This window comes from Scyliorhinus canicula, chromosome 17 (assembly GCF_902713615.1).
Source record: "Scyliorhinus canicula chromosome 17, sScyCan1.1, whole genome shotgun sequence".
Classification (NCBI taxonomy): Eukaryota; Metazoa; Chordata; class Chondrichthyes; order Carcharhiniformes; family Scyliorhinidae; genus Scyliorhinus; species Scyliorhinus canicula.
Genome location: NC_052162.1, coordinates 56,785,276 through 57,073,633, shown reverse-complemented (window position 1 = coordinate 57,073,633; position 288,358 = coordinate 56,785,276). Strand labels below are relative to the sequence as shown.

Below are 288,358 nucleotides of genomic sequence, written 5' to 3'. Positions count from 1 at the left end.
CCATCATCTTGGGCGCCATCTTCTGCGCCGCCCGCCACGTGCGACCTACGGGGGTGGCCATCTTGGACGCCATCTTCCTCGCCGCCCTCCACGTGCGATCAACGGGGGCCATCATCTTGGCCATCACCCGATATGCCACTCGACGACTACGACCTCCGCGGACAGCCATCAAGGGGCCACTCCAGCATCGCTGACCACGCCACCGACTACCCGCAGCTCAGTGCAGTCACTTTGGACCAGTCATGGCCAAAGCACCTCAAAAGCTCCATGATGTCCGTCCAAATCAACGGATACAAGACACCGTGCCCCTTCGACTCCGGGAGCACCAAGAGCTTTGTTCACCCAGACCTGGTAAGGTGTTGCTCGCTTCCGATATTTCCGACACAGCAAACTATCTCCCTCGCCTCGGGGTCGCACTCCGTTCAGATACAAGGGCGCACTATTGCAACTCTAATGATACAGGTCGGCAACTACACCAACTTCCAACTGTATGTACTCCCAGACCTCTGCGCTCCCCCCTCCTCCTAGGACTGGATTTCCAGTGTAACCTCAGGAGCCTAACACTCAGCGGACTCCTCCCCCCTCTCACTATATGCATGATGTGGAGATGCCGGCGTTGGACTAGGGTGAGCACAGTAAGAAGTCTTACAACACCAGGTTAAAGTCCAACAGGTTTATTTCAAACACGAGCTTTCGGAGCACTGCTCCTTCCTCAGGTGAATGCACTATATGCAGTTTAGCAACACTAAAAATCGACCCCCCTCCACTCTTCTCGAATCTCACCGCCAACTGCAAACCAGTGGCCACTCGCAGCAGGAGGTATAGCCTGCAGGACAGGGTATTTATTGGAGCCAAAGTCCAGTGGCTCTTACGTGAGGGAGTCATAGAGGCCAGTAATAGCCCCTGGAGAGCTCAGGTGGTGGTCGTCAAGACCGGGGAAAAGATCCGGATGGTGGTTGATTACAGCCAGACCATTAACCGGTTCACGCACCTCGATGCGTACCCCCTCCCCCGGATTGCAGACATGGTAAATCAGATCGCCCTGTACCGCATCTTCTCCGCGGTGGATCTGAAGTCTGCATACCACCAGCTCCCAATTCGCCCGGAGGACCGCCACTACACGGCGTTCGAGGCAGACGGCCGCCTTTTCCATTTCCTCTGGGTTCCCTTTGGAGTCACGAATGGGGTTTCGATGTTCCAACGAGTAATGGACCGAATAGTGGACCAGTACGGGCTGCGGGCCACGTTTCCGCACTTGGATAACATCACCATCTGCAGCCATGACCAGCAGGACCACAACGCCAACCTCCACCGATTTCTCCAACCCGCCCAAAAACTCAACCTCACATACAATAAGGAGAAATGCGTTCACAACCAGACTAGCCATCCTCGGCTACGTCGTGGAAAACGGGGTCTTAGGACCCGACCCTGACCTCTTACAACTCCCTCTCCCTCACTGTTCCAGCGCCCTCAAGAGGTGCCTCACTTTTTTCTCATACTACGCCCAGTGGGTCCCCCAGTATGCGGACAAAGCCTGCCCACTATTTAAGACTACACTCTTCCCACTGTCAGCCGAGGCCCGCCAGGCCTTCAACTGTATTAAGGAGGACATCGCCAAAGCCGCCATGCGGGCGGTGGGTGAATCCATTCCATTTCAGGTGGAGAGCGACGCCTCAGATGTCGCTCTCGCTGCCACTTTGAACCAGGCAGGGAGACCAGTAGCATTCTTTTCCCGAACCCTCTCCGCTTCGGAACTTCGACACTCCTCAGTCGAAAAGGAAGCCCAAGCCATTGTGGAAGCCGTACGGCACTGGAGGCACTACCTAGCTGGTAGGAGGTTTACCCTCATCACCGACCAGAGATCGGTTACCTTTATGTTCGATAACTCGCAGCGGGGCAAAATTAAAAATGACAAAATCATGGGGTGGAGGATCGAACTCTCCACCTATAATTATGATATCGTATACCGTCCCGGGAAGCTCAACGAGCCCCCAGATGCTCTGTCCTGCGGCACATGCGCCAGCGAGCATGACGACCGATTACAGGCTATCCGCAATGACCTCTGCCACCCAGGGGTCACCCGGCTCGCCCACTACATCAAGGCCCGCAATCTGCCTTTCTCCACCGAGGAGGTTAAAGCTGTCACCAGGAATTGCCCGATCTGCGCGGAGTGTAAACCACACTTCTATGGACCAGACAAGGCCCACCTGGTAAAGGCATCCCAGCCCTTTGAACGACTGAGTATTGATTTCAAAGGGCCCCTCCCCTCGACCAACCGTAACATCTATTTTCTCAATATTATAGATGAATTCTCTCGCTTCCCGTTTGCCATCCCATGCCCCGATATGACCTCCCATACAGTCATCAGAGCCCTGCACAGTGTCTTCACCCTGTTCGGTTTCCCCAGCTACGTCCACAGCGACAGGGGTTCGTCCTTCATGAGCGACGAGCTGCGTCAGTACCTGCCCGACAAGGGCATCGCCTCGAGCAGGACTACCAGCTACAACCCCAGGGGGAACGGGCAGGTGGAGAGGGAGAACGCGACGGTCTGGAAGACCGTCCTACTGACCCTACGGTCCAGGAATCTCCCGACCTCCCATTGGCAGGAGGTCCTCCCCGACGCGCTCCATGTAAGTAGGTCCCTCCTGTGTACGGACACAAACCAGAATCCGCACGAGTAATTATTTGTTTTCCCTCGGGGCACTACCACGGGGGCCTCGCTTCCATCCTGGTTGAGGACACCGGGCCCTGTCCTCCTTCGGAAGCACGTCCGGCCGCACTGGTAGAGAGGGTCCTACTCCTGCATTCAAACCCCCACTATGCATTTATCGAGCACCCCGATGGCCGACAGGACACCGTTTCCCTCCGGGACCTGGCACCTGCAGGATCTACCACTACTACTACCACTACCACCGAAGTACCCCTCACACTAACCCCACCCGACCTCCCACGCCCGGCGCCCCCGGACCTACAGGCTTCCTGCGCCCCCTTTCATCCATCACACCGGTCCGCAGGAACAAAGCTCTGGAAGAACCACCCCCAGAGTCCACCCTCGGATTCGCGCCGAACATCTGTCCACAGCCATCCGAAGCGGCTGCAACTCCGGTGCTCTGTCGGTCCCAACGCATGATTCGAGCGCCGGACCGACTGAATGTATAGACCCGTCACCCCCGCCGGACTTGATCTTTTTAACAGGAGGTGAATGTGGCGAATGTATAACATATAAATCCACACTGTATATCACTGTGTCCCTGTGGGCTCCATCTGTGAGCCATTGCGCGGCTCTTCCCACAGGGGGAGATGAGGAGCATGTACTGGGCTCCGCCCTTAGCTCCTCCCCCAGCTGGAAGTATAAAGTGCTGCGGTCTTGCGAGCCTGCCTTCAGTTCAGCTGGTCGCAGGCAGGCTCAGTTATAAGTCGATTAAAGCCACAGTTTACTTCAAATCGTGTCTCTGAGTGAATTGATGGTCACATCACCCAATCAAAAAAACCCCACAGGGAACTTCCGGTGGCGGCGATGTCCGAGTGAGCCGCACATTCGGCGGGCTCTCACTCCGGCGGGGCTTAACAGCTGATTCCCCATGATAGCGGGACCACGGGGGCGGCAAAAAGGCTGCCGGGAACAGAAGAGGAGAGCGGGCTGCAGCAGATGAAAGTGTGGGAGGCCAGCAGGTGAGGAGGAAGGAGAGAGAGAGAAACGGAGACAAGGAGGAAGCTGACCTGAAGGGTAAGATGGCGGACCCACGGACCTTCCTTCCTCCAGGACAAAGAAAAAAAGTTTGGAGTTGCTGAGGAGGGACACCCTGGACCCACTTCAGATGCCCAGAAGGTAAGATTTAAGGAGCTGGGCGAAGGAAAGCGGCAGCGGAGGTGCTGAGGAGCGGGCTGCGGCACATGGAACAGCGGGATTCCAGAAGGCAGAAGAAGAAGGAGAAAAAGGGACAGAGACAAGGACCTGAAGAAAATTACCTGGGACCTAAGATGGCGGACACACGGACCCCGGACTCAGCAATCCAGCTCGTGCTGGATAACATGCTCCAGGTAATGAAGTCCAATTTTGAAGCGCTGAAGCGGGACAGCTTGGACCCAATCCAGAAAGCGGTGGATCAGCTGAACCAGAGGCTGGACGCCCAGGATGTTAAAGTTAAGGAGCTGGGAGAGGCGGTGGAGGAGCAGGCGGATGCGCAAACGGTTGCAGCGCTAGAAGTGGACGGCCTGAAAGAGCGGCAGAGAAGACTGCTGGACAGAGTGGAGGAGCTGGAGAATAGAGTCCGCAGGAACAATCTGAGGATGGTCGGCCTCCCGGAGGGGGCGGAGGGAGCTGATGCTGCAGCGTTTGTAGCAGACCTGCTGAAGCAGCTGATGGGGGCCGAAGCCTTTCCGCGACCGCCAGAGCTGGAGGGGGCACACAGAGTGCAGGCAAGGCAGGGGCGGCCGGGTGGACCCCCCCCGCCCGATGGTGATTAGGTTCCACAGGTTCGTGGACAAGGAGCGGGTGCTGCAGTGGGCAAAGAGCGCCAGGAGCAGCATGTGGAACAAGTGTTCTCCGCATTTATCAGGATCTAAGCCAGGAGGTGGCTCGGCGGCGAGCAGCCTTTAAGAATGTCAAGGAGGTGCTGTTCAAGAAGCACGTGAAGTTTGGTCTGCTGTTCCCAGCTCGGCTATGGGTCACGCAGCAGGGTCAACACCACTACTTCTCCGAGCCCAAAGAAGCGATGGATTTTGTGAGGGACCAGGGGCTGGTCCCGAAAGGAGGCCCCAAGGACGCGAATTAGGGCCTGAGGATTGCCGGGGGAAGGTACGCCGAATGTGCCTGGACTGCTGCTCAACGGTTTGCTGGGCCAAAGGGGCCAAGCGGAACATTTGAGACTCTTTCCTTTGTTCATGGACATTTATGTGCTTTTTCTCTTTTTTCTGTGTTTTTTTTCTTTTTTTTTCCTGTTTGGGCTGGTTTGTGCTTTTTGTGCAGCTCGCGGAAGACACTGGAGCCGGCTTGCCCCAGTGGGTGGGGAGGAGGACGGGGAAACAAGGGGAATGGGACAGGAAGGCGCCGGAGTGTTGAGTCACCGGGCTAGCAGATTGGCTAGTCAAGGAAGTCAGATGGGGGGGGGGGAAGTTACAGCCAGTAACATCACCTGGAACGTCAAGGGACTGAATGGGCCGGTTAAGAGGGCGCGGGTGTTCACGCACTTGCAGGCCCTGAGGGCGGACGTAATTATGTTGCAGGAGACACATCTGAAAGTGTCTGACCAGACCAGGCTAAGGAAGGGCTGGATTAGCCAGGTCTTTCACTCGGACTTGGACTCGAAGTCCAGAGGGGTGGCAATCATGATCAACAAGCGCGTGCAATTTGAGGCAGAGGGCATATCCGCAGACAGGGGGGGCAGATACCTGATGGTACGGGGCAGACTGGAGGGGAGAAGAGTGGTGCTGGTGAATATATATGCCCCGAACTGGGATGACGTGGACTTCATTAAAAGAGTGTTGGGGAAGATCCCGGACTTGGATTCTCGCAGGCTAATAATGGGAGGGGACTTTAACATGGTCCTTGACCCGACTTTGAATGATCGTGTCCCAGAACGGGTAGACTCTCAGCAATGGCAAGGGAGCTGAAAGGGTTTATGGAGCAAATGGGGGCAGTGGACCCCTGGAGAGAGGGACAGCCAACAGGAAGGGGCTACTCGTTTTACTCGCACGTCCATAAAGTATATTCCAGGATAGATTTCTTTGTACTAAGCAGGGACTGTATGGGGGAGGTAAAGAACACGGAATACTCAGCAATTACCATTTCAGACCATGCCCCGCATTGGGTGGACCTGCAGTTCGGGGGAGCGAGCTATCAACGCCCGCAATGGAGGCTAGATGTGGGACTGCTGTCGGAGGAGGGGATCTGCGAGAGGCTTCGGAAATGTATAAAAAATTACCTGCAGGTGAATGACACTGGGGAGGTCTCAGCGGCGACCGTGTGGGAGGCGCTAAAGGCAGTAGTGCGGGGGGAGCTGATTTCAATTGGGGCCCACAGAGCCAAGGCAGACCGGGCAGAGATGGATAGATTGGTCAGGGAAATGGGTCGGATAGATGAAGAGCACGCGGAGTCCCCGGGGGAGGTTTTACTCAGGGAGAGGCAGAGGCTACAGGCGGAACTGGGGGCACTATCCACGAGCAGGGCCGTGGAACAGCTTAGGAAGGCGAGGGGAGTGGTGTACGAGCATGGGGAAAAGGCTAGCAGACTGTTAGCGCAACAACTGAGGAGGAGGGAGGCGGCCAGGGAAATAGGTAGAGTGAGGGACGAGGGGAGGCGCAAAGTGGAGGATCCGGCAGAATTGAATAGGGTATTCCGGGACTTCTATCGTAAGCTGTACACTTCGGAGCCGCCGGAAGAACCGGAGGGGATGAAAAGGTTTCTGGACGGGTTAACATTCCCAACAGTTGGGGGGGGGGCGAGTGGAAGAGCTGGGGCCCCGATTAGAGTAGAGGAGGTATTGGGGGGCCTAAAGGCCATGCAGTCGGGGAAGTCCCCGGGGCCGGATGGATACCCAGTAGAGTTTTATAGGAAGTTCTCTGAGCTGGTGGGCCCAGTCTTGGCGAGGGTTTTCAATGAGGCAAGGGACAGAGGGACCCTGCCGCCGACAATGTCACAAGCCACCATATCTCTGATATTGAAGCGGGGTAAAGACCCGGAGGTGTGCGGGTCCTACAGGCCAATCTCCCTGATTAATGTAGACGCCAAGCTCCTGGCAAAGGTACTGGCGGGTAGAATGGAGGACTGTGTACCGGAGGTGATTGGGGAGGATCAAACGGGGATCGTGAAAGGTAGGCAGCTGGCGGCCAATCTGAGGAGATTGCTCAATGTGATAATGATGCCCCCGACGGGTAGAGAGGTGGAGGTAGTGGTGGCAATGGACGCCGAGAAGGCCTTTGACCGGGTGGAGTGGGACTATCTATGGGAGGTGCTCGGATGGTTTGGGTTCGGGGAGGGACTTGTGGATTGGATCAAATTATTATATCAGGCCCCGAGGGCCAGCGTCAGGACCAACAGAGAAGTGTTGGAGTACTTTAGGTTGTACCGAGGGACCAGACAGGGCTGCCCGCTCTCCCCGCTGCTGTTTGCGCTGGCCATAGAGCCGCTGGCGATTGCGCTGAGAGCCGCAGAGGGTTGGAAGGGGATGGTGAGGGCGGGGTTGAACACAGGGTTTCTCTTTATGCAGACGACCTGCTCCTGTACGTGTCGGACCCAGTGGCCGGGATGGGAACTATACTGGGAATGCTGAGGGAGTTCGGCCAGTTCTCAGGATACAAATTAAATACGGTCAAGAGTGAAATGTTTGTGGTCCAGGCAAGGGGCCAGGAGAACAGATTGAGAGGGCTACCGTTTAGGCTAGTTGAGGAAAATTTCCGGTATTTGGGAATCCAGGTGGCACGAGACAAGGGCAGGCTGCATAAGTTAAATTTGGCCAGGGTGGTGGAGCAAATGAAGGGAGAGTTTCGGAGATGGGATGCACTCCCGCTGTTGCTGGCAGGGAGGGTGCAGACTGTAAAGATGACAATCCTCCCTCGATTTTTGTTTATTTTTCAGTGCCTCCCGATCTTTATCCCACAGTCCTTCTTCAAAAGAGTTAACGGACTGATCATGAGCTTTGTCTTGGCGGGAAAGTCTCCGCGGGTGAAGAAGGCGATGTTGGAGAGGAACCGCAGCGAGGGAAGGCTGGCTTTGCCGAGTCTGGTCAATTATTACTGGGCGGCCAACATCGCTATGATAAGGAAGTGGATGGTGGGTACGGGGTCTATTTGGGAGCGGGTGGAGGCGGCTTCGTGCAGGGGCTCCAGTTTGGAAGCCCTGGTCACGGCTCCTCTACCGCTGCCGCCGGCCAAGTACACCACCAGCCCGGTAGTGGTGGCGACCCTGCGGATATGGGGCAGTGGAGGAGGCATGTGGGGGAGATGGGTGCGTCTGTCTGGGCGCCAATCTGCGACAACCATCGGTTTGCCCCCGGCAGTATGGATGGGGGGTTCCGAGTATGGCGGCGAGCAGGGGTGGGAAGGGTGGGTGATATGTTCCTGGAAGGGAGCTTCGCGAGTTTGAGGAGCTTGGAGGAGAAATTTGGGTTGGTAAGGGGAAATGATTTTAAATACCTACAGTTGCAGGACTTTGTTCGTAGACAGGTCCCATCTTTCCCGCGCCTCCCGCCAATGGGTATACTCGACAGAATAGTCTCTAGGAGGGAAGAAGGGGAGGGCAGAGTCTCGGGTATACATAATGTGCTTATGAGGGAGGAAGGGTCCCAGACAGAGGAACTGAAACTTAAATGGGAGGAGGAGCTAGGCGGGGAAATGGAGGATGGGCTGTGGGCAGAGGCCCTGAGTAGGGTAAACTCGACCGCGACATGTGCTAGGCTCGGGCTGATCCAATTTAAGGTCGTTCACCGGGCCCATATGACGGTGGCTCGGATGAGCAAATTTTTCGGGATAGAGGACAAATGCGCTAGGTGCTCGGGAGGACCAGCGAACCATGTTCACATGTTTTGGGCATGCCCTGAGCTGAGGGGGTACTGGGAGGGATTTGCGGGGGTCATGTCCCAGGTGCTAAAAACAAGGGTGGTGATGAGTCCAGGGGTGGCAATTTTTGGGGTTTCGGAAGACCCGGGCGTCCAGGGGGAGAAAGAGGCCGATGTGTTGGCCTTTGCTTCCCTGATAGCCCGGCGACGAATATTATTGGCGTGGAGGGACTCAAAGCCCCCGAAGACTGAGTGGTGGCTTGCGGACATGTCGAGTTTCCTGGGGATGGAAACAATTAAGTTCGCCTTGAGGGGATCTGTGCAGGGGTTCACCCGGAGGTGACAACCATTTATTGACTTCTTTGCGGGAGAGTGAGCGTCAGCAGGGGGGGGGGGGGAGGGGGGGGGGGGGAGGTAGAGTAGAGTAGGAGGGAAAATATGGCGGGTAGTACCGGTGGGAGGGGAGCGGGCTTGTGCAATATGTTACGATGGAAGTATTGAAAGTACGTGGATGTTTGCACATTTTTGCCTTTTTTGCTTCCTTTCTGATGAGGTCTGTAACTGTTTATAAAGCCAAAAACTACCTCAATAAAATTGTTTATTAAAAAAAAAAAACCCCACAGGTAAATAAATAACCCCTAACCCACCCTTCACATCCCCCCGGCCCCCAAACATCAAACCTACCTCAGTAAGATGAAAAACAGGAAGGTGAATGATATAGAGACGAACATAGCAAAGATACAGAAATATACAGCAATTAAAACTAACAACAATATCATTAACGGCACAGAACAACCACATTTTAACGTGTTTACAGATTCCCAATCCCCTGGTACCAAAGAAACTTGCCCGCCTCCTCCAGGGTGTCTAAAAAGTACTCCTGTTTACAAAAGGTGACCCACAAATGGGCCGGATACAACATTCCTAATCTCACACCTTCCTTATGCAGGACCGCCTTGACTTTGTTAAATCTGGTGCGGCGTTTAGCCAGTTCCATACCCCAAACGAGGCATATTCTGATTACATTTCCCTCCCATGAGCTCTTCTTCGCCTGCCTGGCCCATTTGTTTTCCTTTGGGAAACGGTGCTGTCGCGCCACCATCGCCCTTGGTTGTTCACCTGCCTTTGACTTTCTTCTCAGTGATCTGTGTGCAGGATCAATCTCGGGGGGGGTGACTGAAAACCTTCTCACCTACCAGCTTCTGCAACATCTCTGTGACATACTCTGAGGGCTGTGAGCCCTCTAACCTCTCAAGCAGACCCACTATTCGGATGTAAGGTGGGCGAGTTGGAGAATCGAGAGCTCTCAATTCCTCGTGGTCACCGATGGACAACTCAATTTTCAGGAGTGACAACCCTGAGCCACTAAATGCTGCTCAACTCTCTTCACTGTCGCCTTAATTGGATCAATGGCCCTTAGCAGATTTTCAGAGGTTTCCAACCTCTGTTTCTGGAACTGAGCAGTTAAAAAGTTTACCAGCTGAGCAGTAGACCATTGGGTCGGAAGTGCCAACTCTGGACCCGCCGCCTTCGCGCTTTCCAGTGACTTGTGGTCAGCTTGCAGCCATTTTTTCCCCTTTGCTCTTTGTCGCATGCATTCCGGACCCTGCACAAAATAGTGCCGACACCTTTGCCTGTGAGAATTGGGACCTCGGGATCGCATTCAACGGTCTAACTGGGGCTTATGGGTGAACAAATGTTTTCCCATGCACGAGGAACGTGGCCGTTTAATGCATGGCTGCTTTTTGATGACCCTTTACTGCATTAGTTTCTTAAATGCTCTAAATCCTCAGGTTTACTATTCCATGCAGAATTATAATCCTCCTTGTTTAATCTCATTTTTAAAAAATAATTTATGGCATGTGGGCAGCATGGGCAATGCCAGCATTTATTGCCCATAATGCAGTCTTTCAGCGTAGGTACACTCACAGTGCTGCTAGGGAAGGAGTTTCAGGGTTTTGACCCAACGACCGTGAAGGAACAATATATTTCCAACTCATGGTGGTGAGTGACTTGGAGGTGAACTTCGAGGGGTAGTATTCCCAGGTATTTGCAAGGGGGTGAAAGATTATTGGGGCTATCGGGGATAAAAGAGAAGCTTGTAGACCACAAAGGTACAAAACAAACAAGAGTTTTATTGGGAAAGTGTTGTCACACAGGCTGCTAGTGTAGACTGACTGTTCGCTTGCCCAAACTGCCAATTACATCACCAATGCATCACGTGATCAAACTCTTACAGTCACACTGCTCCAACCAGGAACAAACATGAACACACAACACTTTCCTTCCCCTTTCCATCAGAGGAACCTACAAAGAAACACAATATAACATTAACAATCAAAATTTACAATATGAACAATTAACAAACACAACAGTCAATAAGTCAGGTGTTTCGGAGGACGTCGATGCCTGTGTGGTTGCGGGCGAACCTCAGGCGTCTGCTTTTTCGTGTTGAATGTAACCTCTGGTATTTTTGGTAGTTGTACGTTGTTGCCTCAACCGGAGTCGATGTCATGTTCAGAGGTTGACTCGGTGTTGAAGTGTCCTCAAATGGAGTACTGTCTAACCAGGAATATCTCGGTCTTCATTGGGCACAGTTTGTTGTGGACTCTTGATTGACTCTGGCAAACTGGTTCTAGTTTCTGAAAGTTGATCAGCATGTCTTCGCCACAGAACATCATCCCGAGTTTGAATGGTGTAGGAGACCGGTCCTATCTGTGCCAAGACAATGACAGGTCTCCACTTCTCGCTGGTGGTATAGTTCCTTGCCAAAACGTCTTGATCTTTATGAAAAACATGGCTTTTAGCCCTTTTCACCCATTATGCAACTTGATTTTGCTGTTTCCTCTGAACAATTTCTCTTGTCTTGGCGGATTCAGCAAATCAAATGCTGAGCGTAATTGACATTTTACCCTGAATAACACGGGAGAACTTTGGGTTGTCGAATGTGTTGTTTTCCTCAATGCCATCACGAATTGGCTTCATTATTTTCTCAGTGAACCTTGCTCATGAGTCATTTTCAATGAATGCTTCATATTTTAACAAACCTTTCAGCCAGCCTATTTGTGTCAGGATGATAAGGAGCAGATCAGATGTGCTGGATTCCATTCCCCTTCAGATAATCTGAATTCCTGTGAAATGAACTGTGGCTCGTTGTCGCTAACAAGTTGTTCAGGGTGCCCGAATCTTGCAAAAATCTGAGTCCGTCTTTCTATCGTTCTCTGTCAGGACATAGTCTTCATTTTTGGATGGCTGCAGCGTGGATCGACGATTTTTCTTACTCCCCCTGATTGCTGCAATTCTGTGTGCGACCTCCTCGTCGCCAGTTTTCTTTGTGGTATTTTAAATGAGAAGCTTGCAGACCACAAAGGTGCAAAACAAACAAGGGCTTTATTGGGACGGTGGTGTCACACAAAATGCTAGTATAGGCTGACTGTTAGCCGCCATAACTACTTTTAGGAGCAAACATGAAGACATGACTGGCAGGATATAGGGGGGTTAAGTTACAAAGCGGATCAGGCATGAATGGCAGAGCAGGTTTGAGGGTCCACCCCTGCCCCTAATTCATATGTTCATATGCCTTTGTCCTTCTAGATGGTAACCAGGTAAGCCATGGATCGATTTTCTTCTTGAGCTTTTTTTTTTAATGGGATGTATTTTCATTAAAAGTTTTGAATTGTTTATTTTCCCATTGTTTATTTAATACCATACCATATAGTCTTTTACCCACTCAACCTTAGCCAGCTCACTTCTCATACCAATATAAGATTCTTGTTTGTAATTTGGGTATGTCGCTTACAAATTTGATATGGAATTCAATTGAATTATGATCATTATTCCAAGTTGATCTTTAACTGTGAGATTAGTAATTAAACCTGCCTCAAGAGATTAAAAAAATCTTTATCTCTAGTTGGTTCCATATTGCATTGCTTCATGAAACTTTCATGAAAGCTTTCTACAAATATATCTTCCAGGCCAGTCACTTTCAAAACCAGGGTTGCGACCTACTGAGTGGTGGGCAGGTGCCGGGAGGGTTGCGGGGCAAAGCGTTGCGGCGTTCCCGTTCACGGGAAGTAATGCCCAATGGCTGCAGAGACTTTTTAAAATGCCAGCTGCAATTTGCATTCAGAATGTCGGCTGCAACAGGCTTTCAGAATGTCGGTGGTCCCACGCATGCGTTCCCCCTCACATGCCCCCTCATCAGTGCGCAGGCCCGGACCCCAGCGGGGAAGACCACCTCCTCAGCGTGCTGACTCAGGAGCAGATTGTTCTTTAAATCGGTGCAGTCTTCCTGCCTGGAGCGATGGCAGAGAGCAGGTCACATGCCCCGTAAACTGATGTCAGATGCCACGGGCTGAAGAGAGAAGAGAGACTCCTCCATTTTGTTAGGAGCAAGCGAGCAATGGGACTGAAGAATTTAAAATGGATCGTTTCATAATAAGGAAGAGAGGGCCAGAGACACAAACAGGCCAGGATCTCACAACTAATTGTGCTGGAGAGAGTGGCTCCGGAGAATCCACAACAGGACAAAGCAGTGTCGGTGTGAGCTGTTCAGAGAGCTCACAACAGGACAAAGCAGTGCTGGTGTGAGCTCTAGGGCCTCTGGTGAACAGCCTTTTATCAAGCTGAAATCAGAAACAAAGCAATATAAAGATGACTTTTTAAAAGCGTGGCTTTATTAAATGTGCCAATGCAAATCAAAATGCAAAGCCCATGTGTGTTATATGCAAGGAAGTACTGGCCAATGAAAGTTTAAGACCCTCAAAACTTCAAAGGCATTTGAAGACTAAGCATGGCGAGTTTCAACGGGTTCGGTGACAACTTGAATCGTCAGCTGAAATCCTTAGCAGAAATATAGTATTGAATGACAGAGCAAGTGAGATCATGAGGACCAAGCAGGCTCGCCTGTTGTATTAAAAGAAAGCAAAAATGGTGGGTCGCGAAGTTCAGGCAGTGTGGATCGCGAAGGTTGGCCGCATGGGCTGCGAAGGTCAGGTGGTTGGTAAAAGTGGATCCCAGGCGAAAATGTTTGAAAAACACTGTTCCAGGCTACCTTTGATTGGTCTAATCTATATGAAAATTAAAGTCCCCCATAATTATTGCATTGCCTTTTTTAATAGCTACATTAATTTTTTGCTGAATGCTCCATCCAACTACTATTTGCCACCTTTTAACTGTGCCTCTGTGAAGGTACAGTAAGAAGTCTTACAACACCAGGTTAAAGTTCAACATGTTTGTTTCAAACACTAGCTTTCGGAGCACTGCTCCTTCCTCAGGTGAATGCAGAGGTATGTTCCAGAAACATATATATAGACAAAGTCAAAGATGCAAGACAATGCATCCTTGTAAATCTCTACTGCACTCTTTCTAGTTCAACAATTGCCTTACTATAATAGGGTGACCAGAACTGAACACAGTATTCCATGTGTGGTCTTACTAACGTCTTGTACAACTTCAACAAGACGTCCCAACTCCTGTATTCAATAATCTGACCAATAAAACGTAGCATACGGAATGGCTTCTTCAACACCCTGTCCACCTGCGACTCCACCTTCAAGGAGCTATGAGCCTGTAACCCTAGATCTCTTTGTTCTGTCACTCTCCCCAACTCTCTACCATTAACTGTGTAGGTCCTGCCCTGATTTGATCTACCAAAATGCATCACCTCACATTTATCCAAATTAAACTCCATCTGCCATTCATCGGCCCACTGGCCCAATTGGTCAAGATGCTGCTGCAATCTTATATAACCTTCTTCACTATCCACTATGCCACCAATCTTGGTGTCATCTGCAAACTTACTAACCATGCCTCCTACATTCTCATCCAAATCATTAATATATATAACAAATATCAGTGGACCCAGCACTGTTGCCTGAGGCACACCGCTGGTCACAGGCCTCCAGTTTGAAAAACAACCCTCCACAACCACCCTTTGGCTTCGGTCGCCAAGCCAATTTTGTATCCAATTGGCTACCTCACCCTGGATTCCGTGAGATTTAGCCTTTTGTAAAAATGGTATCTTGTCAAAGGCCTTGCTAAAGTCCATGTAGACAACATTGAATGCACTGCCCCCATCTATCTTCTTGGTTACCTCTTCAAAAAACTCAATCAAATTGGTGAGACTTCCTAATTAGCATTTGCCTGTCTAAATGCCTGTCGATCCTGTCCCTCAGAATACCCCCTAACAATTTACCCATTACAGAAGTAAGGCTAACCGGTCTGTAGTTCCCAGACTTATCCCCACAGCCCTTCTTAAAAAAGGGCACAACATTTGCTGTCCTCCAATCTTCAGGCACCTCTCCTGTGGCTGTCAATGATTGAAATATCTCAGCTAGGGGTCTGGCAATTTCCTCCCTCACCTCCCACAACGTCCTGGGATACATTTCATCAGGTCCTGGGGATTTATCTATCTTGATGCGCTTTAATATTTCCAACACCTACTTCTCAGTAATATGTACACTCCTCAAGACATTACTTTTTATTTCCACAATTTTCTTAACATTTGTGCCTTTCTCAACAGTAAATACTGACGAGAAATATTTATTTAGGACCTCTCCCATCCCTTGTGAATCTGACATAGATGAACCTATTTATCCTTAAGAGGCCCTACCCTCTTCCTAATCACCCTTTTACCCTTTATGTATCTGTAAAAGCTCTTTGGATTTTTCTTTGCCTTATCTGCCAAGACAATTTCATGTCCCTTTTTGCCCACCTGATTTCTCTGTTAACTCTACTCTGAAAAGTCCTATAGTCTTCAGGGAATCCATTTGATCCCAGCTGCCTATGCATGTCATATGCCTTTTGACCATGGCCTCAATATCCCGAGTCATCCAGCGTTCCCTCCTTCTACAAACCTTACCCTTCACTCTAAGAGGAATGTGCTGTTGCTCGTTCTGGGTGAGTGTGCTTAACACTCAATTTGGCTCTGTTTCATTCCTTAGCTCTAGAGTCGCCAGCTATCGTTAAGATACCGCCACAAGTTTCAAGTTCAAGTTCAAAGCAATAAATCCATACACCAGTTAGTAAGTTCAAACAAGACACGTTTATTATATTACAGTAATCTATTAATCATGCATATAAAACAATAAGACTAGGCTAATCTGACCACTAATACGCCAAATACTTATCTGGATAAGGGGATTGCCGGATCAGGGAACAACGGCCTCTAGCTTTGTCCTGGGTCTGCAGGCTTCCAGTAGTTATGGACTAAAGGGGGTCAGGAGTGTCTACTCTCGTAGCGTGCGTTGTGACACTTACTTGTTGGCGGCTGCTGTCCAGACCTCTCCTCCTCAAGGTTCTTCTGCTGCAACGGTGTTCTGCTGGGAGGGCTGGCTGGTCAAGGAGAGGCTGGCAGAGAGAGAGAGCTGGGGTCGGGGGTCTCTGTTTATACCTCTCTCAGGGTCTGGGCAGACCCTCTATTCACTCACAATCGATTGGGTCTCTTCCCAATCGATTGATTTGAATTCCCCAATAACGGGGCAATCCCTCGATCCCTGGGCGGTTCTTGGGACTTATTGTTTTGGACTTCCTTTGGTGCCGAAAATTCTGGCCTTCCATTTAATGTATCGATTTGTGTTAACTTGTTTCCATTGCACCTGGGGATCGCCCGGTATCGCCTCATTAGTATGCTAACTTGTTTTCTTTCACAGTGCTGTCTGGTTTCTGCAGCATTCAGAACTGGTTTTTTCAGTAGCCAGAATACACAAGCACTTTGCAAGCTGCTTGCTTTTGCAACATGTCCATTTTCCCTGCATTCCTTGCAATCTTCCATTTTGTGTTGGGCAGTGGTCACCCCAGCTACACTCCCTTCTTGTGATCCTCATGAGAAATCATGAAGGATCACCCAAGGTCGGTGACTTTGTGTTCCCTGATCTCAGCGAGTCCCATGGCCTCTACACTTTCCTCAATTATGGCACAAAATCTTTATCTAACAGTCTCTGGTTGGCGCTATGTCAAAGGGGACATGCATTATTAGGAACCTCTAACTATCCTTTGTAAACTACACTCCCTTACACATTTAAACATTCTATCTTCCTATCCTTAAAACATTATCATTACATTACATTTCTGGCTCGGCAGTCGAGCTCAGAATATTACAAAATATCAGAAAAGGTCCTTATTTACAACAGCGACTTGAAAATTAAATAATTCATTACACATCAAGGAGTTGGGGGGATTGGTGGAAGCCGAAAATAGGGGATTGTACTCTGTATATGGTCGAGGCGCAAGAGCGGGAGGCTCTCCTTCTCAATTTTCTTAACCTGAGTGTCTGCACTACGATGCAGAGGGCTGCTATCACCAACAGTGATTCAATAACATACGAAAGGGAGTACCAATTCATAAATTTTGTGAACCAGGTATCGTTATCGCTGTTCATTACTGGGCTTTGAGAAGTCGGTGTCTGGGAAACATTAACGGCGGGGTCATAGGGGAAAAAGGGTTTGCGTTCGCACGCTCAAAAATACAAAAACAATAACTAAAAACATGTAGTCCTTCATCGCGCTCTTCTTTCTTCTCTTCCTTCAGTCCTTTTGTATTGCTGATCTTGCTCTGATCTCTCCTTCGAACGTCCGAAAGCTATGGGATCAAGCATAGTATCTGTTAATAATTCGTTTAATACCTTTAATGTTAGTGTATCTGTCCTCTCATTCCAATTGTCCCTTAAATGAATGGCCAAGTCACACCCTGTGACTCCCCTCATTTTTTTTTCAAAAGCGAATTTAGGACCAGTCATACACTTAACAACTGTGCCACTGCGAGCCGTCTCGCTGGTTTTGCGATTTACCATCCCAAGGTTCCTGGATGTAAATAGCATAAGGAATGGCAGCCGAAGGGCTACTTCAAACAAAAAATGAAACCAAACTTTAGAAATGAGATATCCGAATGAGTTGCGTATTGGCAGCGACTGGTAAGATTTGGGTGGAATCCCCGGGTAGGGCGTGCTGTGCTGTACCCGAGCTTAGCTGACCAGAGGGGGGGTCCTCAGACAGGGCGGGTCCTCAATGCCGTTTCTCCACTGCCTGAGCGACCTGGAATGAACGGGCATGAATGTGTTCATTGTGGATTTGCAGCCTCTATTCCCAGAATAGAGGGGCACCTAAAAAAAAGGGGGATCAGGGGTGAAGCCTCAAGGTGGGCTCCAGACATTGCAGCTGAGACAAGTTCTCAGAGATATCTGCGGACAAACTTAACGTGCATGTGAGGTGGTCACAAGCTTTTCAGCTGAAAACAAAGTGGCCAATCTCCAAAACAAACATTTAACAAACAAACATCACCAACATGCGTGCAGGTTCCATCAGAAAGGACACCGTGTATCTCTCAAGCGGTTCCTCTTTTTACATCATCTGGACACCTCAATTCTCTTCATTCTCTGCGAACAGGGTCGCAAAGGGGTTGCCGTGTCGGGAGTCAGACTCAGAGTCATCCTCTTCTCCCGGATTCCATACCCTTGTATGGATCAGGCATGCAATTTTAGCATTGTGTGACCGGGGGTCACTCTTGTCATTGCGGACAAGTCTCCATGAATTCTCCCTGTGCCAAATCGTGGGGTCTAAATTTGTATGAACGTCGTCGGGGACGTCATAGTTGGGCGCGGCAGTAGAGAGGCGTTCTGTGGCTGTCGTCCAAGTCACAGTCGCTGTCTCTGCTGTGGCAGCTTGTGGGCGTTTCGGGGCATGGTCTGAAGTCAATGGGCGGAGTCGAGATCGAGTCCGATGATGAACTGGTCTGTGAGGGGGAGGGTGGAAATGTGTCTCTTGTGGGCAGGGCGAGGTGTTCTGCTGCGTCTAGCAGGACATGGTGTGAGTGGTTGGACTGTGTTCCATATGCCTTTATCTGGTTAATATGGAACCACGCAGTCTTCCCGTTGGAGTACTTTATCTTGTAAACTGAAGGGCTGATTTTGTCCGCAATTGAGTACGGGCCGGAAAATTTTGGGGCCAAAACGTGCTGGGGTTATAAACAGATAACAGTACCTGTTGCCCAACCTGAAATTCTGTGGTATGGACAGTCCTGTTGAAACAAGCCTTGCTCTGTTTCCGTTTCTTACCCAATTTTACTGCGGCTGCTAACTGAACTGACCTTACAGTCTCAACTAATTGTTTTACTGCTGTCTCGAGTGTGAGGGCCGTCACATCTGGGCTGGTCATGTCGAGTCCTAAAAGGAATTCAGATCCTTTCATAGGGCGTCCGGTCATGAGTGTGTGTGGGGTGAAACCTGTTGATGCTGAAACAGTGTTTCTTATAAACATGAGTGTGAATGGGAGCACTGAATCCCAAGTTGAATTGTTTTCCTGTACCATTTTTCTAAGGGTTGAATTTAGAGTCCGATTCATGCGTTCCACTATCCCGCTTGACTGGGGGTGATAGGCAATGTGGAAATTTTGTTTGATGCCGAATATGGTCAGGACGTTCTTCATGACCCGTCCTGTAAAATGAGATCCCTGGTCTGATTCAATACTTCTGGGGAGTCCCCCTCTAGTAAAGATGTGGTGGGTCAGGATCTTGGCGGCTGTCTTTGCTGTGTTTGTACGAGATAGGAATGCCTCTACCCATTTTGTGAACGTGTCTATGACCACCAGAACATATTTGTAGCCATTCCTGCAAGGGGGCAATGGACCTATAAAATCGATCTGGAGGTTAGTCCAGGGGCCATTAACGGGGCGAGTGTGGCTGAGTTGTGCCTTCTTTGCATACCTCTCCGGGTTATTCTGTGCACAAATCAAACAGTTCTCAATGTAGTGCGTTACATCGTCTCTTAAATTGGGCCACCAACAGAGCTGCCTAAGGTGGGCTGTAGTAGGGTCGATCCCTTGGTGTCCATGACCATCATAGAATAAGGCAATCATTTGATTCCTGTCCTTCTCAGGAACCACATACAACTTGTCTTTGATAATCACATCCTCATGTGTGGTCAAAGCGTGTTTCAATTTGTTGTACTGGGCCACAAAGTTTCCTTTTAAAATCTCCCGGAGATTTGCGTCCTGCCTCTGTGCCTGTACTAAATCCTCTATGTCTGTCTGTGAGACCTGAACTGAACTCACAGGGGCGTTAGCTGGTGCTAGCTGGTGTGTACAGATTGCTCCCAAGTGCGGGACAATCTTTTCAATACCCAATTTTCATTATGGGCGTCTTCTGTGGGGTCGTAATTGGAGCAGACATTCTGTCCTGCATCTGTGGCGTGGGAGATGATGGTGCGGGTCCATTTAACCATATTATCTCGGGTCAAATGTGCGCGGTCTAAATCACCGAAAGCTGCAGTGAAGTGAATCCACAGCTTTCCTGCGAATGCTGTAGGGTGCTCAGTCCTTTTCTGCCTACATTTATTTAGGCCTTCGACTGGGTCTCCTCTGTTGTACCCTATCGCGTCTAAAATAGCTGTATGCATCTCTTCAAGGGTGCCTCCTCCAACGTTCTGTGGGTCAGGGAGGGCTGCTACAACTGATGAGTCTAAACTCAAAACTGTGAGCTTAACCTGCACTCGCTCATCCAGGCCGTACATGGTCGCCCGTTGCTTCACTCGTGTGAAGAATTGGTGGGGGTCTGCAGTGGGGAGGAACGGGGTGATTTTCTCACACGCGTCCCTTAGTTGTGTCACGGTTAAGGGGGTGGTGTACGTGATCTCGGGTGCGCCTTCTGCGGTTGTTTTTTGTTGGGTGGTGCGGGTGCTATCGGATCTGTGGGGGGTTGGGGTGCTTTCCTTTTCTACTGTGTTGCTAGTGCACATGTTCCCTGAACATAGCGCTGCGCTATTTCACTTAATTCATGCCAATCTGGGGCATTTTCTTCTTCTAACTGTGTTCCAAAGGTCTCTTGGAACCCATCCTGCACAGAAAGCAGAGATTGTAGCTCCGCAATCTGCTTCCTACATTTTGCGCGGTCTACGGTGCTTTGCCTTTGTTTAGTGGTGGCAGCATGAAGTGCCCTTAAAGCTGGCTTTAGGTCGCTACACTGCTTCTTTAGTGTCTCTACCTGCTTTTCATCTTCTTCTCTTATCAAGACTGCACGCTGCACATCTTGATAGGCCTTTTCATATTGAACTTGGGAGCTGCTCAGATGGGCTAGACAAGACTGATGTGCCCTCTTGGCATCATCCACCTCTCTATCCTGATCTGCCAGTCGTTGCCTTAATCCTATATTCTCCTTTTCGATGTCCCTGACATCCACTTTGCTCATTCTGTTCTTCTCCTCTAACTCTGCTCGGAGCATCCTGATGACCTCGTCTGTGCCTCGCAATTGTGCCAAGCAGGACACAATTTCCATCAGCTTACGTGCCTTACCTAAACTTTTCTTGTGAATTTCAGATAGGTTCTCCCACCAAGTATGTCCTATACTCCCGGGACCTGTCTCCTCATTCACACAAAACTCACTCCAAAGGGGCCATCCTTTTCCTTTGAGGTACTTCCTGAGTTCCAGCTCCCACACGGGACACTGACCTACTCTGCTGCTGTTGGTCGCTGCGACCACGAACTGCCCTGGGTTCATGAGGCGTTCCATTGCCTGCATGGCTATTTCTTTTTCTCCAATGCTCTCTTAAATTTGGAACGAGGGATAATAAGGCAATGCTTTTAAAATACGGGTACGACTTTTGCTATGTTCCGAATTATAAAACTCCCGACAGTTTGTCGCAACAATAATCTCTCGGTTTTACCTTACAATCCTGTTAGTTACGCATGCAAAAACACACTTCCGAATTAGGAGTATTGATTTGAACTACTTGAACACTTGTGGTTTTCCTTTTCCCAATTGGATTTCAGATTCAAATTTCTGGGTTCTCTCGGAGTTGGGGGTCCACTTCTAATCGAGTCCCGGCGGAGTCGCCACTAAATGTTGCTCGTTCTGGGTGAGTGTGCTTAACACTCAATTTGGCTCTCTTTCGTTCCTTAGCTCTAGAGTCGCCAGGTATCGTTAAGATACCGCCACAAGTTTCAAGTTCAAGTTCAAAGCAATAAATCCATACACCAGTTAGTAAGTTCAAACAAGACACGTTTATTATATTACAGTAATCTACTAATCATGATATAAAACAATAAGATTAGGCTAATCCTACCACTAATAGGCCAAGTACTTATCTGGATAAGGGGACTGCCGGATCAGGGAGCAACAGCCTCTAGCTTTGTCCTGGGTCCACAGGCTTCCAGTAGTTATGGACTAAAGGGGGTCAGGAGTGTCTACTCTCGTAGCGTGCATTGTGACACTTACTTGTTGGCGGCTGCTGTCCAGACCTCTCCTCCTCAAGGTTCTTCTGCTGCAACGGTGTTCTGCTGGGAGGGCTGGCTGGTCAAGGAGAGGCTGGCAGAGAGAGAGAGAGAGCTGGGGTCGGGGTCTCTGTTTTATACCTCTCTCAGGGTCTGGGAGGACCCTCTATTCACTTGCAATCGATTGGGTCTCTTCCCAATCGATTGATTTGAATTCCCCAATAACGGGGCAATCCCTCGATCACTGGGCGGTTCTTGGGACTTATTGTTTTGGACTTCCTTTGGCGCCGAAAAGTCTGGCCTTCCATTTAATGTATCGATTTGTGTTAACTTGTTTCCATTGTACCTGGGGATCGCCCGGTATCGCCTCATTAGTATGCTAACTTGTTTTCTTTCACAGTGCTGTCTGGTTTCTGCAGCATTCAGAACTGGTTTTTTCAGTAGCCAGAATACACAAGCGCTTTGCAAGCTGCTTGCTTTTGCAACATGTCCATTTTCCCTGCATTCCTTGCAATCTTCCATTTTGTGTTGGGCAGTGGTCACCCCAGGTGGCTACAGTGCTCACCCTGAACCCTAGTTAACACCTTTGTGAAAGATTCCCACTCACCAGCTGACCCCTTGCCTGCAAATTGGCACCCCCAATCAACTTTTGAAAGTTCCCGCACAATACCCTCAAAATTGGCCTTGCCCCAATTTAAAATTTTAACTTTGGGGCCAGAACTATCATTCCCCATAGCTATCTTAAAACTAATGGAATTATGGTCACTGGTACCAAAGTGATCCCTCACTAACACTTCCGTCACCTGCCCTTCCTTATTCCCCAAGAGGAGGTCATGTTTTACCCCCTCTGGTCGGGCCATCCACATATTGAATGAGAAATTCTTCCTGAATACACTTGACAAATTTCTGCCCATCCAAACCCCTAGTGCTATGGCTGTCCCAGTTAATGTTGGGAAAGTTAAAATCCTCAACTATTACCACCCTGTTTTTTCGGCAGCTATCTGTAATCTCTTTACATATTTGCTCCTTAATATCTCGCTGACTATTTGGGGCCCTATGGTACAGTCCTATCAAATTGATCTCACCCTTCTTATTTTTCAGTTCTACGCATTTCGACTCAGTGGGCGAACACTCGGATATTACCTCTCTCTGTACTCACTCAACAGCTACTGGAGGTAAAACTAAAAGAATAAAAACTGCACCTCCTTCCCCTCTGAACCAAATTCCCAACTTATATTTGGCTCATGAAGCACTATATTCACACATCACTCTGTGCTTCCCCGCTCTGAGTTGCAGAACACTATCTACTTTTATACAGAGCATATGACTCACACCCAAGTTAGCTTCCAGCTAAAGTAATTAAAACCTATTCAGCCAAAGGTCGGGTCACCTTAGGGTAGGGGGACACCCAGGCAATCTGGTGTTGTGGGGTGGGGGTGGGGGGGGGGGGGGGGGGGGGGGGGTGCTGCTGTGTGGTGGTGGTAAGGTAGAGGGTGGGTGGGCCGGGGCAGACTTGTGGCGTGAGCGGTGACCGGCCACAGGACCTTACTATTGGGCCACCGCTCAATGTGGCGGCCCGATAGCAGGATCCAATGCGAATCACTCATATTCCATGCCATGTATAAATTTGCATAGTAATAAGTCTTACAACACCAGGTTAAAGCTACGCTCCAAAAGCTTGTGCTTTCAAATAAACCTGTTGGACTTTAACCTGGTGTTGTAAGACTTACTGTGCTCACCCCAGTCCAACGCCGGCATCTCCACATCATAAATTTGTATCAAATCAAATTGATCTCACCCTTCTTATTTTTTAATTCTACTCATACAGACTCAGTGGGTGAACCCTCGGATATATCCTCTCTCTGTACTGCCATGATACTGTTCCTAATCAAAAACCCAACTCCCCTGCCTCTCTTACCTCCTGTTCTATCTTTCCTATAGCATCTGTACCCTGGAACATTGAGCTGCCAGCCCTGCCCCTCCCTTAGCCATGTTTCAGTAATAGCTATTATATCCCAGTCCCATGTACCTATTGTAGCCACCTGGGTTGACCACTTCCTCACACAAAATAGAAGAACGCAGTTACAGGGAAAAATTGACATTGGCAAAGAAACAAGCAGTTTGCAGAATCCTCTGTATTCTAGCTGCTGAAGAAACCAGGCAGAATTGTAACTAACGAGCTGTGCATATTAAGTGAGCGATTCACGGTGATTCCCAGGTACAATGGACACAACAGTTAACTGCAATCGCTACATTCTATAGAAGGTCAGACATCCCGGCGCCAGTGGAGTCTGAGACAAAGGACACCAATAAGGTGGAAGGAACCACCCGGTGATCGAGGAACGGCCCCGTTATTGGGGAAGTTCAAATCAATCGATTGCAGGTTTATAGAGGGTCCGCCCAAAAGGACGGGAAGTCCCTGGGACCTATAAAAGTCAGGTCCCAGGACTGATTCGTTCTTCTTGACCAGCCGACCCTCCCAGCAGAACACCTTTGCAGCAGAAGACCTTGAGAAGGAGAGGCCTGGTCAGCAGCCGCCATCAAGTAAGTGTCATACAACGCACGCTACGAGAGTAGACACTCCTGACCCCTTTAGTCTACACCAACTGGAAGCCTGCGGATCCAGGACAAAGCAAGAGCCCATTGTTCCCTGATCCTGCAGTTCCCTTATTCCAGATAAGTATTGGCCTGTTAGTGGTAGGAATAGCCTAGTGTTTTAGTTTTATATGCATAAGCAGTAGATAACTGTATTATAATAAACGTGTCTTGTTTGAACTTACTAACTGGTGTATTGAGTTATTGGTCTGAACTTGAACTTGAATCTTGTGGCGGCATCATAACGATACCTGGCGACTCTAGAGCTAAGGAATAAAACAGAGCCAAATTGAGTGTAAAGCACACTCACCCAGAACGAGCAACACTATCAATGCCCTGAGTTCATCGGCCTTGCCCTTTAGGCCTCTTACATTGAACTAAACAGTTCAATCTGTTTCACTGCCTTCCACTTTTCTCCTTACTGACTTTTGTTTTTGAACACTGAATTGCATTCCACTTTATGACCGCAAGGGGATTGTAAAACTGGTTCACTTCAGCTCCAGCGGGAGAACATAGGGAACAATTGCCCATGCCAAAATCACGTTCGGCGATCGGCCAGAGAATCCGTTTTTACATTGGAATCAGGGGTGGTGCCATTTTTCCGATGTTCTGCCGATGATGTGGATGGTAGTCAAGCATCATCCAATTTGATAATGAGTCTCTTTGTTTTCCAATTGCCATAGGAAGGCGGTATGTCACAAGGGTGGATGTATTGGCTGGCGAATGACTGAAGTATGGGGAATGAAACCTCTGCAAATACATTTATTCACATTTAGCAACCGTAGGTTGTACCACATTCAAGAGATACACCTTGTCACTACTGGGCAAAAGAACGAACAAGCCTTCAAGCTGCCTGCTCTCTCTGCAAACACCCCTCCACCCTCCTTTCATGGGCATGGCCCCCTCTTGGCAGTGCCATCCTGGCACCCGGCACCCTTGCACTGCCACCCTGGCAATGCATCTGCAAGCTTAGCAGTGCCAGATTCTCACTCTGCTGGAGAGGCAGAAGTTCAGGATCAGGTCCAGAACCTTACTGGGCCCAACTCCACAAATTTCTCCTTTTGTTCTCTGAAATTTCACACACGGTAGCATGGTGGTTAGCATCAATGCTTCACAGCTCCAGGGTCCCAGGTTCGATTCCCGGCTGGATCACTGTCTGTGTGGAGTCTGCACGTCCTCCCCGTGTGTGCGTGGGTTTCCTCCGGGTGCTCCGGTTTCCTCCCACAGTCCAAAGATGTGCGGGTTAGGTGGATTGGCCATGCTAAATTGCCCGTAGTGTAAGGTTAATGGGGGGATTGTTGGGTTACGGGTATACGGGTTACGTGGGTTTAAGTAGGGTGATCATTGCTCGGCACAACATCGAGGGCCGAAGGGCCTGTTCTGTGCTGTACTGTTCTAATACTTTTGTTTGCTCTTTTCCTTGTGGCCCTGCCCATGCGTTACTTCTGCTCGTTAAACTTTATTGTTTTGTTCTCAAGGTTAAACAAGCATTGATCCCTGAGAGTGAATTCTAATCTAGGGCTGTTTGCTCTGAAGTGATTTGAGTTTCACATTGTGAGGAGCTTTTAAAATCAGTGAGTACATAAAAACAAAAAAGCTACAATTTTCCTAAAATAGTCCAAGTTTATGTCATTTGAGTGACAATCATAAGGCAGATTTACATGCAAGATGAAACAGAGAAGGGGAAAATAGACTTTCATTTTAAAAGAGCAAAGATTTTATGTTTGCGGCAAAACCATAAAAAGAAATCTAAAGAATTTCTTCATGATTTTGCTATGAAATTGTAGTGTTAAAATCACCAAAGTATAAATTTCTAGATTAAAGACTCAGGTTGGCCGTAACAAAACCAGACAGGTGGCAATTGTTATTGTACAATCTGGTGTTTTATATTGGCTCCTGGCCCTGACTGCACACAGCCTTTGTATTGCAAGCAAATAAATTACGTCACAGGAACAGGCCTCAAACATCAGCCTGTGAGTGAACTTTGAGCAACTAACTCATAATTTTTTAATAATCTCTCCTTATCAAAGGGAATAGATTCTCATGTGCGTTATGGTTGACAGAAGAATGCAGAACTGTAGATTAACTCCCAAAGTTCTGACTTTAAAGCAAAAGGATGTTTGATTTTACACCCAAGTATTCCATACCCACAAATTATATTTCGGTAAAATTATTTGTTTGTACATACTGCACATACGTAAACATATGTATATATAAATATTCACACATGTAAATCAAGTACACAGGAGAGTATTTAATTTACTGAAAACGCACTGCTGTGTAGGTCAAATTAATTGTGAATCCATTTTCTGTTATCCATGTAGACAATTGTTCTTCCAATTTTCTTTCTTCCTCCACTGAAAGTAATGATTTTGACAGTGTGCAGCTGTATGGACGCGATTCTCTGGCCCCATTGCGCTCGACCGAGAGCACAGCGCGGCTGGAGAATGCCGGGTGAAGCCTCCCATGGGCCTCCAGGCAGCCTCTGTGCCTTGTGGGATACAGCCAAGTCCTGTGAGGCATCAGAATTGGAACTCTGCCAAAAAGGGGTGGGACTAAACAGGGGTCGCTGAAGTAGGGCGTAAACCTACATAAGGCCTACATCTACCAGTCTCTCTCGATTCACGGGCCTTCCCAGGGAGGCTGCAGCTGGGCACCGATCAGTGCTGGTCCATGAGAACGTGGACCAGATGGAATGGCACAGGGGGGATCTCCCGGGGCATCAGAGACTCCTGGGTGGCCAGATCCAGTGTAGGGTGGCTCCCTGGCCCTCCCCCAGAATGTAGGCACCTTGGCACTGCTAAGGTGCTGGGTGGCACTGCTAAGCTCGCAGATGCATTGCCAGGGTGGCAGTGCAAGGGTGCCAGGATAGCACTGCCAAGGGGGGGCCATGCCCATGAAAGGAGGGTGGAGGGGTGTTTGAAGGGTGCGAGAATGCAGGGTAGGTAAGTAGGGTCCTCCCAGGCGTTTGGGGGGGTGGGGGGGTGTGACGGGTGAGGATCCTGGAAGAGGGGTGCTATAAGGGGGCTTGGGGGGGGGGGGGGGGGGGCCTGAGAGGTTGCTGCAGGAAGAAGATTTGATATTGGATCAAACAATAAAGATTTGCCATGCGAGCGAGTTAGCTGCATTGCAAATCAGCACACTCAACTCGAAACATTTTGGTGCCAACATAGAGGAAGACACCACACCATTAACGCTGTGACGCACGTCATAAAGAAATGTGGTCTCCGTGCGGGCGGCCATCAGCAGCCACCATCTTGTGACAGAAATGTGGCAATCGGCATGGCCATGGTAATGTCCGGACTTTGGAAAAATCTGTTGCAAAACAGCGTTTCTCGTGCCCTGCAGTGGACCAGATGGAATAGATCACTGCAGTTAATGAGATGACTCTCGATGAATTATTTTTCTAGGATCTCTTCTCAACCAAGGTCACGATGGGTCCGAAAACAAAAACGGATGAAGTTTTGATGACCAAATGGAACAACAGTTCCAATCCAGCTGTTACCATCGAAAGCAGGTGGACCATTCCAGTCATGTAAAATGACACACTGATAAAATGCAAACTTGACAAGGCAGCGAAGGGAAACCTCCTCAGTTTGGGTGATTTGCATGGTCTGCGAGTGCCGCCGAAAGTCATAACCTGGCCAAGAACGCTGGTCGATTACAGTGGGAATGATTTTGAGACATTGGGGGAATGTCTAATGCTGTTGATGTCATGCACCAGGCTCTCCACTGTGGTCACCACCCGAGCAGTGTTGCCCTTGGTGCCACGGATTGCCAGCAACATCTTCTGCGCCCATAGCCTCTGGGACTCCTTCAAACAGCTCTAGGCCTGTTGGAGTGTCACTGACATCTCCCTCTCAATGTCCCGGCCTCACCCTAACATATCCATCATCTCCGGGTTAACATGTTCCATAGGCTCAGCATCAGGCTGGGACCCAGCTCGGTCCTGGATCCAGCAAACCTCCAAGGGCTGTCTCGCCTGGAAGTTCCTGCCTCCACCTGAACATCAACAACTGTGTGGTGTTCACCAGATTGTGCCCCAGAAGCCTGAGGTGTGTGTCTCTGTGCTGGTTGAGGGTGGGGATGACAGCTATGATGCATCGATCGTGGCTTCCTCGGAGCTCTCCTCTGAGGTGGACTCATAGGAGGTGGGACTCAGATGGGCTGGTAGCCTTGGGGAATCGATGCTTTGTAGATGGCACCGCTGATGGGCCGGGGCCATTGGCTGGAGGGCCTGTGGGAGAATGAACATGTGGTCATTTGTGGGAGGATGGGTCAGTCAATATGGCAATAACAACTCACTTGTGACAGTCCATCTCCATCTGGGTGGGGCCCAGTAGATCTTCACTTCTGCGGAGTGCGCCAACCTCTGCATTGGTGACCACTCTGTCCTCGGCCATCAATCATCATTAGCCATGTCCTCAGCAGGTATCCATCTAGAGCCAGCCATCAAGCCTGGCATGGTCCTCGGAGATGTAAGAGATGTCTGACTGCCCAGGATATATCTGTCGCGCGCAGTGTCCGGGAAGCGTGCACAGTCCCTGAGTGATCGTCATCCGGTGGTCACACATGAGTTGTATGGAATCCCTTTCTATTAATGTAGGGCATCCCCAGCAGGCCTGGTGCATGCAAAGGAACACGTGTGCAGTCTATCAGCCCTTGGACCTGGGCATCTTGGCGATGGTGGAGAATCGTGCTACCTGAGCATCTTGGCGATGGTGGAGAATCATGCTACCTGAGCATCTTGGCGATGGTGGAGAATCGTGCTACCTGAGCATCTTGGCGATGGTAGAGAATCGTGCTACCTGAGCATCTTGGCGATGGTAGAGAATCGTGCTACCTGAGCATCTTGGCAATGGCGGAGAATCGTGCTACCTGAGCATCTTGGCGATGGTGGCGAATCGTGCTACCTGAGCATCTTGGCGATGGTGTAGAATCGTGCTACCTGAGCATCTTGGCGATGGTGGAGAATCGTGCTACCTGAGCATCTTGGCGATGGTGGAGAATCGTGCTACCTGAGCATCTTGGCGATGGTGGAGAATCGTGCTACCTGAACATCTTGGCGATGGTGGAGAATCGTGCTACCTGGGCATCTTGGCGATGGTGGCGAATCGTGCTACCTGAGCATCTTGGCGATGGTGGAGAATCGTGCTACCTGAGCATCTTGGCGATGGTGGCGAATCGTGCTACCTGAGCATTTTGGCGATGGTGGAGAATCGTGCTACCTGAGCATCTTGGCGATGGTGGAGAATCGTGCTACCTGGGCATCTTGGCGATGGTGGAGAATCGTGCTACCTGAGCATCTTGGCGATGGTGGAGAATCGTGCTACCTGAGCATCTTGGCGATGGTGGAGAATCGTGCTACCTGGGCATCTTGGCGATGGTGGAGAATCGTGCTACCTGGGCATCTTGGCGATGGTGGAGAATCGTGCTACCTGAGCATCTTGGCGATGGTGGCGAATCGTGCTACCTGAGCATCTTGGCGATGGTGGCGAATCGTGCTACCTGGGCATCTTGGCGATGGTGGAGAATCGTGCTACCTGAGCATCTTGGCGATGGTGGCGAATCGTGCTACCTGAGCATCTTGGCGATGGTGGAGAATCGTGCTACCTGGGCATCTTGGCGATGGTGTAGAATCGTGCTACCTGAGCATCTTGGCGATGGTGGAGAATCGTGCTACCTGAGCATCTTGGCGATGGTGGAGAATCGTGCTACCTGAGCATCTTGGCGATGGTGGAGAATCGTGCTACCTGAGCTTCTTGGCGATGGTGGAGAATCGTGCTACCTGAGCATCTTGGCGATGGCGGAGAATCGTGCTACCTGGGCATCTTGGCGATGGCGGAGAATCGTGCTACCTGAGCATCTTGGCGATGGTGGAGAATCGCGCTACCTGGGCATCTTGGCGATGGTGGAGAATCGTGCTGGGCTTGGTCCATGTCAAAGATGATGTAGTTCTCTGCCCTGGCAAACAGGGCATCCGTGACCTGTTGGATGCACATGTGCGCTCTGGCCTGTGAGATACCACACAAGCCCCACTCGAACCTTGGAAATGATCCCGAGGCGTAAAAGTTCAGGGCTGCACAGAGAGCTGGTGTCCTCCTTCTCCATGTGATGCCAAGTCTCCTGAAGCATGCGCTGTCGGTCATTTGTTCAAATGACCAGCGACGCCTGTACACCCTGGACCATCGCGGACCTTCCCCGCTGGGTCCCTCCCTGGCCTGATGGTCGGCCGGGTCCTCAGATGTGGGATGGTGTCAGGCACATGAGCCGCCACCTCAAGCCGCTGCAGCTGCCGCCATCTCTGGCGTTTGGCTGCCCGGCCTAGCAGCTGACCATGAGGGCCTGTTCTGCAGGGTCCAAAATATCATCCATACCGTTCAATATCTGTAAGGTATTGGGAGAGGGTGTTAGTTTGATGAACAGCTCCCCCCTAGGACCCTCCATTCCCCCATTGATCTCCCCACTTCTCCCCCTCTCCCCTTCCCCTACCGCGGAACACAGTGGCCACGCACTCCAGCCACAGCAGACCCCCTCAATGGTGCCCAGACCTGAATCCCAGTCACCTGCACTTGGACCTGGCGCTGGTCCGCTCCTCATAGCACTCACCCACCCTCAGGCCGTGGACATGTCCCCGGTGTTGTGGCCCATCCCTTGGATGTTCAATTCTCAGCTGCACCATGTGTGCTGTTGCCTCCCGCAGTGTTCAGGCACAGTCATCACGGTCTGATTGGGAGGCTAGACAATGACTCCCATATGCTACATGGCCCAACCACCCACTGGAATCCAATTGGATTGTGAAAAGTGCTCACTTAACTACAATTGCCCTTCCAGCAATAGCCTTCAGCCATGCAGCCAGCGGTCTCAGCAGTCGATGGGGATTATGGGTAGTCAGTGGGGCAGACGGGCAGGGTCAAGGGTTGCCTCCGGATGTGGTGCACACGACCAAGGGGTTGGCATGGTGGAATGACGCCACGAGTGGTTGCCACCTCCAGTGATCCCCCCCCCCCCTCAGTGATCCACCCATGCTGAGGGTGTCACCCCCCCCAGCCTTGGGTACCCCTTCCCCCACCCCCCCACCGAGCACTTAGGCAGCAGCGGGAGAGTGGGGAATTGTATTACACATTAAACACTCTTGCGCAAAACCCTAATGTCTACTCTGTCAGTTTCTTCTGCAGTGCGAGCTGATCTACAAACCCTTGGCCCATCTCCCAAGGCATCACCTCCTCCCCATGGCACCCACCCACCCTCCAGCCATGGACGTGTGGCCTGGAGCTGTGTCCCATCCCTGGGGTTTTCGGATGTCGGCTGCTGTGTGTGTGGTGTTATCTCCCGCAGTGTTCAGGCACGGTGTCCATACATCAAGGTGTGATTGGAATGTTAGGCAATGACTTCCACATGCCATATGGTCTGCCCACCCACGGGAATCCACTTGGGTTGTGTCAAGTGCTCACTTACCACGAATGCCAATTCTCTCTTCGCAATAGCCTTCAGCCAGCGTCTTCGGCAGTCGACGGACGTTATGGGTGGTTGGTGGGGCAGACGGGCAGGCTAAAGGTTGCCCCCAGAATGGGTACACACGATCCAGGGATTGGCATGTGGTACCGCGAGCGGTTGCCCCCAGTTGCCCCCCACCCTCCTTTGGCGGCCCATACCTGCGCAGGGGCCCCACCCTGAGCCAAGCACAGGGGCAGCAAGCCCAGCACCCCCGGGTTCTTTGCCTGTGAGCAGAGGTGGCTACTCAGCTCCTCGGCTCCCCACAGAAGCCCTACCACCAGGTTCACGTTTTTCAAAAGGAGTATTAATTGGCGCCAGCGTGACCACTTGCTGAATGACAGGAGGCCGTTGGATATAAGGTGGTCCCCATTAATTGCATGGAAATGGGGCTTAAGTAGTGATTTAAAAATGGCGTCCCAATCTCCCAAGACCCCGAAACGAATCCCTGACTCCGCCAACACCCCCCAGCATGACTGCAACATGGGAGGGTCCCCTAGTATCACCCCCGCACTCACAACACCCAGACTGGGAAACCTCAGCCCGATCGCGCACGTGCAAATAATGCCAGCTTGGCACCATGGCAGTGCCACCTCGGCACCTTGGTAGTACCAGGCTGGCACCCAGGTTTTACCACCAGGGTGCCAAATTGGCAGTGCCAGGGTACCCAGATGGCACCAGCAGTACCATGGCACCACGCTGCCCAAAGGACATGCAGTTGGGGGCCACCAATTCCCTTGGAGACTCCCACGAGTGTCATTCCATTTGGTGGGGACCAGTACCAAACGGCGCTCACCCAGGGCTCTCGAGGTGAAGGGCTTGAATTCCAAAGCCTCAGGTACCTCAGTACCTGTACATTAGAGTAAGATTTGCTAAAAGGTGGTGGATTCCCTTTGCAACGTCTCATGAGATTGCGTTGAATCTCGCCAGGCACTGCGAGCCGTGTAGATCCCGGGGGTGGGGTATCCCAGCTTTCAATGGCTTCGCTGCGGCGAGCTGCTTTTCCAGTGCAGCATGGCCAGAGGATCACGCCCATGGGCACTACTACTCCACACCCCACAAGTGAGGACACCCCACTAAGGGGTCACTGGGGGCCCCGCTGGTCAGACTCCCAAATCCCCTTCAACACCTCCGACCTTCCAGGATCTCTACCCGTCACCTTGCAACCCTCCCAGAGGCCCCTACATTCCTGCTCTCCACACCCCCACCCTTCAAACCTCCCATCCACTCTCCTTTCATGGGCAGAGCCCCCTCGGGCCCTGACCCTTGGCAGTGCCACCCTGGCATCTTGGGCACCTCAGGGTGCCTACATTCCAGGGGAGGGCCAGCAGGCTCTGACTCTGACCACCCTGTGTGCTGTTCCACCCGGTCCTCATTCTGTGGACCAGTGCTAACTTGCAGCCAGCTGCAGCCAACCTGGGGAGGCCGGAGATCAAGGAAGGCTGGTAGATTCCGGGTGATGGAATTTAACCCTGAAATGTGTGAGGTGATACACTTTGGAAGGAGTAATTTACAAGGCAGTATACTGTGGAAGGTCTGACACTGGAAGTTCCAAAGAACAAAGGGACATTGACGTGTTTGTCCGTAGATCTCTGAAGGCAGAAGAGCAGGCTAATAGGGTGGTGAAAAAGGCACATTGGACACTCACCTTTAGCAAATAGATAGGGGCATAGATTACAAAAGCAGGAAGGTCATGTTGGAGTTGTATCGAACTTTGATGAGGCCATAGCTGGAGTGCTGTGTGCAGCCACATTATAGGAAGGATGTGATTACATTGGAGTGGGTGCAGAGAAGATTCACCAGGATGTTGCCAGGGATGAAGCATTTCAGTTATAAAGAGAGGTTGCATAGGCTTGTTTTCTCTGGAGCAGGGAATGACCTGATCGAGCTGTGCAAGATTATGAGGGGCATGGACCGGGTGGATAGGGAGCAGCTGTTCCCCTTAATTGAAGGATCAGTTACGAGGGGACACAATTTCAAAGTGAGGGGTGGGAGATTTAGGGGGGATTTGAGGAAAAATGTTTTTACCGAGAGAGAGGTGAGTGCCTGGGTGCGTGGTAGAGGTAGGATGACTCACATCCTTTAAAAAGTCTCAGGATGAGTACTTGGTACGCCATAACATTCCAGGCTATGGGCCAAGTGCTGGAAGTGGGATTAGGTGGGCAGGTTAGGGCCTTTCGTGCGTCGGTGCAGATTCGATGGGCCGTAGGGCCTCTTCTGCACTGTAGTTTTCTGTGATTCCGTGAGTATGTTTGGTCCCGTCCCTCTTGGGCGGAGTTCCAAATCCTATGCGTAACGGACTTGAGGGAATCCAGCGAGGTGCAGAGGCTGTCGGGCAGCCCCCGAAAGGACTCTTCCAGGATTCACCGGCTGCATTGTGCTCTCGCTTGACTCCAAGCCATGAGAATTTCCCGCCTGATTCCCATTTGCTTGGGCTCATTGATGCTATACTCAGTCAAATGCTGCCTTGATGTCAAGGGCAATCATTCTCACCTCACCTCTGGCGTTCAGCTCTTTTGTCCATATCTGAACCAAGACTGTAATGAGGTCAGGGGCTGAGTGACCCTGGCAGAACCCAATCTGAGTGGCCGTGAGCAGGTTATTGATGAGTAATTGTTACTTGATGCACTGTTGATGACCCCTTACGTCACTTTACTGATGATCAAGAATAGACTGATGTGGCGGTAATTGGCCAAGTTGGATTTGTCCTGTTTCTTGTTTGGGGGACATACCTGGGCAATTTCCCACACTGTCGGGTAGATGCCAGTGTTGTAGCTGTACTGGAACAGCTTGGCGAGGGGCACAGCAAGTTCTGGAGCACAAGTCTTCAGTACTATTGCTGGAATATTGTCAAGGCCCATAGCCTTTGAGGTATCCAGTGCCCTCAGCCATTTCTTGATATCATGTAGAGTGAATCGTATTGGCTGAAGACGGATATCTGTAATGCAGAGGAGGCCGAGATGGATCATCCACTTGACACTTCTGGCTGCAGACTGTTGCAAATGCTTCAGCCTCGCCTTTTGCACTGATGTGTGGGCTCCTCCATCATTGAGAACGGGAATATTTGTGGAATCTCCTCCTCCAGTGTGTTGTTTATTGGTCACCACCATTCATGGCTGGATGGGGCAGGACTTACATCTGATCTATTGTTTGCAGAATTGCTTAGCCCTGAATATTACTTGCTGCTTATGCTGTTTTGCCTGATGTTGCTCCTGGCATGCCCTTCTGCACTCTTCATTGGACCAGGGTTGATCTCCTGGCTTGGTGGTAATGGTAGAGCATTGGAAATGCCAGGCTATGAGGTTACAGATTGTGGTTGAATACAATTTTGCTACTGTTGATTGCCCACAACCCTGGACCATTAAATTCAAAGGCGGCAAGTAGCACAGTGGTTAGCACAGTTGCTTCACAACTCCAGGCTCCCAGGTTCGATTCCCGACTTTTTGGGTCACTGTCTGTGCGGAGTCTGCACGTTCTCCCCATGGGCAGCCGTGGTAGCATGGTGGTTAGCATAAATGCTTCACAGCTCCAGGGTCCCAGGTTCGATTCCCGGCGGGGTCACTGTCTGTGCGGAGTCTGCACGTCTTCCCCGTGTGTGCGTGGGTTTCCTCCGGGTGCTCCGGTTTCCTCCCACAGTCCAAAGATGTGCGGGTTAGGTGGATTGGCTATGCTATATTGCCCGTAGTGTCCTAAAAAAAAAGTAAGGTTAAGGGGGGGTGTTCTTGGGTTATGGGTATAGGGTGGATACGTGGGTTTGAGTAGGGTGATCATTGGTCGGCATAACATCGAGGGCTGAAGGGCCTGTTCTGTGCTGTACTGTTCTATGTTCTATGTTCTATGTCTGCGTGGGTTTGCTACGGGTGCTCCACTTTCCTCCCACAAGTCCAAAGATGTGCAGGTTAGGTGGATTGGAAATGCTAAATTGTCCTTAATGTCCAAAAAGGTTAGGTGGGGTTACTGGATTACTGGGATAGGGTGGAGGTGTGGCCTTAAGTAGGGTGCTCTTTCCAAGGGCCAGTGCAGACTCAATGTGCCAAATGGCCTCCTTCTGCACTAAATTCTATGTTTATGTCTAAATATTTACCAGAGTGGAATGAGCTGTTATGTGCAAATAAGGTGCTGATTTGTTTGTGTTTATTACTTTCTCATACAAGTTCCCATTTTGCAAGCTAGGTAGTATTAGCCTCAAAATTTGCATAAGGAAGATTAAAGGTTGTAAAATCATCAGGGCTCCAATCTTTATTCTTGGCTTGATTTCACAAAGGTATGCTGGATTCTTTGGCCTCCTAAGGGAATAAACACGGAACCTGGTACTGACACTCCAATTACGTGACAAATCTTTATCTTTAGCCTTCTCGTAAATCAGGGAGATGGTTTTAGTGTTCTTGCAAAAATCCAGGGACTTCCTTATTGGATTAATGAGATGTCCTCATTTGACTTCAGCTGCACTTGGTTATGGATGGCTGAAAAAGTTTCGTAATTGTAATCTAATTCAATCAGCAACAATTTGACGGAGGCATAAAATTGGACAGTGTATACACCAGGATCCTGACCCAATCTGCCCCATCTACTATGGGCAGGTTAAAACCAGGGCTCTCGTTCTAATGCCCAAACTGAATAACTTCCTGCAAAATGTGTAATGTCTGAAGCTCTGTGACCTGTGCAAAACTCATCACCCTCATCCCCCTTGGGGAGACATGCAGCTCCTGTACCTCATCATCTGGCAAGTCCTCTCCCCTTTTCAGCACCATGTTGTGCAGCATGTATAAAATACAATGACCTGTTGGATCTCCTGGGGACAGTACTGGAATGCTCCACCAGATCTGTCCAAGCATCAGAATCCCACCTTTAGGATACCTATGGTGTGCTCCACCAGCTTTTAGCCTTCTCGCAATATTGTTCATTCTCTCCCAACATGACACCTCCCATGAATGAGAGTGGAAAATCATAGAATCATGGAATCCCTACAGTGCATAAGGAGGCCATTTGGACCATCGAGTCTGCACCAACCCTCCGAAAGAGCACTCTAACGTAGGCCCAATCCCTCCACCCAATCCTTGTAAACCTACCTGTTAAGGGAAATTTACATTAGAGGTTATATAAGTTATTTTCCACTTCACTTGGCGACGAGGATGGGATTCGGTCTCCGGACTAAAGCGGCTGGCCACCCCTTTAGAGAGAGCCGGGACAGAATAACCAAACAGTGGTAAAGGCTTGAGTCAATTCATAAAAGGTTCAGTGACTGAGAGAATGATAACTGTCAGAATTAATCTAAGGACAAGAAGTGCTCGTCCCTAACACGCAGCCTTAGACCGGTTGTTAAGAGAGGAAATCCTCTCACGCGAAGGTCAGGACCCTGAAGTGGGTGTCGGGACTGGAGAAAGAGCACTTGTGAGGGAGTCTCAGGCAGCTGTGAGAAAGTGTGTGTGTGAGCGGTCAAAGGTCGGAACAAGATACGGATTGTAAGTATACTTTCATCTTAACGTGTGTATGCGACAAGAGAGAACTGATCATTCCAGAATTTGTCGGACTCGGGTGACGACGATACCCGAGAGAAAGACGTGGCCGGTGGGGGTGAAAGGCGCTCTAAATACCGGTGGTTGAAGAGCGCTCTCCGGTAGATAAACAAAATCTGGAGACTCGGGGATAATCGTGAGTATAAAAATTGTTACCGAAATGGCAGGAGAGGAAGTGAAACAGGGCCCGACGGGGTCACTGATAAATAAGTATATGACCGACAAACACTCATTAATTATGAAGATGCAGAAAGGTGGTTGGAATGCCTCTCAGACATTGGAACAACAAAGGAAATGGATAGATGGGGAAAAGAAAGATAAAACAAAGAAAGCAGGAGTATTGTTAGTCCACCAATTGACCGGACTAATTGAACAAGTATCAACCTCGACCAAAAAATGGACTGAGGACAAAGACAAGGGGCAAAATTCTCCGACCCCCAGCAGGGTCGGAGAATCGCCTGGGGGCGCCTAAAATCCCGCCCCCACCGTGGCACAGATTCTCCGCCACCCGGGAAGTGGCGGGGGCAGGAATCTCGCCACTCCGATCGGAGAGGCCCCTGCGGTGATTCTCCGGCCCGGATGGGCCGAAGTCCCGCCGCTGTGAGGCCTCTCCTGCCGCCGAGGTTTAAACCACCTCTGGAACGGCGGGCTCAGCGGCGCGAGCAGGTCCCCGGGGTCCTGGGGGGGGCGGGGGGCGATCGAACCCCGCGGGGTGCCCCCACGGTGGCCTGGCCCGCGATCGGGGCCCCCCCTCAGAGTCCGGGCCAGTGCCCTGGCTGCACTAGTTTCTTCCGCGACCGCCACGGCCTCCGCCATGGCGGAAGCGGAAGAGAACCCCACATCGCGCATGCGCCGGCAGTGATCTCAGCGGCCAGCTGCCGCTGACGTCACTGCCGGCGCATGCGCGGACCGGCGAAAGCCTTTCGGCCAACCCCGCTGCCGGGGGCGCCGGTTTTTTGCGCCAGTCTTCTGGTGCCAACCGCTCCGGCGTGGGGCTGTCCCCCAAAGGTGGGGAGAATTGCCCACCTTTGGGTAGGCGCGACCCCTGAGTGGTTGGCGCCACTCCCCTACTCCGGGACCCTCTGTCACGCCGGGTAGGGGAGAATGCCGCCCCAGATAAGGAAATTAGAATCTAGGGTAAGGTAATTAGAAAAAAGAGGCGTAAGAAATCTTTCTACACTGGCTCAGATGTTCAAGGCCTACCTGGCTGAATCAAGCACTTCAGAAACTACGGAGGAGCAGAAACTTAGTCGACTGCACGCAAGGGTGAGCCACCGTATCTCTACTCAACTTAACAGTACTTCCTCGTATACGGAGGCCCTGGCCATGCTCATTCAAATGTACGTGAGGCCCATCAACGAGGTCTACACGCGTCACATTTTTACGACTCGCCACCAGCGAACCACGGAGTCGCTGGACAAATTCCTGCGCGATTTAAAAGCCTTAGCTCGGGACTGCAATTATCAAGCTGTATCAGCCGCCCAGCATATGGAGCTCGCTGTCCGAGATGTGTACGTGGCAGGGCTCAGGTCAAACTATGTGCGTCAGTGGTTGCTTGAAAAAGGGGCCCAGAACTTGGAGGACACTGTAGAGTTAGCTACAACTAGGTCTCGTTCCGCAGCCTCACCACATTCCCCCCCGACCAGCGACTGCCCCAGGCCTGCGCCGCGCATCCACCCACCCACTACGCAGCCCCAGTGTGCCATTTTTGTGGGAAGCCCCAACACCCATGGCAGCTCTGGCCGGCCCGCAACACGACCTGCAGCATCTGCGGTCACAAAGGACACTATGCCCGGTTCTGCCTGGCGAAGAAACCCCCCTCTCCAAACTCTCCCGCAGCCCAGAGCACTCGCTTCCAAAACTCGCAGGCCCACAGGCCCCGAAATGCTGCGGCCTGTATGCCGACTCCGTCCCCACCCATGTAGCCACTTAGGATGGACACTGGGCTAACAAAATGGAGAACTGCTAAGACTGCAGGGAGAAAGCAGTTTTAGCCAAGACAAGCAGTCTGCAAAGGCTAATTAGCATTCTGCACGTAGCAAAACTAGTTTATGGCCAGGTGGAAGATCTCAACCAAAGGTGTAAATAGCAAAACGCTTTGCATAGTAATGAGGCAATCCAGATCTGGGCACACACAATAGCAACATTTGGTTTTGAATGGATACTTTGAGTGGACGCCCAGACAAAACGGCACCAGAAGTATCCATCACAAAAGACCCTAGAGACCGCCCCACCCATCGAGAAGAGACCCTCAGATTGGGGGATTTGTGAGACATCGATTGGGAAATGATCCAATCGATGCATGGCAGGTAAAGCCCACCCCGAAAAGGCACGGACATTGGGGGCCCCTATAAAGATAGACCCCGCACATGGTCCTGTCTGTTTTTGTGCTCCGGCTTGGACTGCTGTTTTGACTCCGGCCCAGATCTGCTGTTGTATCCTGACTCCGACTCCAGCCATTGATCCTGTCTTCCATCACCAGCCGTTGAGCACCAGCCATCGTTCAGTAAGTCCCAAAACGACGCTCGCTACGTGAACTTATACAGTACTCGACTAGTAACGAACAGAAGGTGCAGCCCAGAAAGGAACAAAGGCCTTGTCCCCTGACCTTGCTGGTTCCCACTTAGATAAGTATTTAGTCGTTTAATAGTAGAAATAGGTATTAGTCTTTAGCGTGTACATGCGTATTTATTATATTTGTATAATAAATATTGATCGTTGGAATTTACTAATCGGTGTATAGTTTTATTACTTTGAACCTGACCTTGAGATACTTGTGAGGTGTTTATATACGACACCTGGCGACTCCGAGCTGAAATTACACATACAGAGCTGTAGCAGTGTTAAGCACACGGCCTTTAAACGGAGGCGTGTTAATACACTCCAATAAATGCGTATTACACTCAAGTAAAATGTGCAACACCCAACACGTGCGACTCATGGGGGCCGCCACCTTTGCAACCCTCCTCCACGCGGCCAGCCACGTGCGACTCATGGGGGCCGCCATCTTGGACGCCATCTTCCTCGCCGCCCGCCACGGGGTGGCCATCTTGGATCCATCCTCTTCAAACACTGAAACTCACCTCAAAGACTACGACCTCAGCGGACGGTCATCATGGGGCCACTCCAGCACAGCTGATCGAGCCGCCGACTACCCGCAACTCAGCGTGGTCACGTTGGACCAGTCACGTCTGAAACACCTCCGCAACTTGATGATGACCGTTAAAATCAACGGGTACAGTACACCGTGCCTCTTCGACTCCGGGAGCACCGAGAGCTTCGTACTCCCAGATCTGGTAAGACGCTGTTTGCTCCCTATCTTCCCTGCACGGCAAACGATCTCCCTCGATTCGGGCTCACACTCTGTTCACCTCCAACGGCGCACCGTCGCGACCCTTACGATTCAGGGCATCAGCTACTCGAACTTCCAGCTATACGTACTCCCCGAACTCTGCGCCCCACTCTTACTGGGACTCGACTTCCAGTGCAACCTCAAAAGCCTCACACTCAGCTTCGGCGGGCCCCTACCTCCTCTCACTATCTGCAGTCTAGCGACGCTAAACATCGACCCCCCTCCACTCTTTGCCAATCTCACTCCAGACTGCAAACCCGTAGCCACTCGCAGTAGGCGGTACAGCCTGCAGGACAGGGTGTTTATCAGAACCGAGGTCCATAGGCTCCTACGTGAGGGGATCATAGAGGCCAGTAATAGCCCCTGGAGAGCTCTGGCGGTGGTCGTCAAGACCAGGGAAAAATTCCGCATGGTCGTGGACTATAGCAAGACCATTAATCGGTTTACGCTCCTCGACGCATACCCCCTCCCCAGGATTGCAGACATGGTGTATCAGATCGCCCAGTATCGTATTTTCTCCACAGTGGATCTGAAGTCTGCATACCACCAGCTCCCAATCCGCCCGGAGGACTGCCACTACACGGCGTTCGAGGCAGATGGCCGCCTCTTCTATTTCCTCCGGGTTCCCTTTGGCATCACAAATGGGGTCTCGGTGTTCCAATGAGCAATGGACCGAATGGTGGACCAGTACGGGCTGTGGGCCACGTTTCCGTACTTGGACAATGTCACCATCTGCGGCCATGATCAGCAGGACCACGATGCTAACCTCCATCGATTTCTCCAGACGGCCCAGAAACTCAACCTCACGTATAACACGGAGAAATGCGTTTTTCGCACGACCAGGCTAGCTATCCTCGGCTATGTCGTGGAAAACGGAGTCCTGGGCCCCCTACCGGACCGTAAGCGCCCCCTCTTACAACTCCCTCGCCCTCATTGTCCCAGGACCCTCAAAAGGTGCCTGGGATTTTTCTCTTATTACGCCCAGTGGGTCCCTCAGTATGTGGACAAAGACCGCCCACTATTTAAGGCCACACTCTTTCCTCTGTCAGATGTCCTCGCCAGGCCTTCAGCTGCATCAAGGAGGACATCATCAAAGCGACCATGCGGGCGGTGGATGAATCCATCCCCTTTCAGGTGGAAAGCGATGCCTCAGAGGTAGCTCTCGCAGCCACACTAAATCAGGCAGGGAGACCAGTCGCCTTTTTCTCCCAAACCCTCTCCGCTTTGGAACTTTGACACTCCTCAGTCGAAAAGGAAGCACAAGCCATCGTGGAAGCTATACATCACTGGAGGCACTACCTCGCAGGTAGGAGGTTCGCCCTCATCACCGACCAAAGATCGGTTGCCTTCATGTTTGACAACTCACAAAGGGGCAAAATTAAAAATGATAAGATCCTACGGTGGAGGATCGAACTCTTCACCTACAAGTGCGATATTATGTATCGACCGGGGAAGCTCAACGAGCCCCCAGATGCCCTGTCCCGTAGCATGTGCGCCAGCGTGCAAGACGACCGCCTGAAAGCTATCCACAATGACCTCTGCCATCCGGGGGTCACCCGGCCCGCCCACTACATTAAAGCCCGAAATCTGCCTTTCTCCACCGAGGAGGTAAAAGCCATCACCAGGGATTGCCCGATCTGTGCGGAGTGCAAACCGTACTTCTATAGACCAGACAGGGCCCACCTGGTAAAGGCCTCCCGGCCCTTTGAAGGCCTGAGCATTGATTTCAAAGGGCCACTCCCCTCGACCAATCAGAATGTGTACTTCCTGAACGTGATCGACGAGTTCTCCTGCTTCCCCTTTGCTATCCCGTGCCCCGATATGACCTCCCACACAGTCATCAGAGCTCTGCACAGTATCTTCACCCTGTTCGGTTTCCCCAGCTACGTACACAGTGACAGGGGTTCGTCCTTTATGAGCGACAAGCTGCGTCAGTACCTGCTCGAAAAGGGCATCGCCTCGAGCAGGACTACCAGCTACAACCCCGGGGGAACGGGCAGGTGGAGAGGGAGAATGTATCGGTCTGGAAGACCGTCCTACTGACCCTTCAGTCCAGGAATCTCCCGACCTCCCATTGGCAGGGGGTCCTCCCTGACACGCTCCATGCTATTAGGTCCCTCCTATGGACAGCCACCAACCAGACCCCTCACGAAAGGCTGTTTGTTTTTTCTAGGGGCACTACCATGGAGGTTTTGCTCCCAGCATGGTTGAAGACACCAGGCCTGGTTCTCCTCCGGAAGCACGTCCAGCCACACAAAACTGACCCACTCGTAGAAAGAGTGCTCCTACTCCACTCAAACCCCCAATACGCTTTCATCGAATACCCTGACGGCCGTCAGGACATTGTTTCCTTCCGGGACCTGGCGCCTGCAGGATCCAATCCCACCACTACTACCGCCGAAGTACCCCTCACACTACACCCCGCACAACCCTCCGCACCCTGCGCCCCCGCACCTACAGGTTCACTGCCCGTGCTCCGCACCCCCGCGCCTATTGTTTTCTGGCGCTCCCCGTCGTCAGTCGAACCAGTCGGGTACGAAGCCCGGACTGAATCACCCCCGGAGTCCACCATCGTACCCTCACCGACCGCCACCACCCAACCAACCGAAGAGGCTGCAACCCCGGTGCTTCGCCGATCCCAAAGGACGACTCAGCTACCGGACCGCTCAATTTGTAGACCCATCACCCCCGCCGAACTTGACTTTTTTTACAGGGGGTGAATGTGGTGAATTATAAACCTAGTAATTCACACTGTGTTCTATTATATGTATTGTGTCCTTGTGGGCTCTGTATATGAGCCGTTGCGCGGCTCTGCCCATAGGGGGTGATGAGGAGTTTGTACTGGGCTCCACCCTTGGCTCTGCCCATGGCTCCTCCCACTAGCCAGAAGTATAAAGCTCTGCAGTCGTGACGCTGCTGCCAGTTCATCTCGTCGCAGGCAGGCTCTGTTGTAAGATTATTAAAACCACAGTTCACTTCCAATCACGTGCCTTGTGAATTGATGGTCACATCAATACCAATGTGATTTTATGCATGTAAAATAATGAGGGAACAAAATAAGGAGGGAACATTAATGGGGAATGACTTAATGAAAGAATATGTACAATATTACAGTATGTAGACGATATACGGATAGCCTCGGAATCCAAGTCCCGACACCAGGCGGCATTATATGTGGTGTTAAGCGAATTGAACACTGCGGGATTTAAAGTGAGTCCCAAAGAGGTGCAAAATTGGAAAAGAACGAGTGCTATATTTAGGACATCTAATCTCACAAGGACTCAAAGAAATGCCAGTAGACCGAAAAAAAAGAGGTCCAACAGATGCCGCGCCGGGCAACTGTAAGAGGAGTTAGAAAGCTTTATCCCCGAATTTGCACAACTAAAGTGGGTAAATGTGTGTGTGCTCAATAAGGATTTGTGAATTTCCTTTGGTGTTTGTAGTTTTTAAAATGTTGTATTTTACAAAACCGAGTTTCACATCAAGTAGTAGTTAACTGGGCAGCAGACAGCTGCTTGCAGAAAGTTATTTTGAAACTAACGTGTTGAAATTGACATGGCATAGCTCCACCAGGGTCCCAGTGCCCAATGATCACAAGAAATTCAGGATTCTCCGCAAATGCGGAGAGTCGTAAAGGCTGCCGTGAAACTGGCCGTGTTTCACGGCAGCCTCCGCGCCCCCTCACGGGACCCGATTCTCCCCCCCCCCGGTCGGGGCTATCAGCGCGGCCCTGTGAAGCACGGCATCGTGGGCTTAGCGACCGTCGCTAAGCCCGCATGCCAAGCGTCACGGCGGCTGACGTGCACGATGACGTCAGCCGCGCATGCGCGGGTTGGATGGCTCCAACCCACGCATGCGCGGATGACATCACCACGCATATGCGTCAAACCCGCATTGTGGGATCTTCCACGATTCCAATTTAAATTTGGAAGATGTTCGCTAACAAGATTTATGGTTCAGCCCCCGTGACTGTTTTTAAATTCCATGGGTCTTTTCCTAGTCTCTTTAAACTCTACTGGCCTATTTGGCATGGTGGCATAGTGGTTAGCACTGCTGCCTCACAGCAACAGGGACCTGGGCTGGAGTGGAGTTTGTATGGAGTTTGTGGAGTTTGTATGTTCTCCCAGTGTCGGCGTGGGTTTCCTCTGGGCCTCCGGTTTCCTCCCACAGTCCACAAAGATGTACAGGTTAGGTGAATTGGCCATGCTAAATCCCTTAGTGTTCAAAGATGTGCAGGGTAGGTGAATTAGCCATGCTAAACTTGTCCCTTAGTGTTCAAAGATGTGCAGGTTGGGTGAATTGGCCATGCTAAACTTGTCCCTTAGTGTTCAAAGATGTGCAGGTTGGGTGAATTGGCCATGCTAAATTTGTCCCTTAGTGTTCAAAGATGTGCAGGGTAGGTGAATTGGCCATGCTAAACTTGTCCCTTAGTGTTCAAAGATGTGCAGGTTGGGTGAATTGGCCATGCTAAACTTGTCCCTTAGTGTTCAAAGATGTGCAGGTTGGGTGAATTGGCCATGCTAAACTTGTCCCTTAGTGTTCAAAGATGTGCAGGTTGGGTGAATTGGCCATGCTAAATTTGTCCCTTAGTGTTCAAAGACGTGCAGGGTAGGTGGGGCTGTGGGGATTGCAAGGTAGGGTGTTCTTTCAGAAGGTCGATGCAGACTTGATGGGCCGATTGGCCTCCTTCTGCACAGTCAGGATTCTGACTATGGATGTTCTGGGTAGTATTTTGATCACCTCTAATTTTAAAAGGCTCCATCCTGACCTCCCGAAGTCCGCTGGTTTTTCTTCTGTCTCTCTAATCCTTATTGCCTCTATCGGTCCCTGGACGATACTAGGGTCTTCTTGAGTTGCATGCAGCTGAATAGGATTTATCCGGTTCCCCTTTGTTTCCTCAGTCCCTGGGGACTATCTGAGCACAGTACCCGGTACCCAATCAAGTCACTTCCTGACAATAGGTCTATTCCCTCTATAGATAGGCTTGATGCAATTCTGACGATCGGTACACTGGTGACCACTTACTCCGTAGCTGAGTTTTAACCAGGGGAATCTTTAAACATGTACCAGGAAACTCTTTTAGGAGCGCTGTGGTGTTTGTCCGATAGGTAGCAAATCAGCAATCTCCGCTACAAGCCAGATTTGAAAATACCCTGTGTACCCCCAAGTATTTTTATTTTTATTTTTTTTCTGCATATTTGTGCTGAAAAAGGAGTCGTTCGTTTTTTTTTTGCAATGCCTTGGACCTGCCCCTGTGCAATTTGAATCTGGGATTGGTACCGTCAAGGCTATGGGGCACGGTTCTGACAGCAGCTCCCTCTGTTGGTTTCATGGTCAACCAACAGTTTTCTTTCCAGCGAACGGGGGTAAAGATTGTCCCTTGTTGCTGCAATCTGTCTTGGTTTCTGATCTCCCTGTGCCTGGAATGTTCTCTCAAGCTTTTCAAGGTGGAATGCCCACATCATCTCTCGCTTCAAATTCCCTTGCTTCCCTTTGTGGGTTTCTCTCTGTTCCCTCCTTTGCCTGGAACTTTAATTCTAGCCTTCCTCTTCCAGGCACATTTTGGCTAAAGTAATCTGGTCTATTTCAGGTTCTGTTTCCACCACTTGTAAAGTACCTGGAGTGAGTTTGAAATGGTCGGACAGCAGCTTTAGTAACCCAGATAACAGTGCTTTATTTCGCATGTTAAGTTCTACCTGCTTCACTATCAATTTTAACTATTCAATGTTTAGGGATGCTCATTTTTACCAAGTGAAACCTTCATTCGGAAATGCTTTCACACTTGTTCTGATGCTTTCACATCAAAAATAGCCATAGAACATAGAACAGTACAGCACAGAACAGGCCCTTCGGCCCTCAATGTTGTGCCGAGCCATGATCACCCTACTCAAACCCACATATCCACCCTATACCCGTAACCCAACAACCCCCCCTTAACCTTACTTTTATTAGGACACTACGGGCAATTTAGCATGGCCAATCCACCTAACCCGCACATCTTTGGACTGTGGGAGGAAACCGGAGCACCCGGAGGAAACCCACGCACACAGGGGGAGGACGTGCAGACTCCACACAGACAGTGACCCAGCCGGGAATCGAACCTGGGACCCTGGAGCTGTGAAGCATTTATGCTAACCACCATGCTACCCTGCTGCCCCCATCTTATTTACTATTGTTACTATTCACAAAGATTATTGCTGTAATCCCTTTGTTTCTTGTTTCAACAATTTTGGCTTTACGTTAGTTTCCTCTTCTTCAATTTCCTTTAACGGCAGATTTAATCGTTTGCAATGGATACAATTTCAGGCTGCAGCACCCAAGTTGTCACAAACAAGATTTATATTTTCTTACTGTCCGTGATCAATGTGAGGTGTGTGTAGTTTCTTACCCTAAGAGTGATTGGACCAATTTAAATACTTCTAACAGAGAGCTTTTTGGTGAATTTTAAAATAAAGATTAATTATTATCCTTGTCCCAGAGGTTTGAAAAAGTGACACTTCACCCACTTGCCTCACTCAATTACTTCCAAGATTGGATACAGATGAAGAAGAAAAAAACAATTACAAAGTATAATATCCTCAGTTTTGTAATAGGCCTGTGGTTTCTTAAATGAGTTGATGCTTTTAGTTGAAGTGAAGGTTTGGTAAATATACAATTATCAGTAAATTGTGAGGCTCATTCTGGTTCAATTTCTTGGAGTTTGGTTCTCAGGTACACCCAAAGTTGGAACAGGTTGGGGATGGCTCTTCTTCCACTTTCAAGGTACGGTTGTTTATTACCTTGGCTGCATATTTGCCTTGCAGTTGCTTCAGTGGCTGCCTGATGGGTTTCTGTGCTGAACAGCTTCTTGCTGTTTAAGAAGCAAAAATATGGCAGCTTTACCATGTGACATTTTTACAAGTCCAAAGACCTTTTCCAAATAAGGTTGGTGACCAGGTTGATTATACATTCTCTGTGGCTTTCACACCGTGAGAGTTTGAGACAGCTAGTGACTTTGTGTCTGAATGGCCCGGTCAATTTGAAGTTACTCTTTGAATTAATTACAGGGAAAAGGCATTGAGTCAACATCAGTCTGGTGTAATGGTCCAGCAGATGGTAATTTTCAGGCAAATTAAATGCCAAAGGGAAACTTGAAAAGCTTATCACAACACTTTTCTTTTTGTGTTTTGACCATGAGAAAATATGTGTATCGATCTTAGAAGCTACAAATTGAACTCAGAAGCTACAAATTCCTGTAACACGTTTGGGGATATAAATACTAAATTAGAACATTTATTAACAAAAGAAAAGAAAAGCACACAAGATTACATTTACACAGTTAAAATGAGCCAAACAGAACAGTCCCCCCCCCCCCTACCCCTTCCCAAAAGAAACTTCCTACTTGGTTAGACTCGCAAAACAAATACCCCTTATGTTAGCTTTAAAAATTCCAGTAATATTACCACAAGGCAAACCCACTGTTGCTGTTGAGAAGGCACATTACAGCTTCTCTTGTCCTCTCGCTATCTGCCGTGAAAATTCAATAAACTTTTGAACAAAACCCTGCTTTCTGAAAAAACACCCCACACTTTCTGGGTGGACTGAAGGTTGCTTCACTTTGTCTCTTCACAACACTCTTCCCAACTCCGAGCAGCACTCCAGGAAGTCTCACATGGCCACTCCCACAGAGGTCTCAACTCTCACCTTAAGTAGATTCCCCCTTTCATTTTTATTCCATTATCTATAGCCTTATTTGAGACTTGCCTTTCCCACAACATAAAAATCTTTTATGTCCACCCTAATTCCCCAATTTCAAGTCAAATAAAATTTAATAAGCATGTTCACCCTAATGCCCCCCAATTACAAGTCAAATAACATTTAATAAGTTTGTCTTATTTATTTAGTACCTTTATCAAGTTGAAAACTCCTTTTGCTTCCCTTTGAAATTTATCAACGGAACATGAACATTTTGTATCTCCTTATGCAAGTCTCTGCCATACCTATAGAAAATTCAGTTTGGCCATACTTACTTCAAGCGCCTCCTTTTCACAGCAAGGCTTCTTTAATGTCTTCAACCTTGCAGACACTTAAATCCTCAGCTTAATTAAATTATGTTCACACACACAAACACACACACACAGCCACAATTCTGCGTCAGAGAATAACATAATAAAGCACGGTAGCACAGTGGTTAGCACAGTTGCTTCACAGCTCCAGAGTCCCAGGTTCGAGTCCCGACTTGGGTCACTGTCTGTGTGGAATCTACATGTTCTCCCCTTGTCTGCGTTGGTTTCCTCCGGGTGCTCCGGTTTCCTCCCACAGTCCAAAGATGTGCAGGTTAGGTGGATTGGCCATGCTAAATTGCCCTTAAGTGTCCAAAAAAAGGTTAAGTGGGGGTTACGGGAATAGGGTAGAGATGTGGGCTGAGTAAGGTGCTCTTTGTAAGGGCCGGTGCAGACTCGATGGACCAAATGGCCTCCTTCTGCACTGTAAATTCTAAGAACCCAAAAATATGAAAAAATAATACCCTCTTTCTTTACACTGGAAATGTAATTTTGTTCCCTTTTGAGACGGGAGTGTTTCAATCTACAAATGTGCCTCTCTGCTCTAAATCACAAAACGCAGCCATGGAGATGGCAACACCTTGGCACCATTAGCTGCTCATAATATTCTGCATTGACGCTGGTCACTATAATGGCGCAGGTGATGTCTTATGCAGATCACAATTGCCACTATTCTTTATACACTTACCCACCACTTGCCACCCTTCTGGCTGTGTGTTGACCACTGACACAGTCCCTCACAGCTACACACTGTAATAGATTATCATAGAATTTACAGTGCAGAAGGAGGCCATTCAGCCCATCGAGTCTGCACCGGCTCCTGGAAAGAGCACCCTACCCAAGGTCAACACCTCCACCCTATCCCCATAACCCAGTAACCCTACCCAAAACTAAGGGCAATTTTGGACACCAAGGGCAATTTATCATGGCCAATCCACTAACCTGCACATCTTTGGACTGTGGGAGGAAACCGGAGCACCCGGAGGAAACCCACGCACACACAGGGAGGATGTGCAGACTCCGCACAGACAGTGACCCAAGCCAGAATCGAATCTGGGACACTGGAGTGGTGACGCAATTGTGCTATCCACAATGCTACCGTGCTGGCTCAACTGTATGACTCAGGAGTAATCCAGTAGGATAGTTAGTTTGGGATCACAGCATGTCATCTATAAGTGACCGCAAGAAAATCCAGGCTACCATGGATACGCACAGACGCAGTGCTCCTCCAACAGTGGTAATCGATGAGATAGAGAACATGGTTAGTGTCTGTAAGCACACAGATGTGTGTGATATCATTCAAAGTTGTGGGCCTTAAGAGTCTTTTTTTCAATTACACTTTTCATGCCCGAATATATATCTTCGGAGAGTGAAGAAGGACTGGGTGTTTCTGCACCCCACTTCAGCAACCAAGAACTCCAGATATTGGTATAAGAGGTACAGAGATGACAAGAAATATTGTATTTGATTGGATGCCTTAACCCACCTACAACCACAAAAATGGCATAGCAAAATAGAGCATCTGCTGTGAGCGTGGCAGGGGACCATAAAAGAACATGGATACAGTGGAGCAAGGGGTTCCATGACCATGATCATTGCAGTGTTAATGTAAGCCTACTTGTGACAATGATAATAATAAAGATTATTTTTGTATTTAAGTTAATTAGGTGTGTGTTGTTTTCCCTTTTTCCTTTGATTGTGATGCTTTGCCCTTTTTTCCTGTTTGATTGTTTTGGATTGCATTAACTATTGTGGCAAAATGCTTAAGAAACATTTTTTTTAAAATCAAAGAAGTAGTTTTATAATTAAACAGCTCTTAAACACAAGGAGAAACTTAAAACTTACTGGGCGGGATTCTCCGTAAGCCGATGCTGAAAGCAGGAAAAGTGATTGGGTGGAGAATCGCTTCCGACCCCGAAATTGCCAAATTGCAATGCTCCAGCACCTCGACAGCGCCATCAATGCATTCTGGAATGCACGCACAGTAGATACTGTTTGCAAATCATTATCGGGCCCGATTGGTATTCTCCGCGGCCTCCGCGATTCTTCACCTCCCATGGGCCGAGTTCCCGACAGCGTGGTTCACTTGTGTTCTCAAAAGTCGTGAACCTGGTGTTGTGGCGGCTGAGCGAGAGAGAGAGAGAGGAGATAGGAAATGGCGTGAATGGAGTGACTGTGGGCTGCTGGCCCGGACACCGGCCGTTCTGGCTGCGGCGTGGGGTCCTTGCCAGAGCCAGAAGGAGGGGAGGGGGGGGGGGGAGACAGCCCAAACAGCTGGGGCGCCCACCACAGGACTGGGGCGGTTCCCGGGCACTGTCCGCCATTACGGTGGCCACCTTGATGTGCACCCACTGACCACCCACCTCGGCCCCTGGTTCTACACAGTGACACCGGGTGGATGGGTGCGCCCACCCGCCCCCCCCATGCCTCCGAACACCCCGCCCAACCGGTCGCCATACACCGATGGGACCACCAGGGCAGCACCTACGGCAGCCCCTAATGAGGGCGATGCCAACCAACGGTACCCCTGGCAGCAGGGACAGGTGCCAGGACCGCCGATGGTGGCCAATTCTGACGGAGCAGGGATGTGGGGGTATGGGAGGGACGTGTGGGTGCCAACCAGAACCAGCGTCTAGCCCATGGAACCTGGGAGTATGCGCCATGTTAACATGTTGGCCTTTCACCCTCTGCAGACAATGACGTTTGCCGCTGTAGTGATGGTCGAAGCTCTGCGAGATGCCCTGTGGTCGAGTGAGGAGGAGGAAACTGCAGCAGTGGAGTGGGCAGCAGAGGAACAGCCAGCAGAGGACCGGGCTGCAAGGGACCAGGCTGCAAACGAAAGGGCTGCAGAGGGGCAGGTGGCGACCTCACAGGCTGGAGGACCGGCCCCCCAACAGGCCGAGGAGGAGGAGGTGCCACTGAGGCACTACCTGTCATTCGAGGACCTGACGGACTGGGCACGACGTCGGAGATGCTGGCTGAGCAGAGACATTGCGACATATCTGCCAGATGATCATAGATTATCATAGAATTTACAGTGCAGAAGGAGGCCATTCGGCCCATCGAGTCTGCACCGGCTCTTGGAAAGAGCACCCTACCCAAGGTCAACACCGCCACCCTATCCCTATAACCCAGTAACCCAACCCAACACTAAGGGCAATTTTGGACACTAAGGGCAGTTTATCATGACCAATCCACCTAACCTGCACATCTTTGGACTGTGGGAGGAAACCGGAGCACCCGGAGGAAACCCACGCACACATGGGGAGGATGTGCAGACTCCACACAGACAGTGACCCAAGCCGGAATCGAATGATGGCACACCTGGCACCGCGGAGGTATGGGGGAGTACATCCGATCCCGGTGACCGTCAAGGTGACGCTCGCCCTGATCCTCTATGCGATGCAGTCCTTCCAGTCGCCGAGTGGGGAAATGTCTGGGATCTCACAGATAGCGCACAGATGCATCCGCGCCGTCATGGAGGCCCCATATGCTCAAGCACCTCAATACATCCAGTTCCACGTGGACCTGGATATGTATCCATAAGAAGACACAAAAAGTGGTGAGCCTGTGGAATTCATGACCACAGGAAGTAGTTGATGCTAAAACTTTGAATATATTCAAGAGGCGGCTGGATATAGCACTTGGGGCGAATGGGATATAAGGCTGTGGGGAGAAAGCAGAACTCGGCTATTGAGTTGGATGATCAGCCATGATCATGATGAATGGCGAAGCAGGCTCGAAGGGCCAAAAGGTCTCCTCCTGCTCCTAGCTTCTCTGTATCTATGACCACGCCCATCAGGATGCCCAGGCAGCGGGGTTCGCTGCCATTGTCAGGATGCCCTGGGTCCAGGGGGCGAAAGACGGGAGGCATGTCACCCTACGGGCACCTGCGGATAACAGGCTGCTCTACATCAACCGAAAGGGTTGCCGCTCGATGAACATCCAGCTGGTCTGTGACCATTAGCTGTGCATCGTGCACCTCTGCGCCTGATACCCGGACAGTGTGCATGACTCCTTCATCCTGGCACAATCGGTAATTCTTGACATGTTCGACGAGTGCGGGGCACCCCCTCCCCCACCCCAGCTGAGGGGTTGGCTCCTGGCTGAAAGGAGTTACCTACTGTGGCCATGGCTGATGACACCTATCCGGAGCCACAGACCGATGCGGAAACCCGCTACAACGATGTCCATACAGCAACCAGGCGTGTGATCGAGCTGTTCTTCAGCATCCTCAAGATGCGCTTCAGGTGCCTGGACCACTCTGGAGGGAAGTCCAGAATGATGCTGTGAAGGTTGCCCGCATCGTGGTGGCCTGTTTCAACCTCCACAACATCGCGCTGCAGAGGGGCGATGTGCTGGAGGAGGTGGAAGGGCAGACCTCGTCTGACGAGGAGGATGCGGGGGAGGGGGACGATGAGCAAGGCATGGGGCCAGGGCCAGCGCACACGGGATGCTCTGATCGCATCTAGGTTCACTGACTAGTTGGGAGGAGGTGGAGAGTGGTGCTGTTGCTGGCCACGGGCATGGACACTACATCCCAGACCCACACCCCCAAACCGTCCGCTTGCACACCCCGTCGTTATACATATCCAGTACTGAAAAATTATTTCTTTTTCCCTTCCTTAAGATTAAGTAATAGAACGCCAAGGCTTGTGGATTGAGATGATCCTTTCATAATTTCTTTTCTATCAACGGTTAACTTTAATAGAGGGTCAAGATTTGATTAAATGTTCATCAGCTGCACTTTATGAATGAATGCTTGGTCCAAGGCAGTCATCTGCACGTGAATTATGCAGTTACCTAAGTGGCTGCTCCATAGTTAGGGGTGCCATGTATGCTCTAGTGATGAATACTTGTGTGCTCTCCCCACTACATTGGAAGCCTTTGTCTCCCGGTGATAAAGGCTGTGGTTTGTAACGGAGGTTAATGGCAGAATAGCAGGTTGCATGTGTCCGAAACTGTGCCCTGACTGCTTGGAGAATACTGAAGTTGATTCAAGGAGCTGATCCACAGTTGTGGTTGCAACCTACTGCATTGGCTGCAGCACTTTTCACATATATAATCATATAGTATCCTCGGAGCAGTAGGCCATTCAGCCCATTGAGCCTCTACCACCATTCAGTATGATCATGGCTCATCATCCACTTCAATGCCTTTTTCCACACACTGTCCCCCCATCCCTTTGTTATTGGTATTTAGAAATATCATAGAATTTACAGTGCAGACAGAGGCCATTCAGCCCTTGGAAAGAGCACCCTACTTGAGCCCCACGCCTCCACCCTATCCCCTTTATCCCCATAACCCAACCTAACCTTTTTGGACACTAAGGGCAATTTAGAATGGCCAATCCACCTAACCTGCACATCTTTGGACTGTGGGAGTAAACCAGAGCACCCGGAGGAGACATACGCACACACGGGGAGAACGTGCAGACTCTGCACAGACAGTGACCCAAGTCGGGAATGGCCTCTGTCTGCACTGAAAATTCTATGATATTTCTAAATACCAATAACAAAGGGATGGGGGAACAGTGTGTGGAAAAAGGCATTGAAGTGGGAATCGAACCTGGGACCCTGGAGCTGTGAAGCAATTGTGACAACCACTATGCTACCGTGCTCTTTTAAACATACTTGAGACGGAGTTTCCACAGCTCTCTGGGCTAGACAATTCCATAGATTCACGACCCTTTGAGTAAAAAGCTTTCTCCTCATCTTGGCCCTAAGAGGCTTCCCTCTTATTTTGAAATTGCGTTTCCTGCTTCTAGACTTCCCAACCAGTGCAAACATCTTGCGTGCATCTACCCTGTCTATCCCGTTCAGGAATTTCTAGATTCCAATCTCTCATTCTTGAAAACTCGAGAGAATACAGGCCCAGTTTCCCTGGTGCATCTTCATAGGACAGTCGTGCCATCCCAGGAATAAGTCTGGTGAACCTTTGTTGCACTCTCTATGATAATAATATCCTTTCCAAGGCAAGGGGACCAAAATTGCGCAGGTGTGGACTAGCCAACATTCTATACAATTGAAGCAAGACTTCACTACTCCTGTACTCAAATTCTCTTGTGATAAAGGCTAACTTTGGTAACTCAGAGGAAGCTGGCGGTAAATTAACATAGTTTTATTTAACTATTTACAAAGTTCTGCTCAAGGCAGCATGTCACTCCCAGTACCACCCTTGCTGGGAGAACTAACCACCCCAGGCCCTGCTGTGGGCCAGCTTTCAGCTTAGTACATGATAAGCCCCTGGTGGGTGACATCCCAGCCCCCCATCTGGGAGGCTCGTACTCCACGAGTCCCGTGGGGAGATCAATGATGGTTTCCTCTTGGTCCTCGTGCCCTGGAGCTAATCTACCTTCTTCATTACACCTGCATGCTAGATTTCAGTGACTTATTGACAAGGACATCAAGCTCCCTTTGTACATCTACACTTTCTAATCTCTCACCATTTAAAAAAATATTCTGCACATCTATTTCTCCTACCACAGTTGATAACCTCACATTATATTCCATCTGATATGTTCTTGCTCATTCACTAAGTTTGTCCAAATCCCCTTGATGCCACTTTGCACTTTCCTCACAACACATTCCCACCATGCTTCATGTCATATGTGAAATTGAAAGTATGATATTTGGTCCCTATGTCCAAATCATTGATATATATTGTGAACAGCTGGGCCCTAAGTACTGATCCTTGCCCCACTAGTCTCAGCCTGCCAATGTGAGAATGACCCATTTATTCCTACCCTTTCATTTCTACCCGTTACCAATCCTTAATCCTCGTCAGTAATTTACCTGCTATCCCATGTGTTTCATTTTGCTCAGTAAGAAGTCTTACAACACCAGGTTAAAGTCCAACAGGTTTGTTTCAAACACTAGCTTTCGGAGCACTGCTCCTACCTCAGGTGAATGGAGAGGTAGGTTCCAGAAACATATATATAGCCAAATTCAAAGATGCCAGACAATGCTTCGAATGCGAGCATTTGAAGGTAATTAAGTCTTTACAGATCCACAGATAGGGGTAACCCCAGGTTAAAGAGGTGTGAATTGTCTCAAGCCAGGACAGTTGGTAGGATTGTGCAAGCCCAGGCCAGATGGTGGGGGATGAATGTAATGCGACATAAATCCCAGGTCCCGGTTGAGGCTGCACTCATGTGTGCAGAACTTGGCTATAGATTTCTGCTCGGCGATTCTCCGTTGTCGCGCGTCTTGAAGGCCGCCTTGGAGAACGCTTACCCGGAGATCAGAGGCTGAATGCCCTTGACTGCTGAAGTGTTGCCCGACTGGAAGGGATCATTCCTGCCTGGTGACTGTTGCACGATGTCCATTCATTCATTGTTGCAGCGGCTGCATGATCTCACCAATGTACCACGCTTCAGGACATCCTTTCCTGCAGCATAGGAGGTAGTATTTCATTTTGTTAACCAACCTCCGATGAAGGACTTTATTGAAACATTCTGAAAATCCATGTGCACTACCTCCACTGACTTCCCTTCATCAACTCTTTTTTTTAAATTTAGAATATCCAATTCATTTTTTCCAATTGAGGGCAATTTAGCGTTGCCACTCCACCTACCCTGCACATCTTTGGGTTGTGGGGGCGAAACCCACACAAACACGGGGAGAACGTTCAAACTCCACACGGACAGTGACCGAGCCAGGATCGAACCTGGGACCTCAGCGCCATGAGGCAGCAGTACTATCCAACTGCACAACTGTGCTGCCTGATCCCTTCATCAATTCTATTGGTTACAGCCCCACTCTGGTCTGGAGTGCACTACTGGAAATGTGGTGGAGGCAGGTTCAATCGAAGCATTCATGAGGGCACTAGATGTTAACTTGGATAGAAACTATGAGCAGGGGTACAGGAAAAAGGCAGGGGAAACGGCACTAAGCCACGATGCCTGTTTCGAGAGGCAGTGCAGACACGATGGGCTGAATGGCCACCTGTAGCGCCATAATAATTGTTTTTATTTGAATTTCTGTGGCAGCTGCTGCAATTTTTAATGTTATCTAAAAGGGAACTTAAGCTCTCCAAAAGGTTTCCCTACCTGTCTGAAGAACTTTGCTAAGTTTGGATCTTCTCCTTCAAAGTGCAATATCTACAAATTACATTTCATACTCTTTGCTGATGAAAAGCACATTTGACGGAAGGAGCAGCTTCCATGAGGAACCATGGGGAGAGAAACTCCCCAACACCCGAAAAAGTGACTAACGGCACGATTTCACTAAATGGGAACAAAATCCCATAGTGGCCGCATTTAGCCATGTATTTCCTGGCACTCAGTTATTTAACGCACCTCCAGTTAGATAGGGGCCTCAGCGGGGAATATGCACCCACGTTTTCTGCACTGAGGAGCTCTGCTCGTCGATCTCTGGAGCCCCCGACGCAACATCTGAAAATCCCCACTCCCAACTCACTATGAGGGGGTCCCTGAGCCCCCCCACTGCACCCCTCCAACTGCCGTGCAAGGCACCCTCGGCCCAATCGCCACCATGCGAAAAAGGACAGCTCGGGATCATCAACCTGGTACCCTGGCAGTGCCCCTGCCAGCTGGCTGTGCCACCTGGCACCCAGCATTGCATCTGGACAGATATTCGGCAGTTCTCAGTCAGAGCCTGACACTATGGCAAAGTATTGGAACTTTCTGCCCAACGGGTCACCCATTTAAAATGGAGATGAGGCGAGATTGTTTCACTGAGTCTTTGGAACACTCTTCCTGGAATACTTCTAAGACAGAGGTAGATACATTCTTGGTAAGCATGGGGTGAGGGGTAATAGGTTATCAGGAGTAGGCAGATCTGAGGTTACAATCAGATCAGCCATGATCTTACAAAATGGTTATCAAGCTAGAGGGGCTGAATGGCCTACTCCTGCTCCTTATTCACATGTGCTTAAGAGTTCCCAATCAATAGCACTAGATATGCTTGTAATTCTATGTTTATGTACGACTGCATGTACTATGTAAATCTATGGTCTACGAACATCTTCAACCGTAACATTTCAAGAAACTTACTGATTATGAAAAATCGATAGAGCATGTGATTATGAACAAATGTATCCTTGCACAGAAGAGTGTATTTGCAATAAATGCAACTCTGAGCCAAAAGGTAAGAATCCAAATAAGTTTAATATGGGTTGATTCAGATAACTGTATAAATGGGTTGTTTGATTCGTTCTAGAATCCAACTCAGTTCTTGTAAACAAAACAGCAAGGCCTTCTCTCTATGTGCTCCTTAGAAATAAATCTGAAAAGTCCAATCTACAGACTTTCACCTAAATTCCTCATTGCTTATATTACCAACACAATACATTTGTTAAATCTTCAAAATGAAATATGCTGGCAACTAAATAATTTACTTTTCAACAAAAAAAAACTCTGGTGTATATAAACAACAAATGTATAAACATGAAGAATTCAAAAACCCATCAATTACCGGTTTAGTTTCCAGCAAAACAATGCAGATGTCTTTGTATAAACTAAGAGTTAACCAACAGGGTTCCAACTCCTTTTAGCAATATCAAACACTGTACAAAATATACATAGAACAGTCTTATAAACTTCCAGGAAAGATTTTAATATGAAGGTGTAGCCGTATCTAGTTTATTAGAAGTTTATTGTAGGTAACTGCAGCAGTTTTCAACAGGTAAATACTTTTATCTATACATTGCAACAGATTCTTTGCAGAGTTGCAGCACCGAAATTTAGCTACCTCACAGGAGATTTTGCAATAAAATCATGCCCAGTTAACTAGCAGAATTTGTTCTTCACATGGTTGAGTTACGTGTTTTACTGAACAGAAATGCCATTTTGTTTGAAGGAATGCTGGGATATAAACTGAGATTACAGCAGACCTTGAGCACCTAGATGGCAACAAACACTTGGTCAAATTACAACGAAACTGAATAAATGTAGAATTAACCTATATCAGCACTGGTAGCAGAGAATTCAAAATGATCAATTGATTGCCAACGGTGGAAATAAAAAAGTTGAACAAACACAGGATATGCTGGAATTCTGCAACAACTTGATCAAAAGCAGAGAGAGAAATTATCTGTTTAAAAGGTTAAAGATTTAGATGTGATTCTTCATCATGAAACATTAACCTAGCATTTTCTCTTTCAGTTGCTGACTGGCAGTCAGCCTTTAGAACATTTTTATTTATCAACTGTGATCTTTATAAACAGTTTAGAATAGACTGTAGAAAGGCCATCGTAGCTGTTTTATTATGTTGATTAATGTAATTGTTTTCCAATTTAATTGAGTTTATTAATTATTTTATTTTATTTTTAAAAAAGAAATTTAGAGTACCCAATTCATTTTTCCAATTAAGGGGCAATTGAGCGTGGTCAATCCACTTACCCTGCACATCTTTTGGCTATGGGGGCGAAACCCACGCAGACACGGGGAGAATGTGCAAACTCCACACAGACAGTGACCCAGGGCCGGGATCAAACCTGGGACCTCGGTGCCGTGAGGCAGCAATGCTAACCCACTGCACCACTGTGCCGCCCCTATTATTTTATTTATTTAATAATTTAGATAGGCCTGTTGATTTTGGTTAACTAATTCAATTCTGATAATCACCCTCGATAAATGAATTTCAATTTTAGAGCCAAACCCAGTAAAGTTTGGTAATGTTAATTTTGGCACATGGCACTCCTGGTGTGTCACGTACAATCCCTTTTCTTGTTTGCTGCAATAATGCAGGGTGGGTGCACTTTCAGTTTTCTGCATCACAAAGATATGGTTAAATTAAATTCCACGGACAGGAGAGTAAGGATTGGAGAAAACATGCTAAGAAAGTAGCTAATGGCATATTTCAATTCCTTTACTTTGTAAAGGCATTTGCATTTATTACTTACTGACAATCTTGTCTGTTTCTTCTCAAGTTTCTCTGCTGATTAAACCAACATTTACTGATATGGAAATTTTATTTAAACTTTAATCTTAAAAAGCAGAGAGTTGTTTGTAGCTGATTTCACTCAAATTCTTGACCAGTATTCAGGTAAAAAAGCTGAACATAAAAGAGTAATATTAGCCAGGGCACCTACTATGCCAAATCGTGTCATGGTATCTTCTATATCCACCTCAAAAGGCAGATGGAGCCTCAGTTTAATAACTCACATGAAAGAAAGCACCTGCAACAATGTAACATCTCTTTGGTGGTGCGCTCTATGTCAGTTTAGATGATGTGGTCACATAGTAGAGTGGTACTTGCCACACATCTTCCAATTTATTTATTTATTTTTAAATTTAGAGTAACCAATTCTTAGTTTCCAATTAAGGGACAATTTAGCGTGGCCAATCCACCTACCCTGCACATCTTTGGGTTGTGGGGCGAGACCTACGCATGCATGGGGAGAATGTGTAAACTCCACCCGGACAGTGACCTGGGACCGGGATCGAACTTGGGTCCACAGCGTGAGACAGCAGTGCTAACGACTGCGCGACCATGTAGCCCCTGTATCTTCCAACTTAAAAGTGACAGTGAAATGAAAATGAAAATCGCTTATTGTCACAAGTAGGCTTCAAATGAAGTTACTGTGAAAAGCCCCTAGTCGCCACATTCCGGCGCCTGTTCGGGAAGGCTGTTACGGGAATCGAACCGTGCTGCTGGCCTGCTTTCAAAGCCAGCGATTTAGCCCTGTGCTAAACAGCCCCAGTAAGCCAAGCTGATGTTTAAATAATTCTTACTGTTAGTTGAAATCTAACAAGCTGGGCAATATTAAAAAAGTACAGTGCAATTGCTGAGTGTTGGGGCTTCCAAGGACCATTTTCACAGCTGCTGAAACTGAGGGATGGACAGAAAGTAGCTTTAATATTAATAATAATAGCTTATTGTCAAAAGTAGGCGTCAATGAATTTACTGTGAAAAGCCCCTAGTCGCCACATTCCGGCGCCTGTTCGGGGAGGCTGGTACAGGAATTGAACCCACGCTGCCAGCATTGTTCTGCATTACAAGCCGACTGTTTAGTCCACTGTGCTAAACCAGCCCCTGTTAAGTTTTTGACATCAGATTTTAGATTTTTGTGCTCACCTAACAATCAGTGAACTATCCAGAAGTGCTGAAACTCCACCCTGATACAAAACAGTAAAAATATTCTCAACTGAATTAAAGAAGGCATAGGTTCCTGGCATTCAGGTCATCTTATTTGCATGAAAACTGTGAATTGAAGAATAGACTATTATTTCTCCAACAACAGATTTTTCTTCTTTCATTTTGTAATGATAACAGAAATACCAACATGTTCTTTGTGACAATGCAATTTCTAAAGCTCATGGACGAACTCAAATTGAATGGGTCTCAAAATAATGCAAAAATAAACTTCAACTTTTCTTCTTCATAGAAACATTGGCTTTAATTCCTCTTAAATAAATCATTTGCAACTAGGTACTCGTATTAAATCCAGCTTTAATTGAATATTAGATTCAGTGCCAAATGGGTAAAAACCATGACCAAGATGAGAGTTGAGGAGTTAAAACGTGCTATATTTGCTTAGGATTCAGGTGAGGAAGTCACTGTAAAAACAATTGAATTGAGGAACACTCATTGTATTCAATGAATTACATAATATAACTGTCATAGCACCACCTACTGGGACAGAATGGCATGTTACAGCCATGTTACACATTACAGCACTTGGGAACATATTCGCACAGAAGGGGCTGAATTTTGTCAGGTCAGTGACGGTCTACAGCAGGTTGTTTCAGGAAACTCTGACCAGATTCTACAGGAACTAGCCAGTTCTTGAGCTACCGCAGGAGCTCCCATTGTTTGGAGGGATGGACATGTTGTGACAGTCCCAGAGGACCACAGGCTGTTCTCCCCTTTGAGAGCTGACTGGTAGTCATTATACCTGAGGGTCACCGAACTTCAGGTGAGGGGCAGGATGAGAAGGTCTTAATGAATAACCTCTGCCGGTTTGGGGACTGAAATCACACTGTTGGCATTGTCGTGTATCACGAACCAGCAGTCCAGCCAACTGAGCTAACTGACGCCCTTTTAAAACAATCAGGCCCGTTTCCAAGAGCTGTTGGTCAATCGGAGGGCTGGCAGTTCTTCAGTGTACCTCTGGGAGTGAGAGTACTGCTAGGAAGGTCCTTCTGTAAGTCAGAGTGCCAGATCAGGAGTACCCGCTCTCCCAAGCCCGCAGGGAGGTAGCCAGATTTGACCTCGTAAAACACCAGCGGCAGTGGGAAGTCATATCATAGAATTTACAGTGCAGAAGGGGGCCATACAGCCCATCGATGTTGTACCAGCCCTTGGAAAGTGCACCCTACTTAAGCCCACACCTCCACCCTATCCCTGTAACCCAGCAACCCCACCTGATCCTTAAGTGGCCCCTAATTGGCCACTGGGCAGGAAGGCCCACCATCCCAAGTGGTGATAGAATTCAATGGCGTTGGAAAGGCAAAGGCACATCGCCTCTCCCACCTTTCCTCCCCATTTTACAGCTCCACTGACTCCCAGACTGCTCTCAAGACCTTCACTAAATTTTATCCAATGAGTCTAGACCAATATCAAACTGGACTAACAAGGCAGGGGGAATAATTGGAGCAATAAAGGTAGGTAGTGGTGGGGTCCTGTAGTGGAAGGTGAAGGCAGAGTGGTACAGGGAAGTAAAGTGCAGAGAAGAATATGGAAGGAAGAGGAGAAAGGAGAGGAGGCAATGAGAAGGATGGTGAGGAGAAAGCAGAGAACAATTAAATGGAAGTTAGATTGAGAGGCAGTTGGGCTGAAGGGGCAAGATACTGCTTATTAAAGGTGTGGGGGGTTGAAAGATTGTGAGGTCAGAATAATCCTTAGTGGGGATGGAGTTCTCTTCTCCTCCAGCTCCATTCAGATTAGGAATACAGATACAATGCTAATGAACCTTCAAAATGATCTTCATTGGGTGAGGGAGGATTTGCACATTCAATCGTTCTGCTCAGTTGAGGGAGGGTCTGCGGCAATTGGAATGTCAAAATGGTGCTTATTAGGTGAGGGGTTTATAAGACCTGGATGCACCAGTGGGTGGCGCGGAAGGACAGAAATTGGGAGTTCTTAGCCAAAATTGTACTAAGATGGGACTTCTGAGGGAAAAATGTGGATGAATGGATCTGATATTCTGCCCCTGGTTGGGAATATGGTATATACTCTTCTAACCCACGGATGATACCAAGAGGGCTAGGGTTGGGGAGGTATCAATCTCTTGCAAGTATAATGGTGATCTATTGGTGTTTCATGGAGATGCTGGCTTCATTGTCCTATTATTTGTGACATGTTAATGACTAGTTGGGCACATGTTGTGAGATACTCGTCCACGTACAGCTTTTTACAAATTTTAATATTTTGCCTGAGTGCAGGTGTACCCTCACTCCCTCAATAGGAAGTCAGATCACTGACTTTTTATCTACCAAGGAAACAGAAATGGAGGAGTTAAGCACTCGTGCCACTTTCACCTAGGTTTCAAGCAGGGGAAGCGGACTGTAAGTTGGGCTAGGCTGTTGCATATTAGTTGAGGACCATTGTAAATTAATAAATCCCAAAACATAACTCTCACAGCACCATTTACAGGCTCAGAATAAATAGCATGTTGCTGCCACCCAGCCTTAATATATGAGATTATATACGTTTATACCTCACCTATGATGGAGTATTCAATCAGCGATATAAACAAGCAACCAGTTATATTGCTTGATCGCAAACCTATTGAGGGAGTGAGGGTATACCTGCACTCAGGCAAAATATTAAAATTTGTAAAAAGCTGTACGTGGACGAGTTGTACAGTGTCAGCAATGCAAGCTACATATTTTAGGTAAGCTTGTTACCAACAACAGACTGCAAAATCAGTAGCATTATGCTGCACACTTATCTTTGTTGGCAGCCAATTTGCTATACCATTGCCAAACATGTAATACAACTGGGGTATTAATTATTCAACTTCTGATCATTTAAAGTTGGCAAAATTAATGCCATTATACCTGTTGAATATAATGATCTGTGGCAAAGACAAACTGCACATTCAGCATATATGAAGAAAGTGATGCTGGCGACAATTTGATTTTGGGAACATGCAGACAGGAGAATAGAGTGGTCAGACAGGTGGGGCGCGATTCTCCGCTGCCCACGACGGGTCGGAGAATAGCGGGAGGGCCTTCCCGACATTTTTCCCGCCCTGCCGCTATTCCCCCCCCCCCACGGCCGCCCCACGACACGAATCGCTGCTCGCCGTTTATTACGGCGAACAGCGATTCTCCCCAGGCCGATGGGCCGAGTTTCCAGGCCTTTACGGCCGTTTTCACGAACGCAAACACACCTGCTCTCACCGTTCGTGAAAACGGCCGCAAAGTGCCGTCCCAGACAACCATGGCACCGATTGGCACGGCCGCACCACGGCCGTGCCAAGGGTAGCATGGGTCTGCGATTGGTGGGCACCGATCGAGGGCAGCGGGTTCGATACCCACGCACTATATGTTCCTCCGCCGCCCCGCAGGATCAGTCCGTGGGGCGGCTGAGGGGCATGACGGCCCGCACATGCGCGGATTTGACGCATATGCGTGATGTCATCCGCGCATGCGCGGGTTGGAGCCGTCCAACCCGCGCATGCGCGGCTGACGTCATCGTGCGCGTCAGCTGCCCTGACGCTTGGCGCGCGGGCTTAGCGACGGTCGCTAAGCCCACGATGCCATGCTTCACGGGGCCACGCTGCTAGCCCTGCCCGGGGGGGAGAATCGGGTCCCGGAGGCTGCCGTGGAACACGGCCAGTTTCACGGCAGCCTTTACGACTCGCCGCATTTGCGGAGAATCGCGCCCATTGTTTTTTAAATCTTATTTTTTGAGTTGAAGTGACAAAATGTCCGAAGCCTGAGCAGTGTGAGACTGTCTCATAATTTGCGTTATATATGCTTGGGGGTCAGGCCAACAACTTGACTCCCCAGTTAAATACCACTTTTGCAGCTCTGCACATCCAAACTGAAAATAATAATGACTCCTTTCGATTTAGATTATTCCTTTCTGACCTACAATGTAACTTTCTTTAAGGCGGGGTTGGCGGATAGGCTTAGTTGAAAATGAAGATTTATTAGGTCCTGGCTCAAAATGTTGTTTTGAGTTGAAAAAATGAAATATGTTCATCAGCCTAGGTGATCTTTGCAATATAGCTCAATGAGTGAATACCGATTTCTGTAGCTTTGAATCTGCATTGGAGCTCGCTATAACTTACTTGTCCGTATCATCTTATTAAATGTAAGTGCTTTCATGATGTGTACATGCCATTAGATCCCTTTGTCTTGGTGCGACTTTGCATTTAATTCATGTAATTCCTGCAATACAGTAAGTCGGTGATAAGTGCAACTCAACAAAAATTCAAAGTAAAGTGCATCATCACAGAGTAGTATAAAAATGTAATGTGGGTTCAAATGTATCTGTAATTAGCAAAACCTCCAGTGGGCTTTTCAATTTTACTTCAATCAACAGCATCAATCCCAGTATTCAATTTTCATTTTATCAATCTAACTTTGATTTAGAATGAATTAAAATTTGAAAATAAAATTTGATCGTGAAAATACAAACACCCACAACCGTACAACGATGCCAAAAATGTTGGAATCCCTACATATGGGGTACTAATATCCAATTTCTAGTTACTGCTTGAGATCAAGAGACTATTTACTTTGTGAATAAGTCTATTAAAATATCTTCTATCAGTGCTAAATATCATATTTAGGAATGATTATATGCCCAGTTGCTACAAGCTGAACAGTTCCAAATGGATTTTGGACACATACGTCTTTCAGGCACTGGTAATACAGTTCTGGTTGATTCTTGTTTCCTGATCTCAAAAAATGTTACCCGATTCATATTTAATGAAAACCAACATCCATTTTGATTTTTTTGTGTGCAAGTCAGATGCAAATGATTTTTTAAAGTACATATGCACAGCTGTGTTTCTTTAGCATCAAATAGCGCAACAGGCTACAATGTTTGGACACAAGTTTAATTTACATACTCTGCTGAATGCCTGATCTCAGATTCATTAATGTGCAGAGTTGTCGGTTAGTCAAGGCACCTGCTTGAGATTGCATGAGGAAGAGTTGGAGGAAAAATCAGAAATACACTTATTCGCCAGGCATTCCTGCTATCTCCTTATAGCTGGCTGAGAGAGCAGTTCCCAAAGGTCTGTGAATATACCACAAGCCTGTGTTCTAAACAAAAACGAATGCGTGGTACAAGACAGTAAGTGAATTGGATAGAAAATAAAGAAAGTTATATACTTTTATTTCAAAAGAGAATAAAGGATGAGAAAAATGTGGGAACAGGAATAAATATTGATTATTTTACAAGAATCAATTAATCCATTGGCATTACTGATTATTTTTCATGGTTAATGGATCAAAAACTAAGGTGCACTCGACATAATTAGTTGGGTAGAAAATATTTTAATGAACCGAGATAAAATATTCTAACACTTCCTTTAAACATCCCAGCAATCCTTTGTACTATAAGGTCAGAACTGACCTGTTATTTTTCCATTCTGTTAGGTGGCTGATCCATGCCTGATTTGAGACAACAGAAGTATCGGCTGGCATACTGTACAAACCTGCTAGTACCCATTCAACACACTCCCTATTTATTTGAGATGGGAATAGTTCATCGATCTGTCATGATTTTGGTTCACCTTGTGAATGTAATAACTTTCTCACAGTCTTCGGTTAATAATTCCACTGTAGAACCAATGAGGTCCATCAACTCAGGCACGCACCGTACCAGTTCCAGAGACATCCTGCCATCCAGGGAACAGAACTGGAGGTTCCCAGGCTGAAAATGTACCTGACTTGTGGACACCTGCTTGTAAAATTCTACCTCAGTAATTGTAGCTATTTCAAAGTGAGGGAAGCGGGATTGGAAAATTCTGACTGACATTTTCAATCTTCGGAGAACTTCAGATAACACCAGCCAATTGCAAGGGCTGTAGAAACAAAAAGGAAATGCAGCATTAAGTATCATTCTACAACAATTCAGAAAAACCATACAGAATCCTGAAAAGTTACATCATTGCATGTGTAAAATTACCACAAGATTATGCGTAAAATAATTAAACATGCTTCACAACATTAAAAAGGCTTTTGTAGTCCCACCTCGATTACCCTCTTGCATTGTATTGAGCAATGTAATGGAATAAAGAATTCAATGGTAAATCATGATCTGGAAAAAAGCAGTGTTCTGTTCATGCTGCGATCCTGTCACAGTGAAGTGTTCTAGTTGTAAGTGAGAGCAGCTGCTACTAATTGGAGAATATATTCTTAAGTATATATAAAAAACAGTTTCCACCTGTGCGGGAGAAGAAAAAGGGAGTCTGTGCCTGCGTTCTATGAATAAACCAACATTAAGGAAAGATCGGCTCCTAATTTCTCCTTTACTCGGCGAATGAGCAGTAAATTGTAACATGTTCTGATGTATTCCTGGAGTGGAGCAGTGGAGTTTTTAAACTCATGGTGATCACATACGATTATCAAAATCAGTTTCTGTTTTTGCTAAATAATCATTTTTGTTACACAGTCAATAAAGCCACACTCCAGTGTTACAATTTTTGATGAGCATATGAACCATTCAAAAAACTATAGTCAGAGGGATATGAAATGCTACTGTCACTTAAGTTCAATATATATAAAAATAAAGATACTGTGTCGCTACATGAAAATAAAAGACTATATTTTAGCACTGTCTCCTTCTCTCTCTCTCTCTCTCCCCCCCCCCCCCCCCCCCCCCCCTCCCCCCCCCCCCCCCCCACAACCATCTGGCAGGAATGCTGCGGTCAGGGTGTTAGAAGCTAGGGAGGGGAAAGGGGGGGGGGGGGGCAGCAGTCTTCCAAATACTTGATGTACTTCTTCCCTTTCATCTAACACTCCCACAGAGGAGATTAATCTAATTTAGTTGGCAAGGTCATGTCCCAACAACATCATTGTCATAAACACATCAGTTTAACTTTAATATTGAATTAGCCAAGTAAAACCAGCTGGATCCTGGCCACAGGGTCCCAAGGGAAGTTTATTTTTTAACTTTTAAAAGGTTCCTTGTGGGTCAGGTGGAGTATATAGATACTTTTGGTCCTTACTTATTCCAGGCTGCCTCCTACCGCACCTATTCCTTAACCCACCCTTACTTAACTCTGCCAATGATGAAAGCCCAACATTTTAACCCAAAGTGCCACCAAATCCAATATATCAATGGATTTTAATTTCTGCTACTATGTACTGAATTATGTTGATTTAGAATCCAACTCTTACCCATGAAAAAGGGAAGCTTGTATATTGTAACATGTAAGAAGAGGTTTGTCTGAAAACTCAAATACAATGTAATTGTTATCTTCATCTTCTTCATCAAGGCCAGGGGGGTTTGCCAAAATGTTACAAGAAGTCTCCTTGTCTTGTTCTGAAAAGTTAAAATAGAACCATTAGGTTCAGACAATTATATGCAAGTAGTTTTAAATAATATAAAAAACATGATTATTTGAATAGCCCAATTTATTTCTGCACTTCCAAGAAAAAGAAAACCTAATAACTTTGTCAGGGCAAACTGTGGTAATATCAAAGACATTTTCTGAGGTGCAACCCTATTTTCCTGCCACCACTGCCCTTACCTTTGACCACTGGTATTTACTTCTACCCTCAAATACAAATTATACTGATGTCAAAACTGAAGGAGTAGGCCAATTGAGGAACAAATAAAAGAACAAATTTGGCAAATGCTGAAAATCTGAATAATAGCAAGTACGTGAATGAAACATCACAACTGGTCTGGTAAAACAGTTAAAAGCAAATTCAGGAGAAAGCACTTTCAGGTCACTCTCCCATGACATGTTTAAAATGGCTCTACAGAATATTTTTCACAAAGTCCCGCATGGAACATTTCTTATAAGTTAAAAGCTACTGGAATCCTTTGTAGAACGTTTAGATTTGATATGAAGTTCACTAAAAAAGAGAGCACATTGTAGCTGCCAGAAGGATAATGTTAAAATGGGGACTAGTGCTAAGGAGAGCTCCTCAGGGATCAGTACTTGTGATCTCTGTTGCTAACTGAATCAATTATCCTGAGATTTAAAAAAAGGGTAGCTGTGGGAGCATTAACGTCAGAGTGGTGTAAGGGATGCTGAGCAGAGTTTCATGGCAGTCAGAGGTAACTCTAATATACATTAAACACTTAATATCAAAAATAATTTTGTCAAATATGCAGAAAACAGCAAAATTTAGAAAAGCCGATGATGCAACAAAGGATTTATGCAAGAAGTTAAATTGTAATTTAACAAGAGTGATTATTACTGAGGTACTAATCTTTCACTCCAAGTGTTATATCATAGAACCTTAGGCTTTCTTGAATGACAGCAAGGTAATCTGAATTTCTTATAACCCATTTCACCGTACATTCTCATTAGCAGAATGTTGCATAGAAGAGCCACGGGAAAAAGGATGGGGCCAGTGATTGCCAGGTCAGAACCTGCAGGTCTTAGCTGAGGAGTTCCAGAGAAAAGGTAGTCATACAGCTTGCAAATCAGAAGGTCTAGGTAGAAACTGCATCTGTGGTGAATGCTATAGGAGACCACGAGAGATTGTGGGCGAGATTCTCCGCAAATGCGAGAGTCGTAAAGGCTGCCGTGAAACTGGCCGTGTTTCACGGCAGCCTTCACGCCCGTTCCCGGGACCCGATTCTCCCCCCCCCCAATCGGGGCTAGGAGCGGGAACCCGGGAATCACGGCGTCGCGGCCTTAAAGACCGTCGTTAAGGCCACGCACCAAGGTGACGCGCGGCTGGCGTCTGTATGACGTCTGCCGCGCATGCGCAGGTTGGAGCCGGCTCCAACCCGCGCATGCGCGGGTGACGTCATCATGCCATTGACGGAACCCGTGCATGCGCGGTTCTGCATTTCTCCACTGCCGCCCGACAAGATGTGGCGGCTTGATCTTGTCGGGCGGCGGAGGGGAAATAGTGCGTCCCTTTTGGACGCAGGCCCGACGCTCGGTGGGCACCGATCGCGGGCCTGTCCCCTCCCGAGCACAACGGTGGTTTCTCCCGCCCCAAGCGGGCCTCTGGTTGCCCATTTTTACGACGGCAGCAAGCAGGTGTGTTTGCTTCTAGTGAAAAAACGGGCGTAAAGGCACGGCCGCTCGGCCCATCGGCTGCAGAGAATCGCCGCTTGCCATAAAAAGTGGCGAGCGGCGATTCGTGACGTGGGTCGGGCGAGGGGGGGGGGGGGAGAATAGCAGGAGGGCGCAAACAAATGTCGGGAGGCCCTCCCGCTATTCTCCCAACCGGCGTGGGCAGCGGAGAATCGCGCCCTGTGAATTCAGTGACACAATAGGTTCAGTGGCCTGCTGGGTTTCAGTAAACCTGGCTCATAAACATAGGGGTCGAAGGGAAGGATCACATCTGCAAGCTGTTAATAAATTGCGAGACATTGCACATAACTCTCCTTCAGCATTGAGGCTTGTATGTGTAAGCAGCTTATGTAGCTGTGCACAAAATAGATGTGAACAGGCACTGTGGTGCACAGGTGCAGTGAAGATGAATATCTCTCCATACACTGCATATAAATTTGTAATATTGACCATTGCAAATACACTCCCAAGAATGCCTCCTTGTTATGATGAAGTGTTTGTGTCAATCAGATATGAAATCTTTGTTCTAGGGCAGCACGGTGGTGCAGTGGGTTAGCCCTGCTACCTCATGGCGTTGAGGTCCCAGGTTCGATCCCAGCTCTGGGTCACTGTCCGTGTGGAGTCTGCACATTCTCCCAGTGTTTGCGTGGGTTTCGCCCCCTCAACCCAAAGATGTGCAGGCTAGGTGGATTGGCCATGCGAAATTGCCCCTTAATTGGAAAAAAATGAATTGGGTACACTAAATTTTTAAAAAGTGAAATCTTGGTTCCTGTACAAACATTGGCAAGTCTCGCAGTCCAGGGCCTCTCGCAGTGTGTAGCCTTTTCAGCACAGTAATGGTTTGTCTTTAATCACTCTCCAGATCAGTGATACCTGCACCTCGATGTGGCTTGTGTTTGCCGCAAGAATCTTGCACCCAAGCATTCCATGGTATTCTGTGTGCTCGCTGCACCTTGAGACATGACTGCACCCTGCATCTTGTCAGCATTCCTGACAGATGAAGGTTGATGCTGAAGGCAACAGATGATGAAGCTGCCAAAGGATCAAGGGCTGTTAAAGTCCATTGGCCAGCTGTATCTTAGCAGCATCTCCACGATATGAACATCTTCACATAGTGTATATGTGCGCTGCCCTCAGCCAGATGGGTGTCAGGCGTTTCCAAATGCAAATCTCAGGAGTGTCCTCACTGCATCTCATCATCATCCTCCCGCAATCTTGTGTTAATGAGGGCTTCATGAGCACACCTGCCTCGTCTGGCCAGGGCAATGACCTCATCACCCTCATCTCCTCTAACATCCTTCTCAGTGGAGGAGACATGCAATTCCTCTATCTCCTCATCATCCAGGTCTCCTCCTCCTCCTCTCTCTCCTCCCCCCCCCAGCATTGCCAGGTTGCATAGCATGCAGCAAACCACAATGATGCATGACAACCTTAGGAGAGTGTACTGGAATGTTCCGCCATTTCTGGCAAGGAACTACATCTTCTGGGTCCCTGAGGTGTGTACCACCAAACTCATGGTTGTAGCAAAAGCCTCAATGTCCTTTCTTTCAGCAGGGGTCTGAGGCTGCCCCATGGTTGTTCATCAGCCACGAGATTTGCAGGTAGCCCTTGTCCCTGAAGACCCAACCCTGTATCCTGTATTGTCCCTGAAAGCCGTCAGGGATAAGGGGCTGCTGAGAATGTATGAGCCATGGATGCTTCCGGGTATCTTACACAAACGTGCATGATCCATTTGTTATGGTCGCAGACCAGCTGAACATTGAGAGTGGAAGCCTTTGTGGTTCACATGCTGGATTGCCAGGGAAATTTAAGAGCCGTGCGAGTGCGGGCGATGGCACCCTGTACCCGTAGAAATCCGGAAATATCAAATTCCAGCAATCTTACTTCCTGGTTCACTGATCTCTGTGGAAGTTGATAAAGTTGTGTCCCTTGGCAAAAATGTCATCCGTGTCCAGCACAGGTCCACAGTAGAGCCCTGAAAGCCCTAGAAATTGGGTACGATGTTCACTTTCCCTGTAACTAGCAGTGGATAGCCTAGTGGCACCAGTCCTGCAGAATGTGGCATATGCGAGTGACCAGTTCCGTTGATGTGCTCAGTCGTCCACGACACTGATTCTCAATCATCTACGTAGCATATGCGGCAGCTATAGATCCCGGGTCTAATGAGACACCTACAAATAACAAATCTATGGGGTATATCCTCTGTGTGTGGAGGCATCCCTGCCGCCCCTTGGTCTTGGGGTTCTGCTCCCCCCTTTGACAAATCAGACGCCTCTGTCGCCTTCTTTTCCTTCTTCTCTCCTGCCTATAAGCACTGGGGCAGACAGCAAGATCACCAGACTCCATCTTCCTGATGGCCTCCTCACTGCAGTATCAAAGAGAGGGTCAGCAATAATCTCCTAAGGGCCAGTCTTGTTTAAGTCATCTTAACCTGCGCTGCCTCTGAAGGCTGCTTTATGCATATCAGAGAGACATGACCACTATATGGATTCCCAGTGTTTAGCACGCATGATAGTTGACCAAAACCCTGTCCAGACTGCCCCAGACATGAACGAGTGGTGACAGGTTTGGCCACTCGACTGTATCCTGAACTCTCGTCTGAGGCGCAGGCATTTTCCAAGCCTGCATTCTTGCTTGGACCATGAGGGTGACTTTGCAATCTTTACTTAAACATAATACAAGAGATTAGGAGCGTAACATCACAGCACTCATTCAATCTTGAAGTCTGCGTGTGAGGGACTTAAAATAGAGGATCAAGCATTGGCATTCTCAAGATTTCGTGCTGTGGAGTGGCACAATTGCCTGACAGGCCTGACTCCAATTGAGCTCCAGCTAAATGGTCTCAGCTGTGGAAGAGTGCTAATCTTTGACATGTTTTTCCATTTGCCTGGCTGTTATTCTCCGTTGCCCCTCCCCCATCAGCCCTCATGCCCTTCCAGTGGCTGTAATGATAACGTTGCACTATACCTCTGGTTCTTTCCAGGCCATATCCGGACACCCAGCTGGTATATCTCAATCAGCAGAGCTACTTCTTTGTACTGGGATCCTTGTGAGTGCTGCACTGAGTTGTGTGCACTCATTCCAAGTTCCCCTTAAAGTTCAGGTTGCCAGGTTGCCTTTTAAAGGTAGCTATAAATCATTCTGTTCCAAAATCGCATTGATGTGGGTTTTAAATTTGACTGGTGATTCTAGTATCTGATCACGGTGGTGGAGATGCAAATTATTCAATGAGGGGAGGGGACAATCGCTTCCTGGATTTATGTCGCCAGGAAATGCACCTCGGGAGTGTTTACGATCTTGCCACTGAACACAACCATCTTGATCGGCAAGGAAAATCCCAGTCCTTACTGTGGTCACAAACTACCTTGATATTGATTTGAGTAGAAGGATTTCCAGTGATGAAGTGTCTGTATTCTGAGTTGGGACCTTAATTGCAACTTGGGTGCAATCTATGCAACCTTGCAGCCAAGAGAAGTCTGCAATTTTGGAAAGGCCATGGCTCTATGCATCTGAGATGGCAAACCTGTGGGGAAACTAATGTGCTTGTCTACATGGGCAATCAGGGTATTAGTCACTGACTTAAAGCACCAGTGTGCTGCTGATTGGGATATACCAGCTGGGTGTCTGGATATGGCCTGAAAAGAGCCAGAGGTATAGTGCGACGTTATCATTACAGCCACTGGAAGGGCATGAGGGCTGATGGGTTGTAGCTCCATTTGCCATTGGACCAAGTGACAGATGTTTGCCATAATCTCACAGTTTAGTCCAAGTCTCCTTTATCACTGATTTTCTGTCATACTGAGGTATGAAGTCCTGGGTCTGTACATCCACCCCACAGGGTAGACCTGGGCATCCATCCTCTCCTCCTCCTCCTTCATATTGCTGGTGCCGCAGTCTCTTCCTCATCTTCGATCCTCCTTCTGGCCCCTGGCTGCTAATTGCGACTGACATATACGGGGCGGGATTCTCCGATCCCCCCGCCGGGTCGGAGAATTGCCTGGGGCCGGCGTCAATCCCACCCCCGGCGTGTCCCGAATTATCTGGCACCTGAGATTCAGCGGGGGCGGGAATCGCTCTGCCCCAGTCGGCGTGCCCCCTCCGGCGATTCTCCGGCTCGAAGTCCCGCCGCTATCATGCCTCTCCCGCCGGCGTGGATCAAACCACCTACCTTACCGGCGGGAGCAGGCGGGCTCTGGGGCCCTTGGGGGCGGGAAGAATCTGGCCCCGGGGGTGTGCCCCCACGGTGGCCTGGCTCGCGATCGGGGCCCACCGATCAGCGGGCGGGCCTGTGCCGTGGGGGCACTCTTTTCCTTCCGCCTTCGCCATAGTCTTCACCATGGCGGAGGCGGAACTGACCTCCTCCCCTGCGCGGGGATGACGTCAGCAGCCGCTGATGGTCCGACGCATGCGCGGACTTCCGCCAGCCGGCGAAGTCCCTTCGGCCCCGGCTGGCGTGGCGCCAAAGGCCTTCCACGCCAGCCGGCGGAGCGCCAACCACTCCGGCGCGGGCCTAGCCCCTCAATGTTAGGGCTTGGTCCCTAAAGGTGCGGAGACTTCCGCACTTTTGGGGCGGCCCGACGCCGGAGTGGTTCCGCCACTCCTTCACGCCGGGACACCCCCCCCGCCGGGTAGGGAAGAATCCCGGCCATGGTCTCTATGTGTGAGGGAGCCATGCCCATCTTCTGTTATTTGCATGAAGTACTATGTGCCTTGCTCCTGCAGAAAGTTCTCACTGCCAGCTGCGTGTACAAGTCAGTAGGGACAACAAAGAATGTTCCCGGGAGTCCTGTCGCCCCACCCTCCCAGTCCCTTTACTGAAGAGAATAATGTTGGAGTAAGGTTGACACTTCTGGAGCAATAAGTACATTTTAAGAAAAGTATACATGGGTACCTTATTTCTCCAAATAAGTACCTAGTTATTCAAAGAAATACACAAAGAACAGACCTGCTCTGGCCTAGTTCCAAGCTATAGGGATATCAAACTCCGATTTGACTGGAGACAGCTGATGATTTAAATGGCCAGCTGTTTCTGTGAACTGCACATGTGCAAATTCCTGTCTGTCCCCATTCCTGCTCCCATATAAGAAGTGCAATGTTTGGAGACAGAACTTAGAATTTCAGTGCTCATCCACCATTTTTGCCACGATGGAGAGCCTCTCCGAGGCAGTGAAAATTCAGGATTAGGTAAATGTTTTGACAAAATTCTGACAGATGAGGAAGTTTTAATAATGACTGAGTAAAGGCTTTTCAGAAGCTAATTAATACAAGAGACTTGGGTATTCACAGAAAACTGCAAAGGGACATAACAGCAGAAAGAAAACATAGCATTAACAATTCTTCCAATAACATTAAACTAAGAGACAAATTGAGGAGGAAGTTAAATGTCTAAGGGAATTGTATAGAGTTGAATTTGAGAATAAAAATGAGACTGATAACATGCTAAGTGACAACTTTGTGCGAAGTTTTCCCAACTTGCATTTAATAAAACAGCCTGAGACTCCAAGCCAAATAAGAAAACATTAATCTAGATTACGATAATCTTGGATTAAGGGCAAGCCTTTAAGGAGTGCCTTAAAGGAAGAAAGGGAAGGAGAGGTGAAGGGATAAAAGCAGGGAATTCCCCATCTTAGGCCTTTTGCAGCAGACGGCACAGGCTGGAAATTGCAGAATGCAAAGATCCAAAGGTGGGGTGGTGGGCTTTGTAGGGCTGAAGGTTACAAAGATAGGGAAGAGCAAGGCCACAAAGCAAATTAAAAACAAGGATGAGACTTGTTAAATCAAGACAGAGAAAATACTAATAATATACCGTCCAATATCGAACATGCTCTGGGACTGTTGGCATTAATGAAACAAATGTTTTTGTTGAACTGAGGCTATTTTTCTTTGAAAAAGGTATTTCCTCATGTAACTAGCTTAAAGACAGAATCTATAATGCACTAAGCCACCTACTAAACTAAAACAAATGCAGCCCAGACTAACAAACCACCAAGGGTCAACTGATCCCGCAAACAGTCCCGCCGTTTCATTAAGACCTTCTGTTGTGTCAAAATGGAATCTTTAGGTTACAAAGCAAACTGCAGCTTTAATTCACCGCTGCAGCCTTCCTGTTCTAGAGAAACAATCACTCCTGTGATCAGTCTCATGCCAGGCAGTCTGCATGTTCTAACCTAATTGAGCTTTTTGATGTGCTAACATAGAGAATGGATGGAGTAATGAGATTGATGGGGTGTACATGCACTTCTAAAAGGTGTTTTATCATGTGTCAAATAACAGGCTTGTCAGCAAAGTTGAAGTCCACAGAAAAAAATGGACAATGGAAGCATGGATGTGAAGTTGGCTAAATGACAGGAAGCAGAGAAGTGAAGAATGGTAGTATTTCAGACTGGTGGAAGATTCTCCAGGGTCGGTACTAGGACCACTGCTTTTCTTAATACATATTAATAACCTGGGATAGCAGGGCACAATTTCATAATTTGCAGATGATACAAAACATGGAAGTATTAAGAACTGTAAGGAGGATACTGATAAACTTTAAAATGTATTAGACAAGATGGGGGAAAATCAGTGCAGAAGTAGCAGATGAATTATAGTGCAAAGAGGTGTGAAGTGCTACTTTTGGTAGGAAGCATAGGGAAAAGCACTATAAAATAAATGGATGCAGGAACAGAGACACCTGGGGGCATGTGTACACAAATCATTGAGGGTGGCTTGAAAAAATTGTTCAAAAGGAATATGGGATCCTGGACTTTACAATTAGAGAGATCCAGTACAAAAGCAAGGAACGTATGATGAAACTTTATGAAACACTAGTTTTGCTTTAAATGGACATTAGGGACCACAAAGGAAGGACATGAAGGCTTTTGAGAGGGCACAAAAAGATTTACGACAATGGATCGTGAAATATGGGACTTCAGTTAGGTGACTCGATTGGAAAAGTGGGGTTGTTTCCATAAGAGAAGGTTGGGAGGAGATTTGATTGAAATGATCAAATTTATCTGGGGCCTAACAAAGCAGAAAAAGAGAAAATGTTTCCATTGACAGAAGGGGCAAAAACTAGAGGACATAAATATATGGTGAATGGCCAAAGACCTAACAGCACAATGAAGAATTTGTTTTTTTTACGCAGTGAGTGGATAGGATCTGGAATGCATTGCTTGAGGGTATGATGGGGGCAAATTCAATCAAGGCTTTCAAAAGGGAATTGGATAAACCTGAAGAAAAAAAAGCTTGAAGGGTGAAGGGGAAAGGAGAGGAATAGGCTATCTAAACTGTTTTTTCAGCGAGCTGGCATGGACACAACCGGCTCAAGGAGTTCTTGTGCTACAATTCTATGATTCTAATTAACCTTAATTATTGTAGTCTACATATTTGGAAATATGTAGACTGTCCACTACACTTTCTGTTATTTTGGAAGACACTAAATTCCACAATATTAAATAATTCTGTAAAAGGTTACACAAAATTATACAGAGCTTTCTGGTGGCTGCGGCCTGTTGGAGGATGTGCTGATGACAGGGGAGGAGGATGTGCTGATGACAGGGGGAATGGAGAAAGGGGTGGTGTCAGCGATTTATGGGTACATTCTGGGAGAATGGCGGGGGGATCTATCGGAGTTTTTAAAACACTCGAGAAGGTGAAGTTTGAGTTGAGGGGAAGGATGGAAATGTTCTACAATTCATGGGCTTTGTTCATTGTGCACTTTCAAGAATTGGATGACATTGAACACTGGGGGGTGGTGGTTTGGACTATGTATGTTGTTAATGACTATGTATGGATGGAGGGTGGATTCAAGAATCCTTATCTTTGATGGTTGTATTTAAAATGTTGAGGGTTGTTTGGGGGTTGGTGGGAGGAAGGAATTGTTGGCCAGGAGAATGACACTGTATTTGTTACCGTCAATTGTTTGTTGGTGAATGTAAATTTGGATCAAAATGTTAAAAAGAATAAAAATATTTTTTTTAAAAAGGTTACACAAAATTATGATCAAATGGAGAAATGACTTATTAGGATGGTGAATAGGATATTCGTGAGCATTCTAGCCATGCTTCTAATGGAAGACAACATTTAATTTGCTAATAATTCATCAACACATTGCAAAAAATGTGTTCAGCCCAGAAGCTGAATCTCATGGGTGGGAAAAACAGGCTGGTTTGCTCTTAAATTCAGAGACGGTGCCATTGGTGATGTGCCTGACATCAGGTGGGCAACCCGCCCATGACTCATTTGAGGTCCTCAAGTGGGCAATTAATGCCAATTTAATGCCTGCCTCAGCTGCCATTTTTTGCATATTACTTTAAATGGATATTGGATTGGATGGGCAGACTTTGTTCAGTTTACTGAGCTGGCCAAATAAACTTTCTAATGAAAGTTTATCCAATTTTGTTCAATATTGGGCGTGATTTTACAGAAACATTTCTAAGTGTCATTTTGGGCACGTTTGGCAGGGTGTTTCTCGATGGCTGCATTGGTGAGATTGTGGCCTGTATTTAATGGTACAGTGCCAGAACTGAGCCCCCACGAGCTTCTTGCCATTACTGGCTGCGTCACCGTCCGATTCGCAGGACCCGCAGTTCAGTGTCTCGCCGCTAACAAGGGTCAAGCTGCAGTCAACACACAGTGCGCAGATCTGCTCCTTGCTTTGTTGATGCCAACCTGGCCAGGCTTCTAGACATTATGGAGATGAGACGGGACATCCTATTCCCCGAAGGGGGTCAGATGGCGAGCAGCAGGACCGCCTGGGATGCAGTGGCAGTCAGTTTGGGCAGCATGACCAGGAGGACCACAGTGCAACGTAGGAAGAAGACCAACGACCCCCAACAAGCTGTAAGGGTAAGTTACCACTTCTCTCCTGGCATCAGATCCACCTGCCACTCCTCAAACCCCAACCACCACCTCCCAACATCACTCGCTGACATCAAGCACCCTTCCCACATCTCGGGCTGGATTCTCCATTTTTGGGACTATGTCCCCATGCCGGCGTAATAACTGGCCTTTCACGCCAGAAAGACTGGCGTGAAAAGGCCACTTATTCATAGCCTTGCAGGGGGCTAGCAGGGTTCCGTCAGGGAGGGCTGCCGCACCTCTGGGTTAGAGGCCTCCACCGGCGCGCCGTGCTCCATGGCGGACTCAGACTGCGGAGCGTGCATGACAGCTACACCCTGGGGCATTCTGAGATCCCCGGCATCTTCGAGGACCACCCCAGGATGATGGGTTGGCTCTGTCTGGTTGCCTGGGCAGCCACCAGCACTGTGAGGGCTTAGAGAGGGATAGAGACTGACAATTAATTAGAGCTCCACCCTGGGACCCTCAAATTTCTCTTGCCTCCCCCACCTTGACCTGTTCGGCCTTCTCAGAGTGTTATCCACAGAACCAGTTGTGCTTGAAATCCTTACTCTGCACTCAATGCCCGGCCACAGAAGGAGTGGCTAGACCCCGGACCCCTGCTGGGAACTTGATGGGCTCTGTGTCAGGTATCCTCCCCTGATCCACAGACTCATCTTTGGGTCACGAGAATATCCCCAGTGCTGAAGCCCTGTTCTTGAGTGTTTGATTGTTGGCTGCTGCCTCGATGAGGCTGACGCTTCTTGAGGTCAAGCAAACTGCTCAGGATTCAAAGTTTAATTGATATGCGATGCAATAATCATAGTCTGAGACATGGCATGTGTACCCATGAGAATGCACTTGAGAATATTTTGTATACTAAACGATCAACAGTACCTTTACATAAAAAGATGAACGCCAACTACTTAACAGACCATAAACCAACAAGGAAAAGGCACCATGCCATAGACACACAAGTAGCTTCCCACTACGGACATATCAGTACAAACACAAATCTACAATAGTTCATTTGTACAAAGAAAACCAAACACAGTGGGCGAAATTCTCTCAATGGGAGACAAAGTGGCGACGCCGGAGTGAAAACCAGAGTGTTTCGCTCCGGCATCGGAGGCCGCTCCTCGCCCCCTATTCACCCACCCCCAGGGGGCTAGGAGCGGCGCTGCGTCAATTTTGCGCGCCGGGCCTTGGCGCCGCTTAAATGACGTCACCCGCGCATGCGCAGGTTGGCCGGCGCCAACCCGCCCATGCGCGGTTGCCGTCCTCTCCGCGGGCGCCCCGCAAGACATATCGGAGTGAACTTGCGGGGCGGCGGAGGAAAAAGAGTGCGTCTTTTAGAGACGCCGGCCCGCCGATCGGTGGGCACCGATCGCGGGCCAGACCCCCACTGAGGACCCCGCTGGTGCTCGATCCTCCCTCCCCCCATCCACAGGCCGCACACGCAGCGTTCGTGCGCTGTTCACGCCGGCAGCGACCAGGTGTGGTTGGCGCCGGCGTGAACCGGTCGGATTGGGCAGGCCGCTCGACCGTTAGAAACGCCGAGCGGCCTGTCGTAAAGCTCGGCACGCCGTTTTGGGGTGGGGGTGGGAGAATCGCGTGCGGGTGCCAGGGCTGCGTGGCGGGAATCACCCGGCACTCCCGCGATTCTCCCACCTGGCGTGGGGGTCTGAGAATCGCGCCCTGTGTATCCCCCACGCAGGTCCTCAACAGATTGGAGGATCCTTGTTGTGCAGTCGTTTTACATATCAGTCCTTGTTCATGAGTCTCTGTTGCACCGGCATTCTAAAACGGCCGAATTGCATCGGGACTAAAGCTCAGTATCCACATGTTCCACTGGCGTTCAAGGTGCACTAAAACAGCCTTGATGTCCAGCATGTTTGACTCACGGCGACATGCTAGTTGACATGCAGCACTCACCACGCTCTTACTAAAATCACCAGCAATCCGCAAAAGCATTTGTTCAACAACTTCATCAAGTTGCTCATTCGGATCAATCCGTCTCTCTCTCTCTCTCTCCCTTGTGCAGTTCCCAGTGGAAAATCAAACTGACCACAGCATGTCAGAAGATGGCCCAGGAAGCAGGCCATCTTACCATCCTCCCTTTTCTTATTCCAGGCCACAAAAGCAAAGAAGCAGCAACAAACAAACGCAGAGCCTCCAGACAGCTGCAGTTGCAAGAAGCAGAAGCAGCAAACACCGTTCATTCAGTCAATCTGCCTCTCTGCCTCTTGCAGCTCCCAGCAGTAGACTCCCCAGAAGTGGAAAGTCATACTGACCCAGAGCACACCACAAGAGAGAAAGAGCTCCCTTTCCCTTACCCAGACAACAGGCCATCTTTCCATCCTCCCATTCCTCACTCTAGACTACAGAAAAAGAAGGAAACAAGAGCAGTAGCCTCCAGGCATTTGCAGCTACAAGCTGCAAACTCAACCTAATAATAATAATAATAAGTAGGTTTCAGTGAAGTTACTGTGAAAAGCCCCAAGTCGCCACATTCCGGCACCTGTTCGGGGAGGCCGGTACGGGAATTGAACCCACGCTGCTGGCGTTCTGCTTTACAAGCCAGCTGTTCAGCCCACTGTGCTAAATCTCAGCACCATTCGAGAATATTTTGTTTATTAAATGGTCAACAGTAACAAAGAGTTGAAAATCAACTACATAATGTTCCATATATCACACTAATCATTAAACAAGGAAAAGTCAACGTTCCATATTGGTACTGATACAAAGCTATACCAGCTCATATTCACACAACCCCCCCCCCCCCCCCCCCCAAACACATGGCATCATCCCTGGCAGGTTCATCACAGATATGGAGGAAAAGTCTGAGAATGTATTATCATGTCCTGAACTTTGACAGGTAGTAGGAGCAATAGAGAAACTATCTACACAGGAGCCGCAGCTATGCAGGCCTCCCACACAGCCCAATTTCACCGGAACCAAAACCTGGCATCCACATATCCACTGGCGCTCAAGGTGCAGTTGAATATCCTGGATTTTCAACGTGTTTAACCTGCGGTGACATGCCAGGTACATGCAGCAGCCACCACACCAGCAACAAAAGCATCAGCAATCTGCATAAAGCATTTCTTCAATGGCGACATCAGGTGGCCCATTTGGATTAATGTCGTGCACCAGGAACCGCACCGTCTTCTTGCCTCAAAGCAGATTGCCTTCTGGACTCATATACGTCCGCCTGAGCCTGGTGCTCCAGGACACAGATATGTTAGAAAGAATTGCCCTCCTTTCTGGCTACAGAAAAGGAAGGAAACAGCCACCTGGCATTTGCAGCCACAAGCAGGAGCAAGCAGCAAATACAACCTGCAGCTGTTAAGTGCTACAACCTGCAGCTGTTAAGTGCTCTCACAACTAACAAGGCCAATTCCTCATTAGCAATAGCTTTCAGCTGTAAAGCTAGAGGCTGATCACAGACAAAGTGTGTTAAAGTGACCATCAGCCTATCACCAAGAATAGGACTCTATCCTGCAAGTGTTTGGTATGACAGACAGGCAGCAGCTGTAGTTGCCCCTGTATTCACAATATTATATTTAGAGATGGCTTGAAGACCTCACAGACAAAAAGTCCCTCGACCCCCTCAGCCCAGGGGAGACCCCGACCTGGAATGCTTCAGCCCCCCCAACCAAGGCCAGCCCCCCAGAGGAGTTTCCCATCTCCTCCCCGCAGTACCGGGGCACCAGCTCCAGTGCCCTTGAGCTGCAGGCCCAAAAATGGAAAGGGCTACTCATCTCCTCAGATCCCCTCAGTAGCCATTGCACCAGCTTCACATTTTCAAAAAGGAGTATTAATTTACATCCGTTTTATTTCTCACTGGGAGGCAGTTAATTCCCAGGAGGGCATGACATTTGACTTCAATCTATCTGATGAGATGGAAATTGGTGTTAATTGGGATCAATGATTTGCATGCCATATTTGGGCACTCACCATCAGGAGTGGGTTGATTCGTACTTGCCGCATATTTTGATTGTGGCCTTTTCCGCTACTTAACCGGCATGCCCAGATCCGCACCCGGCGCAATGCGGTAGTTAAATCACGTCCATTATCCTATAATGTGCAGCACTAGATTTTCAGTATTTTTTAAAATTAAGGAGCAATTTAGCATGGCCGAGCCACCTACCCTGCACATCTTTGGGTTATGGGGGTGAGACCCACGCTGGCATGGACAGTTACCTGGGGGCCAGGAATGAACCCGGATCCTCGGCGGATCAAACCCGGGTCCTTGGCGCCGTGAGGCAGCAGGTCTAACCACTGCGCCACCTTGCTCCCCACAGTATTTTTGTAATAGCAATTCAACAGGAGTTAGTTGTTGAGATGTAATCAAAATTTAATAAAATGATGTACATCAAATAAGATTTTGCAATCAGTGTCATTTTAATGCTAGTGTGATGCAATGTCAACCATACAATAAATGAGTATCTACTGTGCATTCAATTGGATTTTCATCAGGCTAATCTCATTGACAAAAATACTCTGAAAAGTGATTGATTGGAATGAGTAGGTTGAACAATGAGGCACATGAGAGATGATCAATGAAAATAAACGGCTTGATGAGCTAACTTGTCTCCAAATCTTTTTTATAAGAAATGGCAAAATATTTCAGTACTCACCACATGCAGAGCTTCCATAAAATTCCCAGCGAATGGCTGGATCATCCTCACTGCGGCCCCTCAGGTCAGTAAAATAGTCTACAAAGACACAATTGAAAATAAATTATGCATGTGTTTTTAAAAAAAACATTCTATTGAGAAGACTACATCTTTGTAGTGATTTCAAAGTTATAACATTTAGCGGCAAATATAAAATGCTTGTTCCTAATAACATGATCAAGATCAATGTGTCAACAGTGGAAAGATCCCATTGGGGGCAAATCTACTTGAACGGAAAGCACAAAAAGGGTAGCAAATGAGCAGTCTGTTACACACCCTGTCCAATTTTCCTTTTTATTTCTCCTCAGCTTACATTCAAAAGAAGTTTAGTTTAGACTAACACCCTTCAGTCTTCTAAAGTGCTTCACTTTAAGTACTTTTAAAGTTGAACCACTGTTGTTATGCTGGCAAATGTGGGTGATAAATGCATAAACGATCAGATAATCTGCATTCATAATGTTGATTGAAGAATTGTGGTGAACCCAGACATTGAGAAAACGCGCCCTTTATTCTGCAATTAATGCTGCAATTAGTGCCAAGAGTTCATTTACTGGCACCAGACAGCCTCATTTTATTGCCTCATCTGATATTACAGCACTCACTCACTATTATAGTGGATTGTCAGCCAAGATTAGGTACTTATATCCACGGAGTGGCGCTTGAACCCACAATTTACATCTCAGAAGTGTGTTGGCTGACACCTTACATTTGACTCTTGAAACATGGTTCTTTAACTTCTGATAACTTTCACAGAGACTGACTGACTGTTTCTCTGCTGACTTCAAATTAACTGCAGCCTTCATCCAGTATTGTACAAGTTATTGTTTCAATTTATTTCCAAGATATCCCTTAACAATAAAAATTTAATTTGTATTCCAGATAACTACATAGAATTCAAAACTACTTTTGCCCACAAAAAATGTAGCTGCCAAATAAACAATTATTTAAACTATCCCACTGGGTGATTATAACTAAATATATCAGTTCCAAACACCTGGGGCTGGATTGTCCGCGGCCCCACACCAAAATCGCGTTTGCCACGAGGGCGGAGAATCCATTTTTACGCAGGGATTTCAGCTGGTGCGCCTCTCGCGATTCTCCGGTCTCCAGAGACTCGCTCGTGCGCGGATTACGTGCCGTGGCTGGGGGGCCATTGGCAGAGCCCCCCCCCCCCGCCCACTGATTCTCCGGGCAAAACTGGCCGACTTCCCGACGGCGTGGTTCTAACCACCCTGGTGGGTGGCCGGGGATCGAGCGGAGGGGGGGGGGGGGGGGGGGGGGGGGGCTCATGGGCGGCCAGGGCGGCGATCGGGCGGCTCAGATCCGTGGGCACGTGCCATCTCGGGGTGGGGGCACATTTTAGATGTCGCTCCGCAGTCCGACTCTGCTATGTTGCACGGGGCGGCCGCTGCAGTGCGCATGTGCAGACTCCCGACCGGATGTGCGAGGGCCGTTTCCTCAGCCAGATCTGCGAGCAGCTTTGCTAGACCCCTGGAGGGAGGAGAATCGCTCTTGACTTTTTGAAGGAAAGTCGAGTGAAATGCTAGCGTTTTTCTGCTGGCAACATAGCCCCACTTTTGGAGAATCCAGTCCCAGAAATCAACTGAAGCAGGGAATTGAACCGTGAATTGAATCGTGCTGTTGGCCTGCCTTGGTCTGCTTTCAAAGCCAGCGATTTAGCTCTGTGCTCTACCAAAGGTCTGTGGCACGAAATGATTCAAGCATATAAAAGATTTGACATACAAATATACATATGAACACAAGAGCTGGAGTATTTCATTTGGTCCTTCGACCATACTCTGCATTCAACAATATCATGGCTAACCTACCTCAGTTCGACTTTCCCATACTACCTCCAAATTCCTTAATCTTCTTCGTGCCCATTAGTATAGCAACTTCAGCCGTGAATATATTCAATGACACAGTATCCATAGCTCTTAGGGTTAGAGAACTCCCAATATTGAGCAAAAAAACTTCTCATCTCAATCCTAAATGGTTGACCATTTATTCTGAGTTTGCAGCCCCATGTTCAAGGTTCCTGAGGCATGGGAACACACAATCTCTGGAAACTGCAGAAAAAGTTAGCAGTAACCAATTTTAATCTCATGTATGCTGCAAATGGATAAAATGGTCCTAAAGGTAATTGCAATTCAACAGGTTGACGACGAGAAGGGCGGTTGGGCAGCTATGGAGGGCGAGTGCAATATGAATATGGAGAGAAGGCAAGCCGCATGCTAGCCCACCAGCTACAGAGGAAGGCCGCGTCTAGGGAAATCCTGAGGATACAGACAGGGACGGGGGGGAGGTAGTGTCGGAGCCGGGGGAGATAAACGAGGCGTTGAGGGGATATTATAGGGCGGATCCAGGGGGTGAAGATGGGGATATGGGGTAGTTTTTAGACAGGCTGGAATTTCCACGGCTGGATGGATGAGGTTAGGAGGCAGGTGCTAGAGAAGTTTTTAGGGCTGAGGGAGGAATGGAGAATATGAGGAATGAAGGCGAGGAAGGCCTCCGAGGCCGGACTGGTACCCGGTGGAATTTTATAAGGAATTTGCAGCAGAATTGGCACACCTACCTGGGGCACTTAACGAGACGCTGGAGAATGGGGAGCTGCCGGAGACAATAACACAGGCGACGATTACGCTAATACCAAAGTGAAAGACCCATTAGAATGTGGATCATATAGGCCCATATCGCTGTTAAATACAAACGCAAAAGTGCTGGCTAAGTTACTGGCGGGGAGGATACAGGATGCATGGAGGAACCAGGGGATGGTTGCAGAGGACCAAAAGGGCTTTGTAAAGGGCAGGAAACTCTCGAGCAATACAAAGCGATTACTGAATGTTATCATGACCCCGTCAAGAGGACGGGCACCGGAGGTAGTGGTGTCTATGGACGCGGAGAGGCATTTCATTGGGTGGAGAGGCAGTACTTGATCGAGGTCCTGGGAAGGTTTGGGTTTGGGGCAAAGTTTGTGGCATAGATGTGTCTGTTGTACGTGGCCCCGGTGACGAGCGTATGGACCAATGAGATGAGCTCAGAGTTTTGGGTTGTATATAGGAACGAGGTAGGGGTGTCTGCTGCCGCTGCTACTGTTTGCGTTGGCGATAGAGCCCTTGGCGATGGCCCTTAGGGCGTCTGTAGAGGGGCAGGGGATTAGGAGGGAAAGTAGGGAGCACCAGGTGTCACTGTACAGAGATGACCTACTATTATATGTGTCAGACCCGCTGGAATTTTTATGGGCGGGGAAGGTGTCAAGGGTGAAGGAGGCTCTGCTGCAGGCGGAAATGGGGGTTAGTGTTGCTAAATGTGCTGCATTACTATTGGGCAACAAATGTGGAGAAAGTGAGGCTGTGGTGGGAAGGAGGGATTAGACTGGGTTAGGATGGAGGAAAGAGTCCTGTAGAGGTCCAGCTTGAATAAAGATGTGGAACCAGCTGAGGAGACATTTTAGGATAATGGGGATTTTGGTGTTAATGCCTTTGTGTGAGAACCATGTGTTTAAGCCGGGGGAGGCGGACGGTATGTATAGAAAGTTGAGAGATGGGACTGGTGAGAGCAAGGGATTTGTCTCTGGAAGAGAGGTTCACAAGCATAGAGGCGTTGGGGGAAGAGGGTAGAGCTCTCGAAGGGAAGTGATTTTAGGTATTTACAAGTAAGGGACTTTGCACGGAAGGTGTGGAAATGGTTTCCCAGGCCACCGAAATATGCGGTTTTGGAACGGTTACTGCTTCCAGAAGTGGAAGGTGAGGGTAAGATTGGGGACATATATGGATGTCTGGGAGAGCAGGGGGGCACACAGGTGGTGAGGATCAAGGAGAAATGGGAGGAGGAGTTGGGGGGAGATATAGGTTGTGGAGTGAGGCACTGTGTAGGGTGACTTTAACCTCCTCATGTGCGAGGATGAGTTTGATACAGTTTAAGGCGGTACACAGGGTGCACATGACTCGGGCGAGAATGAGTGGGTTCTTCCAGGGAATGGCAGATGAGTGCAACAATTGTGGGTGAGGACCAGCGAACCATGCGCATATGTTCTGGGGTTGTGAGAAGCTAGAGATATACTGGGTGGGAGTGTTCAGGACGCTTGCAAAAATTGTGGGGGTGGCGATTTTTGGGGTATCGGAAAAGCTGGAGCTGAAGGAGGGGAGGAAGGCCAACGTCGTGGCCTTCGCCTCTCTGATTGCCTGGCGAAGAATTTGACTGGAATAGCTGTCGACAACACCATCGGGGGTGGTGGCCTGGCTGCGGGATCTATATGACTTCCTCCGGTTGGAGAAAATTAAGTTTGAACTGAGGGTTTCAGCGGAGAGCTCTGAGGCACGTTGGGGACTGTTTGTGGCCATGTTTCAGGAGTTTTTTGTCATGGGGGAGGGGGCGCGGGGTGCAAAAGGGGAAACATTTGTACAGACTGTAAAACTGAGTTGGGGAGTGTGTTCCCCAGATTATTTATGTTTTGTAACTTTTGAATGAGTTTGGAATAAAGTGCATTTAAAAAAAAGAGAATTTCAAAGACTTTCCGATGTTATTATAAGGCTCATGAGTTATGCCCATAGTGGATATTAGGTGAGGAGATACAGATGGGGCACAATAGATATGGGGGTTGTGGAGTGCGTATGGGGTGAGGGCTATGAGGTTTATCAGTCATTAATAGAACTGGATCAATGTCACCGTGAACAAGGGCGGACCTTCTAATCCGCGGTCCTCAGCAACTGCCAGTTTCAGTTCCGACCTCAGGCCTGGATTGAAAGGCAGCCCCTATACCCCAGGGCTCAATCAGGCTTCAGGAACACAGCATTGAAATAATGCCCCAACTCGCAATTCCTGAGCCAATTATAAAAATCCAGCCTCAGGAATTAAATCTGAGGGCTTGTAGTTTGTATGGTTCAGTCTCTGTGTACTGGATTAGTGTTGGGAATCTATTAAGGTTTCGTGCTTACATTAGAAACAAAGCATTAGCTTTGAAAAAACACTTATGCTAGCCAGTCGAGTAAATTCACAAGGGAATGGTGTCACCTACTGGAGTTATTAACACTGCAAATGCCAGAAGCTGAAAAGAGAATGTTTACAAAGGGTTAACATTTTGGTTACAGGCCTGTTGCAGAAATTGGATCTCTTTTGCAAGCATAAAACAGGCACGTTGAGGACTAATTTCAGGCACAAACATCTGACCCCAAATTCCTGGTGGCAATACCTAAATGACATTAGGCCTCCTCACAGAAATTTGATTGTTGTGATTGGGGCTCAGATCTGTGGCCTAAGCAATGGCCACCAACTAAAGGTAACCTTTGGAGAAATTGCCATTTGTCTTAAAACCTTCCTATGATGCAGGAGGAGCAGGAGAACCTCCTTGAAAACAGTTGTCATGTTTACCCCCTCAGCTCTAATTATCTATGGCTAAAAGTTCATGCTCACATGCATGAACTGCCATTGTAGCATAAAAGGCACTATCCGCTTGCACATAAAATGAGCCTGAGATCCAATTTTAGGCATAAACCTAATACTGTAATGTGAGGAAGAGAAGGGGAAAAGCGAGAAAAGAAAAGCGAGAAAAAATCTTGTTCTTTATCTACTGTCTGTGCGGAGTCTGCAAGTTCTCCCCGTATCTGCGTGGGTTTCCTCCGAGTGCTCCGGTTTCCTCCCACAGTCAAAGACATGCAGGTTAGGGGGGGATTATTGGGTTACAGGGATAGGGTGGAAGTGAGGGATTAAGTGGGTTGGTGCAGACTTGATGGGCCGAATTGCCTCCTTCTGCACTGCATGTTCTATTGGGACATTGAAGCCTGAGTCATTGCAACTATAAGTGCACATATTTCTACTGCAGATATTTACATCGATACTACACCAATGCACAATCGATATTATGAGCAATATGACAGTGAATTGTTGCAAGCATTCAGATGGTGTATTTTAAACTGGATAAATAGAGTAACTGCAAGTGCTTACATGGACATAAAAATGGTAGCACAAATTAATATTCAAGTATATACGGACTGAAAGAAAACAAATAAATTCATGAAATAATTCTTTAAAATCTTCAGCTATAAATGAGCTGGTATCCTTCTGAAGTTCAGCTAAGCTAGCATCCAATTTAGCCTAAAGTCCGAGAAGTCTTTGTAAAACTGGTCAGTGGAATTATATCTGCCAGAGGCCAATCTTCATATCACGAAGGCATACTGCTAAGGAGTTCCTTGAACCAATCACCTTCATCAATAAGTTTCTCTCTGTCAGAAGGTCAAGAATGGGACTGCTCAGTGATGATTTCAGTGTTCAGTACATTCACAACTCCTACAGTATTGAAGCAGCCCATGCTGGCCGTCAGCAGGACATAGGTACTTTGACTGTACAGCCTTTGACTGTAAATTATGCCAGAATCAATATTTCCTTCTCAACCAGACAAATGGAGTTTCTGCCAATCAAAATGGTATATAAATAACTGTTTATCTCCATTTGCAGTTTGAATTTTGGTTGCTAGCTCTGTAGCCAGAAACTGCCCGAGTTTGGGGAAAAGATTGGGAGCTTTCCTTAATTCTTAAACTCATTTCAGTTCACACATTTCCAACAAAAACAAAGGTCACTGCAGGCACTCAAGTAAAAGCATCTTGAAAACAAACCTTCACAGTCATGGCGAGGCTAAGGACCAGATTTGTAGTTTTAAGCTTGAGATAGCTGGTCTGGCAAAATTATATTTCCACCAATTCAGAGAGATCTGGTGCACACAGTGAGTATGTATATTTCCAGAGCATATCCCAATATTAGAACTCCAGCAATGAATGGCAGGAGTTTTTGGGGGTTATTCGGGAGGACAACATAAATTCATCCCAAGGAGAAGGAAACATGCTAAGGGGAGGACAAGGCTGACGAGGGAAGTCAAGGACAGCATAAAAGCTAAAGAAAAAGCATACAAAGTGGCGAGGATTAGTGGGAAGCCAGAGGATTGGGAAGCCTTTAAAAGCGAGCAGAGGACAACTAAAGAAGCAATAAGGGGGGGGGGGAGAAGATGAAGTATGAGTGCAAGCTAGCTAGTAATATAAAGGAAGATAGGAAGAGTTTTTTTCAATATATAAAAGGTAAGAGAGGGGCAAACATTGACATTGGACCACTGGAAAATGTGGGTGGAGAAGTAATAATAGGAAACAAAGAAATGGCAGATGAACTTAATAGTTACTTTGCATCAGTTTTCACAGCGGTAGACACCAGCGGGATGCCAGAGCTCCAAGAGAATCAGGGGGCACAGGTGAGTGCAGTGACCATTACTAAGGAGAAGGTTCGGGGGAAACTGAAAGGCCTGAAGGTGGAGCATTGGTAATGATCTTTCAGAAATCACTGGAGGCAGGAAGGGTCCCAGAGGACTGGAAGGTGGCTAATGTAACACCCCTGTTTAAGAAGGGAGGGAGACAGAAGAAGGGAAATGATAGGCCGGTTATTCTGACTTCTGTTGTTGGTAAGATTTTAGAGTCCATTATTAAAGATGATAGAACGGAGTACTTGCAAGTGCATGGTAAAATAGGACTGAGTCAGCACGGACTTCTGGTTGCGGCTATGCGGAGCTAAGCCGCACGTTCGGCAGCTCCCGCTTTAAGAGGACTTGTGGGCTCTTTTAAGGGCCCAAAACGGCGATTCCTGGTGGATAAAGGGGTCTGGAGCAAAACCCCCCGGGATTTATGGTGCGGACTCGAAGTGGGGCGAGAAGAAAAACGGCAGCAGCTCCCCTGGAAAAGCGGGGGAAGGTGGACAAAATGGCGGCCGGTGGAGCCCCTGAGGAGTGGAGGAAGTGGGCTGAGGAGCAGCAGGCGGCCCTCCTGCGCTATTTCACAGAGCTGAAAGGGGAGTTATTGGAATCCCTGAAGGTGACGACGAGTAAGCTGCTGGAGACCCAGACAACCCAGGGTGCAGCGATACTCGAGTTGCAGCAGCAGGCCTCTGAGCGCGAGGAGGAGGTTTCGGCCCTCGTGGGGAAGGTGGAGATACACGAGGCGCTTCATAAAAAGTGGCAAGGTCGGTTCGAGGAGATGGAGCTTCGGTCACGGAGGAAGAACCTGCGGATCCTGGGCCTCGAGGAGGGGCTGGAGGGATCGGATCTGCCGGCCTATGTGGCCGTGATGTTGAACTTGCTGGTGGGGTCAGGATCCTTCCATCTGCCCCTGGAGCTGGAGGGGGCCCACAGAGTACTGGCTAGGCGGCCTAAGGCGAATGAACCCCCGCGGGCGGTGCTGCTGCGGTTCCATCGGTTCAGTGACCGGGAGTATGTTCTCCGATGGGCCAAGATGGCGAGGAGTAGTAAGTGGGAGAATTCGGTAGTGCGTATCTACCAGGACTGGAGTGCGGAGGTGGCCAAGTGGAGAGCCGGGTTTAACCGGACGAAGGCGGTGCTCCACGGAAAGCAGGTAAAGTTCAGCATGTTGCCGCCTGCGCGCCTGTGGGTCACCTACAAGGACCGGCATCACTACTTTGAGTCCCCAAAGGAAGCGTGGGCCTTTGTGCAGGCTGAAAAGCTGGACTCGAACTAGAGATTGGGGGCTGTGGGAGTTTTTCTATTTCTGTATCATTGTTTATGCTGTAGCGGGTTATTCTGTTTGTTTTTGTTTCTTCTCTCGCTTTCGGACGATGTGGGTTATGGTTTCGTGTTCTAAGGGGGGTACTGGGGTTTGTGGTTGATCTGTGTCTTTGTTTGTATGGAGTTGGTGGTTGAGTTGGGTGCGGTTTGGGAGCTGCTTTGGTGGGGTGGGGCAATGTGAAAGCGCGGGCTTTTCTCTGGTTTCCCGCGCTGCGGGACGAGGGGGTGGAGCTGGTGGCGAGGGGCGTGGTTATTAGACCGGGTTTCCCGCGCTGAAGCGGTGCCAAGCAGCTGATGCAGGGGAGGAGGGGGGACCTCATATCGGGAGGGGTCGGAGTTAGAGCGGGAGCTGCCGGGGTCAGCAGAAGTCAGCTGGCTCACAGGAGTACAGTGGAGGGTCGCGGCTAGGAGGGGACCTAGCCCTTGGGGGGGGGGGATACCGAGTTGCTGCTGGATTGGCCAGGGAGGAGTTGATGCGGGTCGGGTGAGGTTCTGTCGCCGTGGGAAACGGGCCGAATGGGTGCTGGCCAGGGGCGAGCAGTCAATGGGCTATGGCTAGTCGACGGGGGAGGGGTGCCCCCTGATCCGGCTGATTACGTGGAACGTGAGAGGGTTGAATGGGCCGGTTAAGCGGGCCCGGGTGTTTTCGCATCTGAAGGGGCTGAAGGCGGACCTGGCCATGCTCCAGGAGAACCACCTGAAGGTGGCGGACCAGGTCCGTCTGAGGACGGGGTGGGTGGGGCAGGTTTTTCACTCAGGGCTCGACTCGAAGAACCGGGGGGTAGCGATCCTCGTGGGGAAGAGGGTGGCGTTTGAGGCGTCTGAGGTTGTGGCTGATAGTGGCGGCAGATATGTGATGGTGAGCGGTAAGCTGCAGGGGAGAGGGTGGTGTTGGTTAATGTGTACGCCCCAAATTGGGATGATGCTGGTTTCATGAGGCGTATGTTGGGCCGCATTCCTGGCCTGGAGGTGGGGGGCTTGATCATGGGGGGGAGGGGGGGGGGGGGGGGGGGGAGACTTCAATATGGTGCTGGATCCCCTACTGGATCGTTCTAGTTCTAGGACAGGCAGGAGGCCGGCGGCGGCCAAGGTGTTGAGGGGGTTTATGGACCAGATGGGAGGAGTGGATCCCTGGAGGTTCGGGAGGCCGAGGGCTCGGGAGTACACATGGTGTAGCTTGCAGGCCAAGTTTGATTTATTGACCACCAGAAAGGCGGAGACACAGTGGAGGAAAGCGCAGGGAGCGGTCTATGAGTATGGAGAGAAGGCGAGCAGGATGCTGGCGCACCAGCTTCATAAGCGGGACGCGGCTAGCGAGATTGGTGGAGTGAAGGATAGAGATGGGAATGTGGTGTGGCAGGGGGCAGAGGTCAATGAGGTCTTTAGGAACTTCTATAGGGAACTGTAGCTGTCGGAGCCGCCGGCGGTGGGAGGGGGAATGGAGAGTTTTTTGGACAGGCTCCGATTTCCAAGGGTGCAGGAGGAGCAGGTGGAGGGACTGGGGGCGCCGATCGAGTTGGAGGAGCTGGTCAGTGGGATTGGCTATATGCAGTCGAGGAAGGCGCCGGGACTGGATGGGTTCCTGGTTGAATTTTATAAGAAATATGCGGACCTGCTGGGCCCCCTGTTGGTCAGGACCTTTAACGAGGCATGGGAGGGGCGTGTTCTGCCCACGACGATGTCTCAGGCACTAATCTCCCTGATCCTGAAGTGTGATAAGGACCACTTGCAGTGCGGTTCATACAGGCCGATTTCACTGCTGAATGTAGATGCCAAGTTGCTGGAGAAGATCTTGGCCACTAGAATAGAGGACTGGGTGTCGGGGGTGGTGAAGATCAGACGGGTTTTGTGAAGGGGAGGCAGCTGAACACTAACGTGCGAAGGCTGCTAAATGTGATAATGATGCCGGCAGCAGAAGGAGAGGCGGAGACTGTGGTGGCATTGGATGCGGAGAAGGCCTTTGACAGGGTTGAGTGGGGGTACTTGTGGGAGGTGTTGGAGAGGTTCGGGTTTGGGGTGGGGTTTATTAAATGGGTGAGGTTGCTGTACGAGGCCCCTTGTCAAGCGTAGCGACAAATGGGAGGAGGTCCGAGTACTTCAGGCTCCACCGTGGGACGAGGCAGGGGTGCCCCCTGTCCCTCTTGCTTTTTGCGCTGGCAATTGAGCCTCTTGCCATGGATCTTAGGGAGTCGAGGAGGTGGAGCGGATTGGTGCGAGGTGGGGAGGAGCACCGAGTGTCGCTGTATCCGTACGACTTGCTGTTGTATGTAGCAGACCCAGTGGGGGGAATGCCGGAGGTGATGGAGATTCATGCTGAGCTCGAGAGTTTCTCGGGATATAAATTGAACCTGGGCAAGAGTGAGCTGTTTGTCGTACACCCGGGAGATCAGGAGGAGGGGATTGGTAGGCTCCCGCTAAAGAGGGCAGTGAGGCGTTTTAGGTACCTGGGGGTGTAAGTGGCTAGGAGCTGGGGGACTCTGCACAAGCTCAGTTTTACTAGGTTGGTGGAGCAGATGGAGGAGGAATTTAAAAGGTGGGACATGCTGCCGTTGGTGGGTAGAGTACAGTCCGTTAAAATGACGGTGCTCCCGAGGTTTTTGTTTTTGTTTCAGTGCCTCCCCATTTTTGTTCCGAGGGCCTTTTTTAGGAGGGTGAACAGCAGCATTCTGGGATTTGTTTGGGCACACGGGACTCCGAGGGTAAGGAGGGTCTTTTTGGAGCGGGGCAGGGATAGAGGAGGGCTGGCGCTGCCCAACCTCTCTGGGTACTAGTGGGCGGCTAACATTTCGATGGTACGTAAGTGGGTAATGGATGGGGAGGGGGCAGCATGGAAACGGATGGAGATGGCGTCCTGTGGAGGCACGAGCCTGAAGGCACTGGGGTAACAGCGCCGCTGCCGCTCCCTCCAACGAGGTACACTACGAGCCCGGTGGTGGCGGCTACCCTCAAAATTTGGGGGCAGTGGAGATGACACAGGGGGGAAGTGGGGGGCTCGGTGGAGGCCCCGCTGTTTGTCCCAGGGAACATGGATGGTGGGTTTGTGGGGTGGCACAGGGCGGGCATTAGGAAGTTGGGAGACCTGTTTATCGACGGGAGGTTCGCGAGTCTTGGTGAACTGGAGGAGAAGTTTGAGCTCCCCCTGGGGAATATGTTCAGGTACCTTCAGGTCAAGACGTTTGCTAGGCGACAGGTGGAGGGGTTCCCTTTGTTGCCCCCGAGGGGGGTAAGGGATAGGGTGCTTTCGGGGGTGGGAAGGTGTCTGACATCTACCAGGTAATGCAGGAGGTGGGGGAGGCGTCAGTAGAGCTGAAGGCTAAGTGGGAGGTGGAACTGGGGGAGCAAATCGAGGAGGGGACATGGGCGGACGCCCTGGAGAGGGTGAACTCCTCCTCTTCATGTGCGAGGCTTAGTGTCATCCAGTTCAAGGTGCTGCACCGGGCCCACATGTCCGGATCTAGGATGAGTAGGTTGTTTGGGGGCGAAGACAGGTGTGTCAGGTGTTCGGGGAGTCCAGCGAACCATGCCATATGTTCTGGGCATGCCCGGCACTGGAGGAGCTCTGGAAGGGAGTGGCGAGGACGGTGGGGGATCCAGGGTCAAACCAGGCTGGGGACTCGCGATATTTGGGGTTGGGGTGGAGCCGGGAGTGCAGGAGGCGAAAGAGGCCGATGTCTTGGCCTTTGCGTCCCTAGTAGCCTGGCGAAGGATCTTGCTGCAGTGGAAAGATGCGAGACCTCCGAGCGTGGAGACCTGGATTAACGACATGGCGGGATTCATTCAGCTGGAGAGGGTCAAATTCGCCCTGAGGGGGTCAATACAAGGGTTCTTTAGGAGGTGGCAGCCTTTCCTTGACTTTCTGCTCAACGATAAGGTACTAGGTCAGCAGCAGCAGCAGCCCAGGGGGGAGGGGGGTTTAGGGGGATAGTGTTTAAGTTAAGTTAATTTGCTTATTGTTAATTTATTCTGTTTATTGGGGTTGGGGGGGGGGGGGGGTTTGTTATAGGCGTTGTTACGTGTGCCGGGGGGTGTTTATTACTATTATTGTTATTGTGATTATTGTTTTGTTCATATATATTTTTCAAAAAATTCCAATAAAAATTATTTTTTAAAAAAAGGACTGAGTCAGCACAGCTTCGTCAAGAGGAGGTCATGTCTGATAAATCTGTTTGGGTTCTTTGAGGAAGTAACAAGGAAGTTAGACAAAAGAGAACCAGTGATTTATTTAGATTTCCAGAAGGCCTTTGACAAGGTGCCGCATCGGAGACTGTTAAATAAGTTAAGAGCCCATGGTGTTAAGGGTAAGATCCTGGCAGGGATAGAGGATTGGCTGACTGGCAGAGAGTGGGGACAAAAGAGTCTTTTACAGGATGGCAGCCGGTGACTAGTGGTATATCAGGGGTCGGGGCTGGGACCACAACTTTTCACAATATACATTAATGACCTGGAGGGAGGAACTGACGGCGCTGTTGCTAAATTTACAGATTATACAAAGATATATGGAGGGGCAGTTAGTATTGAGGAAGCAGGCAGGCTGCAGAAGGACTTGGACAGGCTAGGAGTGGGCAAAGAAGTGGCAGATGGAATACAATGTAGAAACGTGTGAGGTTATGCACTTTGGAAGGAGAAATGGAGGCATAGACTATTTTCTAAATGGGAAGATGTTTAGGAAATCAGAAGCACAAAGGGACTTGGGAGTCCTTGTTCACGATTCTCTTAAGGTTAACGTGCAGGTTCAGTCGGCAGTTAGGAAGGCAAGTGCAGTGTTAGCATTCACGTCAAGAGGGCTAGAATGCAAGACCAGGGACGTACTTCTGAGGCTGTTAAAGGCTCTGGTCAGGTCAGATGCTATTTGGAATATTGTGATCAGTTTTGGGCCCCTTTTCTAAGGAAGGATGTGCTGCCCTTGGAAAGAGTCCATAGGAGGTTCACAAGAATGATCCCTGGAATGAAGAGCTTATCGTATGAGAAACGGTTGAGGACTCTGGGTCTGTACTCGGAGTTTAGAAGGATGAAGGTGGATCTTAGTGAAACTATAGGATACTGCGTGGCCTGGGTAGAGTGGATGTGGAGATGATGTTTCCACTTGTAGGAAAAACTAGAAGCAGAGGACACAATCTCAGACTAAAGGCGAGTTTAGCACACCGAGCTAAATCGCTGGCTTCTAATGTAGAACAAGGCCAGCAGCGTGGGTTCAATTCCCGTACCGGCCTCCCCGAACAGGCGCCGGAATGTGGTGACTAGGAGTTTTACACAGTAACTTCATTGAAGCCTACTTGTGACAATAAGCGATTATTATTAAAGGGACGATCCTTTAAAACAGAGATGAGGAGGAATATCGTCAGCCAGAGGGTGGTGAATCTGTGGAACACTTTGCCGTAGAAGGCTGTGGAGGCCAAATCACTGAGTGTCTTTAAGACAGAGATAGATAGGTTTTTGATCAATAAGGGGATCAGAGGCTATGGAGAGAAGGCAAGAGAATGGGGATGAAAAAAATATCAGCCATGATTGAATGGCGGAACAGACTCGATTGGCCCAGTGGCCTAATTCTACGTCTTTATGGTCTTATAGAGCAGTGCAGTGTTCACCTCTTCACTTTGACCATCCATAAAAGTAACTAGCAAAGCTATGTTGCATATAACATCAGCATATTGAAAACTTCTGAATATTCTTTGGCTTTGAATAAACTAAACATTACAAATGTAAGTTGAAATAAGTAGCACAGGCCACATACCTATAAGAAACTGTTTCATTGGCTCATTATGAGCCATCTTTAGAACCGTCTGACCCGAGTAGGTAGCAAGAGTGGGATCCGCACCATATGACAGTAGAACATGGACAACTTCCAGGCTATCATTCACAACAGCATCATGAATAGGTCTAAAACAGTAGCAGAAATAATGTGGTAAGTTGGAGTTTTAATGACAACTGTAGTTATAATATTTAATGTCTTGATAAAATAGGACAATACTGGTGAACTGTGACAATAGGGGCATACTTCAACTGTGATTGATCAGTAATAGAATTATGATTACCTACCACATAGAGCCTGAAGTTTTGAACAGAAAGCATCCTTAACATACCAGAGGTAAACCCAAGCATGTTAGCAACCACCTGATGTGAAAGTCTGAGCCTCCTAAAGCATTGATATTTCGTCATGTTTAGGAATTTAATTTGCTTTCAACATACTGTTGGGGATATCGCCTGCTGTGACCCAGTGCTTGTTTCCTCTGTTCTGTGGTGCTGCAGGGAGTTGAGGAGAAGATGGTTTCTGCTCTTGCAGTTACTGTGCTTGCTACTGTTGGTGCTGCGGATGCGACACTTCTTCTTCCTCATCTGAGGGCCAAGATTGTGTTACATAAGCAGCTCCCTTGCTGCTGTGATGATTGACTGCTGGAAAGTACAGATTAAAGGCAAGAAACTCCAAGGTTTCCGAAAAGGCCTCTAAAATATTGGGAACCTTCTCCAAATAGTGAAAGCACATTCTCAGAATAAGTCCTGTGAACAACATCATTTTACTTAGGCAAGGGTGTAGTTATCAGACTCCAGTATTAAATGTCTTTGTTGCCTATCAATTGATCAGTTCTGATAATTCCCACAGTCTTCTAGCCTTGTTTTATGTGCAGAGTTGAAGTCAGAGTCTAAGATTAACATCTCAGATAATGAAAAATCAGCATATTTATATGACAGACCTCGTCCCATCGGGGTTGCCCACATCCTGAAGGACATGCTTGGGTTAAAGGTGGAAGTTGGTGGTACCCTGCTGGCTTCTTCACACGCTGGCAGTTTCAGCTGATTTAACCTATCATATGCAACGACACCCACCTATAACTTGGCAGGTTAAAATTCTTCCCCCACAGTGGGTGGGATTCTCCGCTCCCGGGACTAAGTGCCCGCGCCGTCGTGAACGCAACTGCGTTCACGACGGCGCAAACAGAGCCCCAAGGGGGCCAGAACGGCGCTGGAGCGGTTCACGCCGCTCCAACCTCCTTATGCGGCGCCCATTTGGCGCCGCGCCAACCTGCGCATGCGCAATTGGGGCAGCTCATTCCTCCGCATGCGCAGTTGGGCCGCGCCATCCTGCGCATGCGCGGGGAACTTCTTACGCGTGCCGGCCCCTCACCGACATGGCGCCGGTGTTCTGGGGCCGGCCGCAGAAGGAAGCCGGCCCGCCGATCGGTGGACCCCGATTGCAGGCCAGGCCCCTTCGGAGGCGCCCCCCCGGTGAAGGAGCCCCCCCCCCCCCCACAGGCCGTCCCCCGAACGTTCCTGCACAGTTCCCGCCGGCAGCGAGCAGGGGTGGACGGCGGCAGCGGGAACCTGTCGGGTCGGAGCGGCCACTCGGCCCATCCGAGCGGCCCGCCGCGATTCTCGCGCCGCTGGTTTCGTGGGGGGGGGGGTGGGACCGCCCATTGTGTCAAAATAGACTTATTCATTTGGAAAATAGCAGAAGATGGTTTCCAGAGATTCATACAAAGAAACAGGGGCATTATCAGTTTAATTAGCAGCCACACAGACCAATCCTTCATTGGGATGGGTTGCATTTAGTTGCTAATTCAATGTCCAGAATAAAGGAGGCGTGCAAACACTGCATGGATCATTCTGCAGACGGAAAGGTAGAGGCTGTTTAACACCAAATTAGTAGTGGCCAACCTCATTGGGTTGTTTCAAATTTAGATTGATCAAAAGGATGTTTTAGTCAACCCCAGGGGAAGGTCATGTGATTTGTTAATTTTCTTATTCACAGGGAGGGGTTTGATATTAAGCAAAGTGTTTTCGGAGTACAACTACTACTCTGTATGTTCACCAGCTAACTAATGTAGCTTTGACAATCTGTATGTGGTCTTGAGAAGTACATGTAAAAGACAGTATCAGTTCATCAGGTCATAAAGGATTATTATTGTTACATTCCGCATTTATGAGATTAGAAACAAGGCAGTAAAGGCGCCCTCCTAAACACAACACACAATAGTTGTTTCCAAGAATGACCAATATAAATGCATCTGAGGGTATTATCTAATACTGATCTAAAATTAGTAACACACCTATTTGCAGGAAATACCAGTGAAATGGATATTCTGCCTCTAAAAGTGCTATGCCTGAGCTGTAATTGCTTAATGTAGACATTAGGAATTTGTTCCATTCTCCAAAATATACTGCAGATACAAGATTCACAATATTAAAAATACTTATACCATTCTTACCTGGTACCATCCTGTGCACTGCAGTTTACATCTGCTCCATGCTCCAGGAGCCGTGTCACAATATCAAGCCAGCCACGTGCGCAGGCTTCATGCAATGCTGTGTAGCCTGCATTATCCCGGTGATTGACTTCACAAATTGCATTCTCCAAACAATAGATAACTACATCCTACATAAGAGATCAAAAGAATCAAATATTTTATCATTTGTTTGAGAAAAGAAAGTCCATATTGATAAAACAGTAGGATAAACCCTAACCATTGCTGGCATCTTTGGAAACCAGATGTAGATGTAGAAACCAATTAAATAATAATTTACCTAAGCTTTCTCTCCTTAACATGCTCAGTTATTTTGCTGGTGTAGTGTCACAGGTATTCACTGACCATTGCTACCTGACCCAATTGCCTAGTCTTTTCTATATGGGCATAGATTAAACCTTTGCTTCAATTATAGCATTCCAACTTCTACATTGGAAGATCTGGGGCTGAATTTTACAGGGATAGTGGGCTAGCCACCGTCACGGAGGGTGTAAAAAGCAGCCCTTAGATTCAAGTACTCCAGAGATTGAGCATGTAACCAAGGCTGACATATTCCGAGGAACCGGTGCAATGTTGAAGCTGCCATTTTTTGGATGAGATGCTTAAAAAAAGGCCTGGCTTGTCCGCTCAGGTCAATGTAAAAGACCGAAGGTCACTATTCAAACAAGATTACAGGAGTTCTCCTGCGTTCCTAACAGACATTTATTCCTCAATGAATATTCCCACGAAAACTGGTTATGTGGTCATTTAATTTTGATTTTTATTGCAGGATCTTGGTGTGTGGCAACTACACTTCAAAAGCACTTCATTGACAGTGATACATTTTGGGATGTCCTAAGGTCCTGAAAGGTGTTATATCAATGCAAATTTCTTTGTTTCTCCACAGAGTATTGGTTGTCTAGTTAAGTGAGAAAGCATTACAGCTAAATCAATTATTTTTCTTATTTGACTCCCACAACTGATTTCTAGACAATGATGAGAAAAGAAAATATAGTTTAATTTACTTCCCCTGTATCCCATGGTGCTAACATAAATTATAGCACTCTAGCCACTTTTGGTTAAATCTGCTTACTTTAACGATAGTATATTGAACCTGGTGTTGGCTTTGTCCACAGGCCATTGGAAATAGATGCATATAATAATTTAACATTTGGTCAATATATTATTTTCCTTCATGAAATTTAACCTTGTCAATTGGGGAATAACATGCATGGAATGTTGTAATAACAAACACTCGGGACGATACTGCACAAATTCATGCAATGCTTCTCTTAATGAAATGAAATGAAAATCGCTTATTGTCACGAGTAGGCTTCAAATGAAGTTACTGTGAAAAGCCCCTAGTCGCCACATTCCGGCACCTGTCCAGGTACTTCTAATGAACAAAATTGCAAGAATTTCTAGGAACACAAAACTAACATTAGGTCTAACAAGTCTATCCTTTTCTCTATCTACTCACCTTCATGTTATATCTCTCAATGCAAATTCAAAACATGAATTTTCAGAGAGACAGAGAGGTTTTCTGGCTGAGCCAAAATGTGTTAAGAGCCCTTATTCCAGATGTCCCGCCCCAAACCTATCATTTTTGCTGATGTGTGGAGCACGGAACGGATTGTAGCTTGCCCATCTGTGGTTCACAGAGGCAGCTGTACATATAAAAGTGCAGCTGCCTTCCATCAGATCCAATATTTATTGGCGGGATGTCCAAAACACAACTTGTGGGCTTTATATTTTTCAGAAGGTCTAACCTACTGGAGTAATTTGGAGAGGTAGGTACCCTTTGTAGAGGTAAGGGACACTTATGGATAGGTCCAGGGACATCTTTGGGAGAGGTCTGCTACCCTCTGGGAGAAGTCAAGTGCCCTTGGGGCTGTTAAAAGTAGATATGAATCAAGACATTTAAACCTTCTGCCCTTTAAGTCTGCAGTTAAAAGAATATCAATGCTTGCCATTTCACTCTGTCTGTTGGCATAAGCCTGAGGACTATCATTATAGGATTCTTGCTGCATGACTGATTTCACAACCTCTCATTATCACTATTGCGAGCCTGTCAGTTCAGCTTGACTGACAGCTCCAAGTAGTTATAAAGTCTTTGGTGTGGGGCTATGAATACAAACACTTGTCTGCTCATGGCAGCAAAGCCAGCCCTTCACCTTGACCGTTCTCTCTTTTAAAAAATAAATTTAGAGTACCCAATTATTTTTTTCCAATTAAAGGGCAATTTAGCGTGGCCATTTCATCTAACCGGCACATCTTTGGTCGGGGTGAAACCCACGCAGACACGGGAGAATGTGCAAACTCCACACAGTGACCCAGGGCCAGGATCGAACCCGGGTCCTCAGCGCCACCATGCCTCCCCACTGTTCTCTCTTCACAGATGTTATCAGACCTGCTGCGATTGTCCAGCATTTTCTGTTTTTATTCCAGCCCTTCACCAGCTTGCCTCCATCCACTCCTAGCAGCCTCCATGGCTGCCTCAGTACTATTTCCAGAGATGGCAGGCCCGACTTACATTACTACACCACCCGCTGAATATTTTCAGCATTTTCTTCTTTTGCCTCAAATACCTGGTTCAATTCAGTTCATTTTGTGCTCTGAGCTCAGAAGTTAAAGTCCCATCTTATCTGTAAAAGCATCAGTAAAATACCAGAGTCCCATTTCTCTGGGGTGGGTCAAAACCCAAGGTTTACGTTTTGGCACCACTTATTTTCTAGCCAGCCAAGTATTTGCGGTGCCCATAAAAAAAATCTGTAATTTATCTCACTGCTATATGCAAATGGATGCTGTGCTGGTTTACATTATAGTCATTTTAATAGTGACTACTATTCATCATTATTTCATTAGCTCTGGAATGCATTGAAACATCCTGAGGATGTGAAAGGTGCTATATAAATTCAAGCATCCTTCTTTTCTTCAAGGCATGATGTATTTTGCAAAGAGGACTGACTACCATGAGTGAAACCAAAGTGTCCTGTATTTCTCCACCCAACCACAATTTGGGTGATTTACAAATTCAACTGCTTTACACCATACTTCTTAGCTGTCCCCTTTTAAGCGGGACAACCTGACATGAAACCAAACAGCTAAGTTAAAGAGGAAGCAGGATACAACACCTTCAAGCCAACAAAACGTTTCCAGTTCTACAAAAACCATCTATCAGCCAATTACAATTCGAGCTTTCGCCCTTTTTAAACTAATTGCAGCGTTTTTAGAATATACAAGGAAAGAAGAAATTATAAAATAAAGGACATTCCAGATTTTTATTCACCTTATCATAGTTTCTATTTTTCTGAAAAATACCACATGGACCTTTACAACGATACAAAGAACACTACAGAACAGGAACCGGCCCTTGGCCCCCAAGCCGGCGCTGAAACATGATGCATGTCTAAACTAAAACTTATGTACTTCGAAATCCATATCCCTCTATTCCCATCCCTATTCATGTATTATACTCAATGCCCTGACGATGAAGGAAAGAATACCATATGCCTTCTTGGCTACCATATCCACTTGCATTGCCACTTTCAATGATCTGTTGACCTGTACGCCCAGATCTCTCTGCCTGTCAATAGTCCTAAGAGTTGGTGTACTGTTGTTTTAAGTTTTAAGTCAGCAATTACTGGAATATTTATAAATGCAATAGTGGTCCCCTGTGACAGTATATGGGTATTGCATAACAGTTAAAACTAGTTCATCAAGCTGCTTTAATGGAAATTACTTCGTTCTTTTTTTATCAGGTAATCACTGTTAAATAATTCCATGCTGTTTAATTTAGTGACTAAATTCCCTTATGTAGTGGGTAAGGGTGAAGGAAAACCTACAAAAATCAAAGAATTAATCAGCAAAATTTTCAACTAATTTTATTAACTTTATGACAAAATCTGCATATAGTAATCTTTATTAATAATCTTATTAGTTCACAAGTAGACTTACATTAACTGTGCAATGAAGTTGCTGTGAAAATCCCCCAGTCACCACACCGCAGCACCTGTTCGGGTACACTGAGGGAGACTTCAGAATGTCGAATCACTAACAAGCATGGGCGAGATTCTCCGACCCCCCGCGGATGGGAGAATCGCCGGGGTCGGTGAATCCCGCCCCCGCCGTCCTCACCAATTCTACACACCCCCACAAACCGGCCCTGCGCGAGTCGCGCTGACTGCCTCGGAGAAATGGCGGGGGTCCGGCACGACTCAATGGGCGCCAGGGCTGCCCGAAATCTCGGCCCGCGATGGGCCGGGTCCCGCCAGCCTCTGTTGCCTAGTCCTCAACCAGGCGTAAATTGGAGTAGGGTCCCTTACTGGCGGCGCGGGAGCGGCTCCGGGGTTCTTTGTGGTGGGGCGCGGGGGGGCTCTGGCCCCAGGAGGTTGAACCCACGGTGGCCTGGCCTGCGAGCGGGCCCCATCCGATCCGCGGTGCGGGGGCCTGTGCCGTGGGGGTCAATCTTCCTTCCGCACCGGAGGCCATGAACCTCCGCCATTCCCGGTGTGGAAGCGAATCCCTCTGCTCATGCGTGGGGATGACGCCAGCACTCGCGCGCATGCGCCGACTCTCGCTGGTCGGCAGAGGCCCTTCGCCGCCAGTTGGCGTGGCGCCAAGACCCTTTCCTGCCGGCTGGCGGGGCGCCAACCACTCCGGGGCGCGGGTAGCCCCTGAAGGTGCGGAGGATTCCGCACCTTTGGAGCGGCCTGACGCCGCAGTGGTTCACGCCACTCCGTTCCGCCGGGACCCCCCGCACCGCCGGGTAGGGGTGAATCCCGCCCCATGTCTTTTGGGACTCGTGGGAGGAAACCAGAGCACCCAGAGGAAACCCACACAGATACGGGGAGAACATGCAGGCTCGGCGCAGACAGTGATCCAAGTTGGGAATTGAATCTCAGTCCCTGTGCTAACCACCGTACTGCCATGCTATATTAAAGCAAAAGCACATTAGCACCCCATTCTACCAAATAACCTGGTTATCCCTGGAGTCGTAATAGTCTAAAGGCTACTCCTCGTGGTTTTCCCTCTCACTGGCATTTTAATTCAGATGATAACTTTAAATGGAGCTAGTGTATGCAATATCTTGAATGTAATGCCAGCTGGCTGCTGTCTTGGTAACTTCACTGACCACCAGGTAGGGAATGAGACAGTTCAATTTTAATTGGAGTTACCAGGACAGTAGCCAGCTGGCAAAACATTAAAGGATCAATGAGAAAACAATCTGGCTGGAGAAGTCTACAGGATCACCAGGACTCAACCAGGTGAGCAAGATTCTCACTCAGTTCCAAGCATCAGCACATTAAATCTCTTATCTTGACATTTTGAGAATCCAATACCAGCATCAAGCGCTCGGTAAGCTTCCCATACTATGCAGAAACTTCAGAAAAGCAGACCATGTTGTGTCACTGTGAATTTTTGCCAGTTTCATTGTTAATCACCTTTTGTACTGAGGTTAGCAATTTTTTGCCAATTGGTCTTGAATTCGGCAGGCATCTGGGTGCGTGCACTTAAGACTCCGGTATTACGCCAGCACTTGTAAACAATCATTGGAGCTTGTGAATAAAATCGTGGCTGAGGCAGGCCCTTCAGTGGGCCCACTCCAGGACCATCGCCCTGATTGTCATTTTGGTTGAGAGCATGAAGTGAGGCATACACTGGAAAAATACCAATTCCCAGCAGCCTGGTGACAAGAGATGGGATTAGTTCCACCTGCAACATGGAAATCTGGCCCCTGGTCTCAAAGCTGAAATGATAGTATTTAATCCATTGTAATGCAAATCCAAATGTACATAATTTGTAAATATACCACTTACAAATTATCCTGAATTCTGCAAGAAGTTACTTTTGAAACATTAATTTTTGCTAAATGTCATTCATCTAGGGAAGAAAACTACGGTGTTCCACATACCTTTTAGACAATCCATTTTATAGCAGATTTTATTAGTGATACAAATGGTGATTTTGCTCCCTTTGTCTAATGAAAATGGGATGGTAACAGCGCCAAAATAGATTTTATTTGGTGATGCCATTACCCTAGAATATAGGATACCAATATAATTTAGAGTCAAATAGGTGGAGCATGTCATGCACTCAGTTGAGCCGAGTTGTGACAAGAAATTGGTCCAAAAAGATGTCACAAATGATTTTTACAGGGCCAGGAGAAGCACAGAAAGAAATAACTGGCATTCTGAAAAAATAAACAGATGAGCTACATGTTATTACAGCTTTTACCTCATAGCCTAATCGTGCTGCCTTCTGTAGCAATGTTTCGCCAGCATTCTTATTTACTATTAGTTTTCGTGTTTCAGATTGCGACTGTTGTCCTGTGGATGTCTCTGCTTGAGCAGGTGGTGACTGTGAGACTGTTCTGTGTTTTACAGGAGTAACTGGAGATGTCCGTTTTTTCCAGTGCGCTAAATAATCACGTTGCTTCTTTGGTGATGGGCTCCAATCAGAATCCAGCATTAACGCTGAGCGCTTTAGGGACCGATTTTGCCTTACTTCAATCTATTCCAAAATAATTATTTAACTGGTCAATCAATGGAACAAAGAAAATAATTATACACTGTACTCTTATCAATTAAAATAAATGTAACGTTATGATTAAAATAAAAGGCTAAATAATTACACTAACACATTTAACATTTGTATACTAATATTGCCCAGCATAGTTTCTAGGTTTGAATTTCAAAGTTTTTATTTGCCTTTTTTCATTATTACAGCAAGACTTTAAAGTAGTGCAACCTAAAGTCTATTCTTCAAGTCAAATAAATAATTTGAAAACCTCACCCACCTTTTTCTCATTCCAGTCTAAACTATTTCTCATGCTTTCTTGGCATCCTCTACCTCCATAAACTTCAGCCCACCTTTTACGTCTGCTGCCATATTCTATTGCAGAACAAGATCGGGATTCTCTGTTCTGGAGCCTAAATTCCCCGCCAGCGGAGAATCAGGGAGTGGGGTCTTCATTTTCACGTACATATTTCCTAACCCAACTCTTGGGACCCTTGGGGGAACCAGCTCTGCAGCCTGGCTGTGGCACAACCCCCCCCCCCCCCCCTCCGCGGCAGTCTCCAGCACAGCAGGCTGCGCTTGGCCAACCTTGCACCTAAGGCTACATGTTAGCTTCCTGCTCTGGGGATCCGAGCATCACGGTGGGAGGGATACATATGCATCATTTATATGTTCCCGCTGGCAAGGGGCAGGTACCGGCTGCCGCAGCCTGCGGGGGATTGGATGATAGCAACAAAATCCATTTTATGGCCGACCCGCCATCTCGGTCCAATCGGGAATCCTGATACCTGTGAGGCAATGGAGAATCCACTCCCAAATCCCATCACTGCTATCCTTACTGACAGTTTCCCCAATGCTCCAAAATTAAAAACACCATTCTTGTGTTCAAATTCCATCATGGCCTTGCATCTCCCTGTCTGTTACATCCATACCTATAACCACTGGGACTCTTCATTCATCTGACTCTGGCCTCCTGTGCATTGGTTACGTCCTTCAAATCACCACTGGTGTATCTGTCTTCAGTTGCCTCGGCACTGGGCTCTGGAATTCCCTCTCTAAACACCTCTACCACTGTGGACCACCGTGGAATATTTTTCTATGTAACAGGCTATATACAATGCAAGTTGTTGTAAATTGCTTACCTTGTGTCTTCCTTGATTACTTGCACCTTCTTCTGCGGACTGGGGTCTGCTAATATGCTTTGTCTTACATGTACGTTTTCCTGATGGTTTTTCTGACTGATACTGACTTGGGGATTCTTGCGTGTGACTCAAATTGAGAGCCCCTGGATTAAAAGACTCTTTACGTTTCCGCAAACTTCCCGACACAGGAGTGCTGTGCCTGACACTCAGATTCCAATCAGTACTGGGCAATTTTCCTGAAGGAGCCATCCTGTTTTGTGGTGAAGTCGGAGGCGTCCATGTTCCTAAAATGAAAACTGCAATATAGTTAGCTTGACCAGGCTTCAGTTCTGCTCTTGATCTGTAAGCTACTAAAAAATAGTACTTTGGCTAGAACCCAGAATGCCTGTTACATTCCATGCTTGGCATAACCTTGGACATGGACTCGAAAAAGGCAGCCAGTACCCGACAAGGTTTGTGGGCCATCCAAGATGGCCACCGTTGTCTTCTTTGTTCTGGCCGCCTCAAGTGTGACCTGAGGTAACCAGCATGCCCCCCCCCAACCTAATCCCCAATCCCCCCCGAGCCCATCTGCCCTTGCCATCCCCCATTGCCTCCCCCCCACTTTACCCTTCTCCCTCACTTCGTTGTTTTATCCCCCCACTTCTGCCAGGCGTTCTCTCCCTTTCAGGAGTTGCCCTGTGTCACCACCCCTTGCTTCCGTGCACTAGCATGCTCGCCAGTGTGGTAGCTCCCCCTGGAAGCAGCTCCCCTACACTCTGTCCATTTTGTTCTCCCCTTCCAAAAAACCACCCTCCCTTGTTGCTTCAGTGTACTCTGCCTTCACCCCACCCACTCCCGGGTGAAATGTTCAGTCCAGAGAACAAAGAAACACTGTCAATAATCCTTACGTCCGCTATTGCTGACTTCTCAGCCCGTTTTTCTGGATGAACTCGTCTGCATCGTCCGGATGTATGTTACCCAAGGGTACAGCATTCCAAACCACACCTTGTTTTTAAATAAAGTCACCGTGGCCCCATTGAACTCAGCCCAGCGCTTGACCCCAATCACCTGATAGATGCGGATTGTACTTCCCTCCCATCTACAGGACCACGTGCTTCTCGCCCAGTTCAGAATTTGCTCCTTAGCTTGGAATTTATGGAGCTTTGCAAAGCTTTGGGCCTTTGCCAGAGCAACCCGTGGGTCAGGCCCAACTCTGGAGGTTTGGCGAAGCCTCCCCCCTCCCCTCCAACCAGCTTTCCGAGCATCTGTGCGATGTACTCCGTCATGTTTCTGCCCTCAGGTAGCCCGACAATCCTTAGGTTCGGGCGGCGAAGCCTATTTTCCTGATCTTCCACCTTCCCTTGAGTACTGTCTGGGTTGTCACCAACCTTGCAACTTCTACCTTCAGTGAGTTCGTGGCTGCTTCCTCCAGTTTCCGCACTGTCGCCTCCTGGTTCTCCATTCTCCGTTATTTCCAGTGCCTCTTTGAAGGGGAGGGGGGAACCAAAGCGATTCTATGTCCGACATGAGGTCCTCCTGAATGGCCCCTGTTTTTTGGAGCTCTCGGGAAAGAAGCTCCATCCACTGCTCTGTCGGTGGGTAGGCTGGCAGTCGCGATTCCTCTCGGTCTGCCATACTCTGCTCCGCTTTACGTGTCTGAGATCTGGATCTTCCTCTCCTGACTTTTGCTCTTACTATGTCTCCAGCTCTGTGGCTGGTTTGAAGACATTTCTTCTGGTGGTTCTTAGTTTAAGGTGAGGTTGTTTTTTTTTGTTATTTTGGTGTCCGATTTATGGGTTGAAGGGGCCTAAATTGAAGTTATCAAGGGAGAGCCACCTTTTGTGCGACTGTTCAGCACATCGCCTCCACCTGAAGCACTAATTTCCCTTTTAAGTCCCCTCTTGCACATTCTATACATCTCTAGGGCTTCTGTTGTTTTGAGCCATAAGCCTCCTTTTTTCTCCTGATCCAATGCTATATATCCGTTATTAGCCAGGGTTCACTGGATTTGTTGGTCCCACCCTTTTCCTTGATTGGACATGTTGGCCCTGTACTCTTCCCACTTCCTTCTTGAATGCATCTCACTGTTCTGTCACAGATTTACTGAAAAGTGTCTGCTTCCAGTCCACTCTGGCCAAATGATATCTGATCTAATTAAAATTGGCCTCCCCCCTGCTTAGAACTTTGATCTCAGGCCTACAAACATGAACCTAACGGAGTTACGATCACTCTCTGCAAAATGCTTCCCCATCGAGACTACAACCACTTGCCCAGCTTCGGTACCGAAAAATTAAGTCCAGGCCCACTCCCTCTCTTATAGGTCCTTCTACGTACCGACATAAAAAGTTATCTTCGATGCATTTTAGGAATTCCGCTCCCTCTAAACCTTTCACACTATGGCTATCCCAGTTAACATTAGGGAAGTTGAAATCCCCCACTATCACTCCCCTATTACTTTTACACTTCTCTGAAATTTGCCTAGATATCTGCTCTTCTATTTCTTTCAGACTGTTAGGTGGCCTATAGAGCACTCCCAGCAAGGTAATTGTTCCATTTTGGTTTTCAAGTTCTACCCATATGGCTTCAATTGAAGAGCCTTCAAAGATGTCGTCCCTCCTGACTGCTGTAATTGATCAAAATTGCGACACTCTCCTCTGTTACATTCTTCCCTCTTTCGCCTGAAGATCCTGTATTCTGGAATATTGAGCTGGTAATCCTGCCCCTCTCTCAACCATATCTCAGTGACAGCAATGACATCATACCCCCATGCATTAATTTGTGTCTTCAATTCAACTGCCTTGTTCTTCAGACTCGCACTAAAATACCATCCAATCTTGTCAAAATCCCGTGACTTCTTCCTGACTCACTTGATGTCTCTTCTAATTTTGGCTGTGCATCTATCCATGTTGTATCTTCTCTCAGGATCCCAGGCCCCTGTCAAGTTAGTTTAAACTCTCCCCAACAGCACTAGCAAACCTCCCTGCAAGGACACTGGTCGCATTTCGGTTCAGGTGCAAACTGTCTGCCTTGTATAGGTCCCACGGTCTCCAAAATTGGTCCCAATGTCTAGCAACAAGGACTCAGAGAAAAGTCTAGACTATTGGGGTGCCGGGCTTGTAGTCCCTCTGATGGGGAGTTGGGAGGGATGGGTTGGGTGAGAGGGGTAGGTGACGATGGTAAAGAGGGAAGTATGACTTTAGGGAAGTAGCGTGCATCTGATGAGTACAAAGGAACCGCAAAGGAGGCTACGCACACATTTGTTCAACACCAGCCCTTGCGTTTATATCTATGTGTGCATATATATCTTCCTGCATAATGTGAGCCCTGCCCCAGCATGCATAAAATACTAGACAGGGCTTGGTGACGCACAACATTACCATTAATTCACTATTTAAAAGCCTTAATAGGCCCAAAGGTGGGTGGGTCACTCGATGCCTCCACTTGCAACTCCCACCTAGAAGCAGCCCACCATCAAATCTGCTGATTAGGGGGGGCAAACAGCCTACTGTGTCAGTTTTTGGAAATGACTGAATGCTATTTGGCAAATGGACAACAAAGGACAAAATTTTCTATTTGTGAGACTATGTTCTCCCATCGGAATGGAATTGCACCCCCCACACTTGGATTTTCTCGGTCCCCCCTCCACTCCAGTACGGGGTTACTGGACTCGCTCCCTGCCCCCAGAGACCCCCTAAATTAAGGGACCCCAGACACCCCCCAAATAAAAGACCCCCTTCAAAGACCCCTAAATAAAGGGACCCTCCCCGACACCCCTAAATAAATGGCTAAGTGCTGTCAATTTCCAGCTGACCACTTCAAAATCACTCAATTTTGAAGGGAGGTGATTGGAAAGCACTTAATTCTGTTTGAAGTGGTCCAAGACCTGTCAATCAAAAATTGATGTTTATAGACATTTGGTCAGAGCACTTTAGAGTTACTCAACTGTGACGGAAGATGAATAGAGCAATGCTGACAGCTGTGTGTGTGTGTGGGGAAGGTGTCAATCACAGCCTAGTAAAATCAACATCAAAAGAGAAATGAATGATTGGCTTCCAACTCAAAGATCTGACCGGGTTTAAACATAGCGGATTAGTTTCTCTTCCCAGGAACTGACACTTGGTGCTTCCTCTGTCTGAGCCAGCAGGTGTGTTGCCCAGGTGAATGTTAAAACAGTCTTAATGACCCATTTGCATCCTCTTGCTGGTGCGGGGTGCAAACCTCGATCCCGTGGTCGGTGGGGGCTGAGCATCAGACACTGGTCAGCACCCGTTTTCTTCATTAATGCGGGATTCTCCATCTCACCGGAAACTCCACTACCGGTGGCGCGAGGCTGAGTATTTGCGCCCATGAACTCTTCCCTAGAGTCTTCCATAGAAGTATAGAACCATACACAAACCTAAAGGTTTGCCCAGTGTTTGAAATGGATGCACATGGCTCAGAATTTCTCAATTGTTCCCCAGCCAAAAACCTAGCAAGGTATGAAGCTCAGTGGGCACATTTTTTCCTGAATGCTACTGAAAGATTCCCTGCCACACTAATCCTCGGTCTGACCTGGGAGCGGATGAGTGCTGAATTCCAAGGTCTCGCAATACTGGGAAGCAATTGAGCTTTGGCCACGATCATTTCTCTTAAAAAAAAATCAAACTCCTCTGCTGGATTATGAGTGCAGCATACTTTGAAGAATTGCTTGACAAGAGAAGATAGTAAAAACATGGATAGTGTGAATTGGTCACCAATAAAGATTGGTGACATTCACTATAGATTCTAAAACATAAATTTCTACAAGTGGGAAGGCGTAACACAGTTAAAAAGGCATTGAAATTTACCTGTAGTAACTGCTTTCCGTGTTTGTATCCCTGTACTTCCTTGATTTTCCTGCCCTTTGTGGAAAGGTATTTCAGATTCTTTCTCACTTCTGAACTTCTTCCTACTGGTTTTTATTTGCGTCTTGATCGTAGAGTTTTGCTTATTACTATTTTTACAATTCCCATGAGTCTCTGCTATACAACTCAAGTCATGTGGTTCCAATCTTGCCTGTTCACCCACTTCAGTTTTGAAGCTGTCAGTCCTTCCCACCTCACTCTCTTCTTTGGTCTCTTTATCCTCCGTTGTAAACAGCTCCTGACCCCTTGAATTCTTTGCTTTTACATCACCTTCCACTTCCTCATGCATACGCTGACTTTCCTCCAATGTACTGTTCGTCTGGTCACAGGTCACATGTACATATGAGCCACAGAAACTTTCTGCAATACACAAATGAAAATATCATTTGCAATGTATAAAAACATATTAATCTTCTTGGGGTTTTAGAATATTATATTGCTATAATCTGCAGCTGCCCATGACCACATTATTTTCTTGTGACTTTGCAACCACGTCAAATGCCCATTAGGATATTGATGCTGTTTAAATGCATTTTTTTCATGACCAGCTGCCTTTGCAACCTTTTTATCAACTCACCTGGAAATCAAATAGACTTTATGATGGCAATTTTCTCCCCTTGTCTCTGAAGGTGCCAGCTATTGCTTGGATATGGTTTGACAGGAGCCAGCAGCCTTCCAACAACTTTCCCAAATGTCCATGTGAGCCTGGAGAGTGAATGTCGGCAAGTATAGATAAAGGCAGAGGGAAATTCATCCTGTAGTTCACCACACTGGAAACTCATCATGAAGGCAATATGGGTGCCAAATTCCAGGATCCTCCAGCACTGCGGCAGAATTTTCAGCTGCCTGTACCCTGGAGTTGAATCCACCCCTAATGGGGATGTAAGACCAAAGTAACGTCTTCAGGTGAAGCAGGATTAGTGGACGCAGTATAATTGGCAGGCCATGCAGATGTAAAACAATTGTGAATTTAAAAGTTTTCAATGCTGACATTTATACTGGAAATTTCCAGTAAATCTGTAACATTGTAATTACATCTTCACTGCTGCAGCTTGGCTTTCTAAAGGATCTCTGTGAATAATGAATTTTGTGATTTGATCATGAATGTGTGTTCCATGTCTGTCTCTCTCTCTCACACACACACACAAACACGCATGCACATATGCACACAGCTATAGGACATAACAATCTATTAATTATTAACAAAGTGCAGCAGCATTTACAGCTTTCAAAATTCAATGGTGTTCATTTATTGGAAAAACAAATTTGGGAGAAAGGTATTCTGGCCGGGATTTTCCATTCCTCTTTGCATTGGGGGGGTTTCGCAAAAGGAATGGAAAATATCACGAGATGTGAAAAGTCGCGTCTTACGTCATGTGAAAGCTTAACGCGATCCTCCCCTTCCCTCATCAGTGGTGGGCGGCGTTTCCCACCACTCAATGTCATGATCCTGTTTCGAACACATTGCATCTCATTATCGGGCCCATATGCCAGAATGATATCCCCACTCATCATCAAAAAATTCATCTAAGGCAGCATAATGTCAGAATAGCGCAAAGCACAACTGATTTCAACTGGGGTGCACCTAATAAGCAGACTTCCAAGGGGAGCTTGGAGTTCAGGACAGGTCTCGACATGCGGCTCAGTACATACATGTAGTTCTGCATATTTGGGGAGTGGGGGATACCGGGGCTTGCCTTGGGGGCACCAGGTTTGACTGGAAGAAAGATCAGGGTAAGACTGCAAGAGAGACTGGGGTAAGACTGGGAGGGCACTGGGTGTTGACTCCAGGGTGAGTATCGGGGGCCGAGTGAGGTGAGACCGAGGGTTTGACTCCAGAGTCCTAGGCTTAGTCATGTGAAATTAGTGTCTCCAGAGTTGCAGGGGCCAACTTCTGGAGACAACATGTTGCCCGGGACAAGGATAATTGAAAAACCTGTCAGTCATCAGTACCCCATTGCTACTGAGACCGTTCAGATGTAACTCCAATGTCACGCCTGGAGTCAAGCTCGACACAAAATTAAACTCACTCAAACACCACTTCTCTGTCTAGTATTACTGATTGCTGCTCAGCAGTTAACCCTTGGTGCACTGACTACAAAAATCTATGACTACCATAATGTGCCTGCACCATCACCCAACTGGGCAAGCAACTACATTCCATTAGAGAGTTAGCAATGGCATGGTAGCCGAGGTGAGCACTCCTAATCCTTGGCTGTGTGCTGTGGTGCGTATTGACAAGTGACCCCTTTGACCAGGTTGAGTGGAAGGTCTTGGAGTGAAGATTAGGATAATGCCCATGCTTGAGATGAGAGCTCAAGGTGCAGTAGAGTTGCCAAAGCTGTGGCCACTCAGTCAAGTGGTGCCGAGCAAGGGTGGTGTGGGGTTTTAACATAGAAACATAGACAATAGGAGCAAGAAGCCATTCTCCCTGCTAGCCTCCTCTACCATTCATTATCATGGCTGATCATCCAAATGAACAGCCTGATCCTGCATTCCCCCCATATCCTTTGATCCCCTTCGCCCCAGGTGAGTTATCTGTTTCCTGAAAACACACAATGTTTTGGATAACCAGCATGTAAATAAGGTACTATGAATCAATTTTGTGGCCAGGTCATGCATCAGTGGGCTTTGAGAGGCAGCTTCAGATGATGAATGGACAAAGAGGGGTTCTTAGGAGAGAAATAATAACTATCAAGTTTCTCTCTTTGATATTGCAGTGAGGAGAAAGTATGAAACATGAAGCATGGCGATCTCTCCATCATTCTCTCTCATTAGCAGGAGAGAAGAAGGATACGTCAAGGAAGGCGCCACGCTCACCAAAGGCAGGAACAGAACCGTGAAGGGGAAGGGATGGCAGGACCAGCTCCACACGCAGAGAATGAACCCCAGAGAGCCAGTGTTTGGAGGCACTTCAGTAGACAGGGTTAGACAACCAATGTGGTCAAACACTATGCATGTGCAGGGAACTGGTTGGTCACATCTGCCATCTTCTTCAGGATTTGGCGCCACAGGGACGTGGGAGGGCTCCCACTGTCGGTGTCATTGAAAGTTACCACGGCGCTCAATTGGTACGCCAGTGACTTCTTCTAGGCCTCTCCATAGCCAAGTAAGTTGTCGGGTGCGATCTTTGCGAAGCACAAAACTTTGTCCATTTTGACCAGGATCAGGCAAGCCAAGATGCAAAAGGGATGGGCTTTGCACAAATCCCTGTTTTCCACAGGTGTAGGGTGCCATTGACTGCACTCATGTGGCATTCAGATCTCTGGGGCATCAGGTTGTGAACAATGTAAACCGCAAGAGCTTCCACTCGCTGAATGTTCATTGGGTCTACGACCACACCAAGTGCACCCTGTGGGCGTGTGGTTGATTCCCAGACAAGTGCATGAATCCTACATTCAAGAGACTTTCAGATCCCTGACGTGTGTCAGGGCCCACTAGGGCGGCTGCTCGGGGACGAGGGCTACTCATGAGGGAGGTGGCTGATGATGCCTGTGAGGAGGTCACACAGTGCAGCTGATAAGAGTTACACTGGGACTCATGCTGTAACTCGCACATTGGAGGTGCAGCCCTTAGGGATGCTGAAGATGAGGTTCCGATGCCTGGAATGGTATGGTGGAGCCATGCAATACAACCTGAAGAGGGTACCACATATCATGGTAATTTGCTGCACAACCTGGCACTGTAACAGAGGGAGGAACTGCCTGAGGAAGAAATGGAGGAGTGTCATGTAATCTTCGATGATGATCGCCACATTCTTTGTGATGTAGGGGACACAAAGGGGATGAGGCTTGACAAGTTTTCTCTGATGTGGAGGACGCTGAAGGGGATAATGCTGAAGAGGTTGTTGAGGGAGAGGATGAGTCTGATGAGCTTGGGGTGCACTCATTGCTGCTAAATTCATGGACATCAATGAGGACATTCCATTGTCTTCACATGGCTTCTGCGAGCATTGCACTCCCATCTGACTGATGGCAGAGCACATTCTCTGTGATAAGGCTCCTATCATGGGGATGCAGTAATAGCTCATAGGCTCTACATTCCATGAGAATGATGATGACTTTTAGTGGGTACAGTGCATAGATCCTCAGAATTTCTGTGAATGTCTGACTCCTGTCTGGATAATGGCAGATGGCATGTTCTTAATGACTAGGTCATATCATGGCAATTGTTTTACCGTTCCTGATCCTGCGGCTTCCTTTGCAATGTGTATCTTTGAGGTTTAGTGTCACCGGAGGCTGAGGCAGATGGGATGGGGGCTTTCTGCACCTCAACGATGCAGAGATCACACACTGACAATGACTGGAATGAGTGATGCTAGCCAAGGATACCATGAGGAGGTATCCTTATTCGCTATCAAACACAGGCATGACTGCCATGTTCAGTCACTGTGAAAGGACACCACCAATGTGCTGGGAACCTTGCAGAAAGCATATGGACGAAGCCCTGAAATGAGCATCTTACCGTTGGGAGGAATTCTCCCAAAAAATGTTGAGTGTGGTCTCTGGCGAGAAATAAGGTGTGATTCCCGTTGGGTGGATTGGAGCAATCCAGATCTCAAGCCACACTTCAAAAAAACTTTTGGAGCCAGGTGATTTGCACCATGGAACCCGAAGAAGGCAGAAAGTTCAGGGCGCCATTTGATCTCAAAGCCGCTGACCACCCAGGAGCGAAAAAGGCCTCCGCGCCCCCCAGAATGATTATCATTTCCAGAGAATTCAACAGTGGCTGTGAGAAGGTGCTCTCTGAGGAACCCTTGCACTTTAAGGTCTGAGTGGTACCAGCTGCTTCCTTGCTGGAAAGGTTCCTCCAGTGCAGGCATGCTGTTCAGGTATGAGAGGTTGAAAAAGATCCAGTCTAAAAAAAAGCTCTCAGACTGCACATCTGCTCTTTCGAGGAAGCGCTTCAGAGTAGAAAAAACTCAGTGGAAAAAAAGCACTCGGGCAGTGCACCTGTTGAAAAGAAGAAGTACTTCGGAGCAAATGGGCCGTGAAGTGCTATAAAACAAAGCTAATCCCTCCTTTGAGATAGCCTTCAGCTGTTAATCAAGAGGCTCATAAGAGTCAATGAGGTGTGAAATTCAATGTAAACAACCAAGTAGAAAGGGATAAAAGGAGGCTGATGCAACATTGAAATCACAGAAAAACAAAAAATGCTGGAAAATCTCAGGAGGATTGACAGCATCTGTGGAGAGAGAATAGAGCTAACATTTTGAGTCTGGATTTCTCTTCGTCAAAGCTTTATCTTTGGAGATCCAACAACTTGAGGTATGACCGAGTCCAGAGACTTGTCATCTGACTGGGACTCAGCAAATTCCTGGCCTCCAGCAATCCTCTGAGTGCCGGTACCCTGGTACATCCCTACCTCCAACTGCTGCAGATCTGACAGTGTGATGTGCTCACCGATTGTGACCCCAAGGATACTCTAGAACCATATCCCATCTAGGTGTGTGTCTCTGCGTTGGTGAAGGGTGTGGCTGAGTGCTATGATGGGTCTTCAATGTCGGGGTCTGTGAATTCCTGTGTGTGTGAGAGAGTGGTGGTTACCCCAGAGCTGGCATTACATGAAATTTCTGTGGATGTGTATTAGGCATGTGATTGTGTGAGTTGAAAATGATGAGAAGAGTGACTTCAACCCGACATAACGAAGAAGATCATCCTTCCTCTTGTAACACTGGATGGCTGTCCTCTTCTGCAAGGCGTTAGCGCGGACCACCGCCTCCAATGCTGGGTTATCTGGAAGGTCTTCGCCCTGAGTGCAGGTATATCACATTACAGCGAGTCTCCACTGCATCCAGCATGCACTCCAAGGAGGCTTAGATTAATTTCGGGGCACTACGCTTCTTAGCTTTTCCAGCCATGACAATGCAGCAGCAAGTGTGCTAGTTGCGTGTAGGGGTGGTCTTTAAATGTGGGGCCCTGTATCAATAAAGCGTGGAACAATTACATGAAGATTTCTAGCACAAAGTGCCGCACAATATGACAAAGCAGCCAAAGCCTTTGGCGGGCTAGACGCTGCTTTTCCAGCCCACCTTTAGTCTTTGCCGATTTCCCAGAAAATCTCACCCTCTGGGCGCGATTCCCCGATGCCATGCGGCATCGGGAAGGCCGTTGTAAACTCGGACGAGTTCCACGATGGCGCGAAACGGCCCCGTTCCCGATCGATTCTGGCCCCGGAAATGGGCTAGGAGCGTGGCTGCGGGAAACACGTGGTGGAAGCCCGCGACGCCCGAATGACGCCGCTCCGCGTCGTAAAGGGCGCGAGCGATGACAACAAGGGGGTGAAAATATCGGAGCCACGGAGGGCTGCCCCGAGGTTCGGTGAGACTGACCTCGAGACCCTCCTCGATGAGGTGGAGCAGCAGAGGGGGATCATCTGCCCAAGACGAGGGCATCGCCACCCTTCCAGCGTTGTGTGACGGGCCTGGCGTGAGGTGGGCACGGCAGTCAGTGCTGTGGGGCAGACCCCTCGGTCTGGGGAGCAGTGCCGCAAGAAGCTCCACGACCTCACCAGGGCTGCCAGGGTAAGTGCCACGAGGGTGCCCCTGGGTCACAACCATCCCCCCCCCCCAAATGTCCCTCATCATCCACCTCACTCCCGGGCATGAGGGGGAGGGCGAGAGTGAGTGGAGGGTGGTTAACAAAGTTGTCACAGACCCACATGAGCGCTGCGACCCCCTGGAGAGATGCCACGGTGTAGCTGCAACTTCCCCCCACCCTGTGCCAATATCTGAACGCCCTGATGATACCTGCCGAATTGTGATGATCTATCTATGTCCCCCCCCAACAGGCCAAGACTGCTCACAACAACCGGGAGAGCAACAGGACCGGAGGAGGTTCACCCATTCTGCACCCCCTGACAGTCTTTGAACAGAGGGCACTGGACCTCGCTGGGGGACCTGCCACCCGGGAGGTCGCGCAATGCGAGGTTGGAGGAGCAGAACAAAGTGAGACAACCCTGCATGACAACACCCTCCCCCCCCCCCCAGCTCATCCTCTGTCCCTTAACACTCTGCCCACTGGACCTCCCATCCTCTGTCCCCTCACACTCTGCCCACTGGGCCTCCCATCCTCTATCCCCTCACTCTCTACCCACTGGACCATCCTACGCCCGGCCGAGCGTGTCTAACTAACCCTGTATTATTCTGTTCCCTAGGGCGTGCTGACGAACTTCCAGGGCCGTCTGCTGCCACACACAGGCGCCCATCCGCCACGACCACCGCACCCAGGGTCGCACGCCAGAGGGTGGCAGGAGGTCAGCCAGGAGTGCCATCCTCCCAACCCGGGACTGTCGAGCAGGACGCACAGAGGACGTCGACGCAGTCAACAGACTCACCTGACGCACAACCAGACATGGGCCGTGTGCGCCCTGCGCTCGGATATGACTGGGACCAGGACACTGCGGATTTTATGACCGACGAGGACCTAGAGCTTGCGGCACTGCTGTCTCCCACACCATCCACCATCCCAGAGACACTCACCTCGGTTGGGTAAGTAAGTGATGAGGCTCCTGGGTCACGGTCTGGTGTGCACCACACAACTGAGCCGGTACAGCAGGTGGAGGTCGGAGCAGCCGAGGGGCTGGACGGTCGGAGGGCAGCCCAGGCCCAGCATTCAGCTGGCTCCCAGACGTTTCCTGGGTTCCTGGATTTACTCGATCCACCTGGACAGCCAATGCATTTTGAAACCCAGGGACACAATGACGGGATGAAGGCCATCTTCCAGCAGCTGCAGACGCAGTTAGAGGAGTCAAACCGCGTCCAGGAGCAGGGAGTGGTGCCGCTCATGGCAGCCACCCAGGCCGACACCGCACGGGTGGCGTCCGTGGTCGAGGCAATGGGTGAAACGGTTTCGGCCATGGGTCAGGTTCTGCACGGCGTTGGGCTTAATATGCACGCGCCATCCACGGCCCTGGAGAGGGCTGCCCTCTCACAGGCAGCAATGCGCGAGAGCCAAAACGACATTGCCGGCGCGCTACGGGCCCTGGCCGAGTCTCACCAGGCTATGGCCCAGTCCCAGCAGGCCATGGCACAGTCCCAGCAGTCAGTCGCGGAGAGCATCGACCGCCTGACGCACATGCTGGATGGCGTCGCACACTCACAGGTTGAGGTCGCACAGTCCCTGGCGGGAATGTCTCACTCCCTGGACTTCGTCTCAGCGAACCTTCGGACCCTGGTCGAAACGGTTGCAGGCCTCCAGGACTGGCAGCGCCAAGTGTCGGTGGGCCGGCGGGGCACCTCCCCGTTCGCACCTCCGTCCCACAGTGAGGCCCGGGGGCCACCGGGCTCTCCGAGGGAGGAGGTGGTTCTGGGGGCTCGTCCCATTAACTCCATCACGGGTCGTCCCTGAACGCTCGGCCTCCCACCGTCCCATCCCTGGTGCATCGGGTGGGCAGCAGGCACAGCAGGGTGGCACCACGTCATCCGAAACGCCCGCGGAGCAGCCTGGCCCATCAAGGCCAGGTCACCCCAGGAAACGAGTGCCGACGGGGAGACATGTCGTGGGGCGTGATTCTCAGCAGTCCGCCTCCACTCCTGCTGTACCATCTGGGGATTCACTTAGACATAGTGGTAGGGTCCGTAAGGCAATGAAGAGGGACACATAGTAAGTTGGCACGGGCGAAGGGCACAGTTTAGTTGTAGGGGTTAGGGCATCTGTACATAATATTCACCATTAAACTCACTGTTGCACCTAACTTGTAAGACTGTGTGGTTTTTCCGTTGCCACGGGGATCGTGATGGTGACCGAGTGTCGCTGGGGTTGACAAGCGGTGAAACTTCGGTGCCGGGTGTACAGTCCCTTCCCCCCCACCCCCTCCCACAGGTCCCCGATTGGAGACTGGAAGGAGCCGGTAGCATAAAATTTAAGTGCCACCGTCGCCTTGACGGCAACCGGGATCGCGTGTCCTCCTCCCGTTCCACGCAGGGCGAGGTGCGCCACGAGGTGACAGATATGTGTGACCGTCTCTCTGCTCAACCGGAGTCTCCCCCTGCAGGTGATATCCGGCATTGTCTCGAAAGAGATCTGGGCACGGTACACCCTAGGCCTCAATCGTCGCCTCTGGCGCCCTGGCTCCACCATCAATGTCTCCTCCTCCCCCCCACCCCCCCATGCTGCTCGACAATGGCCAACTCTGTGGCCATTCCCTCTGCTGCTGCAGCTGCCCCTGCATCCACTGTGGGATGTGGCTGTGGACGCTGCTGGATGTCCCTCTGCAGTGCAGCGGCCCCAACCACTGCTGTTCGGTTCAAATATATTATCGTCACCTACAGAAGGGTGGTGGGGGGCAGAGAAACTACATGTTAGACGGAGGTTATTCGACACCTCGGCAGCCGCCTGCCATGGGATACCTGTGTGTCCCGGTGGCCTGGTCGCACTGCTGACACGCGGCCAGCCTAACCCCTGGTCACTTTCTGCGTCCAACGGGCAGTTAACAACACGTCCTTCTGTAGCCACCTAAGATGGACACTGGGCTAACAAAATGGAGAACTGCTAAGACTGTAGGGAGAAAACAGTTTTAGCAAGGACAAGCAGTCTGCAAAGGCTAATTAGCATTCTGCACGTAACGAAACTAGTTTATGGCCAGGTGGAAGATCTCAACCAAAGGTGTAAATAGCAAAACGCTTTGCATAGTAATGAGGCAATCCAGATCTGGGCACACACAATAGCAACATTTGGGTTTGAATGGATACTTTGAGTGGACGCCCAGACGAAACGGCACCAGAAGTATCCATCACAAAAGACCCTAGAGACCGCCCCACCCATCGAGAAGAGACCCTCAGATTGGGGGATTTGTAAGACATCGATTGGGAAATGACCCAATCGATACATGGCAGGTAAAGGCCCGCCCCGAAAAGGCACGGACATTGGGGGACCTATAAAGATAGACCCCGCACATGGTTCTGTCTGTTTTGCTCCGGCTCCGCTGTTTTTGTGCTCCGGCTTGGACTGCTGTTTTGACTCCGGCCCAGATCTGCTGTTGTATCCTGACTCCGACTCCAGGCGTTGATCCTGTCTCCCATCACCAGCCGTTGAGCACCAGCCATCGTTCAGTAAGTGCCAAAACGACGCTCGCTACGTGAACCCGGCATTACTTATACAGTATTCGACTATTATTGAACAGAAGGTGCACCCCAGAAAGGAACAAAGGCCTTGTCCCCTGACCTTGCTGGTTCCTACTTAGATAAGTATTTAGTCGTTTAATAGTAGAAATAAGTATTAGTCTTTAGCGTGTGCATGCGTATTTATTATATTTGTATAATAAATATTGATCGTTTGAACTTACTGATCGGTGTATAGTTTTATTACTTTGAACCTGACCTTGAAATACTTGTGAGGTGTCTATATACGGCATCTGGCGACTCCGAGCTGAAAATACACACACAGAGCTGTAGCAGTGTTAAGCACACGGCCTTTAAACGGAGGCGTGTTAATACACTCCAATAAACGCGTAATACACTCAAGTAAAACGTGCAACATTTAGTGGCAACTTCCTGACGGGACACGGTTACAAGTGGCACCCCCACTCCGTCGAGGACCCTGAAATTTGAATTAGAAATCTGGTAAAGAAAAAGGAAAGAAATCACAAGTATTCAAGGTGTTCAAACGAATAAACGTAATTCGGAAGTGTGTTTAGTGCATGCGTACTAACAGGGTTGTAAGGAAAACCTGAAAGCATTTTTGTTGCGACAAACTTTCGGTAGTTTTGTGAACGGAACATAGTGTAAGCCTTACCCGTTTCGTGAGACATAACCTCAACACCCCCTGTTCCAAATTAAAGTGAGTCAGAGAAAATGGCCATGCAGGCAATGGAACGCCTCATGAATCCAGAACGGTTTGTGGTCGCAGCGACCAGCAGTAGCCGAGTAGGTCAGTGTCCCGTGTGGGAGCTGGAACTCCGCAAATATCTGCAAGGAAAGGGATGGCCCCTTTGGAAAGAGTTCTGTTTGAATGAGGAGACAGGTCCCGGAAGTATAGGACATACTTGGTGGGAGAACCTCTCTCAAATTCATAAGAAAACCCTTAGTAAAGCACGCAAGCCGATGGCAATCGTGTCCTGTTTGGCACAATTGTGAGGCACAGAGGAGGTCGTTCAGACGCTCCGGGCAGAATTAGAGGAGAGAAATAGGATGAATAAAGTGGATGTCAGGGACATCGAGAAAGAAAATATGGATCTTAGAGGGAAGTTGGCAGAGAAAGGTAGAGAGGTGGATGATGCCAAGAGGGCACATCAGTCTTGTCTAGCCCATCTCAGCAGTTCCCAGACCCAGTACGAAAAGGCCTATCAGGACGTGCAACGTGCCGTCCTGATAAGAGAAGAATCAGAGAAGCAGGTAGAGGCTTTGCAGAGGCAATATTCTGACCTAAAGGCAGCTTTAAGAGCACTCCATGCTGCCACCACAGAACAAAGACAGAGTACAGTAGACCATGCAAAATGCAGGAAGCAGATTGCGGAGCTGCAATCGCTGCTTTCAGTGCAGAATGGGTTCCAAAGCACCTTTGGAACGCAGTTAGATGAGGAGAATGCCCCAGACTGGAAGGAATTAAGCGAGACAGCGCAGCGTTATGTTCAGGGAACATGTGCGCCAGCAGCGCAGCAGAAAAGACAAGCACCCCAACCCCCCACAGATCAGATAGTTACCGCACCAATGAATCCAGTCACCACCCAAAGGAAAGCGACCACAGAAGGTGCACCCGATATCACCTACACCACCCCCTTAACTGTAACCCAACTCAGGGACGCGTGTGAAAGGATCACTCCGTTTCTCCCCACCGCAGACCCCCACCAATTTTTCGCAAAAGTAAAGCAACAGGCAACCATGTACGGCCTGGATGAGAGAGAGCAGGTTAAGCTCACAGTTCTGAGTTTAGACCAATCGGTAGTAGCAGCCCTCCCCGATCCACAGAACGTTGGCGGAGGCACCCTAGAGGAAATGCACACCTCCATTTTAGATGCCATAGGGTATAATCGAGGTGACCCAGTAGAAGGACTTAACAAGTGCCGACAAAAGAAAACCGAGCACCCCACAGCATTTGCAGGAAGGCTGTGGATCCATTTTAACGCAGTTTTTGGCGATTTAAATAGAGCCCATTTGAACCGTGAAAACATGGTTAAATGGACGCGCACCATAATTTCCCATGCCACAGATGCAGGACACAGTGCTTGCAATAGTTATGACCCCTCAGAAGAGGCCCATAATGAGAAGTGGGTCCTGAAAAGATTGTCCCGTGCTTGGGAGCAATCAGTTCAGGGCAGAGGCAAAGTGAAGTCCCCAGAAGAAGCTCAGGCTGCAGCGGATATTCAGGCAGTGAGAGCGCACCAAAACCCTGCGTGGGTAAATTAAGGAAAGAACAGCCCTCCACAGAAGTCGCAGGAATGCTACAACTGTGGCCAGTTAGGACATTGGGCTAAGGAATGTAATGCACCCCAAAGATCACAGAGAGGCCAACAGACAGGCACTCTGTATAGGAATAAGGCCAAACCAATCCATAGTATAGGCATACAGTCAGGACAGACCAATGTGGACGGAAGAGACTGACGGTGTTCGGGCTCCCCCACTTGGGTCTGTGACACTCTTTGGGATCAATCCGGAAGACCGGTAGTCACAGCTAAGGTTAGAGGGAAGCCCATAGAGTTACTTTGGGACACAGGAGGGTCCCGCACCACGATTAATTCCACCACCACGGCACAGGCAGACACGTGGCCGACCACCTCCACCATCACACTTAGCGGTTTCACAGGACACTCGCAGCAGGGACACATTACAGCACCCGTAGCAATCCAGCTAGGGAACATTTCCACCAAACACCCCATCGTTCTAGTAAATCTTCCCCGGACAGCAGAACACATCCTGGGGATAGATTTTATGAATGCCCATAGCCTGTCGTTCGACCCAGTTAACCAGTGTGTCTGGCGAATGGCGAGATCAGACAGAGCACCCGCTACTCTCACAGTAGGAGAGTACGCTAATAGGATTAGCGCAGTAGGAGACTATTCATTTGACCTGACTACACTAAACACGGACAGACAAGTAAAGGCAGTATTACACAAACACAGGACAGCATTTACCAGTCACCGGCACGACTGTGGCAGAATGACTGGACAAATTCACGTTACCGGACCTGACCCCCGACCACAGAAACAATACAGATTTCCCCTAGAAGCAGAGGGAGAAATAGAGAAGGTAATAGGTAGCTTATTGGAGCAAGGTGTGCTTAGAACAGTAGCCTCGACCAATAATGCCCCTATTTGGCCAGTGAGAAAGCCCGACGGATCATGGCGTCTGACCATTGATTATCGGGAACTCAACAAAGTAACCGCAGCAGTAGCCCCCACGGTAGCAACAAGTCCCGAGACCATGCTCAAACAGGGACTCAACTCCAAATATTTCACGGTATTGGACATTAGCAACGGCTTCTGGTCAATCCCATTGGCAAAGGCGTGCCAGTACAAATTTGCCTTCACTTTCAAAGCACAACAGTATACGTGGACATGCCTTCCACAAGGATTCCACAATTCCCCCTCCATTTTCCACCGACAGCTGGCGAATGGTCTAGAAAAATTTTCCCGCCCCGAATGTCTGGTACAGTATGTAGACGACCTACTACTGCAGACAGACACAGAGTCTGAGCACATTACGCTTCTGGCCGAGCTCCTGGAACTTTTAACCTCAATTGGCTGTAAAGTTAACCCAAGAAAGGCCCAGATTTTAGAAAATAAAGTGATGTATTTGGGTACAGTCATCACGCACGGCAAACGCGAGATCGAATTCAAAAGAATTGATTCGATTGTCAAATTGCCCCTTCCCCAGAATGTTTCAGCCCTCCGGTCGTTCTTAGGACTGGTTGGTTATTGTCGGAACCACATCGACGGATTCGCGACAAAGGCAGCCCCACTCTCAGACCTCCTTAAGGAAGGAGCCCCCTGGGAATGGCTTCCGCAGCATACAGAGGCTGTGGAGGAGTTAAAGAGAGCCCTTAGCGCAGCACCCGCGCTACAAGTCCCAGACCACCTTTCCCCCTATGCAATAGAGGTAGCAAGCATAGATCTGACCCTCTCGGCCGTGTTACTTCAGGAACGACACGAGCAGCTAAGACCAGTGGCTTATGCCTCCCGACTTTTAGACCCAGTGTAACAAGGATTTTCAGCCTGCGAGAGGCACCTCCTAGCAGTTTTCTGGGCAGTTCAGTACTTCTCGTACATTACCGGACTCAACCCCATCACTATTTTGACCGAGCACACCCCCACACAGTTACTCCTAGACGGTCGACTGAAGGACGGTTCAGTTAGCCAGATTAGGGCAGCTAGGTGGACACTACTCTTACAAGGACGCGACATTACGGTCAAACGGACCCGGACACACACATTTTTAGCCGACAACCTCCAATATCCAGGACAGCCTCATGAATGTGAAATTGTAGCACCCCTACACAACACAGGACCCTTCATAGCGAAGACACCCCCCAGGAAGATAGGGAACCCAAGACAAAGCCCCCAACACACAGACACATGTGGCCCACTATGGATATACATAGACGGTTCATCCACGGTTTTAGATGGTGAGCGTATCACTGGATGCGGCATCTATGTCGAGGACGCGCAGGGTCGCGCTCTCGAAGAAATAGCGTTAAAATTGCCAGGTCACTTAGGCGCGCAGGCAGCAGAGCTCGCGGCCATAGCGTACATAGTGGACCACCCCGATTCTTTCCCCAGCCCGGCGGACATATATTCGGACAGTCTATATGTCTGCAATAGTTTGACAGATTTTCTACCCCTGTGGAGGACACGAGGTTTTTGTCTCCGCAGACGGGAAACCCCTTCCATCAGCCCCTTTACTCCGCCACATTTTAGATAAAGCGAAGGACAGGACCTTCGGCATCATAAAGGTTAGAAGCCACCATAGGTCATCCCCCCCTGGGAATGTAAAAGCCGACGCACTGGCTAAGGCAGGTTCCAGGCGAGGACACTTGTGGACACCCCCAGCTAGCGCACCAGCTAGCGCCCCTGTGAGCGCAGTTCAAGTCTCACAGACCGATATCAAGGATTTAGCTGAAGCACAGAAGCAGGATGAGGATCTCAGGGAGATTTTTAAAGGCAACTTTGTGCCTCAGTTTGACAAATTTAGACACGCACTGACCACACGAGGGTGTGATCATCAAGGACCAGCTTTATGTGGTCCCGCAGCAGGACAGGAATCAAATGATTGCTTTGTTCCATGACGGGCATGGACATCAAGGAATCGACACGACCACGAGGCACCTCAGGCAGCTCTGTTGGTGGCCTAACCTAAGGACAGATGTAACCCAATACATCGAGAATTGCCTTATTTGCGCCCAGAATAATCCGGAGAGGTATTCTAAAAAGGCACAGCTTCGGCACACTCGACCAGTTAATGGCCCCTGGACAAACCTCCAGATCGACTTTATAGGACCATTGCCCCCTTGCAGGAATGGCTATAAATACGTTCTGGTGGTAATCGATACCTTTACCAAATGGGTAGAGGCATTCCCCTCTAGAACGAATACAGCTAAGACAGCTGCAAAGATCCTGACCCACCACATCTTCACGAGATGGGGTTTACCCAGAAGTATAGATTCAGACCAGGGATCTCACTTCACAGGACGTGTCATGAAGAACGTCCTGACTATATTCGGCATCAAACAAAATTTTCATATTGCGTATCACCCACAGTCCAGCGGGATTGTAGAGCGCATGAATCGGACCCTAAAATCCACACTTAGAAAAATGGTTCAAGAAAACAACTCAACATGGGATTCAGTGCTCCCATTTGCACTCATGTTCATCAGAAATACAGTTTCAACTTCCACAGGATACACACCACACACACTCATGACCGGACGCCCTATGAAAGGTACAGAATTCCTTTTAGGACTGGACATGACTAGCCCCGAAGTGACGGCCCTCACACATGAAAAGGCAGTTAAAGACCTGGTTGAGACTGTGAGGTCTGCACAGATCGCAGCTGCAGTTCAACTAGGGAAACGGCGTAGACAAAGCACAGCATGCTTTAATAAGACCGTGCACCCCACAGAATTCCAGGTTGGGCAACAGGTAATGCTATCTGTATATAACCCCAGCAGTTTTTTGGCACCAAAATATTCCGGCCCATATTCAATTTCGGATAAAATTAGCCCCTCAGTTTACAAGATAAAATATCCCAATGGAAAGAGCGCGTGGTTCCATATTCACCAGCTAAAGGCATATGGAACACAGTCCAACCATGCACACCATGTCCTGCTAGACGCAGCAGAACACCTCGCCCCACCCACTAGAGACACGTTTCCACCATCCCCCTCACAGACCAGTTCTTCATCGGACTCGCCCACGACTCCGCCCACTGACCACAACAGACCACGCCCCGAACGCCCACAAGCTGCCGCAGCAGAGACAGCGATACAGACACTGACTCTGAGGACAGCCACAGCACACCACACTACAGCCCACACTGCAGCGACTATGACCCCGACTCCAGTGACCCCATGGAAGTCACTTATATTAAAAACCCAGACCCACCACCCAACCCCGACAATACCCATTCACTTTTAGACCCAACACTCTGGCACAGGGACAATTCGTACAGACTTGTCCGCAACGACGAAAGTGACCCCCGGTCACATAATTCAAAATTCATGCCTGATCCACACAAGGGTGTGGGATCCGGGAGAGCAGGACGACACGGTGTCTGAATCCCGATACGGGAACCCCTTTGTGACCCTGTTCACAGAGACAGAGGAAAAGTGAGGTGTCCAGATGATGTAAAATAGGAACCGCTTGAGGGAAGCGATGTCCTTTCTGATGGAACCTGCACGTATGTTTTGTTTGTCAGTTTATGTTTGTTTGTATTTAATGTTATTGGTTCAGTTGGAGGCTGGACACCTTCTTTTCAGCTGAAAAGATTGTGACCACCTCGCACGCACTTTAGCTTGCCCGCCGATACCTTTGAAAACTTCGGTTCCCAACCCAATGGTTTGATTGTGCCCTCACACGCACACTAAGTTTATCTGCAGATACCTCTGAGAACTTCAGTTCACTGTTTTCAGATGTTGGAGCATCTTGGCTCCTCCCTTGTTTTTAGGTGCCCCTCTATTCGGCGAATAGAGGCTGCAAATCCACGGTAAACACATTCTTGCCCGTTTAATCCAGGTTACTCAGGCAGTGGACAAACGGCACTGAGGACCCGCCCTGTCTGAGAACCCACTTTGGTCAGCCAAGCTCGGGTATGGCACAGCACCTGAAGACCTGAAGAAGGAGCCGTGCTCCGAAAGCTCGTGTTTGAAACAAACCTGTTGGACTTTAACCTGGTGTTGTAAGACTTCTTACTGCACAAAATTTATGACATGGTACTCCATGTCATATGTGATTGAATCACTGCTAGTGATTGCAATCCTCTGCATAATCGTACAGACCCTCGGGTTGAGGAAGTGGAAAAGGAGAGCCTCCCGTTCCTGCCCCTCAACCATCTATGGAGTTCAATCCCCTATTTTCGGTTTCCACCAATCCCCCCAGCCCCTCAATGAATAAAGCACTATGTGAATAAAAGATACCCATGTATTATATTGTCCTGGACTCGACTGCCGAGTCAGGAAATGTTATGTAATGTGGTATGAATGAATAAGGTTTAGACTGTAATAAAATGTTTAAGGTAAGATAAGGATAGTTGTGATAAGTAGAGGTTCCCGGTTTTGGTAATGCATGTCCCCTTTGACATAGCGCCAAGTAGAGATGTCAGGTAAAAAAATTTCTTCCCATAGTCAAGGACAGAATAGACGCCCAGGAACTTGCCGAGGTCAGGGAACACAAAGAAGGCACCCAGAAGCAATTGAAGCAACGTGCATAGGTGATCCTTCACAATTTTTTATTGTGAGGATCACAAGGAGGGAATGTAGCCACCTAAGATGGACACTGGGCTAACAAAATGGAGAACTGCTAAGACTGTAGGGAGAAAACAGTTTTAGCCAGGACAAGCAGTCTGCAAAGGCTAATTAGCATTCTGCATGTAACGAAACTAGTTTATGGCCAGGTGGAAGATCTCAACCAAAGGTGTAAATAGCAAAACACTTTGCATAGTAATGAGGCAATCCAGATCTGGGCACACACAATAGCAACATTTGGGTTTGAATGGATACTTTGAGTGGACGCCCAGACGAAACGGCACCAGAAGTATCCATCACAAAAGACCCTAGAGACCGCCCCACCCATCGAGAAGAGACCCTCAGATTGGGGGATTTGTAGGACATCGATTGGGAAATGACCCAATCGATACATGGCAGGTAAAGGCCCGCCCCGAAAAGGCACGGACATTGGGGGACCTATAAAGATAGATCCCGCACATGGTTCTGTCTGTTTTGCTCCGGCTCTGCTGTTTTTGTGCTCCGGCTTGGACTGCTGTTTTGACTCCGGCCCAGATCTGCTGTTGTATCCTGACTCCGACTCCAGCCGTTGATCCTGTCTCCCATCACCAGCCGTTGAGCACCAGCCATCGTTCAGTAAGTGCCAAAACGACGCTCGCTACGTGAACCCGGCATTACTTATACAGTATTCGACTATTAGTGAACAGAAGGTGCAGCCCAGAAAGGAACAAAGGCCTTGTCCCCTGACCTTGCTGGTTCCTACTTAGATAAATATTTAGTCGTTTAATAGTAGAAATAAGTATTAGTCTTTAGCGTGTGCATGCGTATTTATTATATTTGTATAATAAATATTGATCGTTTGAACTTACTGATCGTGTATAGTTTTTATTACTTTGAACCTGACCTTGAAATACTTGTGAGGTGTCTATATACGGCATCTGGCGACTCCGAGCTGAAAATACACACACAGAGCTGTAGCAGTGTTAAGCACACGGCCTTTAAATGGAGGCGTGTTAATACACTCCAATAAACGCGTAATACACTCAAGTAAAACGTGCAACACTTCTCACTGGTGCGTCAGTGGCTGTAGCCATCAGCCACAGGGCAACCAGCGGCAGTATCCCCGTCACCGTCCTGCCATGGCAGGGCGGCTGACATGTTGCATCCAGGGGTGGGCGACCCACTCCACTCACTCCCTCTCCCGCCTCCTTCCTCTCTTCCCCCCCCCCCCCCCCCACGTCTCCCTCTCTCCCCCCTTCTCCCTCTCTCTCCCCCCTTCCCACTTCTCCCTCTCTCCCCCCCTCCCACTTCTCCCTCTCTCCCCCCCTCCCACTTCTCCCTCTCTCCCCCCCACTTCTCCCTCTCTCCCCCCCTTCCACTTCTCCCTCTCTCCCCCCTCCCACTTCTCCCTCTCTCCCCCCCCCCCACTTCTCCCTCTCTTCCCAGCCAGCCAGCACGACTGGCTGACGACTTTAAAAAGCAGATGTGGACGGCGATGGCGTCATGACTTCGGCCCATTTGGGCCGGAGAATAGCGGGGGTGCCGGAGAATCGCCATTTTGTGTGCATCAGCCGATTCTCCGTGTTTTTGCGCACAAAGCACGATGAAACAGATTTGGCCGTTTGGGAGAATAGCGGGAGCGCATCGGACCGGCGTCGCGTGAAAAACTGGCGTGGCCCGCTATTCTCCCAACCGGCGTGACATTGGAGAATCACGCCCTCTGTCTTTTCATCTGTGTCTCAAGTGGTTCATTTTATCACTAGCCCCAAGTGAATGTGAAGTCAATAAACTTGTTATGTCGCCTATCCAAAGTCAGTGCTGCAAGCAAGCAATGTTTTCGTTTTCAGCATTATTCGCATAATTAGGCTGAAGGGTTGAGCGTTCAGTGCTCGGGGAAGCTTGCCACACCACAGGAATGGGAGTCTGGCAACTCCATGAGCAATTTGAGTTGGAAAACAGTGCCAAAAGGGTGGGTGGATGCTGTTGGTGGGGTTGGGTGTAGGGGGGCTTTACTCTGTGACTGGCAGTGATGTAGGGTTTTCAAATCTGTGGCCCACAAAAACGTACCAAACCAGCGATGCCTATAAAAGCTGCTGGTTAAACTGTTTTTCACCTGGTACAAATAGGAAGAGCATGTAAATAGGGACGTACAAATTGTGCAGGACTGGGATTTGCAAATCTAAGCAGCCGACCACTGATTTTAGGGGGCCATTCTGTGCACCCATTTACAAGAGATTTAGGCATCCCAAGATGCACCCTTCCAATATTCAACATTCTGCTGCTTGTTTTTCAGTTGAGAAACGGACAGGCAGCAGTTGGAAAATGACGTCTGTTAGTAATTAGGATGTTTACATTTTTTAAACTGTGAGCACAAATAATAATTAGAGGTGATGCCCTCAAAATTCATTGCCTCAATTTTATTTTTACCTCTCTCTTTTTTAAATGGGTCCTTAAAATCAAGCAATTTGACTAAGCTACAAGTCACCTCTCCTAATATCTCATGTAGCTTGGGGTTAAATGCTGTTTGATAACACATCTATGAAGTGCCTTTGAATGTCAGCTATATAAATGCAAGCTGTTGTTGATTAGTTTGTTTTTAAATTAACTCAGTTACAATGAAGAAAGGCAATAAATTAAATAAACTTTCTCCAGTCTCTCGGAAAAGGAATATCTCCATTTCTCACACAAATCTCCATTTTAACATTCTTGGTTTTGTAGTGAATGAGGTATATAAATGCAAATCGCCCTCCCATTATACTTGTAGGGCTTTAATGACACTACAATGCATTCGCAATCATGGTGTGCACTGTGATCGCTCATCAAGTAATGTTGAAAAGCCAGTCAGGCACCCCAATATTATTTTATAACTTGGTGCCCACTTTTCATGATTCTTCTCTACATTCCTGTTCGATTCCCGGCTGGATCACTGTCTGTGTGGAGTCTGCACGTCCTCCCCCTGTGTGCGTGGGTTTCCTCCGGGTGCTCCGGTTTCCTCCCACAGTCCAAAGATGTGCGGGTTAGGTGGATTGGCCATGCTAAATTGCCCGTAGTGTCCTAATAAAAGTAAGGTTAAGGGGGGGGTTGTTGGGTTACGGGTATAGGGTGGATACGTGAGTTTGAGTAGGGTGATCATGGCTCGGCACAACATTGAGGGCCGAAGGGCCTGTTCTGTGCTGTACTGTTCTATGTTCTATCCCTTCACTGGTCAGTTGCTGCTTTCCATCAAGATGGGTGAGAACTGACTGACAGCATTTCAAAAGTTCAAATCTATCTGCCCTTCAACAAAGATATCTATATGGAATTAATTCCTACTAATTTCCTGCAAAGAGTTGCTATTTCAAAGAACACAGGTTTAGAAAACGATGGCACATCTATAGTGGTGTGATATAGTGATACAGCACAAATGTCGATGGCCTCCTGGAGTGACACTTTCATAAGTTAGCTTGCAATATCAAACAAGCACATTTGAAGCACATATCTGCAGTACGGAGATCAGGTATGCAATCTATATTAATTGAGCTTATGAAATTAGTAAGTTATGCAGTCAAGTTTAATTTAATGACACCAAATAGATGGTGTATCCAAGGGATCCCTCTTGTCCAACGCTCGCTCATATTTTTGCTGGGTTTCATGAGAAAAGCATTTTTGATGGAATAATACCGTCCCTGTGTATTTTTCCAATATGCTCCATCTAGTGTTCAAAATCACTTTTGAGATGGATCAGTCTAATGTGCTCCCTTTCCTTGACATGGCAGTTGAGAAATCCACTCCTGGATTCTCCATTACTATCTACCACATGCCTACCTTCAGCGGTCAATATATTTCAGATAGCTCCACATGCTGTAAGTTTGGAGCTATAATCTTATAGAGTGCCTGACCCATTTGTTCATCTTGCAACCTTTGTATAGAAATAGAGCACATTAAATCTACCCTGCAGGACAACACTTGTTATTCTGGTCAGATCATTGGTTCCTGTGCATTGTCCAAACCTGCAAATGGGTCAAAGGCTGCCACTTTTGGACCTGGAAAGTGCCTGGCCTACTTAAAATTACCCTGGAAAGGCAAAGTTCCTAAAAAAAGTCAACAGGTTAAGCAATGCGATCACACTGTTCCTATGCTGAGACTACATGAGCGGTACTTTCCACTAACAGGATGCTGTCATCAGTCCAAAAAGATGTCTGTCCGCCACACAATTAATTGATGCATTTATGAACTTCAGTGCTGGTGCAATGCCAGGTATAGGCCATATATCCCAATGATTGGCTGATCGAATCAACCAGCATGTTCCTTTTGTTGTTCGTAATATTCAAAGTATAGATCGTACTCAACAAGGCCACACTTTTTAACCCGAAACAAAGGGCAGGATTCTCCATCCCACCCCATCCTTTTCTGGTGCATTGCACCTCCGCCAGCAGCGGGATCCTCCTTCCCGGCAGCCGGCCAATGGGGTTTCCCATTGTGGGCATTCCCACGCTGTCGGGAAATTCGTGGGTGTTAAGAGCGTTGCCAGCGAAACGGAGTATCCCGCTAATGGAGAATCCAGCCCAAAATGTCTATTGTTAGATGCAATTGAGTAGCAGTTGCTGAACAATCCTGACTGCTTACATCTACACTAACAACTGATCAATCAAACTCATAATGTTGCTCATTTACGCTTGCGGGAAGCAACATACTTTCATGGACAGGGACCCATTCTCTGCACATAAAAGGATATGTTCAAGCTATGCCCTTTTAAAAAAATTTCCGGGGAGCTTGTGAAGCCTATAGTTCCCTGTGGCTTTGACCATGATAGCACTTTGGCCAGAGTCGACTTGCCAACCAACCTTTTTCCCCCAAATATAAGTTGTTGTGATTGTTTGAAATTTGGCATTCTTATGTATCGTTTTGTTGAGAGCAAGATAAAAAGCTTCGGCAAAATGTCTCTTTTCAGCAACATTCATACTGTTTTTGAAACATACTTTCTTGATTACCATATTTAGACCCCCCCCCCCTTATTCATCACAACCAGGTCAGTATGTAATGCCTACCTGGTCTTACATCCATAATGTACAGTGATTCTATTGCCTAATCACACATAATGAAATCTGTTTCTACTGCTATAATTATATTTATATCAAAATTGCTGCTTCTCGTCCTTTCCCATTTTCTCGGTCATCACTAACGATGTAATAGTGTGTAATATTTATCCCAAATATAAAACCCAAAATAAATTTAATAGTACCTAATGTGTATTATCATGTGGTGAAAGATATAGCCATTCAGATAATCTAAAATAAAAGTTACATACTTGGCTAAAATGGTACATAATGTCCCATGTTGGAATTTATTAGGAGAATTAAGCTGCCAATCTCATAGAAATATGTGGACACCACAATGGGTATGAAAAATTTCTCTATAATATGGATTAAGGGTATTCTCGTCTGATCTTCCATAATTTTCGATTTGAAGGAAAGTTTACTCACCTGACTGACTACGAGTCCTGGTTTTCAACACCACTGGGATGAAGTCCTTAAAACTATTTTTCCCTTTTCTTAGAGAAAGATCTGGGTAAGAAGGAAACAGACGCAAAACATAATGAAATCAAAACATTTCACATTTCTTCAAGCTCTTTTTCTACTAATCAAAGTTAAGCAATGTTCGAGCTGGGGGATGGAACATTTCCCATTCCATCACCCAAGTATCATTTCCCCAGGACATGTGCAACAGAGATAGGTGCAGAGTAAAACTGCTATTGTTCAGCCTCAGAAATGCATATTAAATCCAACCTCGCATCTTTTCCATTTTGCATATCAGTTTGAGCTGGTGACTAAAATGAGAAAGCAAACAGTCTGATTAAAATTTATTTTGCCAATTAAAATTAGACCTGAATTTCCTTGATGACCAATATTTGAATTGAGACTAAAGTTCAAGACAAAGACTTGAGACTAAAAGTAAAATTATTTGTGGAACTTACAGAACATAGGCTTTGGTATAGATGTTAGAAATTGAAGTCAATTAATGTGATTCAGGTTCAGTGAATTGTTTCTTTGTCTTTAGTTTTTCCAAAACTAAAACCAACGTATATGCAGAAATTATGATTTTAAAAAGATTTAAAATTACAATTGAAATTATGATTTTAAAATTAGCAGTAAACTTCTTCTGAAGATGACATTAAATGTACAGCATAGAAACAGGTCATCTGGCTGAAGCTGGTCTATGCCAACGTTTACACTCCACACCTTTCAATTACTTTCTTGTTCATGCATTTATTTATTTGATAGTCTCCACATCAATGCATGGATCCGTCAGGTTTCAACACCGGGACATCTGGCGCATCCCAGTCTGCAAAGTGGACAGGGCAAATGATGCCCAGGTGCTCCAGGCAATCCAACTCTGCATCAACCTTGCGGCGCAGTGAGTATGGTACCGGCCAGGTACAGAAATAGTGGGGTTGTGTACGTGTGTCCACGCTGATTTTAGCCACTGCGGGTGCCGGGACCATTGATGAAAACCTCTGGGAACTTTGTCAGCCCTCCTGTGGGGGTACATCCGGCAGACACTGCCAGTCCAACTTCAAGTGGCGCAGGTGGTCGTGGCCCAAAAAACTGGGGCCTCTACCGCAGAATACCACCAAAGTCAAGCATGCTGACTGGTCCCCATATATCATGGGTACTTGGGTGGTGCTTTTGATGTCCAGAGAAGCCAGCCTGGCATCAGTGTCTCGAAGGACCAAGGTCTGGAGGCCAGACTGGATCATGGCAAAGACCGGCAGTTGATGACTGAGACTGCCACTCCGGTGTTGAGCTCCATTTCAACGGGGTACCCATTGACTTGCAACGCTATACTGATGGGCAAGACTCTGGGAGCTGTCACGCAATGAAATTGTTGGTAGGCATCCTCTTGATCTTTGACGTAGTATGCCTGGCCTCTAGGGGAGTGGTAATGTCTGGGGGGGGCTTGCGGGGAACGGCATCTTCACGGGCTTGCCTAGGGCCCCGGTCCCAACATCTGGTTGAATACCATCGTGGTATTCTGGTTCGGGGGTGTTGTCCTGGTCAATCCCGTGTGTGCAATGGCGATAGCCTCTGTTCCTGCAGCGGGCCCTGCCCCGAGGAGGCTCGCGTCCTTCAGGTCCAGTCACGGCCTGCCGGCGGTCGCTTCGATGGCCGAGGATCAGGACTGCCATGAGCTGAAGTTCTCGGACCCGTAGCTCTGCACTCTCCCAGGAAACGGCGATGTCCATCACCCTCTGGAGGGTTAAGTGAGTCTCCGTCAGCAACCTTCGATGGGTGCTGGTGTCGCAGAACCCACAAACAAAACGGTCCTGCAGGGATTCGGACGTGTGGGCCCAAACTTGCAAGTTGCGGCAAGTGTTCACAAGTGCACCAAAAAGTCGCCATTGGACTCTCCCTGGACCTGCGAGGCCGTGAGGAAACGATACCTTCGGACTATAATCGGGGGTTTCAGGTTCAAATGTGCCTCGACCAAATCCACTAATGTGGAAAAAGACTTGGGAGTCTGGCCTGTCTGGGTGAGGGAGACTCTATCAGCGAGTAGGTCGGCCCAACTGTGGTCAGTAATATCACGGTTTGCCGCTTATCCTCAACTATACATACCATTTTGTTGAGAGAGTACGATATTTTTTCTCTCCAATGCCATAGTTGAGGATTAGCGGCAAACCGTGATATTACTGACTGCAGTTGGTGGGCTGACCTCCTCGCTGATATCGTACACTCACAACGTACTGGATCCAGTCATCGCTAATCATGTCAAATTGTTCAAGTTTCCCAACGTGTGGTTGGAGTAGAGGCCTCCCTCGGCGTGGACGAAGTGGGTCGGCGGTATAGTACACGATGCCTGTGGCAGTTCCATCCCATCCTCATCGGCAATATCGAATCCAACAAAAGAGATGCAGGACTCTATAGCGCAAGGCATACATCCCATGAAAAGAGAAGTATGAAATGTGCACCGGGATAAAATAAAGAATTACAAGATGAGGACAGCCAGAATTCACGAAAACGTAGCCACTCCCAGCTCACCATGATACTTTTGGATGAATGCACATTGGAATTGGTCAAATCTGCCTACAGTGTAATTGAAGTTTCAGTAATGAAATTCAAATACAATTTAACACCATGGATTTATGGGCAGCACAGTAGCATAGTGGGTAGCACAATGGCTTCAAAGCAGCAGGGTCCCAGGTTCGATTCCCGGCTTGGGTCACTATCTGTGCAGAGTCTGCAAGTTCTTCCCGTGTCTGCGTGGGTTTCCTCTGGGTTCTTCGGTTTCCTCCCACAAGTCCTGAAAAACATGCTGTTAGGTGAATTGGACATTCTGAATTCTCCCTCTGTGTACCCGAAAAGGCGCCAGAATGTGGCGACTAGGAGCGTTTCACAGTAACTTCGTTTCACAGTAACTTCATTGTAGTGTTAATGGAAGCCTACTTGTGACAATATTATTATTATAATATATTTTTTTTAAAAAGCTGGACACAAAATAACATTTAAATATGATCTATTGCAATTCCACTCCTGCCCAATTCAAAACTGATCACCATATTGAAAATCTACTGAAGAAGTACAGTAAAATTAATACTCGCAGAGTGGAACTGTGCCAATTTAATTCCCCTCCCAGAAACCAGCTCAAATAAGTTCTCAGAATAAGTTAACTGTCTGTTTCTTTTAGTTAGGCAATAATAAATTGTGGATTGGTAATCTAGCAAGGAGTTACAATATCTGAGCAAAGGCTGGAGTTTCCTAACCTTATCAAGGACAGATATCAAAATAAATACTGCCTAGCCAGAGAATGAATTTTTTTCTGGAGGCAAACATCAACAACTTGCATTTACATAGTACCTTTAACATTGTGAAACGTGAAATGTCCAATGATATTTCACACAGCAAACAAAATTTGGCACCGAGCTACGTAAGGAGGTATGGGGACAGGTTACTATCAAAGTCCTACAGTTCAGAAGGAGTCATTTGGCCCACTGCATCTGCAACGACTCTCTGACAGGTCCTCTTCCCCACTCTATCAGTGTAACCCCATCTAACCTGCACATCCCTGGACACTAAAGGACAATTGTTATCATGCCAATCCACATAACCTGCACATCTTTGGGTTATCGGAGGAAACCGGATGATGAATAAATAAGATGTGGTGCACGTTGAGGAACAGGCAGCAGAGTTTTGGATGACCCCAACGTTTAGAGGGTGGGAGATAGGAAGGCAACCAGGAGAGCATTGCAATAGTCAAGTCATAGGTAACAAAGGCATGGAAGAGGATATACATAGCAGAGAAAGATTAGGAATAGGGAAAGGAATGAGAGACATATTAGTGAGACAGAGAAAGAGTAGGAACAGAGAGAGAGATCAAGAGATATGGAGAGGGAAATTAAGAGGGGGAAGAGAGAGATGAGACATGAAGACAGAGATCAGACATCTGGTGGCAGCTATGGTGTGAGTGATCGCACACAGGGCAGCTCCAGCTTGAAGGCAAAGGAAAGAGCTCTTTTTACCTGATATTGGGTGTAATTTTGACAAAAAGGTGTAGTTGAAGGTCGGAGGAGTAGTTTCCCCGAGAGTTGTATGTCCGCTGGTAACCAAACCCAGCAGAAGATGGTGAGAGACCTGGCCAAGGAGTTGGAGGAAAGATGTAGCGCAGCAGCTAGTGGGAGGATGGCAGACAGGGAAGGGCTTGTACAAGTCGGAAAGCCCCAGATGGAGCAGTTGATGGCTTTCATCAAGGATGAGTTTCACCAGCAGAGGAAGATGTGGGAGGATCGCTTGAAGGCCATCGAAGGGGCTGTGGCACCCCTGAAGAACTCAATGGAGGTGGTGGAGAAATGTTTGGAGATGCAGAGGTTGCCGATCCGAGAGATCGAAGGGATGATCTCAGATCACTGCGATCGAGTGGTGGCATTGGAGGCGGAGGTGGGACTCTTAGGAGTCCTTTGCAAGACATTGAGGGGAAAGGTAGAGGAGCAGGAGAACAGTTCAAGAAGGCAGAACTTGCAGATAGTGGGCCTGCCTGAAGTAGTGGAAGTTGTGAGTTCCACATGATACGTGTCAAAGATGCTGGCGGGGCTGGTGACAGAGACGGTGCTGGATAAGGCCGCTGAAGTGAACAGAGAACACAGGTCTATGAGGCAGAAGCTTAGAGCTGGGGTGCCGCCACGGGAGATGATTGTGAGACTCCACAAACGTGTGGAGAAAGAGAGGATCTTGCTTTGGGCTTGGGAGAAACGCATCTACAAATGTGAGGGGAGCAAGGTGTGAATATATCAGGATATTTCAGCCGTGTTGGTAAAATGGTGTGCAGGGTTCAACATGGCCAAGGCGTTGCTGATCGGTGGCAGATCAGGTTTGGGGTGCTGTACCCGGCGAAGTTATGGGTGACGTTTGAAGGTGGAATGAGTCTTTGGGTGGGGAAGGGTAAGGTCACCAGGGAGCCTTCGAGGGAGTGGCAATTTTAATGAGCAAGAAAACGGGGTTTGTGAGCGAGAAGGAAATGAGGGACCCGGTGGGAGATACGGGATTGTGAGTGGGGTATTGGAAGGGACGCCGGTGGTGTTGGTCAATATATATGTACCTAATTGAGATGATGTGGGTTTTATGACTTGGTCATGCACCAGTTGATTATGAAAGATTTTAACTGTGTCCTAGAGCTGAAGGTGGGTAGGTCGAGCCCCAGGTCGATGGGTAGGGTACTAATGGCAAAGGAGCTGGGTGGATTTATGGAAAGAATGGGTATGGTGGATCCATGGCGTTTTAAGAACCCGGGGTGAAGGGAGTATTTCTTTTTCTCACATGTCTGAAGGTATATTCAGGATTGACTATTTTGTGATGAGCGGGAGATTTTGGTTGGGGTGGAAAGGGCAGAGTACTCGGGGAAAGTGATTTTGGACCATGCGTCCCACTGGTTGGAGATTCAGCTTTGACTGGGATGAGAGCAGAAGCCGGGGTGGAGGTTTCATTCGGGGTTGTTGGCGGATGGAGGCTTTTGTAACAAGGTGTGGGCGTGGCGGGATGGGGGGGGGGGGGGGGGGGGGGGTGATAAAGGATTATGTGGAGTTGAATCAGAATTGACAGGTGGCAGTGGCCATTTTTTGGGAAGCGCTAAAAGCGGTGGTCCGGGGGGAGAGTATCTCGTTCAAGGTTCACGTGGATAGGGAAAGCAGGGAGGAATATAACTGTGCAATGAGCGAGAAAGTGGAAGTGGACAGGGAGTACTCAAGGGTGCCCACCACGGAGGGATTGGCGAGGAGGAGGATGTTACTGGGGCAGTTCGATAGGCTGACAACAGGAGGGCGATAGGGCAGCTGCGTGAGGGCCAGGAGGTTCAGTATGAGTATGGGGAGAAGCCGAAAGGTTTGGAAGGGGTTCCCTAGGTTGCCGAGATACACCCTGCTGGAACGACTGCTGCTTCTGGATGTAGGAATGGAGGGTAGAATTGGAGATATATACAGGTGGCTGGTAGAGCAGGGAGGTGAGCGGGTGGTGAAGATTAAGAAAAAAATGGGAAGGGGAGTTGGGAGGGGAGATCAATTTGGGAGTATGGAGTGAGACACTGTGTAGGGTAAAAGTAGCCTCCTCATGCGCAAGGATGAGCCTGATACAGTTTAAGGTCATACTCAGGGAACATATGACTCGGGCAAGAATAGTGTTCTCTTCCAGGGGTTTTAGAGGAGTGTGAGAAGTGTGTGTGGGGGCCACCGAATCACGTGCACATGCTCTGGGGTTGTGAAAAGTTTAATTTTACCTCACCTAACCATTTGGGCACTAAGGGGCCATTTAACATGGCCAATCCACTTAACCTGCGCATCTTTGGACTGTGGGAGGAAGCCGAAACACCCCGAGGAAACCCATAAGGTCACGGGGGGAATGTGCAGACTCCAAACAGACAGTCACCCAAGGAGGAGTTGAACCCCGGTCCCTGGTGCTGTGTGGCAGCAGTGCTAACCGCTGTGCCACCGTGCTGGATTTCTACTATTTAAAGTATTGTCCCGGACAATGGTTACAATCTTATACATCTGTGCAAGATCATCTCTCAATTGTCTCCTATGTAGGCTGAAAGGTCCACCTTTCTCCTATCTTTCTTCATAGTTTAAGTAACACAGAGGGTCTGCCTGGGAGTTTTCTCTGCAATGTTTCCTACATGTGATTAGAGGACTATGAATTTCAACATTATCATCTCTGACCTATATTCTGCTGCTTTCGCTATGTCTTTCAACATCCTATTGATGTCTTTTGGATTGTTGTTCTGCACTGATTAAATATGCTTAATGACAAATATGTAAAGACTTCTACATTCTTAATCCCACCAAAATGAGTGGGTTGAACTCGGTTAAGAAGCTGACACCGAAGAACCCCCAAACCCAGTTGCAATCTGCCCACTTTTCCAGTTCAATGGAGGCAGGTCAGGGGCCAGGGCAATCAATTTGCTCCCAGAAGCTGGGTTGGTCATTTAAATATCTTGATGAAGCTGTGGAGATTTTGTGGAGACTTGATGTCTGGTCAGATGTTAGACCACACTTGGAGTATAGTGTTCAATTCTGGTCGCCACACTACCAGAAGGATGTGGAGGCTTTAAAGAGGGTGCAGAAGAGATTTACCAGAATGTTGTCTGGTATGGAGGGCATTAGCGCTATAGAGGAAGCTATGAGTGCTTGAATAAACTTGGTTTCTTCTCACTGGAACGACGGAAGTTGAGGGGCAACTTGATAGAGGTGTACAAAATTATGAGGGGCATAGACAGAGTGGATAGTCAGAGGCTTTTCCCCAGGGTAGAGGGGTCAATTACTAGGGGGCGAAGGTTTAAGGTGCAAGGGGCAAGGTTTAGACGAGATGTACGAGGCACATTTTTTTTTTTACACAGAGAGTAGTGGGTGCTGGAACTCGCTGCCGGAGGAGGTGGCGAAAGCAGGCACGATAGTGACATTTAAGGGGCATCTTGACAAATACATGAATAGGATGGAATAGAGGAATACGGACCCAGGAAGTGTAGAAGATTTTAGTTTAGACGGGCAGCATGGTAGGCACGGGCTTGGAGGGCCGAAGGGCCTGTTCCTGTGCTGTACTTTTCTTTGTTCTTTGGTGTCTGTGCCTGTGACCTTTGCGATTTTGAGCTCCAGGCAGTCCTGAGTCTCAAGCAAATACCTAATTAAATATAGACATTCACAGACATCCAGGAAAATTTACACATCTCTTTGCTTAAGGATAGACCATCAATAAACTTAATAACTGATTCTGCCACTTTTCAATGACAGATGTTAGACTAACTGGCCTGTAAGTTCCAACTTTCTGTTTTCCTCCTTTCTTGATTAATGGAGTTACATTTATGGTTTTCCAAAGCTGGGACCAAACCAAAGCCTAGGGAATTTTGGGAGATTAAAGCCAATTTATCCACTACCTCTTGCAGCCATTTTATTTAAGATCTTTAAGGCTATCTGGTCTGGGGCACTTGTCAGCTTTAGTCCTATTAGTTTTCCTAATATTTATTCTCAACGCAGCCACACAAGAAAAGTTTAGGGTTCCCATACCTCAGGCAATCCCCCCCCCCACCGTTTCTCCCATGAGATTCACTCAGAATCCCTTACCCTATTCCGGCGGGCAGATATGGCGTTTACCAGCTTGTCAATGGCATCTGACCTGGATAAAACAACCTGGCTGTAATATCACCGTAATGGCTTCAATCTACAGTAGGTAGGTGGGAAATTTTATAACTCCATGGTTTCCCGTCACGAGTTAAAAATCAACCGTCACAAATTTCAGTAATACAAGACATGAATTATTTTCTCCCATTTGTCATGGGATGATCCTTCAGCTTTTCATGCAGTAAGCCAATTGCAAATGAACCTAAAGTCAAATTATCACCATGTGTAAATATAGGCTCAGACTTGTAACATTCTGTTCTCCTGTTCATAAAAAAAGAATGACTATATACATTAATTAAATCTGCATCCCCTCTGTGCATGAAAGAGCATGTAATTCGTGTGATACTACAGATCAGTCCTACCTTTTTCTCGTATTACTGTTCTAGAAGGGGATTCAGTCTTTGGTGTCCTCAGCCGTTTGCTTGTTCTTTCTCCATCAGCTCCTTTGGATGAACAGACATCTTCACTATCTCTCCGACTCACTTCGAGACTGCTTGACCGTCTTTTGGATCCCTGCAATTTACATTCAACTGAGGTCAAGTTTACATTTTGTAGAATGATTATTTATCAGACAAATCAATCATTTCAGTTTATTTTGTTATTAATTGAAATTTACTTCTGCATTTATTCCCCCACTAAAATAAAAAAAATGATGCATTAACAACTCAGAACACGGCTAAGTGGCAGCTTGCCCTACTCCATTTACTATTGTTGCAGTCAAGATTGCAATTTTTGAAGTGGTTCATCAATTGACGGCAACTTCAAGGAAGTGCAACACTGTCTCACAGTACCAGTATTGATCAAATATGAATCCCATTACTGCTTATCTTCCTATTTCCACTTCCTTTTTTTCCTAGTTCCATGATGACACTGGCAAAAATATCTCAATTAAGGGTTTACCATATAAATAGAAAGAAAGGCTAAGGATGGTTAGAAAGAATTGCAGTTTATTATGTACTAAGGATGCCACAAGAAACACTTCAAATTCACTTAATTCTCTGAAGCGCAGCCACTGTTGTTTTCTCAGCAATTGCAACAGCTAATTTGTTTGATGATGTTGGTCGAGAGGTAAAGTGATATCCAGAAGAACTTGCTTTTCAGCTGACCAGAATTAGCCCAGCAATTTTTACAATCCACTATCTCGTGTGTGTACAAAGATGGAATCAGGGAATTACATTTTAATAAGTCAGTTTTAAATAACATGAAGTATTTACACCTATATTGGTTTATATTACACTTAAACAAGGTACAGCATATTAGTGCTGGGGAATGGAACTTTCCATTTCAGGCACAGTGTCAGCATCAAGCAGTCCCATATCAGGAAAGGAAGCTCCACAAAGTATGCCCAACAATATGCTCAGCTATAACATCATGATGCAGTACAGCATGCCCCTCATTTCCTATTTTGTAGGCCAGTCAACTTCTGCCTCTCAGAACGAGATGCAAATTTAGTGCCATGGTTTGGGGCAGTTTCTTTTTTTTAACTGTATGCCTGGATTAATAGAGGCTGTCAGATAGTGGAGTTTGTTTTATCTGCATTTGAATTCAGTGTTTAGCCAACAGTACTACACAAGCCTCTTATGCATGAGTTATATAACTGGATTACAACATGATTTGAAATACTGTGACAGTATGCGAAGGGCAGAGAAAAAAATTGCATAACAGCAATCTATTTTTATGTGATAGTTAAAAAAGCGTTGCTGCTGACAAGCACAATAGAAAGGTAAGTCGATGGCTGAGGTGAGATCTTACATATGTAGCAGTTCACCCAATCACACATGAGAGGGTTTCCCAAACTGGGATTGCCATGAATCCATCCATGGTTTCAGCTGTGGGCCAGGCTCATGCGTAAAATTTGAAAAATGCTGTGAAGCTGCGAGTGCAACCAGAAGCTGTTTTTTTTTACCCGCATTGGCAATGATAGGCTTAAGTCAGCCTATGAACAACCAATGCAGTGAGAAGCCAGACTCTTATTGGACATCGGGAACAGCGGGAAAGTAATCCTCAATGGTCCAGGCTAGGAGAGTGGATGGCAGAAGCAGGTAGGCACTGGCTATGGAGAGGGACGGGAAGTGGTCCATGGTTGCGGGAGGGGAAGTGGCCATGGAATGAGAGAGGTAGTGGACTTGGAACAAGGGTGGAAAGAGGCAATGGGACTAGAGCTACAGCAACCATGGGATGAGGGCGTTAGCGGCCATTGGGTGAAAGATATAGGGCAGGATTCTCCAGTACCCGGCGGGTGGGGGGTCCCGGCGGGACGGAGTGGCGTGAACCACTCCGGCGTCAGGCCGCCCAAAAGGTGCGGAACCTCCGCACCGTCAGGAGCTTGACCGGCGCCAGAGTGGTTGGCACCTCGCCGACTGGCGTGGAAGGCTTTTGGCGCCGTGCCAGCCGGGGCCGAGAGGACTCCGCTGACTGGCGCGAGTCCGGCATGCGCGGAGGCTGACATGGCCGACGCGTAGTAAAAGAGGTGCACCCACGACACAGGCCTGCCCACGGGATCGGTGTGCCCGATCACGGGCCAAGCCACCGTGGGGGCACCCAAGGGGACAGATCGCCCCGCGCCCCCCCAGGGACCCCGGAGCCCGCCCACGCCACAGGTCCTGCCAGTAAGGGACCTAGTTTGATCTACTCCGGCGGGACTGGCAAAGAACCAGCGGGACCTCGGCCCTTCGCGGGTCGGAGAATCGGGCGTAGGGGACGGGCCCGCTTCGAGCGGCCGCCGACCGGCATGGCGCGATTCCCGCCTCTGCAAATCTCCGGTGCCGGAGAATTCGGCGGACGGTAGGGTGGGATTCACGCCACCCTGGCGATTCTCCGACCCGGCAGGGGGTTGGAGAATCCCACCCATAGTGCCTTGGAAAGAGTAAGAAAGAGAAAGAGAGAGAGAGGTAGAGAGCCTGAAGAAAGTGAAAGATGCGTTGTGTATGAGCGAGAGAGACACACCAGAGGCAGGTGAGTCTGTGTGTGAGACAGTGTGACAGCGTATTTATGGCAGTGGTGGAGCGCGTTTATGCGTGAGATTAAGTGTTGCTGTGTAAAGAGGAGTGGGTGCGGAATGAAAGAGGAGATAAGTGTGTGCGCGAGAGAGCGGGCGAGGCAGGTACGGTTGAGTATGAGAACTGTGTCCTATGACAATGTGTGGAGGGGTGTTTGTGTATGAGAGTGTGTGTATTTTTGAACCGTAACCCCGAGTTCTGGACTCTCCCACAAGAAGAACTGCTCCGCTCTACTCTGTCAAGAACCCCAGGAGTCAACAGGCACCTCTTACCGCTTGTGGATACATGCCTAGCCTAATACAACCTTTCCTCATAAGACAAACCACCCATCCAGGTATAGTGACAATGGTAAACCTTCTTTGCACTGCTCCTAACTCAGAGTGGTGAAAGTGTGGTTGTGTGAGAGAGAGCGGGAATGAGTGAGTGTGTGAGTCTGAGTGAGAGAGAGGTGCGAGTTTGAATGTGTTGTATGATGACAGAGGGGGGAGAGAGGAGAGAGAGAAAGTATTTTTGTCTCTGTTCATTGAGTGAAAACGATGACCTGATTGGAACAAAGTCCCGTGACGAATGGGTTTAGCCGGGTGTTTCCCAGCTCCCGCAGAACCCACACTATCTATTGGCACTCAGTTTCAATTCAGGGCCGCAGGGACGAAGTCCCCGCTGAGGCCCGCGCTTCGTCCCCTTTTCTGCTCGTTGGAACACCTCAGTGCAGGAAGAGATCGGGGGGGGGGGGGTCATTGTTAAATGGTGTCTGATCTCTCAATCCCCATAACCCCCCAAAGGCCCAGCTCACATAAAAGGGGGTCCTCATGTGGGCCCCCACTTCCCACCTCACATGGGCAAGGCACCCTCGGGCCCGATTCCTGGGAAAAATGCCAGCCTGACACCGTCACTGTCAGCTTGACAATGCCCCTGCCAGTGACACCCAGGAACCTTGGTAGTGCCAGGTGGCACTGCCAGGTGCCAGACTGGCGTTTGAGGGTGCCCATGTGCCAGGGTGCCACCCGTGTTCGTCCATCTGTTCCCCGTTGTGGGAACTAGCACCTGAGGCCCGGTGTCCTCGGTAGATCCGGCGAGTGCATATTAGGGTGAGACTAGCTGTCTCGCTCGAATATGCAGATTTTCAAAATACTGATCCCCACCACAACGGCAGGATTCAGATCACGACGTCTCGCGAGATCACATTAAACTTGCGAGATTGTGGTGATCCAGGTAGATTGCCGGAAAGAGGGATCTCCCGGTATCTACCGGGCCTTTTGGGCGCACCCTGGCATTAGATCACGGCCCAGAGTGTATGTGTGATAGGAGAATCCAGGTCTCCAGCAGCACGCCTAATATTAAATAAATATGAGCAAAAGAATCAGCATCACTCTACCCATACAAATTGACAAAAAGGTAGACATAAAGGGCGGGATTCTGCACTTAATCAGCGGGGCGGGCAACTCGGCGGGAAGGAGTGAGTGAACATACTCCGGGTCGGGCCCGCTCCAAAAGGTGCGGAATCCTCCGCACCTTCAGGGGCTAGGCCCGCCCGGAGTGGTTTGCGGCCACGGCCGGCCGCAGGGAAAGGGCTTGGCGCAACGCTCTCATGGACCTGCGCAGGCTGGCGCGAGTTGGCGAATGCGTGGGAGCGCCAGCCGTGTGCTGGCATCAACCCAGCGCATGCGCAGGAGGGTTCATCTCCGCATTGACCATGGCGGAGGACCACAGCAGCCGATGCGGTGGGAATATAGTGCCCCCACGGCACATGCCCGCCCTCGGATCGGTGGGCCTCGATTGCGGGCCCAGGCCATCGTGGGGCACCTCTCGGGGCCTGATCCCCCGGCGCCAATCCCGAGGCCGCCAGGTCCCGCCGGTAAGGGCCTACCCTAATTTACGTTGGCGGGAACTGGAAAAAACGGGCTGGCCACTCGGTCCATCACGGGCCGGAGAATCGCCGGGGGGGTGGCGGCCGCTGCCAGTGGCCGGCGCGATTCCCGCCCCAGCCAAATCTCCGGTGCCGGAGAATTCGGCAGCCGACGGGTGCGGGATTCACGCAGCACCCTGCCGATTCTCTGACCCAGCGGGTGGGGTCGGAGAATCCCACCCAAGAACTTTTTGAAGGAGAAAACTTATTAATTATATTAAATGCATGCATGTTAGAAATGGAAAATAGGGCAGCACAGTGGCACAAGTGGTTAGTATGGTTGCCTCAGGGCGCCGAGGTCCCTGGTTCGATCCCGGCTCTGGTCACTGTCCGTGTGGAGTTTGCACATTCTCCCCGTGTTTGCATGGGTTTCACCCACACAACCCAAAAAAGATGTGCAGGATAGGTGGATTGGCCATATTAAATTGCCCCTTAATTGGAAAAAATGAATTGGATGCTCTAAGTGTATTAAAAAATATATATAAAAAAAGAATGGAAAATACTTTTGCCAAAAAAATTACACCATTTTGTCGATGCCAAATCCCATTCTGAAAACCAATTCAAATTTTTAGCCCATTGATACAATAAGCTATAGTAAAAAAATACTGAAATTAACACCTTCTAATTAATGCGCTGTGTTACAGAACTCTTATTTCATCATCTTAATTACAGTAACAATTGTCACGAGTGACTGACTGCAACGTACCTCATCCTTATGTTGTATAGCTTAAAATGCTGGACTCTACACAAGTCAAGTTTTACATGTCCATCATCATGCTTTACTGAAATTCATCACTGGTTATGCATTTATGTTTTGTACCTTTGCAATTTTTTTGTTCAAACTCAGTAGCTGGATCAAGATTTTGATGACCTGAACTTCAGGCTTACAGGCAAGGAGAGTGTGTGTATATATAATACACGGCTGAGATAGGTTGATTTTTAAACTATGGTGGCATCAAGGACTATGGTCAACAGGCTAGAAAGCGGAGCTGATGTGGCCAAGATCAGATAAGTCATGATCCTATTGATTGGTGTGACAGGCTCCTGCACTTAGTTTTTATGTTATTGTAATACGGTTTAATTTATTGCACACTGCATTGTAAGATATTTTACTCATTTTAGGATCAAGCTGTAGTAATAATGACAAACAGTCAGATTCTGAAACGAACACAACTTCTGGATTCTGCACATGCGTAGTTAAATCCAGAAATCCAGAAGCTGTGTCACTGATTCTATGCTCAGTAGCGCACAGATGAATAGCAATATCGGAACTGACGCTATAGTTCACTGCAAAGGAAAACTTGAAAAAGTAGCATCTTGTTAAATGAGGTATAATGACTTGTACTTATAGAGACGTTAATAACATTAAACATCCAAGGCACTTCATCGGGCACAAAACACAATAAGACAAACACCGATGTCACAAGGTTGTTACTTTTGTTAGGAGTTTCTTAAATGATGATAGTGAGGCCCGAGAGGTTTGGAGAGGCAATACCAGGCTTAGGGCCCTTCCAGCTTGAAGCAAAGCTACCATGGTAAGGTAATTGAAATTGGGGGGTGCATAAGCCTGAATTAAGTGATTGTAGGTATCCTGAGAGCTATGGGCTGCTGAAGATTATAGAGTTGGGAGGGGTGAGACCAGGGTGAGATTTGAAAACTAACTGTTGATGGAGTACTACCTTCAAAATTACTGCTGAACAGACTTACTGGGCAGGACTCTCTGGTGTGGTGCGCCCCGGGATTCTCCGTCTCTCAAGCCGGTCAATGCTGTTTCCCATTGTGGGCAGCCCCACACAGTCGGAAAATCCCCGGGCTGCATGCAGGTGTAATGGAGAATCCAGCCCGCTGTTCCTCGAATATAAAAACTTTCCAATAGGATTTTTAAAAATCAGCCAAATCACAGTGGACCATCATTGAGGATATCGACACCATGGTGCAGACAATGAGGAGGAGCCAGTTAACACAGAGGCCCCTGGAGCTCACTCCAGCTTCCTCTCCATCCCACGTAGACCCCAAGGGCCCCATGGGCACCTTCAGGGAGGGAGAAGTGCTGGAGGCCAACCTGGTGCCTGCGACCAGGGAGATAATAGCGGTCTCCAGTTCTCCCAAGACCCCTCCTCGTGACACTGGCACATCTCAAGGGCAGCAGACAGAACAGGGTGGCACGCCAGTAAGTCGGCCAGGGCCGTCCCGGCTCCAGGCCCTCAGGCATCTGCCAAGGCAACAAAGGGCATGGAAAGCAATGCTGTCTCCACATCAGGGCACACCTAGAAGTAGCAGACCACTCAATATCAATAAGATTGAGGATCACGGAAATGTGCATGAGGATGTGAAGCAAAGCTTAAGAGCCAGAATGAATGGGATACATTAGTGGAAAATCACAAGTGGAGGAGCTTGTTATTGAAGGATAATGAACTTGCTGAGATAAGGGAGTTGATATTTGAAGTTGTGAGCCGACTCATGACTGTAAGCCGAATATCCTTGAGAAACAAGGAAGATGGCAGATGACAGGATATGAAATATGGGAGCCGCTTGCAACTATGGCTAACACCTGCTAATTACGCTAAGACTGCTACATACTCATGTGCCAATAGATAACCCCAAAGTCTGTAAAATTATGTACTGGAACTATTGCAATAACAAATTTATGCTTTGTAATGGGGGCGAGCTCAAGTGAATGTAAGGGACAGCCCCCTAATAATACATATAAAAAAAGGATGTTTTGAGCAAAACTTTGGCACTCTCCGAGGTGATTCCCCGGAATACCTAGAGAGCGCCCCGATTGCAATAAAGAATATTCTGAAGTACGAACGTGTTCGAGATTGTTTCTTCCGGACTGAGAGACAAGTGAATTAGAGACGTATTCACATGCACGGAGGACTATCTGTAGCTAGGGTCAATGAAAATGACAATTGAGCACTATTAAATCATTTTACACGTGATACATGTGAAACCTGTCGACGTTAATCTTCAGAGCGGACCTGCCTGCACCCCCAACCCCTGCTCTCCCAATCCCCCGGCGCATAGTGGTCCAATATCAACCCCCCCCTCCCCCCTCCCATGCAGACTGTTCAGAGGATGGGTGTGAGCGCGCTGTCAGCAGGAAGACAGGAGTCATACTTTAGCATAAACTGAGGAGCAGCAACGTTTACCTCACAGCAAGTGAACCTCACTCTCCTGCTTTGTATATTGACCCGCTGACATTCCTGACACAGGCCTCGCATCCTGGGGTGATGTTATACAGACCCTTGGAGGTGGAACATAGTAGTCAAAATATGTGCGCGTGTGTGTGTGTGTGTGTTTGTGTGTGTTGGGTGGGGGGAGGGAGATGACGGTCAACACCTATAAAAGTGAGTGTAGATGAGGGCCTCCCTGGTCCTCCGGACATACCAGACCCTTGCCGCTGCCTGTCATCCATCCTCCGTCTCTTCCTGCGGCTCTTCCTTGGGCTCTTCCACCATCCACTCCAGTTCCACCTCTTCCTCCTCAGATGAGGCCACATGTCCCTCCTCCTCCACTGCATGTCACACCGCTGTTGTGCCAGGTTGTGGAGTGTACATTCGACCACCAGAGAGCAGGAGACCTTCTGGGGTGTGTACTGTAGTGCACCAGAGAAGTCCAGGCATTTGAACCGCATTTTCAGCAGTCCGATGCACCGCTCAATGACAGCACGGGTGCATGAATCTTGTTACATCGGGTCTCTGTCTTCGGCCTCCGCACTGGCGTCATCAGCCAGGACCTCAGAGGGTATCCCTATCCCCCAAGAGCCCATCAGTCATCCTGGGATGGTCCTCAAAGACTCCAGGGATCTCCGAACGTCCCAGGATGTAGCAGTCATGCATGCTCCCTGGGAAGTTTGCACACACATGCATGATCCAGAGATGGTGGTCGCACACGAGCTGGACATTCATGGCACGGAAACCCCTTCATATTTATGAAGGGCACTCTGTAATGCCCCGGTGCGCACAAGGTGACATGCATGCCATCAATTACCCCCCTGGACATGGGGCATCTCAGCAAAGGCAGAAAATCCTGCTGCCCAGGCATCTTGATGGGCCTGGTTCTGCTCAAATTTGATATAGTCAGCGGCTTAAGCAATACAGGGCACACGTGACCTGTAGCTTGTGAAATGCCAGGCAAGTCCCCGCTCGATCCCTGGAATGAACCCGTTGCACAAGGGTTCAGGGCTGTGGTGACCTTCACGGCCACGGAATGGGTGTCCTCCTTCTCCACAGGGTGCCACGTCCACGAGGACATGGCACAGGTGCCGCACAGTTTATTTGTTGCAATGGAATCTTCTGCGGGGCACATGCAAGTACACCTTGGGCCATTGCCAGCATCCTCCTCTGGGTCCCTCCTTGGCCTGATGGGTGGCCAGGTCTTCAGGTTATGTTGCGGCCTTCTGCATTTGTGTTGCTGCCTTCTCCAGCGTCTGGCACCTGGGCTGCACCTTGAGGGCATCCTCTGCAGGATCATTAACACCAGTCATTCTGGTCTCCAAGTAATTGGAGAAGGAGAGAGACAGAAAGACAATCAATTAGGTCTTCCACCCTGGGACCCTCAAATCCCCCAAAGCCTCCCCCCATCCTTAACGTGTCCCGCCTTGCCATCAGCGAGCCAGTTGTGCTGGAGAAGCTTGCTCTGCACACTCATCCCGGTCACAGCAGGAACTCTTAGAACTCAGACCCCTACCAGGAACATTAAGGAGACCGAATTCAGGTGCCTTCTCCTGATCACGCACTCATCCCATGGTTGCGAGGACATCCACAGTGCTGAAGCCCAGCCCAGCTCTGCTGATGCTTCTAGAGTCCAGGCAAAGTGTTTCAGCCTTCAAGGTTTTGATTGAAATGCGATGCAATAATCATCATCTGAGACATGGCAAGTGTACCCATGGAATGCACTTGAGAATATTTTGTTCATTAAATGGTCAACAGTAACAAAGATTTGAAAATCCATGCGTAAACATTTCACATATTACACTAACCATTAATCAACAAGGAACATCACTGCTCCAGATTGGTACCGATACAAAAAGCTATATCAGCTCCTTTTCATAAAAAAAACCAAACACATGGAATCACACCTCACAGGTTCCTCAAAAACGGATGATAAGCCTGAGAACATGTCATCATGTCCAGACTTTTGTCGTAGAAATTATCTGGCCATCAATGTGCGACTTGTTCTACTTATCAGTGCAATTTTCCATCCAGGAGCCGCACAAACAGTGACCCAAGCCGGAATCGAACCTGGGACCCTGGAGCTGTGAAGCAATTGTGCTATTTCACTGGTGCTCAAGGTGCAGCTGAACATCTTGCCTTCCAGTGTGTTTAACCTGCGATGACGGACATGCAGCACTCACCACACCAGCAACAAAAGCATCAGCAATCTACGAAAGCAATTCTTTAACAGCGTTAGCAGGAGGCCCAGCTGGAACAACGTCGTACACTAGATCCCGTAGAGTCTTCTTGCTTCAAACCTGATTACCTTCTGGACTCAAACGTCCCCCTGTGCCTGGTGTTCCAGGACACAGGTATCTTAAAAAGAATTGTCCTTCTTTCCAGCTATAGAACAGCAACAGCAATCTCCAGACATCTGTAGCTGCCAACTGGAGGAAGCAGCAAACACAATCTGCAGCTGTTAAGTGCTCTCAAAACTAAGAAGGCCAATTCCTTATTCGCAATAGCCTTCAGCTGTGAAACTAGAGGTTGTTCACAGTCAGAGGGAGTGAATGTGACCGTCAGCAGATAAACAAGAACATGGCTCTGTCCTGGAAGTGTTTGGTACAATAGGCAGGCAGCAGCTGTAGTTGCCACTTTCATGGGAATCAACGATAATTAAAGATGGCTTGAACAGCACATGGACGATAAGGCCCCCCTCCCCCAGCAAGCTCAAAGTCGACCCCTGACCTGAAACGTTTCAGCCACCCCCCCCCCCCCCCCCCACCCCACCCCCCGTATTACTGGGGCAGCAGCTCCAGTGCCCTTGAGCTGCATGTCTGACAGTAGAAATGGCTACTCACCTCCTCAGATTTCCTCAGCAGCAATTACGCCAGTGTTGCATTTTAAAAAGGAGTACTAAACGACGCTCGCGTGATTTCTCGCTGGGGAAACAGTTAATTCCTGGGAGACCATTACATTCGACTTCAATCTCGCTAATGAGATGGAAATTGGTGCTAATTAGGGTTAATAATATGCTCACAATATTTGGGCATTATTCAGAACTCGCCATTGGGAGCGGGCTGGTTAGATAGCAAACCGACTGTTGAAACCTGGCGTGGCGGGGGACCTGTTGAAATTTTTGACTCTTGAGAAGGATGAATTTGAACTGAGGGGAAGGATAGAGCGTTACAATTCATGGGCGTTATTCACTATGCACTTTCAAGGATAAATTAGGGCAGCACAGTGGTGCAGTGGGTTAGCCCTGCAGCCTGACGGCGCCGAGGTCCCAGGTTCGATCCCGGCTCTGGGTCACTGTCTGTGTGGAGTTTGCACATTCTCCCCGTGTCTGCATGGGTTTCGCTCCCACAACCCAAAAGATGTGCAGGTTAGGTGGACTGGCCACGCTAAATTGCCCCTGAATTGGAAAATGAATTGGGTACTCTAAATTTATAAAAGAAAATAATTGGATAAATCGAACATTAGTGGGTGGTGGTGATTTTGTCAGGTATGTACAGGAAGGTTTCCTGACTCAATATGTAGATAGGCCAACTTGGCAGGAGGCCATATTGGACTTGGTGCTCACAATGAACCAGGCCAGGTGTCAGATTTCTCGGTGGGAGAGCATTTTGGTGACAGTGACTACAACTCCTTGACCTTTACCACAGTCATGGAGAGGGATGGAAACAGTATGGGAAGGTATTTAATTGGGGGAGGGGTAATTATACTGCTATTAGACAGGAGCTGAGGAGCATAAAGTGGGAACAATTGTTCTTGGAGAAATGCACAACAGTAATGTGGTGGTTGTTTAAGGAGCACTTGCTGCAAGTGCTGGATGGTTTTGTCCCACAGAGACGAGGAAGGCATGGTAAGGTGAAGGAGCCTTGGATGACAAGAGAACTGGAGCTTCTAGTCAAGAGGAAGAAGGAAGCTTACGTAAGGCTGAGGAAGCAAGGATCCGGCACGGCTCGAGAGGGTTACAAAGGTAGCCAGGAAGGATCTCAAAAATGGACTTAGGAGAGCAGAAGGGGGCATTTAAAAGCCCTGGTGGGAAGGATTAGGGAAAACCCCAAGGCATTCTACATTTATGTGAGAAATAAGAGGATGATCAGAGTGAGAGCAGGGCCGATCAGGGATAGTGGAGGGAGTGTTTAGGGTCTGAGGAGATGGGGGGAGACCCTAAATGAATATTTTGCTTCAGCGTTCACATGAGAGAGGGACCTTGTTGCTCACGAGAACAGTGTGAACCAGGTTAATAGACTTGAACAGGTTGATATTAAGAAAGAGGATGTGCTGGAAATTTTGAAAAGCATCAGGATAGATAAGTCCCCAGGGACTGACGGGATATAACCAAGGTTACTAGGGAAGCGAGGGAGGAACTTGCTACGCCATTGGGATGACCTTTGCGTCCTCACTCTCCACTGTAGTACCACCGGATGATTGGAGGGAGGCGAATGTTGTTCCCCTGTTCAAGAAAGGGAGTAGGGAAATTCCTGGGAATTACAGACCCATCAGTCTTACGTCTGGTGAGCAAAATATTGGAAAGGATTCTGAGATATAGGGGGCAGGATTCACCGATCCTGGGGCTAAGTGTTGACGCCGTCGTAAACGCCGGAGCGTTTTACGACAGCGTCAACAGGCCCCTAGAATCAGCGATCCTGCGCCGCACAGAGGGCCAGCACGACTCTGGAGCAACTCACGCAGCTCCAGCTGCCGATACGGGTGTCAGGATGGGCGCCGCGGGTCCGCGCAATGACCGCTATGTGTTCGCGCATGCGCGACACGGCTGGCGCGAGTTTATGCATGCACGTGGGTTGCCTTCTCTGCGCCGGCCCCAACGCAACGCGGAGGAGAGCTACAGGGGCCCGACGCGGAGGAACATAGCCCCCACCGGGATAAGCCCGCCCGCTGATCGGTAGTCCCTGATCGCGGGCCAGGCCACAGTGGAGGCCCCCCCTGGGGTCAGACTCCCCCCTCTCCCCACCAGGCTGCCCCCCGCAACATGAACGGCGAGGCCCCACAGGATAGGACCACCCGAGAATGACGGCGGCAGGACTCGGCGGGCACTCAGCCCATCGCGTGGGGAGAATTGCCGGGGGAGCCACGTTGAGCGGCTCCCGACTGGCGCCACGCCAGTGTCAATGACACCGATTCTCCGGTCGGTGGAGAATCGGTGGACCTGTGTCGGAGCGGCGTTGCGTGTTTCGCGCCACCCCGGCAATTCTTCGACCTGCAGCGGGGTCAAAGAATCTCACCCAGGATTTATGATTATTTAGATAAACATAGTTTGATTAAAGATAGTCAGCATGGCTTTGTGAGGGGCAGGTCATGCCTCACAAGCCTCATTGAATTCTTTGAGGATGTGACGAGACACATTGATGAAGGTCGGGCAGTGGATGTGGTCTATATGGATTTCAGTAAGGCATTTGACAAGGTTCCCCATGGTAGGCTCATTCAGAAAGTTAGGGGGCATGAGATACAGGGAAATTTGGATGTCTGGGTACAGAATTGGCTGGCCGAAAGAAGACAGCAAGTGGTAGCGGATGGAAAGTATTCCGTCTGGAGGTCGGTGACCAGTGGTGTCCTGCAGGGATCTGTTCGGGGCCCTCTGCTCTTTGTGATTTTTATAAATGACTTGGATGAAGAAGTGGAAGGGTGGGTTAGTAAGTTTGCTGATCATACGAAGTTTGGGGGGTTGTATAGTGTTGAGGGCTGTTGCAGGTGCAACATGACATTGACAGGAAGCAGAGATGGGCTGAGAAGTGGCAGATGGAGTTCAACCTAGATAAATGTTAAGTGATTCATTTTGGAAGGTTGAATTTGAATGCTGAATACAGGATTAAAGGCAGGATTCTTGGAAGTGTGGATTAACAAAGGGATCTTGGGGTCCACATACATAAATCCCTCAAAGTTGCCACCCAGGTTGATAGGGTTGTTAAGAAGGCGTAAGGTGTGTTGGCTTTCATTAACAGGGGGATTGAGTTTAAGGGCCGCGAGGTTTTGCTGCAGCTTTATAAAACCCAGGTTACACCACATTTGGAATATTGTGTCCAGTTCTGGTCGCCTCATTATCGGAAGGATGTGGATGCTTTGGAGAGGGTACAGTGGAGATTTACCAGGATGCTGCCTGGAATGGAGGGCATGTCTTATGAAGAAAGATTGAAGGAGCTAGGGCTTTTCTCACTGGAGCGAAGAAGGAAGAGAGGTGACTTGATAGAGGTGTACAAGGTGATGAGAGACATGGATAGAGTGCATAGCCAGAGACTTTCCCCAGGGTGGAAATGGCTATCACGAGGCGACATAGTTTTAAGGTGATTGGAGGAAGGTATAGGGGAGGTGTCAGAGATAGGTTCTTTATACAAGAGAGTGGTGGGTGCGTGGAATGCACTGCCAGCAGATGTGGTGGTCTGAGTCTTTAGGGACATTTAAGTGACTCTTGGACAGGCACATGGGCAGCAGTAAATTGAAAGGGGTGTAGGTTAGGTTGACCTCAGATTAGGATAAATGGTCGGCCACAACATCGTGGGCCGGAGGGCCTGTACTGTTCTATGTTCTATACTGAATGGCAGAGCAGGCTCAAAGGGCTGAATGACCAATCCTCTTCCTGTTTTCAATGTTGCTATCATATATTCTATTCTAAAGCAGCAAAGTCACTGCAGTGGAAGGGCTAGGTAATCACAGTATTTTATTTTATCCATGGTGAAATGCAAATGTTTCTAGACCACTTCAAATGGTGGAAGATTGTAAAAGCATCATGAGATTAATGCAGTAGAATAAAAGCAAAATATTAAGAAGGCTGGAGAGCTGAAATTAAACACACAAATGCTGAAAATACTCAGAAATTTGGCAGCACAATAGAGAGAGAAAAACAGAGGGCTGGATTTACTGGCCTTGCCATGGCCAACTTGGTTGAATCTTGTGAGAGGCCTCTCGCGAGATTCTCAACGTCTTGCGAGATTCAACTGAACTTCGCGAGATGGCTGATGCCATATTCTCCCGCATGGGTTTGAGGTGGCATCGGTGTTGAAATGGGTAGCCCTTAACTCCCAGCAAACATTCACAGCTCCAACAGAAGGCGTCACATGGCCAACATGAGCATGACCACGCGGGTGAGAATTGACCCAGAGAGCAGAGGCACCGTGCCAGATTGAGGATTTATCTTCAAAGAGTCTCCCATTTACAAATTAATCAGAGGCACGCCTTTGATTATCCAGAGACCTTTTACATCACATGTGCCACATACTTTGTGAAGATTTGATGTGATGTGAGGTTGGAGGCTTCCCCCTACCAGTAGCTTTGAAGGCGACGGCAGCACTCTTCTTTGCCTCTGAATCTTTCCAAGGACAAACAGGGGACTTATGTGGCTTCACTCAGGTCACAACACATTGCTACATAAAGAGATCACAATGTTCTTTACAGGAAGGCCCATCATTATGTCAGATTTGCTCTGGACAAAGATAGCCTGGCTCAAATATTCACTCGCTTTGCCACCATCTCAGACTTTACAAGAGTGCAGGGTGCAATACACTGCACATCCTGCATGTGTGTGCACATGGTAGCCTGGGAGGTGCCATGACTACTGCATCATCAGTCATTCCCAGCTGTCTTGTATTTTTGAGGGGTCAAACTTTTGCAAGGGTGTTTGCTGGGAGTTAAGGGCTACCCATTTCAACACCGATGCCACCTCAAACCCAAGCTGGGGATGGGTATAATGCCACTGGCAGCCCCATATGCTCCTTTGTAGAGCAGACCACAGGGCTTCTGAAGATGTGCTTCAGATGACTGAGCTGCTCAGATGGCTCTCTGCAATACACACCAGAGAGGATGTCCCCCATGATTGCAGTGTGTTGTGCCCTTCACATTCTGACTATGCAAAAAGAGATGAGCCCTTGTCAGAGGGAACTGGAGGATGATAGCTCATTAGACGATGAAGATATGGGAGTCCAGGAAGCCCAAGGGGCTGCTGAGGGACAGTACAAGTGCACTAATGCCAATGAGGAAGGAAGAAGCGGGAGACAAGCTCTTGATATTTTAATAGCTGACAGGTTACAGAGAGAGTAAAGTTAATTGAGGTAATCTGGACACATCTCCCATAGCCTTCCAAGCCATCCCATGATATTTCAGGAGCTAGATGAACCATCGCTGAGAGCGAGTCCAGCATTTACACTACCACGTTCTGAACTCATGGCTCGCTTAGGCCAACGGTGAGCTGCCAATGTACTCCCTCTATGAACTTCAAGTCCACAAAGGAACAATAGTGGTAAGACAAGAATGCACACTTTTGACACCATCTTATGATGCAAGCACTACTGCGAATGAGATGTGGACCAGCCGAGGGCTCTCAACCTAAAGTTCATGTTTTGGATTCGGACACTTAACATAGAGGACACCCAGATGCTGATAAGATTATCATTGCTGAAGAACTTCTCTCAAACACTGATGTCCCTAGAGGAATACGGGGTCCCAAACTTTCCCATCATACACCTAATAAAGGATTTAAACACATCTTTCTGACCACACAAGGTCTGGAGATTAGTTGCACTGAGGTTGACATCACATGATTGTTCATCTTTAATGGCGCATGTGTGGTAGGATGATTAAACCTCAAAAATAAGAAGATTCCAAAGTATAAAATCACAAGTCTCCAGTTGACCAGAACATTAAGTATACCCATCCAATGAATTTCAAGAAGTGTAATTTATTTACAGTGATAGCACAACCAGAACTGACAGCAACATTTTTAAACTTTCTTAACCCTACCGCTACGCTTTTGTGCAGCCCTGACATCCGCAACGGGGGTGGAGACAGCCTATGATGAACTGGCAGATGACCTCGAGGGCCTCGGTTTGATAGGGGTCTCTTGCTCAGGTGCAGAAATGTCCTTCGCGGCCTGCATTGCAAGAGTGGATGCAGGCACAGACCAAAGGGGACTCTCGAGTGGTTAAACACCCTTGGGAGTATCCTGAGTGGAGGTCCCTGGGGTGTCCGACTAATGCCCATCCTTCCTGTGGGTGACAGAGGGTCCTAGTCTGACTCGTACAGGAGATTCGGTATCTGGGAGAGAAATCAAGGTGCCTCATCTTCCATGTCGCCAACATCCCGATGGTGCCCAACTGGGTGTGCAGCTATGGAGTGCAGGGCCGAGCGCAAATCCAGCAAAACCTGCTGGACCAAGGTCCCATATTGGCATGAGGCACTGGCACGTTGGAGCTACGGCATCAGACAGAACATGGATTAATTCCTCCATCGTTCCTTCTAGTTTGCTGAGAGACTCACGAACCCCTGCTTGATGTTGTGCTGCATGTGGTTACATCTACACCTTTGAGCTGGTAGCCACTTCCAGAGGTTCATCATTTGGCTGGGGCTGAGCGGGTGATTGGGCTTCAGATACCTGGGCTGTCCCTGCCTCAGATAGATGTAGGGATGTGTCTGCAAGATGCTGTCCAGAAAGTGACCAGAGTCTAATATTGAGTTACACCTCACCAAGGTGTGTGTCGCCGTGCTGGTGGTGGATGCAATTGAGTGCTATGATTGTTCTTCATGAGTTCCCTCATCCTCAGTTGTGCTTTGGGGGCTCAGGCTACTGCTCAGTTGCCTGGATGGCCACGGTTTGCTGGTACCTGAAAAAAAAAGAAAGAAGAGTTTTTAGTGGACAAGCTTAAACTATAATCAGAGTGCATTTGACTCACTCGGATTGTCAGGATCTGATGTGATGGAGCAGAGATTGTACTAGGTGTTGGGAGAGGTCAAGCTCCCCTTTCCCATAAGAGCAATCCCTATCCTCCCCAGCAAGGCAAGGTCAGCTGCAGCCTCCTCGAATTCAGTAAATGTCAGTATCTCAGCCGTCCCTCTCCCGGTTTGGGCTTGCTCTCGCTTGTTGTGTGCCAGCTTGGACTGTATGAAGATTTAAAAAAGACGTGTGATCAGAGGGGATGGAGCAGAGATTGGGTTAAATGATTGACCTCTGTGTGTGGTGAGCCCTCCAAAGGACCAGAGGATGGAATATTAACAACATGACAGGTGGAATAGTGATAATGTGTGAATATATGTCCCTCACTAATGGATGTGTGAGATCCATGGAGAGAGTAGCCGTTTGAGTACAGTTTGAAAGTTTGATAGTGGACTTACCCTGGCAGAGCAGATGAGATCATTCATCCGTTTCCTGGACTGCATTGTACTTCGGCTGAGGTTACCAAACTCACTGACTTGGGCAATAACTTCCAGGCCAAATAGATGATTTTCGGGGGCTTTCTGCAGTCATTCGTGGATTCGTCTCTGCACTCTGGACTTCATGGATCAAGGTATTCTTGGTGGCTGAAGTAGGGTGCTGCCTTCTTCTCGAGTGAGGGAGAACTTTTGCTTCTGGCTTCCAGACATCATGGATGGTCTCCTGAGAGATGGGCTGGAGATGGTGCGACGTGCGCATTGGACTGGTGTTTAAATGGGGCACATTCGAACCACCCAGCTGACAGTGGATAGATGAATCAGCTCCCAACCCGTCAAGTGATTCGGTGAGATACTCGCTTGCGCATAATTAGGCTCCTAGTGGGGAAAAGGGTACGAACTCACGCAATTCCAGTCAGTGAGTAGGTCACCACCAGAACCACGTTCCACTGCACTGTAGGCAAAGAAATTGAGAACTCTGCCCAATGTTTTGAAACAAATTTTACTCTTCTCTTTGAATGGTTGGTCTCTTCTAAATCGGCCACCTGATCTGGCCAAGATGCGGCAGTTACCTCAATATAAAGAAACAGAATATGAACCCCAACCAAAGTATCAGTGATACTCAAGAGTAGAAGAGAAGTGGGTGGGTGTGCGGTTAAGATGAGGCGTCAACAGAAGAGAAGCGTGGGACCTGTAGGAGAGAGTCTTCTGCAGACAGATATATAAAGAGGAAGAAAGCCATTGGATTCAACTTTTTTATTTTTCGTTTGGTTATTGTTGTTCAGCAATAGCTTGTAAATTTGAAAGCTAGGCCCAGGAAGATGGGTTTAGAAGGAAAAATCACAATTAAAAAAAGAGTTGGGAAATCATACACATAAACAAAATAAGCTGTATGTGTGAAATTGAACACTGTTGCTTGCTGTCCACACCCTCACTCTCTTGCCTCAAGATGACTCCTACTTCCTCCCAATTTCCCAATCGTTCCTCAGTGCTTTTCTCCCTTCCCTCTCACATTCCCTCACTCTCTCTCCATTGACATGGCTGAAGCTGCTTCACCTACACTCGATCTGCTGCCATCTTGGCCTCCTCCCTCCTCTGGATTCGCCAATGCCGCTGCCAGGATCCGAACTTCCTCGTTTTATTTTTCTTTTGTACATAAATAGGATGGTTCATGTAACTGGGATGGTGTTGGGTGGGGATGGGACTGCTTATTTATAAATAATTTAAGGAAGACTCACCTCAGTGCTTCCTGATGGCCACTGCAAGAAACAGCCGATCCCCTCCGCAATTAAAACACACAACATAAAAAGGTTTGCAAAAAGTAAATAATTTCAAAGGGAGGAAAACAGTGTTAGCTATCCACTGACTCCCAAGTTCTCAGGTTCTGCTCTGAAGGGAATTTTTTCCCGTCTCTTTCTTTCGCTCTTCAACTCGAGAAACATTGTTTTGTTTCTAATTTTCCTGTCTCCCATTTTGCTGTACCAATCACAAGTGCCCTCTCTCTTCCAATCAAAGGTATCTCTATAGAAGCACAAAGAGCAGGAACAGGAATCTGAGACTCCTTACAGATGAATGAATGAAAATCGCTTATTGTCACAAGTAGGCCTCAATGAAATTACTGTGAAAAGCCCCGAGTCGCCACTTTCCGGCGCCTGTTCGGGGAGGCTGGTACGGGAATTGAACCCACGCTGCTGGCTTTGGTCTGCTTTACAAGCCAGCTATTTAGCCCACTGTGCTAAACGAGCCCCAGTCTCTGATTCTGTCTCTTCCACACTCTACTCCTCCTATCACAGCTGTGCAGTTAGTTCCAGTTTCGCTGAGAGCAGAGTTGCGATCCTTTTAAACTCCTGGAGGTTGGAACATGAATTAAGAATTGGGAGATTTCAGAGAAACCAAATGCCAGAAGTCTCACCTTTGAATATTTTTGCTGAATGCCTGAAGATTTTCAACTTGGCGCCACATTCAAACTGATGACAGAAGAGGGGAATCACGAGATATTCTTTAAAATCAATGGTGAGTGCCATTGCTTTGCCACTGACTGCACATTCCTGGCCGTAGAAATTCTAATCTATTCTGTACTATCAAATAGTTATTCACAGCTATAAATATTAGGAAATTTGATCACATTTTCTCCCCTTTGGGTTGATACAAACTTTTCTCAGCTGATCATCTTAAAAACACATTCCTAGAGTCAGTCATCAAAAAAAACCTCTGATTTGGTTTTAAAACCTGAAGTTAATGCAGAAGTAAAATGAAATTGTAATTTTACAAAATTGGGCAGAGCTACATCACATAGCTATGTCTGACATTGCTTAATGAAGATTGCGGTTGTTAGAATGAAAGAAAATTGGTTCTGAAACAAGGAGAAAAATAAGTTCAAAGTTCACAAATTACCTGAATGGTCTGCTGTTCCCGATTTAATCTGTTGGAACTCACGATATCTTCTTTTTTAGTGCATTTGAACTTCTCTCCAATACAGCTAGATGGGTTTGCTCTGCATCTAACTGAATTGGGTCCTTTGCATTTAGAAACTGGATTCTTCACTGAGCCATCCTTCTTTTCTTTGGTAACAGTACGTTTGACTGGTCCAGCAGCACAATGTTCTTTCTCATTATATACACCTTTAGTCACTGATTGAGCCGCATCTGAAGATAATTTGGAGGGTGTTGTATTTCCACGTGCTAACTCCGGTATGGTTGTTACTTCTAAACGTCTGTCACTTTGCGGTTCCACGAAATGATCTTTATGACTATGGCTACGTTTAATTAAGGGTTGGTTGCTCAATGGCAAAGAAGTATTAATTCTTTGTCCTTTTTGCTCCTTAGTTTGAACCTTTCCATCTTCATCCACATCACCCATTGAATTATTAGAATTTTCACTTGCAATTCCTTTATTGGTTTTACCTATTTTGTCTATCTTGATTGTGGAAACCACATTTTGACGATCTTTCTGACCACTTTTGCTTTCAGAAGGTAAACGGCTTAGGTCAACTACATTTGCACCACTGGAGGCCGATTGGTTCAAATCTTTGGAAGGATTACCCTCCTTACTTATTGCATTTGGATTGAACGATTTAGGATTGTCCTTTTTATTTTCAATTGCAAAGAGTTCCAAAGCCCGATTACGAACAATAGACTCCAAGTTGGACAATGGTGACTGCATTATCTGTAGCTTTTCTTCCTTTGTTTTTTCTTCGTAGTTCTGAGGTGTCCACATAGCCCCCAAATGATGTGGGCTTTGATATAAAGTATATTCTCCTCTGGAAGATGTTAAACCATAAGGAATTTCTTGAGCTAGTGGCAGCTGTGGTGCTGAACAGCTGCCATTAGTTAACAATGGTGAATGATGAAACTGAGCTTTATCCCTCGCTAGATATAGGTGGTTAATGACCAATGGGGGATAGGCATTTGAATGAAATGACGCCACTTCACTGGGCGTGGATACAAAACAGCCGTGTGAATGATTATTAGGTTTTTTTACACCATGACCTCCATATCCATCTTTTTTGGACTCCCTGCTTTTGTTGCCATTAGAGAGTGATAACTGGCAATCTCCTTGATAAACAATTGAAATTGGTTCTTGTTTAGCGGCACTCTTAGAATCTTCATTGCCAATTTGTAACATAGATGCAGGTACAGCATTGGCCACACCAACAAAAGTCCTTGGATTACGATTCATCAAGTTACTTGAACCTTTTACCAGGACCAGGTTGGCTTCAATGGCTGCAAAGTTAGAGGATCAATTGGGTTCTTTGAAGAGTAGCCCCATTACTTATAGCATCCGGAAAAACCACGACAGGGGATGTTAAACCAAAATTTCCTTTAATACCGCTGGCACTGTAGTTACCCTGAGGTACTCGTGGAGAGAGACTGTCACTTTTCGAGTGCAACAGAGAGAATGATCTATCTCCTTTAACAGGTGTTAACACCGGCATAGGTGGTGTTTTCCGAAGCTCGGCAAAAGAATTCTGTTTAACCCCTATACCGTGACAGCTGGATTTTGCTGACAAATCAAGAGGCACATCATGGGATCCCTCTGGATATATCTGCTTCTCAAGTTGAGGTGGAGATCTGAATACTATGAATGGAGGGTGTGAATTTTCTGAAAACCCAAGTGAAGGTTGCTGAGTAGAACTGCGCTCAGGAAGTTTAGGTATCCGGCTGTTTGGGCTCTTTCGTCCCAAACATAATTCATTGCCTGAGCTTAAATAAATGTGGGAAGTTTGTAACGAACTATGAGAAGTGGAAGATAAAAACTGTTGCTTCTGAGATGATTCTGACTGAGATTTTGTTTTCGCAAAAGGGGAATGAGAGTAATCAGCAGTATGTTTCATCTTGGATTCTGAAGTCAAAGTTTTGCTGAGCATCACTGGATGAGAATATGAATGTAAATTAGTGGTGCCACCTTTACTTTGTAAAAATGATGACACTTTTTTGCACTCCTGTAACTCCTAAAGTTGTTGGAAGGGATGGTGTAACATGAGGATGGTCTAAGTTTGATGGTGGTATGTACATCAAATGTGGACCCTGGTTAAACACTGCTGAAAATAAGGTTGAGCAACATTGTGTAAATTCTGGGATGATGATAAACAAGGTTTATACAGGTTTACTGAGTTCAGTCCATCAAACGGGTAGTGACTTCCTGACTTGGCACTGTCTATTTGTGAATCAATCCAGGGAAGTCCTCGATACTGAGCCTCAGTCCCAGGAGTCACTTTTTGCTTTATAGTCTTTTCAGGTTCCCCAGTGTTATCCTGAGTGCAAGTGGTTTTTGACAGAGTTTGTTGTGCTTTACGATACATGCCCACACTCTCCAAATTTTTCTTTTTGTTATCTCCATTTTCCGGCATTTCCCCATGCAACAATTTACTGTCCACATTGGTAACTCTCTCAGTCTTTAATTGCGTGCCTGAAGTGGTCATGAAGGTGACCTCCTCTTCTTTTGGAACAGATCTTTCAGGCTCATTATCCTTGCAATTTTGAAGTCCCTCCTGCAATAAGTTACTTTCATCCCCCTCGACTTGTTGGACACCATTGTTCATTCGTTCAGTCGCCACCTAAAAAGATACGGTAATCAACAGAGATTTCAATAAGCCTAGTTTTCCTATAAATACTAACACTACTTTATCGCTACTAATAACTATTTGTTTTAAAGTAGTTGTGAATTAGAGTAAGGATTTTACTTCAAGAATAATCTTGAAGTGGCAGAGGTAGAACTATGCTGTAGGGAATCACTTGCAATTAGTCATACTTCAGTACTTTTAAGAAAAAAGCTTAGTTTCATCCTGCTCTCCTGAAGCCACTGATGCATTCTGGAGTAAGGATCCACAGGCATCAGCAGCTCTTGAGTAAATCACCCAAGTGTCTATTTCTCAAAGAGGTTTTAACAAATTTGTTCTCAGGTTATGAAGGGTGTCACAAATGATTATGGGCCTAATGAATGATTTTTTTACAATCATGTGGCCTGCTTACAATTTCAGATGAGACTAAAGTTCTAATTTTAATGCTGTGAAAGCCCTGCCAGTGAGGGCTGTGGTGGATGGAGAACTATCAGGCTCCTTGCAGCTTGAGGCACTGGAAGTACTAATTCCAAAGCTTCACGTTCAAGTTATTTTGATGCTTGAATCAAGGAGGAGCAACGGCAGCAGCAAACATGGAGTGAGATACAGGCCCTCAAACAGATCATGAACCTCAGCAGCAGCAGAATAAATACAGCGGGAAACTGGGCCCCAGACAAGGTGCAAGACCTGAGTGGTGGCAGGAGGAGAAGACAGGGCCCCTGGACTAAACACAGATTGGAGTAAGGGCAATGGATAAACAGAACATGAGATGGAGCCACCAAAAAAGCATGGACCTGAGCAGCAACAGGCTGGCGGCAGCAGCAGCAGAGCAGGTGACAGGGCCACTGGACAGACTACAGATCTGAATGGTGACAGGAGGGGGAGTGGTGACTGCAGTTTGGAACAGGAGACAGTATTTCCAGACAGTGTGCAAACCTAAAAAACAGCAAAAGAAAGAAACAGGGCCCCTGGACAGTGTGGACCGGAGCAGTGGTATCAGATAAATAGAACATGAGACAAGGCACCCAAACAGAGTGTGGACTTGAGTGGTGGCAAGAGGAGTGATGATGCAGCAGCATAGATGAGCAGATAGAGCCATTTGACTGAACTTGAACCTAAATGGCAACAGCATATATTCAGCCAAAAATTACCTCAAAAAGAAGCAGAAACTATGGCACCAGACAGAAGGTAGGCAATTGATTGGTGAATAATAGTGCTTATTTATCTCGCCAAGCGAGGGCAATTGTTTAACCAATAACTGGAGAATATATCCATTACTTTATTCAAGTGAACAAGATAACAAGATCATTGTTGAATTTTTTTTGAAGAAGTTGACGAGGGAATGCAACGGGTGTAATTTATTAGATTTACAAAAAGTCTTTGATAAGGCACCAAAAAAGTAGACCAATAAGGTCAAAGAATGTGGGGTGAGGGGGTCAAGCAGTAGAATGGATAGCTAGCTAGAGAATAGGAATAATAGATAGTTATTCAAAGCAGCAGAGGTGGAAAATGGTTCACAAATATCAGTGCACTGGAGTTCACAATTTACCTTAAAAATTTAAACTACAGAATTGAAAACACAATCTCTAAATATGCAGATGACTCCAAATTTGGGGACAGATAGTGACTGAGGAAACAAGGACTGCAACAAATTACAATAAGACATAAACAAACTTGCTGAATGGGCAACTGATTCGATAATGAATTTCAATATATTATGTGACGCATTACACTTTGGCAAAATTAAATGAGGATATATTTTACTGAGAAAATAAGAACTAAATGGTGTTGAGCAATAAATAGTAACTACAAATACACAAATCAACAAACACAGCAACACATTAAAACGGTCATAAAATAGCAAACCAAGTACTAGGATTTATTTAGAGTCATACAGTACAGAAGAGGCCCTTTTGCCCATCGAGTCTGCGCTGACAAAACAACACTAATCCCACTTTCCAGCCCTTGGCCCATAGCTTTGAATGTTATGACATTTCAACTGCTCATCCACACACCTTTTAAAAGGTTGTGAGAAGTCCCGCCTCTACTACCTTCCCAGTCAGTGCATCTAGACTCTCACCACCATCTGACTGAAATGGGTGGGCACAGTAGCACAGTGGTTAGCACAATTGCTTCACAACACCAGGGACCGGAGTTTGACTCCCGCTTGGGTCACTGTCTGTGCGGAGTCTGCATGTTCTTGTGTCTGCATGAGTTTCCTCCCACAAGTCACAAAAAATATGCTGTTAGGTGAATTGGACATTCTGAATTCTCTCAGTGTACCCGAATAGACGCCATAGTGTGGCAACTAGGGGATTTTGAAAGTAACCTCAGTGCAATGTTAATGTAAGCCTACTTGTGACACTAATGAAGATTATCATTATTAAATCTATCCTCAAAGCCCCTCCAAACCTCCTGCCCCTCACCTTCAAATCATACCCCCTCATTACTGACCCTTCAACCAAGGGGAATAGCTGTTTCCTATCCACCCTTTCCATACCACTCACAATCTATGCACCTCAATCAGGTTCCCCACTCAGCCTTCTCTGCTCTAAAGAAAACAACCCAAGCCTATCCAGTATCTCTTCATAGCTCAAATGCTCCAACCCAGGCAACATCCTAGTGAACTTCCTCTGCATCCTCTCCAGTGCAATCACATCCTTCCTGTAGTGAGGTGACCAGAACTGCACAGTACTCCAGCTGTGGTCGAACCAAAGTTTTGTACAACTCCAACATAACCTCCTTGCTCTTTATAATCTATCCCACAATGGTAAAGGCAAGTGTCCCATATGCCTTAACTACCCTATTAACCTGCCTTGCCATCTTCAGGGATGTGTGGACAAGCACGTCAAGATCCCACTGTTCCTGCCATTCACTGAGTACTCCCTTATCTTGTTACTCCTTCTAAAGTGCATTTTCTTCGGACAGGAGTGAAAAGCAATGAAGTTATGCTAAACATCTGTCAGGTTTCGGTTAGATACACCAAGAGTACTGTGTACAATTTGGTTGCCAAATTATGAAAACATTTATGAAAGCACTGGAAAGGATGCAGAAAGCTATAAAAGGATTATACAAGAAATGCAAGTGTCTACATAGGAGAAGATGATTTTTAAAAATTCATTCATGGGATGTGGACATCACTGGCTGGGCCAGCATTTATTGGCCATTCTGGAGAGCATTTAAGAGTCAACCACATGTTTAGGTTTATGAAAGGGTCTCTTTTCTGTTAAAGAGGAAGCTGAATGGGGGCCTCACGGTAGCATGGTGGTTAGCATCAATGCTTCACAGCTCCAGCGTCCCAGGTTCGATTCCCGGCTGGGTCACTGTCTGTGTGGAGTCTGCACGTCCTCCCCGTGTGTGCGTGGGTTTCCTCCGGGTGCTCCGGTTTCCTCCCACAGTCCAAAGATGTGCGGGTTAGGTGGATTGGCCATGCTAAATTGCCCGTAGTGTAAGGTTAATGGGGGGGATTATGGGTATACGGGTTACGTGGGTTTAAGTAGGGTGATCATTGTTCGGCACAACATCGAGGGCCGAAGGGCCTGTTCTGTGCTGTACTGTTCTATGTTCTATGTTCTATGTTGAGGGGTGGCCGACGCGTTCTTTAGAACTGCAAACGGTTTTGATGGTGACTTAGATAGAATATTTCTACATGCAGGGAAGAACATAACGAACGGTGGTCAATATAAAACGGTCACACAAAAAGGTCAACGGTGCGATTCTCTGGCCTCGTTGTGCCCGGATCAAATCCAACTTATTCGGAAGAATAGGATAGTCCCGAAATGGGATTTGAGCTGGCCACCAATCAGTGCGCAATGTGCCAGGGGGCACTGCCTGTGTTGTAGGAGGCACTGACAGGGTGGCAGAGTAAGTGCCAGGTTGACACCGCCAGGGATGGGGTCTGAAGGGGGAGCATTGGCGACTCCATAGGGGGATGTAGCTCACTTGAGGTGGAGAGGGGGGAAATCACCCCACAACAGCCGGCATGATTCACACCGATTTTTTGTCCGAATTGACACAAATCATTTTTGGGGAGAATTCTGCCCCAAATAGGAGATTCAAAAGAAATCTCTTCATTTGGAGTGTGACAACAAAATGAGTGGTTGAATTGAATAGTGTAGATGTATTTAAGGGGATTATAGACAAGCACGGGAGGGAGAGGGAAATATAATTCAGGATTCTCCAATCTCCCAGCCAGTGTCTCTCAGCAGAGGCAAGCATTGTGCCATTCGCTGGCCACAGAATTCTCAGCTCCTGCTGCTATCAATGCGAATTCCTACTGAAGCCACTATTCACGCCACTGGGAAACTTGCGGGATGGGGTGCATTGCCCATGAGACTAGAGAATCCCGCTGGTGTGAACTGCCATAGACTTGCATTTATATAGCATTAACATATTTCTTGATTATTAAGGTACATGTCTCCATAACGCTCACTCCAACCAATTACTCTGTGACCACACATTGATGTAACCAATTGGTTTCCCTAATTTGTTCTGCTACTGAAATTAAAACCCTTGAAATCTTGCACTTTAATCTCAAACCTTATGCCTCAAACTATATCTACAAAATCTCCACAGTACCCTTTCCATTGTCAGGATGGAAATAGATAAACTATGACTTGCAGGTGGTTTCCTTCCCTTTTTAGTTTTCCACCGATTTCAGTATTACCCTTAACCAGGCATCTGGGAGGTACCACAATCATCATCAAATAGTTGCAGCATTGAAGGAGGCCATTTGACCTGCTGTGACTGTACCAGCTTTCTAAGAGCAACTCAGCTAGCCCTTTCCAAGCAGCTATGCTAAGTGTTTCTTTGTCACACTCCCAGACAACACAGCCCAGATCCTAACCACTCAATTCCTAGCTTTTCTTTATGTAGCCAATGGCTCTTTTGCCATTCAGCTTAAAGTTCGATCCTTCCACCAATAGGAACAATTTTTCTCCATCAACTCCATCTAGACCCCTCATGATTTTGAACACTTCCATAAAATCTCCTCATCTTGGAAACCATTCTCATAATTTATTTTTTGCATCATCTCTAAAGCAATCACATCCTTCCTAAAGTGGACACAAAACTCCACTTGAGGCTGATCCAGCTGTTTTCTAAAGATCCGTCATAACCTCCACGCTATTTTACTCGATGCCTCTAATTAGCCACTTTCTCAATCTGTACTGGTTTGTAGACAGATACCCACCCAAATCTCTCTCCTGCACCACTTTTAGAATTGTACCCTTTATATTGCCTGCTAGTTTTTCCTACCAAATGTACCATTTCACATTTCTCTGCAACCCCAGGAACCCCTCAATATATTCTCCTTCGGTCTGAAAAACAGTTGCTCATCGCTATTCTGTACAACACTTTATCAAAAACCTTTGCGAAGTCCATGTGGGCCACATAAACTACATTGCCCTTATCAACCTTGTCTATTAAATAATCAAGAAATCAAGTTAGCTTAAATAACAAATATGTGCTGTTTTTAAAAAATTAATCCACATTTATTCAAGTGAATTAATTTTATCCTAGATTATATTTTCTAAAAGCTTTTCCACCGCCAAGGTTAAAGTGACTACTAAATGGTTTCTCCTTATATAAATGGACTGCGAATTTGCTGTCAGCTGTTTTGCACTACCAGCCACGACAATTTCAATCCCAGGAAATCAAGAACAAGTGCACTGTTCAGGCAGGGTAAGGTGGCAAGGTGGTAACTGAAGTAAACCATAGGAGAGAGGAAGCAGATAGCAAGTGCGAGGAAGGAGGAAGTGGCGAGAAGATGGAAACAGATGGGCATGTTGGTGAAGAAAGGAGAAGCAGAGAAAAGATGGGGAGGTGACAGTAAAAATGGATTTGGAAAAGAGAGGGTGGGAGGAAAGGGAAAGGAATCAGAGAGAAGAAGAAGGGAAGATGAAGATGAAGAAAGAAGAGTGGGAAGGGTTGAGGGGAGGGAGAGAACAAAAGAATGTAAAAACAAAAGAGCAACAGTAGACCGTCCAGCCCTTTAGGTCTGGTCCATCATTCAGTAAGAAGGTGGCTGTCTTCTGGCTCAACACCTTTCATGCACTATTCCCATATCCCTTGATTGCCATAGAATTCAAATATTTATTGATGATGGCCTTGAATTGACTCAATGACTGAGCACTCACAGCTTTCAGGTACAGAATTTCAAAGGTTCAGAACTCTGAAATTTTGCCTCATCTTAGTTGTAAATAATTGGGCCCTTTTTCTGAGATTGTGACACCTAGTTTTACACTCCCTGAAACATCCTTCCACCATCTACCCTATCAAATCTATCAAGAATGTTATCAATTTAAATGAAATCTCTCATTCTTCTAAACTCCAGAGAGCATCCTTTTGTCAGTCTTCCATTACCTAAGACGATGGTTTTCACCATGGTGGTCAACGCTGCACATAGAATCATAGAATTTACAGCTGCATTAGATATTTGTTCCTTCTTCCTCAACCGTGATTTCACACCTACAGTTGTTAACAGGGCCCTTAACAGCGTTCAGTCCATCTCCCTCGCCACTACCCTCGCCCCCTCCCAGAACAATAGAGTCCCCCTCGTTCTCACATTTCACCCCACCAGCCTCTGTATGCAAAGCATAATCCTCCACCATTTTTGCCAACTCCAACATGATGCCAACACCAAATACATCTTCCCTTCACTCCCTCTGTCAGCATTCCACAGAGACCATTCCTTCTGAGATAATCTAGTCCACTCCTCCACTATACACAACACCTCTCTCACCACCCATGGCACCTTCCCATGCAATTGCAGGTGTTACACCTGCCCCTTTACCTCTTCCATGCTTAACATCCCAGGCTCAAAACACTCATTCCAGGTTAAGCAGCGTTTCGCTTGAACCTCTTTCAATTTGGTCTATTGCATTCGCTGCTCCCAATGTGGTCTCCTCTTTCAGAGAGACCAAACACAGACTGGGTGATTGCTTTGCTGAGCACCTTCGGTCTGTGAGCATTCAGAACCTTGACCTTCCCGTTGCTTGCCATTTTAACAGAAGACCCTGATCCCATGCCCACATCTCACCAAACAAGGAATATTCTGTTTTCCTATTTTTCCTGCCAAAGTGGATAACACTTTTCTACATAACATCCCTTCTGTCACATTCTTGCCCAATCACTCCATCTTCTCCAGGTAGCATCCTGGATTATTCTACCACAACTGGAATAGGGATCAAACCTTGCACTGTCGGTGCGCCAACTGTCTAACTGTCAAGCGGGACTTCTGGTGGCTGTCATAGCTGATCGGTTGCACACAAGGTAGCTCCTGCTTGGGGGCTTCAGTTTTGGCCTTTCTGCCCGGTTAATGGGCACTTTGCTTGTAAAAAGAACAGGTCGTCATTGCCTACCACACTGCCTGTGGAGCAGTTGATGGATTTTAATCAAGGGGGAGTTTCAGCATGAGGACTGGTCTAGGGCGATTGAGGGATCAGTAGCCCCTCATTGTGGGACTTTGGAGCTGGTGAAGTTTGTGTTTGGGCCGACGTTCGTTTCGTGGGTGCGGTTGCTATATGCCCCCCCCCCACTTCCGGATGGCAAGTGTGAGAACGAATAAAAATGAATTTGGGTTATTTTTAGGCTGCATAGGGGCACAAGACCCTATGAGAGACTGGAAGGGCAAAAGAAGGGAAGGTAGGCAGCACAGGGTATCATTGTGCGCCAATGATTTGTTGCTATATGTTTCAAACCTGCTGGAGAGTATGGGGAAAATAATAGACCGAGTAGGGAGGTCTGGTGCCTTTTCTGGGTACAAACTAAGATAAGAAGTGAGGTATTCCCGGTAAACCCATTGGAGAGGAGTGTCAATTTGGATGCCTTGCCATTTAAGCTGGCCAAGATAAGGTTTCGGTATCTGGGTACCAACTGGGCCACGATGCACAAGTGGAACTTGGCCAGTTTGGTAGAGGGATTAAAGGGGATTTGAAGAGGTGAGATGCCCTGCTGTTGTCCTTGGTGGGGAGGGTTTGAGTCCATAAAAATTAACATTTGCCGCGGTTTTTATTTATATTTCAGTCCCGTCCGATACTCCTTTCAAAGGCGTTCTTCCGGAAGGTGGATAAATCAATTTTGGAATTTGTATAAGCAGGTAAGACTCTTAGAATCCGGAGGACCTATCTGCAGAGGGCGTCATCAGGATTGGCGCTCCCAAACCTGCTGTATGAAAATGTGGAGAAGGTGAGACGGAGGGGTCGGGACGAGACCTTCTGTGTGGGGGAAGCTTAAGGGCCCTGGCAAAGGCCCCCCTCCTGTTCGCCCTGGGGTGGTATATTAACAGCCCGTCGTGTTGTCATCCCTCAAGATATGAAACCAGGCAGCACTTTAGTGTCGGTGTATGTAGGTATTAGCCCGAATATGTGGGAATACTGGGTTTATTCCAGCAGGGATGCACACAATGTACAGGAGCTGGCATAGGGAATGGGTAGAATGGGTAAGGGACCTGTTCATAGAGGGGATGTTTGCGAGGCTAGAGGAGGGGCAGGGGAAGTTCCAGTTGCCATTGGAGAATAAATTCAGGTACATGCAGGTCCGGGATTTTGCTTGTAAGGAGCTTCCCTTGTTTCCTCAGTTGCCAAAGTATATGTTATTGAATGAAATGCTGACTCAGGATGAGCTGGGGGAAAGGGAGGTTTGTGGATATTTACGGGTGATTGTTGGAAATGGAGAAAGTGCCTGTGGAGGAGATAAGGCAGAAATGGGAAAAGAAATGGGTGTGTGCGGGGGAGTTGTGTGTGTGTGTGGCTGGAGTGAAATTATGCATCAGATAAATTCACCATCGTCCTGTGCCAGGGTGCGCCTTATACAGTTTAAGGTGGTGCACAGGGCCCTTATGACTTGGGCATGTATGATTGGGTCCTTCCCTGATGTTGAGGACGTGTGCGAGAAATGAGGAAGGTAGGTGGGGCTGCGAACCATGTTTTGGGCATGCCCGAAGTTGGGGGGGATTCTGGGCATTGATTTTTGAGTCCCTGTCATAAATTGTGGAGGTGAAGATGATACGTGCACTTTGGTTGCAATTTTTGCTGTTCCTGACCTGCTTGAGTTAGAGGGGAAGGGGGCTAATGTCGTGGCCTTCACCTCTCTGATTGCCCGGCGGCGAATCTTGCTGGGTTGGAGGTCAGCCACGCCACCAAAGGTATTTGCATGGTTGGGGGATTTGGTGGAATTTCTATAATTGGAGATTAAGTTTGTTCTCAAAGGGTTGGAAAAAGGGTTCTGCATAAGCTGGAGGCTCTTTTTGTCTCTATTTGAAGATGTGTTTGTGGCCAGTGGAGGGGGACTCTATTAGGGGAGAAAAAGGGGAAAATAACAAACTGTCTGAAATTTGATAATATTTGTTTGTTGATTGTTAGCATTATTGATCGTGTATGGAATAACATATATCTTTTTAAAAAACTGTCGAGCCCCATCCAATCGTCTACGCTATCTAAATTCTTTTGCAGCCTTCCTGCACTCTGCTTAGTTTATATTTCCACCTAACCGTGTTATCAGTAAACATAGAATACAGTCTACTCAGTCCTTCAACTGTCCATTAGCCCAGTGGTTAGCAGTGCTGCTTCACAGCACCAGGGACTCGGCTTCGATTCCCAGCTTGGGTCACTGTCTGTGCGGAGTCTGCATGTTAGAATCATGGAATTTACAGTGCAGAAGGAGGCCATTGGGCCCATCGAGTTTGCACCGGCCCATGGAAAGAGCACCCTACCCAAGCCCACACCTCCGCCCTATCTCATACCTTCACCCTATCCCCGTAACCCCACCTACCTTTTTTGGACACTAAGGGCAATTTAGCTTAGCCAATCCATCTAACCTGCACATCTTTGGATTGTGGGAGGAAACCAGAGCACCCGGAGGAAACGCACGCAGATGCGGGGAGAACATGCAGACTCCACATAGTGACCCAAGCTTGGAATAGAACCTGGGACCCTGGAGCTGTGAAGCAACTGTGCTAACCACTGTGCTACCATGCTCCCAGTGTCTGCGGGGTTTCCTCCGGGTGCTCAGGTTTCCTCCCACAGGTCCCAAAGACATGCTCGTTGGGCATTCTGAACTCTCCCTCATGTACCCAAACAGGCACCGGAGTGTGGCGACTATGGAATTTTCACAGTAACTTCATGGCACTGTGAATGCAAACCTACTTGTGACATTAATAAAGATTATTATTATTATAAATAGCGGAGCCCCCATCACTGCACCTAGCATTACCCCACTAGTAACAACTGGTAAATTGGAACATTACACATATATTCATACTCTTTTTTTTCTGGTCAGTTAACTATTCATAATACATTGTCCCTTACTTTTATTATTTACTCTTCTATGGCACATTAATTTTCACAAATCCATGTTGACCCTTCCCAATCATTTCCTGATGTTCTATGTGCTCTATTATTCCAGCATTTTTGCTAGTAATGATGATGAGCAAATTGGCTTCTAGTTACCTGTTTCTTTTCTCCCTCATTTCTGGGGGGGGGGGGGGGGGGGAGAGAGAGAGAGAGAAGAGTCACATTTACTACCTTCCAATCCACGGGATTGTTCTAGATTCCAAGGAATTCTTAACTGATGCATCTACTAACTTGGCCTACATCCTAAGGTTTTGAAAGAGGTGGCTCATCATATTCAAGGATTTGTCAGCTTTTAGTCTTATTAATTTCTCCAGTAGTACTTCCCTCCTAAGGCTATTCTCACTCGATACTTGGTTCCTCACTATTTCCGAGTGGTGGGAATTATTCCACTAATTTTATATGTCTTCCACTGTGAAGAGAGATATATAGGATAGAATTTTACTGTAACCCGTTGCCAGGCTTACAGGCAGGATCCTGTAGAATTTCCAGAGTGACCATTATGCTGGCTCTGACCTGTCCACAATTTTATTAGATGAGCCAGGGGCAGCCTGCCTGCTCTTGCCCCAATTGAGGTCCTAAATGGGCAATTAATGACCACTCAAGGGCCTCTTTCCACCCAGCCTCAATTTTGAAATCGGCAGGAGTAGATCAGGGGTAGGGAGGAGGGAGAAGCCCGGTAGGCCACATAGCTTGAGGCACTGGCAGGAAGAGTTGGGGTGCCCCCTTTCCTCAACGTCCTCCTTGCCACATCATATCCCCCTCCACCACAAGGCCTCCCATCCCCTGTGGGTCCTCCCTCCACTCAGGTTTATCAATCAAGAACCTAAACTACCTTTCCCTCCAGGCTTCACTGTCGTGAGACCACCCACCTTTATCTGGTCCTGGGCTCTGGAGCTGTTTGTATTCCCAGTCCTGGCCAATGCTGACATTGGCTTGGTGAGATTACAATGCTGCAAACTAATCAGATTGAGGCAGGACTTTTTCCCAAATGAGGGGTGCAAGTCACGTCTCCAGCCACTTAACACTCCTTGGAGCATTAAGTGGTTGTAGAGCAGTTTGTATCAGTGGGGAGGTATGCCCCGCCAACTCTTCCAAAAACTCTTGCCCAAAATATTTGTTTAACGCTACTGCCATTTTGTACTTCCCCATTATAATTTCTCCTATCTCTACCTCTCTGGGACCTATATTTACTTTTGAAAATCTTTTTACATAATTAAACAAGCTTACAATCTATTTTTCTCTTTCATTAGTTTACTCTCCCATTCCATTTTCTCTTCCTTTATCAATTTCTTGGTCCATTCATAGTCTCAATGCTCAGGGCTCACTTCTATTTCTGGCAACAGTAGAACTCACTTCATTTAATTTAATCTCTGAAGAGTCATATTCGACTAGAAATGTTAACGCTGGTTGTCTCCACAATGATCTGCTGCCAAACCTGCTAAACACTAACATCTCTCTCCTACTGCTTTTGAAGTTACCCTTTCTAAAATCCTCGCTCAACTCTCCAAGCTTTATTAGTTTACAGTTCTATCAAAAGAGCCAGATAAGCTTTGGGGAGAAGAAAACAGTCACTTAATATTGTATTTGCACATGGTTTTTCAATCTGTCACAATTTGTTGCCTCATACTAGTGCAATAGTTTTGGATTGTTGATATCACTTAATGATTTGATCAGCCATGATCGTGATGAATGGTGGAGGAGGCTCGAAAGGCCAAAGGGCCTCCTCCTGTTCCTATCTTCTATGTATCTATGCATGATTTGATATAAATGTAACGTTAACTTAGTGCACAGTGAAAGGCTATTTTCCCTATTTGGAAGGTGTGTAACTGTGTAATTTGTATAACTGGAGGCTGGTGTCCAGTGGTATACTAAAGGGATCAGTGCTAGGTCCCTTATTGTTAGTGATATAAATGATATAGATGAGAATGTGGGGTGGGCTGGGGGGGGGGGGGGGGGGGGGGGGGGGAAGAGATGATAAGTAAGTTTGCGGATGACACAAAAATTGGCAGGAAGGTCTTCGGTTGCAGGAAGATTGACAGATTGGTCAGATCAGAGGCAGATAATATTTAACCCTGAAAAGTGAAAGGTACTACACTTTGGAAGGATAACAGGATAAGGGAGTACTCCACGAATGGCAGGACACTAGGAAGCTCAGAGGACAGAAGGATTGGGGTTGCTTGTCCACAGATCCCTGAAGGCAGCAAGACAGGTTAATAGGGCAGTTATGAAGACATATGGGACACTTGATGTTATCAGTCGTGGCATAGATTAAAAGAGCAGGGAGATTATGTTGGAGCTGTACAAAACTTCGATTAGGCCACAGCTGGAGTACTGTGTGCACTTCTGGTCACCTCACTATAGGAAGGATGCGATTGCACTGGAGAGGGTGCAGAGGAGGTTCACCAGGATGTTGCATTTGAGCGGGCATAGACAATGAACTGAATACTGTTAACTTACATGTCTCTTTGGGTCCATCATTGCCTTAATTCCTGACTGCAGATTACTATACGCCTAATTTCTGTGCTCTTCTATATTTAATTAATCTGAATTAATTGTCACTCAACTATATGATCTAGCAGATTCAGACCCATTCTGCTTCAATGTTGGACTGCTAATTGCCCCAAATTCAGTTTCTTACTAAGGAGGCTGGCTAAATGGTGGATTGACAATCACAATCATGTAGGTGGGCCTAGCATTCTACATAGTAACGACCTACCATTATTGCTGTAAGCATTAAACACTACATTGCTGAAAAACTGGGTAAATTTTAGAATTGGGAATGCAAAGACAAATGGAAAGTCCAAGAAAGCGCAAGGGCGGCACAGTGGTTAGCACTGCTGTTTCACAGAGCCAGGGAGCTGGAGTCGATTCCTCAGGCAACTGTCTGTATGGAGTTTGTACATTCTCCCAGTGTCTGTATTGGTTTCCTCCAGTTCCCTCCCACAGTCCAAAGATGTGCAGGTTAGGTGGATTGGCCCTTAGTGTCTAAAGGCTAGGTGGAGTTAAGGGGACAGGGTGGAGGATTGGGCCTAGGTAGAGTGCTCTTTCAGAGGGTCGGTGCAGACTCAATGGACCGAATGTCCTCTTTCTGCATTGGAGGGATTCTAAGTCTGGTTTGAAAGGAAAGAACTGATGCTAAGATTTTCCAAAAAATAGTAATGCAAGGGCATAATCTTGAGCATAAAAAGGCACAATATAATATATATTGAATCAAGATTCAGAACAAAAAGGTCTAGTGGGGGTACCAAGTCCAGATTAAAAAATAAGGTTCAGTTCCATAAGCAATTTTGTCACACAAATGTGCAATAAAAGTATTTTCCCACCTCTGAGATATAGAATCAAGTCAAGGCCAAACAAACAGAATAAAAGATTTCCACTGTGTTTGGATGAGCTGATCAATCTTGCTTACTTCAGTATGGTTGTTAATACAAGTATCTTCCGTCCCTACTGGCTGTGGAGCACTTTTCCTGGATTCTGCATCTGTGAGTGAAGATCTCCTATTAAAGAAAATGATTAATTATTACTAGTAGATCTCCTATGACTTTGTCATGGGTAGTCCAAGGACAGGAGCACCAGTTACTGATGCTGGATATAGTTCTACGCTGAAGTCTCAGGTGAAGGTTCAAACTCTGTTGCTACTGCTAACATGTTGCAAGCAAACTGCATCTACATTTATTGACTCTTAAATCAGCATTATTGTGTCTCCATGCTTGATGCCACTTGCTTCACTGACAGCACTGGTCCATGTAAAATTATGCACATTCACAAATAACTCAGATAAGCCACAAACCAGTTCTCTTCATAGATATCATTCACTCGCACACATTCTTTAAGAATGGAATACATCAGTCAATTCCTATCGAGCTTATTCTCAAATTTAAACCGAGGTTTAACTTCCAAATCCTTGCCTAAGGCCTGGGCTACTATGCAGGGATTGATCAACTGCCTTATCAATCAATTATTATTGGTCAATGAGTTTGTTCGGAAACACTCTGAGCAAAGAAAAACTATTATTGATGATTACTAGAAATTTGTCACAACTCTCTTCGTGGCCATTTTAAACTAATAATCCTTGTCACAACCAGAAGAAAATGTCTTTATTCCATTCACTGCATGAAAAAAAATTTAACAGTTTAAAAAGCACTTTTATTCAAATCTCATTTAGCATCTCTCGCCAATGGAGATACTTATATCAGTCTTTCCTCACAACTATGGTTTCATATTCCTCATCCTTATGAAACTACACTGTATGCTTCCTGTTTGTTTAATGTCCTTTCAATAACCACACAGTGCTCCATTTGTAGCCTAACCAATGTTTTGTACAAATGTTATATTTATTTACTCATCAACCCTGTATCTCTATGCATAAACCCAAAATACTGTTGGCCTTTATTGTGGCTTTATCCACCTGCACTCATTTTCAGGAAAGTACGTTTTGAACCTATGGGTTTCTCTATTTATTCACATCCTTCAGCAGTTTTCCAATGTGGAAACCCCGATTCCTTATTTTTCTCCGAAAGTCGATGATAGAATGGGCAGAAGGAGCCCATTCGGCCCACTGAGTCTGCACCAATCCTCTGAAAGACCACTTATACCTAGGCCCACTGCCCCACCCTATCCCTGTAATCCCGTGCATTGATCACGGCCAATCCATCTAACCTGCACACCTTTGGACTGTGGGAGAAAATCCTCGCAGACGCTGGGAGAACGTGCGAACTTCACACATACAGTCATCCAAAGCCAGGATCAAACCCAGACCCTTGGCGCTGTGAGGCAGTAGTGCTAACCACTGCACAACCATGCCGTCCTCACTTAACCATTTTAAATTGCAACAATTTGTCTGATCTCCAAATCCATTTGCAACCGTCTTTTCTATTTCAGCAAACTTGTCACTTTCTTACCATCCGCAAATTTTGAGATTGCATTCCCCAACTCCAAAATACGGCAACACCAGTTGTCTGGACATTTTCAGCAGATTCCACAACTCACAGACTCACCAGTCACAGTGCCGCAACAATCCTGGACCCACTGGATGATGCTGCCGAACTGCAAGGGGAGGACGATAAGTCCAAAGCACCCTTGGGAAACACTGATAAAAGTACTGAGCGGGCCTGGGATGTTTATGCACTGAGTGGCACAAGTAGAGGCAGCAAAGTGTAAATTAGCGGTGTGTGTGTGCGCGCATGCATGCCAGGCGATTTAAACGTCTTGAAGTACATCTATTCCATGAATACATTTATTATATTTATTGACTGCATTGCTTAACTGTTGATGGTGATCAATTTATTTTGGATTTGTGTGTGCACAAGTGCATCGCCCTATATTTTCAAATGAATGGATTTGAAAGTTTGCACTGGTGTCTTAATATTCGGTTTGGCATATTTTATGTCTCAGGTACACATTTTATCCAGTTCATACTGCGATTGTCAGCACACACAAAATACATGCTGAGCACATTGGCAGTAACAACCTGGCAGTACCCCTGCCTACTGGCAGTGCCATGGTACCACTCTGCCCAAAGGACATGCACCTGGGGGCCTCCGATCCCCTGGGAGACATCCGAGAGTGCCGTTCTGTCTGGTCCCCGTTTGTAGAGGTAACGCAGCAAGCCCAGGGGCCACAGGTTATCCTGCTGCAGAGCACAGATCTGTGATGGTCTCCCCAGACTGCTGCATTCGCTGCTGTCAGTGTCTCGCAGACATTTGGAGAAAGTAGAGGAGAGACCTGTATACTCTTGACAAGACAATTATATTTTTCTAACTGACCACTGGTTAGCTCCCTCCTAACAGGCATTTGCACTACCTGCATGCTGTACCTCTTGATGGCCTTCTTCCATTTCCGTATCTGTTCCAGTCTTCCTCTGTACCACTCCTTTTGCATCCAGGCGTCCAGGAACACTGGATGAGATTCAAGTTGTCTCCGAGAGCTCTGCAGATCTTAAAACCCTGACAAAACTATGTCCTTCACTGGTTCTCGAGAAGCATCTGGTGCCTGTGGTCAAAGTGCCTCTTCCAGACACCAAGCTCCTGCAGCCAGTTAAATCCACTCACTCCCTGACATCACTCTCAACCTCCCCAACATTACCCTCAACCAACCCCCAGTTACCCTCAACCTCCCTTGCAATGATTCACGTCCTTCGCTATCCGCTTTGAAAAAAATGCCCACGCTGTGGTATGCAGCTCAAAGTGGCTCACATTCCACTCAGATGGACTCGGCTACTCATTGCCAGCTTTAAATGACTGGGAAACTGAAGGCCGGCAATCCCTATACACCTCACACTTAGGGTGCGATCCAATGGCCACGCTGTGCCCGAAAAACATCTCACCGCGGCGCAGCGTGGCTGATGAAAGCTGGGAGACCCCGCTCGCAACTCCTCGTGTGATCCAACGCGATCTCGCGAGACGTTGCGATGTATATCCTGCCCACAAACGGGGACCAGACAGGACGGCACTCGTGGGGTCTCCTGGGAGATTGGAGGCCCCCAGCTACATGCCCTTTGGGCAGGGTGATGCCGTGGCACTGCTGGTGCCACCTGGTCACCCTGGCAGGGCATCTGCTACTTCATAGTTTTAATAATAACACAAAACATTTTAGCAAAAATTGTGCTGTCCAATCTAAAGTTCAACAGACATCTTAGTAAAAGGAGTCTAAGGGCAGGAGTAGGCTGCTCCTGTAGCTACTCCGCCATTCAACTAAATAATCAAGAAGGGCATCAATGTGGGTGTGGGGAGTACACAAGCCAAACACAATCCTTCATTCAGTACAAAGAATTGTACCGGTAAGTCTAGCTGGTGGAACATGACAATGCCATCATATTTAAATTGATTTTCCAAGAATATAGAGAAAAAATCATCTTTTTTCCTTCAAATATATATATTCCTCCCTCTCTTTGATGAAGAGTCAAAGGAACTCAACATGTTAACTAGTTTTTCTCTCTCTTCCAAAGATGCTGCTAGACCTGCTGAGTTTTTCCAGTATTCTCCGTTCTGGTTTCAGATTCTAAACTTCTACAGTATTTTGCTTAATTTAGTGTTTAATGCACTGTCATTTTGGAAGAGAAGAAGGCACCACTGGAAGGGATCAAAGCAAAGTGGGAGGAAGAGTTGGGAGGGGGTGTGGAGGAGAGGTTCTGGTGTGAGGTGCCCCGGAGAGTGAACGCCTCCACCTTGTGTGCGAGGTTTGGGCTGACACAGCTGAAGGTGGTATACAGAGCACACCTCACAAGGGCGAGGATGAGCGTGGCAGGGGAACCTGTTGGAATTCTTGATTCTTGAGAAGGTTATGCATGAACTGAGGGGAAGGATGGAGGGGTTCTTCAATTCATGGGCGTTATTCATTATGCACTTTCAAGAATTCTATAAACCGAACATTAGTGGGTGGGGGGGAGGACTGTATGTGTTAATGGTGACTATGGGTGATTCCTTTTTGTTACTTGTTTATGTTAACATGCGGGCAGTTGTTTGGGGGTTGATGGGAGGATGGAATTGTTGATATGGGGATTGACATTATATTCGTCACTGCCCATTGTTGGAGGGTGCAAATTTGGCAGAAAATGTGAAAAAGGAGAATAAAAATATTTAAAAACAAAGAGCCCTCAGGATTCAACATTTGAATTCAACAACTTTAGACTGTGATCTTTCTCTTCCATCTTAAACCCTTTTTAAAAATAGCCCATTCACTGTCTCAATTCAATAACCCTTCCCCTCTCACTCCACTCTCCCCCTCACTCCATACCAGGCCACCTGTCTTTCGTTCTTCCCCTCGCCCCACGCCAGGCCACCTGTCTTTTGTTCTTCCCCTTGCCCCACGCCAGGCAACCTGTCTTTTGTTCTTAAAGTTGCTACATCTTGTAATCTCTCCCAGCTAGAGCTTAATATCTAACACATTTCTTCCTTTCTTAAAATATGTTAACCCTGTTTTCTCTCCCTACAAATGCTGGATGACCTGATTCCCTGTCCTTTATTCAGATTCCAGCATCCATAGTATTTTGCTCATCTTCCATTGATGATGTTTGCAATAAACTTTCAATTTATGTAACCGGAAAAATAGCCTGTGCAAAATGTTAACTTAATGAATTTGTGGTAAAAGCAATTATCTTTTATCATTTACCTAATTTTCAGTAGTAAAATTAGTAGTTTATTCGTCTCAATTTTCTTTCCTTCTCCAATGAAGGCTTAAGTTTTGGGAAAAGTGCCAGAGGATGTTGCAGTTGTGTAATGTCAACAGGTTATTTGAATATAGGAGATATTCCTATTTCCGAGATCCATACGAACATTTTCCAGCATACCATCTAAAACAGGGGTGGGCAAACTACGGCCCACGGGCCGCATGCGGCCCGCCAAAGGTCTTTATGCGGCCCACCAAGATCAAGTCATATTAAAAAAAAAAAAATTTTTGGACATTTTTTTTTAATTTTAAGGTTAATGGGGGGGCTGTTGGGTTACTGGTATAGGGGGGATACGTTGACTTGAGTAGGGTGATCATTGCTCGGCACAACATGTGTTTCATGTGAAGTTTCTACTTTAAAATATTAATTAATAAAAATTAATTGCTTTTTTTTCTTTAAAACCTTTTATTTTGGCTATTTTAAATATTAATTATTTTACTTAATATACTATGCGGCCCTTTAAAATTGTGAATTTCTGAATGTGGCCCTTGCACGGAAAAGTTTGCCCACCCCTGATCTAAAAGCTGAAATCCTGAGTTATTATTTTCCCCACATCAGCGAATGTGGCTGAAATCAATGATTGTGTCAAACTTACTGTCGCAGCTTTTGTTAATTTTTGTTGCTTTTTACAGAAACAAAGATGAACTTCAAATGCTTGGTCTCATACAGAGAGTAGACTATATACATTTCATATGGGTAGAGAAGCAGCTATAGGTGATGTAAGGTTAACAATCTATTCAACAATTTCAGCTGACAATGTGAATGATTGAAATTCCACCGGGAATGGATCTCTCAGCGCAGCAGGAGTTGAGTATGTGGTTGACAGTCTGACTTGGATGGCCAGTGACAATTTGAGCTGTTCCATTTGCAGAGGTGTCCACATCTTCCTTGGTCTGTCCTCAACTGTGGGCAGCATGGTAGAACAGTGGGCAGCACAGTGGGTAGCACTGTTGCCTCACAGCTTCAGGTTCGATTCCTGGCTTGAGTCACTGTCTGTGTGGAGTCTGCATGCTCTCTCGACATCTGCGTGCTTATCCTCCGGGTGCTCCGGTTTCCTCCCACAAGTCCCGGAAGACATGCTGTTAGGTGAATTGTACATTCTGAATTCTCCCGGTGTACCCGAACAGGTGCCGGAATTTGGCGACTAGGGGATTTTCACAGTAATTTCATTGCAGTGTTGATGTAAGCCCACGTGTGACAATAAAGATTATTTTTAAAGAAGTGGTTGAGGATTGTCCAGAACATTTTCCTGGGACTTCATCACTTCGGTCAAATACCAGGTTGTAGTTGGTGATGTTTGCAATCAACGAAGAGAAGAAGTGCGCCACCATGAGGTGCAGCTATCATCAGTTTGTAGGATATAGAGTACGTTTCATTAGGACCTACGGGATTTCAGGCAGGTACATAGGGTTTTGTGCTGTCTCACTGCTTTGTTAGTAATCTGTCAATAGTGTTCCTGGAACGGGCAGCACGGTGGCCTAGTGGTTAGCACATCTGCCTCACGGCGCTGAGGTCCCAGGTTCGATCCCGGCTCTGGGTCACTGTCCGTGTGGAGTTTGCACATTCTCCCCGTGTCTGCGTGGGTTTCGCCCCCACAACCCAAAAATGTGCACATTAGGTGGATTGGCCACGCTAAATTGCCCCTTAATTGGAAAAAATAATTGGGTAATCTAAATTTATAAAAAAAAAAAAAAATAGTGTTCCTGGAAGAAGACGTTTTCTCTAAGAATATCAGTGTACTAGCACATGAAGCCACTCGAGCTATGTTGGTCTCAAAATTCCAAAAATAATCTTCACGACTTCCCGGAGGTAGTAGATATCCCCATGCTCTGTCGAGGCTCCTGAACCAGATTGAGCAATAGAACTCTATGATTGGGTGGACCAGGGCGAGTGAAGCACTGCATGGTGTGTTGGCTCTGCTGCCAAATGATACCGGCCTGCTTTTGTAGGTTCATTCTCCTCTTGACCTTGACTTTAGTGTTCTGGTGGTATTGCCAATTGGTCTGTAAACGGTCAAGAGTGATACAAGATATTTTGGAGTTGGGTCATGTGTGAGCAGGCAGTCACAGAACGGGATGGCCTTCGAGTTGCTTAGATGGAAGGCTGAAACAACAGACATGGCAGCATTTGGCCAGAGTTTACACTTTCTGAAATTGATTTCCAAAGAACATGGATGTTTAATGAGTGTTTACTTGATGTCCTGGAGTTCTTTAGCCTGGAAAGCCAGGATGAAATCAGTAGCATATGAGAAGAGCTGTGAATTTGTGGAGAAGGCCACTTATATGTATGTTGATTAAAATTAACCATTAACATCTACAATCTTTTTACAATTAATTTACTGGTGTCGCTGACTAGACCAGCATTTATTGCCCATCTCTGGATGCTCTTGAGAAGGTGGTGGCAAGTTGCCTTCTTTGGATCTCACCCCTCCCAAAAAACTACAATTTCCAGACTAGTCACTCAACTTCCTAAACTGGCAGCAACCTTGTTCTCAATAACAGACGGTTGTGGTAGACTCCTGCTAAACAGACTTAGTCTTCACCTGGAAGAACTGATGACCCCTCCATCTCCTGCAACAACAGGCAGGTCCAAAACAGGTCACAGCTCCTCACGCATTGAGGCCGGCTTCCGGAAAGAAGACAGAAACCACTTTTGTTGACTTACCCTGAGCTTAGTGTGGTACTCTGGTATGCTGCTGAAACTCAAATCATTTACAATGATCCGACAACAAATCAGTTGAATGATCTGTAACTTACACCTTGGAAATCAAAGCAGTTGCCCATGTGTAGCCAACAATGGGCTCCCAGAGATCAGTCCTTGCACTGGCCCTCTTCAAAATATAGAAAGTCTGAATTAATCCCCATTAAGCACCACTTCACATTGCTCCAACCAATTTTTATCATTATTTTTGAACTTAAGCTATTAAAACTAAACATAAAATACCAGAATTTTCAATAATTCTGATTGAAAAGAAAATCTCAATGACCAACTGTAAATGTTCAAACAGTAATGATAGAATGGCTACAGCTCAGAAGGAAGCCACTTACAAACTTTTCTGTCTTTACAGACTCATTGTAAGAACACCTCAGCTAGTCTACCCCCACCCCCTCACCCTCTGCCTTGCTCTCCTAATGCTTTCTCTTAATCACTTAAAAATTTAATTGTAACAGCTCATGAGCAACAGGCCAGTTGAGAGGAAATGGCTTGGAACAAAATCCCAGTTATATGCCATAAAAAACACAACTTCAGAAAATATCTCAGGAAAAAAATGTTAGTACAAAACAGAATCAGATACAGGTTACTGCCCATAATGAAAGGGTAGCCCAGTTAAATATTATTTTAAAATCATGAACAGATCCATAATTTTATGGTGATCACCCAAAATTACATTTTCAGTCATTGCAGTTCTGGGATTCAGGCAATGTTTTTGAATAATGCTTCCCAAATTATTTTCCAATTTGATCCCATTTTATCAGTTGAAAACCAATGAAGCCAACAAAAATACAACAGCAATCACACAGTGCAGTAACATATGCTATATAAAGTTTGAGTTATACAGATCAACATATTATTTAAATCTATGATGAAAATATTTGCGGTTCTTGTTTTTTGAAGTAGGCAGTGTTGACTTGTGTGTGGGCAGTTAGCACCTTGTGATGAATTGTGGGTCCGCAGGTTGTGACTGCATCGACTGTATCTGGTGCCATGCCCGCCTGGTCGATCATATGTGGATGTCGATGTTGTTGGCTTGTCGGTTGTGGGTAGGGCTGGCCTGGTGGCATCTGGCCTTCTCCGCAGAAAACATTTTCAGGCAGGGTTGCTGAATTGTTATCTGGATTTTCTCTCTCTTGTATGAATTTTCCTTCCTCGCACAAACACGGAAGCAATTCTCACATCTTAACTAGAAAATTTCATAGTATATATCAAAAGAGGAAGCAGAATTGTATTCATATTATATGGATACCACTGTTAATGTGATATTTTTTATATAGAGACCAGAATAATTTTCATTTCTCATCGCAAGAGAGAATTAGTAACATATTTTGTAATTGTTAGGAGTTCATGGGGCAGGCAGGGAGGGCTTGCAGGAGTGTTGGGAACTGATGGGTTGGCTTGACCAGCTATTGAGCTATTGTCCATTAGGCACCAGTTGGGTGAGGTGCCAGCAGTCTTTGGGGCTGCAGTCTGGTGTGTTGTGGTGTGTGTATAGGTCAGCAATCTCTACTGCAAAAGGATCAGCAGCCGCAGAGAGGCGATAACCAATCGGAGCAAAAACAGTCACACAGATCCGTTTGGAAGGAAGAAAGTCACAATTTAACCATTCCAAAACTTACATGCTTACTTATCTGCCCACCAGAATAGAAAATAAAACAAAATTGCTGTAAATACACAGGGGCCCAGATTTTCGCTCTTGGGTCGTATGCTGAGACAGGGGAATTCCTAGTTCCCCGAACAAGACCTCTAAAATTATCTGCCCAAACTTGACCAAGCCGTAAATGTTGTTCAACTGTTGGCTGACCCTGGGATGTATAGCCCATCATTTTCTGTATGGGAGAAAAGTCATTGCTGCTGAACAAAGTGTTCTCTGCTGAAACACTGAAAGCATGCAGTAGCTTCACAAGAAGCAGCCATGGAGATGATATTATCTTGCTACCACTACCGGATACAGAAATATTGCATTCATGTTGTTAACGGTCAAGTCTCAGGGCGTGAATGAATGACAAACACTGCTATACTCACTATCCCATCCATTTGCCCTCTTGCCACCCATCTATCAACAGGTGCCCACACGCTGTTGACCTTTGATCAGATCTCTCATAGCGAACAATGTCACAGCATAACTGTGACTAAGAGGCAGAAAACTAGTAGGGCTGTCAGTGGTCATAGCGTGCTGCCATGAAGTCACAGCCACAATATACACTGCACCAACCATTTGGGGAGAGGCATTTTCTCCACCAAACCTTACCAGTAATCATTGATGATGCGGTGAAATGTGAAAATGTAAGTGCCCAAAAATGAATGTGATGAATGTAGAAATTGTTATACATTACATTTCCAGTAACGTTATTAAAAACCCAGGGCGCGATTCTCCGCTGCCCATGACGGGTCGGAAAATAGCGGGAGGGCCTTCCCGACATTCGGGAAGTCGGGCCATCGAGTCTGCACCAGTGCTTGGAAAGAACACCCTACTTAAGCCCACACCTCCACCTCATCCTCCTAATCTCACCAACCTTTTGGACACGAAGGTGCAATTTAGTATGGCCAATACACCTAACCTGCACCTATTTGGACTATGGGAGGAAACCGGAGCACCCGTAGGAAACCCAAGCAGATACGGGAGAAAGTGCAAACGTCACGCAGACAGTCGCCTGAGGCTGGAATTGAATGCGGGACCTTGGAGCTGTGAGGCAGCAGTACTAACCACTGTGCTACCGTGCCGTCCCGTATGTCTGCTAAAGCTGTAATTAAGGTGTTGTAATAAAGTGAGGCTCATTCATTCCAACCACTTGGTTACAGATAAAGGTCTAATGAAACATTGTTATGTTTTGGATAGTTCCCTGGATAAATAATTTAGGAAGGATTGTATTTTAGTCCCAGTTAAGCAGGTCATGGAACTTAATGAGATATGGATTTTAAAAATATATATTTATACAAGGCTTTTACATATATACATGAAAATATCAGAAGACCAAAACATGAATCGAAGCCACAAACCCCCAACCTCCCTCAATACCAATCCCCACTGCACCTTGCTACCTAAAATTTTCCCCTCTTATCCCTCCACCCCCTCAATCCACCTTGAAGAAATAAATGAACGGCTTCCATCTCCAGGTGAACTCCTCCTCCGACCCCCGCAAAGCGAACTTGACCTTCTCCAACCCAACCACAGGAATTCTGCCAGGCCACTCACCCATGGAATCGCTGAGTCCCGCCAAAACACCAAGATCCGTCTCCAGGCTATCAAAGAGGCAAAGGCCAATACATCAGCCTCTCTCCCCACCTGGATTCCTGTATCTTCCGGCATACCAAATACCACCACCTCCGCACTCGGGTCCGTCACCACACTCATACGTAACAACTGAGAACTCCTGCCAGAACCCCCTCAAGCTTTGGACACTTCCACAATACGTGGACATGATTTGCAGGCCACCCCGCACACTAACCGTACTTGTCCTCCACTCCTTCAAAGAACAGGCTCATCCTCGCGACCGTCATGTGGGCCCTATGCACCACCTTAAACTGGATGAGACTTGAGGACGTGTTCACCCTTTGCAAGGCCTCTTTCCACATACCACACCTCCCCGCCCAGCTCCTCCTCCCATTTGCGCTTCATCTCCTCCTCCATCAGCTCACTGCAGATATCTCAACACCCATCCCTCCCAAATATCATCCTCCGACAACAACTTGCCCTGCAACACCAGAGGGCGGCAGTGCCAGGAAGGATAGGACGTCTCTCCTCACAAAATCCCTCACCTGCAGATACCTAAAGCCTGTCCCTCCTGGCAACATCCATCTCCTCAAACTCCTCCAGTGCCGCAACCTTACCACAAACAAGTTTCTAAAGTACGCTATCCCCACCTGCCGCCACCTCCAGAACCTTGTATCCAGCCCGGCCGGCACAAACCTATGGTTATCACATATCGGCACCCATTACGACATGCCTTCTAACCCAAAATGCTCCCTACACTGGCTCCACACACATAATGCCGAAACCATCACTGGGCGCATGGAGTTCCTGACCAGCGATGACGGGAAGGGCGGCAATAGTGCCCTCAAAACCATCCCCCGACACAATGCCGCCTCCATCCACCGCCCATTTCCTCACCATTGCAATGTTCACCGCCCAATAATGCCAGCACCCCCACCCCAGGTACACCCTCCTCACCTGCGCAGTCTTCCCCGCCCACACAAACCCCAAAATTACCCCATTCACCTTCCTGTAAAAGGACTTTAGAACAAAGATGGGGAGGTTCTGGAACACGAACAAGAACCTGGGCAGCACCGTCTATTTAACCATCTGCACTCGCCCAGCCATTGACAGTTGTAACACATCCCACCTCTTAAAAAAAATCTGCCTTCATTTCTCCACCATTTTATTTTAATTTTATCTTCTTTTCATGTACTAAATGATCTGTTTGAGCTGCTCACAGAAAACACTTTTCACTATACCTTGGTACACGTGACAATAAACAAATCCAATCAATCCATCCAGTCGTGCCAAGTTCAATTTGTTTAGCTGGGCCCAGCTCCATGCTACCTGGATTCCTAGATACCGAAAACTCACCCCACCACTCTGAACTGCAACTCCCCTAACATCCTCTCCTGCCTTCTAGCAATGATTGGGAACACCTTGCTCCTCCTGATATTCATTAATGGGTTATAGATGGTGTAATTAATGGGTGGAGCTGTATATATCTGTAGTTTTGCAGTCTGCTATAGGATTTTAAGTGGAACAGCAGCTTTGCCAAATGTGGTCAAGTCGACCAGAATTTTACAGGATCTACTCTTGAAAGGAACACTCTCCCAAAGTCTCTACACAACTAACCCATTTTGTTAATAAGTGGCATTTGAACTGTATTCAATGTGAATTGAGAAGTAGGTCCAGATAGTACCTTGAAGTTTTTCCTTTTATCTAAGAACAGTTAATTGTAAAGCTATTTATTTGATGTTAATATGATTAATTCTATGTTTAAACTAAATTTGTTTTAACATAAAAGAAACCTCAAAGGAATAAATATTGAAAGGGAATTTCTGTCCCTGAAAAATTGAGGGATTTCCTTGCTCATTTGCATCCCACCAAAGTTGAGATTGACATTTACATCTAATTGACTGTGCATATTAAGCTGCACCCCCCTCCCCCCCAACATTAAATTGTCCATTCACATGACGGTACGCAAATCATCTTTAAGGAATACGTTCAATAAACATTTTTGCATAAAGTTCATTGGGCTTTGAGATTCTACCCTGGTGGAATCCAAGTGAACCTCAAAGTAATGAGGGCGTCGCGAGCTACAATGTGCACCATCCTCTGCACCTTCTGCCTCCTGGTTGTCATCTTTCAAAGTGACTTTGTACTCTCTGCCTTGGCCCTCCTGCAGGTACCAATCTCATTGCTTGTGTACAGCACAATCCTGACTGGTTGCGTACAAAAGAGTGTGCCTCCAAGTATATCCTGGCACCAAAAATGCATCTTCAAAATGCCCTTGGTTTGTTTGATGACACATCTGGTGGTGATATGGTCGCATCCTCAGGTTTAAAAGAACACTTTTAAGTGGGTTTCTCCTGTTTCTGAGCAATCAGCTGGGAACTCTTCTTCTGGGTGAAGGCATCTGGAAGGATGGAATGCAATTGGGCAGAAGCAAACTTGGTAACTCCCTGGAAATATTGTGCACACCACCTGCATGAAGGTTGTTTTGTGGTTGCAAACCGGCTGCAGATTGATGGTGTGGAAGATTTGGGGTTGCTAACCACCCCTGGGCGATCCAAATGTGCTTTAATTGCCATGTGTTGAGTCAATGACACCCTGCACCAATGGGAAGCTGGTCAGAGTTACAAACCCAAACATCTGCTCATTCTGACTATCGTAATATTTTTTAAAGTATCTAATTGATGTATCTATCAAATAAGCCATCAGTCACCTGTCTTATGCATTTGTGTCATACCAATTTCAAATCCGGCAAATGTATCTGGAAGAGCCGAGAAGGATCAATAGGGTTGAGTGTAATGGTGACTTTGGCAGCCACTAGTAAAGTGTGGCCGCCAGATTAAGATGGGAGCAGGTCTTCCATCAGGTTGCAAATGTCTGCCAGCACCACATATCACACCCTGAGCTTTCTGAGACACTAGTATACATACATGTTGTGGAAACGTTTCCTCTTGTCTGTACACTGTGTGCTAGGTTGGACCTCAAGTGCACCTTTCACTGATCCCCTCTTCCGTGGAGCTACGGTCTATGATCAAAATGGTGCAGCAGATGTGGTCCCTCGACTTCTTGGTCCTCATCTGACATCCAATTCAAAACTGCACAAATGTCACTCATCAGAGCTCTGAAGTACAGATCAAAGCTCTAAACATCCAGGTGTAGCCGACACCCCCCCCCAGTGTTGAAGGAATCCCTCTGTGCAAATATTGTCAACTAACTTTTTTCCCCACAGCAGGTAAGAAAACAGCTGTCCGCACTGTGTACTTTTTGGCATTTTCCCCTGACGTAGCTACAGTCTCTTTCACTGGTGTGTTCCAGAGAGTCAGGCAGACCGATTAAGAATTAAATATTGTCCGAAACTATTTTAAATTAAAATTTGCTATTCAACGCCCCAACACTCCACTAGAGGAACCAATGTTAAGAGGAAAATGGTGTAACCGGTGTCTCATTTCAGAGTGGATTGCATATTAGGATTGGTATTCTCCTATCAACACCTACCCTCGACCCGCCAATGGCACTGCCATCACCACCCACATACTCAGAGGAACTGACTGCTCCTTAGGCGAGTTATCTTTTCAGATTAATCAGTTTTTTAATCTGCCTTCTTATCTCTTGGTGCATACCAGGTTCCATTATGGGTCAAGGAACAGGAATTCCTGAGTTGGTGAGTCCCCTGCATGCAATTTTGAAAAAATTCTCAAGTAGTAGTAGTGCCGGGCTACAGGCCACCAGTGTTGAGATCAGGAGCAAAATTCTCCGACCCCCCGCAGGGTCGGAGAATCGCCCGGGGCCGCCGAAAATCCCGCCCCCGCCGTGGCAGAAATTCTCCGCCACCTGGGAATTGGTGGAGCGGGAATCACGCTGCGCCGATCAGCGAGGCCCCCTGCGCTGATTCTCCGGCCCGCGATGGGCCGAAGTCCCGCCGCTGGGAGGCCTCGCCCGCCGCCGTGGTTTGAACCACCTCCGGTGGCGGTGGGATCGGCGGTGCGAGCGGGCCCCTGGCGGGGGCCCCCACGGTGGCCACGCCCGCGATCGGGATCCACCGATCGGCGGGGGCACTCTTTTTCTTCCGCCGCCGCTACGGCCTCCACCATGGTGGAGGCGGAAGAGAATCCCCCAGCGCGCATGCAGCGGTGGTGACATCAGCGGCAGCTGACGCACCGGCGCATGCGCGAACCGGTGAAGGCCTTTCGGCCAGCCCCAGGCGGCAAAGGTGCCAACCGCTCCAGCGCGGGCCTAGCCCCTCAATGTGAGGGCTTGGCCCCTAAAGGTGCGGAGAATTCCGCACGTTTGGGGAGGGTCGACGCCGGAGTGGTTGGCGCCACTCCGATACGCAGTGACCCCCCGCCCGCAGGGGAGAATCCCGCCCCTGGTCCAGTAGACAGGTTCAATGGGAGAAGGATATGTAGGGGAGGAGAAAATCAATGACCCAGATGTCAAACTATTGGCACCAAATGTTCTCTAGTGCTATATTAATTTTAGCAAGTTAAAGTACTTGTTGCAATCAAGTAATTTATAATATGGTGCTCCTGTTAATGAACTGTCGTAGTACTCTCCAAATACCAGATAAAGGAGTTCAAACCATGACACACTTTCTCCCAAATGGTAGGGTTAAATATTCCAGGTTCAGAAATGTGCACTTCCCTTTTCCCATTGGTTTGGAGTTGAAATTCAACCCTATTACGTAAAATTAAGTCTTCTCACACTGCTAGCTGGTAAACACCCAAGTCACATTTGTTTAGACAGTATTAAATTCTGGAACAGTGCAAATAGTTTAATCCTTGCCTCAAGAGAGGCAGTGTTGCATAGCTAGATTTCTGAACCTAATATTGAACCATACCTTCAGAGCAAAGAAAAATAATGTAAAGACCTCAAGAGTTGAAAGAAACCGGTGCAATTTATGAATATTATTTTCTAGTACCTTATTTGCTACATACATATCACACAGTCAAAAATGTCAATGGGATAATCATATTAGACACACTACTCTTTCAGGTCAACGAATATGTGACAGTGTTGGTACTTCGAAAAGTTCTAATATTTGAAGTAACCACAATGGAAACAGTCAAAGATATTTCGAGAAAACAGCTTAATTGTTTCCAGCAAAACCTCTATCTCCCATTCCCGCCTCATACCAGTGCTGAAACTCCAATTTCACTCCCTTATGAAACTGATGTGCACTCGGAGCATAACTTGATGAGGCATTCACCACTAGATCCAAATCATCCAAATCAGAGGCCTTCCCTCTCTGTCAAAATTGTCACTACTCTATAATCGATCCTAGAGAACGATAACTTAAAACCGCTACTCTTTCCAGCCAACTGAATCCTTAAACCTTTCCTCCCACCCCAAGTGAGAGGAGCTCAGAGATTTCTTAATCACCAAGAGCTACCATATGCTCCGTCTCTTGCTTCCCCTTTTTACTTAATTCCCAAATCAAACTTAATTCCTATCCCTGAACCTGTATCTATCTCACTTTCATTTTGCTTCCACATACTTCCATGTACTTTCCAATATCTGTCACTTCTCTCTCACCAAAATACCTTTCTCGGCCACTATGCAAGTCGCTTTAAAACAATCTTGTCCAACCCATGCCCGTGGGCCAGATGGCTGCCAGACAGGGATCGGTGGATAAAGAGACTGGCTGCTGGGGTAGGTGTATGTGAGAGAAAAAGAGAAACAGAGAGTATGTGTGAAGGAGGGATGAGATATGTGTGAGAGCAAGAGCACGCAAGCAAGTGTGTGAGAGAGGGCAGCATTTTTCATTCCAGTGACTCAAGAGCGGTAGTGGGTGGGAATCTGTGTGATTCCTCCTGGAAGGCGGGGTGGATTTTCACACCAGATCTACTGCTTTGCAGTTCATTAATTATGTATCAGCAAAAATCGTGTCAAATCTTGTTGTGGAGCAGGCAGTGATTCGTTTCATCCACTCCGCAGTTACCGCATGGGATTGAAGGTCCTGCTGCCATATTGAAACAATAGTCGTGCACACATTCACTCACTGCAGACCAGGTGTGGGCTGAATGCTCAAACATACAAAACCCTCTGCACCACGCTTCAGTGAGCCCTCCCTGGGGATTCTTCGCCAGGGTGTACAGGAAAGGTGGGATGTCCTAATTCCAAGGGATGGGGTCAGGCGGTCTACCAACCTGACCATGGCGGTCTGGGTGGAGGTTGCCTGGAGGTCTGTGTCCATGGCCACCCAAAAAGGACCATGTTGCGGTGCAGGAAAATGAGGAATGATCTGAACTCTCACTCTCAGCAGTCAAGTCCAAAGGGATGTGATACATGACCAGCAAATGGGAAATCAGCACTGATTATCTGCCAGCCACATTGAGATCCCATCACATGTTAGATCCTGCACACATTTGGCATCTTCATCACTTACTTGGGAGGGCTCAGAACTCACAGCAAGCATGCGTGCTTCTGAACTACTTTCATCCGTATTGCTCACAGTCAATCCATCTGCCTTTGTCCAGGACAAGCTTGCCCTTAATCAGAGGGGGCTATTGAAGACCAGAGCGGGGGAAACCTGAGGTGAAGACATTTTCCCTGTGCAAGGAACTGGTCGCAGAGCTGGTTAGAAGATAGAAATCAGTCCTGTGTGGAGGTGCACCTCCCCCAACAAGCCAGTGAGGGTCCATCAGGACATGACTGTGACTAACCTATAAGAGCCTGCCGAGTCAATCACTGATTATCTTTTTTTTCTACTTCAGCCACCAGCAAGAAAAGGCAAAGAACGTCCCTCAGACGACCCAACCCCAGCCAACCTCAAATGAGGAAGCATACTTCACATCTGATGAAGAACCATCACTGAGTTCAACTGTGCCCTCCACCAACTCAGATACACACACCTTGATGGGACTTAGTTCTAAAGTAAGCTTGGGTTCACAATCTAGTGATCACCTCACCGACATATGTACACATCCAGCGGAGGCGGTGGCAGCTGACGTCTCTGAAACTCAGGAGGACTTTTAATTCATTCAAGGGGTTGGTTTAGCTCACTCAGCTAAATCGCTGGCTTTTAAAGCAGACCAAGCAGGCCAGCAGCACGGTTCGATTCCCGTACCAGCCTCCCCGGACAGGCACCGGAATGTGGCGACTAGGGGCTTTTCACAGTAACTTCATTGAAGCCTACTCGTGACAATAAGCGATTTTCATTTTTCATTTTCATTTTCAAGAGACGTGGGCTTCGCTGTCTAGGCCAACATGTATTGCTAGATGGTCATCCCTAATTGCCCTTGACAAGGTGGTGGTGAGTTTCCTTTTTTAACTGCTGCAATCCATTTGGTGTAGGTAAACCACAATGCTCTTGGGGAGGAGTGCCAGGATTTCAGCACAGAAACAGTGAAGGAACAGCGATATAGTCCCACGTCATGATGGTGAGTGGCTTAGAGTGGAACCTCCAGGAAGTAGTGTTCCCTTTTATCTGCTGCTCTTGTCCTTCTAGATGGCAAGTTATGGGTTTGGAAGATGCTATCTAAGGAACCTTAGTGAGTTCTTGCAGTGCATCTTGTAGATGGTACACACTGCTGCTACTGTGCAGTGGAGGAGGTGGCGGAGGGGAGTGAATGTGTGTGGATTGGCAAAGCAGGCTGCTTTGTCCTGGATGGTGTTGAGATTCCCGAATGTGGTTGGGGCTGCATTCATAGATCATAGAATTTACAGTGCAGAAGGAGGCCATTTGGCCCATCGCGTCTGCACCTGCCCTTGGAAAAAGCACCGTACTTAAGCCTATACGTTCACCCTATCCGCGTAACCCAGTAACCGCACCCAACCTTTTTTCTTGTGGATACCAAGGGCAATTTAGCATGGCCAATCCACAAAACTGCACATCGTTGGAATGTGGGAGGAAATCGAAGCACCGGGAAGAAACCCATGCAGACACGGGGAGAATGTGAGATCACAGACAGTGACCCAGGCCGGGAATCAAACCCAGGTCCCTGGCGCTGAACTACTGTGCTACCGTGTCACCCCTAGCAGCATAGAACATAGAAAAATACAGCACAGAACAGGCCATTTGGCCCATGATGTTGTGCCGAACTTTTGTCCCACATTAAGAACAAATTAATCTACACCCCATCATTCTACTGTAACCCATGTACCTCTCCAATACCCAGACAAGTGGTAAGTATTCCATCATACTCCTGACTTGTAGATGATGGACAGGCTTTGGGGAGTCAGGCGGTTACTCACCACAGGATTCATAGCTTTTATCCTGCTCTTATAGCCAGAGTATTTATATAACTAGTCCCAAGTAGTTGTGGGGTAGGGGGCAGGGGGAGAAGAATACTGAAGGGAAGGAGGAGATTGAGCAGGATAGGTTGTCAAGGAACAGAATGGAATAGTGAAAGGTTGCCCTGGGCAATAGTTATAAGACGGTCCAAGGGGGGGAGTCGGAGAGTGTGGGCGACTGACCACCATGAGACTGGAGATGGAATCCTACCATATTTTTTCATATGGTCAGATTCTGACCTGTAACTCTCCAGCTACAGAGACAGTTTTCATTCTGGATCGAGACTGAGAAAACAAAATTGGTGAGCGGGGTTTACGCCATCACTATGGTAGGGTGGGGCCTGAGCCGGTGCGACAGAGATTGGGACACCATCTTTAAAGGGTGCACGGATCAGCACAGAAACTGAATGTCCCCTCCCCCCTCCCATGCCCTTACCCTTGCATGTTAGGATGAAGTTGATGAAGAATCTACCTTGATTGCCACATGCATGGAGTAAATAACTCCCTAAAGCGGAGGAAAGTCATCCAGGTCCACAAAGCTGAACACTCGCTCATCAGTCTTCATGGTAGAAGACACCAATAGCATTCTAAAAATACTAAATATTCAAGGAGCAAAATGGGGGGAGGAAATAAATACAATAACTATCACTAGAGAAAAAGTGCCTAAGGAAATTAATGCGGCTAAAGGCCGATAAGCCCCAAACCTGACGGGTTTCAACCTTGGATGTCAAAGGAAGTAGCTACAGAGATAGTGGGCGCACTGATTGTAATCTTCCAAGAATCCTAGATTCTGGAAAAGTCTCAGAGAATTGGAAAATTGCCAATGTAACGCCCTTAATCAAAGGAGAGGGAGATAAAAAAAACAGGTAACTATAAGCCAGTTAGTTTAACATCTGTCTTTAAGAAAATGTTAAGAGTCCATTATTAAAAATGTAACAGAAAAGCAGAGTCAGCATTGCTTCATGATGGGGAAATTATGCCTGATAAATTCTTTGAGGTGGTAATGAGCAGGATAGATAAAGGGAACGAATAGGTGTAATATACTTGGATTTCCAAAAGCCATTCGATAAGGCACTGCACAAAAGGAAAGCATGGATAGAAGATTAGCTAACTGATAAAAGACAGGAGTTGGGATAAGAGCAGCATTTTCAGGATGAAACCTGTAACTAGTGGAGTGCCACAGAGATCAATGTTGGGGCAATAAGTATTTACAATATATATTAAATGACTTGGGACGAGGGAAGGTGAATGTATTATTAACAAGTTTGCAGATGACACAAAAAGAGGTGGGAAGGCAAGCGGTGAGGATGACACAAAGAGTATATGGAGGAATACAGGTGAGTGGGCAAAAATTTGAATGGGATATAATGTAGAGGTTGTTTCCCTTTGTGGGAAAGTTTAGGACCAAAGGGCATAATCTCAGAGTAAGGATTTGCCCACTTAAGATAGAGATTAGGAGGAATTTGGTCTCTGAGAGGGTACTTCCAAAGTAGTGAAAGCACACCCTCTGAACAGGTCCTGTGAAAAAAAAACTTAAATTTAGGTAAAGAAGCAGGTGCGAGGTCTTGTGTACATATTGGATTTTTGTTGTATGCAATTTGTTCAGTTCCCTTAATTCTTCTACCCTCTCACATAACTTTCATCTATAATTCCAGCAACCTGTGAAACACATCCACTCCAGAGTTAAATTCAAAAATCACAGATACAACAGCTGCTAACAACGTTGTAACATGTTTAAATTGATAAACTGCCTGTCTTGAGAGGATTTCTCATATGCAAGTGGATGTGCTGCAGTTGAAAGTGGAATTCAACAGGTTGCAGCCAGTTTCCTGCCAAATTGTCAACTTCAGCCCTTCACTCCCAAACCCACTCACTTTTTAGGTTAAATAAAACTCCCCCTCATTTGTTTCTCGAGAACAAAAAATGATGCCGATGATGAAAGGATAGATAGGTTGGACTGAAATCAGGTAAAATGATTGGATTTTTCAGGTCCTATGGCCTTTTCCTGTATCTTTACATCCATGTTTCTCTCCTGGAATTCAGTAGATTAGCAAATTTCTACAGACAGGAATCTTTCCATTTGTTTCTTCGCAGTATCACTCACCTATCTTCCTTAATGCCACACATCCGGATTCGATCGGAGTTTGTCCAGTCGTGAACGCCGTTGTACAGCGAGGCTGTGGCAAGCATGACAGGTGAAGATCGATGACAATAGTTGCACTCCTTCGCTACCGTAATCTGCATGACAAAGGATAAGTATGAACATCTAAAGGTATTTGTAATACAGGTATAGTGCCCCAAAACCAGTAACCTCCATGCCAAACCATGCTGGATTTCAGATTTTGCCGGATTGGAGTCAGGCAGTTTGGGCCATGGGCGGGTCAAGGGTCACCTGGAGCATGGATTATAGACTGGCAGGAAAGTAGAAAATGAGGAAACTAGTCCAGTACCACATCACATTGACAAATTGTGTTTAAATTGTTGCATGGAACATGTTAAAAATGTAATGTTTTTGAACAGCTGGATTTGAGACACTGCATCTGTTCATTCTTGCCTTTAAGCCTGAAGTACAATACTGCAATACTACTGTTCTGAAGGGCAGGTATTTTTGTCAGATCTACAAAATCTGACTGTTACAATTCTGACAACCTAAAATTACTGTACTGGTCTAATGAAGACCACTGCAAGGATACACGAGCCTTGGAGAGAAAAGAGAATTACAAGAATTATTCCTGGACTCCAAGGGTGAATATATGACATGAGATTAAACAGACTAGGGTTGTATTTCCTGGAACTAAGTATATTAAGGGGTTACTTGAATTAAATTTTCAAATTGGGAGAAACTATTTCTGCTGGCTGGGAGTCTCTGGCTGGTAGAGGGGGCTGGGTCTAAAAATTTAATCCGGAGGCTTCAAAAATTAACTTAAAAAACAGTACACGCAAAAAGAAGTCGTGCAATGCTAGTCCGAGGCAACAGATGAACTCCTACGCGACCGCTTGGAATCAGTGGACTGGTCCATATTCAAGAACTCAGTGGCCAAACTAAAAGAGTATGCCACCACCATCAGACTTCATCAGCAGGTGTGCAGAAGATTGCATGCCAAAGAAGATAGTACCTACTTTCCCCAACCAGAAACCATGGCTTAATTGGGAGATTCACTCCCTACTGAATACCAGGTCTGAGGTGAGTAGGACAGGTGACCCTGACCTATACAAGAAATCCTGGTATGAACTCTGCAAAGCCATCAGGGATGCCAAGAGACAATACCCAGACTAAGCTCGAGTCACAGACTAATGACACAGACTCTCATCGGTTGTGGCAAGGCTTAACAACATGACGGGCTACAAAACAAAGCCAAGTAGAATCCCCGGCAGCAGTGCACCCCTCCCCGATGAACTCAATGCATTCTGTGCTCGGTTCAAGCAGGAAACCATCAAATTGCTGTCAACTGCCCCAGCAGCCTTGGACACACCCATATCTACCGTCACAGCTTCCAAAGTCAGTTCAGCCTTCTTGAAAGTGAACCTTCGGAAAGAGACGGGTCCTGCTGGAGTCCCTGGTCGGGCACTCCGATTCTGTGCGGACCAACTGGCGGGCGTGTTCGCGGGCATCTTCAGACTCTCCCTACTCCGTTCCAAAGTTCCCACCTGCTTCAAGAAGACCACCATCATTCCGGAGCCAAAGAAGAACCAGGCAACGTGCCTCAACACTACAGTCCAGTGGCCTTGACATCTATCATTATGAAGTGCTTCAAGAGGTTAGTCATGAGACACATCCATACTACCAGAATTCCTTGATCCACTGCAATTCGCATACCGGTCCACAGTGGACGGCATCTCCTTGGCCCTACACTCATCCCTGGGATATCTCAACAACTAGGACTCCTACGTCAGACTCCTATTCATTGACTACAGCTCCGCCTTCAACACCATAATCCCAGCCAAGCTCATATCAAAACTCCAAAACCTAGGACTTGGCTCCTCACTCTGCAACTGAATCTTCGACTTCCTGACCCATAGACCACAATCATTAAGGATAAACAACACCTCCACGATAGTCCTCAAAACCGGGGCCCTGCAAGGCTGCGTACTCAGTCCCCTACTATATTCCCTATACACACACACGACTGCGTGGCAAAATTTAGCTCCAACTCTATTTACAAGTTTGCTGGTGACACGACAGTAGTGGGTCAGATCTCGAACAACGATGAGAGTACAGGAGGGAGAACGAGAACCTAGTGGCGTGGTGTAACGACAACAATCTCTCCCTCAATGTCAGCAAAACTAAAGAGCTGGTCATTGATTTCAAGCGAAGTATCGAACACACCCCTGTCTGCATCAATGGTGCTGAGGTGGAGATAGTTGACAGCTTCAGATTCTTAGGTGTGCACGTCACTAACAATCTATCCTGGTCCACCCACGTCGAGCTACGACCAAGAAAGCACAACAGCGCCTATACTCCCTCAAGAAACTAGGCATGTCCACATTGACTCTTACCAATTTTTACAGATGCACCATAGAAAGAATCCTAACTGGCTACATCACAGTTGGTATGGCAACTGCTCGGCCAAAGACGGTAAGAAGCTACAGAGAGTCATGAACACAGCCCAGTCCATCACGCGAACCCGCCTTCCATCCATTGACCGTCTACACCTCCTGCTACCTTGGGAAAGCAGGCAGCATAATCAAAGACCCCTCCCACCTGGGTTATGCTCTCTTCCAACTTCTTCCATCGGGCAGGAGATACAGAAGTCTGAGAACACATACTAACAGGTTCAAAAGCAGTGGCTGGGATTCTCCAGCCACGTTCGCATGGCGCGGAGAATCCCACCCGAAGTCAATGGAGTTTTCCATTGTTGTGTCTCACCCGTGGCTTTCTTGCGGCGGGCAGGGCGGAAGAATCCAGCCCAGCATCTTCCTTGCTGTTACCAGACTCCCTGAATGTCCCTCTTGAACTGATCTCTTCATACACCTTCTCTACTGAGTAGTACTACACTCGTATGCTCACCCAATGCCTGTACCTATGTATTTACATATGTGTATCTATGAATGTCCTATGTTTTTCATGTATTGGACGATCTATCTGGACTGTACACCGAACAATACTTTTCACTGCAAGTCGGTATAAATTAAATTAAATTAAATTAAACTAAACGCAATTCAACAAAATGATAGAAGCTTGAAACTCTTGTAAACATCAATTGATGTTAGATCAATTGTTACTTTTGAATTTTGTTAGCAAAAGATAAAGAGCTATAGGGCAAAGACACCCAAGATTTTACTGAATGATAGAACAAACATGAGGCTAAATGGTCTATCCTGTGTCTATGTTCCATTTGGAGACTCAATTTCTGGGACTGGACTTGGAAAATAGAACAACATCATGACACCTTCTAGCATGTTAGAAATGCGGGTGCCAAAAGTTGATCGTATCATTTCAAATCAAATCAAGAGCACAGAATGAGGCCATTCAGTCAGACTAGGCCATGTTAATGTTTATACTCCACATAAACCTCCTCTCACTCTATTTACATCCTCCTACCCTGCTCCCATAACTCACCATTAATTTTTCCCTTATGGATGCATCAAGCCTTACTTTAAAGCAAACCACTGTTGTAAAATCTTTACTTAGTTATCGAAGTAGTTTGAGTTAAAATATCATTACAAACCTTAGAGTATATATGTTTCAGTTCAATTGTTTTAAAAACATTTCTTTCTTATGTGGCTCGATGACACTGTCTTTGTTATCATCTTGTATTTCTCATGAATTAAAACCTATGTCTTTGAAAGACTCTTGCTGCAGAGTTAACAAAGCCCAGATCAAACAATTTATCCTGATTCTGGTAAATGGTTTATTGGAGGAAAGGATGCACACTACATCTCCTGCCAATGAAACGGATTGGGATTGTTCAGTTTGCCATAACTAGTGCACATTTGCTAAAACTAGTGCCTGGATATACAAAAAAAATTAGTCACATAAACAAAAACACAAGAACAAACGGGAGGTTTAAAGTGTTAGCCCAGCTTTTTTTACCAAACCTTTGAAAAGGTAGTCTGCAGTGATACATACATAAGCCTCACCTACAAGGCTTTATCCACCTTTTGTCACTAAATAGATTAATGTTGAGTACTAAAAGATGAGGAGAGATTTTGTGGCACATTTGGAGCATCCCTGCCTCTGAATTAGAAGCTCTGGGTTTAAAAGTTCCATCCAAGACTTGAAAGCCAAGGAAGGAGAGTTCATAATAACGTGGTCAAACAGGTAGACTATCAACCTGAAAATCCTTCCAACATAGACCAATATGAAGCAGTTAGAACAAGAGAGATTCCTGCCCATCCATGTGATGGAAAGAAAGTCAGAGCCTCTACCATCATATCCTTACGACGAAGCTACAATATGCATGTAAAAATGCATGTTGCCACAGTAACCTGTATTTCTGGAGTGATTTGTAACGTACCACTGGAAGATTCTTGGGTCGTAGTTTAAATATCATGTTGAATGTACTGTTAACGGTATTAGATTGAAATTCCGAAAGGGAAAAGTTCTTCAACTGTGATTTCAAAAAGATTGGTGCAATGCAGGTCTTTCACAGATACAAAGGTAATCAGAACACCTGCTATATTGCCAATGAGGCATTTATCAAGCTCCAGACCATCCACTCAATGAGCAGAAAACAGTATAAAAAGTGTGCATAGGAGATGTATTGTAAGTGAAAAATCTGAAAACGTTATTCACAATATGTCATGTGTACTCTGTTCAAAAATGGGTCCACAGCGTATTGTCTGCTTGTGCTTCATCCGGAGCTGTTTTCTTGGCAGTTTTCGTCAACAGTGGTTCACCATTTCCTTCTACTCTCAGGGTAGGGTGAGGAAGCAAATACCGAGTCTACCTCCACCAGAACGGGAATCAAGCTCATACTGTTGCCATTATTCTTAACTACAAGCACGCCATCTAGCCAATTGAGCTAAACAGTCCCTTGCACAATACCAATTGGAAGTGAAAAATCTGAAACCTTCATACAAGTGCTAAAAGGAAAAACTGAAACACAGGAAACTTGACTTGAGAACAATAAATGTTGGATACACATAGGCACAGGTCAACATTCAGGGTAAAGAACTTACTTTGGATCTGCCAGAATATTTACCCAAAATGATAACACTCTTTGCTGGCTAATCTACAGTGCATTTCCAGCTTTAAACTTCAATGTAATCATATGCATGATCATGGAATCCCTACAGTGGTGGAGGAATTTGGCCAATCCAGTCTGAACCGACCCTCTGAAAGAGCTCCCAACTAGATCAATCCCCACCCTATCCCCATAACCCCACCTAGGGGCAATTTACCATGGCCAATCCACCTAATCTGCACATCTTTAGACTGTGGGAGGAAACTGGGACATCCGGAGCAAACCCACACAGACATGGATAGAGGCAACAGTGCTAACCATATCTGTAAACGTGTCACTACTTGCACTGCATTAATGGAAAAGTAGAAACAGATGCAAATATTCCTAAAATGGCATCTGAAGCAACCAAATGCTGTGCTTGGTTAATGCTGAGTCAGGGAGTTACAAATACTCCCAAAAACAATTTACTACAGGTAATTATTAGCAAAATGTGTCAGCTCTAATACACAGAGGAAACAACCCTCCAATAGGTTTTTCTTGTGAAACCTTCAAGAATTAGAAACAATTTATGGTTATGCATTTTCATCATTCGTTACAATGCAACCTTTATGAGCAAAGATTTTTTTTTATACTTTCCAAATTATAAATCTGAAAATTTCCATACACTTCAATTTCATACGTAGCACCTTAAATATTATTTCAGTATTTTAAAAAACTGTTCTAAAACTGTCCCAGAATGTGTATTAGCGACTAGGTACAATAATTAGAACTTTCAGATAACTGCATTTCAGCTACCACATGGTTCTCAAATACAGCAGTGAGATTTTAGTAGCCCATAACAGTGAATAATATTTTTGTCCTCACTATATCCACCAGTTGCATTTCAAGATTTAAGCTCAGTCTGAAAAGAGAATTGAGCTATTTAAGACTGATGTGAAGGACTGAAGGTTACAGGTCCCTCACTGGTGAGCAATTACTGATAACAATTCAGATTTAAACAATTACAAAAAAAACTTATGTATTGAGCCGTAACCTCCTAGGAGTCCACTTTCCTCTGCAAAATTTCTTCCGTGCTGGCCTTGCCCGACCTTCCAACTCAGGCCGGGCGAAATCCAGGCAATGGAGATGTCGCCGAAGTCCAGCAACAGAGTCGGATCGAAGGTGGACACGCACCCTTTTATTCACAGCACTAGCTGCTTACCGGGTAAGTTTAAATATCCAGTGAAATTGACAGGGAGAAGGCAAATGCCTAGGGTAAATAATTAAATGAATCTTGTGACATCACTTTATACTACACCCAGACCCAAAATGCTTCACTGTCGTCTGTTTAATGCCATAATAAATCACAATGCGGTTACATTTTCTTCCCTCCTGTTAAAAATGCTGATTTAAATTCATATGCAGTCCTACAGGCATCTCCAACTCTCAATGTTATTCAAGTTCTTCATAATTAAGCTTTAATAACGAGTTTGGTAAGCAATTCAGTTGTGGAAGCTACTACAGTCAACCCTAATCTTATCATTACCCATGTCCATTGTTTTATGATCAATAGTGGGAACTCTCACCCTAGTTTTAGAAGAGGACAAATACACCAACTCGGCAAAGACCAGGCATTGATACTGGGAACATTTTGACTGTCTAACTCAATACCATAGACCATTCTTTTAAAATTTTGAATCGTATATTAACAGCCTGGTTGGGCGAAACAGAACACACATATGATCAAACCTTTTGCTCTATAAAGCCAGTGCTGATGCTTTTCTGCACAAAAGTCACCTAAATTTATTATCACTGTCTTGCTCAATAACCACATCCTTAATATTGCTCTTATGCAATAAGCTATTTCTCTTTTAAAATAATTTAGGAACTCTGCTTCCACCAGTTTATGGCAGAGAATTCCACATTTTAACCACCCAATATAAATTATTTATTTCTACTCTTGCCTTTATTTAATTTAGAGACAATCTTAATTTGTGCCCTTTTATTTTTGTCCCAATTATCGAAGGAAATTCCCCTGATCATAACCCTTCATAATCCATTAGGTACCCCGTTAGTCCTTCACAATTTCAGTTTAAAGAAAAGCCAACTTCTTGAGTTTACCTTTATAACTATAACCTTTGAGCCTGTTAGTATCCCAATAAATCCCAAATGCATCATTTTCATTGCTTTTATCTGTTTTGCATATTCAGGTGCTATTTCATCCCAGACCAGTTTATCCCCCCCCTCCCCCCGCCCCGGGATCGTGATTATTTTACTTTAAGCTCAAGTAATTTCTTTGAATAGTAAATGTCAGTAACTGTTATAACCCAGTTCTACAAACTAATTAACCAGCCTCGCTATGAAAACAAAGGTATGAAGTGCGATTTAATGGCTACGTTGCACCCGGCACGGATCTGGGCGCGCCTGTCAAATTCCGGGAGGCAGAAATTGGGATCCGTGCCAGGCACAAATCGGTTCACAATCTAAACGTCCCAATCCGGTTGGGGGGGGTTCCGTATCCCACCCAGACTTGGCGAAACACCAATTAAGAGCAATCTCCATCTCCTTAACGAGAGGAAGTCCAATCTAATGGCCTCCCAGGGACTAAAAGGCTCCCCAGCGAGGGGTCGAACGGGCGCCATTTAGCGCTCTTATGGAAAGCTAGCACAATGGCTGCTGAGGTGATGAGTAGCTATTTCCAATACTCGTCGTTTTTGCACCGTAGGCAGTGTATCACTTATCTGGCGCTGTGCGGCCCGGCTTGCTTTTACAGCTTGGATTCCGACAGTTTACCAGTGCTGGAGATGGCATTGTGTGTTCTCTCCCCTTCTTCCACTGTGTCCCATGTCGGCGAGACCTTCTCCGGTGGTCTGTGCTGCTCGCTCTCACGCAGGCACACTAACTGGCAAGTACGGTCATTCACACACATTCTCGCCGATATGCATACACTGACCTTCACATATGCTTTTCTGTACATGCATTGGCCGCCTTTGCACTGATATACGTCTGCTGTTGGAGCTGCGGGACGTTGAGGAGGTGCATGCGGTGACGTGGCGATATTGTATTTTTTTATTTTCTGTCTCGATTTTGTCTTTGGTGTGCAGCTGGTGTGCCAGTTATATTCCTGCCTCTTTTGTTTTTTCTTTTGGTGCATGCTACCGATGCTGGTGAGGGGATAGTGTGTTCTCTCTCCTTCTTTTGCTGGACTCGTGTCAGTGTCCTTTTCCGGTTGATCGGGTTGCTTATCACTCTCTCGCCGATGTAGGTCTGACGCTGGGGCCGGGGGGGGGGGGGTTGGTGGCGTTGTTCATTTGTTCTGGTTCGTCCTTGGTGAATGACTGGTGTCTTTGTTGGCTTTCTGCCTGTTTTGTATTTTCATTTGGTGGTTACTCTATTTGGTTTTGTTTATAATGTGCCTGCCCTGTTCTGGACTGAACTGCGCCCCTCTTGGGTGGGGTGGAATGATTTTCTCTTTCACCTCCGCCATGCTCCGTGTTGGAGCACCCTTTTCCGGACACCAAGTGATTGGTGTCCTCATTGTACTCTCTTTTGTATTTTGATAGTCATGGGTGCCAAGTGATTGGCGTCTTCATTGTATTGTCTTTTGCATTTTGATTAACAAACTAAAATATTTGCAGGCTGTGTTTGCCGCTTGCTGGTGACTGCAAATTCCTGGAGGCTGCTGTTGCTGTTTCCTTCCTTTTCTGGAGTCGGAAAGGAGGACAACTGTTTCTAAGGTACTTGCGTCCTGAAACACCAGGCTCAGGGGGATGTACAAGTCCAGAATGCAATCCGGTTTGAAGCAAGTAGACATTGAAGGACCTGGTTCGTGACATTGATCCAAATGGGCCATTTGATGACGCTGTTGAAGAAATGCTTTCACGGGCGGCACGGTGGCACAGTGGTTAGCATTGCTGCCTACGGCGCTGAGGACCCGGGTTCGAATCCTGGCCCTGGGTCACTGTCTGTGTGGAGTTTGCACATTCTCCCCGTGTCTGCGTGGGTTTCACCCCCACAACCCAAAGATGTGCAGGTTAGGTGGATTGGCCACGTTAAATTGCCCCTTAATTGGAAAAAATGAATTGGATATTCTAAATTTATAAAAAAAAAAAGAAATGCTTTCACAGATGTTTTTGTTGCTGGTGTAGTGAGTGCTGTGTGTAACTGGCACGTCACTGTGAGTTAAACATGCTGGAAATTAAGGATATTGACCTTTGTGAAAATGAGCTGATATAGCTTTGTATTGATACGAATATGGAACGGTAACATTGCCTTGTTTATGTAATGGTTAGTGTGATATGTGGAATGCTAGGTAGTTAATTTTCAAATCTTTATTACTGTTCTCCATTTAAACAAAATATTCTCATGGTGTTGCAGGCTGTGTTTGCTGCTTATAGTTGCAAATGCCTGGAGGCTGCTGCTTCCTTCTTTTTCTGTAGCCTGGAGTAAGGATGAGAAGATGACCTGCTGCCTGGGCTGGAAAAGCTGAAGGCGAGTTCTTTCTCTCTTCTGCCATGCCCTGAGTCGATGCAACTTTTCACTACTGAAGACTCTTCTGCTGGGAGTTGCAAGACGGGGAAGAGAGGCAGATTTATCCGAATTTCCTGCTTGGTGCTGCAGTTTCCTGGGGTGTGTTTGTTTGCTGCCACCTCCCAAAGAGGATAAGATGGCCTGCTGCCTGGGCTGAAGAAGGAGAAGGGGAGCTCTTTCCCTCTTCGAGCGTGCTCTGGGTCGTTGTGATTTTGCACTGCTGGGAACTGCAGGAGGGAGAGTGAGAGAAAGAGAGAGAGAGAAAGAGGTGTGGGGGACTGCTCAGAACAAACAACTTGATGAAGGTGTTGGAAGAAATGTTTTTGCAGTTGCTAGTGATTGTGCGCATGGTGAGTAAACTGGCACGTCACCACGATTCAAACACACTACGTTGAGGCTGTTTTACACCAGTGGAACATGTGGATACTAACCTTTGGTTCTGATTAAATTAGGCCGTATGGTACAACGGAGGCTCATGGACAGAGACTGATACATAAAACGACCACACCGTAACATTCTGTTGAGGGGCTGCGAGGAGTGATGGTGTTTTGAAAAAATATGAAATGAAATGAAAATCGCTTATTGTCACAAGTAGGCTTCAATGACGTTACTGTGAAAAGCCCCTAGTCGCCACATTCCGGCGCCTGTCCGGGGAGGCTAGTACGGGAATCGAACCGTGCTGCTGGCCTGCTTTAAAAGCCAACGATTTAGCAGAGTGAGCTAAACCAGCCCCATTTTGATTTTCTTGCACAAATAAACTGTTGTAGCTTTGTGTTTGTATCAATATTCTGTGGAAAGGTGCTTGCATGTGTATGGCATGGTGACTTTTCCTTGTTGATTAATGGTTAGTGTGATTTATGGACTGTTTAGTACTTGGTTTTCATCTCTTGGTATAAAGGTACTGTTGACCGTTCAATAAACAAAATATTCTCAAATGGTGCTGCAGATCATTTTTGCTGCAAATGTCTGGAGCTGCTGCTGTTTCCTTCTTTATTTTGTAGACCGAAAGGACAACTTTTTCCGAAGATAGCTGAAAAATATGTGGGCAGCACGGTAGCACAAGTGGATAGCACTGTGGCTTCACAGCGCCAGGGTCCCAAGTTCGATTCCCCGCTGGGTCACTGTGTGTGGAGTCTGCAAGTTCTCCACATGTCTGCATGGGTTTCCTCCGGGTGCTCCAGTTTCCTCCCACAGTCCAAAGATGTGCAGGTTAGGTGGATTGGCCATGCTAAATTGCCCTTAGTGAGCAAAAAGGTAAGGAGGGGTTATTGGGTTACGGGGATAGGGTGGAAGTGGGGACTTAGGTGGGTCGGTGCAGACTCGATGGGCCAAATGGCCTCCTTCTGCACTGTATGTTCTAATCCTGAACATCGGTCTCAGGGGGACGTACGAGTCCAGAAAGCAATCAGGTTTAAAGTAAGAAGACCCTGTGAGACATTGATCCAAATGAGCAATCTGTGTAGATGTTGAAGGAAAGAGTTGGTAGATTGCAGATGCTTTTGTTGCTGGTGCTATATATAACTCGCACATCACCGTGAGTCAAACACGCAGAAGGTCAGGGATGTTGAACTGCACCTTAAGTGCCAGTGGAATATGTGGATGCCAGTGTGGGAGGGCCTGCACAGCTGCAGCTCATGGATGGAGAATGGCATTGATACGTGAAACAACCAACGTGGAACAACCAACAAGGAACACATTGATAACATATCATTTCAACGACAAAGTTCTCAACATGAGAAAATATCCTCAGGCCTATTCTCCATTCTTGTTGGGGAACCTGCGAGGAGTGCCACTGTGGGTTGTTTTTTTTTGTAAAGATGAACCGATATAGCTTTGTATTGGTGCCAATATGGAACGGTGATGTTTACTCGTTGATTAATGTTTAGTGTGATATGTGGAATGTTACGTAGCTGATTTTCAAATCTTTGTTAATGTTGACTGTGTTTCCAATAAAATATGACTCAAGTGCATTATCGTTGGTTCAAGTGCCATGTTTCAGATTAATGAGGCCTGGACACTTTGCTTGAACACTGGAGGCGTCAGAACCATAGAGGCAGGGGCCAACAATCAAACACTCTGGCTGGGCTTCAGCAATGGGGATATTCCTGCAACCAGAGGATGAGTGTGCCCATCGGGGGAAGGAACCTAATGTTCCCGGCAGGGGTATGGGGTCTCCTGATGTGGCTGGAGATGGGTGGGGGGACCCTGACTGATTGTCGGTCTCTCTCTTTCTCCAATTCCTTACAGCAATGGATGGTGTTGTTGACCCCGCAGCAGCAGCCCTCGCGGTGCTGGTGGCAGCCCAGGTGGCCAGGCACAAAAGGCAGCAGCGCCGACACAGGTCGAAGGCGGCACCCCATGTACAGGGGCCGCCGTACACCCTAAAGACCCAGCCACCCATCAGTCCGAGGAGGAATCCAGCGATGACCCAAGGTATACAGGCGTCGTTGGTCATTCGAGGAAATGACGGACAGCATGTGCCGCAGGAGGCTCCTTCTCAACAAGGAGACAATGCAGCACCTGTATAATGTCCTTGTGGACTTGGCATCCCGTGGAGGACACGTGGTCCCAGTTGCTCTGAAGGTCGCCAAAGTCCTGAACCCTTATGCAATGGGTTCATTCAAGGGCTCGAGCGGAGACTTGTGCTGCATTTCCCCAAGCCACAGTCCACAAATGCATCCGTGAAGTCACGGATGCCCTGTATGCCTAGGCAGTTGACTATACGAGCTGGACCAAGTCCATCAAGATGCCCGGGCTGCAGGATTCTCTATCATTGCCGGGATGCCCAAAGTCCAGGAGGTACTAGATGGCACACGTCACCTTGCGCGCACTTCGTCTCGAGATCCCCGGCATCTTCAAGGACCACCCCAGGATGACAGGTTGGCTCTTGGGGGATAATAGATACCCACTGAGGTCCTGGTTGATGATGCCAGTGCGGAGGCCAGAGACCCAATATAACAAGGCTCATGTTTCCACCTATGCTGTCATTGAGTGGTGCATCGTACTACTTTAAATGCGTTTCAGATGCACGGACTGCTCTGGTGGTGCTCTGCAGTACACCCCTCCCCGAGGAGGTCTCCTACTTTGTGGTGGTGTGCTGAGCTCTCCACAACTGGGCAAAGCAGCAGGACGACATGATGGAGAGGATGGACATGTGCCCTTGTCGGAGGATGAGGAGGGGCTGGTGGACAAGCCCAGGAAGGACCCGCAGGAGCAGCCAAAGGATGAAGGACAGGCGGCGGCAAGATGAGATGAATCAGGGCAAACCAGGGAATCAAACAGGAGACCTCCCTATCGTGTGTCTCAGCACCAAAAACAAGTGATTTTCTTTCACATGCTACCACTAGGGGGTGCATGCTATCATCAGAATTAACTAAACTTTCACAAAGTTTGTAACAATGAGGCAGCAACATCAGAAAATAAGTTAACATTGAAATAATTATTTGCTGTCTGGTGTATTTAGAGACATAGAATCCCAACAGTGCCATTCGGCCTAGAGGTCATTCAGTCCATTGAGTCTAGAGTTACCCTCGGAGAGAACACTCTACCTGGGCCCACTCCCCCACCTTATCCCTGTAACCCTATCTAACCTTTTGGACACAAAGGGTAAATTTAGAATATCCAATCCACCTAACATGCACATCTTGTACGGAAGGAAAACGGCAACAGACAGTCCCAAAGTTGGAATTGAACCCGGGTCCCTTCCGCTGTGAGGCAGCAGTGCTGACCACTATGCCAGTCATAGCTCTGGGGTTTGGGTGAAAAACACATTCCTTGTTCAATAGCTTTTGGTACACTGAAAATGAACCACAGCATGACAAGCATGTTATGTCACTCAGAATAATTAAATCATTACAATTTTATGTTCATTTATTTACTTTATAATTTCCCCAAACTATTATAAATAAAGCTTTTGGTGCAAGTGTTATGAGCAACATATATTTTTAAGCTGAATATTTATGTGTGTGTGTGTGTGGGCAGCACAGTAGCACAGTGGTTAGCGCAGTTGCTTCACAGCTCCTGGGTTCCATGTTCAATTTGCAGCTTGGTCACGGTTTGTGCAAAGTCTGCACATTCTCCCAGTGTCTGCACAGGTTTCCTCCGGGTGCTCCGGTTTCCTCCCACAGTCCAAAGATGTGCAGGTTAGGTGGATTAGCCATGCTAAATTGCCCTTAAGTGTCCAAAAATATTGGGTGGGGTTACTGGGATAGGGTAGAGGTGTGGGGTTGGGTAGGGTGCTCTTTCCAAGGGTTAGTGCAGACTTGATGGGCCGAATGGCCTTGTTCTGCACTATAAATTCTATGATCTATGAAAAGTAGAATGGTTTCAGTTTCATTTAGGTTCTTTGTGAGTCTTGGTCGTGGGAGCCTGGATAGACTCCTAGACGGTCAGCTCAGTTGACTGGACAGCTGGTTCATGATGCAGAGTGAGGCCAACAGCATGTGTTCAATTCAAAACTGGCTGAAGTTATTCATTAAGGCCCACCCTCTCAACCTTGCCCCTGAGGTGTGGTGATCCTTAGGTCAAATCATCAACAGTCAGCCCTCTCCCTGAAAGGGACAAGCAGCCATCGTCATTTGGGACAATGGTGACTTTACTTTTAACTAATTCTTCACTGGTTTATATGTCTTAAAAAGGTATGGCTGAGTAAAGAAATGGTATGAATTTAAGCCATCCTCTTGTGTTTGTAATTAGATCTTTCCAACCTTTTCATTTTTCTTGATAAATAAGTATATATTTTTTGGTATTAAACATTAATCAGCAGACTCTCCTCGAGCTTCTAACTCTATTTTGGAAACTATCAAGCCAGGTTTTGCTCTGGGATCTGACTTATCCAATATTATTAACTGGGATTGTAACATAACATTAGCTCAGAGATTGCTTTCAAAACTGCTTTTTATCTGTAAAGCACTTGCGACTATGAGCTGAATTTTCTCAGCCCTGTAATGGCAGGCCTGGAGACAGGAGGATTTTGGTGGCACTTCATTGAGATAGCCACCCAATGCATTATAAGCACTTTCCTGGGGTACCGTAGGAAAAGGTTCAGTTGCCAACTTCAAGAAGGTGGATAGCAATTGCTTTAAGGCCCCAATATGGGCAACTTGTGACAGCAGCAATGACCCCCTGCCGTCATGCTTTGGCCGACCCATCTCAGCAGCACCATCTCTCGTAGTTTGTGATGTGCAATTCTGATTTGTTAACTTTTACCCCACATATTAACTGCATATTTTAAGAGCTTTGCTAGGTAGACCCAAATTATTATTCAAAAAAAATCTACTTTCTCTCACAACTTTGTCACAATTTTTTTAATGATGTAAAGCAAACGCAAAAAGATATATACTTTGAATGATCTGGTAATCGCCACATTGCAGTTTCTGGGAACTTACTGCAGTTTCAAACTGTCCCTATATTACAGCAGTGACTACACTTCACAAAGTACTCCATTGACTTTGAAGTGCCTTGGGACAACTGGAGGTCACCAAAGGTGCTGTATAAAATGTAAGATCCATTGTCAGGGATATTATTTGGAACTTCCTAAAGATGTGAAATATACTACAAGTTGTTTTATTTCTTTTGTTTTGTAAAATTCTAATTGGAGGTAACAATTAAATCAAGCTTCATTAAAAAAACGTTGCCTGTTTTGTTGGAATCTTTGCATTGCGTTGCCCTGTCACTTTAGGCACATCAGCTGGTTCTATGGTCAACAAAGCCAAGTAACGTTTGGATCACCGCCCAAGCGCATTTTCCTAATTCTGGTGAAAACATCTGGGGACTCTAAAGTTTCTCCTCTAGTTGCTCAAAACGTTAACCACCTCCCACCTAAAACCAGAGAACCCGAACGTGTTTGGTTACTGAGTTGGTTGATCAATAAGCGGTTTGCTGCCCAGAATCACTGGGTTAATCGGCAGAAGCCTAGAATAATATGGCACAGGAGGCCATTCAGCCGACCCATCGAGGTGACCATGCTACAGAAGCCATCGTTTCTTACCTTCATGAAGATACATACATACTAGACGCTCCCTCGCTTTAAAGGGAGAGGGGGGGAATCACTTGCAACCTTCCTTTGTCAGCACTGAAGTAGCCAATCTACGGCGTGCACGCATTAACACCTAGCTAGTACCCGCTGCTCCAGCGATCGCCGCCATTACGGGCTCGGCTCCAGCAGCCAGCGATCAAGGCGTCTGTTTAAATGGCCCTGTGCGCCCGAGCCAACATCAACAAACTCTGCGCGTCGGCCAATCAGCGTGGCTATAGTCAGGCCCCGCCCAGGCAACGCATGGAGGCGCCGCACGAGGTGCAGTGCTCGAGCCGACAGCCGCAACGGATCCGACAGCACACGACGTCCAGTGGTAGTGGTAGCATGGGGCTGGTGATTCCGCGACTCTTACTTCGCTCGGTTAGAAGGAACAGCACAGAAGCCGGCATGTTATAGCGCAAGGTACAGAACTGAACCGCACTCAAGGTTGCCTCCGTGCGGATGTTATCACCAAACACAACGCGCGCCTCGGGCCGGCTCAAGCACGGGTGGCGGGAACGCAGCGCGCATGTCGCCATGAGCGAAACGCATTCTGGGCGTTGTAGTCCGCTGGACAACGTTTTGCTCCGCATAGCGGGAGACCAGAAGAACCTGAGCAACTACAATACCCAGAATCCGTCATTCCCCAGTTCGAATTCGACGTGCGATATTGGTTAAAGTAAAGGCATTCAGTCTTTAATACAACTTTTATGAAATTTTTAAAAACACATCCATTGAAAAAAATTACAAGCAATATTCCCCAATATTAAAAGACGAAACCCCTTGTTATGGGTTAGGGTTTAGAGAACCCCAAAGTATAACATGGAGTTCACCTGATCCACAGCTTAATAGATTGTGGTATGGGGCGCACACAGCCCACTACAGGTGTGGTACAACAGAAATGGCAAAGCAAAACAATGTTTATTCTATGAACTCAAGTTAACCTTTTTAAAACATACAGTATGTCATGATATGAAGACACACACATAATGATATACAGGCAGGTACAGACAAGCAGCTAATGGAAACAGATATCAGGACATGACCAATAAGCAGGAAGGACACTCAGGGGTGGGATCTGACAATAAAAGACACAAGGCACTGACACTCCACCTCTTTCCACTGATGAACATCTAGAGAGTCAGTCAGGGGCGTTGTTACAATCTCACACCTCCACCACGTGGCCAAGAGCTAGTCTAGATCAGTCAGACAGTAACCACACTTAAGTTAGCAGAAAGTCTAACTCTCAGAGAACTGTGCTAACTGCTATTAGTTCAATAAACCTGATTGAACTAACTTCAAGGTCTGGAGTTTGTTTTTGATATAAGTTGCAGCCAGTGTCATACCAGTGTACCTAACACTGAAAATGAGAAACTTGCCTCCCACGAGGCAGAGAGTGTGTAGGCCATCTCCCGGGTGCAGCACCTCAGCATTGAAGACAGCGGCCATCTCATGCGCTTTTCCCGGAGCCCCACGCATGCGTGATGCGAACCGGATAACAAAGTGGCCGACACCCACACTGCGCAGGTGCAGACATCTGCCGACCACACTGCTCATATGCGACAGCGCACACCCCGTCACGATGTCGAAGTCATGACGTACCCGAACTGCGGCAACACCCACTTAAAGGGACACTGCCCTGCAAGAGGCAGGCAATGTTTAAACTGTGGGAAGCCTGGACACTATGCAGCCTTGTGCAGGTCTGCACCACCAGTCAGAGGCCAGCTCTCCCAATTCCGACGACGGGGCGACCAGAATGTGCAGCAACGATTACAGGATTCTGATCCTGGCAGTACAACGGATCTAGGGGACGAGTGCCTGGAGTCTGCCTACCGAATGGGCATCATTACCACACGTGAACATGTCACACCTAATTCATCTCGCATTCAGTCCATCCTTGCTGTGGATTCGGAGGACGAATGACGTGCGGTGATACAGGTCAATCGCTGCTCCGTCCAGTTCAAGATAAACACAGGTGCTTCTGCCAACCTCTCACAGGCATACGTCAAACGCATCAAGAAGCCCCCCCAAGGTCCTTCCAGCAGCCTGCCAGCTCCTGGACACGAACGGTAACTGGGGTCCTGCCATCTACTCGTCTCCAACCATGCACAGCTAAGGTTTGAAATTGTCAAGCCGGACAAGGCATCCCTACTGGACGTGCATGCCTGCAAAAAGCTAAACCTGGTGCAGCAGGTTTATTCAACGACATCCTCCAACGTGGATCTTGAAGCTGGCATTGACGACATCCGCGCTCAGTATCCAGATGTGTTCGACGGGATTGATACTTTGCCATATCGGTACAAGATCCTACAGCGACCTGATGCCAAGCCAGTGGTCCATGCACCACGTCGGGTCCCGGCTCCACTGAAGGAATGCCTGAAGAAACAGCTCAAAGAGCTGCAGCAGCAGGGGATCATTTGCAGGGTAACCAAACCGACTGACCGGGTCAGCTTGATGGTGTGTGTTAAGAAACCCTCTGGAGGACTTCCGGTGGCGGCGATGTCCGCGTGAGCCACACATTCGGCGGGCTCTCACTCCGGCGGGGCTTAACAGCTGATTCCCCACGATAGCGGGACCACGGGGGCGGCAAAAAGGCTGCCGGGAACAGAAGAGGAGAGCGGGCTGCAGCAGATGAAAGTGTGGGAGGCCAGCAGGTGAGGAGGAAGGAGAGAGAGAGAAACGGAGACAAGGAGGAAGCTGACCTGAAGGGTAAGATGGCGGACCCACGGACCTTCCTTCCTCCAGGACAAAGAAAAAAAGTTTGGAGTTGCTGAGGGAGGACACCTTGGACCCACTTCAGATGCCCAGGAGGTAAAATTTAAGGAGCTGGGCGAAGGAAGGCGGCAGCGAAGGTGCTGAGGAGCGGGCTGCGGCACATGGAACAGCGGGATTCCAGAAGGCAGAAGAAGAAGGAGAAAAAGGGACAGAGACAAGGAGCTGAAGAAAATTACCTGGGACCTAAGATGGCGGACACACGGACCCTGGACTCAGCAATCCAGCTGGCGCTGGATAACATGCTCCAGGTAATGAAGTCCAGTTTTGAAGCGCTGAAGCGGGACAGTTTGGACCCAACCCAGAAAGCGGTGGATCAGCTGAACCAGAGGCTGGACGCCCAGGATGTTAAAGTTAAGGAGCTGGGAGAGGCGGTGGAGGAGCAGGCGGATGCGCAAACGGTTGCAGCGCTAGAAGTGGACGGCCTGAAAGAGCGGCAGAGAAGACTGCTGGACAGAGTGGAGGAGCTGGAGAATAGAGTCCGCAGGAACAATCTGAGGATGGTCGGCCTCCCGGAGGGGGCTGAGGGAGCTGATGCTGCAGTGTTTGTAGCAGACCTGCTGAAGCAGCTGATGGGGGCCGAAGCCTTTCCGCGACCGCTGGAGCTGGAGGGGGCACACAGAGTGCAGGCAAGGCAGGGGCGACCGGGCGGACCCCCCCCCCCCGCCCGATGGTGATTAGGTTCCACAGGTTCGTGGACAAGGAGCGGGTGCTGCAGTGGGCAAAGAGCGCCAGGAGCAGCACGTGGAACAACAGTGTTCTCCGCATTTATCAGGACCTAAGCCAGGAGGTGGCTCGGCGGCGAGCAGCCTTTAAGAATGTCAAGGAGGTGCTGTTCAAGAAGCACGTGAAGTTTGGTCTGCTGTTCCCAGCTCGGCTATGGGTCACGCACCAGGGTCAACACCACTACTTCTCCGAGCCCGAAGAAGCGATGGATTTTTTGAGGCACCTGGGGCTGGTCCCGAAAGGAGGCCCCAAGGACGCGAGTTAGGGCCCGAGGATTTCTGTGGGAAGGAACGCCGAAGGTGCCTGGATTGCTGCTCAACGGTTTGCTGGGCCAAAGGGGCCAAGCGGAACATTTGAGACTCTTTCCTTTGTTCATGGACATTTATGTGCTTTTTCTCTTTTTTCTGTGTTTTCTTTTTCTTTTTTTTTTCCTGTTTGGGCTGGTTTGTGCTTTTTGTGCAGCTCGCGGAAGACACTGGAGCAGGCTTGCCCCAGTGGGTGGGGAGGAGGACGGGGAAACAAGGGAAATGGGACAGGGAGGCGCCGGAGTGTTGAGTCACCGGGCTAGCAGAGTGGCTAGTCAAGGAAGTCAGATGGGGGGGGAAGTTACAACAGTAGATGGCAGGGGTGGGGGTATCGGGGGATGGGGTTAGGGGAGGGGGGGTTGTTCTGCTGACGGGAGAGGGACTTGAAATAGGCACTGGAAAGGAGGTCGAGGGTGGAGGCAGCCAAAGGGCGGGCAAGGAAGGGCGCGACGTACGGGTCAGGGGCCGGCCCGAGAAAGGCTATGGCTGACCGGCGGGGTGGGGGGGGGGGGTGGGATGTGCCCCCCGACCAGGCTGATCACCTGGAACGTCAAGGGACTGAATGGGCCGGTTAAGAGGGCGCGGGTGTTCGCGCACTTGTCGCCGGCTCAACTCCTGATGAACAGGGACCTGCGAACCACACTTCTAGCCATACACTTGCCCAATCCGGATCACCTCCCGGTGCTGCAGAAGGTGCAGCAACTCCGAGACCGGCAAAAACAGGGCTATGATGCTCATGCCACCGATTTGACCGTGTTATCCCCATTAGACACTGTTCGGGTCAAGATCCCTGATGGAGGCTGGTCAGCTGCAGCTGTCGCTGTTCGACTGGTTGCCCCCCGCTCGTATGTTGTGCGTCCGGCTGATGGTTCTGTTGTGCGACGAAACAGGCAGGCACAGTGCAAAGTTGCCTGCCCGCAACCACATTCTTCTCCGTTTTCTTCTGTTGTTTTGCCACTTCCTCATACCTCAACTCACGAGGCCACCAGTCAGGCTTCAATCCCGCCCATCAAGGCTGTCGCCCCACCGCCACCTCTCCGGCGGTCGACCAGGATCAGACGCAAGCCACAGAGACTGGACTTATGAACAATTGTTCTGTTTGCTTTGTTCGGTGTTCTTGCCTTAGAGAGCTGTTTTCATATGTGCATATGTTCACATCCACTGCAGGTATATATGTTAATATTGGCCTATTCTTGTAAATACATTCCCATATATCATCCAAACATTAAAAAAAAGGGAGATGTCATGATATGCAGACACACACAATGACATACAGGCAGGCACAGAAAAGCAGCTAATGGACACAGAGAACAGGACATGACCAAAAGCAGGCAGGACACTCAGGGGTGGGATCTGACTATAAAAGTCACGAGGCACTGACACTCCGCCTCTTTCCACTGATGAACATCTAGAGAGTCAGTCAAGGGTGTTGTTACAATCTCACACCTCCACCACGTGGCTAAGAGCTAGTCTGAATCAGTCAGATTAACCACACTTACGTTAGCAGAGAGTCAAACTCACAGAGAACTGTGCTAATTGTGCTTTTAAACGTACCTTTTAAGCATATTCAAATGACACACTCGGTGAGTTTTCCTTCTATCTGGTGTTTTTAACCACATAATTCACCCGTTTCATCACATTTTGTGCAACTTTTAAATGTTGTCTAGCCAATTCACCTGCTCTATTTAATCGTTCCCTAAAATTTGACTCGTAATCCAATAATGTAATTTCCGATTTCTCCCTCACCAATTTTTCCTTAAACAATTTAAGTGGTCCTCTTACCTCATGACCAAAAATCAGTTCAAAAGGACCGAATTTGGTTGGCTCATTAGATGCATCCCTAATTGCAAACAGTACAAATGGAATTCCTTTATCCCAATCCTCAGGATAATCTTGACAATACGCCCTCAACATTGTCTTTAATGTTTGATGCCACCTTTCTAACACTCCCTGCGATTCTGGATGGTATGCAGTTGATTTAAATTGTTTTATTCCTAAGCTAGCCATAACGTCTTTGAATAACCTTAAGTAAATTTGATCCTTGATCCGATTGTATTTCTGTGGGTAGTCCATATCTTGTAAAGAATTTAAATAACTGCTCCACAATCTTTTTAGCTGTAATATTACGTACTAGAATGGCCTCTGGAAACATAGTAGACACTCCATTATAGTCAAAAGATATTGATTCCCACTTTTAGTTTTAGGAAACGGTCTTACGCAATCAATTAGGATCCTTGTAAAAGGTTCCTCAAATGCTGGAATGGGTATTAAAGGCGCTGGTTTTATCACTGCTTGAGGTTTCCCTATCACTTGACATGTGTGACATGATTGACAAAATTTAACTACATCTTTATGTAGTTCAGGCCAATAAAAATGTTTCTGGATTTTAGCTCGAGTTTTCCTTATTCCCAAATGACCTCGCACTGGTACCTCATGTGCAACTCGCAACACCTCCTTTCTATACCCTACCGGCAATACTACTTCTGCCAACTTTTCTTCCGCCTGCATATGTAAAGGTCTCCATTTTCTCATCAAGACATCACTTTAACAGTAATAACACTCTGGTATACACTCAGATTCCTCTTCCGTATATGCTTTCTGATACATTAGTTTTATTTCTATATCCTTCTGTTGTAACTCCGCCAATTTTCCTGAACTAAAAATATCCGCCTCATCCTCCACTTGTCTTGTTCTTTTTTAACCATCTGATCAAAAATCATTTCTGATAATTGCACTTCAACTTCATCTTCACTCTTTGATTTCTCCTCTTGTCTTAACCTGTGACTTTGCGACCTTGTTACGACACAATCCGGAAAAATCCCAGGATATTCGTCCTTTAACACTTCAGTTGTCTGATTATCCTCTGGCTTATCAACCACAGTAAGCATCACTCCCAACTGCGATCCAGCTATATCATTACCCAAAATAAACTGTATTCCTGGACATGATAGTTTCTCTATTACTCCTACTACCACTTCACCACTCTTCGCTGGACTTTCCAACCTTACCTTATAAAATTGAACACTACTCCTCTCACCCTGAATTCCACATATTGCCACCTTTTCTGGCAACATTCTTCCCAAACTACATAACTCCTCATCTCTTACCATTAAAGATTGACCTGCTCCCGTATCTCCTAAATTTGTGACTTCTTTACCTGCTCCTCCTACACACAAGTAAACTTTACCCACAAGTAAATTCTTTAAAGAGATCTGGCACCTTCTTATCAATCACCTCTTGATCAAGGTGTACAATCTTTTGCACCTCCTTCGCTTCACTTGGGATTTCCTTTGCCACTTTAACAAACCCCACTGTCTTAGCCTGTTTTACCACATCAGCCTTCCCAGTGCTTTTTTCAAACACCAACACTGTGACTTTACATGGCCTAGTTTATTAAAGTGAAAACATTTGACATTTTTCATTTATTTTCCACCCTCCTGGATTTCTTTTTTAATCTGAGGTACACTCTCCTTGTCTCCCATCAGATCACCTTTACCTTTACCATTTGAGTTTTTCTCATGTCCCTAGTTTCTATCCCTCACAGGCTGAAACTGATGTCGGAAACCAAGCTTTGATTTATGAACTAATTCATAATCATCTGCCATTTCTGCTGCTAACCTTGCAGTTTTAACCCTCTGCTCTTCCACATGAGTTCTCACTACATTAGGAATTGAATTTTTAAACTTCTCCAAAAGTATAATTTCTCTGAGAGTTTCATACATTTGGTCTATTTTTAAAGCCCTTATCCGTCTATCAAAATTACTCTGTTTGATCCTTTCAAACTACATGTATGTTTGACCAAATTCTTTCCTTAAATTTCTAAACCTTTGTCTGTAGGCTTCAGGCACTAATTCATATGCACCTAAGATGGATTTTTTTAACCTCCTCATACGTCCCAGATACCTCCTCCGGTAGTGAAGCAAACACTTCACAAGCTCTACCGACCAGCTTTGTTTGAATCAGAACACCCACATGTCCTGTGGCCATTTCATTTGTTTAGCCACTTTCTCAAATTAAATGAAAAAGGCTTCTACCTCCTTCTCGTCAAACCTTTGCAATGCTTGGACATATTTAAAATGAATTCCCACCAAGCCTTCGACTATGACACTCTTTCCACTATCCTCATCACTATCATCCAACTGTACGTTTCCCTTTACGTCTGCCAATTTTAACTGACTGTCATGTTTCATGGCCATTTTCTGAAGTTCAAACTCTCTCTCTTTATCTTTTTCTCTGATCTGTCTCTCCCTTTCTCTTTCTTTTTGTTATTTCTTTTCCCCTTTCTCCTTTTCTTTTTCCTCTATATCTCTTTCTCTTTCCTTTTCCTCTCTCTCTCTTGTATTCAAGCTGCTTTAATTCTTTCTCATGTTCCATTTGTTTAATTTGCAACTGTATTTTTCCTATTTCCAATGAGTCAAACTGTATCTCAGGCAACTTTAAATGCTTAGCCACCACCATAATTACCTCCCCTTTTCGCATTTTGTCAGGTAATGTTAACTGCAATGTTTTTGCCAAATCTAACAGTCTGCTTTTAGTCTCTGTCCGTAAGGTACTGCGTGTGACCGTCTCCACTCCCAAAAACTTCTGAGCCTCTCAAAGAGCCATTGTCCACAACACACTCCCTACTTAAACTAAAATACCACACTTGAAAAGCAACCACAATATGCTCACCCCTCACTGTCTTTAAGTTCACTAAGCCAATCCAATAGATAGACTTTTATCCCAGACGAGCCCCTAATTTGTTATGGGCCAGGGTTTAGAGAACCCCAAAGTATATCATGGAGTTCATCTGACCCACATCTTTTAATAGATTGTGGTATGGGGAGCACACGGCCCACTCTACAGGTGTGGTACAGCAGGAATGGAAAGGTATTGTTTAAAGCATAACAATGTTTATTCTATGAACTCAAGTTAGCCTTTTTAAAACATAGTGAACATATTAGCAACCATCAATTCAAATACAACTCCCAAAGAATACAACACTAAGTAATCCTTTAAGCTTTCCATTTAACATCCATACGACTTAAGAAACCTTCGAAACAGAAAGACATCAGGCTTAACTTCACTACTGAATACATTTATAACTCTGAATTCACCAAATGATCAAGAGATAATCTTCTGATGGCAGAGAGAATAGCTTGGTCTGGCTTCAGCTCCAACACTGAAAACAAAACTAAAACACACCCTGCAGCCTGCTCAAAAACAAAAGTAAAAAGCTGACAGACAGCCCAGCTCCACCCACTCTCTGACATCACTGCAGTAATAAACACCCATTTCTGAAAGGTACTCTCGCTACAGATATTTATATACACACCCATTTATAAACACCCATTTCTTAAAGGTACTCTCACATGACACCCAAACCCCCAGTTCCCATAAACTGCAAAGAAAATGCTGTAATTGTATGCACTACTTACAATTCAATTAACTTTGTGCGTTTGGTAGTTATAAAATAATTTGCCTTAAGCAACATAACTGGCACATAAAAATTAAAACATAGTGGAAAAACTAAATTACTACATGGAAACAACTATTAAAAAGCAGACTATGGTTGGAATCTTGCTCAGGCATTTGGGATCTCGCCTGCTGGTGGCAGAGCTGGCAAGGGACCCCTGCCATCTCTTTTCATGAAGGCCTGCCAAACCACGAGCCAATCTGGTAGTGGTGAGGCCAACGGTGGGTCTTCTATGTAATCAAGACCGTGGGGGTGGATGTCTCATCTACCAAGATGTGATGTATAATCAGAGGGCAGGCGGAAGCTCTTAGACTCAGCAATGTCAGTGGGGAGGCCGAGAATGCTGCAGGAAGGGCAAACACCAGAGTCCCAGAATCACGGTGTGATCCAATCCACAGGTACGTAATGGTGAGGGGAGTGGTGCTTTCACGTGGTGAGGGCCGCAGGGAAAAGGGTGCAGCGGACAGCAGCAAGGGCAAGTGGATGGTTCTCAACATCCTCCTCCCCTTTCCCAATGTCCAGTCCCTTTATCTGGCATTGGAGTGCCTTTGATCAAGGGACGCCTACTCTCCAACAAGTGACAAGCTGGCCTCATGGATTTAGCTGCTGTGCATGTCACATGGCGACAAGGCTTAAGTTGGTAATAAAGTGAGAAGATCGACTATAGGCCTGCCCTTCCAGAACTTAATTCTGGCGGAGGCAAAAAGGCACTGGGTTCAGGTATTCCAGCATCCTGCCAGTTAAATGCTCTTCCTGCCTCCAAGCTTGTCACCAGAAAGTGCAGGAGATTTTACCCATTATGACATTTTGCCCAGTCTGCAACAACAGATTTCATTTTAAAATTGATCAGCAAACAGTTTCATCATGCTGTAACTAACTATACAATTTTGATAATGTCATTTTACATCAGTTTACAAATATTTAAGACAAATTTTACACATCAGTGAGGGGAGGATGGTTCCCACTTTTTCTATCTCTCAACTGACTGAAAACAAATATGTTTTAATCCCCATGTGCTGCAACTCTCCAGAACAGAAAAATGACAGGTTTACTCCTGGCATTTTAAAAAGAATAAATGTTTATTAGTAATAAATGTAGCATATCCACAATATCCACTCACACAGACAAAAACGCAAGAAAGGTGTTTACAAAACAAGTAACATAACATAACAAAAAACACGAAACGTTAGCTCTTTTCTCTCCCTACAGATGCTGCCAGACTTGCTGAGATTTTCCAGCATTTTCTCTTTCGTTTCAGATTCCAACATCCGCAGTAATTTGCTTTTATAACAAAAAACAAACTTCAGAATGGCAACACTTTCTCGTGGCCAGTCAAAAGATCCAAATATTACCTGGACTCACAATGCAGATCCCTATTTACTGTTGTAGAGAACATCCAAATAGCACCTGCTCACAGCAGAAGTTTTAAAAAAGATGAACTGTCCCAATGCAAATGCTTCAGTAGATGTGAGGCAAAATAGCACAAAAGGATAGGGAAACCAATGTCAAGAGCAAATTGCAATAAATGAAAATCTAGTCATCAAGCTTTCTAGAGGTAGATCACAAGATAGCTTCTGGAAACAGTTTCTCATTACTTACTCCTTAAAATTATTGATGATTTGGAACTGCATGATGTTTCATGCATCACGGATAAGGTAACCTCCTGCTGATCACCATCCATCGCTCACCCTCGGCTAATGAATCAATACTCCTCCATGTCGAACACCACTTGGACGAAGCATTGATAACAGCAAGGGCACAAAATGCCCTTTTAATGTCTATCACCAAGAATGGCTCGGTTGTACCACTTTTATGTATTTATATTGATTTCTGAGAAGCAGCGAAGGTGTACTGCGTACTGCATAATAAAAACATAGGAATTAAGACCAGAAGTAGGCAATTCAGTCCTTCTAGCCTGCTCCGTCATTCAATCAGATCTCTTCCTGGTCTCAAATCTACCTGCCTGTCTGTTTCCCATATCCCTTTAACCTGTTTTTAAAAAAATCAGAAATATATCTTATCTCCTTCTTGAAACCATTTAATGATTCAGACTCCACTACATTATGGGGCAGTAAGAGGGCAGCACGGTGGCCTAGTGGTTAGCACAACCGCCTCACGGCGCTGAGGTCCCAGGTTCGATCCCGGCTCTGGGTCACTGTCCGTGTGGAGTTTGCACATTCTCCCCGTGTCTGCATGGGTTTCGCCCCCACAACCCAAAAATGTGCAGAGTAGGTGGATTGGCCACGCTAAATTGCCCCTTAATAGAAAAAAATAATTGGGTAATCTAAATTTATTTATTTTTTAAATTATGGGGCAGTAAGTTCCACAAATTCACCACCCGCTGCGAGAAATAGTTCCTCCTCATCTCAGGTTTAAATCTACCGCCTCTCAACCTATATCTGTGACCTCTTGATCTAGATTGCCCTACAAAGGGGAACATTTGGTCTACATTTACTTTATGAATCCTTTTTAGTATTTTATATACCTCGATCAGATCCCCTCTTATTCTTTTAAACTCCAGCATGTATATGCCCAAACTGTTCAATCTCCCCTCATATGTCAACCTTTTCATCCCCGGAATCAATCTGGTGAATCTGCTCTGAACTGCCTCCAATGCCACCGCATCCTTCCTCAAATAAGGCAACCACAACTGGACACAATACTGCAAATGTGGCCTCACCAACACCCTATAAAATTGGAACAGCACTTCTCTACTTTTATACTAATGATATATGCATGATGGCGGTGACATCACCGATCACTAGCACAAGTAATTGCAGTGTAAAGACGCAGCCTATACTGAACACATCTCATGAATAAAGCTCTATTAGTTTGTCAGCCTCTGTGCCTCCTAGCATCAATCCTGTGGACACAACACAGAAATTGGCGACAAGGACATCGAACAGCGCTTGCTAGCCACTGATGATGGACAAAATCGTCGAAAAAGTCATGAAAACGCGGGGTACAAACTGAATGTAGGGAAAATCTCACATTGGTGTTGTAGCGGTGGTATCCCATGGGCCGTCAGATGAAGAGAAACCCATTGCTTTTGCATTCTGTACATTGAGCAAAGTTGAAAGTAACTACACACAAATCGAAAGCGAAGCCTTAGGAATTATCTTTGGAGGAAAAAGATACCACTAATTCATGTATGGAAGGAAGTTCACACTATTGATGGTCCATCGTCCATTAACAACAATTTTTGAAACACATCGAGTAAAATGGCATTAGCATCAAGCAGAATGCAAAAAAAGGCACTTTTTTTGGCTGCCCACACTTATACCATTAAGTATCCACAATCAAGTTTTCATTGTAATGCAGATGGGCTTTCTCATTTACCACCAACAACTACTTCATCAGCGGAAGTTGGAGTGGACGAATCTTCTACTTTGAACCAGTAGACAGTACACCTGTCACTTCAGAATTAGTAAAGGAGTATATTTGGAGCAATGCAATGCTCTCTAAAGTAAAGTTGTTGGTGTGAAGAGGCAAGATCTCGGAACGGAAACCTGACATGAAACTAAACTCCACGAGAAAATTGGAGTTATCTTATACAGTCAGGATGTCTTCTTTGGGGGCTCAGAGTAATCATTCCACCACCATTGAGAAGATGAGTGTTGGTCAAATTATACAAGGGCTATTGTGGAATTGTGAGATAGCGAGGAGCTAATTCTGGTGGCCTAGATTGGATGCAGAAATAGAGGAGAAGGCTGGATGGAACGTGTTCCTAATGCGCAAAGGTGCAAAACCTGCTACTGTAAGCACGCTGCATTCTTGGGAATGTTCGGGAGAGGCTTGACAACAGGTGCACATCAACTACGCAGGACCATTTGAAGGACACAAGTTCCAAGTCACAGTTGATGCTCAAAGTGACCAGAAGTTGCCATAATATAGTCAACTTCATCAGAAAAGACGGTCGAGAGGTTAGATGTTTATAGCAGATTTGGATTTCCTGAGCAATTGGTGAGTGATAATGGACCACAGTTTGTCTCTCAAGAAGGTTTGAAAGTTTCTTGAAAGAGAATGGTATACAACATATTAGGTCTGCACAGTACCATCCTGCTACGAACGGACTAGCAGAACATTTCATGCAAACATTAAGGGCAACCAGGGAACAAAGTTAATTTGCCAAATGTCTAATTCAATTCCTACTCATGTATAGGAATATTGCTCATTCAACAGCAAACAATTCTCCAGCATTACTATTGCTGAAGTGACAATTACGTTCAACATTCGACTTACTAAATCCTCCAAATATGAAAAGAATTATTCAAGAAAAATAAGGATAGATCGAATGGCAGGAAATCAAATCAAAATATTGTTTCTTCTGTTAAAGACAAGAAGTTCTAGCCAGGAACTACTCTACAGGAGAAAAAATGGGCTCATGCCACAATCATCGCACAGACAGGACCTGTCTCATATACCGTCCGGACACAGGATAATATAATCTGGAGGAGGCATGTGAACCACCTGTTGATGGGGTGAACAAATCCGGAGATAGAATCTGCAATAAATCCAAATTCAACTCTACAAGGTTCTGACCTGAACCTTCATGAAACCCAGACACCGACAGAACTGGTTGAGCAAAACACCTCAATTTCAGACCAAACACAGAATCAACCTCTAGTTACAATGTTCATCGGTCAAAACAACTACTGACGATATTCATACAAAGTCAGAAAAGCCAGAGTCTACAACTAGTGACAAGAAGCTGGCGTCCTGAGGTTCGCCCATAACCATTCAGAGAACGACGACCCCCAGTCCGCCTGACTTTTTGATTATGGCTCGTGTTACACTTGTTTAAATTTGTTGGGGATGTTCGATTTAAAGTGGGAGGAAATGTTATGCATTTAAACTGAGGAGCAGCACTGAAAGTGTACTGAGCACTTGTGGAATGATATATGCATGATGTCACCAAAAGTGATGTCACCAATCGCTGGCACGAGTAACTGTACAGAGTGAAGAAGCAGCATGTGCTGAACACACCTCAATAACAAAGCTTTAATTTCAGCCTCCGTGCCTCCTAGCATCAACCTTGCGAATGCAACACTGATGAGTTGGCTGAATCGTAAAAGGACATATCTTCCAGATTGAGCCTGCAGCAGGTTGTGACAGAACTAACATGAGGGAAAAACCAACTTGACCTTACCCTCACCAATTTACCTGTCACAGAATCTCCAGTTCTACCACTGGGTGTCTACTGCGGAAAAGGAACGGGGATGGGTCAAGGAATCGGGAGCGTGGGCAGCATGGTGGCGCAGTGGTTAACATTGCTGCCTCACGGTGCAGAGGTCCTAGGTTCGCTCCCGGCTCAAGGTCATTGTCCATTTGCACATTCTCCCCGTGTTTGCGTGGGTTTCGCCCCCACAACCCAAAGATGTGGAGACTAGGTAGATTGGCAATGATAAATTACCCCTTAATTGGAAAAAATTAATTAGGCACTCTTAATTTATTTTTTTTAAAATATGCCAGAGGATCGGAGGAAGGCTTCTGCAAAACATGGAAGCCATTCACTGACTTGTTCGAGCACCAGTTTGTAACCAGTGTCCAGAGAAGTAAGGAGGAGGGAAGAGATGGGGGAGGGAGAAGATCTAGCATATGCCACAAAAAGGAAGAGGGGGGGGGGGGGGGGGGGGGGAGAGGGGGGAAAAGCAGGACTGGCTGGGGGGGGGGGGGGGGGGAGAGGGGAATGAAAGCACCAAAGGGAAACGCAGAGCAGGTAGAGCCCCAAGGGACACAAAGCAACAAAAGAAAGAGAGCATCCAGCAAACACTCCTCCTCCATATGGCTAAGTGCCGGGAAGCAACCAGCGCGGGCGGGGGGGGTGAGGTCGCACAATAGTAACACCCGACCGTCGGGCTCATCAGACACCCCCCCACACTCCCCAACTACCCGAACTATATTAAAAAAGCTCTCTCAGGGAAGCACAGTCAGGTACCCGCCCCACTGGACCGACTGAGCATACCTCGGGCCATGGTCTGGCCCAACAAGAGCTCAGCAACATTTTGTGTGCAAATTACTTCTGTCTGGGATTTCCGGTGGCACTCGTGAGCGGAGCGGTCGCATGAAGAGGTGGCTCCTGCCTACCAATATCTTTTTTGATCTTATTCGCCCTTTCAGGGCTCGAGGAATGGGCACTAAAAAACGGTAATAAACCCCGTGGGAGTGCGAGGCAACCGGAACGTAGGTATCGAGCCCAGAGTGCAAAGCAGTCGGAGCAGTGGGGGCTGTGTCAGAAACACGAGGTGGCAGGGCCGAATCCGGAACGCGAGGCAGCCAAAGCAGCGGGGCTGGGTACAGAGCACTAGGCAGCCGGAGCGTGAAGAGGATGGAGCGGCGGGGCTGGGTCTAGAGCACAAGGCAGCTAAAACTGTGGAGCTGAGTCCAGAGCACAAGACAGCCGAAACTATGAAGCTGGGTCCAGAGCACGAGGTAGCCGAAACTGTGGCAAAAGTGGATAAGAAGGAGATGATGGAGCGGCAAAGATTAATAGACGGTAGAACTGGCAGAGCGGCTTTCGGTCGTGAAAACGGCACTGTATAACAGTGGGGTGCGGTTTGGAGTGGTGTATCCAGAAAAACTGAAGGTGACCTAGAACTTCAGAGACTTTTATTTTGAGACGGTGAAGGCGGCGGAGGCATTTATGAAGGCAGACGGCTTGGGACGGAAGTGAAAGATGGGAGAATGTATATATGTAGTTTTGAATAATGTGAGGAAAAGCCTGAGCAGGGGTCCCCACATTAGCTAACTTAAGTCGGTTGAGATACTGGTGAATAAAAGAGCGAGGTTCCAAATTGAGAAAGTGGTGGCAGATCAGGAAGGTAGGTATGTAATAGTGACAGGGACATTGGAAGCGAGATTGGTGGCGTTGGTAAGCGTGTATGGTCCCAACTGGGATGATGCAGGGTTTGTAAAGAAGGTGTGAGGGGCAATCCCCGACTTAGATTCACATGAATTGACAGTGGGTGGAGACTGGAATTTGGTGCAGGAGCCAGAAGTGGACAGGTCGCGGCCGCGGTCGCTTACCCAGTCAGGGAGAGCAAAGGCGTTGACTGGGCTAATGGTGGAAATGGGAGGAATGGACCCTTGGAGGTTTTTGCACCCAGGAAAGTGGGAGTATTCTTTACTCTCCTCGGTTCATAAGGTCTATTCGCGGATAGATTTTTGTGTGGTAGGGAAGCGCTGTTGGCAGGGGTCAAGGGGTTGGAATATTCGGCAATTGCGATATCGGATCATGGGCCACACTGGGTGGACATGATGTTGGAGAAGGGAACGGGGCAGAGGCCAGGGTGGAGATTAGATGTGGGGCTGTTGGGGGACTGAGGGTTTTGTGATCAGATTGGAAAAGTGATTGAGGAATATGAGGGGTTTAATTGTGTGGGGGAGGTTTCAAAGGCAGTCGTATGGGAAGCTTTGAAGGGAGGAGGTGATATCGTTTGAGGCAAAAGCGCATAAGAAGGAGATGGTGGAGCGGCAAAGGTTAATAGACAAGCTGTTGGAAGTAGACAAGAGGTATGCAGATGATGTTGATCCAGCACTGTTGGACAAGAGGAGGGGGTTTTGACCAGCTATCCACAAGGAAGGTGATGCGCCAATTGAGGTGGGCGAGGGGAACGGTCTATGAGTATGGTATGGGGAGAAGGCAGGGCAGATGCTGGCAGGCAGGCTTCGGAGGGAGGCAGTGGCGAGGGAAATTGTTCAGGTTCAGGATAGGGCAGGGAAGTTGGTGGTGGGTCCGGACCAGATTAATAGGGTTTCTGAAGAGTTCTGTGAGAAGTTGTATAAGTCGGAACCACCAGGGGAGGATCAGGGGATGCAGGAATTCCTGGATGGTTTAGAATATCTGAGGTTGGGGAAGGAGGATAGGGCCACATTGGAGGGAGTGATAAGGGAGCAGGAGATAAAGGACGCAATTGGAAAGATGCAATCAGGCAAGGTAGCAGGGCCAGATGTGTTTCCGGTGAAGTACTACAAAAAGTTCAGCGATAAGTTGGCACCGCTGATGGTGGGGATGTTTGATGAGGTGATGGGGAGGGGGTGTTGCCACAGTCTTTGAGGCAGGAATCTATTTTCTTGTTGCTCAAGAAGGATAAGTATCCGACAGAGGGTAGGTCTTTTAGGCCCATATCACTCTTTAATGTGGATGCAAAGGTACTGGCGAAGGTGTTAATGGGTAGGTTGGAGAAGTGCCTCCCGAAAGTGATAGGAGAAGATCAGACGGCGTTTGTGAGAGGGAGGCAGCTTTTTCCAAACATTAGGAGGGTGCTGAATGTAGTTATGCCAACGGCAGAGGGGAGACAGACAGAGATAGTGATGGCGTTCGATGCCGAGAAGGCGTTTGACCAGATAGAGTGGAGGTATTTGATGGCGATTTTGGAGTGGTTTGGGATTGGGCTGCAGTTTGTGGAGTGGGTAAAATTACACGGAGCCGTGGGCGAATGTTCTCATGAATAATAAGAACTCTGGGTATTTTGCGCTATATGGAGGGAGGATCTACATCGAGGGACCAGGCAGGGATGTTGTGTCCCCTCTGCTGTTTGCGCTTGCAGTTGAGCCTTTGGACATCGTGTTGAGAAGTTTGGGAGTATGGAGGTGGATTGTCCAGGGGTGTGTGGAGCATAGGGTATCTTTGTAAGCAGACAGCTTGCTATTGTATGTGTCGGAACCGAGTGTGTCGATGGGTGGTATATCGGACCTGCTTCGAGTGTTTGGGTCTTTTTTTGGGTATAAACTAAATTTAGACAAAAGCGAGTATTTTGTGGTGTCCTGACCGGGGTGGTGAAGGGGAGGGGGGGTTGAAATGTATAACTTATTGATGATTCTATATGGGTTGATGGTGGATTCCGAATTCTTTTTCATTGGTGTTTTGTATTTAAAATGTTGGGAGCTGTTTGAGGGTGGATGGGATAAGAGGATTGTTGGCCAGAGGATTGCCATTGTATTTGTTATTGTTGATTATTTGTTGATGTAAATTTGATGAAAATGTGAAAAAGAATTAAAATATTTTTGAAATTTTTTTTATTTTGTCTGTATCGTGCCTTATGATTGTAACCAAGACACCCACCCTGATTGACAAGCTTGTCGTAGCGAGAAAATACATCTTATGTAAAATAGTTAAATGTACAGATGCTGTAATCTTCTAGAGATATGTTTTGACTTTGTCTTGAGTAATATATGATATGAAATGTCAAAACTCTCATTTAAAACATTATTTTTTAATTGCCTGTTGCAGATGCATTTGCCCATGAAAGGAATGACCATTGCACAGTCCTCGTGGAGACAAAGTCCTGCTTTCAAATTGAGAACACCTCAATCATATTCTAGAGAACTACCACTATATCAAATGGGATAGATTCAGAAAATATTTTGGTTGTGTATACATTTTTGGAGCTGGAGTAGAGTATACTATTTATATCAGTTAATTTTGGACGCCAGATATTCCCAAGTTATGTGGTGCATATTTTAGTTAATTTGACACAACACAAGTAGATAAGGTTGATGAAGGGAATGCAATTAATGTTGTTGGTATGGATGTTAAGCAACTGTTTGGCAAAGTACAACAAAAGGCTAGTGAACAAAATTGTGACTTTTCAAAGAGCATCCAACAGCAAGTTGTAGTAAATGGTTGTTTTTGAGACTGGAGGGTGGTAAAGAGTGGTGTTCCCCATGGACGAGCACTGGGAGCACTGCCTTTTCTAATTTTTATGTATGTGATATACAAATGGGTTGGATATTGGTATTGGAATATAGAGTAAAATTTCCCAATGTTTCCAAACTTGGAGGAGTGGCGAACAGTGATGATGACACTAATCGACAGCAAAGGATATGGAAAGGCTAACTGAATGAGCAGAAAAGTAACAGATGGAACTCAATACAGAGAAGAAGTGTGAGGTGATGTATTTTGGCGCAAGTGATAGAGAAAAGATTAGACCTAATGGAACAATTCTAAAGAGTGCACAGGGATAGAGGGATCTTGGGATGCATGTGAACAGATCTGTGAAGATTGCAGAACATAATGGGAGTAGTTAGGAAAGCATATGTGATCTTGGGCTTCATGAATAGGCACTGAGTGCAAAAGCAGAGAAGTCATGCTGAACCTTTATGAACCTCCAGGACAATACACCAGTTCTGATGGTCACACTTTTAGGAAAGAATATGGGGGTTCTTCAGAGGCTGTGGTGGAGGTTTACTAGAAAGGTCCCAGTGATGTGAGATTTTAGCTATAAGATTAGGCTGGAGAAGCTGGGCTTTGCTTGTTCTCCTTGGTGCAAAGGAGATTGTAGGGAGATTTGAGAGCGATGTACAAGGTTACAACAGGGTTCTATTAGACGCACACGCAAAAACTCTTCCTAGGGCAGCACGGTAGCATTGTGAATAGCACAATCGCTTCACAGCTCCAAGGTCCCAGGTTCGATTCCCGGCTTGGGTCACTGTCTGTGCGGAGTCTGCACATCCCCCCCTGTGTGTGCGTGGGTTTCCTCCGAGTGCTCCAGTTTCCTCCCACAGTCCAAGGATGTGCAGGTTAGGTGGATTGGTCATGATAAATTGCCCTTAGTGACCAAAATTGCCCTTAGTGTTGGGTGGGGTTACTGGGTTATGGGGATAGGGATAGGGTGAAGGTGTTAACCTTGGGTAGGGTGCACTTTCCAGGAGCCGGTGCAGACTCGATGAGCCAAATGGCCTCCTTCTGCACTGTAAATTCTATGATATTATGATCTATGATACTATTAACTGGTCGTGCAAGGACATGGGGACATAGGCTTAATGTTCCGGGCAAGAGGTGCAGGGGATATGTGAGAAAGAATATTTACATGCAAAGAGCAGTAATGATCAGAAAATGGCTTCCCATGATGGTAGTGGAAGCAGTGAAAATCAAGGATTTCAAAAGGAAATTGGATGGGCATTCGAAGGAAATAAACTTTCAGGAGAGTGGGACTACAGCAAGGGAATAGGGCTGGCTGGATTATGCCAGAAAGAGCTGCTGTAGACGCAATGGGCGTCCTGAGTCAAAAATGACATGACGACCAGATCTACATCTCAAGCAGCATTAAGGGAGTCGCTGTGGCCATCAGTAGCAGCTGAATTATATTTCTGTAACCTCACAATCCAGAATTTTCTGCACTCCACCATTACAATCAAGGTTGGGGAGTGCAGAAAAACATGCTAGGAGGCGCCATAGCTAACTCAGTGAATCTAAGCAGAGGACTACTTGCATGCTAGACAATGGAAATGTTATGCAAACCCACAACCATTAGATCAAAGCTTTCTGCAATTCTGTCACACTCATAGTGGTGGACAATTAAACAGCTAAGGAAGGGGAGAAGGCTCCATGAACATCGCCATCCTCAATCATGGTGGAGCTGAGCACATGGTTGCAATAAACAAGCCACGTTTACAACCATATTCAGCCAGAAGTGTGAAGAAGATAATCTCAATCTCTTGATACTCAACATCACAATTGCCAGTCTTCAGTCAATTCAATTCACTCCACATGACTTCAAGAAATGGTTGAACACACTATACAACAAAGGCCATGGGCCACGATAACACCCCAGCTGTGGCATTGAGGACTTGTAGAACAGTACAGCACAGAACAGGCCCTTCGGCCCTCGATGTTGTGCCGAGCAATGATCACCCTACTCAAACCCACGTATCCACCCTATACTCGTAACCCAACAACCCGCCCCTTAACCTTACTTTTTAAGGACACTACGGGCAATTTAGCATGGCCAATCCACCTAACCCGCACATCTTTGGACTGTGGGAGGAAACCGGAGCACCCGGAGGAAACCCACGCACACACGGGGAGGACGTGCAGACTCCGCACAGACAGTGACCCAGCCGGGAATTGAACCTGGGACCCTGGAGCTGTGAAGCATTTATGCTAACCACCATGCTACCGTGCTGCCTTTGTAATCCAGAACTAGCTGTGCCTCTTGCTAAGTTGTTCCGATACAACTACAATATTGGCATCTGCCCGAAAATGTGAAATTGCCCAGGTATATCCTGCCCACAAAAAAGCAGTACATATACAAACCAGCCAATTACTACTCCATCACTCTACTCTCAATCATCATTAAAGTGAGGGAAGATTTCATTGACAGTTCTATGGAGTAACACTTACCAATAGTCTGGTCACTCACGCTGAACTTAGGTTCCACAAGGACCGTTTGGCTCCAAATCTCCTTGTAAACTGAATGCCACGGATGAGGTGAGAGTGACTGCCCTTTGTATCAAAACAGTATTTGAATGGATGTGGCATCAAGGAGCCCCAGAAAAATTGAACTCACGGCAGCACGGTAGCATTGTGGATAGCACAATGGCTTCACAGCTCCAGGGTCCCAGGTTCGATTCCGGCTTGGGTCACTGTCTGTGCGGAGTCTGCACATCCTCCCCGTGTATGCGTGGGTTTCCTCCGGGTTCTCCGGTTTCCTCCCACAGTCCAAAAAGATGTGCAGGTTAGGTGGAATGGCCATGATAAATTGCCCTTAGTGTCCAAAATTGCCCTTAGTGTTGGGTGGGGTTACTGGGTTATTGGGATAGGGTGGAGGCATTGACCTTGGGTAGGGTGCTCTTTCCAAGAGCCGGTGCAGACTCGATGGGCCGAATGGCCTCCTTCTGCACAGTAAATTCTATGATCTAAATGGGAATCATGGACAACTCTCCACGAGCTGGAATCATCCTTAGCATAACGGAAGATGGCTGCAGTTGTTGGAGGCAAATCAATTCAGCCCTAGGACATTGCTCCAGGAGTCCCTCAGGTTATCCTCCTAAGGCCAACCATCTTCAGCTGCTTCATCAATTACTTTTTCACCATCATAAGGTTGGAGTGGGGATGTTCACTGATGATTGCAGTGTGCAATTCAATGTGTGACTCCTCTATTAACGGAGGTAGTACATACCTGCATGCATTAAGACCTGGACAACATTCAGGTTTAGGATGATAAGTGATGAGTAACAATTTCACCACACAAGTGCCAGGCAATGACCATCATCAACATAGCACCTCCCCTCAACATTAACAGCATTGCCATCATTGAATTCTCACCACTAACATCATGGGAGTTACCATTGACTATAAACTTAACTGGATCAGCTACATAAAAACCATGGCTACAAGAACACACCTCATTTCCCCAAATCTTTCCAGTGTCTACATAAGTCAAGAGTGTGATGAATACTCTTCACTGCCTCGATGAGTGCAGCTCGAACAGCACTACAAAAGTGCAACACCATTCAGAACACTTGATTAGCATCACATCCACCACAGCATAACATGACTACAGTGTATACCATCTACCAAATGCACTGAAGTAACTAACCAAGGTTTCAATCGCACTTCCAAACCCATGACCTCTGCATCTAGAAAATAAGGGCAGCAGGAACATCAGGTTCCTATCCAAGTCACATACTCCAGAATTGGAAATATATCATTGTTCCCTCACTATCGCTGGATCAAAATCCAGAAACTCTCTACCTAACAGCACTCTGGGGTATTTCTGCTGAATGGACTGCAGTGGTTCAAGAAGATGGCTCACCAACATCTTAAGTGTAATTAAGTAAAGAAGAAAAATACTTTTTTTACGTAGTACCTTTCATGACCACAGGACATCGCACACACTTCACAACCAATGAAGTACTTTTGAAGTGTAGCCATTGTCATAATTATGAAATGAAGCAACCAAATTGCATTCAGCATACCTATAAATAACAATGTGATAACAGAAAATAATCTGTTTTACAATGTGGACTGAATCATAAATATTAGCCTGGATAATAAATTTTCTCATACAAGTGACTCCCACATCCCATGAACAAAAAAATTTTTCAAATCATTTCAGCCTTTTCTGCTCTATGATGAACAAGCCCAGTTTCTCAAGATGTGGGGCCGGATTCTCCGACCCCCCGCCAGGTGGGAGAATCGCCGGGGGTCGGCGTGAATCCCACCCCGCCGTCCTCCAAATTCTCCAGCCCTCCAAAAATCGGCCTGGCATGAATCGCGCTGCCCGCCTTCGAGAATGTTGGAGACCAGCGCAACTCAATGGGCCCCGGAGCTGCCTGAATTCTCCAGCCCACGATGGGTTCGAAGTCCCGCCCGTTTTTTACCAGTTCCACCGGCGTAAATTAGAGTAGGTCCCTTACCAGCGGGACATAGTGGCACGGGCGGCCTCTGGGAGGTGCCCCCACGGTGGCCTGGCCCGCGATCGGGGCCCACCGATCCGCCAGCGGGCCTGTGCCGTGGGGGCACTCTATTGTTCTGCGCCGGCGGCGGTAGCAGTCCGCCATTGCCGGTGCGGAAACGAAGCCCTCTGCGCATGCGCGGGGATGACGCCAGCATACGCTGGCACTCCCGCGCATGCGCCAACTCACGCCGGCCGGCGGAGGCCCTTCGGCGCCGGCTGGCGTTGCGCCAAGCCCCTTTCTCGCCGGCCGGCAGGGCGCAACCCACTCCAGGGCGGGCCTAACCCCTGAAGGTGTAGAGGATTCCTCACCTTTGGGGCGGCCTGACGCCGGAGTGGTTCACGCCACTCCGGGCCGCTGGAGTTGCCCGCCCCACCGATTATGGCAGAATCCCGCCCGTGTAGTCCTGTGTCCCTGGTATTATTCTAGTAAATCTCTTCTGAAGTGTCTTTAAAGGCTTGAAATCCTACCGAAACTGTTTTCCCCAGAATTGAACACTACTGTAGCTGAGGTCTAATCTGTGTTTTTATACATGTTTAGCATAACTTTCTTGCTTTTATACTCTATACCTCTATAAATAAAGCCAAGAATCTGATTTTTTTTAAAAATGTAACAGACTTTGATATTCTCACCCACTGGATCTCTTTTGGTTTTGATTTTTATTTCTTTAACACTTAATTTCTCAGTGACCATGTTATTTGTTGCTTATTGCCAGATGACTTTTCTGCTTTCTCTTTGACTGTTCCTTTCTCATTATATTTTCAGTTGCCCTTTCCTCATTAAGGTTCCCAGGTGAACACAACAATATTTTAAGATATCCTCCAAGACAATAACAATCCTACTGTGACATCACAAAGTCCAGTTCCAGTGACATCATGAATAAAGATCCCTCCCTATAGTATGAGCGCATGAATTAGGAGCTAAACTAGGCCATTCGGCCCTTCAAGCCTGCTCTGCCACAATAAGATCATGGCTGACCTGTTTGTGTTTAAAATTGCACAATCCCGTCCAACCTTTACATGTTCTGTCTTTTAAAAATCATGCTGGTTCTCCTCAATTGAAATCTCTATGAGTAACTGTCGATATTTTTCCCTGATTAAGGATCCCAAAACCTTACCCACCACTGATATTGGGTTAACTGTCCCCTGGAGGCTCATTTGGCTAGATAGTTGGGTTGTGATGCAGAGCAAGACCAAAAGTACGAGTTCAATTCTGTACCAGCTGAGGTTATTCATGAAGACCCACCTTCTCAACCTTGCCCCTCGCCTGAGGTGTGGTGATCCTCAGGTTAAATCGCCACCAGTCGGCTCTCCCCCTCAAGGGGGAAACCAATCTATGGTCATCTAGGTTTATTGCTACTTTACTTTTACTTTACTAATTGTCCTGTAGTTGCTCGGTTGTCTTTGCCCTTCACTTGCCCTTTGGAAGGTGCTGTCAAAGGAGCTTTGGCAAGATGTGTGTGTCTTATAGATGTTACACACTGTTGCCACTGTGAGTCAGTGGTGGAGGCAGTGAATGTTTTAAGATAACGGATGAGGCCAATCAAGGGGCTGTTTAGCACAGGGCTAAATCGCTGGCTTTGAAAGCAGACCAAGGCAGGCCAGCAGTACGGTTCGATTCCTGTACCAGCCTCCCCGAACAGGCGCCGGAATGTGGCGACTAGGGGCTTTTCACAGTAATTTCATTAGGGGCTGGTTTAGCTCACTCGGCTAAATCGCTGGCTTTTAAAGCAGACCAAGCAGGCCAGCAGCACGGTTCGATTCCCGTACCAGCCTCCCCGGACAGGCGCCGGAATGTGGCGACTAGGGGCTTTTCACAGTAACTTAATTGAAGTTCAGGTTCATTGAAGCCTACTCGTGCCAATAAGCGATTTTCATTTTCATTTCAAGTGGGCTGCTTTGCTCTGAATGGTTCTGAGCTTCTTGTGCATTGCTGAAGCTGCAGTCATCCAGGCAAGTGGAGAGTATTCCATCACACTCCTGACAGCCTTCTGGATAGTAGACAGGCTTAGGGAAGTCTGGAGGCGAGTTACTCGCTGGAGAAATACCAACCTCTGACCTGTACTTGTAGCAAGATGAAAGACGACCAACTGTTTTATTAACCCAGTAGATATTTAGACCAACAGTTTCTCATATGGAGATGTACTCCTTCTCTGTACAAGAAATCTGCTGTCACGATCTGCACATCTGTAGATGTTGGACAGAAAGGATAATTTGATGATCAACAGTGCAATTTGCCTAAACAATGCTGAATTGAGTTACAACCCATTTGTCTGCATAATATCCTGGGGCCAACCACTGCAGCTGCTTCATCAATGACCTTTCCTCCATCATAAGGTCAGGACTGGAGATGTTCACTGATGATTGCAGTGTTCAACACCATGTGCATTTCCTCAAATGCTAGTGCAGTCTGTATCGATATGCAACAAGATCTGAACAATATTCAGGCTTGGGCTGATAAGAGGAAAATGTAACATTCACGCCACACAAATGTCAAAAATGACCATTTCCAACAAGAAAGAATCCAATTTCTCATTGCATTCAAAGATATTACAAAGCTGAATCCCCCACCAACATCTTGGGGATTGCCATTGACTACAAACTAAACCAGACCAGCCGTACAAGATCAGGACAAAGGATGGGGATTCTGCAGCAAGTAACTCACCTCCAGACTTTTCAAAACCACCATCTGAAAAAACCAGAGTGAAGAATGTGGTGGAATACCTTTCACTTGAAATGAAATGAAAATCGCTTATTGTCACAAGTAGGTTCAAATGAAGTTACTGTGAAAAGCACCTAGTCGCCACATTCCGGCGCCTGTTAGGGGAGGCTGGTACGGGAATTGAACCCTAGCTGCTGGCCTGCCTTGGTCTGCTTTAAAGCCAGCTATTTAGCCATGTGCTAAACCAGCCCCATAGCCTGGATAAGTGCAGTTCCAACAGTGAAGAACACCACCAAAGCAGCCCACTTGATATGCACCCCATCCATCATCTTAAATATTCACTCCCTTCACCTCTGATACAGAGGTTACAGTGTACATCACATACAAGATACTGCAGCAACTCACCATGCCTATATCCACAGCACCTTCCAAACCCATGACTTTTAGTAGAAGGACAAGGACAGCAGATGCACAGAGACTAATAATTTCACGAAGGCCAGTCTTCCAACACCATACCCTTTTATTTGCATAACGAAAACGCTATGGCTTACAGTGCACAAGCCCGAAGCTTACAGAATTCCGGGCAGGGTTGAAGCAGCGGGTTTTTAAACTCTCAATGCTCATTTCCCATTGGGCAAGCTCCTCCTGCTCAATAGGGAGATTCATACTCCACGAAGTTCACGGGGAGATCTACTGATGATCCCCTCTGTCCTTCGTGGCCATTACAACATCCCTTCTACCTTATGTCCGTTCTCCCCCAGGACCCTCGCTGCAAGAAAGTCCCTTCCGCCGCTTGATGATCGATCTGAGGTCAGTTGAGGGTGAAACCAGATTGATTAGTGAGAACCGAATGAAAGACCTTGGTTTCCAGAAGGAGTGCTGAGGAGTTACTGACAAGAATTCCTCTTCAAGTTCCTCTTCAGTCAGGGCACCAACTTCCTCTGTTTCTATTTTAGAGTTCATGTCCTGATTATCCGGAGGGATGAGCACTGGGTCGGCTTAGAGCTGTTGCTTAGTGCTGGCGGAGATCACCTCCATGGCCATTAACGAGGCTTGCTAGGGGCAGACTCCCTGCTTCTGAGGTGGTCCAGGTCTTTCTTTACGACGTTACCCTGGACCCTCACTTTGTATGACGCTGCCCCGTTTTCTCCATCAACATCCCAGAAACCCAGCTGGGGCCCTCTCCAAAGTTCCTCATGTAAACCTGACCGCCTGTTTTCAATGTTCTTTCTGCTCTTGCAGAGTCAGAATTTCTTTTATGGTTCTCTTGTAGCGACTCTACCCTATCTGCCAGGTTTCAGAATAGTAGGCTGAGTCTCATGCAAAGCCACTGCCCCAATAACAGTCCCGCTGGGGCAACTACTGTTGTGAGGAGTGGTTCTATAGTAGAATAAAAATTGTACCAATTTGGTCTCTGGATGCTGCAAATTGTTTCTTCATGCCAGTTTTAAAAGTCTGCAGCACCCATTCTGCCAGCCCATTTGACGGCGGGTGATAAGCTGCTTTTCTAATGTGTCTGAATCCATTGGATAGCATGACGTTTTGGAACTATGTACTGGTGAAGGCAATGCTGTTATTGGAAACCAAGACTTCTAGTGTTCCGTACGTGCAGAAACCCTGTCGTAATTTCTCGATTGTATCATGGGAGATAGTGGAGCTCATCATGAGGTGTATCTCCAACCATTTGGAGTGTGTATCTACCAGGATCAAAAACATGGAACCCATAAAAGGCCAGGCAAAGTCCACGTGCACTCACACCCATGGCATACCAGACCACTCCCATGGATGTAGGGAGGCAGAGGGCAGGGCCGGCCATGTGTTTAGAATGTCAGCGTCCCGACTTCAAAAGCAAATCTTCTTCACCCAGCTCAAGGAAAGCTTCCGCTCAAGAAGAGGACAAAGGAAGCACTTCAAAGACACCCTAAAGGCATACCTCAGAAAATGCAACATTGAAGTCAAAGCGTGGGAAACCTTTGTTCAGAAGAGACCTATTTGGAGAAACCTCCTGATTACAGGGACACAACTTTTCGAGGACTCCCAACAGCATGAGGAGGCCCGGAAAAGGAGCCTGAGAAAGGAAAATCAGCGATCTAGAGTCCAAGGACGGATCCCACCTACCGTAAACATCTGCCGTGTGCAGTTGAAGATCCGGCTCCAGGACCAGGCTCATCAGCCATGCAAGAATCCAAAGAACCCATGACCAGTAACACAGAATTTCTTAGGTGGACAATCATACTTTTTAGTGAGTGATTGCCAAAAAGTGAGTGATTGCCGAAGATGGAGGTAGTGTAATGACTGCAGTTGAGCATGAAGGTGGTTGGCTCACCATTGCCTTCTCTAGGTCATTTAGAGATGGGAAATAATTGCTGGCTTTTCCATGGACACCCACATCCCTCGAACACTCTAAACTTATATCAGCTGTTCTCGAGCAGTGACTGAAGAGGTCACAAAACAAGCAGAATTACGCACGGTAATGGGAGTAGAGAAAGAGTAACATAAAAAACAGGAAAATAAATAAAGGCAGAATACTGCAGATGCTAGAAATCTGAAATAAAAACAGAAAAGTGCTGGAAAATACTCCGTCGGTCTGGCAGTATCTGAGCAGAAAGAAATAATTAGCATTTCAAATCCAATATGATTATTCCAACGAACTGAAGAGAAGTAGAAATGGGAAGGGTTTTATGCAGTTGAAAAAGGTGGGTGAGAGGGGTCAGGTGGAACTAAAGGAAAGGTCAGGGATAGCGGGTGGGAAAGATTAATACCAAATATGTCATGGAACAAAATGCAAAGAAGTTACTGTAACTGCCCCAAAAGGAAGTAGTCCACATCGGGTTTCAGGATAAACAGGAGGTTTATTGAAGTTTGTTACAGAGACTTTCGTGCAAGCTATTACTCTGAGTGAGTGCCTGCAAGTTCTGAGGGCTGGTTTAGCACAGTGGGCTAAACAGCTGGCTTGTAATGCAGAATAAGGCCAGCAGCTAGGGTTCAATTCCCATACCTGCCTCCCCGAACAGGTGGCGGAATGTGGCGACTAGTGGCTTTTCACAGTAACTTCATTTAAGCCTACTTGTGACAATAAGCGATTATTATTATTATTATTACCAGAAGTACTCGGAAGCTCTGTCCCATCCGCGGGGAACATGTATTTTCCAAGGGCTTCTGGGAAAACTAGATCCCCGACTCTAGGCTTTTGTTGGACATTGGATATGACAGAAGAGGTAATGGCAGGAGTAAAGAAACAAAGCATTGGTGCAGAGTAGGTGTTAATATCAGAATAAAGGTCTGTTCTGAAAGCAAAAAATATGAAACAAGATATGAACTGGCAGTTGGGGGGAAAAGAAATTCAGAATGGAGGACAAAGTACCTTCAAGGTCTGAAGTTGTTGAAGTCAATTGTTGAGTCCGGAAGACTAAAGTGCCTCACTGAAAGAGGAGGTGCTGTTGTTCCAGCTTGTGTTGGGCTTCACTAGAACAATGCAGCAGGCTGAGGACAGAAACATGAGCATGAGAGCAAGATTGTGAATTTAAATGGCAAACAATCGGAAGGTTGGGGTCATGCTGGCGGAGTGAGGAAGTGCTCCACAAAGCGGTCATCAGGTCTCTCGTTTGGTCTGTAGAGGAGACCACATTTTGAGTAGTGAACGCAGTAGACTAAATTGAAAGAAGTACAAGTAAATCACTGCTTTACCTGGAAGGAGTGTTTGGAGCCTTGGACATTGAGGAGAGAAGAGATAAGGGGAATGGGAATGTGCCCTCGGAAGGGCAATTTTAACAGCCAGGTCGATTTAGCATATCGCTAACCAATTTCCTGAGAAAAACAGATATGGGAGTTGTCCGGAAATCGCTGCCCAGTCATTAACGTAATTGGATAGTTCTTCAGGAGGGACAGCTGACAGGGATCACAGTCAAGGGAGGGAAGTTCTGTGCAGGGAGGACCAAGGTTTCTTTGAAAAGATGCACTTGTGATGTCCCTGCACCTTCCCTCGTCACTCTTTCATGCAGGCTTTGGTTCGAGAGTTGAAGGTCTCCAGGTCTTCATTGCTGCAAGGAACTGATAGTAGAGGGTATTTTAGGTGATGTTTCATTGTTTGGAAAGCCTCTCCACAGGCACATTCGATAGAATTCATTGGACTATAATCCCTACTTCTGCACAAGGGCTTGACAGCAGCCAACACTAGTCCTGAGGTGATTGCGATACAGCCAAGTAGACCATGCTTAGTTCACTCCATTAGGCAATGCATGTGCCTTTGTCTGGAGAAAAGGAGATCAATACAGGTGCAAGGCTTCACAAAACACAGACTGTCTAGTTCCACATTTAATGAATGGGCAAGATAACCAATGATGCTAGATTCAAGCTGAGCTCCTCAGGACAGATGGGAAGAAAATTGAGTTGGAACAAAGTATAGAAATCAAGGAGCAAGTATGCAAAACTCAAATCTGGTACTTGATCCCTCTATGAAAGAGCGAACTGGTAATTGCTTATAAATCAGTCAAACATATGGATCAAATCACAAATTCCAAACTCATTCATGTTCAGTAAAATTATGTTATATTGATCAGTTTCTAATCTAAAAAAGAATCTTGTTTGAGGAAAGAATAACTAGAACATAGAACAGTACAGCACAGAACAGGCCCTTCGGCCCTCAATGTTGTGCCGAGCCATGATCACCCTACTCAAACCCACGTATCCACCCTATACCCGTAACCCAACAACCCCCCCCCCTTAACCTTACTTTTTATTAGGACACTACGGGCAATTTAGCATGGCCAATCCACCTCACCCGCACATCTTTGGACTGTGGGAGGAAACCGGAGCACCCGGAGGAAACCCACGCACACAGGGGGAGGACGTGCAGACTCCACACAGACAGTGACCCAGCCGGGAATCGAACCTGGGACCCTGGAGCTGTGAAGCATTTATGCTAACCACCATGCTACCCTGCTGCCCCTAATTTCAGACAATTAAATGTATTGCCTGGTTTCAGGGACTATCCACTGATACTTTGAGGGAATGTGATCCAGTTACATTTACATTTAATCTAAAGGTGATCTTCCTTCATTAACTCTTAATATTCTTTCAGTTTACCTTAATTAAATGAATTTGGCATTTTTCATGGGAAAACATTTTGGACAATGTGGCAAGATTGAGCAGGGTAACAGCCACCAATCAATTACTAACATCCTCCATGCGCTACCCAAACTGCTCAGCTGACACCTTCATGTCTGATGGACCATTTAGTTGTCGTGATCAGCATTGCATCTTCCCAAATCAATTTTTAAAACTGAACTCCACTTTACTGGATCTCAAGTCCTGAAAGGTCCACAGAAATAGTTTTCAATTATGGGACACTACTGTATGCACAGTTGTTCCTGGGCACATTTAGCATTTTGGTACAACAAACACATTTAAGCCATTGATTAACATGCTATGCAATACATTTCTTATAGAACATTACAGCGCAGTACGGGCCCTTCGGCCCTCGATGTTGCGCCGACCCGTGAAACCATCTGAAGCCTATCTGACCTACACTATTCCATTTTCATCCATATGATCCAGTGACCACTTAAATGCCCTTAAATTTGGCGAGTCTACTACTGTTGCAGGCAGGGTGTTCCACACCCCTACTACTCTCTGAGTAAAGAAACTGCCTCTGACATCTGTCCTATATCTACCACCCCTCAATTTAAAGCTATGTCCCCTCGTGTTGGTCATCACCATCCGAGGAAAAAGACTCTCACTGTCCACCCTATCTAACCCTCTGACTGTCTTATATGTCTCTATTAAGTCACCTCTCAGCCTTCTCCTCTCTAACGAAAACAACCTCAAGTCCCTGAGCCTTTCCTCGTAAGACCTTCCCTCCATACCAGGCAACATCCTAGTAAATCTCCTCTGAACCCTTTCCAAAGCTTCCACATCCTTCCTATAATGTGGTGACCAGAACTGCACGCAGTACTCCAGGTGCAGCCACACCAGAGTTTTGTACAGCTGCAGCATGACCTCATGGCTCCGAAACTCAATCCCCCTACTGATAAAGGCTAGCACACCATATGCCTTCTTAACAGCCCTATTAACCTGGGTGGCAACTTTCAGGGATTTATGTACCTGGATGCCGAGATCTCTCTCTTCATCTACACTACCAAGAATCTTGCCATTAGCCCAGGACTCTGCATTCCTGTTACTCCTTCCAAAGTGAACCACCTCACACTTTTCCGCATTAAACTCCATCTGCCACCTCTCAGCCCAGCTCTGCAGCTTATCTATGTCCCTCTGTACCCTATAACATCCTTCAGCACTATCCACAATTCCACCGACCTTCGTGTCATCTGCAAATTTACTAACCCATCCTTCTACACCCTCTTCCAGGTCATTTATAAAAATGACAAACAGCAGTGGCCCCAAAAACATCCTTGCGGTACACCACTAGTAACTGAACTCCAGGATGAACATTTGCCATCAACCACCACCCTCTGTCTTCTTTCAGCTAGCCAATTACTGATCCAAACCGCTAAATCACCTTCAATCCCATACTTCCGTATTTTCTGCAATAGCCTACCGTGGGGAACCTTATCAAACGCCTTACTGAAATCCATATACACCACATCAACCGCTTTGCCCTCATCCACCTTAATGTGACACCGATCATTCAACACCTCAGATTTCTCTTCCTATTAATACCAGCAACAGAAATATGATCATTATTTCTCCATCATGTCATTGTATATCTCAAAGTTATTGTTTCTTATAAACTCACCCACTATGAAAGAACAATGACCACAATTATAGCCTTTCTTAAACTATATGTAATAAACAGACATACAATCATATTTAAAATGTCTGCCTCGAAGGCCACTGCTGTAAATGCCAAATAGTTCAATAACTCTACCATGCTGTAATATCATAGGTAGCCGAAAATACTTAATTCTTGAGCAAAAGCTCTTGCCACATTTATTAGAATCTTGGAACCATCCAGCACAGAAGACCATTTGATCCATCATGCCTTTTCCAGCTCTTTGAAAGAGTTATTTCATTAGTTCCATCCCCTGCTCTTTCCCCATAGTTCTGAAAATAGTGCATATAAATCACAGGGCCAAATGATAAAGCCCAAACAGTGTTAACTCTTTCCATTTCTGTTTTATTCGCCTTCCTTAACTTCTCTACCACCTCTCCAACCTTTTTGACTTGATGATGTAGCACAGTCCTCCAATGTATGTTGTTGTTGGCCACACGTTCCCAGATTATGATATCAATGTTAAACGGTTGTAAGTCGACCTCGCAAGCATCTTTAAACCCAAGGCTAGGTTGTCCTGGAGGTCTTGAAGCGCCCGGAAGTTCTCCATAACAAAAATCCTTTGGAGTATACATGTTTTCCTTCCATATAGATGGCCAAGGTATTGGAGGCATCTCTACTTGAGTAATGTGTCTTGGCAATTTGGCTTCCTCGAGTACTTTGATATCAGGAACATTGTTCTTCTCATTAATATTTAAAATATGATGGAATCAGCAGATGCACAAAAGGTTTGCCTTATCTCCTTTCTACTGAAATAGTCCTTGTCTCACTGATAAACAGTAGCCCGCTCAGAATGCACATTTGGTAGACCTATTTCTTGATATTCAATGTTAACGTCCAATGACAACAGTTATTAGGTTAGTAGAACGAATATGGCTGCTTCTCTGCCAATGAATTATTAATATACATGAATATATTATTTCCCATCATGTTACTAATGGCAAGACGGACAAGTATTGTACAGGGAACAGTAACATTTGGTAGCAGATGTTGGCTTTGTAATGATTTGGTATGTGGTCTGGAACTGAGTGAACTTTCAAGACAGAAAGTTTGATGGACCAGCCAAAGGGCCATGTACTTCAAATTCCAGCCCATTTTCTGCAAAGGAGCCATTAAAAAAAGTTGTTGTTAATGTATTTATGAACCATTGTAATCCAGTGTCGTTGCTTGTCTAACATTATGCCAGTATACAAATCTTTGGAGAGGGGAGAGAATTACCTTATGAGGAACGGTTAGACAGGTAGGGTCTGTAGCCACTGGAGCTTAGAAAAATGAGAGCGATTTGATTGAAACATACAAGATCTTGAGGGGACTTGACAGGTTGGATAGTGAAAGGATGGGTTTTCCTTGTGGGAGAGATTTGGGGCAGGATTTTCCTATCTCATTGCGGGCCAACCCACTGCGCGTGAGAACGGAGAATTTGGCATTACAGACAAAACTCCATTCACTTTCAACGGCCCTGGAAAATCTCAGCCTCGAGCAAGGACGGAGATTTTCAGCGTCAAACTAGGAGGTACCGTTTAAAAATAAGGGGTTTCCCATTTAAGACATAAGACATAGATGAGGAGAATTTATTTCTCTCAAAAGCTGCTGAGATTGTGGAAATATCTTTTAACAGAGAGTGTTGGAGGCAGGGTCATTGAATATTTTTAAGGCATAAATAGATTCTTAGAAACATAGAACAAATAGGAGCAGGAGGAGACTATTTGGCCCTTCAAGCCCACTCTGCCATTCATTATGATCACGGCTGATCATCCAACTCAATAGCCTAAACCCACTTTCCCCATACCCTTTGATCCCCTTCGGCCCAAGTGCTATACCTAACTGTTTCTTGAAACCATACAATATTTTGGACTCAACTACTTCATGTGGTAACAAATTCCACATGCTCACCACTCTGGGTGAAGAAATGACTCCTCATCTGTGTCCTAAATGATCTACCCCGTATCCTCAGACTGTGACCCCTGGTTCTGGACACACCCACTATCGGGAACATTCTTCCTGAATCAACCTTGTCCAGTCCTGTTAGAATTTTAAAGGTTTCTATGAGATCTCCTGCTCATTCTTCTGAACACCAGCAAATACAATCCTAACCGATTCAATCTCTCCTTGTACGTCAGTACTGCCATCCCAGGAATAAGTCTGGTAAACCTTTGCTGTACTCCCTCTATAGCTAGAACATTCTTCCTCAGATAAGGAGACCAAGGGAGTCAAAGGATATTAGGCAGGAAAGTGGAGTTTAGGCCACAATCAGATCAGCCATGATCTTATTGAATGGCACAGCAGGCCCGAGGGGCCAAATGGCCCAGCCTGTCCAACCTTTCTTCATAACCCCCCTCATCCCAGATGTCAGTTGCTGAACCTGCATATTAACTTTGCGATTCATGTACCAGGGCACCCAGAACCCTCTGTACCTCAAAGTTCTGCAATCTCTCACCATTTAAATAATATGATGCTTTTCTTTTTTTCAACTCTCCCTATTTAAGTAATATGCTGTTTTTCTATTCTTCAAAGCAGATGAGCGTCCTATAGAGATGGCAGCTTTCTCTCGGTTCATGTGGTTAACACATGAAAGAAAACAGAAAGCTCACCATTTCGCACCCCTCCAGATGGAAGCTCACAAAAATCAGGTGAAATTCACATAAATGTCAGGAGACTGGAAAACAGTGAAACCCATCCCTCATACTTTTTTAGGCTTCCCATTGTGCTGCTGAGGAGGCGACTCATCCTCTGACTGAACGCAAGCCAAAAATCCCATCCCACCTACAACGATGCTTGCCACTGGAAGGGGTGGAAAAACCCACCCATAGTCTCGCTGATTTACAAATATACATTTTTAGTTCAACAAAACTATTTCTGAGGGACTTGGTGCTACCGAAGAAAACCATACTGTCAAAATTTGCCAGCTTTGTGATATACACATACAACTTATAGCAATGTAATTCGCCTTAGAACCATAGAAAATATACAGCACAGAAGGGAGCCATTCAGCCCATCTTGTCCATGCCTTTTGTACACAGTTTAGGTTAGTATACAAGATTGATTCAGTTCCCTATGTTGAAGGTTACACACAAACAGAAGAGATGGCAGCACACTGAAAACATTAAAACTCTACTTCCAAATTACAAATTTTCAAAGATTGAAACCATCAGAGTAGCTCCCTTTATGACCGAGTAGGTACAGTCACTGACTACTCTTGCAAAAAAGCATACTGATTCCTTTGTTATGTAACATTTGTTACTACAAGCCAATCAATAATAAATGACAAAAGCTTCAGTGCTAAATAAATATGTTCTTTAATACACATCCATTTAATGTTATACTGCAGCTATTAATGATACAGACAACTGCAATGATACAGGAAAGAATTTTCCAAGCCCCGCTGGCGTGTTCAATGGAGGGCATAATGGAAGAATATGGCAGGAAGCCCAGAAATCAGTTTCACACCAGCGAATTTACAGCGGGATTTTCCCACCATGGTGGGTGCGTGTCATGGCAGGTCAGAAACCAGCCAGAGGCCTGTGTGAATGTCATTTGCATCCCATTAATGGCTGACCTCCTTGCGCCCAGTTCTCCCGTGGTGGAAGTGGGAAAACACATTGGCGTGAACGTTCAGAACAGCAGATGTCAGGACTTATCTGAACAATGCCTAGATGTTATTTGAGAATTCAGGACAGAGGCTGCCCACAATCCTGGAACACCTCAGCAATGGGTCAGAGAAGGACCTGAAGATGAATTTTCCAGATTTGGTGTCCTGGAAGTGGTCTAGCCTCTGTGCTCCAGAAGATCCATTTTTGTTCTCAGGAGGTCCACCTTCTTTCCTCAGTGATGGTCAGTAATGTTGGATACCTTTTCAATGTCGCACCCAGACACGATGGGCTACACACCATCCAGGCTTGCCCCTGAATACAGCATGAAACATCCAGGTGCATAATTAATGAGTTCAGGAATGGAAAATTGTGTGTGTTTTCCCATCAGCTGCCGCAGCAAGAAACACTCCATGTTCCTGCACCGCCTTGGCACTTACTCTAAAGATGGAAGAATTCTGCCCGCAATAATGCTGGTCAGAGGGGGTAGGCTGAGAGCACTCATTCAATGGGCACAATATTATGGGGGTCAGTAGCAATTGGCATGTCCCCGCAGGAGCAAAGTCAACAGAGAACTGACCTGCACTACACTGGCCCATCCCGCAGCCATAAAGCACTGTGGGTGGCTTAAACAGGCAAAGTGGGACTTATGCCCCTCACTCGGATTAGTTAGCTGCTCCATTAGACCTGAAAATGCCAACAGCGCATTAGAAGATGCTGCGAGGACTGCAACAAAGATGCAGAAATTGGCCCAATGGAGCCCCAGAAGCAGGCAAGTTTGGGGTGTTGGCAGGTTAAGGAGGTTGGGGGAGGAGTAAGTCATTAGGCGGATATGATGAAAGTGAGGCGTCTATCTTGAGCGAGCGGCCCCCTAATTCACAAAAGGCAGGCTCCGAAGATAGAACTATTCACCCCCGCCCCGTCCCAGGGGCCCTTCCAATGTCCAGGCCAACTGTTTTATGATGTGGGCAGCGTATTATTAGGGTCAATGGGCTTATTTATTTATTATTTATTTTACTAATGGCAGCAGGCTGCCGATTTTGACATCCGCCCACCCCTCATATTAAAGGGATGAGCTCTGGGGTGAATGGGAAAGTGGTTGGTGGCATCCACCCAATTCTACACGCCTCCTCATTGAAAACACGCTCAGCAGGAATAAAATGCAGCCCAATATTTTTCAATAAGTGCCCCTCCCCCCTCAAAAGACAAGGGCACTATTAATCAACAACCTCAAAATGTTCAAACTCAAACAGCGGAATTCTGTTCCTGATAAGTTTTGATGCCGGGGCAGGATTCGTGGACTTCCACAACAGCAAAACTGGCGCGGCACCTGGTCCGATTCAGTGACCATTAAGGGTCATTAAGCGACCATGTGAAGCCGAATCAATTCCAATGAGAAACGTGGCCGGATTCGTGGTTGACACTCAAGCTGCAGCCGCATATACACTCTCCACACATACCAACCCAGCCAACAGGATGGCAGCAAGGAGAGCCGCGCCAAGATTCACCGACGCCAAGCTTTAGTCCCTTTCGCCGAGCCTGGGCGCAGGTGGTACGGGCCTTCAGCACCATGAGAAACACCATCTGGATCGGCCAGCAGTGCCGTAGAAAACTGCACAATCTCCTCAGGGCGGCCAGGGTGAGTAGGCAGCACTGTGTCCCTGACACCCCCTCCCACACCCCCGTTATCATCCCCCCCCCCCCCCAAAACCCAGAGGGCATCTGAACCCCACCCAGCACCACATGCCGGCAACCCCTGTTGGCCGACATGGCCAGGTGCCCTGGCTGCTGAAGCCGCCAGCTACCCACCCCCTCGGCTGCATGCGTAGGGACTGTCTAACACTGCATTTTCTGTTCCCGCTCCAGGAGAAGACCGCCCATAACCAGAGAGAGTAGTCGACGACTGAAGGGGGACGTCGGACCTGTGACCCCTCACCCCAACAGAGCAGCAGGTCCTGGACATGGTCGACGGGCTCAAGAAAAGGACAGTCGCCGGGGTGGAGATCGGGTGCGGAAGTGAGACCCCGCTGCATTGCAGTTCCCTGTGACATGTTTGTTAACTCTCTCACCATCAGGCAGAAGATACATTAGTTTGAGAACACGCACATTCACTAACACATTCATAAACAGCTTCTTCTCTGCTGTTACCAGATTCCTGAATGACCCTATTGGGGTCTTAACTGATCTTATGGATTGAACTGATCTTCCTCCGCATCTTCTCTACAGTTGTAGCACTATATACCATATACTTCACCCTTTTTTATTATGTAAGCTCATGTAGTTATCATAAGTTCTATGTTTTCATGTCTGGAGCGATCTGTCTGGATTGTACACAGAACAGTACTTTTCACTAGTATTCGGTACATGTGACAGTAAATATAAAATGTATCTCTTTGCCTAGCTCTTCCTCCCACTTGTGTCTCATCCTGGGTGACCTTACCCCTTCCAGTTGTCATCCGTACGCGTCAGCACAGTTACTATTCCCTAGCTCGCCCGAGGTTAGAGGTCTGTCCAGTAGGGAGTGCCCTGGTAGCTGGCGGACCTTGGCAGTCTCCTTGTGGAGGAAGTTCTCTATTAGCATGTATCGTTGCTCGTTCCCTACCGTTCATACTCCCTCGTCCGTCTCCACCTTTTAAAGGAGGCGTCTGTCATCGCAGGTGTATATCTAGAATTCTTGCAGATGGAGGCCATGGTGGACATTGCGACCAGACCGTAGTGGTGCCCGAGTTCATTCCACGTTCTCAGCATGGCCACTGGGCTTCTTGAGTACTTGGCGAGGAGAATGGGAGTGGGGCCACGGCCAATATTCGGAGGATGTCTACATACAAGAGCTCTCCTCCTTTTTCATCCACTCCTGGCTCTTTGTCCCATCCCCGTACTCTTTCTGTGGTAGCTGCCCAGTGATAGAATAGGAGGTCTGGAAGAGCCAGCCCCCTCCCCCCATATTCCTCCTTTTCCATTTGGACGATCTTGCAGATCCTAGGGTTCTTCCACCCCCACCCAAACGGCATGATTAATTTGTCTACTTTGGTGAAAAAGGCCTTGGGGATGAAGATCGGGAGGGATCTGAACAGGAAGAGGAATCTAGGCAGTACATTCATAGTCATTGTCTGCACTTTGCCTGCTAGGGAGAGCGGGAGTGAGTCCCACCTCCATAGGTCGCTCTTCCATCAGTCCAGACAGGTTCCATTTGTGGATCCTTGTCCAGCCATGCGTTATTTGGATCCCAGGTATCAGAATTTGGTTTGGGCTAGCTTGAACGGCAACCTGAGAAGGCTCCGAACTCCCTTAGGAATTCCATTATTCCTCCCATTATGGCTAGGAGATTTGAGACATAGAGGAGCAGGTCATCCACATAGAATGAGACTCTGTGCTCCCTGTCTCCCCTCTGGATGCTTCTCTCCTCTCTCCCTGATCTGAGAGCAATGGCCAGTGGCTGAATTGCCAGGGCAAACAGCAGCAGGGATAATGGGCATCCCTGTCTCGTGCCTCTGCGCAGCCGGAAGAGATTGTTGTGTTCGTCCGTATGCTCACTGTATATTAGTTTCATCCATTAGGTGAACCATGGCCCAAACCGTTCCAGTACCTCCATGAGGTACCGCCATTCAACTCTGTCAAAGGCCTTCTCTGCGTCTGGAGAGAAGTACTAAATGAATGGAAATTATTATTCTTGATGCTCTTGATTGTGAATTACCTGGATAGCTCCACTTATATTATGGGAATGTGTATACAGTACTCAGGCCATGTGACAAACTACTGTTCTACCTTTTTGCGCAAACACCTCCTGTCCTTTCTGAAGTTCTTTCCATCCTCATTTCTAGGCTGTAGAATACAATATCCACTTACTATTGCATTTTTTCTAGCATTGGTTTCCTCTTGTTGTGGCTGATTTTCTTCAAGCTTTCTATTTATCAGAGAACCAAGCCTCTTGCCCACACTGATAACTAGCTCCTCTTTTACGTTACTTAACTAGCCTGTGTTTCAGGAGTTGGCTTCCACCAGCGAGCAGTGTCTGAGTTTTTCCAGCAAAATCTTTGAACTGGTGAGCTGTCCAGTTTCACAACTGGTGTCCTGGACCAGTCAATAAAGATAAGACAAGGGTCTGTACTTTTCATCAAACCTCTACCATCTCTTTTTAAGCTGGGGACATAACTAATTCATTCTCTATGGCATGCAAAATGAACATAGCACCTGGAAAGCACTGATTTGTAATTAAGGCTGGATTTGGGGTATTCTAAACCACTAGCTATAATTCTTTTTAGCTGCACCTGTGCTCAGTTTCATACCTGCTATTGATGCAGGTTACAATGAATGTAGGGGGCAACCTTACTTTCGATATTTTGACTTTCCGCAGATCATTTGCGAAGTTTTCGGGGTGCATTCAGCCACTCGACCCCTCCCCCCCCCCCCCCCCCCCCCCCGCATCTATATTGAATCCTTATTATATTAATCATTTCAATTACCTCTTCCGTTCCCATTTTGGATTCTCACCACTGTTATGACCAAGCTCTTTTCAATCTTCAGCAACAGAATCTATATTTCTCCTGGGCATTCTGCTGCCCTCTGTTTATATACATAGTTCAGCAACTTGAGACGTTAACTAACCCCTCGATTTCTTGGAAGTAGAGAAGGCTAGAGCTGCTTAGAGGATTCAGTATGATTTGGGAGGAAAAGGAAATGCAGGGTTTCATTTCCTATTAGAACATAATTCTGGCAGAGATGGTGGGGGGGCTCTACCCAGAATACTAGCCTCACCTTTCTCTTTTGGCACCTCTCCAAGCTAAGAGTGGTAAAAGTTTGTAACTCCCTTCTGCAAATGGCAATTGACACTAAATCAATTGTTAATTTTAAATCTGAAATTGATAGTGTTTTGTTACCCAAAGGTATTGAAGGGTATGGAGATAAAGGCCACTTCTAAAATGCCAGAGTTTGCCCATTCTGATTGCTAGCATCCATCTGAAAAAGTGGACATTGACACTTTGTTTTATGCAGCAATGCACTGCAGATTGGGAGATGTAGGTACTATCCCCTGTAGTTTGAAAGAAGCCCGCGTTAAAAAATGAGATCCATACAGCAGCAGAACCTTTTGTAAAATGCTGTATATCAGTGCTGAGCAGAATTCAGCCTCCACCTGTACTGCTCTTCAGTAATATTCCAAAAAGTGGGTTTAGCCTGTAGAACGTATTGGTTGGACAAGTTTGTTGCGAGTAGTCGCTCCCCAATCCTCGTCTTGTTATGACCAAGTGAGAAGGGGTGAACTGACTCACCTTTATTCAAATTCGTTGGTTGATTGCAATAAAGGTTTAATTTTTTAAAATTGGATACGAGTGTTCAATATTTTACTATTTAAGCTTACTACACAAGGAAGCAATCACACAAGATTTTCTTGAATCAAAGGAAGTGAAAATGTATTAACCTCTAAACCCGAGATAACTAATAAAAACATGACGGCAAGCATTTGACCCTCATGCAATGATTCGGGCACACAAACACTCGCAGATATCAGAAATAAAAAAAGGTCCCGGTGACGGGGATGTGCTGAGTCGTGGCACATGAGGTGGTACTTCTCCATCAGACAGAATAATAGGCACCTTTGACCGAATTTAGCCCACAAAATCGGACTAAAACAATCCCTCACCCTCAACGAAAAGATATATAGCAAAAATGCCAGGAGGCAGCAGCCCAAGAGGCCACAGGGACACCAAGAATTGCGGCAAGGGACAAGAGCAGCGAGCAAGCAGATCAGTAGACCCACGAGGCAAGGGGTGACCCGCTACCCCCAAGATAGGGAGATCGGTGATCCGAAAAGCAAGTTCCTCCCCCAGCAGGCGATGGGTGGAAGACGTTCCTCACCTGGGAACTGAAGGAGATGAGAGACGACATTAAGGCCGAAATATGGCCGAAAGTGCCAGTCAAGGTTACTGTGGTAGAGATGCTGGCCACCATGCAGGTGGCTCTCGACAGTATGGGAAAGAGATTAGAGGCACAAGGGAGCACGATGAAGGAGCTGGAAAAAGCATCGATAGACCTGAGCGATCAAATCATCGCCCTGGAGGCTGAAATCAAGAGGTTGGTGACCAAGGGGAGCCTGAAAGGACAGGTCGATTTCCAAGGGAATTGGTCAAGGCGGCAGAACATCAGAATAGTGGGCCTGCCAGAGGGAATCGAGGAAAGCGATCCTACCGACTATGTGGCCCAAATGCTGGGCAACCTAGTGGGGAGAGACGGTTTCCCCAAGCCGCGGGCGATCAACAGAGCCCAAAGGTCGCTCCAACCTAAACCCGAGGCAGGGGAGCAGCCGAGAGTGGTCATAGCCAAACTGCACAAGTACCAGGACCGGGAAAGGATCCTTCACTGGGCCGGACAGAGGAAAGCTTGCAACTGGGAAGGACAAAGAAATTAGAGTCTACCAGGACACTGACAAACGCAGGGCAGAATTTAATCAAGCAAAATCGGCCCTGTACAAAAATAAAATTAAATTTGTGTTTCTGTACCCAGCCAGGCTCTGGGTAACATACCAAGGCAAGGAACATTACTTTATTTCCCTTGCATAAGCGGACTAGTTCATCGAAAAGAACAGTCTAGACAGACAAGCAAGGGACACAGCGATAAAGAAGGCACAGAGGAAAACCAACGGAAAGTTTGAGCGGGACTGCATTGCCTTGTTATGAACATGCAAACCAGTTCGTAGAAAGGAAGGGACGAGTGCAGCAGAGCGCAGGAGAGGGTGAGGAGGAGATAGAGGGGATACCAGCAGAGCGAGTGTAGGAGGGGGTAAGACCAACTCAAGGAGGGAGGCCACTACACTAGCGGGAAAGCTAGCGTGATGGTATAAGTGAGGGGGAAGGGTGGCCACGGTGCATCTCCCACCGGAGAGCGTGCTTCTGGCAGGGGGGCCGGGGGGAAGCAGAGGGGTAAACAGAAGGCCAGGGGGATTCTAGACTCGTTTAAGCAGGTAATTCTCAGAAACATGGAACAAAATGGCACCACAAATAGCCAGTCTGGAGGGTCCCTGAACAAAGGGAAACCCCAGAGTGCAGGGTCACACCCATGTGGCGTTCACACAATTAGAGGCCATGCTGGATGGCTCCTGAACAAAGGAAAACACAGGGGCCTGGCCTCATGGTGAGTATGGTGACTGTGTCTATTTTGGCCCCTGAACAAAGTGAAACCCCGGAGTGCATGGGCGCATCCACAAGGGAAGTATGGTTGATTCCACAAGCGGAGGGATGGGGGAGAGGGGGTGGAAAACAAAAGTCCCCCCCTCAGAATTGTCAACTGGAACTATCAGGAGACTGAACGGCCCAGTGAAAATATCCAGACTCTTTGCCCACCTGAAAAGTATGAAAGCAGAAATAGTCTTCCTTCAAGAAATGCATTTGAGGGAGAAGGACCGACTGCGGGTAAGGGATGGGTGCAACAGATGTACCATTCATGTTACAGAACGAGATCTAGGAGGGTAGCCATACTGATGGGTACGGGGATGATGTTCACTGCGACAAAAACGGTTACGGACCAAGGGGGATGGTATGTCATCGTCAGCGGTGTCCTAGATGGGGCACCAGTAGTCCTTGTCGACGTGTACGCCCCCAACTTTGACGACACAGAGTTTGTAAAGACCATGGCGAAAATCCCCGACATAGATAGGCACCAATTGATCATTTTGGGGGGGGGGGGGGGGGGGGGGACTCTAACTTTAACGGAACCACTGACGGACAGGTCTAACCACAGAACGGGGAAAACGGCAAGCAGGGCCACAGAACTGGGATATATTTATGGAACAGATGGGGGCAGTAGACACATGGCGGTTCATGCACCCAGGTGAGAAGAAATACTCTTTTTTCTCGCAAATACACAAGGTCTACAGCCATATTGACTGCTTTGTAGTGGGGAAAATCGGTGCATCCAGAGATAGTAAGGGCGGAATATTCCACGATTGTAATCTCCGACCACGCTCCACATTACATGGATGTGAGCCTGGAGATGGGCCGTGCCCAGTGCCCCACATGGAGATTGGACACGACCCTTTTGGCTGACAAGGTCCTCTGCCAGAAAACATCACAGGCCATAGACCAGTACATTACTACCACATGGAACGAGGAGGTCTCATTGTCCACATTCTGGGAGGCTGTGACTAGAGGAGAAATTATCGCCTAAAAGGCACACAGAGACAGGAATAGAGGGTGGCTAGGCAGCAACTGATCAACTCCATTCTGGAGGTCGACAGAAGATACTGAGGCTCCGGCCGTAGAGCTTCCGGTGGAGAGGAAAAAGCTACAAATGGACGTTAACCTGCTATCCACCAGGAAGAGAGTGCATCAACTCCACCAGACACGAGGGACCTTCTATGTACACGGAGTCAAGGCTAGCCACCTGCTGGCTCACCAGCTGAGAAAGCAACCAGCCATGAGGGAAATAGCACAGATGAAGGATAGCAGAGGCGAATTTGCAGCCAAACTAAAAAAGGTCAACAGAGCGTTCGAGGTCTTCCACCGGGCGCTGTACAATTCCGAGCCCCCCGACGATGAAACTGTTCCTTGACAGACTGGACATGCCAGTTGTTGGGGATGACAGGCGGAGAGGACAGGAAGCACCACTAGGACTGGAAGAGGTCATAAATAGCATCAACTCCATGCAGGTTGGGACGGCGCTGGGACCCGATGGATTCCCAGCAGACTTCTACAAAACATTTGAGGCGGCACTGGCCCTCCACTTAGGGGAGATGTTCACTGACTCACTAGCGTGGGGCACCTGCCTCCAACACGAGCACAAGCCACCAATGGAATGCGGATCATATAGACCCATTTCACTGCTCAATGTGGACGTGAAAATACTAGCACAATCCTGGCTCAGCGTCTGGAGAACTGCCTACCAGAGGTGGTCGCAGAGGACCACGCAGGCTTTGTCAAGGGTTGACAGCTAACTGCAAACATCTGACGACTGCTGAACATGAAAATGACCCCTTCCGGGGAGAGAACACCAGAGGTGATCATCCCCCTGAACGCAGAGAAGGCCTTCGACAGTCGAGTGGAAGTACGTCAATGAGGTATTAGAGCGATTTGGGCTATGGACAGGATTCACCGCATGGGTAAAACCCCTGTACAATGCCCCCAAGACAAGCATATGGACCAACACCACAAGCTCTGAATACTTCTAGCTGCACAGAGGCACAAGGCAGGGATGCCCGCTGTCCCTGCTCTAACCTCGCCCTGGCAATTGAGCCACTGGCAATCGCCCTCAGAATGGCGGGAAGCTGGAAGGGAATCCAAAGAGGAGACAGAGCACAGAGTCTCACTCTATGCAGGTGACCTGGTCCTCTACATCTCAGACCCGCAAAGCATCATAGAACATAGAACAGTATGGCATGGAAGGGATCATGAAGGTCCTGAGAGAGCTTGGAGCCTTCTTGGGCTACAAGCTCAACCTGGGCAAGAGTGAAGTATTCCCTGTGTACCCGAGAGGGGGAGGGGCAGAGTTGAAAGGACTACCATTCAAACTAGCCGACGGAAAATTCTGCTACCTGGGGATCCAGACTTCCTATGACTGGACATGGATCCACAAGTGGAACCTGACCAGTCTGGCGGAGGAGGTAAAAAAAGGACCTGCAGAGATGGGATACACTCCCGCTCTCCCTGGTAGGAAGGGTATAGACTATCAAGCTGAACGTACTGCCCAGGATTCTCTTCCTGTTAAGATCCATGCCGATCTACATCCTCAAGGCCTTTTTCAACACGATAGATAAGATGATGCGTGTGTGTGGGGGGTGGAGCAAAAACCCAAGGATCCCCAAAAATAATCCGACAAAGAAGAAACATGGGGGCTTGGCACTCCCAAACATACAGTACTACCACTGGGCAGCTATGGCGGAAAGAATGAGAGGATGGGTGAAAGACATGGAATGGGTGAGGATGGAGGAGAGCTCCTGTACAGGGTCAACCCTTTGGGCCCTCGCCATAGCAAGTGCTCCCATCACTGCCAACAAAACACTCAAAAAGACACACTACCAGAAGGACGTGGAGGCTTTGGAGAGAGTACAGAAAAGATTTACCAGGATATTGCCTGATATGGAGGGCATTAGCTATGAGGAGAGGTTGGATAAACTTGGGTTTGTTCTCACTGGAATGCCGGATGTTAAGAGGCGACCTGATAGACGTCTACAAGGTTATGAGGGGCATGGACAGAATGGATAGTCAGAAGCTTTTTCCCTGGGTGGAAGAGTCAATTACTAGGGGGAATAGGTTAGGCTTAAGGTGAGTCTTGACAAATACATGAATAGGATTGGAATAAAGAGATATGATCCCCAGATGGGTAGAGGGTTTTAGTTCAGAAGGGCAGCATGGTCGGTGCAGGCATGGAGGGTTGAAGTGCCTGTTCCTGTGCTGTAATTTTCTTTGTCGATACCAAGGAAATTGTCTTGTATATTGTACCCGATGTATATACCCTTGTTGATGTACAGAGTATAAAATGAAAAACTTCAATGAAAACATTTTCAAAAAATTTAGAAGAATATGCAGTTAAGTATCCTTTAATTATCCTTGAGACATAGATTTGGGTTAGCTACTTTCTCGGGTGCCGTCAGATTTAGAGAAATATTGCAATTATTATGAGATCTCGGTTCATTGGTTGGTTTCTGATAGAGTTGGCTTCTTAAACTGGATGACACACTTATTCCAGGAGAGGGAGATAGAGCATTCTTCAGCCTGTTTCCTCTGCTGAAGACTTTCTTGACGCTACCTGTGTCACTTGCAATCCCTCTCTCAAGACTAGCAGCCTTGCTTTGAAATACTTCATCCACTGTATATTTCCCAAAGGTTTTGGTTGCGTATGTCTGTGGCAGCCATTGTTGCAATATCCAGTACTTTGCATTTTATTGCTTCTTCCTTAGATAATAGCAAGTTTCAATGGCTTTCTGGATTATAGAAAATGTCACTTTCTTCATACTCCTGAGGGTGATTTGTTAGCTTCTTGCCTTCATCTTGGAATGTGTCCTTGTATTTTAAGCAGTTTTCTCTGTCTCAGTTCAAATTGCAACATTTTCAGTCAGTTGAGAGTTGAAAAAACATTACGAAGGTGCATGGCCTCATGACAACCTCGGACTCCTAACATACCCAGCTTTCAGGGTGTTGCTGCCCCTCCACCCCAAATATCTATCTATCAAAAGGAATGAGACACAGAAAAACACACAGATCCTTATGACCTCAGAACCTCCAAATATGTGCTCCTTTATTTGCAGCTTTCAATCATGTTGGTCAGTTTATGAAGCCAGTACCAATAAGGTTCCTGCAGAGAATTGACCACCAGGTATGATTTCTGATCCGCACAGTTAAAATGGCATGGGGGTTTAGATGACATCATCAAATCTATTTGAATGTAATTGATGAGTAAGTCGCCCTTTTCCAGTCAACGTGTTTCTGACCACAGTTGACTACAGAGTAGGAATGGCAGGTGGCAAATTTCTGGCAAGAGTGAGACGTTGGGACAATTTTCCTAATAACTCACCTAATCTATTGCTGCTGGGTAGATTAAGTTAAGATCAAGACTTGAGTATTTGAAATAATGTTTGAATATTTGAAAGAAAAATCCCTGGTCACTGTCTGTGTGGAGTTTGCACATTCCCCCCATGTCTGCGTGGGTCTCACTCCCACAAACCTAAAGATGTGCAGGATAAGTGGATTGGCCATGCTAAATTGCGCCTTAATTGGAAAAAAAAGAATTGGGTACTCTTAATTTATTTATTTTTTAAAAAGAAAAACTATAGCGCACTATTATATTACGGTAAAATAGTTATAGTTATTTTTGTGAGGGCCACAAAGAATCCACGAGTTTGTAGAGTCAAACAGAAAGTAACTTTATTTACAACGATACATACACAGCAGCAGTAGTTCACCACTGCTTCCTTCATCAGCCGGTACCATACTGGCCAGCTCTATTTATACAGGAGCAATTGCTAATCATTTCCCTGCTGAAGACTCACACTCCACCTGAATAGCTCATGCTTGGTGGTGCAGGAGGGGAATCTGACTCTGAGCTCCTGCTGCCTCGGTCTGTAACCCTGCTTCTGGACTTCGTGTGCTATTCTGTATGCTGGCTGCTTTTCTGGACTTTGAAACCTGGACTACGACAAGAGGGAACGGTGCTACGACCGGTTGAATGGTGGGAAAGGGGAGCCTGTTGCTGCTGCCAGTGCCTTGCAGGGGAGAGAGAGGAGAGTGCTTGCCTGTAATTGCCACGTCTGGGACTCGTACTTCTCACTGGCTGCCTTTCTGCTTATCGGCTTGGAGTGGAGCGAGGAGTGGATCTTGGTTGGTCTGCTCTCGGGTTGAAAGTGGAGTGGAATGGACTCATGTTTGCAGTTTTAGACTGGATGATGTCTGGAGACTGAATGCCAGGACTGTGATAGCAGTAGGGTGATGGCCCAATTGACTACATGTACTGTTTGTATTGATGTTGGTTGTGTTTTATTGTTGAGGGATTGTATGGTTATTCTTGTATTTTTGTTGTATATTGTTATTTTGGGCTTTGTACTGGGTGCTCGCCAGTTGCGGCCCTCCTGCTTCTGTGCACTGGGGGTTGAGGGGTCCTTCCTGGTGTTAGTGAAGGGGAGGGGTGTTCTCTCTCTCTCTCCTCAACTGTACGCTGCCTGTCCCTTTCCGGTGAACTGAGCTTCTTGTGGGCGCCTCTTCATCAACATTTTTTTAAAAATAATTTAGAGTACCCAATTATTTTTTCCAATTAAGGGGCAATTTAGCGTGGCCAATCCACCTATCCTGCACATCTTTTGGATTGTGGGGACAAAACCCACGCAGACACGGGGAGAATGTGCAAACTCCACACGGACAGTGACCCAGGGCCAGGATTCGAACCCGGGTCCTCAGTGCCGTAGGCAACAATGCTAACCACTGTGCCACCGTGCTGCCGGCCTCTTCACCAACATGGGGCTGTTGCTGGAGGGTGGGGGAGGGGAGCTTGCACTGGCTTGTGGTTGCTCTGTATTTGTTTTAGTAAAGGGAAACCCCTCTCTCTCTTCTGCCATGCCCCCTTATCGGTGTGTCCTTTTCCGGTGGACTGGGCTGCTCGTTTGGATGCCTTTCCAGCCATGTGGGGTTGCCGTTAGGGCAGGGCGTCAGTGTGTCCTTTTCCGGTGGTCTGTGTTGCTCATTTGGCTGCCTTTTCACCCGTGAGAGGCTACGATTTGGAGGGGGGGGGGGGGGGGGGGGGGAGGGAGAGAAGTAGCCATATGCTGGTTTTGTAGCTGGTGGCCTGTCTAAAGGAACTGTTTTGGATTGAACTGTGGCCTCTTCTTGGGAGGGGAGGGGTGTTCCCTCTCTCTCAAACTGTGCTTTTGGCATATTGCTGTTTTTCGTGACTGTTGTTTTTGCATGTTGCTGACTCTTTTTTGTATTGTTGAATTGTCAATAAACTAAAATACATTATGGGATAACCAATAGTTGCCAGCCAATAGGATTCAGGCAGATTATAACAGCAATAGTAGTTATAGGGGAGGCAGTGGCGTTGTGGCATTGTCACTGGACAGAGATCCAGGATAATGCTCTGGGGACTCGGGTTCAAATCCTGCTATGGCAGATAGTGAAATTTGAATTCGATTTTTAAAAATCTGGAATTAAAATCTAATGATGACCATGAAACCATTGTCTATTGTCGTTAAAAACCTGGGGTGGCACACTGGATAGCATTGCTGCCTGACAGCGCCGGGGACACGGGTTCGAATCTGACCTCGAGTTTGCATGTTCTTCCTGCGTGGGTTTTCTCCGGTTTCCTCCCACAGTGCAAAGATGTGCAGGTTAGGTTAATTGGCTATGCTATATTGCCCCTAGGTTACAGGGATAGGGTAGGGGATTGGGCCTAGGTAGGGTGTTTATTCAGAGGATTGGTGCACACTCAATCGGCCGAATGGCCTCCTTCTACACTGTAGGGATTCTATGATTCTATAAAGTCAAAATTGTTCAACATCATAACTAATTTCTTCTATTTACAATATTCTGAATTTAAAAACAGGAGAAAAATATATTTACTACATTTAACTGTTTTCACTATCACAATCCCAAAGAATCTGTTCTCTGCCTAATGAATGTAGTGAAATTCTTAAGCACCACTTGAATATTTATGACACACTAAAAAGAGTATATAACAATGAAGATTGTATGAATTTGCATCCATCACTAGAGGGAGCCTTGCACCAACTACATCATAAATGAGTACACAATACATTAAAGAGCATTAAAGCAAGCAACTACTGTCAGTTGTCACAAGAAAATTTAGTTTTGGAAAAATAGATCTTATTGGTGATAAAACGGGGGGAAAATATAAATTTGATGTTTGCCTTCAAATCAGAAAATTCAATCACATGGCAACTGACTGTAATATTTTGACATCACTGACAAAATATGTACCCAACTATCAATTAAGAATTCATTATCTTAATTGAGAAGGCCCTGATAATGAAATGACTCGAATGGGTTAAATAGACAATTTTCTATGCCTTGTCCCCATCTCGACAGTAAATTAAAATAAACTTAGCCTCAAACAACAGTGCCATCTATTGACAAAGGGCTGGATTCTCCACTGCTGCGGCTAAGTGCTGGCACCAAGGGAGAATCCGTGGTGCTCAACGACGGGGAAATCGGTGCAAATCCCTCGCCGATTTCAGTACCGGTAAGGGGCTGGCACCAGATGGAGCACCCGCGGATTGCGCTGAGAACGGCCGGACAATTGCCAGGTCACGCATGCGCAGGGCTGACAAGCTGCAGCCGCGCCTGCCTATGCCCCCACCGGTCGCGCCGGGAAACATGGCACCGGCCATGCTGGACCGCGTGCTCCGACCCACAGCCCACCCCCTGGCCACCCCCCACCACTCCCCCCAGCCTTAGCAGAATCCCCCAGCCAGCAGCACGGATCCCGGCCGAGTGTGAAGCACTGGACACTGCCCGCAACCAGCACACCAAGTTCCCGACCGCTGGGACCACAAGTGGTCCTCGCCATCGGGAATTCGGCCCATCGGGGGTGGAGTATTGCGGTTGGGCCGCCTGATGACGTATCAACAACATTGTGACTGTGCGCGGAGCGAATCCCGATTATGCCAATTTGGAGGGGACGGAGCATCGTCAACTGGCGCCTGCTCCGATTCCAGGGTCAGAAGCCATTCTCTGACCGATCACCGATCCCGATATCGGCGTCGGGCTACGGAGAATCCCGCCCAAAGGAACAAAATTCCATAGAATATCAAAGTTTTATCTCCACCCCGATTGCAACTATTTATGCTAACAGTCGCATCTCTTGAATCTTATCACCTGTCATCCATCTAGTTGTTCCAATGTGACACTATGGGCTGGATTCTCCGATTTAGAGATTGTGCTGACGTTGGCGTCGGAACAGTGGCGTTTTACACCAGAAAAAACGGTGCAAAAGCTGCACCAATCCTCCGTCTGGTGCTAGCAGCCACGCAGTGTAAAGCCCGGCTCTAGGGGCCACGCTGTACAACATGGTATCGGCCGCACGCGGACTCGGCCTGCCACATACTGTACCCCTTAAACCCCCCTCGCTACCCCTGGACCACCCCCACCAGTGGCCCAGCCCCCGCCAAAGACACCCTGCCCGCGGAACGGCTCCCCCCCCCCCCCCCCCCGGACAGTGGCGGCGCTGGACTCAGTCTGCAGCCGCCACAGTGGGGCTCACGAATAAAAAGGATGTGTTCCACTCCGTTGGGAACTCGACCCATCAGGGGCGGAGCATCGTGGGAGGGCCTCAGGTGATATCCTGAGGCCTTCCTGATGGTGTGCATGTCGTTTTCTAGGGGTCGGAGCATCGCAAAAGTGGCTCCGCCCCCGATTTCGGCGCAAACGGGAATTCTCCAGCCGATCGTCGAATGCGATTTCGGCCCTATGTTTTTCCTCTTTGATTTACCACCAAAGAAGTTCACAGCTGTTCTTAAACTTAATTCATTAAATCGTCAAAAACTATCCAACTTTCCTTTGTGTACTTTTATTATATAAAATCATAAAATACTTACAGCACAGAAGGATGCCATTTGGCCCACCATGTCTGTGCTGGCCTTTTGGAGGAACAATTTTGCAATTCACCGAGCGCCATTTCCTTGCCACAGTCCTGAAATTGTTCCCTTTTCAGGTAATGATCCAGTTTCCTTTTGAAAGCCTCAACTGACCCTGCCTCCACCACATTCTCAAACAATGAATTCCAGATCCAGACCACTCCCTGCGTAAAGCGTGTTTTCTTCATTATACCATTGCTTCTTTTGCTATTTACCCGGGGTCTGTGCCTTCTGGTTCTTAACCCTTCCAGCAAAGGAAATAGCTATCCCTAGTCTGCCCAGAATCTTCATGATTTTGAACAGCTCCATTAAATCTCTTCTCAACTTCCCTTCTCCAAGGAAAACATTCCCAATCTTCCTAATAATAATAATCTTTTATTGTCACAAGTATGAAGTTACTGGTAAAAACCCCAGTCGGGAATTGAACCCGCGTTGCTGGCCTTGTTCTGCATTACAAACCAGCTGTCTAGCCCACTGAGCTAAGCTGGCTTCATAACTGAATTCCTTATCTCTGGAACCACTGTTGCGAATCTCTTCTGCACCCTCTCTAATGCATTCATATCCTTCTTAAAGTGTGGTGCCCTGAATTGGACACATAAATTGGTGGAGGCTAAACCTGGGTTTTATAAAGGTTTATCTGCCTTGCTTTTGTACTCTTATGTCCCTATTGATGAAGCCCAGGATGCCATATGCTTTATTAACCGCGCTCTCAAACTGTCCTCGCACTTCCGATGATTTCTGCATATAGACACCCAGGTCTCTCTGCTCCTGCACCACTTTTAAAATTGTACCCTTTGTTTTTTATCGTCTCTCTGCATTCTTCCTACTAAGATGAATCACTTCACATGTCTCTGTATTAAATTTCATCTGCCACTTTCCTGCCAATTCCACCAACTTTATATGTTCTTTTGAAGTTCGACACAACTTGAACAGCACAGCTTCATCAACTGCCTCTGTTACCTCATCAAGATATATTTGTCTTAGAAGGCGAGTAACACAGGCTTACTGGGCTGGTTCCTGGGGAATTACAGCACTGTCCTATGAGGAATGATTTGAGTACTGTAGCTCTCTAGAGTTTAAAAGAATGAGGTGATCGAATTGAAACATACTAAACTCTGAGAAAGCTTTACAGGGTCAAGACTGCTTCCCTGGCTGGAGCGTCTAGAACTAGATGCAGAGTTCCTTAGAGGTCAGGTAGCACAGTGGTTAGCATTGTTGCCTCACAGCGCCCTGGATCCAGTGGCCTTGGGTCACTGTCTGTGTGGAGTTTGTACATTCTCCCCCTGTCTGCATGGGTTTCCTCTGGGTGCTCCAGTTTCTTCCCACAGTCCAAAGATGTACAGGGTAGGTGGATCGGCCATGCTAAATTGCCCGTTACGTGTCCAGGAATGTGAAGTTAGGTTCTGGGTTTGCAAGGTTAGGGTGGGACATGGATTGGTGCAGATTTGATGGGTCGAATGGCCTCCTACACCATAGGGCTTCTACGATTCTATCAGAGGTCAGCCATTTAGGACTGTTTTTCACACCAACGGTTCTGAATCTCTGGAGTTCTCTATCCCAAAGGCCAGAGGATACTCAGTCACTGAACACATTAGAAGCAGAGATTGATAGATTGTTGAACACAAAGAAAATCATGGGAAATGGGTATCGGGCAGAAAATGGAATTGAGGTCAAAGATCAAGCATGATGTGATTGAAAGGTGGAGCAATCTCAGTGGGGTAAATGGATAATCTACTCTTGCTTCTATTCTTGTGTTAATGTTTTCTCATGAGCTCTTGAGCAATCTAAACACCTAGGCCCAGATTATTGCTGAATCAGCTGACTCAGAAGCCCTTTAAAAATAACAAATGTTGACTGAATTTTAGAATTCCTGACCTCATTTTCATTTCAGATAATCTTCATTGACACAGGATAAGGGTCACCAGCCTGCCCTTGCTGTGGGAAATTTTAGTGGAGTTGGACACTTCCTGTAAGTAGATGCCTCTCAGAAGAATCATGAGCCACGAGGGATCCCTAGTCCTGAATTATCAACCGAGATTGCATTGGTCCTCCTGCTTTTTCATAAAGCTGTCAATCAATCACAGCCATTCATGTAATTAATGTTCAGAAACTTTTATCCACTTGAGACCTATCAACCTTGTGTAAATAAACACACAGGGAGTGAAAAATGTTTTCAAAGAAATATCCGAATACTAATAGGTAATCTGAATGTCAATCAAGCAAAGATCTCACTCATTTGCAACTGTACAAAGATTGTTGAGATTAAAGTGCATTATCCATTCTTGGAGCTCAGCCATGCATTCATAATGAGGCCTTGTGTTCAGTCTGCTTTTGTTTCAATAGTAGCCAGTTGGCCTCATATACTCATTCAGGCTCCATGCACTGTTAGCATCCTCTATAGGCAGCTAGCCTCTGAGGCAGGGAAGAAAATCCAGTGTTCATTTAGCAGTTGAAAATGTCACATCAGGTATTTGTGTCTGTAACCATGTGGCTCACTGCAATTCTGATACTGGTGCTTCTTAACAAGTACAAGCCAATCATTTTAAAGTCTCTTTAATTCAGGCATTACTATGTGTAATCATTCAAAGGAGGACCCAGTTTTTAGGTCACTAGGACAAGAGGCTCAAAGGATCCAGCGTCCAAGCTGTAATAACTCTCATGAGACTCACAGGGACGACCCAGTTGATCTCGAAGTGGGACTCGTGGAATTCGAGCTCCCCCGCTAATGGGCAGAGGCCCATCAGTCGGGGCTTGTAGTAATCACCTTATGAAAGCCGCCCAGTTTGGGTCCGGCATGATCGGTAGTCGCAGTTGGGGCCCTTGTGCTATATGCCACGTTGCAGCCTTTTCTTTTGGTTTAAAATAGATAACCATTGATGTCACCTTCTTGGACCTCCTGAGCATTTACACTGGCAAAGAGGAAAACTACAGCTGTGACATTGGACATCCTAACTGCATTTGAATTCCCCAGAGAGAGCAAGGTCGACAAGATTTTTTAAATGTTGCTATTCAGAAGACTGTAGGCCTTTGACACAGGCATAGAAAATTGGTCCCAGTATACTGAACGGATGCAGTATTTTTTGCAGGTGAATGGTATTGGTGGAGATACTCCTGATCGCCTGTGGGACCCCGACTTTCAGCCTAATCAAAAGCCTCACTTAACCGGCAGCCCCAGACTCAAAAACCTTGAGCGAACTTGTGGATCATCACCACCCTAAATTGTCAGGTTTCAGGGGGCCAGTTTACCACAGCTGGTTTTAATGCAGAGCGAGGCCAACAGCATGGGTTCAATTCTCGTACCAGCTGAGGTTATTCATGAAGGCTCTGCCTTTTCAACCTTGCTCCTCGCTTGAGGTATTGGGACCCTCAGGTTAAATCACCAGTCAGTTCTCTCCCTCAAAGGGGAAAGAAGTCTATGGTCATCTGGGACTATGGCGACTTTACTTACTTTAAACTGTCAGTAATTGCGCAGAGATACCAGCTCAACATGACCGGGGGAACCCCAGGGGAAATCGGTCACGGAATTTCTGGCATGCCTTCGCAAGCCTGTTGAAAGTTGTGACTTCGGCCCATTCCTCCCTGACATGTTGAGAGATTGCCTGGTGTGTGGCATTACTAACATGGGTACCCAAAAGAAACTGTTAGTAGTACCAGCTTTGGATCTAAAAAGGGCCATGGAACTCATAGAACATGGGGCTGGTTTAGCACTCTGGGCTAAATAGCTGGCTTTTAAAGCAGACCAAGGCAGGCCAGCAGCACGGTTCAATTTCCGTACCAGCCTTCCCGAACAGGCGGCGGAATGTGGCGACTAGGGGCTTTTCACAGTAACTTCATTGAAGCCAATAAGCTTAACTTGTGACAATAAGCTATTTTTATTTTTTCATAGAACTGTCACTTTTTGGCGACAGCACAGAAAAGGCAGTCCGGGAGCCCCAGGGTTCCATGGACTATGACATACACAGTGTTGACCCCCCATTCCAACAAGTGATGACCCACAAGAATAAGGTTTGCGGGACTCAGTTATCAATGGAACAACATCATGGTTAGACCTGCTGGCCTCCTAGGCTGTGACTGGTTTCAAAGACTCCGCCTGGACTGTCAACAAATCTTTTGGATGTACAGGCAGTTTGTATGAAGTCCTAGGATTGTACCCGCAAGTCTACCAGGAAGACCTAGCGAAGATAAAGGGGGCCACAGCTAAAATTTACATTGACCCAGAAGCCCACTTCAAATGCTTGAGGGCCCGTCCGATCCCGTATGCTCTGCTTCCAAAGGTGGATGACAAGCTGAGCCGGCTGGAGGACTTGGGTATTATACACCCGGTCAAGTTCACAGAGGGCAGCGCCAGTGGTCCCACTGCTGAAGCTTGACAATCCGTCCGCTTATGTGTCGACTAAAATGACAGTCAGCAAGACCTCCTGTTTGGACGGTTACTCTACACCATGCGTGGAAGACCAATACGCAAAGTTGGCTGGGGGCCAGTCATTCACAAAGCTGGACATGATCCACGCATACCTCCAGTTGGTGTTAAAACACGGCCACCAGAATACCTTGTGTTGCCCTATTACCTTGTGTCGCCCTATTTATCTTGTGTTGCCCTATTTACCTTGTGTTGCCCTATTATGTATTTTCCTTTATTTCCTTTTCTTTACATGTACTTCATGACCTGTTGAGCTGCTCGCAGAAAAATACTTTTCATTGTACCTTGGTACACATGACAATAAACAAATCCAATCCAATCAAATATGTCACCATTAACACCAACAGGGGATTTTACAAGTACACCCAGCTCCCATTCAGGATGTCATCTGCATGTGCAATTTTCTAGTGGGTAACGGAAATAATTTTTCAAGGCTGGCTGTTTACCTGGGCAATGTACTCATTACAGGAGCCACCCAAAAAGAACACCTGGACAATCTAGAAGAAGTCCTTTGTCAATTTTCAGATGTAGATGTCCACTTGAAGAGAGACAAATGTGTCTTTCAGGCGAAAAGTTTTATACTTATCCCTATACACTGGTCGACACGGTGGTTAGCACTGTTGCTCACAGCGCAGGGACCCGGGTTCAATTCCAGCTTTGGGTGGTTGCCTGTGTGGAGTTTGCGCATTCTCCCTTTGTCTGCGTGGGTTTCACCCAGGTGCTCCGGTTTCCTCCCACAGTCCAAGTTAGGTGGTTCGGCCTTAAGTGTCCGAAGGTTAGGTGGGGTTACGGGGATAGGGTGGGGAAGTGGGCCTAGGTGGGGTGCTCTGCTGCCTGTAAGGGTGGTTGAGGCAGAGACCCTCATAACATTTAAGAAGTATTTAAATGTGCACTTACGGTACCAGGGCACACAGGACTATGGGCCAAGTGCTGGAAATAGCATGAGAATAGCTAGGTGGTCGTTTATGATTGGCACAGATGTGATGGGCCAAGGGCCCTTCTCTGTGCTGTGGACCTCGATGACTTTATGACCTTGGATACCGGATCAACAAAGACAGTAGATGAGGAAGTCCGGGCCATCAAGCGTGGCCCCACCCCTGAGAACACGCCAGAGTTAATGTCATTCCTAGGGTTTGTCAATTATTACAGAAAATTAATTCCAAATATGGCTACCTTCCTGGTGCTCCTGCACATGCTTTTAAAGAAGCATCAAAGATGGGCGTGGAAGGCGATACAAGTATAAGCATTTGCCAGAGTGAAGCGGCAACTATTATCCTCCAGACTACTGACGCATCATGGCCCTTTGAAACCATTTATCCTCGTGCGTGATGCCTCTCCATATGGCACTGAGGCAATGTTTATTATTATATAAATTTTATTCCAAGCAATACAAGTGTTTCCACAATCCTAAAAATCAGGCGCAACCATTTTAAAGACAGTTTGTCATTTTAAATCTTTACAAATTAACTAATTGTACCCCCAATCGCCATCCCTCCTCTCCCCCCCCCCCCCCCCCCCCCCCACCATTGCTACCGACAGATTGTTGAACAGCCTTCACCTCAAGTGGAACCCCTCTTCTAACCCCCCGAGGGCAAATGTAATTTTCTCCATTTGCAGAAACCCTGCTACATCCCCCAACCAATGCCAATGCCCTCAGCAGCAATGCCATTCTCCATCCGAGTAATATTCATCATCGGGCAATCTGAAATGCAAAGGACACAACATCGGAGCTGGTATTTCTCCTTAAACTCCTCCAGCTGTGAACCTACCTTCCACAAACAGATCCCTGATCCTCTCGACCCTCTCCCTCATCCAGCTCCTATAAATTGTATCCTTCTTTGATGGCGCAAATCTAGATTTTCATAGTTTGGTGACAGCACTGACATGCACCCCCCGCCCCCCCCAATCTAACGTGCCCCTGAGCTGATGCCACATTTTAAGGGATGCCAACACCACCGGGCTTACAGTTTACCTGGCCAGGGAGAACTGGAAAGGAACAATGACCAATGCCTTTATACACAAGAAACCTCCTCCATTTGTCCCCACACCGACTCCCTCTCAGCCCACCAGTGCCGCACATTTTCTACATTTACCACAGAGTAATAATGCAATACATTTGGCAGTGCCCCCCCCTGCCGCCGCCAACGCAGTCCCCTCTGCAGGAAGGCTCTCCAGATCCTAGGTGTCTTGCCCGCCCGCACAAATGCCAAAATTAGCTTATCCACCCTCACAAAGAATGCTTTAGGGAGGAAAATCGGAAGAGATTGAAATATGAACAGGAACCTCAGGAGAATGTTCATCTTTATGGTCTGTACTCTACCCACCAAGGAAAGCAGGTGAGCATCCCTCCTCTTTAGGTCCCCTCTCACCCTGTCCACTCAGCTGGCCAAATTCAGTTGATACATCATGGCCCACTCACCTGCCACCTGAATACCAAGATACCTGAATTTAGTTTTGGCCAGCTTGAATGTAAAAGGTTCCCAAGACTGCCCCCCTACCCAGAGAATTCAACGGGAAGACCGCACTATTGGCCACGTTAAGTTTGTACCCTAATAAGGATCCAAACTTCTTTTACAACCCCATTATCCTCCCCATACATGATAGCGGGTCCAAATGTACAGTAACAAATCGTCTGCAGAAAGGGGCACCATGCTCTCTACGGGGACAACGGGCATCCTTTTCTCATGCCCCTATGCAGCTGGACGTATCCTGAGCTCAGTGCATTCATCCTTACACTCGCCATAGGGGCAGTATGTAACAATCTCACCCAAGAAATAAACGTTGGCCCAAAGCCAAACCGTCCCAGGATCTCAAAAAGGTACCTCCACTCCACCCGATCGAAAGCCTTCTCTGAGTCCACATAAATAATAACTTCTGGCATCTTCCCCCTAGATGTGGTCATGACCACATTCAGGAGCCGCCTAATGTTCCTCAACCACTGTCATCCCTTCACAAAGCCAGTCTGATCCTCACAGACCACCTCCAGATACCTCGCCAAGGTCTTTGCTAGCACCTTCACATCCGTGTTCAACAAGGAGACAGGTCTATAAAGACACATTCCATCGGATACTTATCCTTCTTTGGAAACAGGGAGACGCTTGCGCCAGTGTGTCCGGCAATTCCCCCCATGCCAACTAATCATTATACATCCCCAGTAGACGTGGTACCAGAAATGCTGCAAATTGCTTCTAAAATTCCACCGGTAAGCTGTCGGGCCCTGATACCTTCCTGATTGCATAGACCCAATGGACTCCATTATCTCCTGCAGTCCTAAAGGTGCCTCCAACGCCTGTCCCCCTCTCCACCACCAGGAAGTTCAGCCCATTAAAAAATTGCTCAGACCTATATAGACCCGATAAAAAGCCTCAAATGCTCCATTGATTTTATCTGGAGCCGTCACTAGCAACCCCCCGCCCTCGTCCCTAACCCGAGCTATCTCTTGTGTAGCAGCCTGTCGTCTCAACTGGTGAGCTAACAGACGGCTAGTGTTCTCCCCATATTCATAGAATACACCCCGCGAGCAACCTAATTGACTCACCACCTTCCGAATCGATACCAGACCTAACTCCTCCTGCAATCTCTCTCTGCTAACAGCTCTTTTGTTGGGGCTGCTGAATACCGCTGATCCACTTCCAAGATAGCATCTACTAACCTCTGCCTTTCCACCCTGCCAACCTTATCCCTATGGGCCTTATATATTACTTGCCCTCTCCCAGTCTTCAGCGCTTCCCGGAATGTGGAGGGCAAAGCCTCCCCATTCTGATTAAACCACATAATTCTCTACGGCCGAGGCTAGCTTCCCGTAAAACTTCTTGTCTGCCAGGAGTGCCAAGTATAACCTCCACGGAGGCTGCTGGACTCGGCCTGTTTATGCCCCACATAATGTGGCACATGATCTGATATCACTATCGTAGTATATTCCGTCCCACGATCCCTGGGAGTATCGATCTCTCCATCACGACTATACCCAATGCACATGGGAGAAGAAGGAAAACTCTCCCTCTCCCCCGGAAGCCTAAACCTCCACGGATGCAACCACCCCCCCCCCCCCCCCCCCCCCCCGCGCGCGCTCCACCTGTTCCAAGAATGCCCACTGTTCCCAACGTTACTATCGACCTCGGGCTTGATCTATCAGTCTTTGGATTAAAACCGCAGTTGAAATCACCCCCCATGATTAGCTGATGGAAATCAAGGTCTGGAACGGCCTTCTTGATATACTCTGTGTCGTCCCAATTAGGTGCATAAATGTTAGCTGAGACTATCGAGGACCCCGCCAGCACTCCACTCACCAGTGAATGCAACTCCTCCCCCCCCCCCCCCCCCCGCCGAGTCCAAGACTATGCTGGCCACCGTAAAAGCCACCTTCTTATTGAATAGGATCGCAGCCCCACTTGACTTTGAATCAAAACCTGAGTAGAATACCTGCACCACCCATCCCTTTCTTAGTCTTGGCTGATCCTTCACCTTCAAATGTGTATCATGCAAGAAGACAGCATCCATCTTCAAATGAGCAAACATCCGGGATCTTTTAACTGGGCCATTCAACCCCTTCACGTTCTATGTCACCGTACTCACCGGGGATCTTTGAACCCCCCCTTCTCTGCTAAGGTCTACCATCCCAACCTGATACAGAGATCTTGCTAGATCTAAACTCCCCTCGAGGTCGGGCCACCCAAGGTGGCCGTGGCATCCGTCCCCACCAACACCTAACCACAAAAACACCTGCGTCACCAGCTTACTACCTTCCCCCCACCCCTCCCCCTGCCCCTCAAACGCTCCACCTCGCCAGCTATGTCTCATTATAGGAAGAGTGTGGATGCTTTGGAGAGGAGATTTACCAAGATGCTGCCTGGAATGGAGGGCATGTCTTATGAAGAAAGATTGAGGAAGCTAGGGCTTTTCTCACTGGAGCGAAGAAGGAAGAGAGGTGACTTGGTAGAGGTGTGCAAGGTGATAAGAGGCATGGATGGACAGAGGCTTTTCTCCAGGGTGGTAATGGCTGTCACGGGGGGACAGCTTTAAGGTGATTGGAGGAAGTATAGGGATGTGAGGGGTAGGTTCTTTACACAGAGAGTGGTGGGTGCGTGGAATGCACTGCCAGCAGAGGTTGTGGAGTCTGAGTCATTAGGGACATTTAAGCGACTCTTGGACAGGCACATGGACAGCTGTAAATTGAAGGGGTGTAGGTTAGGTTGACCTTAGATTAGGATAAATGGTCGGCACAACATCGTGGGCCGAAGGGCCTGTACTGTGCTGCACTGTTCTATGTGCTCCTCCCCCCACCGCCGAACAAAGGGAACCAACCCACCCATCCCAGGCCCCCTGCCTCCCCCTTCGAACCTAATCGCCCCCAGCCACCCACTGCAGCTCCCTCCCCCACACTGCTTCAGTTTATTAGCATCCCTGCCAGCATGGCGACCCTCACTTGGAGAACCACACAAAGAACCCCACCCACATCGCCCAAACTATCCTACCCCTCCCCCCCACCCCCTATCCAAACTAGTACAATCCAGAAAGAACACACCCAAACAAATTTTAAAAAACACAGGACTCAGAACAATCCCAACATCAACCACAATGGAAAAACCAACACATGCAATCATAGCACCTCCAAACATTTAAATTACAAAAACATTAAAACTACACATTATCAACATTCGTCCTCCCCCAAATCATTCTTCCTAACAAAGTAATTTGCCTCCTCTGGCGTATTAATGTTCTTTGCTCTTGAATGTGACACACAGTTTTGCCGGCTACTGTACCCCAACCGAACCTTACTTCAGAAGGGTGCTGCCTTGGCCTTGCTGAAGCCCGCTGGACATTTGGGCAGGTCGGCCCCAATGTCCTGATATATATGTATTAGATCACCCTCCTAGCTGCAGTCTCATGTGGATTTTACCTCAAAATCCACTCCTTCTGGTACTTATGCAACCTGATGATTACAGTCCGCAGCGGTTCTCCCGCTCTCGGCCTATGATGCAGCAATTTGAGGGCCCTGTCCACCTCCGGGGGCTTCTCAAAGACACCCTCTCCAACCAATTTCCCAAACATCTTGGCCACATAATCGGTGGCGCTCATGCCTTCGACCCCTCTGGCAGCCCAACTATTCTTAAATTCTGACGCCTGGGTCGATTTTTCTGGTTATCCACTCAGGCCTTCAACACTTTGTGGGCCTCCGCCAGCATTGTTATTCTGCCTCCAGAGACATGATCCAGTCACTGTGGTCTGAGACTGCCCTTTCCACCTCATGAATCATCGCGCCCTTCGACTCCATTCGCTTCTCCACCCTCTCCAAGGCCCCACGAAGAAGAGCTACTGCTGCCTTGGTCACCCTGGATAGATCCTCCTGCATTTCCTGCCGGTACTTCTTAAATTTTCCCGAGATAAACTCCATTAATTGCTCTATAGGCAGTGGAGAGGGCGACGACGACACGGCCAGTTCTGTTAAACTTCGCTGCGTCATGAGGGTTATTCAACTCTTGAACGGGGGCTCTATTCGATTTCAGACTTGGTATTATAACCCGCTGACATTCCACATCGGGGTAGAAACAAACACGCTTCAATTTCTTTGTACTCTTTCCCACCAAAACGCTCACTAACTAGGTAGAAAGGGCCTCGAAGAGTGAATCACATTGTATGCAACCGATCTGCTCATGGCCGCCACTTGAAGTCGCATTGGGGCAGTGTTGTTCCATCGGTGGGTCGATGGGACAGAGTGGCCAATAGGCTACGCATCTAGAACCCTGGCTGAAGAGGATAAAATGATACTGCCAATAGCTTCGGACAGGATCCAGCAATGGGCATTGCTGTTGGCAGCATATGAGTATATTTTTGAGTACTATCCAGAAGTGCAGATTGCACACGCGGATGCCCTCAGCTGTCTACCGCTGCCTGTACGCCCCCACCGCCCGCGTCAGTAGTAGACAAAGTTGTCCTGGCTCTACATTTCATGGACACATTACCCATTATGGCTGTACAAATCCACACATGGACCCAGAAGAACCCCACGTTTGCAAAACTGTGTCACGTCATCCTACATGGCAGACTACAAGGGAAGCTCCAGGAAGATCTGCATGCCTTTGCAACAAAACAGCAGGAATTCAGCATTGAAGACAGCATCCTCCTGTGGGAAGCCCGCATGGTCATCCCACGGCCAGGCCAGAAAGCCATCCTGGAGGACATTCAGAGGTTTCCAAAATGAAATTGCTCGCCATGAGTTACATGTGATGGCCAGGGCTTAACAACGTCATTGAGCGAAGGTACAGCAAAGTACGGCTTACCAGAAGCATCAGAAGTTCTCTCTATCAGCCTCGCTCCATCCCGGAGTGGCCGAGGCATCCTTGGGTGCACTTACATGCCGACTTCACCGGGCCCTTCCTGTGGTCAATATTTATGCTCCTGATGAATGCCCACTCAAAGTGGATGGATGTACATGGATGCCTTCCAACACTTTGTGAGTCACCATAGAGAAGCTGCGTCAATCTTTCAGCACCCACAGTATTCCAGAGGTGTTAGTCACTGATAACGGATCCCCTTCACAAGATAAGAATTTCAAGCGTTTACCCATACTAATGAGGTGAAACACATTCGAACTGCCCCAAATCACCTTTCGTCAAACAGTCTGGTGGTGCATGCAGTGCAAACCTTTAAGCGGGGCATGGCAAAACAGACTATGGGGTCAGTTGAAACAAAACCGTCACGCTTTTTATTCAATTATCAAACTATGCCATATGTTATGGCCGGGTTAGCACAGGCAGAGCTACTGATAGGCCGACGTCTCCAGACCCACCTAAATTTGACGTTTCCCATCTTTGGCAGGAAGGTGGAACAGAAACAAGACCTCCGGAAGAGGCATCATGACCACTGAAAGCATGACAGAAGAGTCAAACCAAGAGACAAGGTCCATGTCCAAACTTTTTTGGGGGCGACACCTGGTGGATACTGGGTGCCACAGTGGAGAAAGTGGGGTCAATTTCCGAAAAGGTTAAAGCCAGAGAACGGACCATATATAAGCACGTGGACCACCTCAAGGGAGCCTGCTCCAAAGGTAGCTACGGCGAATTAATCAGTCCCTCGCCACCTACACCCCCTCTCCCCCGCATCTGTTAACCAAGGAGCACAACACTCTCGGGACCTGTGGCCTGGTCATCAAGAGATCGACGATTCAGCATCAGATATGGCTACAGAATCCTCTGTACACTCAGAGGACAGTATGGTCAGAGACAGACCTCCGACCCATTCAATAGTTGGCTCAAAAGCGACGCTCCCCAAAAAGATATACGCCCCTCCAGGGCCGGTTTAGCTAAGTTGGCTGTACAGCTTGTTTGTGATGCAGAACCAAGACCAACAGCGTGGGGTCAATTCCCGTACTGGCTGAGGTTATTCATGAAGGCCCCGCCTTCTCAACCTTGCTTGGCACCTGAGATGCGATCCTCAGGTTAAATCACCACCAGTCAGCCCTCTCCCCTCAAAGGGGGGCAACCTATGACCATCTGGGAATATGGCAACTTTACTTACTCACTTAGTAACAGATGGCCCTAGAGAGGGAAATACTGAAGGTGGTATACGGCCTGCTAAAGTTAATACATGCCCCTCCAACCCAGCCCCACAGCTGAAAGAGGTGCAAAACGGCAAAGGAGCCCTCTTTGCATCCAGCAACAGAGGGACCTTCGGACCTTATGGGGGGGGGGGGTTGATGTAATGACCCTCACGAGACCCACAGGGACTTCCCAGTTGATATCCCCATGGGACCCATGGAATATGAGCTCCTCCACTAATGGGCGGAGGCTCATCAGCTGGGGTTCGTAGAAATCACCTCATAAAAGCCGGCAGGATTGTAACCCGCATGATCGGTAATCCTGGTTGGGACTTTTGTGCTGCATGCCGTTTTCGCTTATTACATATTGGCATTTGAATTCACCTTCTCGGGCATCCTGAGCCTTTATACAAGCCCGAAGAATGAGGTATCTTTGGCAATCAGACTATCTCACCCCAGTAAAAAATACATTAAATAGCAATTCAGAGGAAATTCTGACATTCCCTGAACCAGAAATCTCACCTCAAAAATAAAGAGACTTTCAATCTCACCACCCTGTCCTTCTTGTCTCAATGCAAACAAGTCAATTTGACCTGGTTATACAGTTATTCTGTACTGTCAACGTTGCTGCTCATTCTACAACATTTCGCTGAGAACTTCCTACAAACAGTCCATGCTTCAGAGCATTTGATGCAGACAGCTGAAGGTACTACCACCCATGGTGGAGCAATTATAATTGAGAACACTCAAGAGGGTGGTATTGGAGGAGCCAAGATATTTTGGACAGTTGTTCGGCTAGAGGAGATTAGAGATAGGTAGGGAAGGGCGAGGCCATGGAGAAACTTGAAAACAAGAATGAGAACTTTAAAATCAAGATGCTGTTGAAACAGGAATCAATATAGGTCAGCAAGCACATGGGTGAATGGGAGTTAGTGCGAGTTATAACACAGGCAGCAGAGTTTGGAGTACATCACGTTTGCAGAGGGTAGAATGTGGCAAGTAGGCCAAGAGTCCATTGAAATAGTCATGTCTAAAGGTAACAAAGACTTTGATGAGGGTTTCAGCAGATGAGCAGAGTAGAGGCAGTCAGGTGAGTTAGGCCCCAGCTGGAGTATTGGGCTGAATAGCTTCCTCTGTGTTACATCATTCTATGATCTCAAAAGTTTTCTCTAGCAGCTTGTTTGGAGTATACCTAAACATGGCATCACTGTCTTGCATTCTACTGACGTGGCTATGTAGTTCAGCATTTCACTTGGTAATTATTGTTCCATGGGGCAGCACGGATGCACAGTGGTTAGCACAGTTGCTTCACAGCTACATGTCCCAGGTTCGATTCCCGGCTTGGATCACTGTCTGTGTGGAGTCTGCATGTTCTCCCCGTGTCTACGTGTATTTCCTCCGGGTGCTCCGGTTTCCTCCCACAGTCCAAAGATGTACAGGCTAGGTGGACTGGCCATGAAAAATTGCCCTTAGTGTCCAAAAAAAGGTTAGGTGAGGTTACGGGGATAGGGTGGAGGTGTGGGCTTAAGTGGGGTGCTCTTTCCAATGGCCGCTAACTTGTTGGGCCGAATGGCCTCCTTCTGCACTGTAAATTCTATGTCTATGTCAACTAGACATACCAATTGTCAAGTCTACTAGCCCTCATAGATAGCTTTCAGCTTTACCATCATTCATTCCAAAACCTGTCAGAATTTGCCTATCATTCAATTTTTTATTCAAATATTGAACTTTTTCGGACTGAATATCATCCACTGGTCTGGATTTCATAAGTGTGCTTGAACAGTGGAGTACATTTTCATTTTTAACATTAAATACAAGTTCTGTTACTAAATAGATTATAAACAAAACCCATTTAGTGCAAATATTTCTCTTTAACTTAATGCTAAAAAAATTACACTTCACTCTCTTTTCAACTTCAAACCTGGACATTAACGCAACTCAGATTGCTGGAATGAAAGTCTATTCTCTCCTGCTTATAAAGAAACATTCTAACTCCATTCTGAATAAGCTTAAAACTGTTGACAGCCTTATTAGAGCACGTTTCGATGGTTTAGAAAATGAAAAACATCACACTCGTACAGTAGGTGGTGTTCTTCAGTGCTGTGATTTACACATATTGTTAGGGTAGGCTAGAAATTAGTTGAAAATATGGGGGGGAGATTTTATAGGGCCTATAAGAGCAGGAGATAAGGTAGATAAAGTGACTTAATTAGCTGGGAGCTGAAATTACGCTTTCCCAATGGCAGGTTCAGATCTAGAGATTAACTCAAGTGTTATGTTGTGGTGGGTTGAGTCTAAAACCCTTTTGTAATTACGTCCTACTTTTATGATGAAGTCAGCAGCTCATGACATAGATAGATTATAGAATTTACAGTGCAGAAGGAGGCCATTCGGCCCATCGAGTCTGCACCGGCTCTTGGAAAGAGCACCCTACCCCCTATCCAAGGTCAACACCTCCACCCTATCCCCATTACCCAGTAACCCCACCCAACACTAAGGGCAATTTTGGACACTAAGGGCAATTTATCATGGCCAATCCACCTAACCCGCACATCTTTGGACTGTGGGAGGAAACCGGAGCACCCGGAGGAAACCCACATACACACGGGGAGGATGTGCAGACTCCGCACAGACAGTGACCCAAGCCGGAATCGAACCTGGGACCCTGGAGCTGTGAAGCGATTGTTCTAACCACAAGGCTACTGTGCTGCCCCAATCTCATGACATGAGATTGTTCATTTAAATGTGGCATGCAACAGTCAGCTTTATGCAGTTGTTTCTGAGCTCAGTGTTTTCCTTGTTGGACCCTTGGCACAAGGGAGGGAAGCAGAATCAAGACCAGTCTTGCAGGCGCAGGTGAGGGGAGAAAGAGAGAGAATGAATCCAAGAGAAGACAAGAGGGAGGGATCAAGGGCACGGAGGACTGAATTGAGAATGGCCTGGTGGCTTGGGTGTGGTGGAAACCCGTGAGAAAATGAGGGGCCGAAGGGGAAGTGTCAGAATAGTCTACATGAAAAATGAAAATCGCTTATTGTCACGAGTAGGCTTCAATGAAGTTACTGTGAAAAGCCCCGAGTCGCCACATTCCGGCGCCTGTCCGGGGAGGCTGCTACTGGCCTGCTTGGTCTGCTTTAAAAGCCAGCGATTTAGCTTTGTGAGCTAAACCAGCCCCTCCTGACATGTGGGTCCATCTCAGGATTTTGGCTGACAATAGTCCTTACAAGGCTTTGAGTTCATCTATAACATTTCAATTATCCCCGCTGAGAGTGATCTCCGACAATGTCTTTTGCAATGTATAGGAGGGAGGATCAGCTTAGCCTGCAAGTTCAGCTATGTCCTATAGAGTGGTGAGTACAACACTGGACATTAACATGAACATTCAATCAAGAATGAATACAAAGAAGCATTGATTTCTCCACAATAACATGAGGTGATTGTGTTGTGGAGTACTGTTAATATCACTGGACTAGTAATCCAGAGACCATGCTACTACTCCAAGGACACAGGTTGAATTCCAACCATGGCAGCTGCAAGAATTTTAATTCAATTTATAAAAAAATCTGGGACTAAAATCTGTCTTGTGAAACTATTAGCGATTGTCAGAAATACCCCACTGATTCACTTTAGGTGAAGGAAATCTGGCATCCTTATCTGGTCTGGCCTAAATGGGACTCCAGACACACAGCAAAATGGTTTATTCTTAACTATACTCTGAAATTGTCTGGCAAGCCACTAAACTCAAGGGCAGTTAAGGATAGGCAACAAATGCTGGCCTTGCCAGTGATGACCACATCCTATGAAAGATTAAAAAATAATGAAATGTGCCCAACTCCCCTGTAACCATCAATGTGTGCCAGTAGATGTAGCTCTCTGACTAAGTTAGTCTCAACAAATAACAATGATGCACATGTGAATAAAGTGCAACCATTATAATTTGAAATATTTACAAGTGAAATTTAAGTTTGAAGCACTCACGCTACCCTTGCGCTCTCAATAATTTCTATGTTAATGACCAATGGAGTTAGGCAGACAAATTGTTTGCCCAGGAGGCTCTTTTATAACCTACCCGTACCTGCAGCATTCTTGGCAAATTTCACCACTGAAAACCTTCGCCTGTCACATGATTTCATGTATCTCCCACACATGCCACTGATAGTTAAAAAAAATGTTTAATAAATAAATTTAGAGTAACCAATTCATTTTTTCCAATTAAGGGGAAATTTAACGTGGCCAGTCCACCTAGCCTGCACATCTTTTGGGTTGTGGGGGCGAAACCCACGCAAACACAGGGAGAATGGGCAAACTCCACACGGACAGTGACCCAGAGCCAGGATCGAACCTCGGATCTCAGCGCCATGAGGCAACAGGGCCTGATACTTAAAATTTTTATTGGAATTGCATGGGAACCAGCAAAAAGCATAAGCACAGAAGTGACACCCACTTTCTGTTCCTCCGTCCACAATGGCGTGATACATGAAATTCCATCCATTAATTCCATTTGTTGATAACACACTTTGCCCGCTTTTTCAGTGAAGATGGTAGCAGCAATTTCTGCTATTAGACTAGTTAACGTCTGCATTAGAATTGTGGTCAGAGAAATTTGATGAAAATCTGTCGATGATTTGTCTATTAGTAACATCAAAGTAATTTCTAGACTTTTAATCATCTAATTATGTTTGTAGTTTCCTGTTCTAATATGTGTCACCTGCATGGTAACTCCAATTGAGTGCAAACCTGTTCACCAATGTTGGATCTGACCAAAGCCACTTTGTTCCAGACCTCATTACAGCCTCAGTCGAAACGTAGACATAACAGCTGAATTCCAGAGGCGAGGGAGGGAAGAGTTATTGTCTTCAACATCGGAGCAATATTTGACCAAATGTGGCATCGGGGAGCCCAAGTAAAATTGAAGCCAATAGGAATTGGCAAAAAAAACTCTCCACAGGCTTGAGTTATACTTAGCACAAAGGACACATTTGTGGTTGTTGAGAGGTCAAGGAACTTAACCTCAGCACATTGCTGCAGGAGTTCTTCAGGTTCCTGTCCTCAGACAAACAATTTTCAGCTATTTCATCAATGAAGGTTACATTATGTCAGAAATCAGGATGATTGTAAAGT

At 47.2% G+C, this 288,358-nt stretch overlaps 1 protein-coding gene across 1 annotated transcript; it reads right to left on the bottom strand.

Moving 5' to 3' along the window:
• Positions 1-64,511: 64,511 nt before the first annotated feature.
• LOC119951393 (BCL-6 corepressor-like protein 1) lies at positions 64,512-217,832 on the bottom strand. The gene is given in 18 exon segments (XM_038774530.1): positions 64,512-66,648; positions 67,967-68,111; positions 83,295-83,372; positions 97,619-97,764; positions 100,089-100,255; positions 106,341-106,616; positions 107,765-108,048; positions 112,573-112,989; positions 135,962-136,042; positions 144,495-144,645; positions 164,751-166,054; positions 166,057-166,104; positions 166,107-166,788; positions 166,790-166,896; positions 166,899-167,412; positions 181,177-181,264; positions 202,197-202,330; positions 217,718-217,832. Coding segments are annotated over 18 exon segments (4,923 nt in total). The 5' UTR covers positions 217,724-217,832; the 3' UTR covers positions 64,512-66,353.
• Positions 217,833-288,358: the final 70,526 nt, after the last annotated feature.